At 36.7% G+C, this 288,358-nt stretch overlaps 12 protein-coding genes, 2 long non-coding RNA genes and 2 other non-coding genes across 19 annotated transcripts; 8 read left to right on the top strand and 8 right to left on the bottom strand.

The window, feature by feature from the left end:
- The first annotated feature begins 24,296 nt into the window (after positions 1 to 24,296).
- Positions 24,297 to 36,580, top strand: LOC121734155 (acyl-CoA Delta(11) desaturase-like). The gene is made up of 6 exons (XM_042124594.1): positions 24,297 to 24,444; positions 28,511 to 28,641; positions 33,096 to 33,201; positions 33,741 to 33,840; positions 35,440 to 35,625; positions 36,251 to 36,580. The coding sequence occupies exons 2-6, from the start codon at positions 28,519 to 28,521 to the stop codon at positions 36,507 to 36,509; spliced, it is 774 nt and encodes a 257-aa protein (XP_041980528.1). The 5' UTR covers positions 24,297 to 24,444; positions 28,511 to 28,518; the 3' UTR covers positions 36,510 to 36,580.
- Positions 36,581 to 49,027: 12,447 nt separating this feature from the next.
- On the bottom strand, positions 49,028 to 62,840 carry LOC121734147 (microfibrillar-associated protein 1). The gene is made up of 9 exons (XM_042124582.1): positions 62,592 to 62,840; positions 62,245 to 62,438; positions 61,777 to 61,988; positions 59,940 to 60,052; positions 52,537 to 52,718; positions 51,791 to 51,915; positions 50,565 to 50,708; positions 49,784 to 49,880; positions 49,028 to 49,258 (listed from the first exon to the last, which is right to left on the bottom strand). The coding sequence occupies exons 1-9, from the start codon at positions 62,686 to 62,688 to the stop codon at positions 49,073 to 49,075; spliced, it is 1,350 nt and encodes a 449-aa protein (XP_041980516.1). The 5' UTR covers positions 62,689 to 62,840; the 3' UTR covers positions 49,028 to 49,072.
- Positions 62,841 to 64,224: 1,384 nt separating this feature from the next.
- On the top strand, positions 64,225 to 67,868 carry LOC121734149 (beta-ureidopropionase-like). Of its 3 annotated transcripts, none has more exons than XM_042124587.1 (2): positions 64,225 to 64,245; positions 66,362 to 67,868. In XM_042124587.1, the coding sequence occupies exon 2, from the start codon at positions 66,398 to 66,400 to the stop codon at positions 67,568 to 67,570; it is 1,173 nt and encodes a 390-aa protein (XP_041980521.1). In that variant the 5' UTR covers positions 64,225 to 64,245; positions 66,362 to 66,397; the 3' UTR covers positions 67,571 to 67,868. The 3 variants fall into 3 exon arrangements, with proteins under 3 accessions (XP_041980521.1, XP_041980519.1, XP_041980520.1); XM_042124585.1 differs by lacking the exon at positions 64,225 to 64,245 and adding an exon at positions 64,343 to 64,403; XM_042124586.1 differs by lacking the exon at positions 64,225 to 64,245 and adding an exon at positions 64,518 to 64,542.
- A 9-nt stretch (positions 67,869 to 67,877) lies between these two features.
- LOC121734153 (eukaryotic translation initiation factor 2 subunit 2) lies at positions 67,878 to 69,025 on the bottom strand. The gene has a single exon (XM_042124591.1). It carries the CDS (start codon positions 68,917 to 68,919, stop codon positions 67,984 to 67,986), a length of 936 nt encoding a protein of 311 aa, XP_041980525.1. The 5' UTR covers positions 68,920 to 69,025; the 3' UTR covers positions 67,878 to 67,983.
- A 761-nt stretch (positions 69,026 to 69,786) lies between these two features.
- LOC121734146 (U3 small nucleolar RNA-associated protein 15 homolog) lies at positions 69,787 to 71,741 on the bottom strand. The gene is made up of 4 exons (XM_042124581.1): positions 71,532 to 71,741; positions 71,359 to 71,457; positions 71,083 to 71,265; positions 69,787 to 71,015 (listed from the first exon to the last, which is right to left on the bottom strand). Exons 1-4 carry the CDS (start codon positions 71,631 to 71,633, stop codon positions 69,813 to 69,815), a joined length of 1,587 nt encoding a protein of 528 aa, XP_041980515.1. The 5' UTR covers positions 71,634 to 71,741; the 3' UTR covers positions 69,787 to 69,812.
- Positions 71,742 to 73,448: 1,707 nt separating this feature from the next.
- On the top strand, positions 73,449 to 74,815 carry LOC121734148 (mitochondrial inner membrane protein OXA1L). The gene has a single exon (XM_042124584.1). The coding sequence runs from the start codon at positions 73,559 to 73,561 to the stop codon at positions 74,750 to 74,752; it is 1,194 nt and encodes a 397-aa protein (XP_041980518.1). The 5' UTR covers positions 73,449 to 73,558; the 3' UTR covers positions 74,753 to 74,815.
- Positions 74,816 to 112,487: 37,672 nt separating this feature from the next.
- On the bottom strand, positions 112,488 to 113,464 carry LOC121734154. Its single transcript, XM_042124593.1, has one exon. The coding sequence runs from the start codon at positions 113,442 to 113,444 to the stop codon at positions 112,560 to 112,562; it is 885 nt and encodes a 294-aa protein (XP_041980527.1). The 5' UTR covers positions 113,445 to 113,464; the 3' UTR covers positions 112,488 to 112,559.
- A 9,810-nt stretch (positions 113,465 to 123,274) lies between these two features.
- Positions 123,275 to 141,089, top strand: LOC121734156. The gene is made up of 3 exons (XR_006036667.1): positions 123,275 to 123,350; positions 131,734 to 131,736; positions 141,079 to 141,089. It is a non-coding gene; the product is annotated as an uncharacterized LOC121734156 (long non-coding RNA).
- LOC121734152 (pancreatic lipase-related protein 2-like) lies at positions 140,838 to 149,972 on the bottom strand. Its single transcript, XM_042124590.1, has 6 exons — positions 149,776 to 149,972; positions 146,633 to 146,765; positions 144,068 to 144,213; positions 141,842 to 142,087; positions 141,233 to 141,560; positions 140,838 to 140,883 (listed from the first exon to the last, which is right to left on the bottom strand). The coding sequence occupies exons 1-6, from the start codon at positions 149,834 to 149,836 to the stop codon at positions 140,838 to 140,840; spliced, it is 960 nt and encodes a 319-aa protein (XP_041980524.1). The 5' UTR covers positions 149,837 to 149,972.
- A 9,847-nt stretch (positions 149,973 to 159,819) lies between these two features.
- Positions 159,820 to 166,401, bottom strand: LOC121734454 (pancreatic lipase-related protein 2-like). The gene is made up of 6 exons (XM_042125067.1): positions 166,359 to 166,401; positions 165,482 to 165,626; positions 163,251 to 163,396; positions 161,851 to 162,096; positions 161,237 to 161,564; positions 159,820 to 159,865 (listed from the first exon to the last, which is right to left on the bottom strand). Exons 1-6 carry the CDS (start codon positions 166,399 to 166,401, stop codon positions 159,820 to 159,822), a joined length of 954 nt encoding a protein of 317 aa, XP_041981001.1.
- Positions 166,402 to 168,044: 1,643 nt separating this feature from the next.
- LOC121734157 lies at positions 168,045 to 179,515 on the top strand. The gene is made up of 3 exons (XR_006036668.1): positions 168,045 to 168,055; positions 172,102 to 172,108; positions 179,448 to 179,515. It is a non-coding gene; the product is annotated as an uncharacterized LOC121734157 (long non-coding RNA).
- A 2,669-nt stretch (positions 179,516 to 182,184) lies between these two features.
- Positions 182,185 to 214,534, bottom strand: LOC121734150 (pancreatic triacylglycerol lipase-like). 2 transcript variants are annotated; one of them, XM_042124589.1, is made up of 8 exons: positions 214,440 to 214,534; positions 195,225 to 195,387; positions 190,510 to 190,658; positions 190,022 to 190,158; positions 189,605 to 189,713; positions 188,183 to 188,353; positions 187,513 to 187,681; positions 182,185 to 182,241 (listed from the first exon to the last, which is right to left on the bottom strand). In XM_042124589.1, exons 1-8 carry the CDS (start codon positions 214,441 to 214,443, stop codon positions 182,196 to 182,198), a joined length of 948 nt encoding a protein of 315 aa, XP_041980523.1. In that variant the 5' UTR covers positions 214,444 to 214,534; the 3' UTR covers positions 182,185 to 182,195. The 2 variants fall into 2 exon arrangements, with proteins under 2 accessions (XP_041980523.1, XP_041980522.1); XM_042124588.1 differs by lacking the exon at positions 214,440 to 214,534 and adding an exon at positions 196,004 to 196,040.
- Positions 203,784 to 203,855, top strand: Trnaq-cug. The gene has a single exon. It is a non-coding gene; the product is annotated as a tRNA-Gln (tRNA).
- An 11,926-nt stretch (positions 214,535 to 226,460) lies between the features above and the next one.
- Positions 226,461 to 259,855, top strand: LOC121734453 (pancreatic lipase-related protein 2-like). The gene is made up of 8 exons (XM_042125066.1): positions 226,461 to 226,479; positions 230,635 to 230,769; positions 255,357 to 255,534; positions 256,359 to 256,507; positions 257,432 to 257,568; positions 258,068 to 258,176; positions 258,927 to 259,263; positions 259,782 to 259,855. Exons 1-8 carry the CDS (start codon positions 226,461 to 226,463, stop codon positions 259,825 to 259,827), a joined length of 1,110 nt encoding a protein of 369 aa, XP_041981000.1. The 3' UTR covers positions 259,828 to 259,855.
- Positions 259,856 to 259,997: 142 nt separating this feature from the next.
- LOC121734452 (putative odorant receptor 85d) lies at positions 259,998 to 272,114 on the bottom strand. Its single transcript, XM_042125065.1, has 7 exons — positions 271,556 to 272,114; positions 270,546 to 270,711; positions 265,812 to 265,908; positions 264,290 to 264,391; positions 263,691 to 263,779; positions 262,463 to 262,529; positions 259,998 to 260,063 (listed from the first exon to the last, which is right to left on the bottom strand). The coding sequence occupies exons 1-7, from the start codon at positions 272,112 to 272,114 to the stop codon at positions 259,998 to 260,000; spliced, it is 1,146 nt and encodes a 381-aa protein (XP_041980999.1).
- Positions 272,115 to 278,754: 6,640 nt separating this feature from the next.
- Trnaq-cug lies at positions 278,755 to 278,826 on the top strand. The gene has a single exon. It is a non-coding gene; the product is annotated as a tRNA-Gln (tRNA).
- The last annotated feature ends 9,532 nt before the right edge of the window (positions 278,827 to 288,358 follow it).

The following is a 288,358-nucleotide window of genomic DNA, read 5'->3' as shown; positions in this document are numbered from 1 at the left end:
CCTTTTTTCAATGAAAACCATCCTATTACTCAAAGTATCTCCTAACCAAATTTTAGCAAAATCGGTTCGGCGGTTTGGGCGTGAAGAGCTAACGAAAAGAAAGTCACTTTCACATTTATAATATTAGAATGGAAGTACCTACGTTTATTATTCTAAGGGAAGTACCCAAATTACTGATAATAAACAGAAACAATCCCCGCCTAACAGGAAAGCTGATACTCCACTATTAATGTTGTTTTCTAATTGGCGCGGCCATCTAACATACGTCAAACGCATTTGGCCACTTGTCAACTTGTCAAGCTTCGATGTTGCCGCCAAATTTATTTGTTCGGCCCAGGGCGGTGTCATTAGCAAACGTCAATATTGAAATACGCCGTAGTGGTTGGTCTGTTTTAATTAAATGATACACTCCTTTTTATGAATGCCTGGTAATCCTGGTTCACAGCTGTCGTAGCCTAACCTCCTAAATATAAATATTTACAGGTTTCAATAAAGTCGGCTTGTCTGGCAAAATCCCGACCATCGGGTAATTAATTAGTGTATAATTATTCTTCTACTACGACGTGGCTACGCAGCTGCTACGACGCGACGTGGCTATGCGGCTGCTACGACGTGCCTACGCGGTTTCTATGACGTAGCTACGCAGCTCCTATGACGCGACGTGGCTATGTGGTTTCTATGACGTAGCTACGCAGCTTCTACGACGCGACGTGGCTATGCGGCTTCTATGACGTAGCTACGCAGCTGCTACTGCTACGTCGTGGCTACGTGGCTTCTATGACGTAGCTACGCAGCTGCTACGATGAGGCTACGCGGCTGCTACGATGAGGCTACGCAGCTGCTACGATGAGGCTACGCCGCTGCTACGACTTGGCTACGTGGATTCTACGATGCGATGTAGCGACGCTGCTGCTACAACGTGGCTACGCGGCTGCTACGACTTGGCTACGCTGATTCTACGACGTGATGTAGCTATGGTGATGCTACAACGTGGCTACGCGGTTGCTACAACGTGGTCACGCGGTTGCTACGATGAGGCTACGCGGCTGCCACGACTTGGCTACGCTGATTCTACGTCGCGATGTAGCTATGCTACTGCTACAACGTGGCTACGCGACTGCTACGAAATTTATACACAGCTGCTGTTATGCCTTAAGGCATCTAATCTGTATTTTTTATGGTAAAAACAAGAGCATAACGCTTGATTGGGAATTATTATGATAAGGCGTTACAAGCAGAAAATTGTATAAAAATTAAGTAATATACACAAGGGTAAGCAATAACTTATTAGTGAGTTGTAAGACAACATAATTTTTGTTTGTGATTATGACAATAAGTGGAGACGCAGAGTGCGCCAATGTTTAAGAGTTATCTTTCTATAGTATGGTATTTCAATGGTAACAACATAAACAAAATCGCTTTGGACACATCCGTACAACACATTGCCTTCATTCCTATGGTCCCCCGGTACATTTCGGTACAACACCCCCGCGACTTTTTGTGCCATTTATATTCAAGAGTGTACCCACTTTTATAGTGAATCTAGGTAATGACGAAAGAAAGATTTATGTACTCGAAAATATCTGCAATAAAATACTCGAAACGTGAGCTGTTTGCGAACAAAATGTAACCTGCATGCTGTATTTACAATAGAACTATTACAGAATATTGTATGTTAATATTTATGTATGTTTGTTTGTTTGCTATGGTCTTATGTTAGAATTTTAATCTGTTAATTTGCATTGCTTTGCAACTTATTTCTTGAGAAATAACGCATTCAGTGACTTGATAATTACGAAAAATAAACACAAATATATCATAGACTTTACGGTCTTTCACACATAACTTACTACACATACCTAACTTAGTTTTCAAACAATACAAAAGCTCATTAAATAAATACAAGAGCTTATTTTAATGGGTAATGTCTCCTAAAAAAGGGTAAATAGGAGGTACAGTGATCGCTTTTAACGTATTTTGACGAGAAAAACCGCGACAAATATCTAGTGAAGAATGCTCACCTGTACCATTAGGCACTATTGTTTTATTCCGTTCCCTAACCTGGAAAACGTATGTGATAAAAATACAATGCTTTTAGCCTTCAGTTTTATTGCCGTTGAAATATATTGTTACTTAAACTCCATCATACGCCTTCGACCGAATAGATTTTTCTAAAGAAACTACGTTGTTACACGTGACAAAACTGTTTTTTGTGTCTCTCGCTGTGTTGTACACTTATGATAAACGTGTTATGACACGTGACCTGATCGAATTGATCGCAGGATTTTGTAGCACTTGTATGTGATAATCATTCGGTCACATGCAAAATGATATTTAGATAACATCACAACACAATTATTTAATTTTAAGATCAACATCACAAACAGACACTTCAAAATCTTAAGGCTCTAACGAGTGGTTTTTGAGGTTTTTATAATAATAAAAATTACACAGTTAGTGAATAGGATTCCAGGAAAAAAAATTAAAACAAGGTTACATCTTGTACAAATAAGTACTCACAAATTGCATATATGCTACCAAATTATTATTTTTAACAAAAATTTAAAACCGACTTCCAAGGTAAAAACAATAATAACATCCTTATAATATGAACTAAAAAGTATTAAATAATTTTTCCTATCTAATAGTGCCTTTTTCCGAATTCGGCTAAACCTCAACTATTTCTGTACTCAATCTTCATCATTTTGAAGTCGGTACCAGATAGCTGAATCTTTAGTTCTCTGACAGAATATTTGAAACTTTTGGAACTGGCACTGTTCTTAAAACAACGCCTTAACCCCCAAACTTGTATCTATAAGGAATCCGGAGTTCTCTTAGTATCTTCGGAACCATAGTATACCTTGGTGCAAAATCTTGCGTTTTGGTAGCATATACTTAGGATGTTTCTCATAAAACCAAAATCACTATATGTTTCCATATAAATTTTGAGGAGTTCCCTCGATTACTCATGGATCCCATCATCAGATCACCACTTTTGTGAAAATAGGACCAAACTGGAGTGAAACCTAATATAACGAAATAAAAATTTTGAAAATCGGTTCACAAACGGCGGAGTAGTGGTCGAACATACAAAAAAAAATATCCACAGCCGAATATATAACCTCCTCGTTTTTTGGAAGTCGGTTAAAAATATATTCCTCTTTCCGGTACAGTCGTGTAAGAATGAGTTAAAATTTTAATAAAAGTCTGCACTGAGAGTCAATGTAAATGACAGCAAATGAAGCCCTACATAATACAGCTTGTAGCCACGCTTCGTGGTCGAAACTTCGAGATAATTTAAAAAACTCTCGTAGATGTGATCTGACCCTATATCACTTATATCAGGTGTTCAAATACTGACGAAACCCATGTTAGGCACAAGTATCCTACAATATCAGATTTAAGTTGTGTAACAACGGGAATCGGGCGACATGTGTTGACCACTTACGTTTCATCCGGGCTTCAGCGACCCACGCCGACTTTCTCCATAGTTGTAAATTTGTGTATTGAATCAATGTGTCTAAATATTGTAATTTGTAAAGTTTAAGTTGAATAAAGAAGTCGACAACTTTATAGTTGTCTTTTACATACACAACGTTCATATTAGGCAGTCATATAGACGGAGACGGCCCATCGCATGCAAAAGTGGAGAGGGCGCATAATTGCTTTATGACAGTTACATTAAAAATAGTATAACACTAACATACTAAAGGTCAATTCAGACCGCAACGCGGCACGTAGATGCATTTCTAAATTTTTATTGAATTGATAGACTTTAATTATTGCGTGAGACGTCATGCAAGTCTGTCAATTCAATACAGAAATGCATCTACGCGTAGCGTTGTGGTCTGAATTGACCCTAAAGCATAAATAAGAAGTAAATGTTTTTAAGCTACGTTTATTTTACGAGATATTCCCCAAAGAATTTACTAGAGAAATTATAAAACGTCTCCGCAAGCCTAAAAATAATTACGCTGCGTAAATTTATCTTGTAAGTAATCACTGTTTGTTTTAGGTTGAGGGGCGCTTTATATTTGACGTTCGCGTATGATGAGCAAATAATTCCCTTTAAAATGGATTCCAATTTATTATGAAAATAATGTTTGATACAAAACGTGTACATATGACTTTCAAACTCTTTTTTGGACGTTAAAAAAAATTTAAACGCAAAATGAAAAAAAAACTCGCCCATATTAGTTATTTCAAAAGTATTTCTACTTCCTCTTTAAGCCGCCATTCCACCATGGCGCACACCGTGCACGGCAACGAGGCGCACGGATTTATTAGTTTGACTACGTGGGTATACGCTATGCACACGGCCACGACGCCCACGACTATATTATGTACAACTGGTAGCGCAGCACAGTTCTGAATACTATGTACACGCTTCCGTGTATCCCGTTTCAGAATGCGTAGCGTGGCCAGCGTTGAGCTACTTGTGCACCATATTCGAGCAAGCTACGTGAGTCAATTCGTGCGTACCGTGTCCGTGGGTTGCAGTGGACACAGTCACATATATTTTCTTACAAAGCGAAGCTTGACGCACGTGCGTAGTCTCTCCGTGCGCTGCGGTGGATTGGCGGCTTTACGCTTTTATGGCTGTACCTTCATGTCATATAGAATACTTACTTTGAGTCTAGTGTGTGTGTACCATCGAAGAAATTGATTCAGAGACAGAGACGAATCTACGTCATTTAGTCGGATTATTTCAATTTAATTAAAGTTGTGGGCAATATTTTTATTTACGTAGCTAAAAAAACATTTACTTGATTTTAGAGGCATTGAATAGCTTAATTCTTACCGTCATCAGTCATCACAGTATCTCTCACATTTTGAGGACCTTTCAAATAATTAAAAAAATATATTATTTCTAAATAAACAGCATACAATTAACATTACTTTAAAACATTTAGGGAAAATATAGATCCCACCAAAACATTAAATGTAAAAAGGAGCCAAGCAAAATATTGCATAATCCAATCAGTCGCTGATTATTTCTCTAGTGCTCATTGCCAAGCCACTAAGTATAATAATTATAAAATAAAGAAAACTATTGATAAATTCACTGAATGTTGATTTAAATTACAAAATAAGTTGAAGGCTTGGCTTGAATGTGATCTGAAAACTTTTTACGATAGATATATTGCATGGCTATGCAATATTTTGCTTGGCTCCTTGGCTTGGTTTTGGTGGGATTTCATTTTTTTTTTAAGGTTTCTTTTCTTTTCAGGTCACGTTAAAACTTTTCTGTACTTAGCTTAGCACCCATTCTCTATCTCTAGGTATATATTCTAGGTCGTTAAATTAATTGATAATAACAGGTAGGTACTTCTACAAATTACAAATTCTATGACGATAGCCAAATAACTTTTGAACTTTCAGGGGGTTATTCGTGCACCGATGCTACTTTCGATTGAGTATATATATTGAGAGCTATATTGAGAGTAAAAACCTATCCCGGATTTTTTTAAACCATAATAATTATACTCCGCAAACAAGCGATACCACGATATAAAGGGAGTGCTACACCATCTATCGAGCGAGTATGGAGTGTACATCGTAATTCACAGTTCTGATTTCGTTTATATTTTAATCGAATTTAATTATCATAGTTTCATTGTTAACTTTGTTAACACTATTTTTCCTTTTGTACGTAAAATAATTATTATTATGAAGTCGAAACTCATTTTTAATGTTCTTGCAAAGCCACAAACATAAAAATCTTTTCTTTTATTTAATAAAGTTATATTATACTTTTCAGTTTTTAGATTTCCTTGCCCAAAGGATGAAAACGGGAGCCTATTCCTAATGAGTCTAGACTTCGCTGTCTGTCTGTCATCCGTCCGTGTGTCACGAGGCTAGATCTCGAGAACCGCAATAGATAGATATTTTAATTTTACACAAATTATGTACTTTTGTTGTCGCTATTAAAAGCTAATAGTCCAACTAAAATAAAATAAATGATTAATGGGGGGTCTCATACAACAAACACGTTTTTTTGCCCTTTTTTGCTCTATATCCATAATGGTAAAAGTAAGGTTTTTGAAAATTTCAAAAAATACTTAATTGTATTTCAACTTTAATAATAAGTAATAAAAAGTACATAAACTTGTGATTTAAAGAGGGCTCCCATACAAATTTACGGTACGGAAGTCCGACTCGCACTTGGCCAGTTTCATAATTTTTCCTTTCATTGTGGATAACGACCTACCTTGTTACCAAATTTCAAGGTTCTAAGTCTGCTAGAAGTACCTTAGAATTTTGATGATCTGTCAGTCAGTGAGTGACAAAATGTAGTAACTTTGATCATCCGTAACTATTAAACTATTTATCGAAATGTTATGTAATTTGGAGGTTAAGCTAGTTTTAATATTTGCTCCTAGTCACCGAAATTCTAAATCCCTAGCTTTGTTAACATCGAAGATAAAGGGGGTGTGGAAAATTGTTACGGCCGTGCCTTTGCTAAAAAGCTTGGCTGGAGCACTGCCGTGCTCCCAGATACTTTAGTACTTATTTATAAAAGCTTAACAATATGAAATATTTTAATGTGACAACAATTTATGGAAAATTTGGTGTCATAATTAAGAGAAATTATACAAAAGCCTGTAATATTTACAAAGTTTATGATAATTTGAACTTTAAACTTCGTTAATTAGTACATTTAAATTTGTGAGCGTCTAATTATGAAAATATTTAAGATCAACAAAACAACAACTTGGGTCCAAAGCTAGAAGGGTAATTGCAAGTTGTGGGCGAACCGAAATTGTGAAATAAATAAACTTTTAACTATATCATAGCTTATACAGAGTGTAATTAAATTAAGTAATAATATTTTAAGGTGTGTATGGGCCATAGAGTTAATATGCCTAGCGGAATAGAGATACAAAGGTCTGAGCAAGCGAGATGTCACTATCAGTAACACTGCGTGGTAAAAAGAGACGTGTGACACATGACAGCAGAACCAATTTTTTTCATCTGTTTGACGTCCAGTTGGCACTTATCGGCACGTTGGCAATTAATCTCTTAGAAAGATGCTTGTGTAAGTGTATACGTAAACAAATTTTTACACACAGACGTAAATCAATTTCGATTTCGTTTGACAGCTCGAGATTGTTGCTCTATCTGTCACATTATTTTCACCTTTGTATGGGAAAATGCATGACGCTCGGGCGCTAACCCGCACAAATCACAAAAATATTATCAATATAATATATTATCACTCAGTTTTGTTACATCCTGTTTAACAGAGGTGGGATGTCATGTCGAAAAGCGTGGCGAAAAGATGGTTGGTTTCGTTGGTATGACACATACTGTGATGTCGTGTTAATAATCGTGTTGTCATGTTACTTACAATAATGTGTCGTCTCAAACTAATTTTTATCAAGAAATTATATTTTACTATGTTCTTTCTAATGCCTACTACTATGCAGACCTACTAAATATGCAAATATGCATATTTAGTAGGTCTGAAAATCGGCTACTGGCTATTTTTTATATTGATAAGTGCATTTGTTGAATAAATAATAGTAAATTATTACAACTCGAGACTGACGGCGATCATTGTTTGTGCGACGGGATAGCGATGGACGTTGTCATGGTGCCATACTTTATATGGCAAAAGAACGTTGCCGGCACAGCTAGTAGAACTCGAAAAACGTCAATGAAATAAAACCGGAAGTGAAACCTTCTAATAAATAATTGTCCGTGACATACTTTACTTTCTGCCGCGCACAGCAAAGAACTGGAATGAACTGTCGCCAGTAGTATTTTCAGGTCATTACGACAAGGAAACCTTCAAGAAGATAGGGTTTTCCCTCTGGAAAGGCTGGCAACGCTCTTGCAACTCTTCTGATGTTACGAGTGTCCATGGGCGACGGTAGTTGCTTTCCTTCAGGTGACCCGTTAGCTCATTTGTCCCCTATTTTTTTAATCATTACCTATTATCCCCATCATCATCATAACCAAGCTGTTTGCCAAGCGTGAGCCGTAACTCCTGGAAACTGCCGATTTTGACAATGCCCCAGGGTTCGCCGCTATTACGACCGTTATATTGACTTAACTTTGTACATTTGCTTTAACTTTGTTTCCATACTCAGCCTCGTTTGTACGAAATTCATTACAGTTCAAAGTTATTTTACCTCGGAGTTATTAAAGTGGTCCCTATTTTGACGGCGTAAAGGTCAAAAGAAGAAATGATTGTGAATAGCCTGTAACTACGTCGAAGTTAAAAGCGTTGCAAATGAATAATTTTGACGTTACAAATGGTCGTTGTAATGCTCAATGAAAATAACATAATTTTTAAAATAAAATTAAGTAAGTATATCATAATTTAATAGTACTGATATGAATAAAATTTATACGTGGGAGAGCCATGCTTAGGCACGAATGGGCCGGCTCGACCGGAAAAATACTGCGTTCTCACAGAAAACCGGCGTGAAACAGCGCTAGCGCTGTGTTTCGCCGAGTGAGTGAGTTTACCGGAGGCCCAATCCCCTACCCTAATCCCTTCCCTACCCTCCCCTATTCCCTTCCCATCCCTACCCTCCCCTATTACCCTATTCCCTCATAAAATGCCGGCAACGCACCTGCAGCTCTTCTGATGCTGCGAGTGTCCATGTGCGACAGAAGTTGCTTTCCATCAGGTGACCCGTTTGCTCGTTCGCCCCCTTATTTCATTTAAAAAATGAAATTAAACTTTATGCATATTATGAGATCTCGTAACTCGTAAGTAACATGTTATTTTTTTTAGGGTAGGGGATTGGGCCTCCGGTAAACTCACTCACTCGGCGAAACACAGCAAAAGCGCTGTTTCACGCCGGTTTTCTGTGAGAACGTGGTATTTCTCCGGTCGAGCCGGCCCATTCGTGCCGAAGCATGGCTCTCCCACTTATATTCGGCAACGGCTCTACTACAGGAAGCATGTACCATCGAAGAAATTGACTCATAGACAGATGACGGACCTACGTCATTTGGTCGGGTTCTGTCGATACTATGTCAGTGGCGATCCTTCCGCTGGGGACACGACCTAATTACGTAGGTCCGCTATATGCCCTTGGATCAACTTCTCTGATATGATAGGTCGTATCTAGTGATAGTAAATCCCACCAAAAACATAAATGTAAAAAAGGAGAGCCAAGTTCAATACAAACATTATGCTTGTCTATGGACTTCGCCGCAGAAAGAATGGAGATCTAAATTAGTGACAAGTTCTATGGAAAATCGAAAAATGTATTTATAGGAACCAAATAACATTGCTGTTATTTAAATAATGTGAGATCTTAAAGTAGATTAGATTTAACTTGGCCAGTTTTCAGTGATAAAAATGTCGATTTTCGGACGCGTTTATAAATTTAACCGTTTGAAATACAATCTTACGATCGTATTTTATTAATTACTATTTGTTCTTACTTATGTTTTTTTTTTTATCCAAGCAAATTACCCAATTTATACGCTGTTAGAGACTGTACACAATAAAAGGGTGGGATTCTTCCTGTACTTTCCGTAGAAATAATATCTAATGGTTGTTTTGAATACAATTTTTCTTTTATTACCATAATAAATGTTACCCTACCATGACTCTGAAATTCAATATTTTTGGAAGCTTTAATCCAATAAAAATATTATTACTGCCTGTCACTTTTGAAATACGCAGCCGAAAACGAATTTCTTCGTTTATTTAAAGGCAATTCTCAAAAGGAAATTGGAAACAAAGCTCGATTACCATGACTAATGCTATGGACATCAACTCATTGTTGTCGTAAGTACAGATACTATTTCACGTTGAAATGTCTCCAACTTGGATGCCCCAGTGAGAGCCGCGACTTATGATCTATATAAAAGTATATAGATGATGAAAGTACATCTATATAAGCATGATATTATGACAAGGTCAAAATGGATGTTTTGGAACAAAGTTCCTTATGGCGCATTCGGCGTTGCGAAAGGAGGCTAGACAGAACACCTTGACACTTTTTTATTAGTACCTGCAGAGGGCGTTGATAGTAATTCTGTGCGTCAACTAGATGGCGTTTTTGAGAATAAACAGTGATGCGTTGTTAGTATTCCTCGGCGTCAAAAGATGGCGTTTTTCATATATATTTTTGAGTGAAATTCGTATACAGGTTTTTTTGAACATAAGAAATAACTGTTCAAAGTTGTATCAAACTTTTAGAATTACACGTTTTTTAACGTGGCTAAAGTCAATACTAATACGTGGGAGAGCCATGCTTCGGCACGAATGGGCCGGCTCGACCGGAGAAATACCACGTTCTCACAGAAAACCGGAGTGAAACAGCACTTGCGCTGTGTTTCGCCGAGTGAGTGAGTTTACCGGAGGCCCTTCCCTACTCTCCCCTATTCCCTTCCCATCCCTTCCCTTCCCTACCTTCCCCTATTACCCTATTCCCTCTTAAAAGGCTAGCAACGCACTTGCAGCTCTTCTGATGCTGCGAGTGTCCATGGGCGACGGAAGTTGCTTTCCATCATGTGACCCGTTAGCTCGTTTGCCTCCTTATTTCATTAAAAAAAGATGCCACCATTAAACGGTTGCTTTCTATACAATATTACAGTTGTTACTAACAAATTATGGACTTATTAATAAAACATTATTATTTTATATTTTTATACATGTCCTCATGACACACTATCGATGCGCCAAAACATCCTATAGTCCTTATAAAAAAAATGCAACGAAATGTTAGAGACTCATCCTTACTTTCAAATCATGTAGGTACTAAGGATATAACATCTAATGAAATCAATAAACATAAATCTACATTGACTTAGTCGTGGGATTTGCGGAAATTTTTGAAATAATCATCGAAGAATATTTTTTATATTTTCTTTGTGATAAATATACAATATTAGGGGCATCAAATAATTATAATAGTAAATAATTACTATTCATGGTAACATCTAGTAAAAATAAGAGCAAGGGGACTTTTAGTATATTTTGTTATGGCGACAACAGAAATACCCAATCTGTGAAAATTTTAAGAGTCTAACTATAGCGGTTTTTGTGATACAGCCTGGAGACAGACGGACAGACATCGAAGTGTCACTTAGGGTTAAGTTTTTACTCTTTGGATACGGAACCCTAAAAAGCATCGCCTCGTTACATCATGATGACAAACGTCTCCAAGAAAATTCACTATAATTTCGATAGGCGCCTTTTACAAGTGACAGTAAAGTGTAATCTGGATCCTAGACCATAAATTATTGGCACTAAAAATGACTGCTTGCTGCTCTAAATGATAACAAAATTAACGATTGCAGCGGCCATAATATGAAACGTGATAATTTTGCACATAAAACGAATGTTTATCTGCCTAATAAATTAATAAACACGGGTTTTATTACCAAATATTACAAAACCTTATTCATTTTGTTAATTGCGGGCTTATGTTAACTAAATATACATTTGTCATCTAATTTTGGATTAAATATTTAGATTTATCATGTTATGCATTGTGTATTTGGTATAAATTGTGGTTTTTAATAAACTTTTTGATCACCTGATGATAGATGTTTCCCAGGATAAGCCAGTTTTTAATAAACTTTTTGATCACCTGATGATAGATGTTTCCCAGGATAAGCCAAAGTGGCTTAATTATGGGGAGTACGACTTAAACATTGCGACTTAAAAAAATATAGTCTCTGATCTTGAATACAATAATATGGTTGCGTTCCTGGTTCTTAAAAAGCTTTATGCTAACACCAGCAACTCCGTCGCAGCTAAATTCGCTTTTCGCACCGGGAACCGTGCATTTTTTTTTTGGGATGAAAAAGTGTCCTATGGCTTCTTCCGGAACTCAGAGTATCTCCATATAAAATTGCAGAAAAATCACTTTAGCGGTTTAGGCGTGATAGGTAAAAAACAAACAGATCGACACTTTCGCAATTTATAATATTAGTATGGATAAGATAATTAATGGCTCAGTCAAACACGACATGAGCGTTTTGCGCGGTTTTTTGTGAAGCATTCGTGTCGAAGCATCTCTCACATTTACATAAATATAACTAAAACCAATCTTCCCTAAATAATTTTATAATAACAGCACTAGTGACACTATATCTGATACGTTGGAACTAGAACTATGAGCACCAATAGAACTTAACAAAGGTGACAATCCAGAAACTATGCACATGACACTGTTTGGACAATGCATTAACTATCGTAGTTCTAAACACTGGCCTTAACTTCGGAGTTACGTATCTCTTGCTGGCATTTTGCCATCCAAGTTGGACGTCTCAAACCCCTGACCTCTATTCCCCCAACATAAGGATCACATTAAAAACTCCGAGGTAAAATAATTCCGGACGGAAAGTTGTCTCAACTGTTTTTACTGGAATTACTTTTCCACGTCACATCTTCGTCTTAATTTTAAAGAAAACTTTGAGCGCTGAGCAGAATCGAGATAGTTCGATTTTAACTTCTTTACGTAATGGTTTTATTTAAAATCTAGATTGCTTACAATCTTTTATAAAAGAAGAATCCCGCAGGACTATGCTTATACTCTTTTTCGCTTGGCTGTATATTTCTCAGAAACTTTATCAAAGTCAAAGTAGTACATAGTTTCAGAGCCTTTTTATTGCATAATTTAAGCGTAGCTGGTTTATCTTATCTTCTTCTTCTTATATATAAAATTCTCGTGTCACAATGTTAGGCCGCGTACTCCTCCGAAACAGCTTTACTGATTTTAGCCAAATTTTATATGCATATTCAGTGGGTCTGAGAATCGGCTACTGGGTACTTTTTATATTGATAAGTGCATTTGTTGAATAAATAATAGTAAATTATTACAACTCGAGACTGACGGCGACCATTGTTTGTGCGACAGGATAGCGATGGACGTTGCCATGGTAACATATTTATTAGTCACTTCAATAAAATAATATGGGCGAAATACTTTATATGGCAAAGAAACGTTTGCCGGGACAGCTAGTTTAATATAATAATTTGTAAAAATTAAACATAATATCTTGCATTTTTTTTCTAACTAACCATAATCATACAAGAACTTTAAAATAAAATAAACACATGTATCTTTTAAATCTCTGACTTGACTTCCTTATAAACAATTTCGTTCTAGCTTCCAAGATTTTATTACCATAAATTCAAGAGAAAATACGCTACACTTCAATAAATTAATAAACATCTTACGGAGGAGCAAAATACGTTTGAGTGAATTTTAGTCACATTTTCAATAGATCCTATTTACACCAATAAGCGAATTCCAAGGAACTGACTTCATAACATTTCTAGATAATTCAAAACGAGTATTTATTCTAAGCATAACTTCAATAAGACGAAATCGTTCCAGATTTTAATAGATCTGCTTGGGAAATAATGGTGGATGAATATTAATATCGGGACTCAATGGTAGCGCCCTCTTTGCATTGCAAAGATATTCTGTACCTTCGAAATTGAGCTGAAGAATTATGCTTTTTGGACGACCAATAATTCTGTTCGGTAAAGGAAATTAATTCATTAACTTTATAAGTACTTCAGTTCCATTGAGAACAAAGAGCTGATGTAAAGTCAAGCTTATAGCATAATCTTAAATAGAGGTAAATTAGCGAAAGGTTTCCAAAGTGGTGACTCATCTCCCCGTTTTCCAAAGTGGTGACTATAGTAAAAAATTCCCTACTCATTCCGATAGAAGTGATTAAAATGTTTCAAATAAGTGTATCACTTCTATTTATATTCTACGAAGTTAATAAAATGATTCAATTTTTTTAATGAAATATGTGGAAAAACGAGCAAACGGGTCACCTGATGGAAAGCAACTTCCGTCGCCCATGGAAACACGCAACATCAGAAGAGCTGCAGGTGCGTTGCCGGCTTTTTAAGAGGGAATAGGATTACAGGGTAGGGGAGGTAAGGAAGAGAATAGAGAAGGGTAGGGAATTGGGCCTACGGTAAACTCACTCACTCGGCGAAACACAGCGCAAGCGCTGTTTCACGCCGGTTTTCTGTGAGCCCGTGGTATTTCTCCGGTTGAGCCGGCCCATTCGTGCCGAAGCATGGCTCTACCACGTAAAAGTGATTGATTAAAATGCACAAAAATTAATCCAAAAATAAAATAAAGATAGTCCAGTGCCCCCCCCCCCCTTCTACCAGCTAAATGGTTGCTTCTGGAAATGTGAAAAAATTTACAGCGGTAGGAAATATACTGAATTTAAAAGGAAAACTATCACGGCGGAAGTCTTCATAAGTTATTGAGTAATAGTCGATCAACTAAAAAAATTGCATTCGGAGAAGCACGGACGTAAAAAAAATACGGACACCCTTAATAAGCCCAGGCGATCATACGTACACATCTTGCACACGCACTCGCACTGTAATAAGCCGATCGTACCGCCATTACGCAATTAGACTGCATCGCGGTGACACGTCTTTGTCATTCATAAATAAAAATAAATATGCCATCTTGTGTTATAAAATGGTGCAAAAACAATACAACCTTACACAAAAAACATCAATGAATAACCTTTCATAGGTAAGATAACATATTTTTAAAGTATTTTGATAAAATAATGTAAATATTAATTCAACTTCAACAGGTCAGTAATGTCCATAACAAAGTGGGGAAATTTTCCCCAAACCGGGGAAAATTTAAAATTATTTTTAAATAATCAAATAATTAATTTTATTGTCTTTTATTAGTGTCATGTCAGTATTTAGCATAGTATTGACCAGTAATTAGGCAGGAATACAATAATAGGGGTGTAGACAGTAAACGAAATCTAATACAAATTATTGTTTTTTTGAGAGTTTGTATTATAGAATTACCGAAAATGGACATATTTTACTTAATAACTTTTTAATATTTTTTATATTTAATAAGTGATTTTTTTAATTGAAATAAGAGTGTATTTATTTTTTATACATATTTTTAGGTGTAACAAAATACTTATGTACTATCAGAGAAGTTGATTCCTATGCAAATCGGGGACATAAGTAGTTTGGTTGCGTTACGTCAAACCCAGCCGACAGATCACAATTAACATTGAATTGACATAAGTATTCGACCAAACAACGTTGGTCTGTCAATTGCATAGCAATCAACTTCCTTGATGGTACATCTGTAAAATAAATATATTTCCTAAAAATAGTCTACACCCCTATTAATTTCTTAATTTACAAAAGTGGATATAATTGTTGTTTGACGACCTCTGTGGCTCAGTGGGTGGGCTGTCGGTAGCTCAAGCCGGGGGTCGCGGGTTCGAATCCTGCCGACGGAACAAAAAGTTTCAAAGTTCCTGGGTCATGGGTGTGTATTAAATATGTGTATTATATAATAAAAATCTTAAATATATGTATAGTATAACAGTATTAAATATATTTCCGTTGTCTGGTACCCGTAACACAAGTCCTTCAGGTACTTAGCACGGGGTTAGACTGACGTGGCGTAAGCGTCCATAGATAAAATTGTTGTCTTAGATTTCCTTCAGTAGTAGGGGAGGAAAGGTGCTATTGGTGTAGTCACCCGAGCGTCATTGAGACCTAGTAGGAATGAAAATATTGCATGGACCTCTAGACCAGGAATAAATTTAACACCATGTTAGGTGATTTGATTTGACGTTAGCGCATGGTAGAACTCTCGATAGCTCTAACAGGCCGTTAACTGATTTAACAAGCCATTATTTATTTAACATTACTTGATTGTTTGATGAAACAGGTTACGGGACTTAAGTATCTTATATCTTTTCGTATACAGGTTTCGTATATAGGTTTCGGGGGCGATAAATCTATCTAGCTAGGAATTATTTTTAGAAAATGTCATTTTATTCGTGTTTTATCGAATACCGAGCAAAGCTCGGTCAAATAGCTAGTAATAATTTTATTATTGTAAATGTTTGTACATAATCATTATTACTAAGAATGTTATGTAAATAATATACTTCTCTGTACGTAAAATGTGTTTTTTTTCTATCTATAGTGTCATAAAAATAATATTTTCATTATGACATCTTTAACAACCGCTTACATTTCTGAAGCGAAAAAAACATAAAAATATGTTTAAGTATAAAAAATACATTTAACTTGTCTGAGTTTACAAAATTTAAAAAGTAGGGAAATTTATGATTTATATGGCAACCCTCATATCACGCACACGTCCTACACGGGCGGCCATAACTAGGCTTCACTCGTGATTATAAGAAGTTATAATTTACATTATTCGTTTCTGTTTTTGCACGCCCTATCTGTTGTTTGTGTTCAAATTTCTCTTCTTAGGGCTGCTGGAAGAAATTTCTTTAGAGATAAGCAGTACCTTTTGTGTCGTTTTTCTTCATCTGTATAATTTGTTAAATGTTTTTGTGTGCAATAAACTGTTAAATAAATAAATAAATAAGGTTATGTCCGTATTTTTTTTACGTCCGTGCGGAAAAGTATAAAGGAACTTTTCGTTTAAATTCATTTGAACGTAAGTGAGATGATGTTGTTAACATAAAAACACGTTATAAATGTACATTCATTAACAATACAAAAAATATCAAAAACTAGCGGTACTACGGAACCCTATATTGCGCGTGGCCCGACACGCACTTGGCCGGTTTTTATCACTTCTATCGGAATGAGTATGCATTTTTTTTCTATAGTGACAATGGTCTCTGTCGCCTCGAATCATCCTGTAAGGCCATCATAGTGTCCAAGCCATGACATTTAAATTAAGCTATTTAAATTTAAAAATATTTTAAATTAAGCTATAAGTTTGCAATTACCTGTGCATACATTTCAACTATCCCGCTCTAATTTTATGAAAAATATAGCCATCTCAATCACACTTATGAAAAGCGTGGCTAACTAGATGTGTGACGTCATCCGCGACCAACTCGATTATTATGAAAAATCTAGAAGAAAACAAAAGAACGCGTGGAACACGAATGGAACGCTTGAGAAGAAAAATATTGGACATCAATATTCGAACTAGACGACACGTATTTTTTCACAAATTGTAAATTGAAGAATAAACGTTTTATTGCTGTAATACTCGTATGTAGCATTTTTATTCGGTAAAACACTTAACATTACCCTTGTATAGTCTACGGCTTGGACGGAGCAAGGGTAATAAACTGCAAACATATAGCTTAAGCTATTTAAATGTCAAATTCGATCTTTAAACTAAAAAAAATAAACATGCAACGTATGTAGTCGAGTAAACTATAATGCGGCCACTGTCAACAACGCCGAAGTTTATCGATCAAAACTTTATCAATACTGCACGCTCGGGTTTAAACTACCTTATCAATTTTTATATTCACTTACTAGTTTTGAGATTGTGTTTTCAATTTCAACTATCATAAGTTTGTAAGGATTTATGAACGTACTTTACGCGACCACGGTGTTAAATGAAACTAATTCATTTGTATCATTTTAAATTTCGAAATTAACACCCTTATCTAATTAAATTGGTTCATTTGCTGAGGAGTTACGATGTACGTATGTCTGTTTGTCGCCGCTTAAGCCGCCGAATTTAGACTTTGTTCGACCCCTTGGAATTACGTCGAGAAGTGGCTTCGCTCTGCATTGTATTGCATTCGTCGGTTGTATCACGGGGAGTGCTCCGAGGAATTGTTCGGAATCATATTTCCTGCAACTTTCCGCCATCGTTCCACGAGATAAATGTACTATTCTCATCACCTTGATGAGTGGCAGTCTTCCACCGTGCGTTTTTCGCGTAACTTTCTGCCACCCACAGTAAAACTCTGGAACGAACTGTCACCAGCAGTTTTACCGGACTGCAACAAAAGGACGTATTCCCACGGCTTAAAAGGCCGGCAACACACCTGCAACTCTTCTGATGTTGCGAGTGTCCATGGGCGACGGTAGTTGCTTTCCGTCAAGTGACCCGTGTGCTCGTTTTGCCCATAATAAAAGAACGAATTCGAGCCCCGGGATATGAAATTTAGGTAATTGCCAAAAAAATTTTCGGTAGTATTAGATTTTGCCCACAAAATCTGTACATATTTTAATAATATAGACCAGGGTCACCAAATGGCAGACAGTGGTCCGCATTCGAACCGCCGACCCATTGTGGCGGACCAATCATTTTCGAAGATAAAATTCGTTAAAAATTTTCGGTCTCGACTTACTGATGAACATCTCCAGAATCTTGTACCAAATTCACTCCAATCTTTAGACAGATCATAATATAATAATTATTAGCAACACCGTGGTCTCCGTGGTCTAGTGGTATAGAGCGGAGCTCTTGACTCGGAGGTCGTGGGTTTGATTCGTGGGTGGGTTGGAAACATGTTATTTCCAAGTTTGGTTAGGACAATGCAGGCTGATCACCTGATTGTCTGACAAGTAAGATGATCCATGCGTCGGATGGGCATGTAAAAAGTCGGTCCTGCGCACAGAAATGGATCTGTCCTGCGCCTGATCTCTCGCCGGTCGTGTCGGTCTTCTGTCTCACTGGGTTATGAGAGTAAAGGAATAGAGAGTGCTCTTGTGTACTGCGCACACACTTGGGCACTATAAAATTACTCCTGCGTAGCTGGCCTGGTTTCAATGAAACCGGCCACCGTCACCGAAACCGGTGTGGGAGCTATTATTATTATTAGCAACAAAAATTATCACTTTTCTCATTGATTTGTAATTAAATACCTTTTCTTTTTTCATTTCATTTCTTAAAACGGACCCCGAGCGAAACTAATTGGTGACCCCTGATATAGACTAACAAACTCATTAGCCTGCCTTTATTAACAAGCTATTTTATCCGATTACTTAAGATTACTACCTTAAATGAGTTTAATTGAACCTCAAAGTCCAAACTCTTTCATTAAATAGAAGTAATAAATTAGCCGTGTGGTAAAATATTAGGTATTTAAGGGCTATTTCAACTATTAAGTTGAACGTGATCTATACGCAAATCCTGGTTTACGCATTGAAAGATGCTTTTTAATCCGAATTGTATTTTACCCATAACAAAACTCGTTTCAAGTTAATTTGAGTTAAAGTTTCTGAACGTATTTAGATGATTCAAAATTCGTTTAATTGTACAATCTTAAAGTATAAGCATATTATATTTTAAGATTGTAGTTTTCAGAAATTTTGTGTTATTTTGTTTATAATTCATCAAATGACAAAACTCACAGAATTTGAAAATTTAGATACATAAATAGAAAAAAATAGACTCACCATTGTAACTGATTTTTTTTGCATTTGGCGAAGACGCACCGCGGTTCAATTTAATTGACATCGACCCTTAAGGGGCATCCACACAGCAGTTATATTATAACGTTATAAAATATTATAACAGCGTGTAACATGCGCTACAACATGTCAAGAAATAAACTTTTTTTTGTTATAATTTGTAAAAAAAAAGTTGGACAACAAATGTTAAGCTACAGTATCTCACATTATTTAACTGCTGTGTGGGAACACATATGAACTCGTTTAGCGAAAACGAAGTTTTGTAAAATGTAATCGTAAATTGTAAAGTCGGCCCTTAGTTGTTAACTCCGTGTTTAACTTTAGGGACTGCGTGGTAATCAATTTGCGGCTATTTGCTAATATTATTACTTACGAACTTGGGATATTAATTTTGGAATGTAGTTCAGTTGGAAAATAGCTACTGGAACCTTCATAGTTATTTGACCTTTAGGTCATCATCATCGTTCTCTGCCATGCCTTGAATACTAACTTAAATTCTTTAAGAAAATTAAAGAATATCTTGCATAAGCTCTAAAGGGGTTCCGAGATGTTCAAGCAGCTTGGCGACAAGCAAGTAGACTTGTGTAGGTTGCTCAAGAAGTTTGATACGTCCATCAAGCAGCTTGATCCAGCACAGGGAAAGGCGTTTATCTTAAAAAGGCTTGTTTGTTTTTTGTTTTAACAGATTTTCTTTTTAATTTTCACATTTTCACCGCCGCTTGCTGAAAGCTAGGATCGACCAAACACCCTTTAATATGATCTCAATGAAGAAGACAAGTTAGACCTATCTTGGGACCCGCAACAAAATTATCCATAAGACAGATGGAAGGAATCTTTTTCTGTCTAGCAATGATAAGTTGTTTTTCAATATATTAAAAATTGTCATTAAGCTTAGGCCAAACCTACGCGACCAGGCGACTGCGAAGCGGAGCGTCAAGTCGTCAAATGTGTTTTTTCTAATGTGTGTTTTGTATACAAAAAAACACATTTAACAACTTGACGCTCCGCTTCGCAGTCGCCTGGTCGCGTAGATTTGGCCTAAGTTTTATAGTCAGATGACACTATACTACTATTCTGATAAAATACAGTTAGCAATTCGTCAAAATATATTTTTCGTAACATAAAAGGATGCTGAAAAATTGACATTCAAATTGTTTCGTACTAGAAAACCTATGATAAAAAATGTTTTAAAACCACGCCATATTTCGTAGCAAAATTTATTTCGATTAATAAAAATATATCTATCAAAGTTGTGACCGAAAATTTAGCTACCTTTTTTTTAAACAAAATATTTTTATGCCGCATAATTCCGCTAAAAAGGCATTCCAGTTTCCATGGGCGTCCGATCGGGCGACGACCTGTCGGCCGTCCACGGTACCGGTAGCTAGATGTCGTAGAGTCTGATCTGCGCGATCTTCAAGTCACAGAGTGGCAAGAAACTGCGCAAGAACGCGACAAGTGGCGCAAACTCGTGTCGGAAGCTAAGATCCACTTTGGGTCGCCGAGCCATCGTAGTAAGTACAGATCGACAAGGCTTTAAAATTCCAATGAACGTGGGCGGTGGCGCTGCCGGTAAAGGAGAACTGTCAAAAACATGTCAAAATTGGGTTTATTCCATAAATTTAATATAACTAGCGGAATAGAGCAACAATCTCGAGCTGTCAAACGAAACCAAAATTGGTTTTCATCTGTGTGAAAAATATGTGTACGTATACACTCACACAAGCATGATTGAACATGATTTCTATGAGATTAAATTGTCAACGTGCGGCACGTGACGACTGGACGTCAAAATAAGAGTGCTGCTGTCATGTATCACACGTCTCTTTTTACCACGCAGTGTTACTGATAGTGAGATCTCTCTTGCTCAGGCCTTTGTTTCTCTAATCCGCTAGGTATATTAACTTTATGGTTTATTCTGAGGGTTTATTGTATAACGGCGGCGTTAGTTCCTTTTTTCGCCACGTTCATATAAAGGCTTGTCGGTCTATAAGTATAATTCCGCAGTAAATAATTTGAACTATTTTACGGAATATTACGCAAAGTTCCGAGCAGAGGGCGTTACTAGCATACAGTAAATAATCCGACCAAATGTTGCACACGTCAAAACATTGCAGTAATACATCGCAAACTCTTTTGCGCCAAAATTCGTGTATCCGTACTTTTTGCCGGCATAAAAAGTATCCTATGTCCTTTCCCGGGACTCAAAGTATCTTCATACGAAATTTTAGCCAAATTGGTTTACCGGTCAGGGCGTGAAGAGGTAATAGACAGACAGAGAGCAAGATACTCAGACAGACAGCCAGATAGACAGACAGACACACTTTCGCATTTATAATATTAGTATGGATGGTAATGAAAAAAAAAGTTATGGGAAATCTATAATAATCCTGTTGATAGGATTTACTCTGCACTACGACCAACATAAGTTTAAATCTTCTGGGTTTCTATATTATATCTAATACTTTTACCTATATCGTAAATTTCTCCGTATCAAGTAGGTGTTTTTATTTATCGTAATAAAAGCAACGTGACGGCTTCCCTACTTGTAGGATTGCATATATTTCGACAACATGTGCCGTTTTACGAGTTCAGTGCTAGAAATGTTTTATTTCCAGAGAACACAATCTTATAGTAGCCATAAACAGTTTTGCATTGAGAATGCATAAGAAATTTTGTGCTTGTGTAATTTTGTTTAGATTTTAAAACTATACAGCATTTTTTCCAGTTAAATTTAGTCTAAGTGTTACTTAAATGTGTAACATATTTAAGTAACACGACTACTAGTTACTACCCAATATGTGTTGTTCTACGATGTAAAGGTTCGGTAGTATGCGTTTGCCCTAAAAGCACGGTTTGGCAGCTACATCGTGAGATCACAAGTAATTGTAAGTATGTAAATGACGTCGGGGCCGCGGTGTCTAAAAACACTAGGCCGAAAATACGCGGCCGAAGTTTGGCATGATTACGCCAGCAATGCTCTACGCATACAATATGACGCGACGTAGTTTCGGCATGGTGTGTCATCGGTAATCTAAAATCGTGATCATGCCGATCTTTGGTTGCGTTTTTTCGGCATAGTGTGTTTAGACACCTGCTGAGCCGCTCGTTCGTGCGGACGCATATAAATCGGGCCAAATATGTAATTACTAATTAGGTCTCTACATATTTTCAAATTAAATTTAAAAAAAGATCTTATCGTCCACAAAGCGAATATATTATAGGTGATATTTATCATATTTATCACAGAAAATTTTAATATATTAAATATTTTGACTCACTGAATTTTATATTGAAGTATCACAACCAAATTGCATGTAAATAAAACAACAATAATTGGGTCGTGTATAATTACTGTTTTTTGTTGTGATATAAACAATAATAACGTCATGTTGATGCCATTCAACTGAATGTCTTAACCACTTTTCTTACTTTATTGACTACAATAGATATGATAATGTGACCTATATTCATTTTACAAAAGTGGGTTCTGCTTATTTTAAGAAATACAAATAAATAATCATAATATTAAAGAAGAATAAATTGCCACACCATAAATGCATTTAGATTTTTCATTTTCATAAATAAATTATTATTATTTTAGCAAACATTTAAGCCCCGAACTCCGTTGCGCAGAAATTCATTTATCACGTAGGAACCGTACATTTATCCGGGATAAAATGTATCAAAGTATCTTCATAACATCAAAATCGGTTCAGCGCTTCAGGGTCAATTCAAACGGCAACGTGACGCGTAGATGCATTTCTAAAATACTGAATTGACAGATTTAAATTGCGTGAGACATCTAGCGAATCTGTCAAATCTATACAAATCTAGAAATGCATCTACGTTTCACGTTGCGGTCTGAATTGACCCTTAGAACCTGTCCACACAACGCGTTGCGTCAGCTTTACGTCGACGCAGCGGTGCCGTTGCGTTGTTTTTTATACAAATAACCAAGGTGTTCCGCGCTGCATCGTCGCAACGCACACATGAGGGACAGCAGCCCCCGAGACGAAGCGGGAGGGGGTGTTGACGTTAACACTGCTTCGCAATAACGCTACGATGGCGCAGAGCCCGTGTGGCTGGCTATGTGTCAAACGGCAGCGCTGCGTCGACGCAACTAGCTCTTGGAGTGCGTTAAGACGTGCGAGTGCAGTGTTTTGCGCGTGTTCAGCTGTAGCGTTTGGAAAAACACGCTGATTCAGCGCGAATTCAGAGCGTACCGCGCACGTGTTTTCCCAAACTAGTGCGGTTTGACCTAAATAGGGGATTTAAAAAAAAGCAATAATAAAATTGGCAATATTTAAAAATTGATGATCGGTTCCGTGGAACAAGCAATTTTAAAATGAGAACACCATTCAGCTACACTCGCATCATCTATCAAAGTTATACGCTCAAATGACGGCAGAATGACATACGGTTTTGAACTTTAATGCTTTAATAATAAGATTTATATCCAGTACACTTTTAAAGGTGTAACCTCACCTTACCAAAGATTAGCACTTTGGAAAATTGAGAAGGCATTATATTATATCCTTCTTGGTATTACATCTTAATAATTATAGGAGGTATGATAATAGTCTTCTGATTGATTAATATAACTAGATACTTAAGATCTTATTATCTTATATCTTTAAACGAGCAATTCTTGTATATAATTGGAATCTCGGAATCGGCTCCAACGATTTTCATGAAATTTAGTATAATACATATATGGGTTTCGGGGGCGATAAATCGATTCGTGTTTAATCGAATACCGAGCAAAGCTTGGTCAAATAGCTAATTATTATTATAAATGATAGTCTACCATGAGTCTACCTAATCTAAATACTTAGGTACTATACTTTGCTTGAAGCTGGGAGAAAAATTCAATAGAATGGAGTAGAATTTATGGGTAGATTTATGGCATACTTTTACTTCATACGTATTCCACGATGTCGAATGCCTTCAGTTTTGCATATCGATCTTATAGATTTGCGCGACACAAATATTTACAGATTTGTGTCGCGCAAATCTATCTAGTGGTACCCTAAAATTTCCTAACTTACGAAACTAGACATTTAAAACCGACGCGCCCATTGTTTCTCTAGTCATAATGACTGAGATCACACCGATCACGATACTGAACGAGGCGATTCGATTATTCGAAAAGTCACTCGGATTCAAGAATGAGGTGAAATGGACAAGCGCGATCGCTATAATAGTGTATCATATAGTCGGTGTATATTGGTGTCTAAACTATACTTTCCCGGTGAAATGGCAGACTGTTGTGTTCGGTAAATATTTAAAGTTTTTTTAATGTGAAATTGTGCAAATTGAGAAAGCGGTTTTCGTGTATCATGCGTGCGGAGAAATGTGAAATTCAGTAAAGATTATAGTTGATGGGTAAAAGGATGATGTGACTTTCGACATAGATTGGGTGGAAGGATTATGAATTAATACTTACATATAAATACCATGCATATACACTATACAGTACAGTTTATTTGGTACTATATCATAAAATATCATAATTCATAACTTGACCCATCAATCCCCAAGCGGCAGCCGGCTGTCTCATAGCAATTGAAAATCTATTGTGTCTGCGATTCCCACGATGGAAGTGTTAAAATTCCAATAGAAGCAAAAACTAAATTGAAAAGTAAAAAAAATGTATTATGATTTAAAATTATTGGTAATTTTTAGTATTCATCCTGTTTTGTGTCATAATATTATTATAAAAACTCGACTTCAATAAAGAATTACGATGTCATGTTTTTTAATATTAAAAATTGCAATTTTTATTTTTTTAAGTCGCTTTTCAACAGCCAAGGTCATTAGCGACTACAATAATGATAACATTTATATATAATATCCTAAATTTTGTTAAGTATTTCAATTGCAAATTATTTTAATTAATCATAATACATTTTTCTACTTTTCAATTTAGTTTTTGCTGCTATATGCTCTAGTAGGAACTAGAGGCAGAGGTAACAATCATTATAACTAGGTATAAAAAAACTAGGCATTTACATCCGTTGTGATTGATGATTTATACGTGGGAGAGCCATGCTTCGGCACGAATGGGCCGGCTCGACCGGATAAATACCACGTTCTCACAGAAAACCGGCGTGAAACAGCGCTTGCGCTGTGTTTCGCCGAGTGAGTGAGTTTACCGGAGGCCCAATCCCCTAACCCCTACCCTATTTTCTTCCCTACCCTCAGCTTTTCCCTTCCCTTCCCTACCCTCCCCTATTACCCTATTCCCTCTTAAAAGGCCGGCAACGCACTTGCAGCTCTTCTGATGCTGTGAGTGTCCATGGGCGACGGAAGTTGCTTTCCATCAGGTGACCCGTTTGCTCGTTTGCCCCCTTATTTCATAAAAAAAAATGATGATTTATACAGTATTTTTCAGAGCGAAGTAACCACTCCTCAAATACTGTAGTGCCTGGGACAAGATTTTAAAATGTCCGTATGGTTGCCCAAGCGCATACGGCATTCTCGTAACATAGTCGGCCTAGTCCAGAGGAAAGAACTAGTCAATACGTCTGGGACCAACTATGTGCGGGTTTCCTCACGATGTTTTCCTTCACCGTACGAGCGTCCGTATTATGTACTTGAGATCAAAAAATGTCTCATAGGTACACGCCTCCACCCGGGTTCGAACCTGCACCCTCTAGTAGTGCGAACCGTTAGGCCACGGACGCTCTAACTAGGTATATAATATTTTTAATAATCGCATTAAAAAATATAGTGGGTAGAGAAACATCATGGCTCTAATGACTCATGAGTCACGACTCAAGAGTCGTGACGGAAATCAAAGTCAGTCTAATTTCCATTACTGAGATACGGACATTTTTCGCAATAATATTAACGAAGTAGAGCATAGAATAATTTTGTTACGAAGTTTTCCCAAAAGAACATCAGAACAAGAGGGAGGGAAAAAATCAAACAAATCCATTAACAGGACAAGTTTATGAAGCACATTGGGAAACGAAAAAGTTATGTTCCTGGTACTGCGCACTGAGATTTTTTACTGAAATTAATTTTCAGCGACATTTTAGAAAGGTTGTTACACTGTAACTAGAGTTAGACTAATGCACATATTATGTAATATTCTTTTACGAGTATACTTTATTTGTTTCAAAAAATACACTTTTTTATAATCTTAACCCTAGAACCGTACCCATCTTAAACTTTATCTAACTGTACCCTGGGGTACTAGTGCACCCCAACAATAGAAACACATTTTTAAAAAGATGTTAAAGATTTTTTTATTAAATCAACTTACATAGACTTTTTAACAATAACCTCAGTCTTTCTAAACATAATTAAATCGCATTAATTAAATACTATAAAACAATTTTTGCATATTTTGTTCTGGTGAACAGTACAAATAAAAGTTTTGCACGTCTCACATTGCGTACGTGATTTGCGGTCTTTGGACCTCGGGAAGAAAAAACACCTTCCAGTAGTGCTAGCACGGCGACCATCGGAAATGCGAAAGTATGGACAAACTGTGGAAATAAACCTAAGGTGCCGTTCCGATCTTTTTTAGTTCCGAATAATTCAATTAAAAAGCCACTTTATGACAGACTATAGTTCTAAAAATTCAAATAATATCCTACATTATGACATATACTATAGTGTGTCATAAAGTGGCATTTTAATTAAATTTTTCGGAACGAAAAAAGATCGGAACGCCACCTTAGGTTTATTTCCACAGTTTGTCCATACTTTCGCATTTCCGCTGGTCGCCGTGCTAGCACTACAGATTTGAAATTAGGAGAAGCTATAGAAGGCGTTGGTCGTTTTTTCCCCAGTATATCACCAATACTTATTTGTAGGGACGTTGGCAAAGTTCGGTATTAAAATCTGTCTTCTAGGTGCGGTTTTATGAGATCAAAGCGAGAGTCTTCAGGCAAGTGCGCCTATTCCTGAAAAATTGCTTATTAGCAGCATCTGAATAGAATGTAACAGTATCATAGAATTGATCCCCACAATATTTAGTATTCCATAGAACACACAGAGGCTCCAGCGGCGAGTTTTGCGCGACACACTGTAAGTATGACAAAGCTATCCATGCCATACACATTTTTCGCCGCTTTTCTGTTTTTTTTACCTCTACCACGTAAAATATCTGGAACGCTGAGGACAGTGACTGGTTACGCATTAGAACTGAACTGCAAAGATACTTATCTTCTATTTCTTCGTCTGAATCAGGAGGTGACTCTACTTCTAAAGAGTGAGGACTCTGAGAAAAAATTATGTCATCGTGAAAATCTTGGATAACTTTATCCAGCTCTTCATCAGATGCCTCACCTAAAAACAGATCTTCACCATCTTCCGATTCCAGAAGAATATTCTCTATTTAATTTTCACTCAAATTACTTCTAGACGCTATCTGGAAAAAAGGAAATAAGTTAGGTGTGTGCAAACAATCCTATAATTCCATCAAAAATAAATAAACTCACAATAGAAAAACCAATTGACCGATCTCGATAAATTTTATGTCGGTTTCATCAAATTCATGCCCACAAATAACAAAAAAAAAACAGCAAAACGATGAAAATGTTCAAACAATAACACTTACGTTTAAAGTACCCTGGGGTACTGCAGTACCCAACAAGCAATGTACCGCTTCCACTTGCAAGCAAGAACTTCGCCCGACTGAGGTATCAGCGCATCACCCCGTAAATACACGGACGCGCGAAACAAACCGTCGAACAGTAAAAAAAATATAAAATTTTTGTTAATTTTTTAATTTGTACCCCAGGGTACGGTTCTAGGGCTAATCTTACTTATTTACATAATTATTAACATTTTATATAAGATTTACAGAAGTTTAGTCGCGTTACAAGCGTATTTTATTACTTTACAACATCCACCACAGGTTATTTACTTTATTATATACTAGCTGTCCCGGTGAACTTCGTGTCACTTTAAAACCTTCCCTGGACTTCTACGAATATTTTAAGACTATAAAATAAGCCCAATCCGTTCAGCCGTTTTCTAATTTCAGCGTTACTAACATAATTGAAAATCCTTTTTTAACCGACTTCCAAAAAACGAGGAGGTTATATATTCGGCTGTGGATATTTTTTTATATATACGAAGATAATATCCTATATTATATAAAACATACGTTTTTTTTTTTATTTTGAGTTCATTATTATTTATTTAGAACATAATATCTAGGAGCATTCTCTGAACAAATTTCGAACATTTCATTTTGTCTCTATGCCACACCCCTTTTTTGAACTGAAATATTTTCTTCAAGTACACCTACACACCTAACAATTTAACCCTAAAACTGCAGCTCCGTTTTAACCCCTAACTTTAACCCCTAACCCCTAATTTCAGCTGTAATAATGTACGTGGCGACGGGGTTCGGAATAACGGGTGGGGCACACCGGCTGTGGACACATAGAGCTTATAAAGCGAAAACCCCCCTCAAGCTGTTCCTGCTTATGTGCTACGCCAGCGCTGGACAGGTTAGTGAATTGTTAAATTGTGAATAACGTTAGATTATAATGTAGCTAGTGTCGTCCATACTACGAATAATAAAAACTAAGGAAGAGTACCTGTGTCAAAAAATTTGTCCACGAGTCTCCAAAATGTGACCCGAATACATGCATACTTTATGCATAATATGTATTCGGTACACAATTTCGTGTAAATATAGAAGTGACAATTAATGTCAACGGCTTTATTTCGCGAGTGTTAGTGTTTCGTTGCTATTGTCATATTTAGTGTGCGAAAAGGAACCAAATTCAAAACGGTTTAAGTATGGGAGTTACGTTTCCTTAGTTTTTATTATTCGTAGCGTCCATACTAATACTATAAATGCGAAAGTGTGTCTGTCTGTCTGTTACCTCTTTACCGATTTTTCATGGAAATACTTCAGTCAGTACTAGTCCAGGGAAAGGCTTTATACCGGAAAATACTTTTATACCGGAAAAATGTACGATTCCCGCGCGGTAAACGAATTTTGGCGCGGTGGAGTTGCGGGAGTTATCTAGTTTACTGTTTATAATATTATGGATAATAATAATAATTTATCTAACCAGCATTAATATTTTTGAACCAATTTAATGCACATTGCACAGTTGCGTCTCTAATTAAGAAAAATATGTCCGAATTTCTCTACAAATGTGTGAAACGAATTCATATCCAGACTAATATTATAAATGCGAAAGTGTGTCTGTCTGTCTATCTGTCTGTTACCTCTTCATGCCAAAACCGCTGAACCGATTTCGCAAAAATTTGGTATGGAAATACTTTGAGTCCCGAGAAAGGACATAGAATACTTTTTGTCCCGAAAAAATGTACGGTTTCCGCACAGTAAACTTTTATGATTTGCAAGTAAACTATTCAATCGATTTCGATGAAATTTGGTATGGAGATATTTTAAGACATAAAAAACGACAAGGGATACTTTTTGCCCCGGAAAAATGTACGGTTCCCGCACAAAAAACTTTTATGATTTACACGTTAACTATTCAATTGATTTGGATGAAATTTAGTATAGAGATACATTGAGTACCGAGAAAGCACATAGGATATTTTTTGTCCCGAAAAAATGTACGGTTTCCGCACAATAAACTTTTATGATTTGCGCGTAAACTATTCAATCGATTTTAATGAAATTTGGTATGGAAATACTTTGAGTACCGAGAAAGGACATAGCATACTTTTCGCCCGAAAAAATTTTGTATGAAATTTGGTATGAAGATACTTTGAGTTCCGAGAAAGGACGTAGGATACTTTTGTCCCGCAAAAATGTACGGTTTCCATACAATAAACTTTTATGATTTGCGCGTCAACTATTCAATGGATTTGATGAGTTTGTAGATACTTTGAATCCCGAGAAAGGACATAAAATACTTTTTGTCCCAGAAAAATGTACGGTTTCCGCACAATAAACTTTTATGATTTTCGCGTTAACTATTCAATTGATTTTGATGAAATTTGGTATGGAGATACTTTGAAACATAAGAAAGGTCAAGGGATACTTTTTGCCCCGGAAAATGATACGTTTCCCGCACAATAAACTTTTGTGATTAGCGCGTAAACTATTCAATCGATTTTAATGAAATTTGGTATGGAGACACTTTGAGTACCTTAAGTCCTTGAAACCTTATGGTTTGCGCGAAAACTATACAATCGATTGTATTCGATTGTAAGATTTTATATTACAATCGATTGTATAGATTTCGCGCAAACCATAAGTTTTAAGGTACTCAAAATATCTCCAAACCAAATTTCATATATACGTGACATAATTATAAAAACATACGAGAGTCAATTCTGCACATAGAATATTAAAAAAAAAAATACTTGGGACCTGATCTACAATCGATATAATGGAAGCCAAAAATGTAGTTTTCATAATTTTCGTCTTTTTGTCTGTATATATTATGTCCGAGATAAACTCAAAAAGATTTACTTCAAATTTTGAATATTACTAAGGGGTCGGGTCAGCACATAGGCTCCATATTATTAAAACGCTATCACCTAGTGCAGGGCAAGTTCCATTTTTTTTAGTTTTTTACTCATTTCGTATTGAAAAAGTGTCTTCAACATAATGAAAGTCCATAAAATTTACAGCAAAATTGTCTTTTACACTTTGTATAAATCTCCAATCGCTGCCTCTTGCTATAAGCTTCTATCTTAAACGCGCGCCCGGGTGACTTTGCAGGGGACTTTGCCCTCGGCCATATTTGGGGGGCTGCGCCCCAAACTCCCCCTGTGATTGTTGCTTACACCAAAGTGGTTTCGCGACGTTAGTGTTGAGTTTTAATTTTCCTTTTTAGGAAAAAAGTTATTAATTAAAAGTGAATTTATTCCAACCTTAACTAAACAAAGTTTTCGAGTGTCATTTTATTAATATGTGGGACTTTGCCCTCGGCCCGTAATTGGGGGGGCTGCGCCCCCTACCTCCTGGAAATGTTGCTTACATCAAAATGCTGTCGCGTCGTTAGTGTTAAGTTTTAATTTTCCCTTTTAAGAACAAAGCTGTTATTATACAACCAAAACTAAACATACACTTTTCGGCTGTCAATTGAATAATATGCGGGGGACTTTGGGCACAGTTCATACTTGGGGGGGCTGCGCCTCCTGGGATATCTGCTTACAGCATAATGATGTCGCGTCGTAAGTGTTGAGTTTTAATTTACCCTTTTAAGAACAAAGTTATTAAGCCAACCAAAACTTAACAAATACTTTTCGGCTGTCATTTGATTAATATGCGGAGGACTTTGACGTCGGTCCGTACTTAGGCGGGCTGCGCCCCCGGGAACCCCCCCCCCCCCACAACTTGGGATTTCTGCTGACATCAGAATGGTGTCACGTCGTTAGTGTTGACTTTTAATTTTCCCTATTAAGAACAAAGTTATCAATACAACCAAAACTAAACATACACTTGTCGGCTGTCATTTGATTAATATGCGGAGAGCTTTGACGTCAGTCCGTACTTGGGGGGGGGGGGGGGGGCGCAGCCCCCCCAAACCCCCCCCCCCCACAACTTGGAATTTCTGCTGACATCAGAATGGTGTCACGTCGTTAGTGTTGACTTTTAATTTTCCCTTTTAAGAACAAAGTTATTAATACAACCAAAACTAAACATACACTTTTCGGCTTTCATTTGAATAATATGTGGGGACTTAAGCCACAGTTTGTACTTGGGGGGCGGAGCCCCCCCAAACCCCCCCCCCTGCTGGGATGTCTGCTTACACCAAAATGATGTCGCGTCGTTAGTTTTGAGTTTTAATTCTCCTTTTTAGAATCAAAGATCTTAATCAAAACTCAATAATTTATTCCAACCTTCACTTAACATACAATTATCGAGTGTCATTTCATTAATATGCGGGGATTTTAGCCTCAGTCCGTACTAAACATACAGTTTACGAGTGACCTTTGATCAATATGCAGGGGACTTTTCCGTCGCCAAAAAATTATCCGTGTTAATGCGGACGAAGTCGCGGGCAACAGCTATAATATTATAATAATACGTTTTAACGCGAGCGAAGCCGCGGGTAAAAGCTATTTGTAAATAAACGGAAAAATGCAATAAATGCTGCCGTGGCTGGCGAAGATACAATGACATGCAGAGATTAATTATACAATTGACATGGAAAAATCATCAGCCATTATTTTACACTCGAACGTAACAGCTGTCGGCTGAAAAACGTTTTATTTTGTATCGCTTTTTAAGTAGGAGTCCTACTTATGCTGAATAAGATACTATATATATTTTGTTTTTTTTTTTGATGTAGTAAGGGGGCAAACGAGCAAGCGGGTCACCTGATGGAAAGCAACTTCCGTCGCCCATGGACACTCGCAGCATCAGAAGAGCTGCAGGTGCGTTGCCGGCCTTTTAAGAGGAAATAGGGTAATAGGGGAGGGAAGGGAATATGGGAGAGTAGGGAAGAAATATGGCAGGGTAGGGAATGGAAAAGGGTAGGGGATTGTTATAGAGTCATTGTAGTCGACGTTTAGAATTGAATGTTTAATTTTTAATAATAAAATATATCAATAAATTACTAACAATAATAATTCCCTCCTCTGGAATTATCTGTGGTCAATGTCTGACAAATGCAATTCGAGTTATGAAACATACTTGTAATAATTAAAAGTTTAGGATTTAGGAGGAAATTTTTAAATTACATTATTAATTTTAAGTGAAACTTTTCTGAGTTACTACTTTTTAAATATGAAATACCAGCGGCTATTTTACTAGTCAACGCTGCCATATTTCTGGCATTAGTGTGGCAAAGTGCGCCACCCCTATATGTGCGCCATATAATGTAGCTATAAATTCATACTGCTGTTTAGAAATCTCCAATCATCTCCAATCAGGACTCACTATGATCCCGCATTTTCTTCGCAAATACCATAGAGTCCCTAGGTCTTGTCATAATGCTAAGCTAAGTCGTAATTTTTCCAGAACTCTCTAGAACAATGGGTGCGAGACCACCGCGTACACCACAAGTACAGCGACACAGATGCGGACCCACACAACGCTAATCGAGGGCTGTTCTTCTCACACATAGGTACTCATTACTCATATTATCACTCATAGTTATAAGTTACAACATTTCCGATTTTGTCTATAATACAGAGTGTAACAGAACTAGGGGCAGGACAATTTTAGGTGGCACCAGCGGTCATTGACATTTCTAGTCTAGGAGCTATGTGAAAAATACGAGCTATGTTAAAAATACTAGCTGCTTTGTGCTAGCTTCAGACTCCAAGGAATTCAGGGCCGGCTCTACCATAATATGGCTATTTGTTCTTAAGCCCAGGGCCCCATGAGTTCAAGGGCCTCCGCCCCCCAGCTAAGTCAAGTCAAAAATAGACTATAATGCGAATGAATTCATAATTGTATACAATTTTTGTTGGTATGAGAATCCTACGATCAATGTTTTTTATACAATTTAGGTGTTGGTACTACGAATTGACAGTTAAAATGTTGTGGCCCTAAGTAGTTTCAGTCCAGGGCCTCGTAAGCTCACGGTTCGGCCCTGCCAAGGATTATGCCAAATGAGAACTGTGTAACTGAGATTAATATAATATTATGATTTTGTTTCAGGCTGGCTGATGCTGAAGAAAAATGAGCAGGTACTGTTTCGGGGTAAACAGATGGACATGAGCGATATTAAAGAGGATCCCATATTGAGATTTTATAACAAGTAAGCTATTCTTTTACTTTCGAGACATCCTAATTCCCATGTGCCATCGAAGAAATTAAATCATAGGTAGTTGACGGACGCACGTCATTAAGTCGGATTATGTCAATACAATGTAAGTCGCATAAAGTTAATGTACCTAGCAGAATAGAGCAACAATTTCGAGCTGTCAAACGAAACCGAAATTGGTTTTTATCTGTGTGAAAAATATGTGTACGTATATACTTCCCCAAGCATGATTGAACATGATTTCAATGAGATTAAATTGTCAACGTGCGGCACGTGCCGACTGGACGTCAAAAAAAGAGTGCTGCGGTCATGTATCATACGTCTCTTTTTACCACGCAGTGTTACTGATAGTGACATCTCTCTTGCTCAGGCCTTTCTTTCTCTATTCCGCTAAGTATATTAACTTTATGGGCGCTACCCAACGACTCGAGTTTCAGTGGACAAAGACAAGAACCATAGCAACCAATATATCAATGGTAATCCTACCACAGATTCTAATATTTTCAGATGTCAAAGAAGCTAGAGTCTAGCTAGCGAAAGATGAGACTTGAAAAAGGCGGCAAATTACAAAATCGACTATACATCGATTTTTTTCATTTGCCGTCATTTACTCGACACTGGCCAGCCGAAGTGCAGACAAGACAGCTCACGACTTACCATAAAGTTAATATACCTATATTAACTTTATGGTAAGTCGTGAGCTGTCGCCTGTCGGCTGGGTTTGACCATGTTTGACATAACTCGACCAAGCATTGTAGGTCCGCCATTTGCCTATGAGTCAACTTCTAAGATAGTACCGTCAAAGGAAAAATCATAAGTAGATGGCAGACCTACGTTATTTTGTGGGGTTATTTTAAACAGACTTTATCTGCACCTGTTAATTTAAAAAAGACGCATCAGCAGGCTTGTCGACCACAGTGAAAAGGCGGATCATGATGATGATGCTTAAAAAGCTAAAATCAAGTTGTCCAAATATACAGTTTAATTTATTTTTCAAACGCTTTTTCAATTCAACTCTTTCAAAATTGAAACATACATCAAGTCCGTCACAATGTGCCCAGCATTCCAGCCTGTGTCGAGCTTATGGAATATTTATTAGATGTATAAACCCACTATAAATTCTCTTAAATTTGACACTTGAGAAATGAACCGTAGAGAATATTTTTGATAGTCAATATGTGATGGTCTTGCATTGATTTACTAGACGATGTTTATATATTCGACATTAGTTAAATTGATTATATATTTGAACTAGCACACGGATAGTTGGATAACAGTTGTAAACATTCAGAAGACATTAGACAGTATGACAGTACATAACTTGCTCTACATAAAGCAAGCTAAAACACATGATTTTTTGACCTCGCCCCAAAATGTTAATCAAGATGTTAGAAGGAAGCTCCATTTTTCTATTTTTATATGTGCTATTAGGTATATGATATCTCTCTGGTCGATACGTAGTACTGTAGCACGTAATCAAATGTACCGATTTTGACTAAGGTTTTCTTATAACTAACGTGATAAGAACTTAATGAGGGGAAATTACCAAATACTTTCAGTTTTGTTTAACACGTCTACTATTTCTTCTTGCAGGTATTTCACATACTTCAAGCTACTTTTCTGCTATATCCTGCCTCTAACCATCAGTGTGTGCTGCTGGGGCGAAGACTGGAGGTGCGCTATAGCCTGGCAATGGTTCCTACGGTTCCTGAGCATGTTCCATAGCGAGCTGACTGTTAATAGCTTAGCTCATGCGTATGGAAACAGGCCTTATAATAAGTAAGTGATCAGCGCTATGATTAAGACTTAGCATCAATGTAATAATTTTAGAGTAAAATACTACTAACTAGATGACGCCCGCAGCTCCGTTGCGCCAAAATTCGTTAATCGTACGGGAACCGTACATTTTTTCAGGATAAAAGTATCCTATGTCCTTTCTCGGGACTTAAAGTATCGACCATACCAAATTTCAGCAAAATCGGTTCTAGGGTTTGGGAGTGAAGAGGTAACAGACAGACAGACAGACAGACAGATATACACACTTTCGCATTTATAATATCAGTATGAATGAGCTTAGAAGTAGAGATGGTTGTATTTAAAGCCAAAACATAAAGTAGAGCATCAAAGTTTCTTTTAAATGATAAAAGTGCTTAACTCTTTCTCAAATAAATTCATTTTTCCTGTGAAATTCATTTTCCTTAAATGAATTCAATGTCCAACTATTTTGTGTTATGTTTGGGGCTTACGTCACACTGCCGTTCGACTCGGATTCGAAAATTTAACGCTCGTTTGGTCAAAACTTTATTGCAAATCAACACTAACTAATAACCAGGGTTTTTACGCACGCACCGTGATTATATTATGTTCTTTGTCGGCCTCGTTACATTCACACAATCATTTTCAGGGACATAATACCAGCTGAAAACCGCTTCGTCGCAACCTGCACGTTGGGGGAGGGCTGGCATAACTACCACCACGTGTTCCCCTTCGACTACAAAGCGGCGGAACACTTCGACACGTTCAATTTCGGCACCAAATTCATAGATATGTTCCACAAAATCGGCTGGGCGTACGACTTGAGGAAGGCAACACCGGAAATGATTAGCTCCGTAGCGGGGAGACTCGGAGACGGTACGCCTATACACTTTCCAGCTGAATACTGATGTAGCTCTGACTATAGTATTATAGGCAGAGGCATGAGACGTGAATATATCACAATGAAGTTTTGTTTCAACTCCCGGTTTTGACTATACAGTGTGTGGTATAGAAAATTAAATTCTATGATCCTATATATAAAAAATAAAAAAAATATAATAAAATGTTTTTCCAGAGAATGTATGATGTATAATTCTAAAATAGTGATGAATGATAAATGTAATGTTTGTTTTTCAGAAAATGTATGATGTATAATTTTGAAATAATGATGAATGATAAAATTTGTAATGTTTGTTTTCCAGAGAATGTATGATGTATAATCTTGAAATAGTGATGATAAATGTAATGTTTTGTGAGAACATGTAAAGACAAAAAATGTAATTGTCTATACTTAGGAAGTGTTTGCCAATTGTTTCACTCAATTTATTTTTGTAACACGTGTTTCTCGCCGTGTATAATAATTTGTAAATTATTTTGTGAGAAATAAAGTCTTAAACCGTAAATATGTCTTTAAAATGAACTGATTAATAATATAATTAAGATATTTAATGTAATACTTGGCTTGGCCGTAAAGAGTTGAACTTGAGGGCGTGAGTTTCTTCGTAAGATTTTTGACGTAAAATGCTTAGATATGGCAACAATTTTATGTATCGAAATTGTTTAGTTTAGTTTCAATTAACGTCTTATAGTCAAGATGTATAATGAATGTGATTATAATATCCACGATAGTGAGTTATCTGCATTTAAATTTTAATTTATTTTAAGAAAATAAAATAAGTATTTTTACAATAACAGTTTAATTTAAAACATTTATGTATATCTATTATCTATATTATTTACTACTTACCCCTTTTTAATTAAAAAAAATAGTCTAGTAATAGTACTTTACTTATTATTCTACACAAATAAAGAGTGAGATAACTATATTCTTATCAGGCTGACATTGAACATGACTGTTTATAAAATATTAGGGTCACTAGTCAACTCGTCCTAAGGGCTTCATTGTATTGCATACATACAGAATTTCCCACCGGACTGCCGAACCCTTTACATCATAGCTTAAAAGGGCAAATATAATTTTTGTCGCATTTTGTAGGGACACATAAGAGAGCTAAATGTTGCTGAGAAATGCTTTACTCTATTGCAGTGGTTCTTAACCGGTGGCCCCTGAAAGCATTCCAAGTGGTCCGCGAAGCCATCCTAATAATACGAGTATGTGAGAATTCAGAAGCTCGTAAAGAGTATGCAGTCACAAAAATCACATTAAAGTAAAATCTGTAACATTTACATTTTTGGCAAATGAAAAAATTACTGCTAATTATAAAGTTGTGGTTGTTTTCTTTATCAAACAGCCCTTAATTTAGGTAAACCAACTGGGTGGTCCCCGGCAAGACAAACATTAGGTAAAACGGTGATTCATGACTAAAAGGTTAAGAACCACTGCTCTATTGGATGATGCTTGCAACACCGTGGCGCCTAAATTATTTTACAGCGTCGGAACCGTACATATTGCAGCAACAAAAATTATCATTATATGTCCTTTTTTTATTAAATAAGGGAGCAAACGAGCAAACGGGTCACCTGATGGAAAGCAACTACTGTCGCCCATGGACATTCGCAACATTAAAAGAGCTGCAGGTGCATTGCGGCCTTTTCCGTGTCTTAAAGTATCTCCACAACAAATTTCGTCTAAATCGGTTCGGCCGATTTTAACGTGAAGAGGTGACAGACAGACAGACGCTCTAACATTTAAATCTCGTGATAAAATCTCATGTCACAATGTTAGTTACCGTACTACTCTTACGGCCGTTCCCAATATTTGATCTATCTCTGGTTTTGCCCTACTAGAGATAGGACTATAGCTCTCATTGAGACATATATTTTATGTCAATTCAATGTTAGCTGCGATCGGTCGCGGTCGTATGTCAAACCAGAGATAGATTGAATATTGGGAAGGGCCGTGAAACAGCTTTACTGATTTTTACAAAATTTTATATGCATATTCAGTAGGTCTGAGAATCGGCTACTGGCTACTTTTTATATTGATAACTGCATTTTTTTAATAAATAATAGTAAATTATAACAACTCAAGATTGACTGCGACCATTGTTTGTGCGACGAGATGGCGATGACAATGCTTTGTCAGAGTAGACAGAATTATAGAGTATGCCGACTTACGGCCATTCCCAATATTTGATCTATCTCTGGTTTTGCCCTACTAGAGATAGGAATAGCTCACATTAGACATTAGAGACATATATTTTATGTCAATTTTGAGCTATTCCTATCTCTAGTAGGGCAAAACCAGAGATAGATCAAATATTGGGAACGGCCGTTAGAACTGATGTTGAAATTTTTAGATTTGACGCATTATGACGAAAATCGTCGCTAGGGTTGTTAACTTGTTACCTACGAATTTAAAACTATGACATATTCGCTGGACGTGTTCCTCTTTGGTCGTATTGTTGTTTGTGTTTTGGCACATTCGATTAAAATTGTCAGAATCCAATTTTGAAGCTTTATTTTAAATATTTATAAAAATAAATTGTATCAGCCAGCGCGAGGCACATTCCGTTCATAAGCCTAGTGAAACCCGACGAATTTGACAGATATTGAAACCTGTCCGTCTCTTTGCAGTCGAACTACTGGTTGTTATGTCTATTGTGGCTTTGTTCTTTCTAACTGAGGTTCAAACCTACGCGACCAAGCGACTGCAAAGCGGGAGCGTCAAGTTGCGTCAAGTTGTCAAATATGTGTTTTGAAGTGTACATAACTAGACTTCTTTTTTAAAACCATTTGACAACTTGACGCTCCCGCTTCGCAGTCGCTTGGTCGCGTACCTAGGTTTGAACAAAGGGCGAAATACTTTATATGACAAAATAACTTTCAGCGTTTTACTTCCATTTCTTGGTATTGTCAACAGATATAGGGAATGTAAGCTACAACTAATAAGCTACGGAACTACAATAGACAAGTTTGAGACGATTTCTCGCTACGATGGCCGAAGACCGAGACGATTACTTACATTGTGCTGGTATAGAAATCCGATAATACACGTCATACCTATACAATATATTTTATTTTGTATAACGTTGTTGTAATATAATGTGAGTATAATACTAATCCATACTAATATTATAAATGCGAAAGTGTGCCTGTATGTCTGTTTGTTGCCTCTTCATGCCCAATCCGCTTAACCGATTTTCCTGAATTTTGGTATGGAGATACTTTCAGTCCCGGGAACGGACATAGGATACCTTTTATCCCGGGAAATGTACGGTACCCGCGCGATTAGTATTTTGGCGCAACGGAGTTGCGGGCGTCATTTTTTTTTTTTATGAAATAAGGGGGCAAACGAGCAAACGGGTCACCTGATGGAAAGCAACTTCCGTCGCCCATGGACACTCGCAGCATCAGGAGAGCTGCAGGTGCGTTGCCGACCTTTTAAGAGGGAATAGGGTAACAGGGGAGGGTAGGGATGGGAAGGGAAGAGAATAGGGGAGGATAGGGAAGGGATAGGGTATTTGGCCTCCGGTAAACTCACTCACTCGGCGAAACACAGCGCAAGCGCTGTTTCACGCCGGTTTTCTGTGAGAACGTGGTTTTTCTCCGCTCGAGCCGGCCCATTCGTGCCGAAGCATGGCTCTCCCACGTATATCATCTAGTATTTAAATTTTTAGATAAAGTTATTTCTGTCTTTCTGCCTGTCTACTATTTTAAGCTCAATCTACCGAACCGATTTTATTTAAATTCGATAAGTATGTAGATACCTACTGATGTCTTAGGAAAGAACATAAGGCCAAGAAAAATATAGCGCTTTATAAGCAAATTTTGGGTTTAACTAGAGGTTAAAACATGCACGTTTTACGACGGTTAGTAGTTTTTTACTACCTTGTAGTGTATCTTGTGTATTTTCCCGAAAACATGCACTATACGGAATTTCATTAAAATCTGTTCAGCGGTTTATGTGGACAGAAGACAACCAGACATAGAGACGGCCGCATTCATTGTAAGTATTAATCGAGGAAATTGATTCCTAGGCAGTTGACAGACCAACGTCATTTTGGTCGGATCATGTCAATTCAATGTTAATTGTGATCTGTCGGCTAGCTTTGACGTAATGCGACCAAACTACGTAGGTCCCCCATCTGCTTAGGAATCAACTTCTCTGATAGTGCATAAAATCATAATATAGGTACGTATTTCAAATTAAAATTATTATTTTTCAACATTATTCTAATTGGATTGTTATTACGAATGCCGCTGTTGACCTCAGACCTGACCCTTAAAGTTATTCTGTTTTTTTCGACTTTAAGGGTCGCCTAAGGTTACAAAGTGACATTATTGTTTCTACTCTCTAAACAACGAATTGATGAAGTGAACGTGTCTCAAAGATTAATCGCGCCATGTCAAAACTCAAGACAAACTTTTTCAAAGTCTAGACAGGCTTTTGAACCTGAGGGTGGGTTGCACCAGAGGCGTGGTTAAAGTTAAAGTTATGGTTATAGTTAAGGCTAACTTTAACTTTAACCTTAACTTTGACCACAGAATTTGATAGATGACGCTGCTGGTATAGGAGAACTGTCAAAAATAGCGTTTTGTATGATGTCAGCGTTGGTTCCTTATTTCGCCACGTTCATTTAAAGCCTTGTCGAGCTCAAGGTTATGGTTAAATATGGCGTCCATTTTTGACTTTAACCAAAGATTTGACATTTTGTTTTGTAGTTATAGTTAAAGTTATAGTTAAAGTCACAGTTATAGCTAAAGTAAGTTGGTGCAACCCACCCTTAGGGTTCAATTTAAAAGGCCTCTGATAAAAGTTGCTGAACAAGAATATTTATTCGATCGTTTATTTAGCTAAATGTATGAAAAGAATCTTATAAATTAAGTATAATAAAATAATTGTAATCCTTAAGTATACCTAGTAATTTTTTTTTTTTACTGACCCAACATGTGTAAAGAATTTTGGGTAAAAAAAAAGTTTTGATATACAGCTCCGCATAGATATTATAGATGTAACAAAACTAAGTGATAACAGATCTTTAGGGTGGGTAGCCTATTACATACCTATGTACCTACTGTACGTCCTTTATATTGAGTTCACGGTAAAAGTAGCACTTAGTGCTGAAAGAGCAAAATTTTTTATTGTTATTTGTATGGGCAAACGCCTCCGTGTCATGAATTTTGCCGTACAAAGGCAAAAAAGTTACTCTTTCAGCGCTGCTACTTTCACAGCGAACTCTATATATGGGGCCAATACACACCCTAAAGTATTATTGCACTTAGTTTTCTTTAACAACAATAAAACTCCAAAACAACACTGTAGACGATTGTACTCAATACCATTTTCATATTGCGAAAAGTTCACACATTAGTACATTTGTGTGGAAAAGTGCCAACTCTAAATTACCGTAATAAAGCAAGCTTCCCTTATTCAAGCCAGGCTAGCCAGCATTACGCGACGACCACAGGGGGCCTCCAACTTTTATTATCTTCGAACAACTTCGTGGCTTTTAAAACTTGTCGCTTAACCGTATTGGCCACACGAGAAAAAAGTGTGTATGTCATTGTGTGAATTTAACAGCACTTGTTAAAGTTTATTAGACTGTTACCTCCAGACAGTTTTATTTTTACAGCTAATCCTTTAAAGTAATTGGATACTCAGCTGAACCGAGTTATTCTGCAGTACCCAAAGAACACTATACTCACGGCCCTACCCTTTCAACATACTAATATAGCTGTAGTCTATACTTATATGAAATATCTGACGCCTCCGTTGTCCAGTGGCTTGGAGCGTGGTCGTGGGTTCGATTCCCGCGTTGGAAACATGTTATTTCGAAGTTTGATTAGGACAGAGCAGGCTGATGAATCTGACAAGTAAGATGATCCATGTGTCGGATGGACATGTAAAAAGTCGGTCCTGCGCCTGATCTCTCGCCAGTCGTGTCGGTCGTCCGTCCCACTGGGTTATGAGAGTAAAGAAATAGAGAGTGCTCTTGTGTACTGCGCACACACTTGGGCACTATAAAAGTTAGGCCTGGTACAACCAGCCACTGTCACCGAAACCGGTGTGGGAGTTATTATTATTACTAATCTACAATATTACATGGTATAACAATATGATAGCCAGGTATTCGTTGTAAAATTGGTCTGAAGTGGCCCATTGACTATCCTGCATTGCAGTCCGCCGTGCAGTCCGCCGGCTTATGCAAGATTGTGAATGGAGTCGCAGGCCGGCCGCCATACAGGCCTGCGACTTTTATTTTATTTATTTAGAAAAACTTACAGCTAGATGAACAAATGGTTTTAAAATAACACAGGAAGGCCAAATAACACAAGTTTTCACAGACATAAAATACACTAGAAAAGTTAAACAAAGAAACAAACAGCAAACAAAGAATAGACTACTACTATCCTGCATAAGCCGGCGGACTGCCGTGAATGGACCCTTTAACTGATAATTTTGGGACTTAGCATGCCAGTCCTTAGCATGCTAAGTCCCAAAAGTAGGTATCCAAGTTCAAGCTAGTTTATTCTAGAAAAGCTTGGTTCCATTCGCTATGGTATTGGAACCTGAATGGCAAGTTTGTAGGCCAAAATACGTGGACAAAGGCGATCGGCATTAGCTATGCGAATATGAAATGCCTCCGCCCGCGCCGCCCGCCATATGAATAATGTACAAACGAAGCACAATATATTGCAATGAAATTCATACCGGTATAGTGAATACTAGGAAGACCCTGAAATCTTGCATGATAACGAGAACCGAGACACGCTCAAAAGGGACACACAAGTTAGCACTCTCCGCTTTCAAAAATCTTGTCCCTTACTAGGTGATTTTTTTTAATGAAATAAGGGGGCAAACGAGCAAACGGGTCACCTGATGGAAAGCAACTTCCGTCGCCCATGGGCACTCGCAGCATCAGAAGAGCTGCAAGTGCGTTGCTGGCCTTTTAAGAAGGAATAGGGTAACAGGGAAGGGAATGGGGATTGGGCCTCCGGTAAACTCACTCACTCGGCGAAACACAGCGCAAGCGCTGTTTCACGCCGGTTTTCTGTGAGAACGTAGTATTTCTCCGAGCCGGCCCATTCGTGCCGAAGCATGGCTCTACCATGTATAGGTGATTCATTTATTTCGACACTAGACGTTCCGCACGGCTTCGCTAGCGTATATTAGATATTTCGCAGATAAATTAGTCCACGAAAAATAGACTATGATCCTTCACATCTGTGCCAAATAACATAAACATTGCTCAAGTAGTTCGTGAGATAAGGTCTTTCAAATAATTTCCCTCTATTTTTCCACATTTTCCTATATTTCTTCGCTCTTATTAGTCTTAGCGTGATAAAATAAAGCCTATAGCCTTCCTCGATGGGCTATCTTACACTGAAATAATTTTTCAAATCGGACCAGTAATTCCTGAGATTAGCGCGTTCAAACAAACAAACAAAAAAACTCTTCCGCTTTATAATAATTATTAATTATTAATTAGTATAGAAGTATTGATTAGTATAGATTTATTACTAACTACCGCACTCAGAGACATTTAATTATGATTAACCTTCAATTTAATACAGAGTTTCACAGATAATGTATGAATCAGTCAAAATTTTAAATTAATTACATGTCAGTAATTAATATTCCACTCTGAGTGCGCCATCATACGCAAGACTCAGCAGGGACGGGACTATCTTCGTTAATTTTCATACGTCAAGTTCGTCATTAATCTTTCTCAACTTCAATAGCTAATAAAGTTTATGAAAATGCAATAATCCCATATTAAACGTAAGATATTCATATCTCTCGCCCGTATATCAGTGCTGAGCCGATATCATAAAACTTAAAACTCCCGACGATAAAACTTGTTCTTAAAACCTTATAGATCGTGATCTATTTAGCTTCGGGCCGTAGATCGCGATAGAGCACAGAATTGGATTTTAAAAATGTTTTTTTTTTTCATTGCTAAAGTAGCATTAAATGAATAGGCAGAGAACGTTATTTGGTAGGATAATGTCATGTTAATGTAAGTCGTGAATCGTGAACATAATAATTCTTGGTACAGTTCGACCAAATTAGGTAGAATGTAGATCCGTAGATTCTTTTTAAATGGCCCCGTGGTAAGTACCTGATGGACTTGTGTTACGGGTACCAGACAACGGAAATATATTTAACTAGCTGGTGCCCGCGACTTCGTCCGCGTCAGCATAGTAGATCACGTCCCAAGTATTATACGTGGGAGAGCCATGTTTCGGCACGAATGGGCCGGCTCGACCGGAGAAATACCACGTTCTCACAGAAAACCGGCGTGAAACAGCGCTTGCGCTGTGTTTCGACGAGTGAGTGAGTTTACCGGAGGCCCAATCCCCTACCCTATTCCCTTTCCTACCCTCCCCTATTCCCTTCCCTTCCCATCCCTACCCTATTCCCTCTTAAAAGGCCGGCAACGCACCTGCAGCTCTTCTGATGCTGCGAGTGTCCATGGGCGACGGAAGTTGCTTTCCATCAGGTGACCCGTTTGCTCGTTTGCCCCCTTATTTCATAAAAAAGAAAAGTATTATTTTTCAAAAATATTCAATGTACAGAATTGAGTCTCTTACGATTTTATTAAGTATATGTATAGATGACTTAGTTTGTTCCTAAAAAGGAGAAATAAGACGCAATACAAACGCCTTGACACCATTTCGTTATTTAAAGTAACAGATCCATGGTGGGGCGCTAGGGGTTGGGGGGGCGCAGCCCCCCTAATCAAATGACACTCGAAAACCGTATGTTCAGTGTAGTTTTTAACTTTGTTCTTAAAAATGGAGAAATATGTCTACGTGACATCGTTTTGTTGAAAGAAAATTTTTAGGAGGGGGGGGGGGGGGGGGGGGGCAAACGACACTCGAAATCTGTATAATAAGATAGATAAAAGCTCATAGCAAGGCAAGGAGTGGAGATAGATACAAAGTGTAAAGGAGAAATTTGTAGGAAATTTTATGAGCTTTCATTATGTATGGAACTTTTTTTCTCTACAACGCACCGTTTTAGCGATATGAGCAAAAAACTAAAAATATTGAAACTTGAGCCCCTCCCCCCTAGGCGATATCGTAATAAAATATAGCCTATGTGTTGACCCGACCTCTAAGTAATATTCGTGCAAAATTTGAAGGAAATCCATCCAGTACTTTCTGAGTTTATCCCGGACATACATACAGACTGACAAACAGACAATCAGACAAACAGACAAAAATTCTAAAAACTATATTTTTGGCTTCCATATCGATTGTAGATCACGTCCCAAGTATTATTTTTTAAAAAAATTCAATGTACAGAATTCAGTCTCTTACGATTTTGAAAGAAAGAAAGAAAGAAAAATAAATTTATTTGGTATTTAGCATCTTACAAAAATAATTCTTAACTACTAATACTATCCTATGTAATACCAAATTGATTTTATTATATGTATAGATACTTTTATACTATACATATATTTAAGATTTTTATTAAGTATATGATACACATATTTAATACACATCCAAGACCCAGGAACTTTGACAACTTTTTATTCCGTCGGTGGGATTCGAACCCGCGACCCCCAGCTTGAGCTACCAACAGCCCACCAACTGAGCCACAGAGGTCGCCAATGAATGAATTTCAACCCAGTAGGAACCTACAGACCTAAATACATTTATTAACATTTTCTTGTAATTTCTTCATTACATAATAATTAATATGTACCTAATGCTCTTTACCACAAATAACTTGCCCTGGAATAAATGAAAGTAACGACAAATAAATGAAATAAATAAGAAACGACAACAACACGAAAGCAGGCAGAAATAAGATGAACTTCTTTGCAGTGGCACTTCTAAGTATTTCTTTGCTATCTATGGTTTAAACTCACTTAAATCTAGTTTGCATAATATAATAAATCCGCGTGGTTGATGTAATAGTCAGGGAGCCCTAGAACATTTTTTTTTTATTACTATCAAGCTAATTTTTTGTAAGTAGCTTCATTTTGATAACACAAACAACAGGATACCGTTATAGTCAATCAAGTTTTGTTGATTACATCAGAACCCTAAAACGGAAACCTAACCATCTGATTTTTTGTATATTGGTAGGTTAATAATTATATAATTTAAGAGTAACATTGATCATCCTACAAATAGAACAATCCATATTTTAGGACGATCAAATCAAAGTATGAAATCCTTTCTATCTCTGTTAGCTACCACTTTCAAGATTTTTCGCAGACAAAAATGTTGTTTATCTTATCAGAATGAAGCTACTCACAAAAAATTAGCTTGATACTTAATAAAAAAAATTGTTTTAGGGCTCCCTGACTATAAGGCCCAATTCACACCGGATCGGCAGCGGCCGGCAGCGGCGCGAAGAGCACTTTTAGTGTGAAATAATTTTAAACTTTATTTACATACTTATAACTACTAGTATCGCTTGAAAACTTCAAAAGTGCTCGAGGCGCCGCGCGACCGTCGGCGGAAAGTGCTCGCGGCTTCCCGCGACCGCGCGCGTCGTTGCGAGGCGCCTCGAGGCGTCGCGAGGTGCCGCGAGCACTTTCCGCCGACGGACGCGCGGTGCACAGTGGATCGAAGACATAAGAACTTGAATTTCCAGATGTCATTTTTTGGGCTGAAATATGGTCTCCTCATAGACTTAATATATGGTCTCCTAGTTGTTATTACATAATAAAATGTAAAAAGACGCAGCTAAGGGAGTTACAATTTTTTTATGAAAGTAAAGAACACGGATCATTTAACAAAAAAACAATAGAATATGTCAAGTAGTTCCAGACAATTTAATTTAATTCAGTTGGAACTTGGAAGTTTTAAATTGTTACTGGGGACACTGGAAAAAGAGAGGGTTGATACATTATATAAGCATCACTAGATGACGCTCTTGCAGAATATATTTTATTTTCTTTCTGCAGTATATTTTTATTAAAAGCCTGGATAGTTTGATAAGGAAAAAATACGTAGAAACTTTAATATTTTAATATTTACTTAATAATACAGTACCACAAAATTTATTCAAATTTTAAGTAGTTTTTATACATAAGTTTAAGTTTAAGTAGTACATTTATATTTATTAAAAAAATACATTTTATAATGAGCAACTCTAAACCTCTTCAACACTTTCTACAGAGGCGGTTGAAACGAAACGCTCAAACTTTTCCGCTTTGAAGGCCTTGAAATGAGTAAATTGGTGAAGTTTAAACTCATTTTTGCATAAAAACATGATTCGGGCTTTTGCGGCTTATCAAGCGTAGTTTTGAGTTGTATATCTTTGTTCACTGCTCACTGAGCGCGATCTTCAACATCCCCAATAAATATTCAACGTTTATATTAACCGGTTCATTTCGTTGTACAATTTTGCGGTGCACTTTACGGAGGATAAAATGTGGTAGGTATTTGGTAATTTTTTTAAAACAAACTTTCGTTTTATTATTTGAGCAAATCCTGTATTAGTGATTTTTCTAAATATATTATAAGTAAAACTCACTGACTGACATAGTGATCTATCAACTCACAGCCCAAACCACTGGACGGATCGGGCTGGGCATGCAGGCAATACTTCTTAACGCGAGCGAAGCCGCGGGCAAAAGCTAGTCTTCTAATAAAACATTACTATTTTAACGATACTAACCAGTACAGTAAAAAATGTTAGTGACAAAAATTTAAGATATTTGATTTGTCTTAGAGGTAATCGTTGTAGCTCGAAGCATCTATCATTAGCCGCGTACTGACCAAGCGAGCAGCCTCGCGAGGTAGCCTGGGACATTTGCCGCAGTACGCTTGCCGCGCGAGGCGGCCTCGGTCTTTAATTTTTTTTTATCCGAGGCTGCCTCGCGCGGCATGGCCGAGCAACCGTAAGGCTTATCCAGCGTTTACGCTCATTTTAACTTGAAACGCACAACGAATAAGCAAGGCGAAACACTACCGTCTTGAGTGAGCACGGCAAACGTACCGAGGCGAGTTAGCGCATCGACAAAAACAACACTCGGCTCGGGCCGAGGCACGTCTTGACCGACCGAGGAGCAGCCTCGCGTGGCTGCTCGCTCAGTCAGTACGCGGCTATTAGACTTTAAAAGAATCCTGAATAGTAATCATCGACGACGTGTATACTATACAGTAGACTTACTTCCAATCTTTGTTCCAGTTTCATTTACGTCTTAGGCCTCTTAGGGGCTTGTTACACCTACCGAGTAGTGGCGAGACAGTGCAGAGACAATTTTAATTGGCCGAGAGCACTGTCTCACTGTGGCAATTGTAATCAGGAGCCTAAGCAATATCCCTTACTTTCGACACAATGACTCTTAAGACGGATTATTGCTATTACACATGAAGATGCGCACACAAAATTATTGTGATAGTCTTAAGACCATTGGGTCTCAAGTAAGATTTCTCTGTATTAAAACCGTTTCTATAATAATAGGATTCCGAGGATTATTGCGATTTAGACACGTTCTCCGGTCAAAATTGAACCAACATACGATCAACTTTATCTAATAAAACACTTACAAAGACTATAAACTTATATTATTATCTACACCAGTCTTAACACTATTCACACGTTATGCGAGCGCCTAGCCGACGGTCTGTCGAAGACTTGTTTCATGCCTCCCCTGAAGTTGTTGAGTCTGGCCGCGGCACCTTCGTTACTCCAGGCGGAATCGAACTCTGTAGTATCTTGGTCGACCAGGTGAGTGTATTTCGTACGACCTGATCTACCGAACTTCTTGACTTGCATCACCTGGAATGATTCAATTAAATTAAAATAATAATAAAATGAGAGGTGCCACGGGACACCTAGATGGAACGAAGTTATTAAAAAAACAAAAAAAAAAGAGAGAGAGAAACACGCGCTACCACACGGCTTACAACTATAGCATTTTGCTCTAGTTGTAATATACCGACACTTTTGTGTCGTTACAACTTTTTCCGTCTAGCCCCCTTTCGCAACGCGCGATAAGGAACTTCGTTCCAATAACCGATATTGTAGTGTAAAAAATATATTGTTGAAAATAAAATAATCCATAAATGTTATGTTATGTTTTGTAACTTTTTTTTATTTCAATTATAATAATTCTAAAGATCCAGACTAGCAAAGCTAGTGATTGGCCGATAATGTTGTGGCCGTCCAGCCATTGGTGCAGTGCGGTTTCAAAATAAGCGTGATTTGTTGTCGGATTGAATGATGTGACAATGATTTTGCGTGAAAATACGTTTATTACATATTTTGTATTGATAATATGCATCATGGAAAATATACACATACCTTTGGTAGAACAGTCTTATCAAAGTGATCATCCAGTGTGGCTCCAGAGAAGTCCTGTTTAAACACCTCATCCTCTTTGTCCAAGTAAAAGGCACCTCTGAAAACAACGAATATTATTCTGTAAATCACACTTTTATAACTTTTATGAAGAACATACTAAATGCGGAAGTGATATTTTAGCTGATATTAAAAAGATAACAGTATTTAATTAATCTTTCTTTTAAATCTTTCTTAACAATGCATTTAAGCAAATTTTTTTTGTCCTTGTTTGATAAAAAAGTCACTTGACACATATAAGACTAAATTAATTACTAATTTTTACAAGATGTTTATTAGCTAGGTATGATGTAGATTAGCTACTAGGTAGTAGGTAGTAAAAATATCGCAAGATCAAAGATAAATGGAGTAAATAGTAAAACAAAAATTGCAGGGTTTCAAAACATTATTGTGTTCTTTATAACATACTTTATACCACGAATTTTCTCTTTGGTAAAGATGATAATATGCTGAGTTATACAGGTTGTAACAAAACTAAGTGATAATACTTTAGGGTGTGTATGGGTCCTCTATAAAGAGTTCGCTGTGAAAGTAGCAATGCTGAAAGAGTAACATTTTTTTTCATCTTTGAATGGAAAAATTGCTGACGCGCTAGCCCAAACAAATCACCAAAAAAATTGCTCTTTCAGTGCTGCTACTTTCACAGTTAACTCTATATACGTAACACATCCACACCCTAAAGTATTATCACTTAGTTTTGTTACACCTTGTATAGTTATCTTACCTGTGATAATACTTCTGTAGGAACTTGTATTTGCCCTTGACGGATTTGTTCGTGACCACCTTGGGGTTGAGTCGCGCCTCCACCCTGCGTTCCTCCTCCGTCATATTCCTCAGACGCTCTATGGCCAGCAACTCCTTTTCAGCACTGAAAATATGAAAAAAACACCTGTAGCACTGCCGCGGTAAAGCTATTGCATAGCAAATTATCAACTTGTGAAATTATAATTCGCATACGTCTAGCCGCACAAACACCGTGACGAAGATTGGCAACGCCGCATCGCGGCTGTGCCGGTGGGAGTGGAGGGTGGGGCCTGGGGGGTGCTAAGTATTTTCGTTACGGAATTTCTAGATTCGGTCGCCGCGCTCAAAGCCGCGATATAAGCTATGCAATAGTTTAAAAAATAAAAATTCAATGTCTTGCTAATTCTCTGAGTTAAGAGACACGCTCTACTGGACCACGGAGGCGGCTCATAGGAAGAATAAGTGACGTGGCGCGTCGCTCTGCGTGGCTAGCACGGCGTTGCCCAGTCGATTCTTCGAAAGAAAGTAATGACAGTTTCTTTCCCATGTCTACATATCTTTTTCCCGAGCATGGTGCTACCCATCGACTCGAGTTTCAGTGGACAAAGACAAGAAACTCTTTCCATAGCAACCAATATAGCAACGGTAATCCTACCACAGATTCTAATATTTTCAGATGTCAAAGAAGCTAGAGTCTAGCTAGCGAAAGATGAGACTTGAAAAAGGCGGCAAATTAACAAAATCGACTATACATCGAGTTTTTTAATTTGCCGCCATTTACTCGACACTGGCCAAGGTTTTATAAACGAAGTGCCACAATTAAAAAAAAGAATCAAGAAAGTAAATGTCAAAAGCGGATAAAAATGGTTGTCATGCTTGACATATAGATTTTCAAAAGCGAAAGAAATCGAGATACGAACTTTTTCTCCAATGTTTTTCTGGTAAAACTGTCAAAATTTAGACTCTTTCGTTTGTCTACTGACGGTGTGCTAGGATAGCTGGTGCATTGTAGCTACGCCTAGGCCGGCATAAATAGTCAGTACTTAAGATGCGACACGGTCTCAAGATTCGGCTCTGTGTTTGGTTCAAATTTTGACAGCTAGCCAATCACAGAGCCTGAACCGTGTCTTGAGACCGAGATGCATCTTGGGTACTAACTATTTATACCGGCCTTATTGTGGTCAGACATTAATCAAGTATACTCACGCCTCTCTCTCCTCCTTGTCACGTTTGATCCGCTTCATCTCCCTGAGTTTCCACGCCTCGTACTCCAACTCGTCATTCTCATCATCAGTGCACACGTCGTTTATATTCGCCTCTTTTTGGTCCGACTGGAATTGATGAAAATTTGATAGTGAGTGAGTTTAGTAGGACAGACGCGATAGGAGCAGTGACTTTAAAAAATACTTTAATATTTTATTTTTATTTTATTTCGTCTGGAAGTCCAACAGCTTACAATAAAAAACAGTAATTAACTTAAACTAGAAACTAGGAAGCCAATTACAATTTACAGGTCCTCACAAATAAATACAAGATAAGTTAACTAGAGTCCAGAAGTTCAAACATGACAGGCGCTACATACTACGCATTTAAAGTGAGACTAACGAATCACAAATATGATGGTTATTGCTATTGATATGTGTATATCAATAGCAATAACAATCACTTAATTGTGATATTATACTATCTGGAAGTAGTTGAAAATACCGAATACCGTAAAAACCGAGTTCTATGGCGCCATTTAAATTTTCGTAATTTTTTTTTTCTTATTTAACAAAATTTCACCAAACAGGAACAAATTTAGTGCATACTTCTTGTAGCCAACTTCATACTCTTAAAAATAATGCATCGAACAAACGAAATTAAATCTTATACTCATGGCTCGATATGGAGTCAAGACGTTAAGCACAACACAATTTAATGCTTATTGACTAAAAAGTAAAATTCCATACCTGTGTACTCCTCTGTTCCGATCTGATAGTCTCCTCGACTAGTTTCAAAGCTTCTCTCCTTCTCTCCTCCTTCTCTTTCCTAGCTTCAGACTCTTCTTTCTTCTGTTGCTTCATCTTGCGTTCCCTCTCTGCAACTGTCATTCTTTCTGACGCCCGCACGAAAACTGGCTTCACCCGAGGACCTGAAATAATATAAATGTAAAATATAATTCTCGTGTCACAATGTTAGTTACCGTACTCCTCTGAAACGGCTTTACCGATTTTTACCAAATTTTATATGCATATTCAGTAGGTCTGAGAATCGGCTACTGACTACTTTTTATATTGATAAGTGCATTTGTTGAATAAATAATAGTAAATTATTACAACTCGAGACTGACGGCGAACATTGTTTCTGCAACGGGATAGCGATGGACGTTGCCATGGTGCCATACTTATTTAGTCACTTTATATATATAATATCTATGGACGCTTCACACCACGTCAGTCTGGCCCCGTGCTAAGTACCTGAAGGACTTGTGTTACAGGTACCAGACAACGGAAATATATTTAATACTTTTATACTATACATAATATATTTATTATATCATACACATATTTAATACACATCCAGACCCGGGAACATTGAAAACTTTTTGTTCCGTCGGCGGGATTCGAACCCGCGACCCCCGGCTTGAGCTACCGACGCGCTCACCACTGAGCCACAATACTTTATATTTATGGCAAAACAACGTTTGCAGGGACAGCTAGTATAAATTTAAAATATAAAAAATGTCCTTTTACTTTTTAGTATGAAATCACAAAATATATTTTAACACTAGATGACACCTGCAAATCCGTAGCGCCAAAATTCATTCATCGCGCGGAAACCAAACAGTTTTTCGGGATAACAAGTGAGTGCCTCCGCTGCCATCGCCGGCTGAGATATATAACGCTGGCACTTAAATGGGAACCGGTGAAAATGCGTAAAACGCTAGGTTCCAGTGCCGATAGACAAATTTTAAAAAGAAATAATCATAATCTCAAATATTCGACTTCTTAACCGACTTCCAAAGGTGGAGGTTATTTGTTCAGCTGTGGATATTTTAGTTTATTGTGATGCATTTTCATCTACCTTTTTTTTTTTTAATTATAAAATTGGGGCCGTCTATGGACTGTTCGCCAATATCCTTTTTTTGTTATTTTCTTATTTAGATTTTTCGCACCAAGGATAATTGAAATAATACTATTTTTAATTAATTGTAGTCCATCACGCCATTGACTTTTTTTTTTATATATACTTAATAGAATAGATTATAATATATAATGTATATTTCATCTACCTTAGCTTTACTACATTTTTTCAGCTACCAAAAAGTAAGATTTTGCACCACAGTATTATACCCCATGGTATAAGTCGCTAGTTGACACGATTCACGTCAGCTCCGCGAAAAAAATTGCTAAAAAATATAAATAAAAACTTTTTAACAACAAGTGCATTAAAAAACAACATATCTAGTGACAATACATAAGTGGAAACGTTATCTTTGTGAAAAATTAAGTGCATCTGTGTTTTTTACTTAATGAACACCAACCAAAATAAACTTGACAAAATAACAAAAACAATAATTAATTATTAGAACCAAATCTGTGTCAGTGCCTAAAAAAGTGTCTTCAATGAAAATATTAACATTCCAGTGCCAAAAGTGAATTACAAACATTTTTTAATAAAAGTAAAAAGAACAAAGAACTATCCTAATTAAATTCTACCCTAAAGACTAAATTATTGTTAACAAATAAATTAAGCAGAAACAGACTGTAAAAGTTGCACGTCTACGTAACACACTGGTTGGCGTAATGCTCCAGTAGTTTATTTTAACGTAGGAAACCAGGTTCGATCCCAGCTATCCGGCAAGTGAAACTTTTTCAAACAAAACACTACTAAAACGAATTGATGCATAATATGTCGTAAAAAGGAAAGGAAGATTTTATACTGTATTCACACTTCTGTTTAGTATTCGACATAAAACATAATATTAGTACTCCTATCAGCCAACAGAGGGCGCTATAACAAGATTACAATCGTCAACTAAAACAGAACTTCAATATTAGTAAAATGGATAGTCCGAATTATGTGACGATCAGACCAAAAAAATTATTCCATTCTAAATCATTTGAATCACTTAATCAGAACAATAATGAGTACCTCAGTTTGTCAAGTTGTTCATCTAACTCTGAGCTATTACACAAAAGTTTTGATCTGTCTACGTTAGAACCTGAGAACATGACAAGCATGCAAAAGAAAGTAAAAAATCTAACGTCTTTATTAGAGAGCACACAGAACGAATTAGATAATATTATTATTGAGAATAACAGCCTCAAGAAAGAAATAATACACTTAAACCAACAAGTAGAGTCACTAAAATTACTATGTGCTAGTCCGTGCTCTTCAAAACCAAGTAGAAATAGCAGTATTCGGTCTTCTAAAAAGAATAAAGCAGCGGAAAAATTGACAAGAGAGCCTACTAATAAAATAATAACACCTTTCAAGATCAGCGTTAAAACAAAAGAATGTAATCATAAAGAGGTCCAGACAGAGACATATTCAAACTCTCTATTGCAACAAGTAAAGTCTAAAAATACTATTTACATATTTGGAGGACGTCAATGCAGGGGTTTAGCTAATACGCTGAGGAAAACAAGACAGAACAATAATTATGAAAAGCTTGAAATTGTATCGTTTTTGAAAATTGGAGCGTCTACGGAAGAAATTATAAAGACTGTAAATTTATATAACATTACAAGTAACGATAAAATAGTGTTATGTATAGGTGAACATGATTGTAATCCAATGAAAATTATGTCAGAGCTATGTTGTTTCCTTAAAACTTTGAAATTAAATGTTCCAATATTTATTCTTAGTGTTATCCGTAACATACATCTTAATGAATGGAAATTGAATAATATGATTCAGATGACATGTAATAGTTTTAAGAATTGCGAATTTATAAATCTGTCTAACTTATATAAAATTAATAATTTGAACATATGTAAATTAATTAGTTCTTCTATTGATAATAAGTATTATGAGTCTAATTTCTTACATTTTAAGCCAAAAAGAACAATATACAGCATGCAAAATAAAATAAAATTAAACTTTTCAAAATTCCGTAAAAATATACAGTTAAATAGTAGGAACTCTCATACTTACAAAAATAACATTTCAGATAAAAACTTAAATATAATAAATAATAAAATTACTACAAACCCTGACAATAAATTACAGAAAAAAATTACAGACTACTTCAAGACTACTACAAGTTTTTTTCGAGACAAATCAAAAACAACAAATTAAATTGTTACACCAAAATATAGCTAGTTTTCACAGCAAAAGATGTTTACTGGAGACTGCTCTTGCACAACTCCATGATTCTAATAAACAACCTGATATTGTTTGTTTAAGTGAAACTTTTATTAAAAAGGGATCTGAATGTAACTTGCATCTAAATAATTTCAAATTAGCAGCACATTATAGTAGAGAAAATAAACAAAAAAGGGGAGGTGTATGTATACTTGTTAGTAAAGGCTGGTCATTTGAATATAACAATCTTCATTTAGATATGTCTATCGATCATGTGTTTGAGTGTTGTGGAATTGAAATATTAGGACTTAATATTGTCGTACTTTGTTTATATAGAACTCCAAATTCAAACAGTATTGTATTCTTCCAAAAATTAGATCTGCTACTTCATAAGCTAACCAAAAATAAACACAAACGTATTATAATAGCTGGGGACTTAAATATAAATTTATTAAAACATGATAAAGAAGCAAATTTCTTACGTGATATATCTAAAAATTATAATATGACTATACACTTTAGTGACCCTACTAGACATTTAACCTGTATCGATAATATCATAAGCAACTTACCAGATGTAACAGCTGAACTATTGCATTTAGGTCTTTCAGACCACAATACGGCACAACAAATATCATTCCCGATAGATATAAAAAAACGCTCTATAACTGAAATTCATTACACATTTAAACGGGACTATAGTAACATGAATATTGAAAAATTTAAAAAATATTTAGCTAGCCTCACATTTTCGGAATGTCTGAATAAAAATAATTACAATGACGCTTTTAATAACTTTTATGACCTCTTTTTATTATTATACTTACTTTGCTTTCCTGTCATTCGCTTTAAAACATCTATTAATAAGAAAACCGTGCCTAATTGGATTACCAAAGGCCTTAAAATTAGCAGCAAAACGAAAAGAAAGTTACAAGTAACATATTATAAGAGTAAATCTGAAATAGCAAAAAATAGATATAAAAAATATTCAAAAATACTAAGAACATGTTTTAGGCACGCCGAAAAAAATTACCACAGCAAGTATATTGAAAATTCGAAAAATAAATGTAAAGCCTCATGGAACATTATCAAAAAGTGTTCTAATCAGTGCAATGACAAAACATTTATTAAAGAAATTAATATTAACAAGAATATAATAGATACTCCGCAAGAAATAGCAAATGCTTTTAATAATTATTTTATTGATACATCAAATCTGGACATAAATTCTAATTCTATTAATAACCGAAAATTTGACATGCCTAATCATAATAATAAAAGTATTTTCTTATATCCGTGTACATGTAAAGAAACTCTTCAGATAATTGACTCTCTAAAAAATACAAATGCTGTTGGTCATGATGAGATATCCACAAAAATAATAAAAAAGTGTAAACACGTGTTGGCCCCAATCCTAACATATCTAATAAATCAATCATTTTGTGAAGGAACTTTTCCAGATAAATTAAAATTGTCAGTTATCAAGCCTCTACACAAAAAGGGTGATAAAAAACAACTAAATAATTATAGACCTATTACGCTTGTTCCTATATTTTCAAAAATATTTGAAAAAGCTATGCATAGAAGGATCACTAGCTTTATAAAAAAATATGATATCATAAAAAACGAACAGTTCGGTTTTCAAAAAAATAAATCAACGCTACAAGCTTGTTACAATCTAACGAACCAGATCATAAATGCCATGGATAATCGAGAATATGCTACTGTAATATTTATTGACATGACCAAGGCGTTCGACTTTGTATCACATGAAATACTCCTCAACAAACTAGAACGACTAGGAATCAGAGGGCCTGCCTTAGCTTGGATAAAATCGTTTATCTCCGATAGAACACAATATACTGAAATAGAATATATAAATATATACAAAGAATTAAATAAATGTAAATCTAGAAGTAAGTTTAATCGTTATGGAGTGCCTCAAGGCTCAGTATTAGGTCCACTGTTATTTCTTTTTTATATAAATGACATTCCCTATTTGACTAAGCTTTATAAATTGACATTATTCGCAGATGACATTTCTATTTTATTTACACATAAGAAAATTGACATAGCGAAAATTGAATCTGACATTAATAAAACACTAAAGACCATCATTGATTGGCTGACATTAAATAATTTACAAATAAATATAAGTAAAACGAAATACATACAATTCATAAATTACAATAAAAAACCACTAAGACTACAACTATCTTACGAAAATCAACAAATTACGGAGGTTCATGATAACTTATTCTTGGGGATTCAGATAGACAGATATTGTAATTGGCAGGCTCACATAGATAGAGTATGTAACAAAATTAATAGATTTGTGTTTGTTCTAAGTAGTCTTACGAGAACAGTGAACGAACATGCAGCGTTAATGGCTTATCACGGCTATGTGTCAACTGTTCTTAGCTATGGACTTATTATTTGGGGAAATTCCTCACATATAGACAAGGCATTTATAGCTCAAAAGAAATGCCTTAGAGCAATAGCTAAAAAACCGCCGTATGAATCTTGTAAGCCAGTGTTTAAAAAATTTAACATTCTGCCTTTACCGTGCATATACATTCTAGAGGTATTTAAATTTGTCATCAAAAATAAGAATTCTTTTACACAATTGATAGATAAATACCCCACGAAATATTTTCGTAATCAACACAGATTAATTATAGACAGAAAACCCAAAACAACTATTTTCCTTAAAAATAGCCACTCCATGTGTGTTAAAATTTACAATAAGGTGCCGGCACATTTAAAAGGTTTAACATACAATAGATCTGTAAGAGAACTGAAAAAAATGCTAATGAATAAGTGTTATTACAGTGTAAAAGAATTCTTAGAGTCGTAAACTTACCTGTGATATATTATCTTTTATTATTATTATTTTAAGGATGGTAAAATGACATATGGAATGAGATTAATTTCTAATTTGTTGTATTTGTTATATTTAATTTTAGTATTTTAAATTGACATGCTATGTATAAAATTAGTGGTTCATTATTTATTAAGTATAATTTATTTTAGGAGTATTGATTGAATTGTAATTTTTTATTTTTTATTTTATAATATAGTATTATTTTAGGAATTTAAAATGAATTGTTATAAATGACTATTATGTACTTAGATTTAAAACTATATTGCACACCATGTATGTGGTATAAATTACAATACTTGACATAGATACTCAATGAAATATTTTTACCAGTAGCTTAGTAATATAATATATAATAATGTAATTGAACTTTGACAATAATAATAATTTGCATGCCTCATATAGGTTAGAATAAGTTGCACCTCCTGTATTATAAATCTGTAACATCTTTTCACCTACTTATTCTGCAAATAAATGATTTGATTGATTTGATTTGATATACTTCCGAAGGTACTGAACAAAACTTCGAACTCCTTATACATGTTAGAGAGTTTTAGCGTTGTTTAAAGAAGCAAAGGTACATATTATATTATGCTACTATGCAGATAACATTTATCATCAAAATCATCACTACCATTAAAATATGCATCCTCACATTATGACCTTATTATTTGTACTTTTCATAGTCCTTTAGCTCAAGACTGATGTTTTTGATCATTATTCTGTCATTTGACAAGCGATGTTTGCCGAATAGGCGCCGGCAGCCTATTCGGCAAACATCGCGTGACTTCGGCAAACTTCGGAAAACGGCGCCGGCAGGCACTCCCGGATAAAAATAATCCTATGTCCTTTCCCGGGACTCAACATATTTTTACACCTAATTTTAGCAAAATCGCCTCAGTAGTTTAAGCTTGAAGAGATAAGGGACAGACAAAGACACTTTCGCATCAATTATAATATAAGTATGGATTATTGTAAAGTACATAATATGGGGACATGCTAGTTATTATGTTATCTGTAAAAAAGCAAGCTGCTTATAAGGTCTAATAGCTATGCATGCTAATAGCTAGCATGATCTAATAGCTAATTTTTCAGCAAATACAAGACATTTTAAAAAGTATAATGTAACAACTGCAACATGGTTTGGTGGAATATTAATTCCATAATAACTACATTATTTACCTGTATCTTCTTCACTGTCAGTATACTCTGTGTCTGACGATCCACTCTCCTCCTTATCTCCATCCAGCATCTCTTCATCATCAACTCTGCCAAGCACTTCTTTTTCAGCCTCCCTGTAAACCAGTCATAAGATCATGTTTTCTGTTAAACTTGTCAAACAAATACCATATTTTAAAACAATTGATTATTTTGTAAAACTGTCCAACCTAGCCCTGTAAAAAAATTTTAATTATCATCTACAAAATATGTTAAACCACAGATATGGATCAAGATAGATACTGCATGTCGCTCAATTTGTATGAAAACATGCGTGCCACTTTTTAATTAAAAAGTTTAGGCATTTAGGCATATTTAAAATTCCAATTGACGTCCGATTCTGATAGCAGACTAAAGAACTGACTTTCGAAAGACGAGCATTGCTTGTCGTTTTAGGAGCGCGATATGGCACGCGAAGTACATACACATGCGGTATCTATCACGATCTATGTCTGTGGTTAAAACAATGAAAACTACACATGATACACATACAATAATATAGCCAAGACTTTTTAGAATAGATAGACGTAGGTTGCACGATCAGATCTGATCCATCAATCTGGTAAATATTGACGGAAAACTGATCATCTAACCCACGGATTGATGGACTGATATTTTTTTTATTATGTACTTTCATAGCTGGGCACCGTTAATCAAATAGTTAACTTCGTTAATCGTTAATCCGTTAAAGAAATAGTTAGCTTCGTAAAACGTTAAAGTGTTGCATTTTGGACAAATTAAACGCAAGTTAACGTTAATCGTTAATCCGTTAATATGTGTAATATGGTCTTGTTATAACTTATATTATTGCGTTAGTGTACATGTTACGCACAAAGACTGAAAACGATTTCTGCTGCTGCTGCTGACTATGAAATGACTTCTGCTCAACTGGCCTGGTTTCATTGAAACCAGAGTGCTCTTGTGTATTGCGTACACACTTGGGCACTTTAAAATTACTCCTGCGTAACGTGCTCTTGTGTATTGCGCACACACTTGGGCACTATAAAATTACTCCTGCGTAACTGGCCTAGTTTCATTGAAACCAGAGTGCTCTTGTGTATTGCGCACACACTTGGGCGCTATTAAAATACTCCTGAGTAACTAACCTGGTTTCAGAACGCATCGTGGCCGTTTTCATTAGGGCCCCAACACGGATTCGCGTCGTGGCTGTTTTTAAATGCTCAGAACGCGTCATGGCTTTTCTCGATTACCACAACGCGTTGTGGTCGAATAGCACGTCAGCCACGACACGAATTTCGCTATGTGGTATTTCTGTGATTACTAGAACGTGTCGTGGCCGTTTCACTATGACCACAACGCATTATGAGCCATTTTTTCACTCACTGAGCGTTTTCGATCTTTGAGTGTAACATACATACAAAACCTGTTGGTTTAGGTTCTTGAAGTTAACAGGTTAGGGACATAACAAAATACTTCTATAATTACTGTATTCTACCTAACTAAATTACACTGCACTCTTCTTTATCAACATGCAAATAATCGCTGGCAGTAAATAATAACAATAAACAAATCACTGTTCACTCTATTTTTCGCGCCGCACCGCGGTGCCGTGCGGTAAATAGTAGGCATTGGATTAACGATTAACAGATTTTTGCGTATTAACGGAAATTAACCAGTCCGTTAATATTTTCAAAAGTTAACTTAAAAGTTAATCCGTTAATCAAAATGTTAGCTTTGTTAATTAACGATTAACGGATTAACGAGTTAATGCCCAGCTATGTGTACTTTTTATAACCATCAGTATTCTGTCAATCAGATTGATTGATCAAAAATTGATCACCGTGCAGCTAATTTGGCTTTAACAGCCTGTCTCCTTCTCTCAATTTCTTCCTCGTCCAATTCATCCTCACTCTCGGAGCTGTGCCGTGCCTCCTCTGCGCTGGACTCTGATTCCACCTCGGGCTCCGCATCAATAATCTCCGGCTTGTGTTCCGATCTGCGCGGCGGTGAATGTGCAGCCACACGTAACCGACGTAGACGAGGATCATCCACCTGAAATATTCAATTTTCTTCATTATAGAATGTAATGTTCACAAAATGAATGATGATAATAATTAATCACAAATAGCTTGTTTTGTTTTTTTTTTATGAAATAAGGGGGCAAAAGAGCAAACGGGTCACCTGCTGGAAAACAACTACCGTCGTCCATGGACACTCTCAACATCACAAGAGCTGCAGGTGCATTGCCGGCCTTTTAAGAGGTATGGGGAAGCTGATGATTATGTTACAATATAAAATTAGAACTCACTTCATTTTCTGATTCACTCTGTTGCTCCTCTTTTCTTCCTATAACTGGAGCAATTTGATGCCTTCTTTCTGGCCTCTGCTGTTCTATGAAATCTTCAGTGTCAGATTCCTCAGATGATGATACTCCTTGGGCATAATCTGGTTTCTTCCCCGATATATACCTTTGGACTTTCACTTTTTTCATAGAAATTTCACCTGAAAATCACAAATTGAAGCCTGTATGCATTTTAGAAACAAGCCATTATCAGAGTAGGATAACACATTGATTAAATTGATAGATCAGTGTGCACAGTGCAACTTGTTTTGGAGGTTAGTATTATAAATAATGGATTTGTATTTATATTTTACCTTTTTCATTTCTTACTGGTACCGCTCCTGCTGTACTTTGTATACCAGTGGGCTGTGCTGGTAAAACATTCACATTAAAATTTTGTCTGAACTCCATTATGTTGTCTTTATTTTTGTACTCGTAAACATTCAATCGCAAAATATAAAAGGATTTAAATATTCAATTCAAACTGTACAAAAACTAGTATATTAATTGAGTTTTATATAAATTTCTTGTGTAAAAACAAAATAATATTTTATTTTGTAAACTCTAGTTTACAAACGTCAAGGCAGTCGTATTCGCCATTACACTTTTGAGTTTTGACATCTTTGATCACCTCTCGTCTGTTGACTGTCTAATGCCGCGGCCGCACATGCGTTTAAAGTGGCCCATTCACGGCAGGCCGCCGCGGCCGCCCACCGGCCTTGCCGTCCGCCGGCTTATATGCAGGATACTGAATGATATCGCAGCCTGCATGGCCGGTCGGCAACACCGAGCAGGATGCATCATGCAATAGTAATGGGAATTAATGCTATTTTCTATTAATTTCATTAACATGCTAATTTTGATGTCACAGCATGCTAAGTATTATTGCTTTGCTATTTGCTAAAAACGCGGTATCGTGAATTATCAGTTTGCATCACGCCGCTCGCGTTGTGTATTATTTCGCATCGAGTGAAAAATACCAATTCATTAACAGTGAGCACCGCGGTGCAAAACAGCGCGCACGTGATTTTTATCATGATCGCAGACTGTTGCTGCGCACGATATTATTAGCAATCGTATTTTTTAGCAAGTACGATTAATTTAATTATTATTCCTAATAGGCATTTAACAATTAATTATTATTGCTAATGCTATTTTCACCAACACTAGGATGCGACCTGAGTCCTGCACAAAGAGTGCAAGCTCCGCCCACCGCTTGGCGCTTGCAGTCCGCCGCGAAGGACAGTGAGTGCCAGCAACTAGCAACACTCAATATTCCAACCAACCAAGTTCAACAGCTGTCAACATTCAACACTTGAATGGCCGGCTTGGGCCGGCTTAAATTTGGGCGTATGCATAAACCTAAAATGCTACGACAGTATATATTAAGTCTATGGGCGTATGCAATGATATTCTACTTATACAGATCTGTTATATCCATACATAGACTTATAATATATACTGTAGCATTATAGGTTTATGTATCCATACTATTTTCCGGCTTAAATCTCTTCCGAACAATTTTCAAATTCAATATTGCAAACATTGACAAATTTGACAGATAAGTGAAACAAAAGATACGAAAAACCATTTGCATAAAAGAGACAGTTCTATTTTTAAACGTCGAATCGTATCGCTGTCTCTTTCTTCGCCTGAGCTATGACGAAAATTCGATTTTTTCCAGTTTGTTCGAAAAAATAATTGAAAATGTAAATGATCGAGGTATTTAAGGCAATCAAGACATGTTGCAAGAGATTCCATGTGTTTTGTTTACTTTCGAGTCATAATTGGTACATTTTCGATACACGCACGACGTCATTTTCAATTTATTTAGGTAAGACAAGACGCGGCACGTTCGTGACTGCGCTCGATGCAGAATAAACAACAGACGGCCCAATTGGGCCGTATTTGAATCTTCACAACGCGCGCGGTAGTAACATGTCTGCTTTGAGTATTTCATCATTGGGCGTATGTATCACGTAATAAAGTGAAACATCGATCTTATTTTTATTATAAATAAGATTCATAATTCCTTATAAAATCTAAAATTAAGGTACTTCTTACTTCTAGTTTTTCCAAGTTTTCCAGTTGCCTTTTTCATTTTACTGCATCCAAAGATCAGATAGGTAAGTAGGTATTAGTTACTACATTAGTGAGTTCATAAATTCTTTTATAAAATTCGCAGTTAGTGTTTTTATTAAGTACATAGGTAACTACTTACTTAGTTAAAATTTCTAATTAATATCGCAATTCCAGTAGAAACCAGTTAAGTATTTAGTGCAAGGAAAGTGTATAATTATTTAATAGTTAAGTATTTATCAGTTTCATAATAAAGCTATATCTACAGTAGGTAGGGCAGATGACCCGGTTTTGGCCATTTTAAGAGATACGTCGACTTTGATCCCTTCATAATCTATAGTTTTAGTTGTAAAGAGCATGATTGTTTAAAAAAAGTATTTAAAAATATGTTGTTCTTGCTTTGCAAAACATGTTTTTTAAGAAATTCAAATACGTAAAGAAAAATTTGAAAAAGAAAAAAAAATGTCACTTTGTGCCACTTGTGGCCAGATTTACTCCATTTATGGCCACATTCCGTGCCAGTTTTGGCCACCAAAAAATAAAACACAAATATATGCATATTAATCTAGATTTATTTATTATTCATCTTAAAAATTAAAGAGATCAACATTGAGGTAAGTGCCTATCAATCTTTGATATTGGTTTTATATAATTGCAAACTTATTATATATTTCAGTTGGTATATATTTTTAATTAAGAGGAACTTTGGTTGTAGTTATTATAGTACCGACTCAGTCTTGATTAAAATTCTAAATAAAAAGATTTTAAGTGTAAATGTTTGGCAAAAACTTTTCCATTTCAATAACTTTGAAGAAACCTCTGTTATTATGCTTGATAGGTGGATTTATAGTTTCAACAATATCGTTAATTGTATACCAAATTTTAAAGAAAAGGGTCGTTATATTATCTTTGTCGCTATTTTTTGACGTGTCATAAACATGTTGTCCTTTTTCAGCTAAGACAAGATATTCAGCATGTTTTTGGCTAAGGTCAGGATGCCTTGTCATAAACCCGTCGAACCAAGACCTGGAAGGTCTATTATTAATAAAAGGTGTCTTAAGTTGTCCTTTTATGACTACTTTTTTGACCGAATCTAATAGACCTTCCTTATTGATTGGAAATCCAGCACGAGCACAATCTTTAATCCATAAGACAATTTCTCTTTCTATGTCACTTCCAAGAACGGCCTGGGGTCCCACATGTCCAGATGTTTCTGGGGCTTTTCCAGAAAGTTTATGCCGCAAAGTAGTTCGAGGTACATTAAAGTCTCTACTAGCAGTGGCAACCGGCATCCCCTTTCTGATTGCATTCAATGCTTGTGTCACTTTGTGCGGAGAATATTGAAATAATTTTCTTTTCACATCATCTACTTTATTTTTCTTCGGAAGCCTCGACATTTTGTTTTTCTGAAAATAGCGAAAACTATCAGAACACATATTAAAAAGTCAATAACAAAAACATGTGGCCAGAATTGGGTTTCCTATGGGCACCATCTTTGGCCAGCTGTGTGGCCAAAGATGGTGAATCTTATAATTTAGGTACCATTAGTGGCCACCTACGAATTACCTCACTTCTTAAAAGTGTGGCGGTAAAATAACTTTATTTCTACTGAGACAGTATGTTTCTTATGTAATATTAACATATACGTCCAAAAAATAAACAAAGATTCCGAAAATTACAACTGATTACTCACCCGCTCGCCTTATTGTTTTTGCTAAGAATAACCACATTTCACGACCGTCTACAAAAAATGGTGAATTACGTCAAAGTGAAATTTGACATATCACCACTGTCATCGGTAAAAGTGTTGCCATATTTCAATATTTTAAAAACCGTACATCATAAAGTAACGTTATTGTCTATGCCTTAATAACACCGCTCGGAAGTCCAAAATGGCCAAAAAGGGGTCAGTGGCCAAAACCGGAGCATCTGCCCTACACAACGTTATCATTACTTTGTTATTTATTATTTAACATTTTATCTTAAATTATATTTTCTGCTCTAGTTCAATTTCATCAATCGAGAGACGCACAATATTGAAATGGCAGCTGAAAAAAAATCCAACTCTGAATTATGGAGCTTAGAGAAACTTTTGGAAAATTCCCTCTCTGGAGCTGACTTGCAAGAATTTAACAGAATATACTATGGGCGAAAGGATCACCATGAAATTGAAATTAAGAAGTCTACTCAAGGTTTTGCACTCAAAAATAATTTTGAAGTAGCAGCTTATGATTTTCCAGCTCAGAAAGAAGAAACCAGAAGCCCTAGAATAGTGAAGGTGGGTGCAATTCAACATTCAATAGCAGTCCCAACAACTAAACCAATCACAGAACAGAGGGATGCAATTTTTAAGAAAATTGAAAAAGTAATCAGTGCAGCCGGTGACGAGGGTGTTAATGTTGTATGCTTACAAGAGGCATGGAGTATGCCATTTGCTTTTTGTACAAGGGAGAAGCAGCCATGGTGTGAATTTGCAGAATGTGCTCAAACTGGACCCAGTACTGTGTTTCTTAAGGAATTAGCGAAGAAACACAACATGGTGATCATTTCACCAATTCTGGAGAGAGATGAAAACCATGGTGACACAATTTGGAACACCGCTGTTGTTATTGATGAAAATGGTAATTATTTGGGAAAACATAGAAAGAATCACATACCACGAGTTGGTGATTTTAACGAATCCACATACTATTATGAAGGAAACACTGGTCACCCTGTCTTCCAAACTAAGTTTGGTAAAATAGCTATCAATATTTGTTACGGCCGCCACCACCCACAAAATTGGTTGATGTTTGGGGTGAACCAGGCAGAAATTGTGTTTAACCCATCTGCGACTGTTTCTGGACTTAGTGAACATCTGTGGAGTGTTGAGGCCCGTAATGCAGCCATTGCGAATAGTTACTTTACTGTTGCCATCAACAGGGTGGGAACAGAAGAGTTTCCTAATGAATTTACTTCGGGGGATGGCAGGCCAGCCCATAAAGACTTTGGGCACTTCTATGGCTCCAGTTATGTTACAGCGCCTGATGGTAGCAGGACCCCAGGCTTGTCTAGAGTAAAAGATGGCCTACTGATAACTCAACTAGACTTAAATATGTGCAGGCAAATTAAGGACAAGTGGGGCTTTACTATGACACAACGTTTGGATCTGTATGCTGACTCATTAAATAAGGCTATTAAGCCTGATTACAAGCCTCAAATAATAAAAAAGTAATTTTCATCTGAAGAGCTTAAAGATACTCAAGAAATGATTTTGACATAAAGCTATGTAATATGAATCATTAATGTGCAAAGTGTAAATGATACACAATCTTCCAAATCTATGTCACTTGTTCAATGCATTTTATGGTGATGAAATAAAACAACAAATTTAAAAACATTGCATATCAATGAGAATAATACAGATGTGAGCTATACATAAATATAAAGTTTGTATTGGGGCACATCCAGTAATTTTATATCTTTGTTAGAGGAACTTATATTTTTTTAGGATTTTGTTACTTGTACACAAATAAATGTTATTAAAAATACACAAGTTTTATTATGTCCTGCATATTGTGTTTGACATAAAAATTGCTGCATACACCCCAGATCTTGTAAAATTGAATATCACTAAGCACTATTTTTCTATGCAGTCTTTGCACGCATCGCAGCACGTTTCCCGGTCACAGCTTGGAAACCAGACTTAATACTGGCCACAGAGCACCGAGAGCCACAGGTTTCACATTGCAAGAAGAATAAACGTGTATCTTTCTGTAAAATTGTGTCGGGCGAGCGACATGTATGACATGTAACATACTCTTTGATATACCGACGCAAGACATTCTCTATTTGTTTCTGCTGGAACCGACCCTTAATGATTAGTTGACTGTTACCGTCAACTGACCCACTTGTACCCAACTCCGCTAGTAAGAAGTCGAGTAAATGTTTGGGTTGTCGGTGGAGCGTTTTGCATATTTCTGTGAAATTTGCAAATGATGTTTTCTTTGTACCGATTCTAACTACTTGTGGGGGTCTCATGATGAACTTTTGCTTTTTGCCGGACACCATGCTCGGGTTCTTTTCACGCATGATGTCGAATACTCGCTCCAGTAGCTCATCATATGTGTAATCTCGGTCACTTCCTACCCAATCTCCGTGCACATCTTCTTCTCTCTCCTGATCTTCGCCTTTCGCGTCATCATCTATTACTAGCTCATCGAATTTCTTCTTTTTCTTCTTCTTTGTCTTTGAGAAGTCTATGTCTAAGTCTAAATCGTCAATTGGCTCCTCTTCTTGGGCCTCCGGCTCCTCAGCGATCGGCTTGTCATCTTTTGTCTCGGGCAAAGCACTTTCTAATTCATCTAAGTTAAAGAAGGTCTTCTTTTTCTTTTTCTTCTTTTTGCCGAAGTTGTCTAAGTCGATGCTGTCGTCCTCGGGCAAGTCTACGTCACCGGACTCGACAGGCGCTTCTACGTTAGTAGTCTCACCTTGCTCACCCGCTAGAGCGGCATCCATATCGAAACCAGTCTTCTTTTTCTTTTTCTTCTTTAAAGAAGGATCAAAGATCATATCGTCATCCATGGTTTATTGAATATGTAGCAGATTTTCACTAATAAAATTAAATTACAGTAAAACTTGGTTAGAATTCGATGATGGAAATTGGCAGGTGGTTTAGCAAATGTCAAAACGTTGCATCAGCCCGGCACAGATTAAAAAAGTTACGGGTCTTTAAAAAAATTTAAATTTTGTAATAAAAATAGAATGTACCTGTTGTTTAGTGCCCAGATTAAATAAAAGCGTATTTTCATTCACAATTTCTGTAAAGTTATACGGGAAAATGTAAAATGTTTATATCTTCATTGTATTTTTTTGTTATAAAAAGAAGAGGAAGAAGAAATAGTTTTTGTAGAAGTTTTATAAATATACTGTGGTTAACTTTTTTTTAAGTTCAGATAAGCATTAGAAATGAAAACTCTATGCCTGTATTTTATCTAAAATATAAATTCACTGTTTTCCTAAACTCATTAGTAGAATCTTGCACATGAAGCTTTGGTCATTAAATAGTCATAAATTATATTATGAATAGGTAAGTAATTTGTTTTTCTCTAATACCAAGCTCCAACTCCTAAGAGGGCAACTTGCTTAAAGTTAGATAAGTAGGTAAAGCAAATTTTCCCTTTTTAATATTTTATATTTAGGCGTGAGATAAATATTGATCTTTGCTAAATAATATTCTATTAAGTCATCATCATCAGCCTGTTGTAGTAGTTAGTAGTAAGTTAGTAACTGAGCATTCCTAAGCTTGGGCCCCCCCAACCTATGGCCCAACCATACCTAAGCTTCATACTATGGGGCTTTATTATACCAAAAGGAAACAACTTAAGTATATCAAAAATGAATTCAAATCTATGTATACAAAAATGCAATACCATTTGAAACACGGGTATGTTTATGTAATAATTTTATTTAAAAATTTAAACATCAATAATAATTTCTTTCTGGGCTTTTGTTGATGGAGCCATGTTGTCACTGAATTCTATAGTTTCCACATTTGAGCCGATTTGCGCACCGGCAAATAATAAACTCAATGCACCTTCCAACTCACTCACACTTATACAAACTTCAATTTCATCTTTTATTTCCTGCTGTAATGATGTGTATAAATATAGATTTTTCTCTGAGAATTGCTTGATTTGATTGTCAAAAACATCAACAAATACATTGGCTGTATCAATAATTGTCCTTGTGAATCTAGTCTCACCCAGATTCTTCTTTAAGAATTTGAGTAAAGAGCCGATATCTTTCTCTGTTAGACCATGTACTGCTAGATGTAGAACTTTCCTTCTTATCATTTCTTGTAACAGGGCTATCGTTTTTTCTGGATACTTTGTGGCTACATACGTTTTTAGAACCATAGACAATGCTTTAGTGAATTCCATTTTTCTAAGGTACTTTTCAAATTCTGCACTTTTAATTGTCTTTTTAGCAACAACCATATCTGCTGCTGCTACGTTTGTACCTAAAGTTGTTTCAACATGATCAGGGGCAAATTTGAACAATCCTTTCTTGCCTTGAGATTTAAAACTAGGTTGTTCTCTCTTCCTTATAGATATTACACCGTCGATCATACCAACCGCTAATATTTCATCATTCTGAGATATATCCATACTGAGCACTGCATTGGGAAAATCAATATTGTGTACCACTTTGAAAGTAGATATGTCGTAAATTTTCACATGCCTATCCAAAGAAGCAGACATGAGTCTACTATTATTGCTGGCGAGTCTCAAAGTTGTCACGGTTTTATGATGTTGGGATATATTCGCTAGAAGTTTTCCACCATTGAATATATCCCATACTTTGATTTCGGTGCCACCGGCACTAAGGAATATACCTCCTGAAGGCAAAAAGAGTGTAGATTCAACTGGACTTCCATGGTCTACTGTGAGGACTGTTTCATTTGACCTGCAGTCATACAATTTGACTGCATGGTCATATCCACCTGATAATATTATATCTGGAGATATAGGACTTGCAGTTCCAGTTCTTATGTAGTCGTTATGTTCAGCAAAACTAGCCACTTTAGCTTCGGTGGCTATATCCCACATACACACAGATTTGTCATCGGAGAAACTGACTACTTTCACTTGATCTTTTGTAAAACATACTCTATGTACCTGGAAATTAACAATTGTTAGAGTATTGATTTTAAACGCGATTCACAGAAATATTTGGTTTACTTACAGGTGCTGTATGGCCAGTAAAAACTCTCAATACATTTTTTGATTGTACATCAAACAATTTTACTGCTGCTTCTTCGCTACCAGCAACAATAAGTCTTCCATCATTTCTAAATGTCGCCCCATAAGCAGCCTCAACGAACTTAGATATATTTTTGGCAACAACTTTAGTTATAGGATCGTATACCTGAAAACACAAATAAAAACAGGAGGTAACTTATTGTTTTCTGGGTTGGTTAGTTAATCGGAAAGTGAAATAAAGTTTGAATAAGTGACAAACCTGAACTCTAACAGAGCTCGTAGCTGCAAAATAATATGGCTCGACTGGACTAAAATCGATGTAGTCTATAGCCCCAAATTCTTTTACCAGAACTGGTAACTGAAAAATAAAGTTTTGTTATATGATAATACGTCTTAATTCATGTCTTTTCGATCTTTTTCATCTTAACTTACCCCTAATTTCTTCCAATATACTACATCTTCTGTAACCACTGAAGCTGGCTTTTTATAAACTGCTTTATTTGTTTTCTTAAAAGGATATGATATATGAGCCATGTCGGTACTCAATTATTAACAAAACTGCTCAGAATTTGTACTTATTTGTGTAATATTAATAGAAATATAGCAATTAAAGCATTGTTGACAAATTCAATGTGCATGCATCACAAGGTTTTGACAGCTGACATTGACGTCTGGTGGTTATTAGTTGACGTACACATTTTTTTATCGTAGTGTCGCCTTGAAGCTTAAAACAAAGTCTGTTCCTAGAAATGAAGGAATCTATTATGATTTATGCCGCGACATTATACGCTTTTACCTTCTATCGTCATTCGTCACGAAGCCGTGCTATGACTTAAGATGAGTTATATAATAATATGACTTAAAACTTTTAATGAGACGATAACATTGGACGAGAGTCTAGACGTGTGAGTTGTGACGACGCAAGCTCTCACAAACAAGTCACAAAGCTCGGCTTTTAGCTAGTTTATTTTTGATTTATAGGTGATTACAAATAAAAATTAATCCTTAATTCCCTTGGTCACGACTCACGAGACACGACATTACGCATTTAAAAACGGCTGGAGCCGCTGGACCGATTTTGCTTTTTTGGTATAGAGATACTTTTTACATTTTGTCCCGGAAAAATGTACAGTTACCGTACAATATGCTTTTATGTTTTGCGCGTAAACTATTCAATCGATTTTGATGAATTTCGGTATGGAGATAATTTGAGTCTCGGGAAAGGATAAGGGATACTTTTTATCCCAAAAAATGTACGGTTCCTACTTCCCGTACAATAAACTTTTATGATTTTCGCCTATATTATTACTTTATATTGCAAAACAACATCTGCCGGGACAACAGTAATTAGTAAATAAATTACAAAGCCCTTTATTCTGCGTATTTACAATTTTTTTGTGGTTTAAGTTATTTTATATTAGATCTCTTAACACAGTGTGCCTCTCGGCATCGGCATAGGGCTCCCCCAACGACTTCCACTGTTTTCTGTCTTTTCTGTTAAAAATTGATAAACAAACCGTGTAAAGTACGCTTATGATATTGCCTATCAGATATATCAGCTATTCGGCAAAAATCTAAATAAAAAACAAAGTGCCAACTGCCAGACTCCCAATGCCCAGGCCCCAGGCCCCAGCTGTCAAACAGTGTTGCCAACTATGGGGATTTCCCATTAAATTTAGTGGGAAAAAGTAAATTTAGTGGGGTTTTTAGGGGGTAAAATATTTTGGGGATATTTTTGGGGATAAAAATTTTGAAGAATGGAATATTTTTTTAATAACAACCTTAAAGTGGCTCGGAACTTTTCCGCGAGCGACCGCGACAGACGAAAATTCAAACGAAATGCCACTTTATGACATAGGTCATAGGCTATCATTTTACTCAACCACTAGCTTTTATGCCGCCGCAGGCGGCAGCATGGGTCACCTAGCAAATGATGGTGTCATAAAGTAGCATTTTATTTGAATTTTTGCCGGTCGCGGTCGCTCGCGGGTCACGGCATAATATATCTGAAAGCCACCTTTAAGATGGAACTGCCGCACAAAGCACATGTCGCTATAGACTTTTGAGTCGTAACAGCTGACAGTAGGCTGACAGATTACTATATTTGTTGTCGTTGTTTGTAATGAAAAAAAAAGATTGAAGTATGTATTTAAAAACTGCTGGCCTGTTTGTTTGTTTGGCCTGTTGAAGGTGTATTTCAGCGTTTTGAGCGCTTAGTAGAACGTACTCCAAGAAATTTTAAATATTTTGATTTTCTGGGGAGTTTTGGTTGAAATTTAGTGGGTTTTGTAGTTGCTTTAGGGGGAAAACGTTTTGAATAGTTGGCATTTGGCAACACTGCTGTCAAAAGATTTTATGTCAAAATAATGTGTCAGACACCGAAATTTTAGAAATTGTTTTGCAATTTAATTTATGTTTTATAAGTACGGTACATAATAAAATTGATACTTTAAAGAAAAATGTTTAAACTAATTAACGGACGACATGGCCTGCGGAGTGGAGTTGTGAGAATGTTGATTGGAAAGAATGTTGAGGTTAGGAATACAAGACAAAACATTTTACTCTTTTCGGCTCCGGCATCAGTTCGCTTTGCTTCCACTGAAGCTGAAATCGGCAAGGCGACGATACTCGACAAAATACCGGAACCGCCTCCGCTTCCGGACACGAAAACACTTGCAGATCTGTCAGAAACAGTGCAGTCTTTAGCGGCTAATGGAGAACCTACATTCGCTAGCTTAGGACTCGGAGGATGGGGCCCTGTCGGTATAATACAGAACTGTTTCGAATACCTGCACGTGACGATGGACATACCTTGGTGGGGTACAATTCTTATCGGAACAGTAGTCGTAAGAGTGCTCATGTTCCCCTTAGTTGTTCTATCACAGAAAAACGCAGCTAATATGAACAACAATTTACCTGAAATGCAGATGCTTCAGATGAAAATGACACAAGCCAGACAAACTGGAAACCAGTTGGAATCAGCCCGTTACGCACAGGAGATGATGTTTTTCATGAAGGAAAAGGGATTGAATCCTTTGAAAAACATGATTGTGCCTTTGGCTCAGGCACCCCTGTTCATCTCTTTCTTCATAGGATTAAGAGGCATGGCAAATTGTCCAGTCGAGAGTATGGCAACTGGAGGACTATGGTGGTTTACCGACCTGACAGTTCCTGACCAGTACTTCTTGTTACCCATCCTAACTAGTATTACAATGTGGGCTACGATTGAACTAGGAGTTGATAGTGGACGTCTGAACGCAGGAAATATGCAGATGATGAGATACTTCTTACGGGCAATTCCCCTAATCATGTTACCATTCACAATCAACTTCCCAGGAGCCATCCTTGTGTACTGGTGCTCAACAAACTTCATATCATTGTGCCAGGTCGGAGTTCTAAAGATACCTGCGGTGAGAGATGCACTGAAAATTCCAAAGCTGGTAACTCACAATCCGGAGAATTTACCAATGAAAAAGAAGGGATTTGTAGAAGGAGCAAAGGAGTCATGGACTAACATGAAGTTGTCAAGAGATTTAGCGGACAGACAAAGGATAGATGAAATGATATTCACAAAAGCGGGCAAGGGACCCATACAGAAGACGTTCAAATATGATCCAACAAAACTGAGAAACATAGAAGCAAAATCAAAATAGTTTATGATAGTTAAGGCTTAGTTTAGTAATTGTTAATTATGTAATAAAATTGTGAATATTTAATTTGGTATTATTTTATTTCATACTGGAACATACACATAGCAAGACCTTATTGCGGATTCCAGGAAACACTATTGTATTCTATTGTTGTCGCGATCACCGGTGCTTTTATGGGGCTTGAAGAATTAATATTATTATTATAATGTAGAACTATATTCCATAGATAAGAATCTTAACAAAATTATGCAAAATTGCACCCAGTAATAACTTTTATTTATACCTTTTTTCTCTAAATGTAAATTGCAGTTATAATCTAAGTATAATGTGATTATTGTTAGGTTTTATGTATCCTGGATGGTTTAGGCATTGATGTAGTAAAAAAGTTATGTAACAGTAAATAAATTTGTCGTAAGAGATATAAAACACGAACTTATTTTTTTGTGACTAAAAACCCGGAAGGTAATTATTATTAAAGTGGGCTGGAACCTTAGAGTATACATTAGCAAGCTATAGAGCGCGCGCATCGCTCGTTCCCCGTTGTGCCGATCGTAAGCAGAAGTTCTATAGATACTCAAACGTATAACGCAAGTCTAGTGATGTTCCATGCGCCATCGTTTGACGCTTATAGGAAAATATGTTCACACTCGTGCTTACAGTAACGTATAACGCAAGTCTAGTGATGTTCCATGCGCCATCGTTTGACGCTTATAGGAAAATATGTTCACACTCGTGCTTACAGTTCATACCTTGTTAGAAGCACTCTATAGCTTGCTATAATGTATACTCTATGGCTGGAACCATCAACGAACCAACATAGTTCTCTTTATAAAATACAGATGGCGTTGTACAATAAATTACTAAAAACTGAAAAGCAATTAATTAATTTTAACCCTTTTTTTTTCACGCAGAGAAATGCATTAACGCATTCGACGCAGGGGATGGGGACTCCCGCTGCGGATATGTGGGGCTCATCGCGGCGAAGATGGTATGTGCCGCGACCCTACCCACTAAAACTCTGCGACGCCCCTCTCGCCACCCAAGAGGAAGCCACGGGCACGACACACCCACCGCAACTCCGTCAGTGGCCGTCCAACCTTTGTCAGACCACACTCATTTTCGGGGCGCTTCTCGCCCCGCAGGCCGACAGAGGCCCCACTTGGGGCTTGCTTGGACCCGACTACCGACCCCTCTCTGGTGTCACGATGCACGGAGCGTTTTGTGCATCGTGACCCACTCTGGGACTCGAATTTGATGACGGCGTCCCCACGCCGCCACCACGACTAATTTAACCCTAGCCGATATGCTCGCTAAGATTCACGAAAGTCGGTCAGAGGAGTTCAACCACGCACCCGCCACCCCATGACACGAGAATTTTATATACTTAATATTATAAGTACTAGCTGTCGCGGCAAATGTTGTTTTGCCATATAAAATCTGACAAAAAAGTTGTGAATAGCCTATTAGGTAGGCACTTTATCAGAAAGTGGTGAAACAGGCCCTAAGTATGATAAATAAAACATAAAACAATAATCACATTGTATTCCGTCGAAGCGACTGTTTGCCAGGGCCCAGGAATAAAAATGAGGGAAATAATTTCCTTTGAAATAAAGCGTTCGCAAAAGACGAGGATGTAACAATATCGGAAGTACCATCGTTAATGTGTTTAGAGATGACTGTATTTGAATTATAAAATGTATCCATGTCGCGATATATGTTTAGAAGAGAATTCTTGTAATTAAATTGTAGTATTTCTTCAATTAACTCACTTTTATTACTTTTTATGATTTTACAAAAGTCAAAACTTTAAATACATAATATATGTCATGACTGCGAAATATACATTAGACCGTACAGTTCGACAAGGCTTTATATGAACGTGGCGAGAAAAGGAACTAAATGCTTCTATGATACCAAAACGTCATTTTTGACATGTGTTTGATAGTTCTCCTTTACCAGCAGCGCTCCCGTCAATGTCACCCACGTTCATATTATAAAGCCTTGTCGAGCTGCATGCCTGTATGCACCATAAAGTTAATATACCTAGCGGCATAGTACCTACCTAGAGCAACAATCTCGAGCTGTCAAACGAAACCGAAATTGATTTACATCTGTGTGTAAAAAATTGTTCACGTATACACTTACACAAGCATCTTTCTAAGAGATTAAATTGTCAACGTGCCGATAAGTGCCGACTGGACGTCAAACAGATGAGAAAAATTGGTTCTGCTGTTATGTATCACATTTCTCTTTTTACCACGCAGTGTTACTGATAGTGACATCTCTCTTGCTCAGGCCTTTGTTTCTCTATTCCGCTAGGTATATTAACTTTATGGTATGCACTGAGAGCACTGACCTCCATTATACAAATGGAGGTCACAATTTGGTCTTTCAGCGCTGCTATTTTCACAGCGGACACTATCATACATAGGGGACAATACACCCTAAAGTCACTATTAGTTTTCTTAACTCATTTGACTCTCAATCATTCATTGACGCTATCCTTATTTCCGAATCTTGGTTCAAACCCTGTCTACCTTCCACTTCTTACTCTTTACCCGGTTACCATCTCATTAGAAATGACCGTATAGGTAGACCAGGTGGTGGGGTTGCAATCTACCTTAAATCTAATATTAAATATAAAATTTTGAGATCATCAGCACAACCTCCTTCAGCCGATGATACTGAACACCTTATTTTAGAAATAGCAAATGGCGTGTCTAAAATATTGCTTGGGGTATTCTACAGTCCTAATCTCTCCGTCAATTATTTTACTGCCTTCGAAAAATTGCTCGATGAATTTATTCCTTCTTATGAGCACATTATTTTGATGGGAGATTTTAACACTTGTCTCCTAAAAGACGATTATCGTTCTAAAAAACTTATCTCTATCATTAACTCATTTAATCTAAATACTCTTCCTCTGCAAGCCACGCATCACTATCCTCATTCCACACCATCACTTCTTGATCTTATGTTTGTTTCTTCACTTCACCTTGTAGACTCTTACGGCCAATGTCCAGCGCAAGGATTTTCTTACCATGACTGCATATTCCTCTCATACAAATTTCGTCTAGCTAAAACCAAGCCCAAAGTTGTCTTGCATCGGTCCTTTAAAAATATCGACATAGACAGTCTCCGCGAGGATGCTGAAAATGTGGACTGGGAAGAGATAACCAATGCTGATTCGATTGACGAAAAAACTTTTATATTTGAGAGTAGAATCATCGAACTCTTTGATAAACATGCACCGTTACGCCCTGTTAAAATAAAGCACCTTCCAGCGCCATGGCTAACAGACGATATTAAATCCTTAATAAATAAAAAAAATCGTGCAAAAGCTAAATTACGCCAAACACATTCTGATGTCGACAAATTAGCCTATAATAAACTCCGCAATCGCTGCAACACAATGTGCAGAGATGCGCAAAAACGTCACATTCAATCGTGTGTCGAAAATGGTGACCAAGCTAAAGTATGGAGGTTTTTAAAGTCACTTGGAGTTGGCAAAGATCCTAAAACCTCAATTTCGTCCAGCATTGATTTAGATCTCTTAAATAGTCATTTTGCTAACCCCGCACATGTCTACGATACTCACAAAAAAGCTCACACAAGTCATACTATATCTAACTTACCTATACCAGATTACCCCCCATTTTCATTTAAGGATTTATCTATCAGTGATGTTAAAAAGGCTGTTCTGTCAATTTCATCTAAGGCTGTGGGTAGTGACAACATTGGGCGTAACATGATAGTTCCATTGCTTGACACATTATCACCAGTCCTCGTCCATATCCTTAATTTTTCCCTCAAAACCTCTGCTTTTCCTAGCTCTTGGAAAGATTCTTATATAATTCCTCTGCCCAAGAAATCTAGTCCCCTATCTTTCTCTGATTACCGCCCAATTTCAATACTTCCTTTCCTCTCGAAAATCCTTGAACGTTTAGTACAGCAACAACTATGCTCTTTCCTTAATTTAAATAATATATTAAATCCTCTGCAATCAGGTTTTCGCCCCGGCCATAGTACTTCTACAGCCTTAGTTAAAATTACTGATGACATTCGTCATGGCATGGATAACCAAAATCTAACTATTCTCATCCTTTTGGACTTTAGCAATGCTTTCAATACAGTAGACCATGACATTTTATTACTCCTTCTTAGATCGCTCAATCTATCTCCTGAGGCCGTCAACTGGTTCCGCAGCTTCCTACAAGGACGCCGGCAGCGTGTTAAAATTGACAATAAAATTTCCTCATGGTGTGATGTATTTGCAGGCGTGCCCCAAGGTAGCGTGTTATCTCCTCTTCTATTTTCCATTTTCATAAACTCTGTTTCACAAATAATTTCTTCTTTCTACCATATGTATGCAGACGACTTACAAATCTATAGACAGGCCTTACTTTCCTCACTTTCTAACGTGATTGCTCAACTTAATACTGACTTGTCAGAAATACTAAAGTGGAGCAATTATTACGGTCTTAATCTCAACCCGAAAAAAACCCAGTGCATCATCATTGGTAGCAGGCAGCTGATTGCTAAAGTCGACTGGGCTAACTTACCAGAAATAATTCTTGACGGGGCTATCATCCCCTATAGCTCCTCCGTTCGCAACCTCGGTATATACTTTGACCGCAGTCTTTCATGGAACACCCAAACTCAAGAACTCCGCAAGAAGCTCCTCGCTGCCACTGCTTCTCTCAGACGCCTCAGTTACTTCCTTCCTGTATCAACCAAAATCTCATTAGTTCACGCTCTACTCTTTCCCATCCTAGATTACGCAGATGTCTGCTACAGTGATCTAAATGATCAACTTCTTTCTTCCCTTGAACGCCTGCAAAATCTTTGCATCCGATTCATCTTTGGTCTGAGAAAATACGATCACATATCTAACTACCGGACAGAGCTAAAGTGGCTACCTGTTAAGTTGCGTCGGAATACACATATTCTTCATCTTCTTTTTAATATTCTATTTAATCCCAAAACTCCTGCTTACCTCAAACAAAACTTTACCTTTCTTGGACACAAGCATCCTACACTTCGCTCAGCCAATAAATTAACTCTTGCCTTCCCTTCCCACAACACTAACTTCTATGACTCTTCCTTCACCGTCTCTGCTATTCGTCTGTGGAATTCTTTACCCGAAAGCATACATAAGTCCAAATCTATTGATAATTTTAAAAAAAGACTCAAACAATATTACTTAGATTTAGCTGCAAACTCTTAAACCCTTACGATTTATCCTCTTCTTCGATTCATATTATTATATTACTTATATGTATTTATTTTATTCGGTATAAAGTATCTATTATATTTATTTGTGTATTATATTTATTTATTTATATACTAATAGTATCTTATCTTATTTTTATTTTAAATATTTTTAGTTATATTTTATGGTTGCCTGGTAGAGACTGCTTCCAGCAGTAAGGCCGCCAATTCAAACTATTTCTGTTTTTGTAACGTGTGTAAATTGATCTGTTTTGTTTGTTTGAATAAAGAGTTTTTTATTTATTTATTTATTTATTTATTTATTAGTTTTGTTACACGATGTAGGTATACGTGCGAACTGAATAAAGTAAAGTATAGGTCTACCAGGATCTGATGGCAAAAAGTGAGAAAATAAATTGACTCTAGCAATACCGGGGTAATCGGAATAAAACATTTTGATCCTTTTTTCTTATAGCGGCTGATTCTGTGTGTTAAACATGCAAATATAAAAATTTATCCAATGATCAAGGATATTTTTTGAAAATCTGCTGTCAAAAATTGCCATCAGATCCTGGTAGACCTATAGTTATTTTAGGTACCTGTAGTATCGGGAAATGACAAAGGACAGTTTTTATTACGGAAAAATGTACTTTTGCTACCGCAATATCGAATTACTGTGCAAGCGAAATCCAAAATCTAGTAAATTTTAAGCGTAGTACTTTTAGATTTTTTTGTTTTAACCTCGTACTGCGTATAATATAACCACGTGTAAAATGCTAATTTTACACGATGTATTGTGCAGCATTTTAATATTCAACAAATAATAAATATTCATATTACAGGGGTAGGTTGCAGGGAAATTGGGAGGTTTTTCACACGCGCCGTTGGACTTTCATCATTGGCCGAAACTATCATTCAAAAATATGGGCGCACCGATCTGTAATGTCGAATTGTTCTATGTGTACTACGCGTTTTGTACAGTCAACTGCGAGAAAACTGTTGTTTTGGCCTGTACGTAAAGTGACATCATAGACGGTTGGATTTAGTTAGTTTAGATTTAGTAGACCTAACTACTCAAAACTTTTTGGCAACGTTCGTTAGGACTTAGGAGTGCTTATTATTCATGAAAAATTAAAATTCCGGAAATCTACCGTTGCTTACTGGTCATAATAATATTATGTAGTGGAATAAAACTCCTTGCATGCAGTGCCGTAAATAGCCTTTTTTGCGCCCTGTGCGAGCTTCTATATAACTGTCCTTTCTTTTCGGACTTCCAAAAAGGAGGAGGTTATATGTTTGGCTGTGGATATTTTTTTACTACAGAGCAATTCGAAAAATAAGGATCTGTCTGGTCTCGCCACTCTTGCGCCCCCCAGAGTCTACGCCCTGTGCCTGGGCCCTGGGCCCTGGGCACCGGTGGCACCGCCCTATTTACGGCAGTGCTTGCATGGGTGCAATTTTCAAATGGCTGTGTCTTTTTTAATGAGCAATGATACCTACTACTTACTTAGCTAAAAGCCGAGATTTGTGAGGGCTCTCGTCGTCACAGACTGACTAACACATCTACATAATATAAATAAAAGCACAAATCAATATGCGTGATAGTTTTTCCGTAAAGTGTATTATAAAATGTAAACATTGTGGGATATACTAGGGCTCGCTTCGCTCGCCCTGATAATTCTAGACTCCTAGAGGTATGTTGTAGAATATCTATAGTCCGTCAAGAAAGTGAAAAAATTAAAAAGTGGCAACATCGTAGTGTCATCCCTTTTTTCTTAGATTAATTTGAAAGGGATGACACTACGATGTTGCCACTTTTTAATTTCTTCACTTTCTTGACAGACTATAAGAGTAAGGGCCAGGACACAACACTACGTTGCGGCGTCGCAACGTAAAAATCTACATTGCTGTGCAACGATTGTTTATATGCGATACGACACCGCAACCACAGAATACATAATATTAGTACACGTATCGCAAAGCAGCGATTGAGCCTGGGCGGCCTGGCCCTAATAGCGAGGCCATGTTTCATTGAGTTGCGGTTTGTCCAGTCAAGGCGTGTTTCCACTTTCCTCTATGAAAGCCGGAGTCGCACTATGTCTACACACGACGCAACCACGTCTCAGCGACAACTTCCACATCAACATTTTGGGGTAACCACAACGCAACCGCAAGAAGACGCAGCGACTCTATTCACAACAGCTTGACCACATTTTGTCGCGACGGTGTGGTGTGGTTGTGGTACGTGTGGAACAGCCCTAAGATACAGTGGGTAATGTTAAGGCTTATTAATGTCATCGCTGAGATCCCTGCAGAGTTCGTATTGTAAGAACTCGATTACATGAAGTCTAGACAGATTTAAAATTGGTTTTTTTCATCTAGATTCTAGGTAAAGCCTAGAGTGTAATGATGTACCTAATGATGTAAACGTATAACGTTATGTCTGAATTTTGTACCTTTCTGAATTATTATAATCCAAACGAGTCCATTCTATACAGACGTAAAATATAGTCTGTAAAACAATAAGATTCAATGTATCAATAAATTGAATCTTGTTGTTGTCAGATAGAATGAAGGACGTACAGACAGCAAAGCCTTATCGTTTTAGAGCTTGTTTCACCACTTACTGATAAGTGCCGGATAGCCTGTCCACAATTTATTTGAAGATAGAATACTCTATACAGATAAGTTGTGAATAGCCTATCCGGCACTTATCTGACAGATAGAGTAAGGAGTAGACTTATCGGTAAGTGGTGAAACAGGCCCTTAATCTTGGTAGTTACCAACAATTTATGCTTAAATATTTAAATAATAATTATATGTTGCTTTTTCTCTCATTTATCTTAACATCTCAAGTAAAATCGAGCACCAGTTTTCGGCGGCGACTGTCAATTACGTCGGGCGGATTGGCGGCAATTTGCGCGGTAATTAAATTCGGATATGGTAATATTCCGGTAATTACCAGCCGGGCACAAAGGTTTTTTGGCCGTGCTTATTACGTGCGGTATGCGGCTCAATCTGGGAGGAGGCACGGCCAGAAAAGTCTGTGTGCCAGGATTATTGAACTTCAAAGCATATTGTGTCTAAAACAGGATCAAAGTACTTACTATAAATGCACCCGCGGTTTTGATAAAGTCATCATCAGTCATCACACCTGATGATGTTTTTATCGAAACCGTCGTGTGAAACATAATTGTAATTAAATAAATTAATAAAAGTGGAATAAGTGCATGAAAAGTGTATATTTTTTACTGTAATTTTAGTTTTGACATATTCGTGGAATTCGGAAGGAAGTCAATGTTGTGTAGTAAACTCTAGTAGTACAATTATTAAGTAATATAATAATATCGACTTTAAACTACCTATATTTACTTTTATATCTAGAAAGGAATCTGCAATGTTGTAGTCTGTAATCTGTATAATTAAAATCTGTTACACCAAGAGGTATGTCGTTATTTTAGGTCAGTCTTTCATAATTTATTGTCTCCGGAATCGCAATGTTTTAATTTTCCTCCATGAATTCGTAAATCATAAAATAGTTTTGCTCCTGTTTGCGAGAACAATTCATAATTCTTTGCGTGCCTCGGGTTGAAGTAGTGTAAAATAGAGTTTAAACTTGTATGTAAAAATCTAAAAATATTTTTGGCATCACGTATCTTCTATAAAATGGATTTTTAACCGCGGCGTGCTTTTGTGGGTCAGTTATATACGTAGTTATTTGCGTTTAGGGGTAACTTTGATGATGCCATGATACTATTGCTACTATTATACGACCGGTGAAAATGCTTTGAATTTTCAGCGGACTTTAAATTGGTTTTAATATTTAAAAAAAAATTAAGTTATAGTTAACTCTTACGGCCGCACTCAAAGATATTTAATGATAATTAAACTTGAATTTAATGAAGAATTTGAAAGATAATATAAGGGGCTTAGGTATGTTAAAATCTTTAATTAATTACAGTGTTCCTTTCAGTGCGGCAGTAAAAATATAAGACCTATGTTTGTGACTGATTATATCCTTAAGGGCTAGACTTCCGTTCCGACTAGATAATGTTGATAATGTTTTCTAATGTGGACCGCATTCTAGTCCAAATTATGACAATTTATTTTCAAAAGTTTTATTAAAGACAACGTCTGTCGTGTCTGTTAGTTTACAAGTAAGGAAAGACTTGTTGGAGAACTACAACATATTATGTAGGTATATTTATATTTATAGTTAAACTACATACAAACAGGTACGAAAGGGTTAACCTTGACAGCTAAAAGGGAGCATCCACAATAGAAATATTAATTTCAACTTTACAATTCTGCGTAACAGATTTATTTATGTACAGTTTAATCTATTCATCTATACATAAAATAAAATTGGAGTGTCTGTTTGTAATATTGAAAGAACCGTTTTTTACTAGATGCATATCTAATATCTATATATATAAAACTCAAAGGTGACTGACTGATTGACATAGTGATCTATCAACGCACAGCCCAAACCACTGGACGGATCGGGCTGAAATTTGGCATGCAGGTAGATGTTATGACGTAGGCATCCGTTAAGAAAGGATTTTGATAAATTCCAACCCCAAGGGGTTCAAATAGGGGATGAAAGTTTGTATATCGACGGTCCCTACGTATAAAGCGACATGTCAAAAGTAGTGGTTTTCAGGACAGCGTTTTTAAGATTCAAACTGTTACTGTAGATTACCATAAAACATAAACACAATTATTTTTATTGATCTGTAAAGCTTAATGTAGGCTGTTTGTCATTATATAACACAATTTTAAATATTTACAATATTTTTGCCAAAATTGCAAGGTGACCGTTTTTACGGTAACAATTCAAGACTGCCCATAACGGTTAAGTCGTCATGTCCGTTTTTACTTTGGAAGAATTAAAATATTATATTAGGTCCTAAATTCATGAAGCACTATATAAAATGGTTCGTATTGTCATAATTTATAAGTTTATCATGTATAATAATATAAATTCTGCCTCTTCAGTAAGAAAAACTAAAAAACACAGACATATCTTTTTATACGCTGCTAGTTTAAGAAGTTTTTTCTATGTTATAATGAACGAATAAAAGGACATGTCATCAATGGTCTACTATAGGTCCATAATGAAAAATTCTAATAAAATGTGAATAATTGATAAGTTAAACTGTTTAATTTTCAAAAGTCTACAAATTTAAGTATAAATATATTAACTAATTCTGTTTTCACTAAACAAAAGCATCATAATGTTGAAGATGAAGATGATGAGAATGATGAACTGATTTTATTTACAAAATGCATCGGTGCTATGATTTAGATTTTTTTATATAATATTTTTGCAAATTTGTCAATGATACCTACTGTAAAAAAAAAATTAACATATTTACATCTTGAAGATAACAAATGCCCAGATCATTTGCCTTTTTCTTCTTCTTGGTCTTTTCGTATACTTGAGCAAGGTCAATACCTTTTCCAATTTTGAGACTTAGGTGACTAATATTGACGACCTCAGACTTTTATTGCATCTTAATATGAATAAATTCTTTGAGGCTTCATTATAACTTCTACGGTGGACAAGTCTGGACGGTTAAATATAATTCTGATTCTATTATTATATTCAGCTTTTTCTTGAGAATTTATGAAGGTCGTAATTTTCAGCATTACTATTGAATACAGAGCTGCAGCATGATGAATCTTACATGTTTCTCGCAGGAACAAAATAGTATTTCATCCCAATTTGCGACTACCAAATTGACAGAACACCTTATCTTATTAAGCTGAAGAGTTTGTTTGTTTGAACGCCCTAATCTCAGGAACTGCTGGTCCGATTTAGAAAATTCTTTTAGTGTTTGATAGCTCATTTATCGAGAAAGGTTATAGGCTATAAATTATTACGCTAAGATAAATAGGAGCAAGGAAACAGGAAAATGGAAAAAACGGGGAAGATTATTTGAAAGGGCTTCTTTTCCCGTCGTAAGTCCATCTATCGAGCAAATAAGGAGTGTTCTTTATAGTTTTTAATTAATGTTATATTATTTATTAACTGTGTTATATAAAATAAATAGCAGTTCATTAAATACATAGCCAATTGAACGCCTTTTGTTCGCAAAACAAATATGTAGTCGAAACTCATACTCAATGTTCTTACAAAGCCGCAAACATAAAAATATTTTATTTTCTTTCTTTAAATAAAATAATATAATAGTATATTTTCAAGCATTTAGGTTTCCGTGCTTAATAATTGAAAACGGAAACCTATCAGACTTCGCTTTCTATATATCGTCCGCCCGTCTATCACCAAGCTTCATCTCAAGAACCGCAATAGTAGAAATTTACACAAATGACGTTTTTTTGTTGGAGCTATAATAAATTAATTAGAATAAAAATAAAATTTATTGATTATTGTGGACCTCAAACAACAAACGCGATTTTTTTGCTCTATATCCATAACAGTAAGGCACTGATGGTTGTTCATGATGAAAAGAGCCTTAGCCTCCGTTGCAGCAATTATTTCACATCGCTGATTATTTATAACACTTAAATACTCATATTGGTTTGAATTTGATTGAATGTGTGGCACTAGACCCAATAAAAACGAACAAAAATCTCATAATAGCTGAACGTAAATTATAACAAGTCTAAAAATAATTCACTACCTTAAAGGTAGAAACGGCGTGTCCGTTTCTACCTCTAAGGTACGACATGACGCGGGACAGCGCGTAATTTTCAACGCGGTACAAGACGGTAAGTATAGATGTCCGCATTTACCACACTAAAATCTAATACAACCTCCGACTTGTCGTCATTTACGTCTTTTTATCTTTGGAATTACTTGTGATAGAAAAATAATAATAATGTAGGAATATGCGTCTCATTATATGGAAGGGCATGATGCAATAAAAAAAAGTTGCTATTTTGGACATGACCTTTTATACGTAGGGACCGTCAATATATAATAATACTTCTTAACGCGAGCGAAGCCGCGGGCAAAAGCTCGTGAATGTATATAGGGTACAGACACCAAGACAACATTTTTTAAAATTTTTGTCTGTATGTCTGTCTGTCTGTCTGTTTGTTCCGGCTAATCTCTGAAATGGCTGGATCGATTTTGACGGGACTTTTTTAGGGACATAGCTGATGTAGTAAAGAATAACTTAGGCTACTTTTTAACCGACTTCCGAAATGGAGGAGGATATATTTTACTTTCTTTATAAAGGAACCTTAAAAAGAGGACTTTTTTCTCTTTTTTATTATCTTTGCTCTCACATTTTGCTGACGCGGACGAAGTCGCGGGCAATAGCTAGTATGTTAATATTATTGTCCATTTTGCGTAATGGACGGTAATTGAAAATGACAGCCCTCCTCTCGTTTTATAAATGGCGCGTGTTTTTGTTGTATGGTTATGAATCATACAACTTTGCCCATTACAGTCCATACGTTGTAAAAGCGTTAATGTATTATCATAATATTTAACATACGTATTTAACATGACTTTATATCGCTGGCCCCGGGCAATAAAGGCGTAATATCAAAAATAGTTTTGTTCAGGAGAGACAAAATAAGCTATTTTGTTTATAGTGCAGCGTGTGCATATCCAAAACAAATGTGTGATGTCTTATATGAAAGTTAATTTTTTTACCTATTTAACCATATCAAAATAATTGTAATAGTTTACAAAATTATTGAAATAATTGAAAAAAGTATAATACAACTAATAAACGATATTGTTTCAATTGTAACATTGTTTATTGACTTTATAAAAACACAAAACCGCTTGAGGTTTACGGCTGTAAGAACATAATACGACGTATTTTTCGCTTTAGATTTCGAGATACCAGATTCTGGGGAATCTTACAGCGAAAACTTAGCTGTATCGTATCTTCACCGGTTTTTTTTAGTTATGTTTCATAGAGTAATGCAAGAATACAGTTTTAGTCGTAAGAGAATTTTCGATTCAATAAAGCTTTTGTCATTTATTATACCCAAAATATTATTTTAAAAATATGAAATAAATAGGGGTGATAGATTAATACTCAGAGAAGCCAAAAATCAAATAACATTAAAAAGGGCGTAACCGGCGTTTACCGCTTTGTTGCCCGGGGCCAGCGATATGTGTATTGTTACACGTTCCTTCTTGGCTCGAGCGTCTGTGGCTTAGTGGGTAGACCTTTGGTTCGCACTCGAGAGGGTGCAAGTTGATCCCGGCGTTTGGCCCGATTGAGGCGTGCACCAGTGAGACATTTTTAGATCTCGAGTGTATGTTTTTTTCGTGGTAGAGCCATGCTTCGGCACGAATAAGCCGGCTCGACCGGAGAAATACCACGGGCTCACAGAAAACCGGCGTAAAACAGCGCTTGCGCTGTGTTTCGCCGAGTGAGTGAGTTTACCGGAGGCCCAAATCCCTACCCTATTCCCTTCCCTACCCTTGCTTACCCTCCCCTATTCCCTCTTAAAAGGCCGGCAACGCACCTACAGCTCTTCTGATGTTGTGAGTGTCAATGGGCGACGGAAGTTGCTTTCCATTAGGTAACCCGTTTGCTCGTTCGCCCCTTATTTCATAAAAAAAAGTATTCTTCATAAAGAAAGAAATACACTTAAGTACTACTGAAGGAAAACATCGTGAGGAAACCCGCACGGCGCACATGGTTCGTCTCAAACGTATTGACCTGCTATTATAATATAGTCATAAATAACTGGGGCAATAATAGAGGTCCACTTTTTCCAATACTAGAAGATCCGGTGAACGCCGTACTTCTTCCCTCCTAATCTAAACCTTCCCTGGTTTTCCACGAATATTTAAATACTAAAATTAGCTATATCGGTTCAGCCTTTCTCGAGTTTTAGCGGGACGAACAAAATTGAAAATTTATTTTCATTTGTATAGACTGTAATATCAATATTCCATCAACGTGTGCTCTTTTTTCGATACGCAGCCTAAGCCAGCTTTTTTTCAAATCTCCATTAAAATAAATAGTAAAAAGCACTCCCGAAACCTGAAATAAATAACCAGAATAAAACAAAGTTTATTAGTCGATCGACAGGGTTGCCACCTGAGGCACCAGCCCTAGTGAACAAGTGGCTAGCGATTATCGTAAACGCTAACAAAATGTATGCGATTTGACATAAATCATCGCTTCGCTAGCAAAAACTAGTGTCAAAGCCCATACATTTTGTGGCGTTGGCGTTTACGATAATCGCTTGCCGCTTGTCTAGGCCCTCTATAAAATAAATAAAAATATTCAGAAATGATAACTTCTTAAGCGCTACCAAAGAAGTATCCACTTCTAAAACATTTTGTGCAGTTTTTAGGAATTATTTAAAGAAAGCCCTGTCAGCATACGTTACCTGATTGAAAATTCGTAAGAAGGTGCAGGGAGAATAGACGCGCGGCAAATAATATGTTGTTTGCTACTCTCAAGCTTACACAACATTATGAGAGATTTTAAGATAATTTATAGAGATGTGCCGATCATGACTTTGGCCAACCAGCCGACTAGCCGATTAGTCATCTGTGAAGAAGCCGACTAATCGGCCGACTAGTCGGCCAAGCCGATCATGGTTTCGGAACTTTCCGTAACGCTTTTTTACTGCTGTTTCGCGGGTATAAGTCGCACACGCCGCCTGTAAACGTGTCGAATCGTGTTATGTTTATGTACTTCGCGTACGTTACTTTATTTTGTTTCTATGATACAGTTGATGATTTTCATTAAATACCTATTTCATGTACATGAAATCTCGATTTAATAATACATACTTAATTTGTTGTTAAGATTATATTTACAAAAATAATTTCTTTACTAGCAACTAGCAAGTAATTTCAGAAAAACTTCATTTAATTTTAAAATGTGTAACACTGATCGAGTGTGATATTATATTTTTAAACACATTATAAACAATAATCAAGGTTTTTCTTTAATGCAATTTCAATATTAGCAAAAAAAGTAAAAAGCCGATTAGTCGGCGCTTTTTACCGACTATTCGCCAACTACAAAAGTGGCCGAATAGTCGGCTTTACCGACTTGTCGGCACATCTCTAATAATTTACAATATCACTAAAAACTATTATTTAAAAGTTGGCACAAATATTTTATTTTTTGTCTTAAAATAATAAATGGTTTCAAAGGATTTCTATTATGCTCATTTCTTCACTTTTGGAAAATAGAAGTTTCTGTGACATCTGTGTTATAATCTTACTACATTATAGGATATCTTTCTATCTAACCAAATATCTCTGTAGAGGCAGCCCTAACCCAAACTATCGCGGTCAGGCTCACGTACTATAATTTGTAGCTGACCCAGCAATAACGAAGATAATATCTATGTTCTATGGTATATTAGATTATAACACTAATTACCATTATGAGAACGCTAGGCCCATATAAATGTCTGACTTTGTGAAGGCTGCTTGTGCAAGATGATTGGAGATACAAAAAGTAATGTGTTGGAATAATTTTACTCATGCTTACGCCCATCTAATAGAACTCTAGAATTCAAGAAGTAGTTATGGTATTCAGCGGGCCACAGTAGAGATGCGAAAGAAACGCTGACAGTTTATGCGGACAATCTGACAGGTTTTCTTTGTTAATCCATCACTTTGTCTACTTTACCGTAAGAATAAACCTTCCTATGGTGTCCATGCTAAGCCTGCTGGTAAGACGATACTTTCAAAGGCTAGAAGGGGTAAATTATATTTTTAAAAGTTTTTTTAAAGTCTATTGCTGGCTAATGCGTTATGCCGTGGAGGCGTTCTTATTTAATTATGAATTTGTCTACAAAAAGTAAATCCTGTCAGTTACTTCCTCATGCTTGGAAGTCTATACTAGTCTTTGTGGGAAAAAATTAAACTACATAAGTTCATGATAGATGTTTATCAATTATCATCATGATAATTAAAGACAGAAGAGGAAGAAGCAGGTAAGTAAGAGTTAAACAAATGCTGTTTTTAAGGCCGAATGATTGAAATGATTTGAACAAAAAAATGTGGATAGCCAGACATATAAGCCAATATGGCTTATATGTCTGGCTATTCATAAAATCCACATTTTGTGATGACGAAGTAGTTAAGTTGCAAGGTTTGTTTCAATAATGAGGGGAAAAGTGAGGGGATGAGGGAAAAGTGCATTGTCCTTAAGGACGCTATCACATAAAAATTTCGGTCGATGTCCGTCAGTACGAATATTGACGTTAAGTACATTAAAATAACATTCATATCAGCGAGCCTTGTACAGTGGCGGTTACGACGCTCGCCGCGTTCTTGATAGGGCGAAAATGTATGAAGAAATTTGAGAGCGTTTCTTATTTTTCTTATATAAATAGAAATGTTGTTTATCTATATATATAAAACTAAAAGGTTGACTGACTGATTGACATAGTGATCTATAAACGCACAGCCCAAACCACTGGATGGATCGGGCTGAAATTTGGCATGCAGGTAGATGTTATAACGTAGGCATCCGCTAAGAAAGGATTTTGATAAATTCTAACCCCAAGGGGTTCAAATAGGGGATGAAAGTTTGTATAATAATACTTCTTAACGCAAGCGAAGCCGCTCGCAAAAGCTCGTTTTTATATAAAATATTTAACACTTCGTACAGGGGACTAAATAACAATTTTTTTGTAAGTATATATATTTTCCTTAGTTCAGTGCATTTAGCAATACTGGTACATATTTAGACCCCGTTTTTTAAAATATTTTGCGATTATTGTGATGGTTAAAACGTATTTATGTGAAAAGTTTGTATGCGGCTATAAAATTTGTATGGTGTAGACGTGGAGATGAATATATTATCTTTCATTTGAAATCAAAATATCCTCGTAGTGTGACTCCTAATTCTTTAAAATGGTACCTGAAAATAGTTCATATTTGTAAAAAAAATATGATAGCCAAATATGATAGCGTCCTTAATGTTTTAAAATAATAGTTATCTGGTTCTTCGGCTTAAGTCTTTAATTATTACTTTTGAAATGCAAGATAATTATTGTTTTTTACCGACCACGGGCGTATATATAGCTTTGGTAAGACCCCTAACGTAAAAAGGCGGCCAAGTGCGAGTTGGACTCGCCTATGAAGACTCGCCGCAGCAGCAAAAAGGTAACGTGTTTAGGAAATAAAAAAAAAACACGTATCTCGCCGATTAAATTTGTGCGGTACATAATATACTGTCGATTGGACAAGTAACATGGATAGTAATGGGGGTCCAGACCCCCAGGCCCCCCCATTATATACGCCCATGTTACCGACTAAAAGCCTCCTTGAGCGTTCTTTTGTGTAAAGCGATTGAAGTTTTTGTTTGGAGGTGATAAAACTTCGTATTTAGTGAAAATTCTGAGTGGAAACTCTCCATTCAAAGTAATTTTACCTGTGAGATGACCTTAGTGGTAACTAAATAAGGACTATTTTTCTTGAAAAAGGAGGTTAAATAATTTTGAATGGACAGGGCGACCCAATCTCCCAGCAATTGACGGACTCGCGTTTCAAACGGTTCGTGGATTTTGTTGATGTTTTGTGTTTTATAGCTGTTTCTAATGGTTTGTGACTTTTGATGACCAAAAATGGTTTAAAACGCTACTAAAAGTACAATGGAATAGAGTTATTTTAGAGCTTTAAACATGCAAATAAATGTTACGTATACAAAGTGCTCTGCTTTTAGTGGTAAATTATCAAAGATTGTATTTTGTTTCATGGAAAAATTTTAAAAACTAATTTATGAAAATTCAAATGATGTATTTGAAATTATTAATTCTTTGATTGAGTTTTGACATGATCGCTGTTCCACAGTCAAATAAAAAATTGTGAATAAAAAAAATTTATATCGTTTGAAATTCAAAATTTTGTAACAAGAACTGCGCCCGAAATATTCAAAAGCGACTTCAATCTTCGCGTCTAACGCCGTAGTTTTAAAATGTAATTCTATTTTCTATTTCAACTCCTGCGATACAAATAGGGTCACCATGTGTTTCCGCCGGACACTTTCATTGTTTATTTGTTCGTAAACTGTTCCAGCTTTTAAACTATAACGCTACGGATTTACTCAATTCGTGCAATCTGAATTTGTGGGAAATGTTTTTTGTCGGCAGGTAAAATAACTAGTAAGTTCTATGTCTTTGTATAGGTAATAAGTCTAAGACTAGCTGTTTGACATCCGATGAAAATGACGTTCGTCGTTTAAAGATATAAGATATCTCGGAAAAATGAAAGGGAATGCGCAGTGTTTTTTTAGGTCTCTTTGGTGGAACATAGAGTGAAAATGGAGGCGCGGGACCACCATTGGTAGTGGTCAAAGAGGTGTAATTGGTAGATCGTGATCAGATAGTGACACCTTACTAGTAGATAGATATTGTATGTGTGCGACGTGCGTCTATTGACCCCTCCTGTTTCACAGAGTTATCTTTAAATTGCGCCTCCCATACATACAGTTTTGATAGTAAAAGGTGTCCTAGCCAAACATTTGGTTTCCACAGATACAAATAAGAAATACGCCATTTACCTTTGTCATAATGGATATTACGATACTTTTCTTGAACTAGTATGACAGTAAAGTTTTGAAATGGTATTTTTAGAATAAATTCGCTTTGAATATGCAATGCGACAGACGTGTTGAAAGTACTGGACTTAACTTTCAAAGAGCAGATCGGGTGGCAATATGGTGGCAAAATTACAAGCGCCATTTTGAAATATCAGCTGTCAGTTCGGTCTTCGTCCGGAAAACGTTCGAATTTTGAAATGTTCCGCGTAAAAAACTTTTTTATTGCACGTGTAAACATTTCAATTATAACTGTAATACTAACAAGCTATTGAAAAAATTAAATATAGAATTTAATTTACAATCAAGTCAATGTACAAACATGTATTGAAATTCCATCGGTACAAATAAAGGTTAAATTTAGCATTGGGGTTTCCCAATAATTAATTTTGGTGGTCTCAAACGAAAGGGTTGTAATTAATATACGCGGTTGTCTTGGATTGCTGTTCAAACTACATATTGCGTAATACTATTGCTTCAATATACTATTATGGCGTTATAGTTTAGACTTTTGACCTAAGAGTAGGGACTTGTATAGTGCGTCAAGAAAGTGAAGAAATTAAAAAGTGGCAACATCGTAGTGTCATTCCTTGTTCTTAGATTGATTTAAAAGGTTGCCACTTTTTAATTTCTTCACTTTCTTGACGCACTATAGCGTGGGGAGAACTTAGCGTATGAAAAAAATATAACTTTTTTTTTATTACAGTTTAAACTTCAGTTTATTGAAGAGTTTGACAGATACTAAAATTTAATGTATGGGACTACGAATAATAAAAACTAAGGAACAGTAATTGTGTCAAAAAAAATTGTTCCGATTCTACAAAATGTGACCCGAATACATGCATACTTTATGCAAAAGGAGATACGAATACATGCAAGAATTTTGTGTAATTACTAATTATAGAAGTGACATTAAGTCAACGGCTTAATTTTGTCAATTTAAATGTTAGTGTTTCGTTCCTATTGTCATATATTTTAGTGTACGAAAAGGAACCAAATTCAAAACGGTTTAAGTATGGGAGTTACGTTTCCTTAGATTTTATTATTCGTAGGACAGTGAGTAGTTAATGCTGGTGTAAATGGAGTGTTAAACTTCTACATTTTGTCAGACCTATTACAAACAAACACGAAATAATAACAATCCACTTGCCAACTTGAGAGTCGTTAAAAATATATTATGTCTTTAAAAATGGGCTCTCGTAGAGATACGGGATAAATCAATTCTTTGGCACGGGAGCCAAACACCTGTTTGTGCCCAGGAATTGGGAATTAATTAACTTTGAGTGTGTATACATCCTATGAGAAGTTTTTATGGAAGATAATAATTATATGATATAATATTATAATGATATGATATAATATGATATATCCATATAAATGTGAAAGTGTGTCTGTCCGTCTGTCTGTCTGTCCTCTTCACGCCTGAACTGCTGAACCCATATTGCTAAATTTGGCATGGAGAAACTTTGAGTCCCGGGAAAGGACATAGGATACTTTTTATCCCGGAAAATGTACGGTTCCCGCGCGATAAACGAATTTTGGCGCAACGGAGTTGCGGGCGTCATCTAGTTACTAATAAAAGACGCTCGCAACTCCACTGCGCCAAAATTAGTTCGCGCGGCAACCGTACATTTTTCCGCAAGGAAAATTATCCGTCTCTGAAAGTAAACTTAATTCTGACTCTGAAAGTAAAATAAAAAAAACAGAATTTTATTTTAATCGGATCAGCATTATATTAAGCGTTAAGGTAACGGATAGAAAAACAGACACACTTCGCATTTGCAAATATATGATTAGTACGGATAAGGATTATTATTTATTACTAAGGGCCGGGACATAAAAACATGATACGACGTCGTGTCGTGGAAACTCACGACAGTTGTAATTCAAAATTCAAAGAAGACGCATCGTGAGTTTCTACGACGCGACGTCGTACCGTGTACCGTGGCTCGCTACGATGTCGTGTCGTAGTTTTTTACGACGCTCGTCACAGATTCCCACGACACGACGTCGCATCGTGAAACGACCCCGCATCGTGGTACGACACGACGTCGTATCGTGTTTTTGTGTGACGGCCCTAATGAACATAGCTTGTACTTGTATTGCGTAGTGGCGTAATAACGTATGCTACGACGCTCGTAACCCTCTACGTAGTTCTACGAAGCGTAGCGCTACGACGCTCGTAACCCTCTACGTAGTTCTACGAAGCGTAGCGCTACGACGCTCGTAACCCTCTACGTAGTTCTACGAAGCGTAGCGCTACGACGCTCGTAACCCTCTACGTAGTTCTACGAAGCGTAGCGCTACGACGCTCGTAACCCTCTACGTAGTTCTACGAAGCGTAGCGCTACGACGCTCGTAACCCTCTACGTAGTTCTACGACGCGTAGCACTACGACGCTCGTAACCCTCTACGTAGTTCTACGACGCGTAGCGCTACGACGCTCGTAACCCTCTACGTAGTTCTACGAAGCATAGCGCTACGACGTTCGTAACCCTCTACGTAGTTCTACGAAGCGTAGCGCTACGACACTCGTAACCCTCTACGTAGTTCTACGAAGCGTAGCGCTACGACGCTCGTAACCCTCTACGTAGTTCTACGACGCGTAGCACTACGACGCTCGTAACCCTCTACGTAGTTCTACGACGCGTAGCGCTACGACGCTCGTAACCCTCTACGTAGTTCTACGAAGCATAGCGCTACGACGTTCGTAACCCTCTACGTAGTTCTACGAAGCGTAGCGCTACGACACTCGTAACCCTCTACGTAGTTCTACGAAGCGTAGCACTACGACGCTCGTAACCCTCTACGTAGTTCTACGACGCGTAGCGCTACGACGCTCGTAACCCTCTACGTAGTTCTACGAAGCGTAGCGCTACGACGCTCGTAACCCTCTACGTAGTTCTACGAAGCGTAGCGCTACGAAATCAGGGCCTACGTTTTGTGCTACGGTTGTACCATATTAAGATTTTATTATTATGTAAATTCTAAATTATAATTTATAAGCTATAATAAGAGTTTATCACTACATAGAAACTAAATAGAGAACATAGTCTTAAACCTAAAAAATAGAGAACATTATAAAAAAATACTATTTGTTGTAATGTTCTCTTCTATAAATACAAAATATTTAGGCTTCAATGGCCCAAACATCTTACAGACTAACATAATGTTTATAATTATGCCTAAAACTAAACGATGTATGTAGTCACTTTTTAATAATTAAATAGATGGTGTAGTATTTTAAGGACCTAAATTGCTTAGGGCCATTGCTCATTATAATACATTTCATAATTAGAATTAAATTGTAATTATGATAAGGAGAGAATGCCTACGGAATAATTTTCTCTTCCAAGTAGAAACTGTATATCACAGAACACGAAAATAATTCAATTAGAGAACAACATCTGTCTGAACCGGCCAAGCATGAGCCGATCGTGACAGGTTCCGTATTAGCCGGATAAAAATAGTTTGCTTTATAAGTTCTTGGGTTGTTAAGTACTGTGGTTCTAACAGCAGTGGCGGGGCAAGGCCTTTTGATGTGGGCAAGATATAATATATAAAGCGACGACCTCTGTGGCTCAATTGGTTGAATGTCTCAGCTCAAGCCGGGGGTCGCGGGTTCGAATCCCGCCGACGGACCAAAAAATTTTCAATGTTCCCGGGTCTGGATGTGTATTGAATATGTGTATAAGATAATAAAATCTTAAATATATGTATAGTATAAAAGTATTAAATATATTTCCGTTGTCTGCTACCTGTAACACAAGTCCTTTAGGTTCTTAGCACGGGGCCAGACTGACGTGGTGTGAAGCGTCCATAGATATTATTATTATATATTTTGGGAGGTCCCCTGATGGATGATGCAAGGAGATGGATTTTGTTGAGAGAAGGAATTTTTTGATGCTCAAACTTTTATTTCTAAACATTTTTATTTATAAAAATTTGAGTACCAAAACTAGTAAATTCTTAAAATATTCACGGCGATGGCCAACGTTGCCCACGCCTTACGCCACCTTAACACTTAACAGCTACAAAATACATCTTTTATTTTATCCATATCAATCATACCTGATGGCTAAACAGAAAGAGGGACATCAGAGTCCTAAAATAGCTTATTATAAAATATATTCTATAGTACTATTCAAATGAAACTTGACCAACATAGATACAAGAGCGATACTGAATTGTTTTGCTACTTAACTACTTAAAGTTATATGGGCTATTTAACACTTATTTATGCATGCGCCAGATTCACGCGGTCTACTTCATATGGTCTTCAAATTTTAGAACGTCGAGTCTAGAGTTTTACGTATCACGGCACGGGACCCCAAAAGGTGTAATGAATTCAAACAGTTTTTCATTTGCATATCTAAATATATCAGGACACCCTGTACAATGAGACTTGTACAAGAAAAATAAAGCAAAGCAACGAACGGCACAATTATTTAATGAATTCGCAATTCGCATGCCGACGATGTTTGAAAAAAAATGTATTTATATGGAGCTGATAAAACGAAATAAATATTTCAAACGGACAATTTTACACTGTGCATAAACGGTTGTGACGATGTTCTTTGTGTAATGATATAATAAATAAACCGGCCAAGTGCGAGTTGGACTCACCCATGAAGGGTTCCGCAGCAGAAATAAGGTTTATTTTTATGAAATTAAAAGGTTTTTGATTAATTTTTATGTTTCAGTTGATTTAATGAAAGTTAAATTAACCTTTTATGACGTATAAGAAAAACTACTTGGTACTTGGTAGATCTCGTTCAAACCAATTTTTGTTGGTAGTTTTTATAGTAATGTACATCTGAATATATATTTTTTTAGACTTATCATGCCCCTACTTTAGAAGTTAGAGGGAGGGATAGGACACACATTTTACCACTTTGGAAGAGTCAATCTCGCAAACTATTTAGGTTAGAAAAAAATGATATTAGAAACCTCAATATGATTTCTGAAGACAGACAGACATGACGAATCTATAAGGGTCCGTTTTTTGCCATTTGGCTACGGAACCCTAAAAAGGATATTGTCGATATTTAATCGGGTCAATTTTATGTATTAGTGGAAAATTAAATTATGATTTTTCACTAACATCACTTGTCAGTAAGTCGCTATATCTAGAGGTATATTATTATTACTACCCGTTTGTGTCCCACTGCTGGGCAAAGGCCTCCCCTTTCTTCCTTCCACACGTTTCTATCCTTTGCTGTGTTAGGCTAAATTCCAATATTTTGTGATATTTTTCTTATTTTTCATGAAGCTTATATGATAGTTTTACTTTCAAAAATCATATCTACGAAAAGCTCATAACTTAATAAGAATAATATTATGTGGTTACATTTTGCATTTTGGTCTATATTTAAGTGAAAAGTATAATTTTCTGCTATTTCGCACTAACAAGGACGCGGCCAGCGTCATAACCGCCAATATACAAGGCGCACTGATATAAATGTTATTTTAATGTCCTAAAGGACAGGTCGATTTACTGACAGACATCAACCTGCTAATTTTAGGGACTACCTGGCCTTAAATGCTATTGCTTGTGATCTCACGGTGCAGCGGTCAAATCGCTCGTTCGCGCGGACGCATAATATAAGTCCAGCCTTATGCACTTTTGTAACATGAGCTAGAAACTATTAAAGCTATAAACATATGTTTTTTGCAAAGTCTCCTGACTAAAAATCACCTATAATGTCAGCTCTATAAATTAAGGGTGGACAGGGTCGTTTAGTAATCGCATTCCTGTCTCTCATTATTGGTGTCCGCCGACCCTTACCTTCGTCCAGTCTCCTTTATTTGTACAGGGTGATTGCAAACTTTGTCCAATCTAAAAGGTATTAAGTTAAATACTTTAAAACAAGTAAAACTACTTAAAAAGGGACGGGCTCAAACAAAAATTGAAGTGTATTTAAACTGAGAAGTAGTCTACAATTTTATTGAAATGATGTACTTAATAAAAAAGTACAAAATCATTTGTGCATTTTTAAATGAGAAATGTCTGGTAGATTTATCAATTAATGTACCAAATTTTTTTGTTTGTTTGTTTTGTTACGTTCAAAATACTATTTTGTATTTTTTTTATTTTAAAACATTGCTTTTCTTAAATTTACCTACCTATTATAACACATTGGACATATCTGTTAGTATTGTGGTAAAGTTAGGTTATTCAGAAATTGAAATTAAATGTAGTAATAGAACACGAACTTTTTAAACTCACATAAACGGCAGGGAACTAGCCATGTAAAATGCAACGAAAACGCGATTGCACTTTTTCCATTAAAGTAAGTAGCTATCTTGCGGTAATAACATAAAAATATTGCACTCCCACTGCCGCCGAAAAGAGCGCAAAATTCCACTTCCAATTCCACTTTAATAAAGTCAGAATTAGTCCGCTTTTTTCAATCCCAAACGGGCCTCATTGGGAGTTTTTCGGCATGAAGAGTCAGTTCGTGGTCAAAAGGAATGATTTCATTTTGCCATCCCTCACTCTGATAGGGTTGCCGCCAAAAACCTCTGCCGTGAAGAGTACTTGTGGTCGAATATAAATAAACTGTATCTTTTACCTTTCTGATTGCTTGTAAATCAGCATAACGTGTCCTACGGTCTTAATACAAAATATTTAAACACCCGTTGAACAGTTGATTAGAGGAAAATGCAGTAGAAAATGGTCTCAAAACAACTGTTCAACAGATGTTTAATCTTTTGTCGTAAGACTGGTGTCTAAACACACTAGGCCGAAGTTACGCGGCGTAAATTCCGCATGATTACGCCCGCAGTGTCAAACGCACACAATATACGGACGAAACGCGACGGAATAGTGTATCATCGGTAATTTAAAATACATTGCGGGCGTAATCATGCGGAATTTACGCCACGTAACTTCGGCCTAGTGTGTTTAGACACTTTTATTGCAACAACACGACGCACTGAAGCTCCGCTGGCCTCTAAACAAGGCCTTTGCATCCTTTGTGGATGATTTATACATTATTTTCAGCGCGAAGTAACCACTCATCAAATACTGTAGAGCCTGGGCCAACATTTTTAAAATCCGTACGGTTCCTCAAGCGCATATTCTCGCAATGTAGTCAGTCCAGAGGAATGAGCAGTATCTCCACCATGAGTTTAAAGCTATAATATTTATCGATACTCGATAAATACTCGATACCGACTACGTAAATATTTAGTATGGCGATTTTGGTTCCGCAAGTAACCGCTAGAGGCGCTGTATAATTTGCCATACTAAAAATTTACGGTAGTCGGTATCGAGTATCGAAAAATACTATGGCTTTAAACTCATGGTCCAGCTACAGGTCAATACGTCTGGGACCTTTCCTTCACCGTACGAGCGTCCGTACTTGACATCTAAAAATGTTGCATTGGTACACGCCTCCACCCTGGATCGAACCTGGACCCTATCTAGTGCGAACCAAAGGTCCGCTAAGCCACTCTCGCTGGCCTCTACTATCATTTTACCCGTGTTTTTGGCAACCTTAGCACTCTCAGCACTTGGTATTAATTAAATGCAAGCCCCTGAGTCCATTTTACGAGACCGAGAATGAAACTCGTTTCGTTTATCCGCTTCCACTCATAAGCAATTACTTGGCTCGCAGTACGGGCAAAGAAATTTGCCTCGGGACTACCAAGCGATATGTTTGGAGTAATATGAGGCTATTTAAGGGTTGCCACTGAAAAATCAGGGCTACCATAATTGTTTTTTTGAAGAGGCAGGAAGATAAATATTTTTTTCCATTTATATTTTTGAGCAGGTTTTGTTGAATTTTTTTGTTCCATTCGTACTCATTTTATAAATTTCAATGAGTGTCTGTTTATTTGTTACCGCATAACGTTAATTAAAACACGGAATCAATAATTGCCATGAAAGTTATGGAAATATATACTTGTCCCATGGATAACCAGTAGTTAACAGCAAAATGTAGGGTTTCCATTTCCATCTTTTAAAGGTCAATGTATACGCCTTTACAATAAAATCCCGAAAAACGTTCAAAATCTATCAATTAATAAATTTAAAAAAGTAATTAAAGAACGTTTGTGTGCCAAAGCCTACTATACGGTCAAAGATTTCCTAAACGATAGCACATCTTGGGAGTAGGATGGCTGCTTGTAAGGCTGCTTCTACATTTATTATATGTGACTTACAATTGTGTATTCATATTGTATAGATTAAGTTATTTACATTGTAAATTTTATTTTTTTAAAAGACAAATTTTCCACTTTTTTACTAAAAAGTGGCCCCGTGCGAGTTTCTTACGCCGGTTCTTCTCGCCGGGTTAGTTCCCGAACCGGTGGTAGGCAACACGTAGTTCAACATTCTGAAAATATTTGATTCAAATTTATTCAGAAATAAAACAATTTTTATTTATTTTATTTTATGTACAAATTTTGAAATAACGACGCGTCGATAGTTCAAAACTCGTACGTCTAAACTAGGTACCCAAACCTACGTTAAAATATTTTTTGATAGGACTTTGAATATTAAACCTCGGTAAGATATTTATATTACTTTTTGTCACATAAATTTGGGTCACAATATTTGTTGCTATATCGCAAAATAGAAGCCACAAAAAGCAAAACTGTGTGATACATTTTAATCAACGTTAGTCTAGACTCTAGACCACGGGTTCCCAAACTGTGCGCCGTGGAAAGGCAGAAAGGCGCCGTGAGTTAATCCTTCAACATTATCTGAAACGCCTCCGTGGTCCAGTGATTAAGAGCGTGGCTCTTGATTCGGAGGTCGTGGGTTCAGTTCCCGCGTTAGAAACATGTTATTTCCAAGTTTGGTTAGGACAATGCAGGCTGATTGTCTGACAAGTAAGATGATCCTGCGTCGGATGGGCATGTAAAAAGTCTGTCCTGCGCCTGATCTCTCCCAGTCGTGTCGGTCTTCCGTCCCACTGGGTTATGAGAGTAAAGGAATAGAGAGTGCTCTTGTGTACCGCGCACACACTTGGACACTATAAAATTACTCCTGCGTAACTGGCTTGGTTTCAATGAATCCGGCCACGATCACCGAAACCGGTGTGGGAGTTATTATTTTTTATTATTATTATCTGAAACCACAAAATATACTTATTATAAAATAAAATTATAATATGAATACTTCATCATTATTATTTCATCATTATCGCTTATTATTACTAGCTATTTGACCGAACTTTGCTCGGTATTCGATAAAACATAAATAAAATGACGTTTTCTAAAAATGATTCCTAGCTAGATCGATTTATCGCCCCCGAAACCCTCTATATACTAAATTTCATGAAAATAGTTGGAGCCGATTCCGAGATTCCAATTATATCTTATATCTTTAAACGAGCAATTCTTGTATATATAATATATAATTGAAATCTCGGAATCGGCTCCAACGATTTTCATGAAATTTAGTATATAGGGGGTTTCGGGGGTGATAAATCGATCTAGCTAGGAATTATTTCTAGAAAATGTCATTTTCATTGGATACCGAGCAAAGCTTGGTCAAACAGCTAGTATATATATATACAAGAATTGCTCGTTTAAAGATATAAGATTTCGCCTGCTTAAGCTAACTATAATCATTAAAGGTGTTTATTTATGTATCCTTTTGTGTAATAGCTAGGTAAAGTAGGGTGCCGTCAAAATATGGAGACGTGTAAGTGCGCCGCCGCCGGAGGCAGAAAAAGGTTGGGAACCCCTGCTCTAGACTGTAATCATGTGTTTTTCAACATTTCTAGCCTTTTGTGTGAAAAGACGTCGTTTTTATGCTAACTTATCTTATAACTATAAGTTATTTTTATGTATTTTTTTTATAAAGTATTATTTTTACGCTAGTGCATAGTTTCTAAATTGCGAGCTTTGAGCGTGGCGAACGAATCAAGGCATTCCGTCACAAAAAACCTAACACACCCAACGACCAGCGTGACGTTGTGGGAATTCGGCACGGTGTTTTGTGCGTTTTGTGCGTGCGACTAGACGTATGGGAATTATAATTGCATAATGCATATGTAGATAAAAAAATATATGCAATATCTTTACCGCGGCAGTCCAAGAGTGCCACACGTATTTATTTTTATTACAATTAGGAAGATCGCAGACGGCACATACAGTCAGCATGGCCGCGCCATGCTGACTGTATGTGCGCCGCAGACTCGATCGCACAAAAAGTGTGCTGTCTGCGATCTCCCTAATATGAGTTGTCCCTCCATCCTTTTGTTACATTTCGTTCATACCAATGTCAATCACGCCTTAGGACTTTTAAAAATAAATAAATTAAGTTTCTTATAACACACTTCGTTACTCAGAATAAAATAAACCAGTATTATAATTTTTATGTTGTTCGAACTTTCAAAGATAGAACATTATGTAAGTAGTTTCTTTCAGACAATTATCTAGATTCTAGAAAGTAAAGTTTTAACAATAGGCGATCAAAATAGAGAAGTAAGAATAATGGTCAGAAGTTTTCCACAGCTGTACAATAATTAAGAATAGTAGGAATCGGAATATAGTAGATATACATACTTATAGTTGCAATACTAGAGTCTATAGTCAAAATAATTTAAGATGGCACCAGCGGACATTGACCTGTCAAGTCAAGTTAGTTAGTTAAGAAAACAATTGTACTTTCATAAAGCCACAGACTATTACAGATTCACCAGAAAACCTCTTGGTAAAAAAAAGTATGATAATCTCCAAATTAAATATTTATGAGTTCGAAGCGATATACTTCATACTCAGTTCACGTCAAGTTTGCAAAATACGATATCGCCATGATTGTCAATCGTGGTTTCTATAGAAAAAGATGAAATATTATGGCAAGTTTTTGACAGCTTTTTGACAGTTCACTTCAAGTTTGCAAAATACGATATCGCCATTGTCAATCGCGGTTTCAATAGAAAAAGATGAAATATTTTTGGCAAGTTTTTGACTGGGTGTCAATAACTGCTACGGACAGAATTCGGCAATTTAAGAATAGAATGTTAGAAAGTACAGAAACTACACCAAAGATCCATATAACCACTAACCATACTAATATTAATTAACGAAAGTGTATCTGTCTGTCTCTGTCTTCTTCACGCCCAAACCGCTGAATCGATTTTGTTGCAATTTTGGTATGTAGATACTCTGAGTCCCGGGAAAGGACATAGCAAGTATGCTATATCCTTTCCTATATTTTACCGGGATAAAATGTATTTTATCCCGGTAAAATATATGATTCCCGCGCCATTAAAGAATTTTGGTATTTTTTAGCAAAAACATAAAAGGAAGTCCCGCAGAAATGGTATTCTGTCACGACAAAATTAAATATGACTTCCAAAATTTATTTAACATTGATTACTTTAGAGCCTATTCAATGCTACTAAAGCAAATACATAAGATTAATAATTATTCATATTTAAATAGTTATCCGCATTCTTCACAATATATCCTGTCTACTGCAGTTTACTATATTGTAATTTTATAATACTGCTTCCGTCTTCTTGTCCTCTGCCCGAAAATAAGGGGTCCACGGAAGATCAGGGACGACCTGAATGTCGTCTTAACCTGAGTGGCCTCCTTTTCTGTTCACTTGGGTGTTACACTGCCGTGCTGATGTGTTAATGTGCTAATACAATAGGTTTTTCAGTGTTTATCTTCATTAGTCTTTAGTACACTAAAGACTATTAAAAACATACAGTTTTAGCTGTAGCGTCAAATAGATTTTTTTTTCCATTATTGATATATTAAGTTGTGTAATGTGTGTGTGTAACATTTGAAGGTGGTAGAATAAAGTTTATTTTATTTATTTAAATATACACATAAGTGACGACACTGTGATACGGGGGCTAGAGGATGGAAGAAATTCTTGCATTTAAGCAAGAATACTTCAACAAAGTTCAATAAATTCTCTATTCCTCAGATGAGCGTCATAATAAAATGTTTGACTCGTTTCTATATTTGTTTAGACTCTTTGCGACATCGCACTAAACTTTGGTGTCGAAACTTGGTGCATTTTAGAAAAGAAACCGAGTGAGCACTTCGCCAGAATTGAGTTTCCCGGATACAATTTCCTAAGAGTGAGATTCACCAACTTACTTTGACTATAACAAAATGTCAAATCAACTGTCAAATCTCTGGTTTAGTCATGGATTGCTCCATTTTAACAATCGTTAAAATGACACCATATTTATTATTTAGCGATAACCGTAACTGCTCAATTTTGGTCGGTTATCGTTATTGTCAAAATTGACATATTATGGCTCCCAGTGTTGTCGTAACAAATATTTTTTCTCGCCTATTTTTACGGATAAGTAATTTATTTTTTTATACTATTAACGAATGGGGTTACTTTAAGTGATAACAAAAATCTTTGTGCAAGTGACATATTTTGTCAATTTCTGTGGTCATTGTTAAGGTTATTGCTAAAATTAATCTTAACTGTAGCTATAACAACGCCTGTGGTGCAACCCGCTCTAAGAATCGCGTGTAAAAGCATTCGTTTCGCATGCGGGCATCACTTTAGTATTATTCCACAATCGTGGAAATAGTCGCAGGCAGTTCTAACCCGTAATGTGGTAGTTTACTGGCTAGTTTCGCATCACATAAAATAAGGATCGATGAACGCTACCGACTGTTTTGGTCACGAGCTCAGGGATTGTAGACAAGTGAACTTGTAGTGCAAGAAATCTTGTTAAATTTATTTCAAAGTTACACGTAAGATTTAGTAAAGAAACTTAGGAAGTTGGAAGTACAGCAAATGCAATAAAGTGCCTCTTGTTAGGACTGCGGAGGATTGATATTTTTTAAGTTATTTTTTCTTGTTGGAAAAATATATTTAGTTGGAAAAAAAACTTGAGAAGTGTCAAGGAACACCGAATGGAATGAAGTTATTTCTTGTGTTCAAAATACCTGTATAACTACATAAGTATATCATACACTCAAAAAAAATATTTAAAAAAATCTATTGACGCCCAGAAATACTTATTAACAACGCGTCGCTGTTTATACTTAATAACGCCATCTAGTTGACGCACAGAAATACTATCAACGCCCTCTGCCCCCAATAAAAAAGTGTCGAGGGCAAATATCGTTCTGTCTAGCCTCCTTCGCAACGCCGAACGCGCCATAAGGAACTTCTGTCCAAAATATGTAACTGTCGTTTACCTTACAATTATTATTGCCTACTAGATGTAGCCCACAACTTCATTGCGCAGCACTTATTTTATCGTAGGAACCGTCCTTTTGCGGAAAAAAAAACTATCCTATGTCCTTTTTCAGTGTTTTACGAGCTGTCAATCAGTACAAAAAAAAAGTAATCCGAACAATTTTAAAAGTATCTACAAGTAAAAACACAAAGCTACAAACAAAACATCTGTAACGATGGGGCGGTATCTAAAAGTGATTTAGACACGACAACACGGGCGTTTGTTTCACCACAATACCAATGGCTGGACTCGCTATAAATTACACTACTACTGCCCCTACAACTCACTGTTGCTATCAAAAACGAATGGTGTGCGTTGTAACGTGCTAGTTGCTTGCATAGAAAAACAAGGATTTTTATTGAGATTAGTAGAGTGTCGCACGTCTTTTTATCAACAATGGTTAAAAATTTCAAACTCGTTTAATATTAAGTGAATCCGTTTGAATGCTCAGGTTGATATTTATTTTAATGTATGCAGAAATATGTCCATCGAAAAAATGTCTACAAAGCATTTGTCTGTGTGTAAAATTGTCATGGTTGTAGCAACTCCATTGTGGTTATCGCAGACACAATAGATTTTCAATTGTTATGCGGCAGCCGGCTGCCGTTTGGGGATTGATGGGTTAAATAAATCATAATATTTGTATTGAAAAAGCTACTAAAAGCTCATAATAAAATTTTCTTGTTATACCAGTCTTTATCAATTTTCCTAATTATAAAATTAAAAATGACTTAAATTAAAATAAGACTTACAGCGTGATGTTTTGCTATGCACTAAAATAATATGATATAAATTAAAACATTAAATTGACTATAACAAATAAATCAGCAATTTAATAATAACGTAAGAGCAATCAACAATATTAAGATTATTATTTATTACTAAACTAGCAAGTTACATGACTGTTCAAACGATCAATAAATAATATACAAGATTACAAAAATCTCATTATTTTTTACTACAGTTGAAACGAATTACTACTCTAACTATGTTAGTTAAATCAATTAATTATAATATATTATTAACATTAATGAAAACAAACTAAGGTTAACAAACATTGTCATCGTCATCTGAAATCGATAGGGGATAATAACGTAAAATTAATTTTATTCCCTAACCATTTTACTATAAAAAACTGTACTCGGCGAAACATGGCGGTAGCGGTCATTGACTCCCTGTCAAAAACTTGTCATTTTCTATACAAAGCCGCGATTGGCAACATCTGACACTTCACTGTCAATCGCGGTTTATATGGAAAAGGACAAGTTTTTGACAGGGAGTCAATGACCGCTATCGCCATGTTTCGCCGAGTACAATATAGTAATGATATTTACTATTACTTTTTGAAGTTTGCTGTCATTTTATTATATTTATCTATGTATATTTATCATAAAAATTGCAGCATCATTTAATTGAAAAATTATATGGTTTTATTTTATTGCAATATGAGTGTATTTTCATGATTTTACAAATAATAAGAGTCTGTCAGGAAAGTGTAGTAAAAGATGCTATTATCTGATAACCATTCTTTTGAAGTTGGTTGAAAATACCTATTTAAATGGAAGTCCTGTAGCGGTAGCACGGCGACCAGCGGAAATGCGAAAGTATGGACAAACTGTGGAAATAAACCTAAGGTGCCGTTCCGATCTTTTTTCGTTCCGAAAAATTCAATTAAAATGCCACTTTATGACACACTATAGTATATGTCATAATGTAGGATATTATTTGAATTTTTAGAACTATAGTCTGTCATAAAGTGGCTTTTTAATTGAATTATTCGGAACTAAAAATGATCGGAACGGCACCTTAAGTTTATCTCCACAGTTTGTGACTATAGTCTGTCATAAAGTGGCATTTTAATTGAATTTTTCGGAACGAAAAAAGATCGGAACGGCACCTTAGGTTTATGTCCACAGTTTGTCCATACTTTCGCATTTCCGCTGGTCGCCGTGCTAGCACTACAGGTGTCTATTCTACGTAATAGTATCTCTAACGATGGAGACTAATAAATTGTGTCCTGTGACACTATCTAGTGCGATTATACGACCACCCATGGCTGAGTATTTATGTTCGTAGGTAACGTACGCCGTGCTTGTTACGAGTGCTACAGAGTACATACGCCATTTAGTCCGTTTCTGTTTAGTCATTTATGTAGATTCTTATTCAATTATTTAGTTTTTTTGTAGTATAATTATTAACATGAGTTATCGTGTGAACAATAGTTATTATTCGTTAGTTAAAAAGCGCATATGGATATGATGGGTTGCTAGTAGGTATGCGATGAGGTCCGTATATAATGAAAATCTAGACTTACTGATACAGCAGGTTATATTGTCCAAGCACATACACTAGGTTCATATCTATATAATAGTTCGAAAGAAGGTGCAGAACAGGAGATGAAAAAGCACAGTATGATATAGCACGAAATGATATTAAGAGTTCAAGCACAGGATAGTGATTTAGCGAAATATTTAAGCTGCGGCGAACAAGCGAGTGACATGCGCTCCGCGTCAGTATCGGGGAGTGACTAGGGAGGTTCTAGAAAACATGCGCGCGCGCCGCTCCGGCGGGACCGGTTATATCGATAGTGCGAGGCACTGCTCGATAAACCGGTATCGATAATTTGTCGTATCGATATCGACCATCTGGTATACATTTAGTTTAATTAATAAATAAAATATATAGTTGTAAATATGTAAAATATGTATACGTAAAATTGTAAATATAGATAAGAAAGTGTATATTATGTGCTTGTAAATATTGTAAATATAAAATCTAAAAATGTAAATAAAGAAATATAAAATGAATAAAGGTAGGCCACACCACCCCCCACCAGAGTCCCTCAGGGACGATAATAGTCAGGGAACTTAATAACTCGCCCTGAACGAGTTGTTTTAGGCAGTGGAGGACTTTCAGGTGCGAGAGTGTCTTTGACGTTGTCCAGTGTGAAAGCTGGTTTAAGCCGGTCAATAGACACTGACACCTCCTTATTGTTGAGGAGAATTTTAAAAACTTTGTCCCCTCTGGAAAGCACTTTGTGTGGACCGGAGTAAGCAGGAGTAAGTGAACCACGAGTAGTGTCATCGCGAAGGAAGACTTGACTACAGGTGTCCAATTCCTTATAAATAAATACTCTCGGGCTACAATGGCGTGAAGCAGGGATGGGCCGTAGCTTATTAATGACGCCCTTAAGTCTTGCGGAGAAATCTGAGATATCAGACGTTGTGGTTGTACTGGACTCCCAAAACTCACCAGGAAGTCTCAGTGGCTCTCCGTAGACAAGCTCGGCTGACGAGCTTTCTAAGTCCTCTTTAAATGAGCTGCGTATTCCCAACAGGACCAACGGCAACGACTCAGTCCATCTGTCATTTGCATGACAGACGATAGCCGCTTTTAGTTGACGATGAAACCGTTCAACTAATCCGTTGCAGGCCGGATGGTATGCTGTCGTCCTCTTATGCTCAAATCCTGCTATCCTAGATAAGCACTGAAATAGGGCCGACTCAAACTGACGGCCCCGGTCAGTAGTAATGCTTGTAGGACAGCCGAACCGAGCAATCCAGGTAGACAGCAGGGCTTTTGCAACGGTTTCTGCCGTGATGTCTTCTATCGGTACTGCTTCTGGCCAGCGAGTAAAGCGATCTACTGCGGTGAGGCAATACCGATAGCTGTTGGAAACAGGCAGAGGACCAATCAGATCTATATGGATCTGTTTAAATCTTGCTCGCGGTAAGTTAAATGTGCCCAACGATGAAGTCACGTGTCGATTGACTTTAGATCGTTGGCACGACAAACATGTACGAGCCCATGCCATGCAATCTTTTTTAATGCCCGGCCAGACGAACCGGTCTGAAACAAGTTTTGCAGAGGCTTTGCAACCTGGGTGGCTTAAAGAATGCAAACTATCAAAAATCTGCTTACGCAGAAGCTTGGGTACGAAAGGCCTGGCAGCCAGTGTACTGACATCGCAGTACAAAAGATCTTGGCTTCCAGGGACATGTAGTTTCTGCAGTATTAAGGAGGTACTGCCATTTAACAGCTGTTGAAGCTCCTGGTCGGAGGCTTGATGCTGGGCTATAGTCTCGAGGCTGACTGGTGCTTCTAGTTCCTCAATTCGCGACAATGTATCCGCCACAACATTGTCCTTGCCACTAATATGACGGATATCTGTCGTGAATTGAGAAATAAAGTCCAGGTGCCTATACTGACGGGGCGAACAGTTAGTCTTCCTTTCATGAAAGGCAAAACTTATCGGTTTGTGGTCAGTATAGACAGTAAAGTGACGGGCCTCGAGCATATGACGGAAGTACTTAATAGCCTCGTATATGGCCAACAACTCCCTATCATAAGGAGAGTACTTGGCTTGAGAGGGGTTAAGCTTCCTAGAAAAGAAAGCCAGGGGCTCCCAGTTATCATTACAAAACTGCTGGAGCACTGCCCCGATTGCTTTGTCTGACGCATCCGTGACGACTGCCAGTTTTGCAGAGCAATCCGGATGAGCCAGCATGGTTGCGTTAGACAAGCTCTCCTTACAAGCCTGGAAGGCAATTAAAGCGTCACCAGTAAGGTGAATTGTCTGCGATCCTTTCACAGCTCCTGTCAATAAAGCATGCAGAGGCGCTTGAATTTGGGCTGCTCGGGGAATAAACCTCCTATAGAAATTGAGCATGCCCAAAAATCCTCGCAGTTGCTTGACAGTTGTCGGTGGCGGGAAGTCGATGATTACCTGCACCTTAGATTCCAGGGGTCTGCATCCATCAGCTGAAATTTGGTGCCCTAGAAACGTTACCTTTGAAGCGCCTAAGACACACTTGGCCGTGTTGACAAGCATGCCGTACTGCTTAAGCCTGGTGAAGACTGCTCGTAGGTGCTCCTCGTGCTCTGCTTCACTCTTGGAGTAGATAATGAAGTCATCTAAGTATGCGTAAACAAAGTCGAGTCCTCTGGTGAGTTCGTCTACAAACCTTTGAAACGTTTGGCCTGCATTACGTAGACCAAACGTCATGTAGGGAAACTCAAAAAGACCGAAAGGGGTAGTGATGGCGGTCTTGGGAATGTCGTCGGGACTGACAGGTATCTGATTATAAGCTTTTTCAAGGTCAAGAGTGCTAAACACCTTACATCCGGCAATATCATAAGCAAAATCTTGAATATGCTTAATCGGATACCTGTCAGGCACTGTACGGGCATTCAGGCTGCGATAGTCCCCGCAGGGACGCCATCCATTGCCCTTTTTCGGTGCCAAATGAAGTGGTGAAGACCACGGACTCTCCGACGGTCTAGCTGTACCATTAGCTACCATGATCCGGAACTCTTCCTGGGCTATTTTTAATTTATCCGGCGCTAAACGACGGGGCGGTAGAGATACTGGAGGGCCTGGTGTCGTTCTAATATGGTGGACAGTGTTATGTTGTGTAATATTGTGCCTACCAGCTGGTCGAGTAATTTCGGGAAATTCATTGAGGATCCTATGATACCGAGACTCACCAGTTACTACCTTTACGGAGTGCACGTCATTACAAACAGCTACAGCAGCTAATGAAGTAATAGAAGTTAAATTATCAATTAAGCGTCTATTACGACAATCAACAACAAGGTTATAAAAATTTAAAAAATCTACACCAATAATTGGTTTAGTTACATCGGCAACTACAAAACGCCATACAAAATATCTACGTAAACCAAAATCTAAATTTAAATTTACAAAACCATATGTAGCTATATTGGTACCGTTTGCAGCACATAAACTATATCCAGTCCGAGAACGACGATCGCAAAGCTTCGACCGTGGGTAAACGCAGAGGTCGCTTCCAGTATCGACCAGAAACTGCGTCTTCGTAGCGCGGTCGGTTACGAACAGGCGACCAGTGGACGTTGATGGGCAATCGTCAGTCGCCATTATCGACTGCCCATCGCGTTTTCCGCCGACTTGTAGTCACATGGCCGGATACACCTACTGGCCTTGTCTCCAAACTTGCCATGGTACCAGCAGAGGGGGTATTTCCGGTAGTTCGACTGGGATCGTTGCCTCGAAGAGCTCCTCTGCCTGCCTTGATGTCCACGCGTTCTGGATCTGCTCCTACCAGATGACGCCTGGAACTGCTGGAACTGCTTCCGGAGTTCTGCGATTTCCCTCGCAAGATCGCTGAGGACTGAACCCGGGGCTTCTCGACTCACTGCAGCTACACTTGGCGAAGAACAGGCCAAGTCGTTGACGCGGTCAGCTAAGTCGCAGAGGTCTTCGAGTGAAGTCGATGCTGGCTGACCAGCAAGCACCATCTGCACGCCACGAGGAAGGCGGCTGGTCCAAATAGACTTGATGAACTCATCTGGTACTCCGTGGCCTGCCAAATCCTTGAGGTGCCGGAAGAAATGAGACGGCTTGCGGTCACCGAGCTCTTCATGCATCAGCAGTTTCTTAATTTTCGTCTCGTTGGAAATGCCCAATCTACTAATAAGTTCCGATTTTAGCTTTTCGTACTTCTTAGTTGCAGGTGGGTTAATTATGATGTCCTTAACCTCTCGCGAATATTGGTTGTCGAGCTGGGCGATGACATAATGGAATTTCGTGGAGTCGTTCGTAATTCCAGAAATATTAAATTGTCCCTCGACTTGAGCGAACCAAATTTCCGGTTCGTCAGCCCAGAATGGTGGCACTCTTACGCCGACCTTAAAAACATTTGTCGATAATGTTGGTTCTATCGACACTGTCCCCGCACTATTCTCTAATGACGCGCCTGCGCTAGGCTCGAGTGCATCTTCAAACTCCGATGTCTTGCTCATGTTTAGGGGTCACCAGTATGGATATGATGGGTTGCTAGTAGGTATGCGATGAGGTCCGTATATAATGAAAATCTAGACTTACTGATACAGCAGGTTATATTGTCCAAGCACATACACTAGGTTCATATCTATATAATAGTTCGAAAGAAGGTGCAGAACAGGAGATGAAAAAGCACAGTATGATATAGCACGAAATGATATTAAGAGTTCAAGCACAGGATAGTGATTTAGCGAAATATTTAAGCTGCGGCGAACAAGCGAGTGACATGCGCTCCGCGTCAGTATCGGGGAGTGACTAGGGAGGTTCTAGAAAACATGCGCGCGCGCCGCTCCGGCGGGACCGGTTATATCGATAGTGCGAGGCACTGCTCGATAAACCGGTATCGATAATTTGTCGTATCGATATCGACCATCTGGTATACATTTAGTTTAATTAATAAATAAAATATATAGTTGTAAATATGTAAAATATGTATACGTAAAATTGTAAATATAGATAAGAAAGTGTATATTATGTGCTTGTAAATATTGTAAATATAAAATCTAAAAATGTAAATAAAGAAATATAAAATGAATAAAGGTAGGCCACACGCATTACAGTACTAAGACTACAGGCCCATGTCGAAAATGAATGGGTCATATGAACCACCTGCGTAGCTAGCACGGGGTTTCCCAGTCGATTCTTCGGAAGAAAGTAATGGCAGTTTCTTTCCCATGTCTACATATCTTATTCCCGAGCATGGCACCACCCATCGACTTGAGTTTCAGGGGACAAAGACAAGAAACTCTTTCCATAGCAACCAGTAAAGCAACGGCAATTTTTTTTTTTGACATTTAGTTTCTTGGTTCTTTTTTTTAAATTATGGCACCTCGGCTATAAAACCATAGCCAGTGTCGAGTAAATGGCGGCAAATTCAAAAAATCGACGTGTAGCAACCTTGTCTATAGCCGGAATTATAGTTTTGATCTACGAAATACGAATAATAAAAACTAAGGAACTTTATTATTCGTAGTTTGTAGATCAAAACTATAATTCCGGCTATAGACAGGGTTGCTATTCATCGATTTTTTTAATTTGCCGCCATTTACTCGACACTGGCCATGGTTTTATAGCCAAGTGCCATAATAAAAATAAAAACAGAATCAAGAAACTAAATGTCAAAAACGGATCGTCATGCTTGACATATAGATTTTCAAAAGCGAAAGATATCGAGATACGAAAGAAACTTTTACTCCAATGTTTTTCCGGTAAAACTGTCAAAATTTAGTTTCTTTCGTTTGTCTACGTGCTTGTGCTAGCTATGCTGGTGACGTATATAGGACGATATTAGAGCATAAAATAATAAGATTTAGCACTATCCCGTCACTTGTAAGCTGTCCAACTGAGTGCTGGTGAGAATTCAAAAGTGCATGTAGGGTAAGTACATTTTGGTCATAATTGTTTCTGTACGGTATTTTTACCATCGATAGATACATGAAAAATAATAAGAAAGCCCGCAGTGCCGTACAAAAATGATGATGAATGATGATACGAGTAAGTCGGTATTTTTGTTTAATTTTCTGACAATTTCCATAGTAAATTTGATCATTTGATTCTATACGGCATAAGTTTCATACTCTTTCAATACAGCTTCGAATCAATTATTCCGCAACGCCGTACAAAAATAATGCGATAATGGAAAAAAAATCAAGGGTTACAACCCCCTCTTTTGCAGTGGTCCGGGGGGGGGGGGGTGATTTGAAACAACAATAAAATTAATTTATTTTGAAATTATCTTATGCGTAGACAATATTTTTTTACATACCGTACATTTTCGTTGGTCCAAAGGTTTGTAGGGGAAAAAAAACTCAAGCAAAAATCCATAGAAAGAAATGTAAGAAAAATCCATATAACTAGGTTCTCATGTATGAGCACTCATACATGAGAACATTCATACGCGTGCTTTTGTGATTGTCACAAGTTTTAAGAGTAACTTTTTCGTTTCCTTGACATCCAATGCAATTTTAAAATTCAATATCATTCGTAAAATAAATCTATTATCCGTTTAGAATATAGATTCTGTAGGGTATTTGAAATTCTGTCGGCGTTCTGGCGCTCGGATTGGGCCGTGTGACATGTGCTTTATTGTATTTCCACTCTTCGCTAGGAGGCGATGTAGGCGTTTTAAAATAGATAAAGAAAAATATTGCGGCAACTGTATCTTTTACTCAGGGCAATCGCGTTATTTTTAAACGTTTCAATTCAGGTTCACATTTTCTTTGGTTGTGGTTCAGTTACGGTTTGGTTCCGCTGCGTCTGAACAAATTTCAGTATCGTGCTAACGTTCCAACCGTAACTCAACCTTAGATGGAACTCGAACGAAGCACAACGTTTGACCTTTAGACAGACATTGCAGCGAACCAATCAGCGCCCTTATGATTTAATTTTGATTGGCTTAAATATGGACAAATTTTTTCCGATGCGTTAATTGGTCAATTGACAAATTGTTGATTTACGGATGAATATGATACGAGTGAAGTTGTTTTGGTACTAGTTATGAATGTTACTTGGAGTTTTTAGTTTATTATTTACGTAGGTGAATTCTTATTGTTTTACTATATTTTACAAACGCCATACTAGTAATTGTAGTGACTTGTGTTGTGAGATGTGACTTGTGACAAGTGTTTTTGGCGCGGAAAACATTTACGTAAAGAAGTAATGTCAAAATTCAATTCACGTTTTAACAAACTCAAATAGTCCGTAGTGTTATTTTACAGCTTTGGAGTAAAACATAAGCTTATATTATAATTTGATTAAAGCTTATGTTATATTTTTCCATTGATTTTCGCCAATTTAACACACCAAAATAAGAAACGTTCCATAAACGTGCGAGTAGAAGTAGCATTGTATCAACTTTTTGTTTTGCCAGCGTTTGCGCTTGGGCTGAGGTTCGGTAACGTCTCAACTGGCTGTCACAACGTTAGCGCGATACCGAATCATACCAAAAGTCTATCAACGTCCGAGTTTCATTTGCGCTTCAGTTGAAAAAATTTAGCGCGATTGCCCTGCCTTCAAGAGTCGAAGAAGTTTAACTTTTAAAATCTAGAAATGCATGATCTAGACACATTTTGTCCCTATAAAGTTTAACAGTCCTTTCCAATTAGTAGTCATATTGTGTAGGCCAAATTTGATCATAGACCTAATATTATAGTGTAGTTTCACTGCCTAGTCGATGTAAACAAAAATCTTATCGTTTTGTTTGCGTTAAAAAGCAAAGTATAATAAATAGTCAAAATATTTAGTACTAGATGTCCCGCGCGGCTTCGCCCGCGTAAATTAGGAATTTTACAGAAACCGTACATTTTCCCATAAAAAATATTTCCCCCGTTTTTCCCACATTTTCCTGAGTTTCTTCGGTCATATTATACTTAGCGTGATAATATAATATAGCTTATAGTCTTACTCGGTAAATGATCTATCTAACACTGAGATAAGTTTTTAAATCGGACCTGTAGTGCCTGAGATTGACGCGTTCAAGCAAACATACTCTTCAGGTTTATAATATTAGGTAGGTATAGATTTTTTTTAAATTATCGCTTGATAAACTCGAGTCTCGATCTAAAAGACTATGAAATGGTATAATATGGTAATGATGATGATGATGATGATGAATGTAATTTGCATAGTAGCATATGCTTTCTGTTCTTAAAACAACGCCGAAACTCCCAAACTTGTATCTATAAAGAATCAGGAGTTCTCTCAGCACCTTCTGAACCACGGTATACCAGGTATATCTCGGTGCAAAATCTTACTTGTTGGTAGCATATGCTTGGAATACTTCTCACGAAACCGAAGTCACCACATGTCTCCCCATAAGTTTTGAGGAGTTCCCTCGATTACTATTCCTTCATCAGATCACCACTTTTGTGAATATAATACCAAATTGGGATGATACCCTACATACAAAAAAAAAAAATATTTGAAAATCGGTTAACAAACGGCGGAGTAATCGTTGAATATAAGAAAACGAACATAACACCTCCCCCATTTTGAAAGTCGGTTAAAATTGTAGCCTATGTGTTATTCTGCTGTATAAGCTATATTATTGTAAAGTTTCATTAAAATCCGTTCAGTAGTTTTTGCGTGAAAGAGTAACAAACATCCATACATCCACACATCCATACATCCATACATCCAAACATCCAAACAAACTTTCGCCTTTATAATATTAGTAGGATTTACATACATAATTCCACTATCAATAAAACTAGAAACGCATTTTTACATTTGAAACAATTCAAATGAAAAAATATCGAAAGTGCGTTTCTTTAAAACAATTGAAAATCAATGGTCACCTCCGCACTATGTAGATCAACGCCAATGGGATTTAAGTTCGGAGGAAGTGTGACACGGAGAGTCAGTGAAGTTCACTACCCCACAAGGGCGGATACAGTCAAGCCCGAGCCTCATGAATTAAAAAACACAAAAGTAAAAAAAAGTTACTCTTTAGTCTCTCAGCGCTGTTTTTTTCACCGAAAACTTTTTTTTTTATGAAATAAGGGGGCAAACGAGCAAACGGGTCACCTGATGGAAAGCAACTTCCGTCGCCCATGGACACTCGCAGCATCAGAAGAGCTGCAGGTGCGTTGCCGGCCTTTAAGAGACAATAGGGTAATAGGGGAGGGTAGGGAACGGAAAAGGGTAGGGGATTGGGCCTCCGGTAAACTCACTCACTCGGCGAAACACAGCGCAAGCGCTGTTTCACGCCGGTTTTCTGTGAGCCCGTGGTATGTTCCAGTCGAGCCGGCCCATTCATGCCGAAGCATGGCTCTCCCACGTCAAGTATGTATAAGGAACCTATTTACACCCTGAAATATTATCACGTATTTTTTTTAATATTGTAAGGGCCTGTTTCACCACTTTCTGATAAAGTGGCTATTCACAACTTTTTTGACAGATTCTCCATACTTGATCTGTCAAGTTAATTGGTAGATAGCCTTATCAGGAAGTGGTGAAACAGGCCCTTAATGTTATTAACTCAGCAAACTTCGCGATTCACTCCTATCAGCTTTGTCCACACTGTGCGTTATAGCGCAGTCAACAGCGGACGTGAGGCATGCCCGCGACGCATGCCCTCTGACCGTATCCAAAAAACAAAAATGACAATATTGGCGTTGCGTTCCTTGACGCATTCAATGTTGAATGCGCCAATATGAAAGTTGATGACGAAAATTGAAGATGAAAGTGCACAGTGTGGACATAGCTTTTACGACAGATGTTGAAACTTTTTAAAACGTGAGGAATGGGGTAACCCAACTCCCGTGTCATCGAACATCCCGGGGCTGACACATACGGATGTGACATCATTTGTCTGGTTTAGGGCGCAGGTGGTACCTTCATAACAGATATCACTTGAGAAGTCTCGCGATTTATCCCTTGTTCTAGGGTTATGTATGTCATTATGCTAACGGCTCTTCGCTTGTGGTATCTTTATAAAAAAATCTTTGACAAGCATACTATGGTATGTTTTAAAAGTCGTAAAAACAAGTCATACATATTTTTTTACACTCATAATGAACTGTGACTTCGCTCGTGGTTGGACCTAAACAGGATGTAACAAAAATAAGTGATAATACTTTAGGGTATACGTTCCTTGTAGAGAGTTCACTGTGAAAGTAGCAGCGCTGGAAGGGCAAGGACCCCAGCGTCACGAGTTTCCCCATACAAAAGTGGGAAAAAAAATTGGACTTTCAGCGCTGCTACTTTCACAGTGAACTCTCTACAAGGAACACGTACACACCCTAAAGTATTATCACTTATTTTGTTACACCCTGTATCTATAGGTAATGTCGAAAACGCGACCCGGCTTTCATTGTTCATAATATGCGCATCAGCTGATAACTACAGAATAGCGATTTCCGCCAGATATAACATTTAATGATAAAGGCAAAGTTATCATTAAATGTTATGAAAATTCATTATGCTGTTAATTTTTAGGGTTTCGTACCCAAAGTGTAAAAACGGGACCCTATTACTAAGACTTCGATGTCTGTCCGTCCGTCTGTCTGTCTCCAGGCTGTATCTCAAGAACGGTGATAGCTAGAGAGTTGAAATTTTCACAGATTACGTATTTCTATTGCCGCTATAATAACAAGTAATAAAAACAAAATAAATCAAATATTTAAGGGGGGGCTCCCATACAACAAACTTGATTTTGTTTTTAATTTTTTGCTCTATACCAATATTGGCAGCAGATAGGCACTTGATATTTTCACAAAGATCTTAAATATATTATGTCTACTTCAATAATTATTATTAATAATAATGAAATAAAATAAAAAATTTAAGGGGGGCTCCCAATTCCCATACAAAAATCACAATTTTTGGCCTATTTTTGTTCTATGACGGTACGGAACCCTTCGTGCGCGAGTCCGACTCGCACTTGGCCGATTATTTCATAAAAGTCTGCACAAGTAAATCGTACAAAATATGTCAATCGTTCATTTCATTATTGGAATTTCTCTTTCAATAACGAGAGTCACAAAATGATTGATGAATGCTCATCATAACACTGAAAACATGATGTTCCTTTTATGGTTCATTTGAAGTTAAAATGTATGTCCTTGATGCACTTACACAGCTTCATACGGTCCCGATTCGGTACAGATCGATACGATATTAAATCGAATATTAAACAAATCGAATCAGGTCAACTCGAGCAATTTCCTTATATTCAAATCTCTTTTCCCAAACGTACTTCATGTATGGAAAATTTAATAAAATCCTGGGCATCTTGCTCCGTTCTCCCTGCCTCTTTATTTTACAATCACCAGTGGCTACATTTTATTTTAAAATGTAATATTTTATTCTTGATGTAAAGTTGATACATTTGTGAGTTTTCGTTATTTTGCTGTTACTGAAAGTAAGAATGTGCCTTTAGTGTTAAATAATTGTTGAAGTATTTTTTTATTTGAATAACCTTAGAAAGTTTTTCCATTTTACTGGATACTGTAGATTAAACTACATATTTAATTCTTCGCTTCCAGGATTTTAAAGCGACTAATTCATAAGTTTTTTTATGTTACAGACTCACTTTCAGTATCTATACGTGGCTACAAGAATACCTGTTTTTACTAGAAATAATCTAGCAATGTTTCATTTGCATGTAAAACTAGCTGTCCCGGCGAACTTTGTGTCACTTTACAACCTTCCCTGGACTTTTTACGAATATTTTAAGACTAAAATCAGCCCAATCCGTTCAGCCGTTTTCGAGTTTTAGCGCGACTAACACATTTGAAAATCCATTTTTATATATGTCGTAGGATGATTTGATAAATCCGTGTTTTCGCGAAATCCCTAGAATTTTCGCGAAAATTCTAGGGATTTCGAGAAAACACGGATTTATCAAATCATCCTACGACATATATAAGATGTGTAAAGGCAAATGTTATTTATTGAAAACCTTGAAAATGTACGGAATTTGAAAGCAAATTTTCAGTAAGTAATTACGATTTACGGGAGGGTTGCACCAACTTACTTTAACTGTAACATTAACTTTAACCATTAAAAAATGTCAAATGAACTGTCAAATCCCTAGTAGAAGTCCATAATGGACGCCATATTTGACGATAACCTTAACTATAACAACGCATCTGGTGCAACCCACCCTTAAGTAATTTATCATTGGTATGTAATACAATTTCAGTTGGTGTAAAATTAGTTTTGTTTCCAGAATGTTCCAGTTTTTGTTTGCTTTGAATCACAAAGAACGTAAACAGCCTATTTACATTTCATATAATTAAAATCACCTCCAAGTATCATTGTAACTGTGGAGGGACGTCGAGGGTCGTTTTGGCCGACTTCTGAAGAAAATGGAGCACTTGAAAATTTTCAAGACGATGCCTCTTGTCTCTTTGAATTATTGTAAACTTATTATTTTATTCTTTGAATTTGTTTGTTATTAGCGAAAACATGTCGAAACCGGAAATTTCAATTCTCGTACAGGACATTTTGGCGAAAATGAGTTGCTAGATATAAATATAACTAGCTCTTTTACCGATCTTTGCTCGGTATTCGATAAAACACGAATAAAATGATTTCTAAAAATGATTCCCAGCTAGATCGATTTATCGCCCCCAAAAACCCCTATCCATACTAATATTATAAATGCCAAAGTATCTCTGTCTGTCTGTCTGTCTGTCTTGCTTTCACGCCAAAACCACTGAACCGATTGCAATGAAATTTTGTACACAGTTATTCTAGAGTCTGAGAAAGGACATAGGCTACATTTTGATGTGGGAAAATATCTTATTTCCATGAAAATATCGATGAAAATGAATTCGCATTGCGCGTGGCCAGCGCTCATCCCGGCGGTCCTGGGTTCGAGTCCCGCAGGCGGAACAAAAAGTTTTCAATGTTCCTGGGTCTTGGATGTGTATTAAAATAAAATTTCAAAAATCTTAAACATATTTTATGTATAATATTATAAAAAATCCAGAAATATATCGATGCAATGAACATTTTAGTTCTAATACGATTCAACAGATGGCGTTTTATTTTTTACTTTATTGTAACATAGAACTAATCATACTTATTAGTTAGTATGTTTTTGTTTATAGTTTTAAATACGTTAGAATATTATGTTTAATAATATAATCACTTGGTATAATAATAATCAATCTATCTTATCTTATAGAACTCCTACTGCATTTCTAATATATGTGACAAGTTGACAACAGAAGGCGCTCTAAAATAAAGGAGTTCGAGTGTACCGTGTTGGCCTATATTCCATCCAGAAAATATATCAATGCAATCAACATTTTAATTCTAATATATGAAAACAGATGGCGTTTTATTTTTTACTTTATTATTGTAACAGAACTAATCATACCTACTTTACTATATAATATTGTTTTTATTCATAACTAGCTGTTGCCCGCGACATCGTCTGCGTGGACTTTAGTTTATAGCGCGCGGTGTCAACAAAATTTGTGTCAAATTTAAAAACTTTTTAAAACCCTGGTAAGTGGTACCCCTCTTAGGGCCGCGCTACACCGGAATGGTAGCGCTGAAAGTGCTCGCCTCGCATGGCAGCGCCATTCCGGTATAGCGCGGCCCTTAATTAATCAAAATACCCAAAAACAGCTGTGCAGTGTGCACATAATCTATACTAATATTATAAATGCGAAAGTATCTCTGTCTGTCTGTCTGTCTGTCAGTCTCGCTTTCACACCAAACGCCAAAAGTATCTCTGTCTGTCTGTCTGTCAGTCTCGCTTTCACGCCAAACGCCAAAACTTCCGAACCGATTGTAATGAAATTTTGTATACAGATAGTCTAAAGCCTGAGAAAGGACATAGGCTACTTTTTTACTGGAAAAAAGGGTTGTAAGGGGGTGAAAATGCGTAAATTTGTTCAAATTAAGTTAGTTCCAACAATTCATAATAGATGGCGCCGTGCGTCTTCTACATCGCGCTGACGCTTGCTCAAAAGTCTTTCTATAAGACGTGGTATCATCTTACATTTAAGTTTCGATTTTTATATCTATTCTACGGTATTAAATAACTCAGTACTTTATCTGTGCAGTGACGTAACCTTAAATCTATCAGTGATAAATAGTTTATGGGTAAAGTTGTGTAATTGGAGGGCTAAATAAGCTTTAAAATTTGGCATAAAATATAAAGTTTAATATAAAAAAATGAAATACTTATTGTGTGCACACTGCACAGCTGTATTGATTTAAGGGGTACCAGGGTTTTTTTTTAAAAGCTTTTGACACCAATTTTGTTGACATCGCGCGCTATAAACTGAAGTCCACGCGGACGAAGTCGCGGGCAACAGCTAGTAATAACTAAATATCGACGGTCTCTACGTATAAAAGGTCAAGTACAAAATAGCAATTTATTTTATTGCATCATGCACTTCCATGTAATTCCATGAATTTCATATTATACAATGAACACATATTATATACACAATCTGTGAAAATTTCAGAACTCTAGCTATAGCGGTTCTTAAGATACAGCCTGGAGACAGACAGACGGACAGACAGACATCGAAGTCTCATGAACAGCTGCAGCCCTCTAGACGAAGCGGAAGGGGGTGTTGACGTTAAGCTCGGACGCACTAGCGGCCAAACCGCAGCGGCCAGGTCACGACGGCCATCGAGATAATCACCTTAGTATGAAACCGCCATAGACCACGCGCACCTGGCCGCTTGGCAGCCAGCGGCCACACCATACTTTCGATGGCCGCCGCGACCTGGCCGCTGCGGCCTGGCCGCTAGTGCGCGCCCGGCCTAAGACCGCTTCGTAATAAACGCTGCGATGGCCGTGCCCGTGTGGCCGGCTATGCGTTAAAATATTTGCGTTGCACCGACGCAACGCGACGCAACGCAACGCTCCGTGTGGAATGGCTCTAAATGATGATAGATTCGGTAGGCGTCAAGAAGTTCTGTAATACCAAGTCGTTAAGGGTTAGTTGCGGTTTACACTTTAAGTGCGGTTGGATCATTGTTACCAATAAATTAAACTTGGCTAACTTGGACAAATGATAGTCATTTGTGGGTTATATTACAATCAATTTGTGGGATGAGGATGATCGAAAACAGTGACTTAAGGTTTCTATTACAATGTTGGGTAAATTCAATTTAGCAGATAGTTTACCCACTACATATACACATTTAAAGCATATTCTAATTATATCAGTATCAATATGCGAATATTATGTCTGTTTGTTTGTTACCTGTTAGCGATTTTACACTGAAGTGTGTAATTTGGTATGGAGAATGGAGATACCTAAGTCCCGAGACAGTAGGATCCATACTAATATTATAAATGCGAAAGTATCTCTGTCTGTCTGTCTGTCTGTCTGTCTGTCTGTCTTGCTTTCACGCCAAAACCACTGAACCGATTGCAATGAAATTTTGTACACAGTTATTCTAGAGTCTGAGAAAGGACATAGGCTACATTTTGATGTGGGAAAATATCTTATTTCCATGAAAATATCGATGAAAATGAATTCGCATTGCGCGTGGCCAGCGCTCATCCCGGCGGTCCTGGGTTCGAGTCCCGCAGGCGGAACAAAAAGTTTTCAATGTTCCTGGGTCTTGGATGTGTATTAAAATAAAATTTCAAAAATCTTAAACATATTTTATGTACTAGCTGTTGCCCGCGACATCGTCTGCGTGGACTTTAGTTTATAGCGCGCGGTGTCAACAAAATTTGTTTCAAATTTAAAAACTTTTTAAAACCCTGGTAAGTGGTACCCCTCTTAGGGCCGCGCTACACTGGAATGGCAGCGTTGAAAGTGCTCGCCTCGCATGGCAGCGCCATTCCGGTGTAGCGCGGCCCTTAATTAATCAAAATACCCAAAAACAGCTGTGCAGTGTGCACATAATCTATACTAATATTATAAATGCGAAAGTATCTCTGTCTGTCTGTCTGTCTGTCAGTCTCGCTTTCACGCCAAACGCCAAAAGTATCTCTGTCTGTCTGTCTGTCTCGCTTTCACGCCAAACGCCAAAACTTCCGAACCGATTGTAATGAAATTTTGTATACAGATAGTCTAAAGCCTGAGAAAGGACACAGGCTACTTTTTTACTGGAAAAAAGGGTTGTAAGGGGGTGAAAATGCGTAAATTTGTTCAAATTAAGTTAGTTCCAACAATTCATAATAGATGGCGCCGTGCGTCTTCTACATCGCGCTGACGCTTGCTCAAAAGTCTTTCTATAAGACGTGGTATCATCTTACATTTAAGTTTCGATTTTTTTCGATTGTTATATCTATTCTACGGTATTAAATAACTCAGTACTTTATCTGTGCAGTGACGTAACCTTAAATCTATCAATGATAAATAGTTTATGGGTAAAGTTGTGTAATTGGAGGGCTAAATAAGCTTTAAAATTTGGCATAAAATATAAAGTTTAATATAAAAAAATGAAATACTTATTGTGTGCACACTGCACAGCTGTATTGATTTAAGGGGTACCAGGGTTTTTTTATAAAAGCTTTTGACACCAATTTTGTTGACATCGCGCGCTATAAACTGAAGTCCACGCGGACGAAGTCGCGGGCAACAGCTAGTAGTATATAAACGTATCTCGGTGTAGCTTTATGAAAAATTGGTTTACAACATTTTCAGTACAGGAATGGTAGTTTACGACGTGTATGACGCGTCTGTCTTTGTATATGAACTCTCAAACGGACGAACCAATTTTGATCAAGTTTTTTGTATTTCTTTATGTTATGAATTAGCCAATTTCACTTCCAAAAGTGGCTATTAAAACATTTTTAGTGCGTACAATCTCGTGGATAAGTGGCTGAGTAAAAATGTTCTAATAAAAGTGTTTCGTTTCTGTGGCTCGGTAATGCGAAAAGTTTTATCATAACATCCTTATGTTATGAGAAATTGCGAACGTTATGTGACCTCGTTACTTCATCGTCATCCGTTCGGTGGTTTAGTCTGGCTTTTGACTTACGTTTTTTATGAAATAAGGGGGCAAACGAGTAAACGGGTCACCTGATGGAAAGCAACTTCCGTCGCCCATGGACACTCGCAACATCAGAAGAGCTACAGGTTGGTTTCCGGCCTTTTAAGAGGGAATAGGGTAAAGGGGAAGGGAATAGGTGAGGGTAGGGAAGGGGAAAAGGGTATGGGATTGGGCCCCACGGTAAACTCACTCAGTCGGCGAAACACAGCGCAAGCGCTGTTTCACGCCGGTTTTCTGTGAGCCCGTGGTATTTATCCGGTGGAGCCGGCCCATTCGTGCCGAAGCATGGCTCTCCCACGTCAAACGTAGGTTCTTTTCTGTATAATCTGTATTGAAACAACAAATATAATACGAAAATGCCTAGCTTGGTTCATGACTTCCTAGGTTCCACGTTGAAACAACAAAATTAAATATATTAAAGATGCGAGTGTATCTGTCTGTTACTTCTCCTGGCTTAGAGAGCCAGGAGAAGTCTCCTGGCTTAACACTCAACTGATTCATACGAAATTTCGTATGAAGATACTTTAAGGTCTGGGAAAGGACATAGGTTAGTTCAATTTAGATGAAAAGTATGAAGTTGAAGGAATGTAGGTTATTTTTATCGCGGAAAAATTTAAGGTTTCCACGCGATTAGTACATTTCTGCGCCACAGTGTTGCGGGCATATTATAACATCTAGGTAGTCTAAAACAGAGGTTTCCAAACTTATTTTGTCTACCGCCCACTTTAAGAACAAATTATATTTTAGCGCCCCCATTGTTTCAATTCAAAATGCATCCAGATGAAGTGAATCACCCCCCAAACCTCTACACAACGCCCCCATTTTTTTCTGGGTCCCACACCCCTTCAGACCTTCAGTGCCCACAAAGGGGCGTTATCGCCCACTTTGGGAAATGCTGGTCTAAAATATAATACGAGTATACAAAAAAATATAACTTTATAGCGAAAAAAAACCTTAGAATAATATCTGGGAAAGTTGTTCTATTACAGAAGAGTTCATTTCTTTAAACGAAGTCCACAGCTGCACTTATTAAAATAGAACTTTAGACTTGCAGATGTAGTCAGTCGGACTTTGGACCGGTGTCTTTTGACTTGGCATCGGAAAACTTCTTAAATAAATTAACTTATTGTATATTTTATGATATTTCTTCTTTATGAACTTTGTCGTTGCGATGATTAAGTTTATTTGTATTCTTCGGCTGAAAGTTGCCGAGTTTTATGATATTTCAATACACGGCTTCTTTTATATTTTTATTTTTAATGCTAAAGACTTAAAAATGTCAGACTACTTGCCTATTATTTTTTACTCACAATTATTTCTGATGCACAAATTGTTTTTTTAGGTTTTTCTTCTTTCACCTTTTTCCCTTGTTTTATAAATATTTTATTTATTTGCAAGTTTATATTTAAAATAACAAAATGAGAATTTAATCTCGTTCATAAAATAATAAAATGTTGATAATTAATATGCGCCCACTAAAATAACTCCCATTTATACGTGGGAGAGCCATGCTTCGGCACGAATGGGCCGGCTCGACCGGAGAAATACCACGTTCTCACAGAAAACCGTCGTGAAACAGCGCTTGCGCTGTGTTTCGCCGAGTGAGTTAGTTTACCGGAGACCCAATTCCCTTCCCTATCATCCCCAATTCCCTTCCCTTCCTATCCCTACCCTCCCCTATTACCCTATTCGCTCTTAAAAGGCCGGCAACGCACCTGCAGCTCTTCTGATGCTGCGAGTGTCCATGGGCGACGGATGTTGCTTTCCATCAGGTGACCCGTTTGCTCGTTTGCCCCCTTATTTCATTAAAAAAAAAAACTCCCGCACTGGTTTTGGTGACGGTGGCCGCGGTTTCATTGAAACCAGGCCAGTTACGCAGGAGTAATTTTAGTGCCCAATTGCGTATGTACTCTCTTTTCCCTCACTCTCATGAGTCATGACTACACATCGGATTATAATATGCACGATCAAACTGCCGAAATATGCATGCAAATATGCACGATAAATGGCCGAAATATGCACAATCAAAAGTCAGTCATCTTAATAAAATATATTTTTTAAGAGTTTTTTGGTGTGTGCCCATAATGAATGCTCCAATTCTCATCATTCATTAAAGTAGAATACCAAGTTCTACCAATAATCTTCTACCAACATTTTCCAATAATTGTAATCTTAGTGCCCATGGAAGTTCATTACTTTATTTATTTAATTTTTTTTGTAATGTTGTCAGTCACAAAGAAAAATTTTGTTTCTAGAAATTTCTAGTCTTTAAATAGGGATGGGCCACATATTTGGAGTATTTTGATCTATCGTATCTCTATTTTGTGGCCTCGGTGTGTATTATGATAGCTAATTTGGAGACTATGAGAGCATAATGTGACCAAAATATGCACTATCAATGAAAAATTGCCAAATATGCACTACCGCCTAAAAATTGTCATTATATATGCATTTGCATATGCAAATATGCAAATGCATAAACTTAATCCGATGTCTAGTCATGACCCAGTGGGATAGACGACACGTCTGACGAGAGATCAAAACGCTATTTGTACTACAATCTTCTAAATCTCTTAGATGAGAGTATTGAAGATCGATTACAACCAAGAATAAATTCAATTAACAACCGTTTAAAGTTGTGGGAAGTTTTTTGAACGCAAGGCGGCGCGCGGCGGGGGGTGAGTCTGAAGCAAAACCCTGCGGCGGATTGTAATTAGCCGATAACTTTGACTCGTGGGGTCTTTTGTACTGCCAGAGTGTACAAGTGCACCTGCTTCTACTTGTGAAGTAAAGGTTGTTTGACGTACATGTTGCAGCCGGTTCGTATAATCCATGTTACGCCTAGTTTAAAAATAGAGCTGGTATGAAATGTGGTGGTTCAATTAATTTGAAGCATATAATAAGGTGTTCTTTTTTTATGAAATAAGGGTGCATTGCCGGCCTTTAAGAGGGAATAGGGTAATAGGGGAGGGTAGGGATGGGAAGGGAAGGGAAAAGGGGAGGGTAGGGAAGGAATTAGGGTAGAGGATTGGGCCTCCGGTAAACTACTAGGCCTTAATTGTAATTTTGAAATATAAACTAAATAAAGATTTATTTATTTATTTTTATACGGGACACATGCACACCCTAAGGAGAATTATCACTATATTTTGTTACACCTTGTATATAGCTTGGGTTTAATTATAATCCAGCAATGTAATCCATAAAAAGAAGGCTACTGTTTTTCTAGAATACAGTCTACCCGTGGAATTGCTACCCTGTAATAGGTTTTGTCTATTGGTAAAACCTAGCTTTTTGTAAGTTTCACCATTGTAATGTTTGGCATATTTCTGAGAGCCCAAAGCCTCTCCAAATAAACGATTCCATACACGATAAGCATACATTAAAATAGGTAAGCCGATAGAAAATAGGTTACCAATACTAGGATAAAGTAATATAGGTGATCGCTCCGTCGAGAGCCGTACGTTAGCGTAAGTACGTGCTGAAGATCGAAATTATCATATTGTAAATCGCACTTCCAATGTATAAGAATTGAATTTATATTTGCGGATACTTTGTACCAGATGCCGGTGAAGTGTTATTACTGGTCTGGTTTTGAGTGTGATGAACTTAAATTATCTAGACAGTAGGTTTAATAAAGTTGAGTAGAGTTTGAGGTTTGTTGTTGTATTATAGCAATGTTCAATCGGCTAAGTTTTTCTATTCAGGATTATAGTCTGTCAAAAAAGTGAAGAAATTAAAAAGTGGCTACATCGTAGTGTCATCCCTTTCAAATCAATCTAAGAAAAGGGTAGGGGATTGGGCCTTCGGTAAACTCAATCACTCGGCGAAACACAGCGCAAGCGCTGTTTCACGCCGGTTTTCTGTGAGAACGTGGTATGTCTCCGGTCGAGCCGGCCCATTCATGCTGAAGCATGGCTCTCCCACGTATAATACTACACATAGAACGTGACTACACATAGAACTTTAAAATTAACCTAACACTATATAATTAATTTTAAATTATCAAAAATAATGAACTTATGGTCCGAGAGCTGTCAATCTCAAAAGTGCCCTCATAGTGTGCATTGATTTTTTTGATGAAAATAGGTAGTTTAGAAAATACAAATAAAAAAACCGGCCAAGTGCGTGTCGGGCCACGCGCAATATAGGTAGGGTTCCGTAGTACCGCTAGTTTTTTTAAATTTTTGTATGGTTGTGACGTGGGAGAGCCATGTTTCGGCACGAATGGACGGACTCGATCGGAGAAATACCACGGGCTCACAGAAAACCGGCGTGAAAGAGCGCTTGTGCTGTGTTTCGCCGAGTGAGTAAGTTTATCGGAGGCCCACCGCCCAATCCCCTATCCTATTCTCTTTCCTACTCTCCCCTGCCCTATTACCCTATTCCCTCTTAAAAGGATGGCAACGCAACTGCAGCTCTTCTGATGTTGCGAGTGTCCATGGGCGACGGAAGTTGCTTTCCATCTGGTGACCCGTTTGCTCGTTTCATATTCTTTGATTTATTTCAATTGAATGTGTTGATCTTTTTGAATTTTTTACATCATCAGGTTTTTTTAATAAAGCACAATAATACTTAGAGTCATTTCGTATACCATCGATAAATTGCCCAATATGTATTTGGTTTCTCTGAGATTTTTTTAAATATTAATAATAATATCTATGGACGCTTCACTATCTATGGACGTCAGTCTGGCCCCGTGCTAAGTACCTAAAGGACTTGTATTACAGGTACCAGACAACGGAAATATATTTAATACTTTTATACTAAACATACATTTTAGATTTTTATTATATCATACACATAATTAATTAATATAGACATCCAGACACAACATTGAAAACTTTTTGCTCCGTCGGCGAGATTCGAACCCGCTTGAGCTACCAACGCGCTCAACACTGAGCCACAGAAGTCGTCAAGTCTATGCGATTGACATCAGACTGCCCCCGTCCTAAGTACCGAAGAAATAGATTCATATTATGCAGTCGATGGACCATAACATCATTCGGTCGGGAATCGGTATATGTGGGGTATAATATGTCAATCCAACGTTAGTTGTGATCTGCTGGGCTTGATATAACGCTACCAAATGTTCTAAGTCCGCCATCTACATAATATTATGAATCAACTTCTCGGATAGTACATGTAGAACTTGTGTTACAGTTATTATTTGTAACATAATAAATGCTCATAAATGCCCAATATGTCAAGTAAATCGCTACCAATCTGCCTAATGCTTTGTACAAAATAAACACGCATCCACTGCCAAAAACATTGGCCTTCTATCAGTATTCGGTAGTAACTAGTATCTGCTGAAATATTCATAACATTACCACTTTTACCCATCTGCAATTATTATAGTGTCAGCTGTCGAGCTAACATTGGTCAGAACATGCATACGTAATATCCAATATCCAAATGTTACAATACTGATACGCGGATACACTATGATCTCACAGTTTTTAGCCTTTGAAACGTAATCCTATTAAATGTGTATGATACAGGAAAAACAAATGTGATGAAGAAAATAAAGGCTGTGAAAAACTTATTTTTTTTTTATTTTTATTTTTTTATGAAAGAAGGGGGCAAACGAGCAAACGGGTCACCTGATGGAAAGCAACTTCCGTCGCCCATGGACACTAGCAGCATCAGAAGAGCTGCAGGTGCGTTGCCGGCCGTTTAAGAGGGAATAGGGTAATAGGGGTAGGGATGGGAAGGGAAGGGAATAGGGGAGGATAGGGAAGGGAATTGGGCCTCCGGTAAACTCACTCACTCGGCGAAACACAGCGCAAGCGCTGTTTCACGCCGGTCTTCTGTGAGAATGTGGTATTTCTCCGGTCGAGCCGGCCCATTCGTGCCGAAGCATGGCTCTCCCACTTATCTATACCTATAATATAATATATTACTTTTTTTACATGACGAAACTGTAATTAAATCATGATTTTGAGGCAAGCCCATACAATCATCTTAATACGCGACGTGACGATACTACATTTAATGAGCTATTTAAAATTATACTTTTTTTCCGTGTAAAAACATGCGACAGCATCTGCTAGCGGTAGACAGCAGATTTCACAATTTTCGCCTGTCGTATTGCTGTCGTCATATATAAAGTTCACAAACCGGTGGTGGCCAATAAAGTTTACTTACAAAGAAAATATCAAATTTTCAAAATTTTTCGCCATGACGTCAAATGAGAACTCATTTAAAATGATACTCAAAACGCTCCTAAACGAATGCAAATCGTTATCGGCTGGTCGCCTCGCCGATGAGAAGCTCAAGCCACACGGAATGGTTTCATCGCATGCATGATCGCATGCACGCACATGCATGCAATGGTGGTGCATGCATTCGACTATTTTCACTGATTTAACACTCACTGGTTTTATGTTGACGAGTTTGACTTTATAACCGTGTGCTGCGGCTCTTTGGTTTCTCTATCACAATTCACAGTGGTGTAGCATAATTTCTATCTTTGAAAGGCTTAAATATTAGGTCGGGGAAAAAGTTTCTTCGCATTTTATATCAAAAGGTTTTTTATAAAGTTTATTTACAATTGAATAAAGATTATAGGTGCTATTTTGTTCGATAACTTTTTGCTATCTTGTTGGTAGGGACATGATCCCATTGCTATAAAAATTTTGGGGCTTCTGATGAAAAATCTGCGACAAGTGGTTTTGGTAGTCCTCTTGTGATGTCAACCTGACACTGCCTAAAGGTGCAAGGTCAGGACTATACGGCGGATGCATTAATACCTCCTAGCCAAATTCCCGTAATTTTTGCTGCGTGGCTAAAGATGTGTGAGGTCTAGCGTTATCATGGTGAAAAACCACACCCCTTTTGTTGATTAATTCCAGCCGCACTCTCTCAACTTCTTGCTTATTCTCATCAGTTGTTCGCAGTACAGTTCAGAATCGATGGTCCTGCCTGGCGGTAACAGCTCATAACGAATAATGCCCTTCCAATCCCACCACACACATAGCATCATCTTGTTGCGAGTTAACCCGGGTTTCGCCACAGTCTGTGAAGACTGACCGGCCTTTGACCACGATCTTTTTCGCACGTTCTTATCGTACGTGATCCACTTTTCATCACCAGTTATCAGCTTCTTCAAAAATGGTTCGGTTTCATTACGTCGTAATAAAGAATCACAAATGAGTACACGCCACACGGTTCATTAGGTTTCTTTTAGTGAGCTCATGAGGCACCTAAATATCGAGCTTTTTTGTGTAGCCTGCTTTTTTAAAATGCGCCAAAACCATTTTGTGGTCAATCCTCAGTTCTTCAGATACATCGTAACTACTAATATGCCGATCTTGCTCCACTTTTTCAAAAATGGTATCAGTTTTGTCCGTAAGAGGGCGACCAGAGCGATGTGCATCTTTGATACCAAAATTTCCGGATTGAAAGCGCTTAAACCAAATAAGAGCTACTCTCACAGATACTGCATTAGGTCCATAAGCATCACAATTTTTTTTCGCGGCTTGCGTTGCATTTTAATTTTTTATCTTTTTTGTAATAAAATTTTAAAATATATCAACTTTATTCACTAGAATCACTCATTTTAACAATAAGAAAAACAACTGAAAATCTCACATTTACCTAATTAAAATTTGGAATTGTTATCTGTAAATTAAAACTTTTTTAATGATATTAAAATCAGCCAGATACAATTATTGGTATAGCCCTAGAGATTTTATGACAAGTTCATACATACTATAATGCGAAGAGACTTTTTTCCCAACCTATTATAAATCAGTTATTTAACTAAGGAAATTGTCATGCGAAGTATATGGTATCGCATATATTTTAAGAAAATTCAGTAAGATCAGGCGCAAAACCGACTTTTTATCGCCTCTAGTACAGCGACGACGCTGCGAATCGCGAAACAGCGGCGAACCGATTTACTGTCTCATCCGCCACACGACAATTGCGTTATATTGCATCTCGCTCTATTCTTCGCAGAGATTTCGTGTTTCGCAGCGCCGCGTCAGTGTACTAAAGGCGTAAATACCCTGACTAATGGATAATTTTTTCTTGCAAAACAATCTGGTAAGAAACTATAAGTATACATAAGGGCAATGCAAGACATCCCTTATAGTCTATAGACATAATATAACATGGAAATCCTCAGAGTCAAAAGCTCTTAGCCACAGGACCATAGCGTAATCAGTAATGAACTTATTACGTTCTAGACTCTATTATTACCACTAGAATGTATAGTAAATGATCCGAGACCAACTCGAAAGTAATAACGAACTTCGGTATTATCAGTGAGGAGTTCTATTTGCTCGTCAATGCCTTTGATTAAGCGCTGGTGTTTGCCGAGGAACAGAATATTGCTGTGTTCACTTGTCTTGGATTTGTGAGATTCATTCAGTACTAGATGGCGTCCGCAATTCCGTTGCGCCAAAATTCGTTTGTCGTGCTGGAACATTTTTCCGGGATAAAAAGTATCCTATGTCCTTTTATTTTAAGATGAACTGAGGATAATTCTTCACCGTGTGATGTTTCATAAATCATAAAAAATATATTATAAGTACCTAGCGATATTTTATCTAAAACGACGTTTGCTGGCGCTTTCAAACTCAAACTTTTTTATTCAGAATCCATTTTTGCAAATGTTTTCTGAACGTCTACATGATGCCTACCACGGGTTCAGGAACTAACCCTAACTAACTAAACTTTCATACATACTATATTATAGTTTGAGGTATCTCACACAACTCAAACTATAATATACTACCTGAATAATCTTAAAGCAATCTATCTCAAACTATACTATACCTCCACCTCATAGCGCGTATCACTCTAATGAGAACACAACAAAGGCGTATTTCATTAGTCGGCGCGAGTTTGGATTATACAAACACTCTTGTTCGATGCCATGTAACAGGATATTTGGATCTGGGGCCCAATTTTCAAGCCCCGATTTTTTTTTTATGAAATAAGGGGGCAAACGAGCAAACGGGTCACCTGATGGAAAGCAACTTCCGTCGCCCATGGACACTCGCAGCATCAGAAGAGCTGCATGTACGTTGCCGGCCTTTTAAGATGGAATAGGGTAATAGGGGAGGGTAGGAAAGGGAATAGGGTAGGGGATTGGGCCTCCGGTAAACTCACTCACTCGGCGAAACACAGCGCAAGCGCTGTTTCACGCCGGTTTTCTGTGAGAACGTGGTATTTATCCGGTCGAGCCGGCCCATTCGTGCCGAAGCATGGCTCTCCCACGTATAAAATTATATACTATATATTCTGTGCCCCGAGTGCTGTTACGTAGGGGCATTACACCTACCGAGTAGAGTGGTGACTTGGTGAGATTGTGCCCCCGGCTGAGCACACCCATACAAAAAACAAAACTTGAGAGGTGTCAAGGGACACCCGAATGGAACGAAGCTATTTCTTATGTTCAAAAACCTGTGTACATATTATACACTCAAAAAATATTAAAAAAAAAACGCCATCTATTAACGCACAGGAATACTATCAACGCCCTCTGCCCCTACCATACAGGTACTAATAAACAGTGTCGAGGTCAAATCATTCTGTCTAGCCTCCTTTACGCCGAATGCACGATAAGGAACTTCGTTCCAACAACGATCGCTTGGCCGAGAGCTCTGTGTCGCCACTCTACTCAGCAGCTGGTGTGATCAAGTTATCAGATGCACGTGAGATAGCATGATCGTGCAAGTGAGCGTTCGAAGACTGAGAATCGGCCCCCTTTACATGGCTGCTCATAGATATATAACCCTCTTACTGAAAATAGTTAATTATAATTCTGCATTATCGAGTTTAACGTAATACATACGGTCTTACTACAAAAGCTTTAAACATCCGTTGAACAGTTGATTAGAGAAAAATTCTGTACAAAACAACTGTTCAACAGATGTTTAATTAATCTTTTGTGGTAAGAATAGTCGAAATTTGACCTCAAATAAAAAATTAAATTGTAAGTTTCTAATGCTTTTCTCACGCTTTTCTATTGATATTCTTTCTATTGTCAAAATATTGACTCTATTATTTTTTTGACATAATTCCTGCGACACTCTCAGATTAATAAAGTCAAAAGATTGAAATATTGGACGTGTAATAAAATTTAAACCAATAAAAAAAAAAACTAAATCTATTTTCAATTTAACAACAGACTTCAACCATAAAATATAAAAGAGTAAGTATCTACAATTTGTGTGTATAGGCTTATCAATCAAAATTTCCTAGTGTGTGTGTTGTAGTGTGTGTAATGTTTTAGTTGTAAAAAAAGTGTATGATAAAAGCATAATTTCAAAATAATATTAGCTCAATGTACTCCTTCACCATATAAACTATAAGTGTGCAAAATTTCATTCACCTACGTTTCCCCTTTTTTCGTCAAAGGGGATCCAAAGTTTTTTCGCTCGCGTATTATTAATATATAAATATGCTAAATGACCCGGTGAACTAAGGTAAGACTTTCTTCATGATGCAAACCTTGTCTGAACTTCCACAAATTTATCAAGACTAAAATTAGCAAAATCGGTTTAGCCATTCTCGAGTTTTTCTCTTTTCTCGATTCTCGAGACTAACCAAAATAAAAATTCATTTTCTTTTATTTACATTCTAAAATGACGCATTGATATGAAATAATATGGTAAGTTATCTTAAGGTATAATATTATCAATACTACCTGACCCGGCTAATGTTGTTGTGCCATATAAATTATTTCTAGTATCAATATAAAAGGTAGATAAAAATCTAGATAAAGGCCTAACGAATGGAAATTTATTCCTAAACAGACCCACGTCATTTGTTTTGTTCAATCTATCGGCTAGGTTTCACGTAACGCGACCAAACTACGTAGGTCCCCCATCTGTCTAGGAATCAACTTCTCTGATAGTACATACAAAATTTAGTTCGTGCACAAACACTGTGACACGAGAATTTTATATATCGCCGTGTAAGACGTTCTTCATTAGTAGTAGAATAACACAGGTATAATATGATGATCAAATAAGCTCTGTTTCAATATAGTGACTAATGTTGCTTCATACTACTTTGGGGAATCCCCGAAGTATACCACGGAACAGTTCAAAATGCAAACAGAACTTGTGGCTATATAAATGGCATATGTTAATTAGGAGCTCCCTAAGCAGCTGAAATTTAGACTTCACGAACAAATATCTCTTGCCTTTCATTATTGCAGCTGTTTGTTAACACAGCGCGAACGTATTTGTATCTCCTAAGTTAAGCCTGGCTTACATTCGGCGAAAAAATACAAACTTTTTTAGCAAGTGGCGTCGAAAACATAGCGGTGTCAGCACGGTGTGAGTTGGGACAATGTTTCTGCAGTTTTTTACTGGAGAATGATGTATTACTGTTAGAAATTTCTTATTATATTGATACTTATATTTTAGTGAATACGCAAATCAAAAGGTTTATGTTTGAGGAATGGGAGTAAAACTTATGTTACAATTTTGATATCAAGGCAATGAAGGAACTATGCTAGTATCGACGAAATGAAAATTTTGCACTATAAAATAAAATCTTCATTTTTAATAACATAATTTGGCTATAGTACATTATTCTTTAAATTTAACTTTTTCCTTTATAAAAATTTTCACGCAATATTGTATATTATAATCTTGTATAGCAAAATTCAACTTTCGCTTTAAATCGAGGTTCGTTCGTGTATGTTCGTGTTCGACGGTGTAAAGCTTGTCTTATAGAATTGTAAATCAATTGTTTGGAGCGTTCGCCTGTCGTGTGAGCTTTTATTGAGCTTGTATAGAGGAAGTGTTGGGTTTATTTGGCATCGAAGTGTTATTAGCGGAGCTAAATTTACTCTAACTACGAGTCGAATCCTCTCTAATTCAGAACTTCTAGTAGTTTGATGCTGGTTCAGTAATTATTCGTTATTGCTAACTAACTGTTCAGTTTAAAATAGTTAGAATATAATATGTTTTGTTTTTACTTACTGGGATAAGTAAGAACAAAACATAATATTATTTCTTAATAGCAGATTCAGCTATGATTTTTTTTAACAAGTAAATTAATATTTTTTACATGTAAGTTTCTATTTGCCTCTACAAGGTATGAGAGAAATATTTGAAATAGAAAAGAAATCAGTAGGTAGTTATAATAACTATTAAAAACTACCAAGACGATTTCGATAAAAGCGCAGACTTACAGTAGACCAAAGACATAGATCATAATAGATACCTATCGCATGTGTATGTACTTCGCGTGTCATATCGCGCTTCCAAACGACGAGCAACGCTCGTCTTTCGAAAGTCTGTTCTTTAGTCTGCTATCGGAATCGGACGTCAATCGGAATTAAAAATATGCCTAAATGCCTAAAAGTGCCGTATTAAGCTATAGAAATTCAAATAGAAACGATGGCCTAGATAATGGGCACTTTTATTATCATCGGTAGGTCACGGTAGCTATAAAAAGTGGCACGCTCGTTTTCATACAAATGGAGCGACATGCGGTATCTATCTTGATCTATGTCTGTGCAGTAGACCATCAAAAAGGACATACACTACTTTTCGCTCCATAAAATATTACCACGGTACGAAAAGTCGCGAGCACATCTACTGTTGAATAAATTTTGAAATTCAGAGGCTGTCTATTGAATTTCGACTTTCAATTGGTCGGCTGACACGTTCGCGGGATAATGAAATGCTTGTTCAACACATCGGAACGCTACACTAAATTATTCCTATTCATGCCTATATGTCAGCCTCTTGAACAATGGATCAAAAATATAATATCAAAAAACTATACCCCAGCGATGAATATAGGCTTCATTGACTTCGGAAGGCTAAAATCACAATTTATACCGCTTGAGTCAAAGTCAAAATCAAAGACAAAGCATTTTTATTAGGGTTTTCAAATTGGTATTGTACAATACTCTATAGTCTATGTGAACGTCAAGTGATGATAACTATCACCGGTTCGGGACAATTATTTTTTTAAAATGAAATAAGGGGGCAAACGAGCAAACGGGTCACCTTAAGGAAAGCAACTTTCGTCGCCCATGGACACTCGCAGCATCAGAAGAGCTGCAGGTGCGTTGCCGGCCTTTTAAGAGGGAATAGGGGAGGGTAGGGAAGGGAACAGGGAAGGGGATTGGGCCTCCGGTAAACTCACTCACTAGGCGAAACACAAGCGCTGTTTCACGCCGGTTTTCTGTGAGAACGTGGTATTTCTCCGGTCGAGCCGGACCATTCGGTACGAACCGTGGCTATCCCACGTGTAAAAACAATGGAGGAACTTAACTCGACGAGCAAATAAAAATTGTAAAAAAATTCTTTCAGCGCTGCTACTTTTACCGCCCTATACAAGGGACACAAACTCACCCCTATGTAATATCGCTTTGTTTTGTTACACCCTGTATACAGGCTCCCCTTTTTTGGAAGTCGGTTGAAAACAAATCCTTGTTACATCATTAATAAGCCGTGTTCACACTTTACAGGAACCACAAAAAGATACCGCAAAAAAGAAAGTAAAAAGAAAATGGCTGCGGTGGATAAGCGGAATGAGTTCCCGGGCTCGTGGCATCATAAATGTCAACACATGCATTAATTTCGGAGTTATTCCGTGAAAAACTCCACTTTTCCTACGAAAATCTTTTCCTTATTATGTTCCTAGTTAATAAATGATAGGTTAAGGTGTTTTAAATTGTGCCGTTTAATTCTTTTTAAGTGTGAGAAAAAATAATAAAGTTCCGTGGCCAAATGACAAAAAACGGAACCCTCATATCCGTATTAGTCCGTATGTCGCAGCGACTTTTCTCCGAAACTATAAGGAGCTATACTATTGAAACTTGTTAAGTACATGTAGACTGTGAAACGCATTAAGATTTTTATTTAAAATTTTAGGAGTCCCTAAAGGTACTACTGAAACAAAAAAAAATTCATCTAACCTATGCGCGTGGAGTATCTATGGATAGGTCTTCAAAAACCTCAATATGGTTACTAATAACAATTTTTTCTAACCTGGATAGTTTGCGAGAGAGACTTTCCAAAGTGGTAAAGTGTGTGTTTCCTTCACATCTCACTTGTAAAGTATGCAGTATGCAGCGGCATGATAAGTAAAAAAAATATTATGATGTACTTTACTATAAAAACTACCAACGAAAATTATTAGTTTGAACGAGATCTAGGAAGTAGTTTATTTTATACGTCATAAAATATGGTAAACCTTAATACTTTAACTTTCATTAATTCAACTGAAATATAAAATTAAATCAAAAATCTTTTAATTTCATAAAAATAAACCTTATTGCTGCTGCGGAACCCTTCATGGGCAAGTCCAACTCGCACTTTGCCGATTTTTCATTAATTAATTTTACTATTTGTATTTATTTATTTTCGTAGTTGATTGCATTGATATTTTATCTATCAAACAACGCGCTAATCTCAGGAACTACTGGTCCGATTTGAAAAATTCTTTCAGTGTTAGATAGCCCATTTATTGAGGAAGGCATTAGGCTATATTTTATTACGCTAAGACTAATAGGAGCGAAGAAATAGAGGAAAATGCGAAAAAACAGGGGAAATTATTTAAAAGAGCATATCTTACGAACTACTGGAGCAATTTTTATGTTATTTGGCACAGATAAGAAGTAGACCACGTAAAGGATCATAGGCTATTTTTTGTGGACTAATTTGTCTGTGAAATATCTAATTTACGCCGTGCACGGGCGAAGCCGCGTGGAACGTCTAGTAATATTATAGTAAGTATAGATACTGGTACTATTATCTATTCTGTGGTATAGATAAGATAGTTTATGACAATGTTATCTCTTATACAATTTCCGGTCGAGGTACAGCAACGCATTAGATTTTAAAGATAAAATATAATTTGGTTATATTATAAAACTTTATTGATAATTTAATATAAATATATTCGTCCAAAAAACCTAACTAAATCAGATGAATTCTTCAGTATGGGTATCTCCAACCAGTGTTTACTCTGTATAGTCCAGATCTGAAAAAAATATTATAAGAAGATACTTTAGCTACATATAAAAAATAGAAGGAAAAGGCGTTTATAAACGATTAGTTAGGTTGTCTATAATTTAATTCCACATCCCCACTGAAATAACTTTCTGTTGTTAACAGTGGAATAATGCTTGCACTCCGTTGCTTTGACTCTGTGAGGCTACCGAAGACTGGGGGAAAGATTATAATGAGCTGAGTCTTCTAATGTGATATATTTTAATTAACAATTTTTCGATTCCGAAACGAATAGCAATTATGAGTATCCCTGCTGATAATCGCTTACTATCATCTAAGCCAAATGCTCTTATCCTAGTCCATTAAAAGAGGAATCTTACCCTCGCTTATTAATATCGTCGTTGCCCATATGCAATATATCTCCATTGCACATGTCTAAAAGCAGCTGTATCAGAGATGAGCATCTTCTGCCTACGAGATGGTTATGCTCCACGGTTGCGGCATACAGCTGAAAGGAGCGGTAGTGACTGCAGACCGGCGTGAGGCAACCGGGTTGCGATTCCCCTCCGTTGGGGAAGAAGTCAGCATGACCGATTACGAAATTTATGCCGAATTCCTTGCTGGTGTGTATGCCTTCTACGTATTGGGCATCAGATGAGCTTAAACGTTCTGGATGGACCTGCCACAGTCTACCGGCAGGATCCAAACCTAGAGAAAAAAAAACCATCAGGCACTTCTTCACAATCTTTGGCAGAATCTAAGAGAAGAGCTAGTGTTTAAAGGTGTGCATTGACCGTAGGTACGTTCATTCAACCAAATGGCATATTAACACTCCAAAATCGTACAACGTATGTATAGTTCGCTTAGATGAAAGCTAAGTTATGTTTATTTACTATAACGTTGGGACGAGTTTTCTCGGTCTTTTTGTCAATGCCCACCATATAAGATCTTGGTCTACCCTGTCTATCATACTAGACATTCGTACTAACCAGTTATTCTGGCTATCTTTCCATCTAATTCCCTTCCAGCGCTTCCAACTAAATGAGCTCCTAAGCTGAAGCCAATAAGGTGCATTTTGTCGTAGCTAGCTCCAGAAACCTCGCTCAGGAATTTCAGAAACTGTCCCAAGCGGCGACCGACTGCGGGAGTATTCAGTATTGCGGAGTCTTCATCATCACCGCCAATCCTATTCCAGTTGAGGATGATGACGTTGGTGTCAGCTTTGTTGAGGTGGACTAAAACATTAATCATGGTTAAAATTAGAGAAGTGACGTTGTATCGTCAGAGAAATTGATTCATGGGTAGATGGCTGACCTACTTAGCAAAGTAAAAGGAAGGGAAGTAAGTTATCTTCATACAAAGGTACCGCGCGCGGCTTGTATAAAATAAATAAAATAAAATAAGTTTTAGAGGTTGGTACCGCCGAGATTTTGTTGTGTGCCGTACGTACTTGCCCATACAAAAGTGAAAAAAAATATTCGTCTTTCAGAGCTGCTACTTTCACAGTGAACTCTCTACAAGGAACCCTAAAGTATTATCACTTATTTTTGTTACACACTGTAGATTACCGATGACACACTATTCCGTCGCGTTACGTCCGTATATTGTATGCGTTTGACATTGCGGAATTTCCGCCGCGTAACTTCGGCCCAGTGTGTTTAAACCTACGAATAATAAAAACTAAGGAAATGTAACTTCGTCAAAAAACATGCTCCACAATACTTGTCAAAAAAGTGTACCCTAGGTACACATTTCAATACATTTGCAATATTTAGGTGACCTTGAGCCGTACTAGGCTGACGTTACATGACAGATCAAAAGGAACCAAATTTAAAACGGTAATAGTATGGGAGTTACGATTCCTTAGTTTTTATTATTCGTAGGTTTAAACCACAGTTTAAACACTTAAAGTTACACGCTGCCTATATTTGATGGAGTTTGAGAGTTATTTATAATATTAACTATAAGTTTTGTAAACTACGAGTTTTCCAAATCAATAGTTGGAAGTAGTTTAGATTGCTAGAATAGAAGCATAGTATATCCAGTATCCACACGAGCTATCAAAGTTATAAGGATTCGTTGTTCTATTGTTGGCGCAGTGCCGGTTTTAGCACTACCAGTGCCCCGGGCGAGATTTAGTGCCCAGGGTGCTGGTAGTGTGTGGAAGCTTGCGGCGCCCCTTTTTGTTTGTTATCGGCGCGCCTTTTCATCCGGCGACGCTGGGCGGTCTGGGCGGTCGCCCAGCGTCGCCGCCGCCTAACGCCGCTACTGTGTTGGCGTTATACGAGTATCAAAGCTATTAGAAAAGTTAAATGCTGTACGATCGACTTTCATCAGTCAGTTTATATTCTGATCTCTACATTTATTCTACGTTTTGAATGAATGTATGTAGCCCATAGATTATATTTTATACACGTTTATTCAAATACTTAGCAGTTCATTTTAGACGCAAACACCAATGTGGAATGTGCAATGCGCTTTGTAAGCTATTCTTAAATACTCTATATTATTATGTAAAAATATTATAATATAGAAACGCCAAAGTTAAACAAAAAGTTTTTTCCTTTATGCTATTTTGATTATTTCTCTCTTGTTATATATTATATTCTCTTATGCTATTTGATAAGGCAGCAAAGTGGACAATCATAGAACACTAATAAAACACAATATTTCACCTGATGATGATATTGTATTTCAAACCGGTCGTGATATTTGTTAAAATCTATTGTTTAATATCTTAATATAGTGGAAAAGTCCACGAAAAATTGTGTTTTATTAGTGTTCAACATGAATTTCCACCAAGAACCAACAGTACAATCAATCACAGTATACAATCATAGAAGTTAATACGTATCATAGTAATGATATTATACACCTTTCATGCACCTATTCCACAATATTAATTTTTCTTATCGCAAATTTAATGTTTTGCACGACCAGTTTCGATAAAATCATTATCACCTGATAATAGATAAAGTGGAATAAGTGCATGTGAAACATGAATTTCCACCAAAAAGTTACAATACATTCAATATCATAATAAATAATTCGTATCGGTTTAATATGAAGTCAATTTCTTTGTCTTGTTATAACCGGACCAAGTAACATCGATTTGCATAATATGAATTAATTTCCTTGATAGTACCATGTCATGCCACCGATTACTAAATAATAACTACGTAAGTCATGCTGTATGGACTATGGTGCCATCTTACCGTCTCTAATAGCTGGGTTGAGCGCGGAATTATGGCTGCCGAGGAAACCGTGTACCACCACCACGGTGGGGTGTTCAGGGTTGAAAGACGAAGACTTGATGGATTCCTCATTCATGTAGAGACGCTGCGCCGTTGTGGGGTTGGATCTGAGGAGGAATTGATATTTCCCGTAAATATCATTTGTTCAATAATTGCCAATATAAAAATTTTGAAAAGAAATTTGGTAACCCTGAATTTATTGAGTGAACAATATAAAATAATATAGTAGAGTAACACAGCCGGGTCCTTGAAATTTAAGGGTCAGTGTACCGTAATAATATTTTGATGCAATGGCAAACAAGCAGCTTTGAATACATTGAATTGTTTCCTTGTACCAAATTTGAACAAACCTCCAAAAACCGTACGGAAAACGAATTCGGAAATCGAATACGGAAAACGTACGTTGCAGCCAGTGTTGGAAAAAAAAGCATTAGCAATAATTATAATTAACTGTTAAATGCACATTAGCAATAATAATTAAATTAATTATTGTACTTGGTAAAAATACGATTGCCAATTAATACGTTATCGTGCGCACTAATAGTCTGCGATTATGATTTGTTTTGGAATTTCAGCAAATAGCAAAACAATAGCACATAGCATGCAACATAGCATTACATGAAAATAAGCACCTTAATGAAATCAATAGAAAATAGCATTAATGCCCATTACTAATGCGTATTGACCCTAACTCAATAGAGACTATAAATAGAGACAAAGAAAAAAATATTCCCATTTCCTATAAGTTTCTTATGGGAATTATTTTTTTCTTTGGAAACCTTTACATAACTGTATTAAGTATGCATTGTAACGCCTCCGTGGTCCAGTGGCTAAGAGCGTGGCTCTTGACTCTTGGTCGTGGGTTCGATTCCCGCGTTGGAAACATGTTATTTCCAAGTTTGGTTATGACAGTGCAGGCTGATCACCTGATTGTCTGACAAGTAAGATGATCCATGCGTCGGAAGGGCATGTAAAAACTAAAAAGTCGGTCCTGCACCCGATCTCTCGCCAATTGTGTCGGTCGTCCGTCGCACTGGGTTATGAGAGTAAAAGGAATAGAGAGTGCTATTGTATACTGCGCACATACTTGGGCACTATAAAATTACTCCTGCGTAGCTGGCCTGGTTTCAATGAAATCGGCCACCGTTATCGAAATCGGTGTGGGAGTTATTATTATGCATTGTTATTGTACTCGTAATGTTATCATGGATTAAGTCATTCTATCTTATCAACTTCAAAACATTTAGTAGGAAATCGCAGCTGCATTGATTAGATATTAATGATATTATATGACTTAAAATAATTGAGGAAAATTTAATTAATGAACGACGTTAAAATTTTTAACCGACTTCCAAAAAGGAGGAGGTTATAATATTATGTTCGGCTGTGGATATTTTTCTTAAACGTCAGTTTAAAAGAAATTTGGTCTACTAATCGCTTGAAACTCCGCGTGATTAATTTATTTTTTTATTTATTTATTTAGATCAGGCATCTTGGTCCATATTATATATACCTTATAGACTAACATACATAACATTTATACTAAAACTAACACTAAGCACTAAACACGTATTGTCTGCGACGTGGGGCGCGACGTGTTCGGAAGTCATCCTCGGAACCTCCTGTAGACGACACCAATCGGCCAGAACTCCTCCTTCTCGAAGGTCGGTAGATGATGCGTCGGGACCCTCACCACAAAGGATTTAGCTCCTTGATTGATTTTGTGGCGGGACTCCAAACGCTCGACCCTCAATACGAAGTGGGTCTTGCTCCTGATGTAGTCCACGACCTGCTCGACCGTCGTGGACCAGTGCAGCCTGGACACGTACAGCTGCGTCGCGGGAGTCTCACGATTGAAATTGACGCATACCTACTACGTCTTCGTATATTATTGTATTCGTTGTTAGAGCTGGTACACATTGGGAGTTTTGAAGCACGCGCTTTGCTAACGAGCGTTTCGAGAACCCCGGATTCTATTGAGGCGTACACATGCAAACACGCGTTAGCAAAGCGCGCGCTTCAAAACGCCCAATGTGTACCGGGCCTTAGTCTTCAGAAACAATATTCATGTACTCGAAAAGGAGACAAAATTGACCATTAGTAAAGTATTTTAGAGAAGTATTGGGGAGCAAAGAAGTCCAGCATAATCGAAATGCAAATGACGGATGACAAAGACAATTTTGTTTTTCGTGTCCATGGTATCTATGCCTAACACAGCAATACCTTATGTGCTGATTTTGAGCTAATCCGCACAATTCATAATAAATACAGAATAACAGCAAAGAATTTTCACACGTTAGACATTGGAACGAAGTTCCTTATCGCGCGTTGCGAAAGTGGCCTAGCTGGTAAAAGTTTTTTTTCGGTCAAAAACGACACTTTTTGACCGATACTCATTTTAGTACCTCTGCGAAGTAGACGGAATGCAGAGGGCGTTGATGTGGCGATGACGTCTACTGGCGGGAAATTTAAAACTTCGTTCCATCCGGGTGTACCTTGATACTTCTCAAGTTTAAAAAAACTCACCTCGTAAACAAATAGTAATCGATCGAGGATTGTCCGGAGTCATCATTCTGCAGCAAAGATAGTGGGTTTCCTCCTTCTACTACATGTACCACAGTGGGGCTGTCTTCTACTGGTATAGCCGTTGCAGTCACTGCTGAAAAAAAAGGACAATTGTCAAAAATGTATTGAGCTTGATGCAACTATCAGCAATAAATCATTATTTGGCAGTATCTTTCCTATAAGTTTGAATCTAACCTCAACCTTACTTAAATTTGAAGGAGCAAACTATAATACGAAATAACTCCCTTATTATAATTATTTAGCTAGCCATCGTTAGCCTGCTTTGTCTGTTTCATTACCGACTTTAAGCGGGAAAAACTTTCAGTTAAAAAATCACGTTTCAGAAAGTTATTTAGTTCTATTTTAAAACGACTATCAAAACGGAGGTAGTTGTATGTTCGGCTGTGGAAATTTTTATATCTCAGTAATACATCTTATATTTAAATTCTCGTGTCACAATGTTAGGCCGCGTACTCCTCCGAAACGGCTTTACTGATCTTAACCAAATTTTATATGCATATTCGGTGGGTCTGAGAATCGGCTACTGGGTACCTATTGATAAGTGCATTTGTTGAATAAATAATGGTAAATTATTACAACTCGCGACTGACGGCGACCATTGTTTGTGCGACGGGACGGGACGTTTCCATGGTAACATAAAATAATAATATGCTCGAAATACTTTATATTATTATGGCAAAGCAACGTTTGCCGGGACAGCTAGACATTTTATAAATATAGAAAGTTAGTCATACGACCAAAAAAGCCTTGTCATAGAATATTCCGTAATCTATTTGGCTCTTATCTTTAAACAAATAAAAATAGACAATTAAATAATCTAATAAGGATAATATTAGTAATCATCAAAAGTGTATAACATAAATTTTCCTCGTCATTCTACAAATATAAATAGGTAGAATTAGAAAGGATGGTAGCTTCAGGCAGCTTCATACGAGGCTATGATCATAGTTTCACATCACAGTTCGACCTCTGTGGCTCAATTAGTGGGGTGTTGGTAGCTCAAGATGGGGGTCGCGAGTTCGAATCTGCCGACGGAACAAAAAGTTAAAAAAAAGTTCCTGGGTCATGACTCATGGATGTGTATTAAATATGTGTATCATATAATAAGTATTATATGTATAGCATAAAAGTAATATATTTCCGTTGTTTGGTACCCGTAACACAAGTCCTTCAGGTACGCACGGGGCCAGACTGACGTGGTGTGAAGCGTCCATAGATATTATTATATTAATATTATTAGAGTGTTTCTGAACAAAAAAAATATCTCTATACGGTAGTAAAAAAACAAAATTAAGATTTTTACGCTTTAGAGTCTAAATCATTAAATTCAGGGTTTCGGTTTTTTTACTACCGTATTTATACTTTACTAGCTGTTGCCCGCAACTTCGTCCGCGTGAATGTATGTTATTAAAATCGAGATTTAGAAAATTGAACACCCATCTACGACTATTTTATTTAGATCTATATTACACACAATATTTTTAATTTACATCAAAAACTTGAACCTCAGATACTTATTGTTTTGAAAAATCCTTTCTTCGAAGACGCGCGCTTGGCGTGGACAGGGGAAAGGAACATGTGACGGAGATAGAGAATAGACTTCAGAAGACGGGATTTAATGATCTATCCCTCTTTAACCTACCTTTTATTCTCAGATTCATAATCTACAATTAAACCACAATTTCAAGGAGTTTCTTCAATTCCATTACTTATCAAGTCACCGTTTTTAGGGTTTCGTACCAAAAGGGTAAAAACGGCCGGGACCCTATTACTAAGACTTCGTTGTCTGTCCGTCTGTCCGTCTCCAGGCTAAATCTCAAGAACCGTTATAACTAGAGTTCTGAAATTTTCACAGACTATGTATATCTGTTGCCGCTATAACAACAATTACTGAAAACAAAATAAAATCAATATTTAAGGGGGGCTCCCATACAACAAACATGATTTTTTGGCCTTTTTTGCTTGATATCAATAATGACAACAGGCAGGCAGTTGAAATTTTCACAGAATCCTTAATTATATGTGTACTTTAATAATTAATAATAAAATTAGAATATAATTAAAATTTAAGGGGGGCTCCCATACAAAAACACAACTTTTGGCCTATTTTTTCTCTATAACGGTACGGGACCCTTCGTGCGCGAGTCCGACTCGCGCTTGGCCGATTTTATTGTAAAGATGGTATCAAATTCGGGCAATCTATACAACAAAAAAATAATTTTGAAAATCTGACCACAAACAGCAAAGTAAACACTAACTCCTGCTTTTTTTAAAGTCGTAAAAAAAAGTATCTAAGATGTTGACCAGGGATCTAAGGTATCATCATGCCAAATTTCATTGAAATCGGTCCAGCGGATTCAGAGATTAGCCTGTACAAACAGACAAACAGACAAACAGACAGAGAAACAAAAATTTCAAAAACAGTTAAAATGTGTTCTATTACTCTTCTACTATGCCCCTGACTCGTTTTTTCAAGTTTATTTTCAATGTACAAAAATTTTACCTCAACGATTTTATTATAAGTATAGATAGATATACTTTTGACATTTAAAATTTAATTTTGTGTCTCAATTCGCTGTTGGGACTTTAGTCACAGAAGACCACCAGAAAATGAAGATAATACGGAAGATCAGTCGTGTCTTTGTCAAAATCTGTTGATATTGTTCTGCCTATCGTTACTGAGAACTCGACCAAAAACTCATAACAAAAATATTGATTACAAAATATACAAGCGTTACATAATTAAATATCAATTTAATTTAAAGAAAGCAAAGAGTTTTTATTTAAGTAATTTAATTTACACTATCAAAAGTTAGCAATGAATTAGCAATAAATACAACTACAAATACAATAATAATCATTTATTTCGGACACTATACATCCAAAATCAAAAATCAAAATTATTTATTTCCAAATAGGTTAACAAACTTTTAGAACGTCGCGTCTACATGAGGCCTACCACCGGTTCGGGAACTACCATCCATAAATATTAGTTATTTAGTTAGTAACAATTTTTTCTTAAACTAAGTAAGTAGTGATAGTAATGATAGTGTTAGTTAAATATAATAAACATGTAAACTTACCAAGACCGACTAAAACAATCGCCAGCCATTTAACAACACTATTAAAAAACGGCCGGTGCATTTTTGCTTTTTTTCTTCAAACTGTTTTTTCTTTTTTAATTCCTTTCAGCTAAACACCTAGGCAGCTTCTTTGATATAAGTTCTTTTTGGTCGCGGATTCTCTTAAATATGTCTTTTTATCAGCTTGTTGCTTCAAATTAATCGGAATACTGTTGTGGAAAAGGTGTGTCAATCAATTACGTATTAAAATCATCAGTAGGAGTAGAGCCGTTGATCGATATGAAAAATAAATAAATAATGAATATTAATAAATTTTTGTTTAAATATTTTATCATTTTTAGCAATATTCCGCAAAATATATACAGCGTAAACATAATATAAGTTATAATTTATAACTATATAAACTAAAGATCGCCCAATAGTCGAAATTCGACCTCAAATATGTGCCCGTGAATTTTTCATATTTCCAGAAGCAACGGTTTAGCTGGTAGAAAAGGGGGACACTGGACTCTTACGATTTTTTCCACTTTAAAACTTAATATTTCACAAACGAATCCCTAAATTGGAAAATGATTTATGAATACTCATAATATATTCTAAAAAAACCCATCCAACGACACCCCACACGATGGGGTGGACGCGAAAAAAAAATTCATCCCCGCTTGATTTGTAGGGAAGGTACCATAAAAAAAGATATTTTTTTAAGTTTTCATGTACTATTGTATCGGCATCATTAATATGCACATTTTTTTTTAAATGAAATAAGGGGGCAAACGAGCAAACGGGTCACCTGATCGAAAGCAACTTCCGTTGCCCATGGACACTCGCAGCATCAGCAGAGCTGCAGGTGCGTTGCCGGCCTTTTAAGGGGGAATTGGGATGGGAAGGGAAGGGAATAGGGGAGAGTAGGGAAGGGAATAGGGTAGGGGATTGGGCCTCCGGTAAACTCACTCACTCGGCGAAACACAGCGCAAGCGCTGTTTCACGCCGGTTTTCTGTGAGAACGTGGTATTTCTCCGGTCGAGCCAGCCCATTCGTGCCGAAGCATGGCTCTCCCACGTATGAAATTCATGCCAAATTACAGCTTTGTAGGTCCTTTAGTCTTTGAGCAAAACCGCGGACAGACAGACGGACGGACGGACAGACCAAAACTATAAGGGTTCCTTGCTGACACGGAACCCTATTTTTTATTTTATTTTATAACGGGCTTTGGCCCACCACACATTCCCACCACTGTATCTCCTGTGTCGCCAGGATCGACAGCGGTATCCAACCACGAAAACCCTTTGATATGATCTCAGGGAGCCCGAGGGACATGCTAAAGCTGTCTTGGGACCCGCAACGAAATTAATCAGAAGAAAATAGGAGGAGTAGGAAGAATTCCAAATTCCCTCCCCAATATAAAGCGGGAGACAGCACAAAGTTGCAGTGACCGAAAGTCAAAGAACTGCAGGGGAGAAGCATCACGGGAATAAACGTTAATAATAATAGTGACTACTACGATAGAGCTAAATTAATTTATTGTGTTAGACTGTTGCCAATAGTAATTGTGACAAAAACGCTTGAAGGCTCGGAAGATCCTAGCGCTGTCCACGAGATCACCGTAGTATGCGACACCAGATGTGCAGAGTAGGTTGTTTAGCATTGTAGTTCTTTCGTCCTGCCAGAGACTGCACTCCCAGAGAACATGATGAGCTGTTTGTTCAAACATGTTGCCTTCGGTCGAGCACTCGCACATGGGTGATGCTACCAGATTAAATCCGTAGAGTTTAGCCTTAAAATTTCCATGACCGGTCAGGAATTGAGAAACGCAGTGATCAATATCCATCCAATGTTTGGATAGCCGTTCACGAATATTAGGGAAAAAATTATAAAGATGTCGCCCTTTGGTGGAACAGTCCCAACGCGTCTGCCATTCGGAGATTAGGCTTTGCAAAGAGTTTTCTAAAGGTTCAAACAAACTTGCTATTTTATTTCTATTGCGAGCGCTTAAAAAGAACGGGTTGCCAATGTTTTGTTATGATAGTACCTTGTCGCACGACGCTGAATCTCAAGGTCAACGGGTAAAACTCCGGCTATCCACTCCTATTTCAGCGCTTACCACAACGGCGCTAGGTGCGTTTTGTTTACAATATGGCGTTAACCGGTGTTTTGTGGTTGTATTAAGATATTTTTCGTAAATATACGTTACAAGTATTATTAAAGAGACAGAAATTATGGGGGCAGATACGAGTGAATCAAAATTTAAACTAATATTCGAGGAGAAATTACGGGATTAAGAAATGCATCACCAAGGTATTTATTACAATAATTGTGTTCAATATGAGTTAGAATACAATTAATCTGCTTGTTATGATTAAGCTTGTGTAATAATAGCACTAAACTAATGGTCACCTTACTTAATTTACCATTTAACCAGTTGGCTAAGCGTCATCTAGCTGTAGTGTTGAACGTTGCAGCCAACAAGTCGGCTAAACGACGTACAGCCGTGTGATTGAATGGTGTTGTTCACTGTTCAGTCAAAGGGCTAGTTGTTTAATTGCACGGCTTTTTTAACCAGTCGACTGCGACATATTATGTACATTCGATAATATTAAAGTCGACATTCTACTCCTGTTATGACAATTCCATACATTTTGATGATTTTGATTCTACAAGGTGTAACAAAACTAAGTAATAAAACATTAAGGTTTGTATGTGTCCCTCATATAGAGTTCACTGTGAAAGTGGCAGCACTAAGAATACATTTCATTGTGATTTGTATGGGTAAGCGCCCGAGTTTCAGGAGTTTACCCATACAAAAGTAAAAAAAAGGATTCTCTTTCAGCGCTGATGATACTGTCATCCAAGTACCACAGGATTCTTAAAACATTGTAATTTATTCATGTAGGATTGTCTTATATATCTACTAGCTGTTGCCCGCGACTTCGTCCGCGTGGACTTCAGTTTATAGCGCGCGATGTCAACAAAATTGGTGTCAAAAGCTTTTATAAAAAAACCCTGGTACCCCTTAAATCAATACAGCTGTGCAGTGTGCACACAATAAGTATTTCATTTTTTTATATTAAACTTTATATTTTATGCCAAATTTTAAAGCTTATTTAGCCCTCCAATTACACAACTTTACCCATAAACTATTTATCATTGATAGATTTAAGGTTACGTCACTGCACAGATAAAGTACTGAGTTATTTAATACCGTAGAATAGATATAACAATCGCAAAAAATCGAAACTTAAAAAGATGATACCACGTCTTATAGAAAGACTTTTGAGCAAGCGTCAGCGCGATGTAGAAGACGCACGGCGCCATCTATTATGAATTGTTGGAACTAACTTAATTTGAACAAATTTACGCATTTTCACCCCCTTACAACCCTTTTTTCCAGTAAAAAAGTAGCCTATGTCCTTTCTCAGGCTTTAGACTATCTGTATACAAAATTTCATTACAATCGGTTCGGAAGTTTTGGCGTTTGGCGTGAAAGCGAGACTGACAGACAGACTGACAGACAGACAGACAGAGATACTTTTGGCGTTTGGCGTGAAAGCGAGACTGACAGACAGACAGACAGACAGAGATACTTTCGCATTTATAATATTAGTATAGATTATGTGCACACTGCATAGCTGTTTTTGGGTATTTTGATTAAATAAGGGCCGCGCTACACCGGAAGCACTTACCAGGGTTTTAAAAAGTTTTTAAATTTGACACAAATTTTGTTGACACCGCGCGCTATAAACTAAAGTCCACGCGGACGAAGTCGCGGGCAACAGCTAGTATTATACATAAAATATGTTTAAGATTTTTGAAATTTTATTTTAATACACATCCAAGACTCAGGAACATTGAAAACTTTTTGTTCCGCCTGCGGGACTCGAACCCAGGACCCCCGGGATGAGCGCTGGCCACGCGCAATGCGAATTCATTTTCATCGATATTTTCATGGAAATAAGATATTTTCCCACATCAAAATGTAGCCTATGTCCTTTCTCAGACTCTAGAATAACTGTATACAAAATTTCATTGCAATCGTTTCAGTAGTTTTGGCGTGAAAGCAAGACAGACAGACAGACAGACAGAGATACTTTCGCATTTATAATATTAGTATGGATAGTATGGATAGTATGGATTAGAAATGCAGTAGGAGTTCTACATAAGATAAGATAGATTGATTATTATTATACCAAGTGATAATATTATTAAACATAATATTCTAACGTATTAAAAACTATAAACAAAAACATACTAACTAATAAGTATGATTAGTTCTATGTTACAATAAAGTAAAAAATAAAACGCCATCTGTTGAATCGTATTAGAACTAAAATGTTCATTCTATCGATATATTTCTGGATTTTTTATAATATTATACATAAAATATGTTTAAGATTTTTGAAATTTTATTTTAATACACATCCAAGACCCAGGAACATTGAAAACTTTTTGTTCCGCCTGCGGGACTCGAACCCAGGACCCCCGGGATGAGCGCTGGCCACGCGCAATGCGAATTCATTTTCATCGAAATTTTCATGGAAATAAGATATTTTCCCACATCAAAATGTAGCCTATGTCCTTTCTCAGACTCTAGAATAACTGTATACAAAATTTCATTGCAATCGGTTCAGTAGTTTTGGCGTGAAAGCAAGACAGACAGACAGACAGACAGACAGACAGACAGACAGACAGACAGAGATACTTTCGCATTTATAATATTAGTATGGATGTATCTGTGACAACCCTATACTATTAAGTTTAGGCCTACCTATTTTCATACCATTACTATTAAGGGGTTCCCTCACCGAGAGCATTCGCTTGTGATGTAACGTCACAGAGTCGAGCATTACATCTAACATCAGTGAGGGAGGAGAACCGAGCATTACAATGCGCACCTTGTAATGAATTAATGATACAATGCGTAGTATCTTGATACAACTTGTAACATCAATGCTACCTGTTAGTGAAGTCAACTTACTATGTAATGCTCAAAGTCGAATCTATAATGTTACATTACACGCAATGCTCGTTAGTTAGGAAGGTAGTATTGCAACGTAGTAATGCTCAAAGTCGAATCTATAATCTGGGGGCATGGCAGTGCCCCAGCCAAGCTTTTTAGCAAAGGCACGGCCGTACCATACTTTTCTCGAAGCGGTTCGCGGCTATTTCACACCACCTTTATCTTCGATGTTAACAAAGCTAGGGATTTAGAAATTCGGTCACTAGGAGCAAGTATTAAAACTAGCTTAACCTCCAAATTACATGAAATTTCGATAAATAGTTTAATAGTTACAGATGGTCAAAATTACTACATTTTGTCACTCTGACTGGCAGATCATCAAAATTCTAAGGTACTTCTAGCAGACTTAGAACCTTGAAATTTAGTTCTCGAATAGGTCTTTATTCACAATGAAAGGAAAAAATATGAAAACGGCCAAGTGCGAGTCGGACTGGCGTACATCCCTATGTACGCCGTATTCTGTACCGTAAATTTGTATGGGAGCCCCCTTGAATAATATGTTTATGTAATTTTTATTATTAATTATTAAAGTTGAAACACAGTTGAGTATTTTCTGATATTTTCAAAAACCTTACTGTCACCATTATGGATATAGAGCAAAAAACGGGAAAAAATCGTGTTTGTTGTATGAAGCCCCTATTAATAATTTATTTTATTTTAATTAGACTATTAGCTTTTATAACGACACCAGAAATACATAATTTGTGAAAATTGCAACTTTCTAACTATTGCGGTTCTTGAGATCCAGCCTGGTGACATACGGATGGACGACGGTCAGACAGCGAAGACTTATTAACCCTTAATTCGACGGAGTTTTTTTCCGCGATTTTTAATTTTTTTTGTTCATAAACCTTTCCTTTAGTGTCTAAATATGTACAGAAAAATATAAAAAAAAAATCTCTATTTGACAATTTTCGAGAAAATGATAGTATAGTATATTATACATTGCCGGGTTGCTACAAAACTGTTTTGTAATTTAAATCAACATTCAGTAAATGTATCAATAGATTTCTTTATTTTATAATTATTATAGTGGCTTAACAATGAGCACAAGTGAAACAAATATAAAACTGCATATTTGGAGGATTTCATACTTACACAGACGGCAAGCGTAAAGTGTCTAGTATGTAGCGACGCATGTGGCCGATTGCAGCAGTCGCTGATTATTTCTCTAGTGATCATTGCCATGTCACTATAATAATTATAAAATAAAGAAATCTATTGATACATAAAATACAAAATAAGTTGAAGGCTTGGTTTGAATGTGATCTGAAAACTTTTTACGACAGAAGTATTAAAGCTACGCAATATTTTGCTTGGCTCCTTTTATATTTTACGTTTTGGTGGGATGTTACATTACACGCGAATGCTCCCCGTGAGGGAGTACCTTAACTAAACATATTTTCGGCACTCATCGTTTTATCTACACATTGAATCACGTTTGCAGCTCTTAATGATTTGTAGATAGTATTATTGTAAACACGTTTATCTGCTTTTTATTGGATTACCTTGTGACGCTATATGGGCTGATATATAACAGATAACAATATAGTTTAACTCAGGGGTTCCCAATCTTTTTCAGCCTGCGGCGCAGTTACACGTCACAATATTTTGTCACGGCGCCTAGCTATTAGAAAAATATACATAACATCTTTAATGATTATAGTTAGGTTAAACAGGTAAATAAAAACAACATTTAATCATCTACCTGCTATATTTAATAATATTATAATTTTATTTTATAATGTTTGCGGTTTCGGATAGGGATGATGGATAGACTCACGGCGCCTCTCTTGCTTTTCCACGGCGCACCAGGGCGCCGCGGCGCACAGTTTGGGAACCCCTGTTTAACTGATTATAGATTATTATATTTTTCAACCCAATGGGGTTGAAAAATATAATAATTTCGTTGTTCACAGCGGTTATTGAACCGCTGTGAACAACGAAAATAAAATACAATATGAAGGCCGCCCCCCGAGCAAACGACCTTGACCATACATTTGCCGCGTTGCCAAGATCGCACCAAAACCCTATTTTTATACTTATCTTAGTTAAAAATTGACCAAAAAAAATTAAAACGTGGAATATGTATAGTCCATACATATTCCACGTTTTAATTTTTTAGGACAATTTTTATCGTAATGTCAAAATTTTTTAACCGACTTCCAAAAAACGAGGAGGTTATATGTTCGGCTGTAGATATTTTTCGATTGATTTGAAACGGATGACACTACGATGTTGCCACTTTTTAATTTCTTCACTTTCTTGACAGACAGTTTATGATATTGTCGATCTATTGGCGTGTGTTTCAAATAAAAGTAATTTGTAAATATTATGCTATATAATATAGTCCTCCTTATCGATTTAGATAACGGCGACCCCAGAAATTAAGGATTGTTTCTATTATGAGCCCTAATATGACTTGTTAGACCGAACTTGGTTTTGATTGTCCTATCACATGTGCTACGGTAGAATTGGCCGACAGACGTCTCTCTTTACGCAATTGGCGCTTTACTTCAAGCGTCTGCAGACGGTCTTTCTCAAAATTTTTGATTTTGGTATTAATCGTAGAGCGCCAGGATATCCGCTCAGTAGCAAGCTTTTCCCAGCATGCAGGGTCAATAACACAGGCATTCAAGTGTCTTTTTAGAACATCCTTATATCGCAGATGTTGTCCACTTTGCTTACGTTTGCCCTCTGCCAACTCCGAAAAGAAGACGGCTTTAGGCAAGCGGCGATCATCCATGCGAAGGACGTGCCCGCACCATTTAAGTTGTCGTTGCATCAGTAGAGCTTCCATGCCATACGTCTCGACTCTCGGCGCGGCGCAGGACTTCAGAATTAGGTACATGGTCCTACCACTTTATTTTCAGAATTGATCTTAGACATCGTAGGTGAAAGGTGTCTAGTTTCTTTATGTCTGGCTTATAGAGACACCATGTCTCAGCTCCATATAAGAGAATAGGTATTATAAGTGCTTTATAAACATTAATCTTTGTCTCTAGCTTGAGATTATGGTACTTCCACACACGGTTATTCAGTCGCCCAAAATTAGCAGCAGCACTAGCAATACGTGATGGTATCTCCAAGGCAAGGGTGTTGTCGTTGCGGATGAGACTTCCAAGATACTTAAAGTGTGAAACCTCTTCTAGTATTTGTCCATTCAGATACAACGCAGAAGGGTCAGCAGCGGTTTCACCTCTAGGCATTTGCTTAAGAATTTGTGTCTTAGAGGCGCTTATAACCAGTCCGAACTGATGACAAGACCCTTGTGATGTGTCAACGTAGCTCTGGAGTTGCCCTATGCAATCGGACATGAGACATAATATCAGCATAAAGTATTTCCAATACAGACATTCTCCGAGTTTTTTTTTGCCCTAAATCTTGCGATATCAAATAATCCTCTATCAGTCTGAACATTCAGTTATTTTCATGAGGGGGGGTAGGGATTTGGGGGGGGGGGGCGCATCCCGCCCAAATCAAATGACACTCGAAAACCGTATGCTTAGTTTAGTTTTTAACTTTGTTCTTAAAAAAGGAGAAATATAACGCCGCCCCGCGAACCCCTCTGAAACTCATACTTATAACGAAATGGTGTCGTGGCGTTAGTATCCCGTCTTATTTCTCCTTTTTAGGACCAAACTAAGTCATCTATAGATAAAATAATATCGTAGGAAATTCAATTCTTTACATTGAATATTTTTGAGCAATAATACTTGGGACGTGATCTAACCTAACGCAGATGAAGTCGCGAGCAACAGCTAGTAATATTATATAGCCTATGTGTTGACCCGAACTCTTGGTAATATTCGTGCAAAATTTGAAGTAAATCCATTCAGCACTTTTTGAGTTTATTTTGGACATACAAACAGACAAACAGATTGTGGGAATAGGCGTGGCCGCCACAAAGGAAGATCTTCCAACCGAGCGAGGTGTTATGCTCGGTCAGGCCGGAGCCCACGTGATACATTTCAGCTGCCGTATATATGTTACGCTCAAAGACCGAAAACCGACAACAAACTAAAAACTATATTTTTGGCTTCCATATCGATTGTAGATCACGTCCCAAGTATTATTTCTTAAAAAATATTCTATGTGGGTGAATTTCAACATGTCGATATTTTATTCATTTCGGTGAACTTTTTTGTTTCCTTGTTTTTTTGAGTTTTTATGGAAGTTTCCTCTCAATTAAGTATAATGTTATATGACTACAAAAATAATGACAAAAATTAAACAGTAAACAAACGAAGTATACACATTTCTATTTTTGCTGTTACCGAGATGAAAAAGTCAGTCACCGAGATGAAAAAAAAATCACCGAAATGTAAATTCACTGAAATAGCAGCATGATTGCAAAACAAGCATCCCGGAATAAAAAAATTGAACAATCGGTAATTTTATAAATTCGTATCAAAATATAATTAACTAGCTGACCCCCAGAACTTCGTTTCGCTATTCTAAAATCCAATAAAAGAATCCGTTTGTTTGTACCACTAATATTTTTTCCTCGGCTGACGAAATTAGGACTAAAAAGGTCGTTGGGACAGTCACCGAGGGGCCTAATTTCCACCTTTAGAATTTTTTATTTTTATCTTCTAGTTATCGAATTAAAAATGTGTCTGTTGCCTCATATGGATAATCACTCAAACTATGCGATGAAATTTTATTTATCCCTAAAAAGCCATTTCACACCCCCAATTTCACAGTAGCCGCGAAAAAAAAGCGGTTGGGAAATTCACCCATGTACAGAATTGACTTTCCTACGATTTTATTATATGTAAGTATAGATAGCTACTTATCAAGGAAAATACCTATCAGACATATCAAATGATATTATTATTGTATTCGATAGTTTGTGACTATAATTATAATATTATTATGTTATCTTTTATGCAATTTCCGGTCGGTGTACAGCAATACATTAGATTTTGAAAGATAAAATATAATCTGGTGATATAAAACTTTATTGATAATGTAATATAAATAATAAATATATTCGCCCAAAAACCTAACTAAATCAGATGAATTATTCAGTACGGGTATCTCCAACCAGTGTTTACTCTGTAAAGTCCAGATCTGAAAAAAAAAAAGATTAGAATATACTTTAAAACTGCAAATAAAAAAAGAAGGGAAAAGGCGCTTCTAAACGATTAGTTATTTTTGGTACTACTAATTCTGTGGTTAGGTTGTCTATAATCTATACTAATATTATAAAGCGGAAGAGTTTGTTAGTTTGTTTGTTTGAACGCGCTAATCTCAGGAACTACTGGTCCAATTTGAAAAATCCTTTGAGTGTTAGATAGTGCATTTATCGGAAATAGCTATAGGCTATATTTTATCGCGATAAGACAAATAGAAGCGAAGAAATAGAGGAAAGTGTGGAAAAAACGGGGGAAATTATTTGAATGGGCTTATTTGAACGCGCTGATCTCAAGAACTACTGGCCCAATTTGAAAAATTCTTTCAGTGTTAGATAGCCCATTTATTGAGGAAGGCTATAGGCTATATTTTATTACGCTAAGACTAATAAGAGCGAAGAAATAGAGAAAAGTGTGGAAAAAACGGGGGAAATTATTTGAAAGGGCTTATCTCACGAATTAATGGAGCAATGTTTATGTTATTTGGCACAGATAAGAAGTAAACCACGTGAAGAATCATAGGCTATTTTTTGTGGACTAATTTGTCTGTGGAATATCTCATTTACGCGAGCGAAGCCGCTTTTGGTATAAAGATACTTTGAGTCCCGAAAAAGAACATAGGATACATTTTGTCCCGGAAAAATGTACGGTTACTGCACAATATACTTTTATGATTTGCGCGTAAACTATTGAATCTATTTTGGTGAAATTTGGCATGGAGATTAGAGATACTAATTTGAATCTGGGACAAGGAATGTCTTTGTCCCGGAAAAATGTGTGGTTCCCACACAATATACTTTTCTGATTTGCGCGTAAACGATTCAAGCGATGTGCGGGAACAACTATAAACTAAAGTCCACGCGGACGAAGTCGCGGGCAACAGCTAGTTAGTATAATACATCTCCACTGTCCACTGAGAGTAACTTTCTGTTGTTAACAGTGAAATAATGCTTGCATTGTATGCTCTGTGAGGCTACCGAAGACTGGGAGAAGGATTTAAGAACTGAGTCTTCTAATGTGATATCTTTAAATTAGCATAAAATTCACTGTTTTGGAAAAATATGAAATAATATTTTAAATCTAAATCCTGATTAACAATGTTCGTCTCAGATTCGACAAATTCCCTAAAACTGAAACGATTCGACAAATTTCAACAGCCAATGAAAGAGCGCTTTGCTGAATACTGACCAATAAGCGCGTTGCAAATTTTTCGATTCTGAAGAGAACAGGAATTGTGAGTATCCCTGCTGATACTTGCTTACTTTTAGCCAAAAGCTTTTATTCTAGTCCATTAAAAGAGGAATCTTACCCTCGCTTATTAAAATCGTTGTTGCCCATATACAACATATCTCCATTGCACATGTCGAAAAGCAGCTGCATCAGACCTGAGCATCTTCTGCCTTCGAGATGGTTATACTCCACGGTTGCGACATACAGCTGCCAGGCGCGGTAGTGACTGCAGATCGGCGTGAGGCAACCAGGTTGCGATTCCCCCCCATTGGCGAAGAAGTCAGCATGACCGATTTCGGAATTTATGCCGAATTCTTTGCTAGTGTGTATGCCTTCGACGTATTGGGCATCAGATGAGCTTAAACGTTCTGGATGGACCTGCCACAGTCTACCGGCAGGATCCAAACCTAGAGAAAAAAAAACCATCAGGCACTTCTTCACAATCTTTGGCAGAATCTAAGAGAAGAGCTTGTGTTTAAAGGTGTGCAATGACCGTAGGTACGTTCATTCAACCAAATGGCATATTAACACTCCAAAATCGTACAACGTATGTATAGTTCGCTTAGATGAAAGCTAAGCTATGTTTGTTTACTATAACGTTGGGACGAGTTTTCTCGGTCTTTTTGTCAATGCCCACCATATAAGATCTTGGTCTAGCCTACCCTGTCTATCGTACTAGACATTCGTACTTACCAGTTATTCTGGCTATCTTTCCATCTAATTCCTTTCCAGCGCTTCCAACTAAATGAGCTCCTAAGCTGAAGCCAATAAGGTGCATTTTGTCGTAGCTAGCTCCAGAAACCTGGCTCAGGAATTTCAGAAACTGTCCCAAGCGGCGACCGACTACGGGAGTACTCAGTAGTGCGGAGTCGTCATCCTCGCCGCCAATCCTATTCCAGTTGAGGATGATGACGTTGGTGTCAGCTTTGCCGAGGTGGGCTAAAACATTAATCATGGTTAGAATTAGAGAAGCGATACTTATTGTATCGTCAGAGAAATTGGTTCATGGGTGGATGGCAGACCTACTTAGTGGGGTTGTTTTATGTCAATCCCCTAAAACCCCTCTCCAGCTTTAGCGAAAGGTCTTAAAGTTACACGCTACCTGGTGGAGTTCGAGAGTCATAATTATTAACTATAAGTTTTATAAACTACGAGTTTTCTAAATCAATAGTTGGAAGTAGTTTAGATTGCTAGAATGGAAGCATAGTATATCCAATATCCACTCGAGCTATCAAAGGTATAAGGATTTGTTGTATTGAGCTATTGTTGGCGCAGTGCCGGTTTTACCACAACCAGGGAGCTCCCTGTGCGAGATTTCTTCGACGTCCAGGGTGCTGTAGCCCTAGCACGGTAACCAGTGGAAATGCGAAAGTATAGACAAACTGTGGAGATATGGTGGAGATAAACTTAAGGTGTCGTTCCAAACTTTTCTTGTTACGAAAAATTCAATTAAAATGCCACTTTATGACAGACTATAGTCACAAACTGTGGAGATAATAAAAAATCTTTTTTCGTTCTGAAAAATTCAATTCAAATGCCACTTTATTACAGAATATAGTCCTAAAAATTCAAATAACATCTTATTTTATGACATATACTATAGTCTGTCATAAAGTGGCATTTTAATTGAATTTTGTCGGTCGCGATTAGTCGCGGTAAAGATCGGAACGGCACCTTAAGTTTATGTCCACAGTTTGTCTATACTTTCGCATTTCTACTTTTCGCCGTGCTAGCACTACTGGTAGTGTGTGGAGGCTTGCGGCGACCCCTTCTGTTAATTTTCGGCGCCCCATTTCATCCGGGGCACTGGGCGATCGCCTAGCGTCGCAGTCCCCTAACGCCGATACTGTGTTGGCGTCATATTGAAGCTATTAGAAAAGTTAAATGCAATATAGCTATTGCATTTAACTTTTCTAATAGCTTCGTGCTTGTCCACACTATGCACTTTCATCATCAATTTTCGTCATATAACCGGACCAAATAACAGCGATCTGTATAATATGAATTAATTTCCTTGATAGTACCATGTCATGCCACCAATTACAAAATAATTATTAGTAAGTCATGCTGTATGGACTATGGTGCAATCTTACCGTCTCTAATAGCCGGGTTGAGCGCGGAGTTGTGGCTGCCGAGGAAACCGTGTGCCACCACCACGGTGGGGTGTTCAGGGTTGAAAGACGAAGACTTGATGGATTCCTCATTCATGTAGAGACGCTGCGCCGTTGTGGGGTTGGATCTGAGGAGGAATTGATATTTCCCGTAAATATTATTTGTTAAATAATTGCCAATATAAAAATTTTGAAAAGAAATTTGGTAACCCTGAATTTATTGAGTGAACAATATAAAATAATATAGTAGAGTAACACAGCCGTGCAATTGTGGGGTTAGATCTAAGGTGGAATTTCCATTGCCAGTTTAAAAAATATAAAAAGACGGCTAGCCTAAATATTATATTGAGTGAACAATTTAAAATTATACAGTAGAGTATCACAGCCGCGTTTTTGAAGTCTAAGCGGTCAGGCCGCGGCGGCCATCGAGAGAGCTACCTCAGTATAAAACCGCCATAGACCACGCGCACATGGCCGCAACGCGATCAGCGGCCACACCATACTTTTGATGGCCGCTGCGACCTAGCCGCCGCGGCCTGGCCGCTAGTGCGCACCGCGGGCTAAGGATCAGTCTAGCGTGATAATATTTTGATGTAATGGCAAACCAGCAGGTGTAAATACATTGATTGTTTCCTTGTACTAAATTTGAATAAACCTCCAAAGAAACGTACGGAAAACGAATTCGTAAATCGAATACGGAAAACGTACGTTTGCGGCCAGTGTGAGTGTTGGAAAAAATAGCGTAACCAATAATAATTAACAGTTAAATGCTCATTAGCAATAATAATTAAATTAAATGTACTTGCTACAATACCGATTGCTCACATTATCGTGGGCAGAAATAGTCTGCGATCATGATTTGATTGTCTTTTTTTTGGGATTTTAACAAACCTTTGACGACCTCTGTGGCTCAGTTGGTGGGCTATCGGTGGCTCAAGCCGCGGGTTCGAATCCCGCCGACGGAACAAAAATTTTTCAAAGTTCCTGGGTCGTGGATGTGTATTAAATATGTGTATAATATAATAAAAATCTGAAATATATGTACAGTATAAAAGTATTAAATATATTTCCGTTGTCTGGTACCTGTAACACAAGTTCTTCAGGTACTTAGCACGGGGCCAGACTGACGTGGTGTGAAGTGTCCATAGATAAAAAAAAAAGTAAAACAATAGAAAATTAGCAGGTTACTAAAATATAATAGAAAAAAGCATTTGTTCCCATTACTAATGTGTATTGACCCTAATTCAATAGAGATTTATAAATGGGAACTTAAAAATTTTAAGTTCCCATTTAAAAGTCTCTATTTAATAGCATAGGTATTTTTTTTCTTTGGAAACTTTTACATAACCATAATATTATGCATTGTTATTGTAATTAATTGTAGTATTATCATGGATTCGGTAATCTTTATTATTTCAAATGATCACAGCATTGATTAGATGTTAATGTTAATTGATAAGTGATAAACACACTTTAAAAATTGAGGAAATTTGAATGAATGATATTATGAATGAACGACTATTCTATTTTTAATCGACTTCCAAAAAGGAGGAGGTTATATTATGTTCGGCTGTGGATATTTTTTTTAAACGTCGTCAGTTTAAAAAAAAATTGGGCTGTCGCTTGAAAGTCCGGAATGAGATTTAAATTGAGGAAAAAGGATTTAAATTGACGCATACCTACTTCGTCTTCATAACACAACCATAACAGAATGTACTCGAACAGGCGACAAAACTGACCATTAGTAAAGTATTTCAGAGAAAGAGCAAAGAAGCATAATCGAAATGCAAATGGCGGATGACAAAGACAATTTTGTTTTTCGTCTCCATTAGGTATGTGTAGTGTAGTAGCACGAGACCGTGTTATAATAGTTATAACACGATCTCGTGCTCATGGTGCGGATGTGTGCCGGAGACGTGCTAGGGGCCGTACCACGAAACCATTTTGAGACTCAAACAATCGTATGAGAATGCCGCCTCCTACTCTAACAAACGAGAAATGACGTTGTTAGAGCAGGATGCGGCATTCTCAGCCGATTGTTTGAGTCTCAAAACGGTTTCGTAGTAGACCTACTGTATCGTGTGTTGCCGAGCCTGTGTAGTTATGGGAGATAAGTAAATAATCCAGTACATTTTGTACTAATCCGCTCAATTTATACTAACTGCAGAATAAAATCACAGAATTATCAAACTAGAATTTAAAAAAAAACTTACTTCGTGTACAAATAGTATTCGATTGATCCTGAGTCATCAGTTATCTCGGAGCTCCAGCCATTTTGCAGCAACGGTTGCAGGTTTCCTCCTGCTACATTTACCACAGTGGGGCTGTCTTCTACTGGTATAGCCGTTGCAGTCACTGCTGAGGAACAGGACAATGGTCAAAAATGTATTGAGCTTGATACAACTATCAGCAATAAATTATTATTTGGCAGTATCTTTCCTATAATTTTGAATCTAACCTCAACTTTACTTAATTTTGAGGAAGCAAATTAATACGAAATAACTCCCTTATTATAATAATTATTATTCAGCTAGCAATCGTCAGCCTGCTTTGTCTGTTTCATCAGCGACAAAAAATATAAAACTTTCAGTTCAGTTGCAGGCGCAAAGGTTTGGCTGGTATGCTTTCAGTCAAACACTTTGTGCCTGTAATTTTATAGTTTTTTGATCGTCGTTTTTTTATACATCAATTGAGGAGTGACTTTTCAAAACGGCTTATTTCGGGTTCCCAAGTTTTTTTTTTTAATGACAAACAAATCTTTGTGTACACTCACATCGTATGACGTGAAGTATCCGGTTCTAAAGTACTTAGATCTCGAAGAAAACTGGCCATAAAAAAAGGCTTTCCGCAACAAAATAGCTTAATTCACGTTAATTCTCGGCCCTACTAATTATGTTATGAGTTTTTTTTCAAAATGGCTTATTTCTAGAACATTTTTAGGGAAATTTTGTTAATACGTATCAAAAAGGCTTCTTTCTAATCTGGTATCACAGGTTATTTTGGAGGGTTGAAACTTGCAAGATTGCTTTATATTTTTAAACATTGGCAACACTTTACATTTGACTACGGCCAATAAAAAAAATATTAAACGTCTTGTGTCTGAATTTAACTCCTCCACGGTCTTATCTGCCATTATGCACCGTTATTTACTCTGAATTAATCTAATTAGCAACAAAAACACCAACGAGCAACGACAGACAATATTTTAATTTATTGTCAAGGTTGAGTGTCAATGAAGATGAAAAATATTGTCTGTCGTTGCTCGTTGGTGTTTTTGTTGCTAATTAGATTAATTCAGAGTAAATAACGGTGCATAATGGCAGATAAGACCGTGGAGGAGTTAAATTCAGGCACGAAAAAAAGGAAATCAGGTCAAAACAGCGGAACAAGAAAATCGTAAGTAGTTTTCAGCAAAGATGTAATAAATTTGCTTGATTATTTTTCCGACCCAAATATCGACCAATAGAATTGCACCATTCGACGTCACGTAGTACAACCTACATGGTATTATACTGATAATTTTTTGAAAATTTTCTCTGGTAGTTGCTATATATAAAAAACAAATTCTAATTCTATTGGCCGACATTTGGGACGGAAAAATAATCCCCCGAATACCACACGAGCTTCAAAATTATCTGGCATTTCCCTCAAGGTTCGTTGCAAACAAATGAAGGAGTCAAGTTTTTCAGGTTAAAAAATCACGAGCGCGAAGCGCGAGTGATTTTTCCTGAAAAACTTGACGAACGGAACGGAACCGACGAACGGAAGCGTAATGGAATATAAATTCCACTGTGTTAGATCCTTAACTAACACATATATTTTTTTCAGTATTTACATTACTATATTTTTATGTCTCCTGTCACTTTTAAATCCGTTTCTGGGAATACAGGGCCTTAAGTGATTTGATTTACACTATCAAAAGTTAGCAATAAATATAATAAACATGTAAACTTACCAAAACCGACTAAAACAATCGCTAGCCATTTATCAACACTATTAAAAATCGGCCGGTGCATTTTTGCTTTTTTTTTTCTTCAAACTGTTTTTTCTTTTTAATTACTTTCAGCCAAACACCTAGGCGGCTTCTTTGATATAAATAGTTTTTGTCGCGGAATCACTTAAATATGTCTTTTTATCAGCTTGTTGTTTCATATTAATCGGAATAATCTAGAAAAGTGTGTAAAATGTGTGTCAGTTACGAATTAAAAACATTAGACGTAAAGCCGTTGATCAACATGAAAAATAAATAAATAAATAAAAAATGAATACGAATTAATTTTTGTTTAAGTATAATTATTATTATCTATACAAACCCCCCTCTATAAAATTTTCCTTTAAACAAAACGATGTCGCGGAATTATATTTCTCCTTTTTTTAAAACAAAGTTAAAAACGACACTGAGCATAGTACGGTTTTCGAGTGTCATTTGATAACCCCCCCACCATGGATCTGTTACTTATAACGAAATGGTTTCGTGGCGTTTGCATTGCGTCTTATTTCTCCTTTTTAGGAAGAAACTAAGTCATCTATACAAATAATAAAATCGTAGGAAAGTCAATTCTGTACATTGAATATTTTTGAAAAATAATACTTGCGACGTGATCGACAATCGACTGAATCGAATCGAATCGAATAATAGAATTTATAGGGAAACATGTCGTGACTTCGGTTTAGTGAGAAGTATTCGCAGCATATGCTACCAACAAGTAAGATTTTGCACCGAGGTATACCTGGTATACCGTGGTTCGGAAGGTGCTGAGAGAACTCCTGATTCTTTATAAATATAAGTTTGGGAGTTTCAGCGTTGTTTTAAGAACGGAAAGCATATGCTACTATGCAAATTACATTTATCATCATCAACAACATCATCACTATGGTAGTGATGATGATGATGATTATATACCATGCATCGTCCCATGTTTATGTGCCTATAATGACCCTGTTATTGGTACTTTTCATTGTTATTTAGATCGAGACTCGAGTTCGTCAAGCGATAATAAAAAAAATCTATACTTATAAATCTGAAAGTATGTTTGCTTGATCGCGCTAATCTCAGGAACAACAGGTCCAATTTAAAAACTTATTTCAGTGTTTAATATTATAAAGGCGAAAGTTTGTTTGGATGTATGGATGTTTGTTACTCTTTCACGCAAAAACTACTAAACGGATTTTAATGAAACTTTACAATACTAAAGCTTATACATCAGAATAACACATAGCCTACAATTTTAACCGACTTTCAAAATGGGGGAGGTGTTATGTTCGTTTTTATATGTTCAACGATTACTCCGCCGTTTGTGAACCCATTTTCAAAATTTTTCTTTTGATATGTAGGGTATTCCAATTTGGTATTATATTCACAAAAGTGGTAATCTGATGAAGGATCCATAAGTAATCGAGGGAACTCCTCAAAATTTATAGGGAAACATGTGGTGACTTCGGTTTCGTATCGTATGTATTCTAAGCATATGCTACCAACAATTAAGATTTTGCACCGAGGTATACCTGGTATACCGTGGTTCAGAAGGTACTGAGAGGACTCCTGATTCTTTATAGATACAAGTTTGGGAGTTTCGACGTTGTTTTAAGAACGGAAAGCATATGCTACTATGCAAATTATATTCATCATCATCACTACCATATTATATCATGCATTGTCCTATGATTATGAGCCTATTATGACCCTGTTATTGGTGCTTTTCGTAGTCTTTTAGATCGAGAATCGAGTTTGTCAAGCGATAATTTAAAAAAAATCTATACTTAATATTATAAACCTGAAGAGTATGTTTGCTTGAACGCGCTAATCTCAGGAACTACAGGTTCGATTTAAAAACTTATTTCAGTGTTAATTAGCTCGTTTATCGAGTAAGGCTATAAGCTATATATTATCACGCTAAGACTAATACGACCGAAGAAACTCAGGAAAATGTGGGAAAAACGGGGAAAATATTAGAAAGGGTTTATCTGACGAACAATTTTCATGGCAATATTTGGCACAGATATAGAATAGACCACGTGAAGGGAGTAAAGCTATTTTTATGAGAAAATGTATGGTTTCTGTAAAATTCCTAATTTACGCTGGCGAAGCCGCGCGGGACATCTATCATCATCATATCTTAATATATATATTTCTTGTGTGCGTGTGTATGTGACTGAACTCCTCCTAAACGACTGGACCAATTTTGATGAAATTTTTTGTGTGTGTTCGTGGAGATTCGAGAATGGTTTAGATTTACAGTTTGGTCTACTGGAAAATGTTTTTTCAATTAATTTCTTATTTATAAGGAGTTGTTGATTTTGGAATGTTTTACATTAGATCCGGCGGACGGCGCTATCATCGCATTCAATATTATTCTATTTCAATTTTAGTTTGTCCTGACAGATGGTGCTACGATTAATTTGAAAAAAATTTTGTTATTCAATTCATGTGCTGATTAAAATATTAAATAAATAACACATAGGCTACAATTTTAACCGACTTTCAAAATGGGGGAGGTGTTATGTTCGTTTTCTTATATTCAACGATTACTCCGCCGTTTGTTAACCGATTTTCAAAATTTTTCTTTTGGTATATAGGGTATCATCCCAATTTGGTATTATATTCAGAAAAGTGGTGATCTGATGAAGGATCCATAAGTAATCGAGGGAACTCCTCAAACTTATACTGAAACTGAAACATATGGTGACTTCGGTTTCGTGAGAAGTATTCTAAGCATATGCTACCAACAAGTAAGATTTTGCACCGAGATATACCTGGTATACCGTGGTTCGGAAGGTGCTGAGAGAATTCCTGATTTTTTATAGATACAAGTTTGGGAGTTTCGGCGTTGTTTTAAGAACAGAAAGCATATGCTACTATGCAAATTACATTCTTCATCATCATCATCATCTAGTGATCTAAAAGACTATGAAATGGTATAATATGGTAGTCCATATTATACCATTTCATAGTCTTTTAGATCGAGACTCGAGTTTGTCAAGCGATAATTAAAAAAAATCTATATCTACCTAATATTATAAACCTGAAGAGTATGTTTGCTTGAACGCGTCAATCTCAGAAACTACAGGTCCGATTTAAAAACTTATCTCAGTGTTAGATAGATCATTTATCGAGTAAGACTCATCATTTATCGAGAAGGTTATATTATATTATTACTCTAAGACTAATACGACAGAAGAAACTCAGGAAAATGTGGGAAAAACGGGGGAAATATTTTTTATGGGAAAATGTACCTACGGATTCTGTAAAATTTCTAATTTACGCGGGCGAAGCCGCGCGGGACATCTAGTATCTTTATAAAAATGTTGATACAGAAGATGAGTAGTACAGAAAAAACCGGCCAAGTGCGAGTTGGACTCGCCCATGAAGGGTTCCGCAGCAACAATAAGGCTTATTTTTTATGAAATTAAAGGGTTTTTGATTTATTTTTATGTTTCAGTTGATTTAATGAAAGTTAATTTAAGATTTACCATTTATGACGTATAAAAAAAAACTACTAGCTAGATCTCGTTCAAACCAATTTTCGTTGGTAGTTTTTTTAGTATTGTATATCATATATTTTTTTTAGACTTATTACTTTAGAAGTTAGAGGGGGGGACACACATTTTACCACTTTGGAAGAGTCTCTCTCGCAAACTATTCAGGTTAGAAAAAAATTATACTTGAAACTTCAATATGATTTTTGAAGACCTATCCAAAGATACCCCCCACGTATAGGTTAGATGAAAAAATTTTTTTTTCTTGGTTTAAGGTTTACCATTTTCATGACGTATAAAAAAAACTACTTGCTAGATTTCGTTGAAACCAATTTTCGTTGGTAGTTTTTATAGTAATGTACATCATATATTTTTTTTAGACATATCATGCCCCTAGTTTAGAAATTAGAGGGGGGGACACACATTTTACCACTTTGGAAGAGTCTCTCTCCCAAACTATTCAGGTTAGAAAAAAATGATATCCGAAACCACAATATAATTTTTTAAGACCTATCCATAGATACCCCACACGCATAGCTTAGATGAAAATATATTTTTTTGTTTCAGTTGTACCTAAAATTTTTACAAATTTTTCCATTTTTGTATCAAAATCTTAATGCGGTTCACAGAATACATATACTTACCAAGTTTCAATAGTATAGCTCTTATAGTTTCGGAGAAAAACGTGGCTGTGACATACGGACGGACAGATAGACATGACGAATCTATAAGCGTTCCGTTTTTTGCCATTTGGCTACGGAACCCTAAAAATACGATTTATAGAGTATTTGTACATTATCTCGATACCTCAACAGAGGTTTTCATCAAAGAATTCTATTTAAGTCTTTGGTTTTCATAAATTCCGTTTTAGTTTCAGTTTCGACTTTCGAAACTTAAAATTTACGAAACCAGCGACAGATCTAATAAGAAAAAAATAAAAACCTATTGACGAACGTTACAGAGTCGAGCATTACATCAGTGAGGGAGGAGAACCGAGCATTACAATGCACACCTTGTAATGATACAATGCGTAATATCTTGATACAACTTGTAACATCAATGCTGCGTGTTAGTGAAGTCAACTTACTATGTAATGCTCAAAGTCGAATCTTTAATGTTACATTACACGTGAATGCTCATCGGTCAGGGAGGAAGTATTGTAATCATAAAGTTATTATACCTAGCGGAATAGAGAAACAAAGGCATGAGCAAGGGAGATGTCACTATCAGTAACACTGCGTGGTAAAAAGAGACGTGATACATGACAGCAGCACTCTTTTTTTGACGTCCAGTCGGCACGTGCCGCACGTTGACAATTTAATCTCATAGAAATCATGTTCAATCATGCTTGTGTAAGTGTATACGTATTACGTACACATATTTTTATACACAGATGAAACCAATTGCGGTTTCGTTTGACAGCTCGAGATTGTTGCTCTATTCCGCTAGGTATATCAACTTTATGATTATAATGGAATGCTCAAAGTCGAATCTATAATGTTACATCACTCGTGAATGCTCATCGGTCAGGGAGGAAGTATTGTAATGTAATTCTCAAAGTCGAATCTATAATGTGTACATCACTCGTGAATGCTCATCGGTCAGGGAGGAAGTATTGTAATGGAATGCTCAAAGTCGAATCTATAATGTGTACATCACTCGTGAATGCTCATCGGTCAGGGAGGAAGTATTGTAATGGAATGCTCAAAGTCGAATCTATAATGTTACATCACTCGTGAATGCTCATCGGTCAGGGAGGAAGTATTGTAATGGAATGCTCAAAGTCGAATCTATAATGTTACATCACTCGTGAATGCTCATCGGTCAGGGAGGAAGTATTGTAATGGAATGCTCAAAGTCGGATCTATAATGTTACATCACTCGTGAATGCTCATCGGTCAGGGAGGAAGTATTGTAATGGAATGCTCAAAGTCGAATCTATAATGTTACATCACTCATGAATGCTCATCGGTTAGGGAGGAAGTATTGTAATGGAATGCTCAAAGTCGAATCTATAATGTTACATCACTCGTGAATGCTCATCGGTCAGGGAGGAAGTATTGTAATGGAATGCTCAAAGTCCAATCTATAATGTTACATCGATCGTGAATGCTCGTCGGTCAGGGAGGAAGTATTGTAATGTAATGCTCAAAGTCGGCTCTATAATGTTACATTACACGCGAATGCTTCCGGTGAGGGAGCACCTTTAAACTAAACAAATTTTCGGTACTCATCGTTTTATCTTCAGAGTGATTCATAAAATCACGATTGCAGCGCTTAATAATTTATAGATAGTATTATCCCACCAAAAACATTGTCATGTAAAAATGTTGCCAAGATGAGAACATAATAATATTATAGTTCGCCGTGTCAAAAAGTAGTGAGATCTCATGTAGAGCCAAGTTTCTAACCTCACATACTCAGCCCTAAATCTAAAAACCTTAATTTTACACTAAAGCGCGGCAAAATATTTGATAATAATATTATAATGTGTCAGCCGCACGATAAGAATCTAAAAACTCTAAACATTAGTCAAAATCGGTGGCCTGGCCATTTATCATTAGTTACGGCACTCCCGTGCCCCCAGATTGTAAACACGTTTACCTGCTTTTTTATTGGATTACCCGGTGACGCTATATAGGCTGATATAACAGATAAGATAGTTTAACTGATTATAGATTATTATATTTTTCAACCCCTTTAACTGTGAACAAATAAAAAAACTTGAGAGGTATCAAGAGACACCCGAATGGAACGAAGTTATTTCGTATGTTAAAAAAACCTGTATACATATTATGTATACATATTGATGCACAGGAATACTAACAACGCCCTCTGCCCCTAGCATGCAGGTACTAATAAAAAACTCTTTACGCCGAATGCGCGATAAGGAACTTCGTTCCAATACTAAGTATATTAAGTAAGTTACTTCGTAACGAGAGTCGTGAATTAGGACAAAAAGGCAGACATCTGTTTTTTTAATCAAGAATTAAGTTAATTTAATAAAAAAAATGTTAAATGAATTGTAAATGTGATAATATAAAATATAAATACTTATATAAAAAAATATGAAAAAAATAAAATAACTAAGTAGGACGCTTTGTTTTAGAGAAATCCACACGGTTTCTTTTCTTTTATATTTTAGTTAATAGTAAAAAAACAAAATATATTAAATTCAAATTGCCCAATGTAAGGCAAACGGAAACCAATGTGCTTTTAAATGGTGATGTTATGGTGCTAGTGGATACAGCTGTATTTTTAGGTATTACACTAGACTCCAAGCTTCAGTGGGGCCCTCATATTGCTGGGTTGGCCGACAGACTCAGTTCAGCAGCATATGCAGTAAGTAAGATTAGACAATTTTCAGATGAAACAACAGCACGTCTAGTGTATTTTAGTTACTTTCATAGTATTATGTCCTACGGCATTTTGCTGTGGGGCAATGCTGCAGATATAAATACAATTTTTGTGCTGCAGAAGCGAGCTGTGCGGGCAATCTACAAGTTGGCCCGTAATACTTCACTTAGAGAAAAATTTAAGGAAACTGGAATCTTAACTGTTGCTTCTCAATATGTCCTATCAAATGTATTATATGTTAAAAAGAATATATATCAATTCACGAAAAAGTGTGATACCCATGGGAGAAATACTCGTAATAAACATAAGCTTGAAATTCCGGTGACTAGACTTACTAAAGTCAAAAATTATTTTAAAGGTCAATGTATACGCCTTTATAATAAGATCCCAGAAATCGTTCAAAATCTCTCAATTAATAGATTTTTAAAAAAGTTGTTAAAGAACGTTTGTGTACCAAAGCGTACTATAAAGTTACTGATTTCATGAATGATAGTACACCATGGGAATAAGGTCGCCCCCTGCAGAGCTGTTTCATTATAATATGTATAATAATTGTACACTCGTTGTATTTTATTTAGTCATAATGACACTGTTATTTTATAATATATTTTTTGTAATTTTCCATCTTTTTAGAAAAAGATGGCCCCGTGCGAGTTTCTTACGCCGGTTCTTCTCGTCGGGTTAGTTCCCGAACCGGTGGTAGGCATCTGTGTAGCCCCGACGTTCAGAGAATATTTGAAAAAATTTATTCTGAATAAAAATTTTTGAGTTTGAGTTTGAGTTTGATAAAAATCAAGTACGATTTCAAGGATTTGAGTTAATCATTTTTCCGGCTTCTGGAGGTTTCCGGGGAAATAATCAAATTTCGGCCCAAATGAAATTTAGGTGATGGCAGCCCTATTAATTGGGAATTTTTGCAAAGGACGAAGCAAAGGGCGCTACTGGCACATACAGTAAATAATCCGACCACAATCGGACATGTCGCACACGTTATAATTAACAGTAACACAGTATAATTAACAGTAACACAGTATAATTAACAGTAACACAGTAATTAACAGTAACGTTGTTAATCGTCAAACAAAACATTTTGTTTACAGTCAACGCCACCACATTGCTTTCCATCAGGTGACCGTTTGCTCGCTTGCCCCCTTATCTTATATATTCAAACGAGCAATTCTTTAAGTATACTAGATGTCCCACGCGGCTTCGCCCGCTTAAATTAGGAACTTTACAGAAACCGTACATTTTCCCATAAAAATAGCTATGTATACTCCCTTCACGTGGTCTACTCTATATTATAAAATTGCTCCAGTAGTTCGTGAGATAAACCCTTTCTAATATTTCTCCCGATTTTCCCACATTTTCCTGAGTTTCTTCTGTCGTATTAGTCTTAGCGTGATAATATAAAGCCTATAGCCTTAATCGCCTCGATAAATATCGCTATAAATCGCTATCTAACACTGAAATAAGTATTAAATAAGTTTTTAAATCGGACCTGTAGTTCCTGAGATTAGCGCGTTCGAGCAAACATACTCTTCAGGTTTATAATATTAAGAGGAGTCCACACCGCCGTTTTTCCATACAAACGTTGTCCCCTGTTTCCTCCCTGGATAATGCCGGTAGAGTTATGATTTTTTTCCTAAATATCTATGGCCACTATTAGCATGTCCCTATGTTTTCTTTTTTTCATAATTTTATTATTAAAAAAGATGAGAACGTCCAAAAACCCAAATAAATGGCCAGATTTTCCTCTGTGTTCAAACACCCAGAAAACAAAACTGGCTAAAATATACAAAAAAATAAAACATAGGAACACACCTCAAGCCTTGCTTTAATTCTTAATGAAAAAGTACTTAAATCGGTTAAGTTTTGGAGAAGGAATCAGCGGACAACGAATCGAAGATTTTCTGTTCTTTTATTAGAACTTTTGTCGTGTTGTCTCTATCGCGCTCTGCGGTGGGAGACTTGAGATTGGTGAGACAGCAATACATTTTCAAATACCTATTTTCAATTTCTCTCGCCCCTGGTGTATCCTCTTAAGTATAGATTTTTTTCAATTATCGCTTGACGAACTCGAGTCTCGATCTAAAAGACTATGAAAAGTACCAATAACAGGGTCATCTCATAATCATGGGACGATGCATGGTATAATATGGTAGTGGTGATGATGATGATGATGAATGTAATTTGCAACGCCGAAATTCCCAAACTTGTATTTATAAAGAATCAGGAGATATATACGTGGGAAAGCCATGCTTCGGCACGAATGGGCCGGCTCGACCGGAGAAATACCACGTTCTCACAGAAAACCGGCGTGAAACAGCGCTTGCGCTGTGTTTCGCCGAGTGAGTGAGTTTACCGGAGGCCCAATTCCCTTCCCTATCCTCCCCTATTCCCTTCCTTTCAAATCCCTACCCTCCCCAATAGGTAATAACCCTATTCCCTCTTAAAAGGCCGGCAACGCACCTGCAGCTCTTCTGGTGCTGCGAGTGTCCATGGGCGACGGAAGTTGCTTTCCATCAGGTGACCCGTTTGCTCGTTTGCCCCCTTATTTCATAAAAAAAAGGAGTTCTCTCAGCACCTTCCGAACCGCGATATACCTGGTATACCTCGGTGCTTATTGGTAGCATAATATATGCTTAGAATACTTCTCACGAAACCGAAGTCACCACATGTTTCCCTATAAATTTTGAGGAGTTCCATCGATTACTTATGGATCAGATCACCACTTTAGTGAATATAATACCAAATTGGGATGATACCCTATATACCAAAAGAAATTTTGAAAATCGGTTAACAAACGGCGGAGTAATCGTTGAACTTCAAAAATCGAACATAACACCTCCCCCATTTTGAAAGTCGGTTAAAATTGTAGCCTATGTGTTATTCTGATGTAGAACCTGTATTATTGTAAAGTTTTTAAATTTTGATCGGCGATTCCATAAAGAAGCGATACAGAAAACATGTTGGCTCAGGTTAAAGCATGTCGGTATTCCAGGTTTAAAATAGGCTTTAAAATTAAATAAAGAGCAATGGGTGTGCCATTAAACTGAAATCATCGCCGGAGATTTATCCAGGCGATATCGATGGGATACGTGCACTGACTTGCGCGATGTACTAGTCGTTCACACTAAGGGTCAATTCAGACCGCAACGCGACGCCTAGATGCATTTCTTTTGTATGGATTTGACAGATTTGTAAGACTTCTCACGCTATGCTTTCGTCCCACGGTGATAATTTAACAGTCCATTAATCAATGTTGATTGTGTCCTTTCCCGGGAATCAAAGTATGCCCATACCAAATTTTAACAAAATCGGTCCAGAGGTTTGGGCGTGAAGAACTAATAGACAGACACACTTTCGCATTTATAATATTAGTATGTATATATAACAATAATAATAATATCTATGGACGCTTCACATCACGTCATTGTGGCCCCATGCTAAGTACCTGAAGGACTTGTGTTACGGGTACCGGACAACGGAAATATCTATACTATAATATTATAATTCTGCAGAGTTTGTTAGTTTGTTTGTTTGTTTGTTTGAACGCGCTAATCTCAGGAACTACTGGTCCGATTTAAAAAATTCTTTCAGTGTTAGATAGCCCATTTATCGAGGAAGGCTATAGGCTATATTTTATCACGCTAAGACTAATAGAAACCAAGAAATAGAGGAAAATGTGGAGAAAACGGGGGGAATTTATGTATGTTAGTCATTAAGGTATATATTGTATGGGCCTACGTAGCCTGATTTAAATAAATAAATAAAAAATAAAATAAAAATAATAAGATCCTAGGAAAGTCAATGCCGTACATTGAATATTTTTGTACAATAAATAATACTTGAGACGTGAACTTCTATACTAATGCGGACGAAGTCGCGGGCAACAGCTAGTATTTAATACTTTTATGCTATACATATATTTAAGATTTTTATTATAATAATATAATGATACACATATTTAATACACATCCATGACACAGGAACTTTTGAAAACTTTTTGTTCCCTCTAACGATTCGAACCCGCGACTCCCGGCTTGAGCTAACAACAGCCCACCAACTGAGCCACAGAGGTCGTCGAATTAAAAGCTTAGTGTTGAAATATAAAATCTGTAGGAATGATAAAGCAGACAGAAATGAAATATGCGATTGGAGAATAATGGTACGCCAAAATCCCAGCTCAGAAGCTTATCGGAGAATAAATTCGGTGAGACGTGCCAAGTGCAAGATCATAAAATGTCATTAGCATTTGCTCCTTTTGTGAAGGTGGGGTTATTATAGGAGGGTTTAGTTTTGAGTTGTTTTTGCTACAGTGCTAGTAAAATTCCTTCTTTTAGGGTAAGATCCCAGAGTGATCAGACATAACTTATTTTCACATGGTATTCTAAGTACATGAGGCGCTGATGAACATTAGGTTTCATCCATGTGAAAATAAATTAATCTGATCGCTCTAGGATCTGGGACCAAATAGTTATTTTTGAAAAAGACTAAATATTGTTATCTTATATATAAAATTCTCGTGTCACAATGTTAGATACTCCTCCGAAACGGCTTTACTGATTTTAACCATATTTTATGTGCATATTCAGTGGGTCTGAGAATCGGCTACTGGGTACTTAGTATATTAATAAGTGCATTTGTTGAATAAATAATAGTAAATTATTACAACTCGAGATTGACGGCGACCATTGTTTATGCGACGGGATAGCGATCGACGTTGCCATGGTGACATACTTATTTGGTCACTTCAATAAAATAATACGGGCGAAATACTTTATATTATGGTAAAAGCAACGTTTGCCGGGACAGCTAGTTATATTCTAAAGTTTAAACTAGTGTGATTTAAATACACCAGTCACCACGTCTTCATTTGTATCATTATTATTTGCTATTCAGATTATATTAAATGATATTTATTTTTTGGTCACCAACTACAATTTTTTTTTTAATTGAAGTCTTGGTTTCTTTATTTCTTTATAATATTAATTTATAAATGTAAAAGTAATTTTAACGTTTACGGATATAGTAAAAATAGAGTATTAAGTACTGAAGAATCCATGAAATTATTATTGTAGGATGGGTTGCACCAAAAGCGTAGTTAAAGTTAAAGTTAAGGTTAAAGTTATGGTTATAGTTAAGGATAAATTTAGCTTTAACTTTAACCTTAACTCTGACCGGAGAAATTGACAGATTTCTGTTGCGTTTATTTTTTTATTCAAGCTACAGGTAACGGGATTGAGACTATAAAAAATTTATTATCCGTAAAAATTGACAGGAAAAATATTTCTTATAACAACATCTAAGAGTAAATTTTCACGAAAAAAATGACGATTTAAGTAGGTATGAGCGGTTATAGTTTTAGTTAAATATGGCGTCCTTAAACAGAGATTTGACATTTCGCACTGTAGTTATAGTTAAACTTACAGTTATAGTTAAAGTAAGTTTGTGCAACCCACCCTAAGAAGAATGTTAATATCGCACTGTAGACCACAGGTGCACACAGATGAAAAACGAATACATGGACGAATTAAAATGATAATAATTTTAAATTAGGTATTCTATGTGCCTTAGCTTATTTCTATAGCAATAAACTATTTTTGTAATTAATTTTTCAAAAATAAGAGCAATAGCAAAGGCGAGAAATATATTTTTTTAAGGTGCGTATTTTTTAACATGACTAATTATGCCACCAGTCACGAGAAGAAAATGCGGCCCACTATGATGCGGCTACACATAATGTGTAGCACTAAAGTTACGCGGAATTTTGTTAGGGCACAGCTGCGGGCGGGCTGCATTTTTCTGCATTATAACTTGTATGAAAAATGCGGACCACCCCGCTGCGGCCACACATAATGTGTGTGCACCCTAAAGAGCGTAAACCCTGCTGAATTCTGTACTTGAATCAGTAAGGCCGGAGTTTCTAAATCCGATTTGAGGCTTACAGTGTTTCAGAATACGATGTAGCTTAGCTGGTAATTGATTGGTGAATTTATAACGAACAAGGAAGTAATGCTGATACGGATTAAGACGGTATAATATCATCGCAAATGGCGCAATTACCGTATCGCTTACGAATTTTGTCGCGGAACACTTTTCATTCGTACACGATTTAAGAAAATGAACGTTTGCGCTAGTCTTACGGAATTTCACATCAAACTTCCCCATCAGGAAATCCTAATGTCGTCTCACGCAATTGAATTCTGTCAAATCCATACACAATTAAAAAATGCATCTACGCGTCGCGTTGCGTACTGAATAGTCCACCCTTGACCACGGCCGCTGGAAAGCAGTCGAAACGTCGGGAATAAGGCTTGTCGCATACACATTTGACATTACACACGTTTTCCCAATGAGTTTCTAAAATACCAGAGTAGCAATGTCTTACAAAAGATTCTCAGAAATGCGTAACCACTTTTTTGTTCAAAAGACAATGTCAAGTCATATATTCGTTATGTCATTATGTATGTGAGATATGCCTGCAGGCATCTTCGAAGTGGCAACGCGTTGCTACCGTAAACTTCCAATCTAGTTACGTTAGTAACATAGAATATCATTGCGTTTTCCTTTATGTTTCATGATGCATCGAATACAAAGCAAATAATTCAATTCCGTGAGACGACATGCCAATCTGGCAATTCAATACAAAATTATAAATGCATCTACGCGTCGCGTTATGGTCTGAATTGATCCGGGTTGATTCAGACGCGACGCGTAGATGCATTTCTAAATTTATATGGATTTGACAGATTCTTAAGACGTCTCACGCAATTGAAATCTGTCAAATCCATACAAATTTATGGCACGCCGCGCCTCGCCTTGTCTCGTCGCGTTGCAGTCTGAATTGGCCCTTAGGGTTCATTCAGACCGCAATGCGACGCGTAGATGCATTTCTAAATTTATATGGATTTGACAGATTCTCAAGACGTCTCACGCAATATAAATCTGTCAAATCCATACAAATATATGGCGCGCCGCGCCTCGCCTTGTCTCGTCGCGTTGCAGTCTGAATTGACCCTTAGGGTTGATTCAGACCGCAACGCGACGCGTATTTGCATTTCTAAATTTATATGGATTTGACAGATTCTCAAGACGTCTCACGCAATATAAATCTGTCAAATCCATACAAATTTATGGCGCGCCGCGCCTCGCCTTGTCTCGTCGCGTTGCAGTCTGAATTGACCCTTAGGGTTGATTCAGACCGCAACGCGACGCGTATTTGCATTTCTAAATTTATATGGATTTGACACATTCGCAAGATGTCTCACGCAATTGAAATATGTATCCATACAATTTATGCTGCGCCACGCCTCGCCTCGCCTAGTCTCGTTGCGGTCTGAATTGACCCTAACGGTCACTTCTGACCTTTAGGGTCAATGCAGGCCGCAACGACGAGGCGTCTTGCAAATCTGTCAAATCCATATACATTTAGGAATGCATCTACGCCTCGCGTTGCGGCCTGAAATCTGAATCAACCCTTAGACATCCGCCACTGAATTTGTTCAAATAATCGAAGATTCATCAGTTATTATTTGTATTCCGATCTACGCACACCACGCCGCACCCGCTCGAGCTACGCGCCGTGTGAAGGGGCTGGCTCGTGCAGCCGCGTCCTATCCTATTGAAGTTGCTAACTTCAAAGGCGCTGCTCGGCGCGACTTGGGCGGTTCGTGATTGTTGTAACTTGTAGTGTTGTTGGCTTGTGCTCGCTGATCGCTCGTACAAGTCGGCTCGGCGCGCCGCAGCTCGTGGTATCACGTGCCGTGAGAAGCCAGCATAATACTCAAGCCATTTTGATACAACAAAATCGAATAATCATAATTTTTGATATTATAATTTGTATATAATATCTCTTAGAAATTATTTATCTAGCTCAAGATACATTCTTCTGATGATAAGAAAATAAAGAGATATAAATATTGTATGTTTTTCTGGTTTTAATAAATGTTTAGCTTTATAATCTTTGTGACTCCAAAAGTCAATATTTGATCATTGGGTCATAACGAATATTAGGCTTTGTAAATAAAGGACATTATTTAAATATCAACATTTTATTAATAATATTTTTCGTTCTTATAATTTTTATTATAATTAGTATGGATATGTTCTTGCAGTGTCCATTCGGTACATTCCGGATCTGAAATAAATATGAAACAATACAATATTATTGGAAAAATACATTATTTGGAAAAAAATTAAAAACACAGCGTACTCCTTATTGCAAGTCTGAATGCACAGGTATACGTTTTGTCCATTTACTTTTAATTTTAACGTGAGAGAGCCATGCTTCGGCACGAATGGGCCGGCTTGCGCTGTGTTTCGCCGAATGAGTGAGATTACCGGAGGCCCAATCCCCTACCCTATTCCCTTTCCTACCCTCCCCTATTCCCTTCCCTTCTCTTCCCTACCCTCCCCTGTTACCCTATTCCCTCTTAAAAGGCCGGCAACACACCTGCAGCTCTTCTGATGCTGCGAGTGTCCATGGGCGACGGAAGTTGCTTTCCATCAGGTGACCCGTCTGCTCGTCTGCTTATTTCATAAAAAAAAAACCTTTGACCCATGATATTATACCACAAGCAAAAATAAACGTATCACAATATTCATCTATGATTGCCCATATGCGACGTTGATAATGCAATAATAAGCAATATGCATGCCAAAGACTTTTTTAACCATAGCCACAAGTTGCATCTATCGAGACCACTGACCTCCATTATACAAGTATGTATAATGGAGATCAGTGATCGAGACCCAACGTGTTGTGAAAATCTTTAGTTATTTTTGTCATCAGCTGCGGGGCTAAAATGGTCGCTTTTAAGAATCATGATAATATGAATCATAATATTATTCATTTTTCTAAAATCGCAAAATGCAACTCCGCAAAATTCATTTCTGTATTTTTGTACTGATTTGACATTTGTCAGTTTGACAGTTTTGACAATTCATTTGCTGAATTGATTGAAATGAATTGCTAAATGTGACCATTTTAGCCCCGCTGTACTATATATAATTATATTATTAATACGCGAACGAAAAACTTTGTATCCCGTTTAACGAAAAATGCGTAAACATAGGTGAATGAAATTTTGCACAGTTATAGTTTATATGGTGAAGGAGTGCATCGAGCTAATATTATTTTGAAATTATGCTTTTATCATATATATTCTAACAAATAAAACGTTACACACACTACGACACTACTACTAGGAAAAATGACAGATTTTTGAGTGACAAGCCTATACATACGAATTATACTCTTTTATTTATGGTTGAAGTCTGCTGACAACAAGTTGACAAATTGAAAATGGATTATTGTTTTTTTTTTTTATATAATTTTAGATACTATTAGACAATGCTTAAACGGCCAGTCTGAGATCAGCTGAGTCCCAGAGACAAGAATTGAAAAAAACTGTGATGAAGTCAATATTTTTTACAAAATATAGGTAGTAGTATTAATGTCGTTGCAAGTATGGTCGAATTTCGACCATTGGGCGATCTCTAGTAAATATAAAAGAAGGGCACTGCAAGGTTAATCTATACTCATATTATAAAGCGGAAGAGTTTGTTTGTTTGTTTGAACGCGCTAATCTCAGGAACTACTGGTCCGATTTAAAATATTCTTTCAGTATTAGATAGCTTATTTGTCGAGGAAGGCTATAGGATATATTTTATTACACTAAGGGCCTGTTTCACCGCTTCCTGTTATCAGGAATAGCCTTATGGCTATCCACCACTTACTCGACGCTTTACTCCACACATGGTGTACGGAAAATCTGTCAAATAACCCTATCGGGCACCTTATCAGGAACCGGTGAAACAGGCCATAACACTAATAGGAGCGAAGAAATGAGGAAAATGTGTAAAAAACGGTGGGAAATTATTTGAAAGTGCTTATTTGAACGCGATAATCTCAGGAACTACTGGTCCGATTTGAAAAATTATTTCAATGTGAGATAGTCCATTTATCGAGAAAGGCCATATGCTATATTTTTTCACGCTAAGATTTAAGACTAATAGGAGCTAAGAAATAGATGAAAATTTGGAAAAAACGTGGGAAATTATGTGAAATTGCTTATTATCTTAAGAGCTACTGTAGCAATTTTTATGTTATTTGGCAAATATGAAGAATAGACCACGTGAAGGTACATAGGCAATTTTTTGCGGAAAAATGTACGGTTCCGTGAAATTCCTAAATTACGCGGGCGAAGCCGCGTGGAACATCTAGTATTTTATAAAAATACTTATATTGCTTTTTTTACAAAAAATATGAATCAAAAGTAACTTGAAACGGAACGGATTTTAAAACACCAATCAGCGTTCAGTGAGATCACACATGCAATCCCTACGTTCCATTTCGCGTTAAAAACGATCAAAATGTCTCCATTTTGAGCGTTTTGATCGTTTTTAACGCTAAATGGAATGCGGGGCATGACAACTTTTTGAGAGGTACGATCAGGTAGGGCCATTGTCAATAATTGTCAAACAGTAGTGACGTCATACAGACTATATATCCGTTTTGGCGCCAAAAATTGAATTGACGATTTTAGACCGCATTTTTGCAGCAAATTCCAGTGCTTTAATTTTTTTAATATAGAAAGAAAGAAGAAAGAAAGAAACTTTATTTGGTAAAACAGTAAAATATATACAATACAAATAATCAATAACATTTCAAATACAAGTCTTACCAAATCGGCGCCTACTCAGCATATGTTGCGAAACACAGTTCGCAACGCTGGTTTTCAGTAAGCACCAAAGATAATATTAAATAACAATATTCAACATTATGCCTAAGCATTTGACTAAGTCTATAAAGCAAAACTGTAACATAAAACTATTTCAAAAATAAATAGAGTACATTTCAGAGTGTAGCTCATACGCAGATGCCAGATAGCTACTTATTGTATGCCTATACTCTACCCGCTTTTGTAATAACAAACAAACAACAACATTTGTATTAAAAGACTAAAATAAAAAAAATCTGTTAAATTTTATGAGAAGAATATTATATTTTGTTACATATGACATTAGGTACATTATAATGTGGAATATTTTTGTTCGTTTAAGAGGTAATCGCGCAGTTTGCGTTTGAACGTGATAATTGACAAGCAGCTTCTGATAGGGGGAGGAATATTGTTCCAGCATTTCGTAGCCATATATTTGAAACTACCGCGGAAAGAAGACTTAGTGAACGACGGGTATATAAGAAGGTCGGAAAATCGTACATCTCGCTTAGAAAAGTTTAATTTTTCGTATAAATATTTAGGTTTATGAGATTTGATAACACCAAATAGTAGAGAGGCAAAGTGAAGTGTTCGTCGGTTTTCCATTTTTAGAATATTGGCTTTGTTGATGAAAGGGGTGACGTGAGCTCGGCGAGGAACTGAGAAACAGAAGCGGGTGCATGCATTTTGGACACGTTGAAGAATACTTTTGCTTCTGGAGAGAATACAGCCACTAATTACAGTATCAGCATAATTTAATTTGGATAATATCAGGGTTTCACAAATTTTAATTCTAAGGTCTTCGGTGAGATATTGACGGATAGGGTAAATTACTTTTAGACGATAGAAACAGTTTTTGACAACCTGTAGAATGTGTTTTTCGAAGTTTAGCTGACTATCCATGAGAAGGCCCAAATTACGAGTAACTGCAATGTTTTCTAAAGGTTGGTTGTCGATTTTGATGATAGGATTAAATTTTTTTATATTATTAATTTGGTTCTTAGTTCCCAATATCTGAAATTTTCATTTGAGTGGATTTAAAATCAAGCCATTATCTTTCGAAATATTCACTAAATTTTTCAAATCTTCATTTACGGACTCTACAGCTTTTAAGGTGTTTTGAGGTTTGAAATGGGTTAACAATTGGAGATCGTCCGCATACATATGATGTTTACAATTTTGGATACATTTGATCATGTCTGCTGAATATAAAAGGTATAGTTTTGGTGCTAATATAGCACCTTGTGGTACTCCATAGTCAAGAGTCACACATTCAGAGTAATTCGTCGAGCCATCAACATTTTGTGTAATAACTTGTTGAGATCTACCAACTAAAAAACTTTCAAACCATTTAATTGTGTTATAGTCAAATCCATAATAGGCTAGTTTTGATAGAAGGACGTCTTTATTTATTGTGTCAAATGCACGAGAGTAATCTAGAAGGATAAGTAAAGTACCATCTCCTTCATCCGAAGCTGTAATGATGTCATCAACTACGTCAAGTAGGGCAGTTGATGTGCTGTGTAGTCTACGAAATCCTGATTGTCTCTGAGGTAATATGTCGTTACATTCTAAATAGTCAGTCATTTGTTTACACACAACCTTTTCTAGTACTTTTGATAAAAACGGAAGAATAGTAATAGGTCTTAGGTCAGCAAGTGAGGTTGGTTCAGATTTTTTTGGAATGGGTCGAACTAGAGCCTTTTTCCATAGGTCTGGGAAGACAGAAGTTTTGATAGACTTATTGATAATATGAGTTATGAGTTTGAGAGTTCTAGGGAGAGTTAAATATATCATTTCCATACTTATGTCATCTACTCCTTTTGCATTACTTTTTATTGAGTGAATTGTATCAAGAACCACATTTTCATTTACGGTATTTAAAGAGAATATTATGCTACTGTTAAAGCGATGAAACTCATAATATGTTAGTTTGGATAGACTTGAGTTTTCTACACGTGGGATGTTAGCAAAATGATTATTAATAGAATTAGGATCACTAAAATTGCTTGGTAGCGAATTACTTTTATTATTAAAATCGACAATATTTTCTTTAATGTGCTTCCAGAGGGTCTGCGGATTATCAGTATTGCTATTGATATACTGGTTAAAGTAGGCCTTTTTTTCATTGTATAGAGCTGTCGATACAACAGATTTCATTTCTTTATAGTATGTTTTGTGGGATTCGTTCTTTGTTTTTCTACATGGAATTCTCTAAAATAAACACAAAAATAAAAATATCGCATCTTCCCTATTACTTGTAATTAAATAAAGATTTTGACATAAGCCATACATTATGTCTGTTACACCCATAAAGTTAATATACCTAGCGGAATAGAGCAACAATCTCGAGCTGTCAAACAAAAACGAAATGTGTTTCATATGTGTGTAAAAATATGTGTGCGTATACACTTACACAAGCATGATTGAACATGATTTCTATGAGATTAAATTGTCAACGTGCGGCACGTGCCGACTGGACGTCAAAAAAAGATTGCTGCTGTCATGTGTCACACGTCTCTTTTTACCACGCAGTGTTACTGATAGTGACATCTCTCTTGCTCAGGCTTTGTTTCTCCATTCCGCTAGGTATATTAACTTTATTGTTAAACGTATGTTAAACCCTTTATTAAATTGAAGAATGGAAAACTGTAACGCAACCTTGTAGGTCTGTACTCTGTACTCACCCTCGCTTATTCAAATCGTCGTTGCCCATAGGGAAGGAATCACCACGGCACGTATTCCACGTGATCTGAGTGGTGGTGGTACACTGCCGTCCCACGAGGTGGTTGTACGTCACAGTCGCAGCGAACAGCCGCCAAGCTCGGTTGTGGTTGCACATGTTGGTGACACAACCTGGTTGAGAGTTCATTAAGTTAGAGCTGAACTTAAAACGAACAAAATATGACAAAAGAGAAAGAAGGATATGGTGGAAAAGTCCACAGATGACTTAATATAAACATCCTTTTCCTGTCATGAGCGTTATCGCCCGTGCGCGGGTCTGCGGACTTAAAATGGTCACATTTTGCAATACCTCTCAAATCAATTCAGAAAATGAATTGTCAAAACTGTCAAACTGACGAATGTCAAGTAAGTAGGAATTGTGCGAATTACTAGACATATGAATTGCAAGCAGAGTATGATCGCTTCATCATATTATGATTCATAATATGATTCTCCAAAGCGACCATTTTAGCCTCGCTGGTCCACGTGAAAGTTGCCCGCAACCTATAATTTTAAAGATGTTTTATTCCTGTGCGCGGTTACATGTATGCAAAAGCATGTTGGTGACCTCATGCGGATCGAATCCGCACGCGCGCATTACAAGAAAAGGGCCCTTATTATTTAAAAAGAAACCTGGTTGCGAATTGCCGCCGTTAGGGAAGAAGTCGACGTCCGTAATGGCGCTGCCGATGCCGAGGCCGCCGACGCTGCCGCCGTCGGTGTGGATGGATTCCGTGTAGATGCCGTCGGATGCTTGCAGACGGTTGGAGTTGTACGACCACAGAGGGCCGGCGGGGTCCAGACCTTGAAACGGGTACTACATTTTAGTAAGTACGTCTATTTACAGTGCTGGCGGGCCAAACGGCTGCATCATAGTAAAAGGAGGGGAAGTAAGTTATCTTCATACAAAGGCGCCGCGTGCGGCTTGTATGTGTGCGCCATAGTATCAATGCGTCGCCACGTACCGCACAGTGCACACAACAAAATCTCGGCGGTACCCACGAAGCTAAACTGGCCGTTTGTTTGGTATTTGCTAGTTTTTGGCACATTGCTATTTGGTGAAGTAGTTTCATAAACGAAGACACCGAACAACGAAAACTACCTTGATACCGGTGAAGGACCATAATTCAGATCTTTCGGTCACTGTGTGTCGTGCAACCATAATATGGTATTTTTTTGTTATTTATCTCTTATGCCATATTACCTCATTCGAGACTTTAAAGTAAATGTTATAAGCGACAAAAACCACTTTAAATAGCGCCAAACTAACAATACCGGTAAGAGGCCCATTTTTTATCATTTTATAACTGTTTAAATTTTCACGATACGTCAATAAATAACCTCTGTTAGTACGTCAAAAGAACGTAAGTTTTTCTTAAGCTCAAAACTTTAAACGACTCTCCTGAACATTTCATTTTTGGCGCTTATACCCTATTTCCTTTTAACCGTCGATATTAAATAGTAAATGCAACATAATATTACAGTTCAAGAACAAAGCCAGGCTAATATTGCTCGAACTGCACGCCAAGTCTGCTTTAAAGAGATAATGAGTTTAATTGTATGAAGCGATCCCGTAAGTGATTTATTTCACTGGAATATGTATTGGATTATACTGACATTGTAATGCTCTTCAAAACTTTATGCTTCTGTTACGCTGATTCAGGTAGTATATTATATACGTGTGTCTTCTTTTTTTTGATATTACGGAGAGCGAAAGAGATGATATTATACATATTGCAACTGTCTCAGATTGAGGCAATTGGTCCTTACAGAAAGTTAAAGAATAGTCTAGACTTTGTAGTGGAATCCTTCTGGGTACTGTATTTCTCGAAACAGGCCTTTGATTCTCTTTTGCTGTCTAGCACGTAGTGATTATGTTCTCTTTGCTGTCTTGTTTCGTCGGCATTAAATTGCTAATTGTTATAATAAGCAGTATAGAGTTAAGGCATCATTTCGTTGCCCAATAACGTGGTAAATCAATAATATCATCCATAATATATTTGTGTCCAACTTCGTTATCGTTTCTGTATCGTATATTACCTACTCAGTACTCACCGGTTACTCTAGCAGCGCGTCCGCCGATCTCTCTCCCCGCGTTGCCAACAACATGGGCGCCCAAACTGAACCCGATCAGATGCATCCTGTTGAACGGAGCTCCGGTCACCTGAAATCACGTTATACGTTCTTTAAATATGAATTAATAGATAAGAAATGATCACCTGAGTACTGGTTCTTGTGAACCCATAGTGGTGATAAAGTGTAAGTCATACAAGGTCATGATGTTTTTGTTCCTTGTTTGATTGTGTGATGAGAAGTGATTCGCAGAGTTTGTTTAATGATGGATAACATTTGATGTCTTGCCCGCTTTCGGAGGTCTTTTGCAACCGTTTATCTATTCAACGAAGTTGGTGATTGACTTACACGGTTGATTTCCTTATTTTCTTCATAATACGAGCAATTAATTATAATCACCTGGTTGAGGAAAGTCAAGAACTGTCCCACACCGCGTCCCACCGCTGGGACACCCAGGACGGCCGTCGTGTAGCCAGACGATGCCAGACTGCGCCAATCCACGGTGATTATGTTAACGTCGCTCTTGCTGAGGTAAGCTGGAATTTACAATATAATATCTTTATAAACAACTAGCCGGTGCCCGCGACTTCGTCCGCGTTAGCATAGTATTATTTTTCAAATATATTCTATGTACAGAATTGAGTTTCTTACGATTTTATTATATGTATAGATGACTTAGTTTGTTCCTAAAAAGGAGAAATAAGACGCGATTAAAACGCCACGACACCATTTCGTTTTGTTTAGTTTTTAATTTTGTTTTTAAAAAGCGCTGCTACTTTCACAGCAAACTACATAATATAAGGAACGCATACACACCCTAAATTATTATCAAATAGTTTTGTTACATCGTGCATAGTTTATAATTTGCACTGGAATCTACAACATACCAGCTCTAATAGTGGGGTTGGGTTCGGTGTTCTGGTTGCTCAGCCAGCCGTGGGCGATGACCACTGTGGGCACGGCGGGATTGAAGTTGGAGGAGGTGATCGACTGAGCGTTGTTCATCACCAGCGTCTGACCGGAGATGGGGTTGCGGCTAAAATTAAGAATAGGGACTATGTTACTGTTGATACGCTAAACTTTTTTACACAATGACATAGAGAATGAACTGCCAGGGCCCTTTCTATTCCTAGTACTAATAAATCACAATATTTCGTGCAGTTTTTCCACTATAATATTATTAAGAAATTATTATTTTATATACAAATCACGACCGGTTTCGAAATAATTCATCATCATCAGCTGAGCCTGTAGCCTTTATTATCGAACGCTTTAAATGTCAATTCCATACATTTTGCTCTTCGTCTTTGTTTGTTGTACCTACTAGGTATTGTTCAACTTAATAATAATAACTCCCACAACGGTTTCGGTGACGGTGGCCGGTTTCATTGAAACCAGGCCAGTTACGCAGGAGTAATTTTATAGTGCCCAAGCGTGTGCGCAATACACGAGCACTCTCTATTCCTTTTACTCTCATAACCCAGTGGGACGGAAGACCGACACGACTGGCGAGAGGTCAGGCGCAGGAACGACTTTTTACATGCCCATCCGACGCATGGATTATCTTAATTGTCAGACAATCATGTGATCGGCCTGGATTGTCCTAACCAAACTTAGAAATAACATGTTTCCAATGCGGAAATCGAACCCACGATCTCAAGAGCCATGCTCTGAACCATTGGACCACGGAGGCGTTATTGTTCAACTTAGGGAATACTGCAAGTTTCATCAAAATCAATGAAGTAGTCTTTTAGATAGGGAATTTCGAGGTACAATTTTGGGGTTTTTTTTTTTTATGAAATAAGGGGGCAAACGAGCAAACGGGTCACCTGATGGAAAGCAACTTCCGTCGCCCATGGACACTCGCAGCATCAGAAGAGCTGCAGGTGCGTTGCCGGCCTTTGAAGAGGGAATAGGGGAGGGTAGGGATGGGAAGGGAAGGGAATAGGGGAGGGTAGGAAAGGGAATAGGGTAGGGGATTGGGCCTCCGGTAAACTCACTCACTCGGCGAAACACAGCGCAAGCGCTGTTTCACGCCGGTTTTCTGTGAGAATGTGGTATTTCTCCGGTCGAGCCAGCCCATTCGTGCCGAAGCATGGCTCTCCCACGTATAAAAGGTCAGTTTTATCTTTATAATTTAAATACTGTATAAAGGTTCAGTCGCATTGCTTTTGGTAATAGGGAATTTAAGCAAATAAAAATAAAAAGTAATAATATAAGTACGAATAGAGAAAATAATTTTGATATTTTAATAATTATGAAGTGGATGGGCCTATGTGGTGCTAATTATCCATTACGTATAATTATATCCGATTACACTCGACATTTCCGATTACTCGATAATCAGAAATTCTAATAATACAATGATAACAAATATGTTATGGCAATTAATTATGCATAGTGGCGTCGTTTCTCATAACAAACTTTATTTTACAAAAACTAGGTAAGTACTTAGATTACAGATAATACGTATAATGAAAGTAAAAATTAAAATATTACTAATTCATAATATGACACTAAGAGCAAACGTAGATTGAAATAGCATAATCAGAGAGCGACAAATTCGTTAATTTCTAGATAGCGAAGTAAGATATATAAAATAGTATTTAAATAAAAAAAATACTAAGACCGTCTTAAAAATGTTACGTAATTGACAGTAATTTTAAAATTCCCTATCTCAAAAACTACTGAACTGATTTTGATGAAACTTGTTACTTGAAGTATTCCCTAAGTTGAACAATACCTATTACAACAAGAAAAGAATTACTTATATTAGACTTGTAGTTCCGAAGATATGAGAACACAAACATAAAACTTACGTATACAATATACGTACAGTGCTCCCAAAGTGATAATGCGCATAGAAATTTTCGCCGCTCGGAAAAATCGATCGTTGCCGAACGCAACGATCGTTTTTTTCCGAGCGTCGGAAGACGATGCCACAAAACCTTTTATTGCGCATGTCCAAATCATGTCATGCCATGGCAACGCCAACTGTTTACGACTTGACCGTAACCAAATTTATGCAACTTGTTGGTGGCGTTGCCATGGCATGACATGATTTGGACATGCGCAACAAAAGGTTTTGTGGCGCATGCGCCAAAAATAGAGGATAATGAAGGACCGACGACAGCCACCGAGTACCGACTACCGACTATAATATTTACTTCTATTTCTTTCGATCAAGGTGCAAAATACATAAGCATTGTTTGGGGCTCATACGTTTCACAGATTCGGGTGTTTCCGTGATAACGATAATTAGTGAAGATTTTCATGCGCATTATTAATTTGGAGTACCTACTGTACTCTTTTGAAATTTGATATAGACTAACATATTATATGAAAAGTAGGGACACTAATAAAACACAATTTTTCGTGCACTTTTTCCACTATATTAAGATATTATTCAACCTTTTAACAAATTACACGACCGGTTTCGAAATAAATCATCATCAGGAAAAGTAGGAAGTTTTGGAAATATTACATACGAATTGATAAATTCCTTTTTTGGAGTCGGTTAAAAATATTGCAAGTGTCGGCCCACGACCCGCGATATGTATATTTTCATATACTTAGCTCTGTATCTCAAGATAAGAAGATGAAAAAATATACATTATAGCTGTTGTGTGTGGTCTCCTGACGATTTCTATAGAAAGATGTACGAGATATTGTATCGTGTATAATATTATAGCATCTTTACATTACCAGCTCTGTGTGTGAAACCCTATATGTCAAATTCCATACATTTGACATCTAAATTCGTTATCTAAACTAGCGAATTGCACTTTGACAGCACTCAGATTACTGATTGCTGAGATTGCTGAGATTACAGCGCTCGTTAACTCGTACGGTATACAGCATACGGGGAGTCTATTAACAACTAATGGCGGATTTTCATTGTAGTAGGGGAGGGGAAGGTGCTAATTTTGTAGTCACTCGAGCGTCATGGAGACCTAGTAGGTTTTTTACATTAGATAAAACTGATACAAAAATAATAAGAGCGTTTTTTATTTTAGCGGTGGGTTCAGAAACTGCGGCCATTTTAAAGTTTTGAAAAAGAAAATATATTCAGAAAATTGCTTATTTCGGTCAGTTATTATTATATTTTAGACAACAAGGACTAAAATATCATTTAGTTTAGTGCATAATAAAATATCTGCAAAGCTTAGTTAGGAAATATGAAGCTTTATATTTTTATATTTTAAAATGTCCCTACAGGCTTACCTAACCTTTGAATCGTCAGTGCTAAGTTTACCCCGAAGAAGCTTCCATATAAGCTTCTTCGGGGTAAACTTAACATCTTCTATCTTAATCTGACAAATCCGATGACATTTCAATATTCAAAAAAAATTTTTTTAACCCACCACGTAAGAAATCTGATTTCTATACCATGATGACTAGACACATGTCGGAAGCCTATACAAGCTTAATCTGACACGCTCGAGCTAGTCCCGAAATCCCCTCTTCCCCTCCCCAACTATTGGTCGTGGCAAGCGTTTCAGAAATCTCCCGCACCCCGCATATCGACCGGTGAAAATGCGCCATAAGGTACACTTTTTTGACAAGGATTGTAGAGCATGTTATTAATAATTCAAAGAGCAAATATAATCTACATAAACTCTACTTAGTGATGAAATAATTTATTTTGATAAGGATTATTAGCATGAGTAAAATAAATGCGTTTAAATGTAGTCCAAATCAAGATTTTTAAATAAAAAAATCGTTATAACTTCTAAACTATCTGACTTAGAGCATTCAAGTAAATAATTTATTTAAGATAAAAACCTCCTCTATCTTTTTAAAACAAAAAAAGAACCAGTTTAATGTGCTAGATTTTTCACAAAAAAGCCATTAATTAAAAAAATACACAATTTTTTTCTTAATTTTTTTTTTTTATGAAATAAGGGGGCAAACGAGCAAACGGATCACCTGATGGAAAGCAACTTCCGTCGCCCATGGACACTCGCAGCATCAGAAGAGCTGCATGTGCGTTGCCGGCCTTTATATTAGAGGGAATAGGGGAGGGTAGGGAAGGGAAGGGAATAGGGGAGGGTAGGAAAGGGAATAGGGTAGGGGATTGGGCCTCCGGTAAACTCACTCACTCGGCGAAACACAGCGCAAGCGCTGTTTCACGCCGGTTTTCTGTGAGAACGTGGTATTTTTCCGGTCGAGCCGGCCCATTCGTGCCGAAACATGGCTCTCCCACGTATAAATTTGGTTTTTCTATATTTAATTCCACGAAATTTATAACATATTGCCTGTTTAAGCATAGTCCACAAGTTTAGCTATCAAATGAGATCTTTTTTTATCTTCATAGGATATTTACATGAGAAGTAATGGTCAGATTAGTGTGAAAGCCCGAGAAAAACTAAAATGGCTGCCATTTTACAACCGTGAGAGAGAGAAAAAATTTGAGGGCCAATTTGTGGATAAAATATGCCATAGATCATGACATTAAGGGATCGGACACGGGTGTCGGGACACATTGTATATATATAAAAATTAAGTTAAAATTAAATTGTATTATATTATAGTACATAAAATTAAAGTAAATTAAGGGACCTAATTGTGCTATATTTTTATCTCTTTCGTCTCAGCTTACCGTGTGAACAGAATGTACTGGTTGTTTTCCGGGTTTCTGGTGACTTCCTCCAGGAGTGCCATGTCGGGTTCGGCCTCCAGGTCGATGGTGTGGACACCATCATCATCGGTATACTGGACGTAGCGGGAGTACTTGCGCTCTTCCAGAGGGACGGCTAAGGCCGCTGAAAATGATAATTTTTATGTTAGGTTAGGTTTAAGTTTAGTTAGTTTTACTTTTAGGTTAGTTGTTAGTCCAGTTTTGTAGTCAAATAAGATGTTAGTCTCTTTGGTATGGGTATTTATATACACTATACAGGGACCAATTCAACCTTCCGGCCAAATTTCGATATATTGATCCTTTAGGCCTACTACGAAACCGTTTTGAGACTCAAACAATCGGACGAGAATGCCGCGTCCTGCTCTAACAACATCATTTCACGTTAGTTAGAGTAGGACGCAACATTCTCGTACGATTGATTAAGTCTCAAAACCGTTTCGTATTACGGGCCCTTGTTGGAAATAAAAATTACACGTATTTTTTCTTTTATAATTACTCAGTACTAAAATGTTGAGAGCGTAAGTTGTCCTAAAAATCACCACGCAGGTAAGATATTTTAACGTTGAAACACTTCAACTGACGCATTTAGGTTTACCCTTGATGTACCATCATCAAACAGCTGTCTTTCTAGTGACAATGTTTAAGAGAAGAAGAAGAAAATGTTCAAGATGGCGGCGTCTACGCGCCATAGGATCCCTGTACACCTCAGAACAGGAAAATAAGCTGTACACACTACACACCCGTCAAAGATAGCAAAAATAGTAGTGCCGTCTTCATGTCTTCGATATAATATGTAAGTACTTCAAGGAACCCCGTGACGCCTTGTATTTTATACTCAAAATATTATCTTCTTATCGCAAAATCGATTAAAAGATACGCCTGGATAATAAACAATTATATTCGATAAAAAATTACAACAATACTAGTAATTATAAAAACAAGATAAACGGTCATTAGTGTTATAAATATTACTGAAAACAAAAGTTAGCAAAGAAAAACTTTTTCTTTTCTCTTCAACTTGCTTATTGTTTTTTTTTTTGTTAAAGAAGGCAGGTTGCAGCTGTAGCTCTGACGTCACTGCGACCCATAAGAATCTATTGTGACTCCTTCGCACTAAAGTATCATCCCCACGAAGCCCCAACCCAATACTGCTTATCAATTGAACGATATGGTTTGGGTTGGTGCCGCGAATTTCCTCTGTGGATGAGTATTCGTGGCAACCAAGGTGCCTGTTCCTGCTCTGTAGTAGAGCAGAACAGTCGAGAGAAGGTGAATAGGTGTCTCATCCTCCTCCTCACAGAATCTGCAAGTCATTATGCTACAAATACCCATTCTGTTTAGGTGTTTTTTGAGCTTGCAGTGCCCAGTTAGGCTTCTGGTAAGGATTCTTAATTGGTTCCTACCCAAGGTAAGTACTAGGGAATGCAATCCCGCAAGATAATTTCAATCCCGGTATTTGCGGGATTAAACCATCACAATCCCGCTGGATCCCGGTATTTGCGGGATCCCGCAGGTTGATTTTAAACTTTTAAAATAAATCGTTATAATGATTCTTGATATACCCCGTTTTATGCTCAGAAAGTCAAAGAAAACAAACTTTGTGGAACACTTTTTTACAGGGGTTTATTAATAAAAATAAAAGAAAACTATTTTTTTATATGTCTAGTGTCTAATCGTAATAATAATAGTTAAAAAAAACTTAAAAAAACTCACTTATTTATTGTCATCTTATAATTAAGTTTTTTTTTTCGAAATATAGATATAAAATTGAAATCAAAGAGTCCGCTTATAAAAGTATGTTAAAAAAGTTAAGGTATTAATTTTGTATCGTCTGCCAAATGGCTCCTGATATTCCACACTAGGTAGGCAGCAGCTGAAAAAGTTAGCTCAGCTTCCACGCTGGTTGGTACAATTGTCATTAAAAGTGAATTGAAGGTAAATAATTGTTTAGTGGGCTGCTAGTATCCAGTTCACGCACCTCCGCCTGCAGAGTTACACGTATGAATCACGCTTCTTTGTAATCCCGCCAGTCCCGCGGGATCCCGGTAAATTTTCGACCGGGATTAGTCCCGCAAAATGCACGCGGGATCCCGGTATTTCGGGATCCCGGTATCCCGGTATTGAATTCCCTAGTGAGCACTAATTCTGATAGTTTCTTGTTGAAGCCAGGAATTAGTGCCTTAAAGTGTTCAAGGCCAGGGGTCTCAGCCCATTGCTTCCTGCTTAGTCTGTGATCCCTAAATAGCTCATCCATTACCAGGGACCATTCCAGGGGTGACATCAAACCTCATTGTGGGCAACCTTGTGTCAGCCTGATTTTGAGTGTCAGGTCCATAATAGTCGATATGGCTACCCTGTTGTCGAGCGTGGTTTTGATCCATTTTCTGAGAGCTGGTTGAATTCCTCGGCATACTCAGGATACTCACTGATTGGTTTCTGACAAAGGGTCTTCGCCTCTTCGAGGCTCTGACCCCTCGCGATCCGCCTCAGCCTCTTGGCTGCCCCACTGAGTTGTCTTCTTCTTCTCTTAGGGGCGTTAGCGGTAGCGCCAGCCTCAACTTCAGAAAAAGAAGGTGCAGAAGCGCTTAATAGAGAGGGAGGTCCTCTGCCCCGACAGACATAGACAATAAGTGGTCCTCGGCTACGTCGAATTCCATCACCTCCGTGGAGCATAAGCCTTCCAGTTCGGCCACAAGACTTTCCTGGTCCTATTCAAACTCCATTCAAATCTCATGAGTAGCTAGGGAAATAAAAGGTCCACCCTCACGGAGCCCCGCTTGCAAGGGAACCTGGCTGTTTACACAACCAAGCCCCGACAAGTTGAGCTGAGCGCGCCCCCTCCCCTAAACGGCAACGGCAACGCTGCAGTCAGGTCCGGGGTCAGCTGGTCCGACGGTCGATCAGCCGCCCGCTTGCTACATCCGCTAGATGTTTCAACTTTCAAGCGAGCGTTGCCCAGGGACACCGTCACGATTACTTTACCAAATCCAGAGAACCGTCGACATACAGATTTAATCCGTTAGTCGGCGGTACCGAAAGATTGGAGAAGTATTCGTGCACATTTGCAGGTATAACCGAAAATCGGCCCTTGCTTATGTATTGTAAGGTTCAATATTTTAATATAATTTATGCATTTTTTTATTCGAGACAAACACGTTCTGTTTTTTAATGTAGTCAATGTTCAAGTTATTGCTATACTGTACTCGGAGAAACGAGGCGGTAGCAGTCATTGACCTTTTTAGTCTAGGCCTAAATGAAAAATGCTCGCACTGTATTTATAATATTTAAGAATAAAATTGACCACTTATAAAGACACAGATTATTACAGATTTATCGGAAAACCTCTTGGTAACTCTTATAATGATAATCTCCTACTTTTTATGAGTTCAAAGTGATAATATGCTTGATATTCAATGCAAAATACGATATCGCCCTTATAGTCCATTGAAATGTTACAATTTTAGGACCGAATATTGCATTTATTAGATGACGCAATTTTATTTTTGGAATTTGGGGGGGGGGGATCCCCCAATCCGAGGGGGATTGGGGATATCTCATGAAATTAATTTTCTGCAGATGCAAAGGAAACTGTGGAAGCATGTGTGGCTGCAGAAAAGCAGGCCTGAAATGCAGAGCATGCCTACTATTTTGTAAAGCATTTCAGGCCTGCTTTTCTGCAGCCACAGTCTACAGTATGCCTACTACAATACATAAATATATGCAAACTATATTATAGTATGCCTACTATACTAGTCTGCACATGCCTAAACTATACTATAAAGCGTTTCAGGACTGCTTTTCTACAGCCACACATGGTTCCACAGTTTCCTTTGTATCTGCAGAAAATTAATTTTATGGGATCGGGGGGTCTTTTTCTCAAAAGATCTTCTACAAGGTTGGTCTGAAATATTTTTTTTATAAAATGTACTAAACAAAGTTGAAGAGTAATAATAAACCTTTTCAAAAATTTTCTCCCTTTTTTGCTTATAACTTTTTAAATTTTAAATTTTGGGTAAAAAGTTATATAAATATATTTCTAGCTAAAGTAATTTGCAACAAATTATGTTCTTACAATTTTTTTGTAAAACGTACAGTTTCCGAGATATCACGAAAATAGTGTTGTCACCCCTTTTTTCAAGATGGCGGCCGGGGGACAAGAGTGGCGACCCCACAAACTTGAGGTTAAGCTTCTATTGACCCCCCCCCCCCCGAACATATTCCAAAAATAAAATTGCGTCCTCTAATAAATGCAAAGCAAATGTAACATTTCAATGGCACCTATCCTATCTGGGGACCCCGAATCCAGCATGGACTGGGATATATTCGCGAAACCTATCAACTACTCGTGGGTCAATGGGGTTCCTGGATGTGGGAAGACAACTTGGATCATTAATAACTTCAATGAGGAAACAGACGTTATAATAACAACGACAATCGAAGCAGCCGAGGATCTAAAGCAAAGGCTATCGCTACGAACTGGCAACAAAGTTAAAGATAAAGTTCGTACCATGGCCTCTTTGCTGGTAAATGGGACAAAAGAAACCTACAAAAGGTTGATAGTTGACCCTCCGTAGGCCCTCATGAACCATTTCGGCTCAATCGTCATGGCGAATCAGTTAACAGGCGCCAACGATGTTATCCTCATTGGAGATATTAACCAACTCCCGTTTATAGAGCGTGAAAACCTCTTTAAACTTAATTACACTCGTCCAAACCTGGTAACCAGCATCACCCAGGAGTTGTCTTGCACACACAGGAGCCCTATGGATGTGGCATACGCCTTAAGCATGGTCTATAATAACATCTATTCATCGAAGGAAATAGTGCGGTCCCTAAAGCTAATGAAGTATTCAGGAGCGAGAATACCTAAAACCAATCTTAATACCCTGTATCTTGTCCACACACAAGAGGAGAAAGCAGCCCTCACTAATACAGGCTATGGATCGGGAACGGACTCTCGCGTCCTCACAATCCATGAAGCTCAGGGATTAACGAGTCCCTCGGTGATCATCATACAGACCAAGTCCCGAAAGCTGGCAATCCATGACAGCGTTCCTCATGCAGTTGTAGCCATATCCCGGCACACTAACACCTGTGTCTATTACACTGACACTGATGGAGACGCTGTGGCAAGCTTCATAAAAAGAGCCACGGAGGTGTCAACCGAACACATAAGAGATTATGATATAAAAATGGCTATAAAAGACAGGAACGATAAAGTCCTAAGCCACATGGCGGGTAGATTCGACACAGAACGATGTCTTTTTAACAACCTAGAAACTCCACCCAGCTTGAGTGACCCCTCTCCACCAAGCCAATGTCACAACATCTAAAGGCAAAGGGTGGAGCAGCATAAAATCTAAGGAAATCGGAAAATGTCGGATCTACTGGCCGCCACACCGACTGGGACCTCACCGTTCAAAACATTAATATTATTATTATGCAATTTATAAAACAATAAATGTATATATTTATTTATTATATGTATAACATATTATACTCTATTCTATTAAATATTCATATACACATATATATATAAAAAAAAAAAAAAAAAAAAAGTGTCCATGGCGTGATGGACCACAATTAATTAAAATTCATAATATTATTTCAATTATCCTTGGTGCGAAAAATCTAAATAATAAAATAACAAAAAAAGGATATGGACGAACAGTCTATAGACGGCCCCAATTTTATAATAAAAAAAAATAAAAAAAAAAATGTAACATTTCAATGGATATTCCATAGTCTAGGAACATCTGACACTTCATTGTCAATCGCGCTTTATACAAGGTCTAATAAAACTGACGGCGGTTCCCAATATTTGATCTATCTCTGGTTGGCCCTACTAGAGATAGGAATAGCTCACATTAGATATTAGAGACATATATTTTATGTTCAATTGTGAGCTATAGTAGGGCAAAACCAGAGATAGATCAAATATTGTATAAGGTGTGTCGAGGTTCTTGTAGCGAGTTCACTGAAAAAATAGCAGCGCTGAAAGACCAATTTTTTTTTCACTTTTGTTTGGGGGGAGCGGGGGGGCTGAGGCACTTGGTCATTATAAAAGTGAAAAATAATTAAATTGGTCTTTCAGCGCTACTACTTTCAAAGTGAATCTCTACAAGAAAGGCGTACACACCCTAAATTATTATCACTTAGTTTTGTTACTACCTGTATTCGGAGCGTGCGAAGTGGGTGGAGGGGGTAAAGAAAGCGATTGCCACGCTTGCCGCGGCAAAAATATGCAATCAAAGGGGCTCAGCTAATAGTCAATCAAACATGTCAATCTTGTTTTGAAATTTTTAGAAATTGGTCTTAATTATTTTTGTATCGTAGACTGCAAAAATAAAAGCAGAAATAGGTAGTCAGTATACAAATTTAATGTTTTTCCTAAATCCACTAGGAAATTAGATCAGATATAAATGGATAGCTGCTGTAAAAATGAAAAAGTGTGTGATTCGATATAACCTAAAATTACATTATCAGTCAAGTCAATTTTATTTGAGTTTAATTTTATAAAGATACTAGCTGGTGCCCGCGACTTCATCCGCGTCAGCAGTAGTAGATCACGTCGCAAGTATTATTTTAAAAAAATATTCAATGTCCAGAATTGAGTCATTATCAGTCAAGTCAATTTTATTTGAGTTTAATTTTATAAAGATACTAGCTGGTGCCCGCGACTTCATCCGCGTCAGCAGTAGTAGATCACGTCGCAAGTATTATTTAAAAAAAATATTCAATGTCCAGAATTGAGTCTCTTACGATTTTATTATATGTGAAGATGACTTAGTTTGTTCCTAAATAGGAGAAATAAGACGTAATACAAACGCCATGACACCATTTCGTTATAAGTAACAGATCCATGGTTGGGGGGGCGGGGGGGGGGGGGTGGGGTTGTGGGGCTGCCCCCCAAAATCAAATGTCACTCGAAAGCCGTATGTTTAGTGTAGTTTTTAGCTTTGTTCTTAAAAATGGAGAAATATGTCTACGTGACATCGTGTTGTCGAAAGAAAAATTTTAGGAGGGGTGGGAGGGGTTTGGGGGGGCGCGCAGAACATGAAAAATAATACGTCCCAAGTATTATTTTTCAAAAATATTCAATGTACAGATAACAGAATTGAGTCTCTGACGATTTTATTATATGTATAGATTAATTGAGTACTTAACTATTATTTTAGTGTTGATGAATGATGGATCACCATGGTCTCTCTCTCTGGACAGTGATAGTTTCATAGAATATTTCATTTAAATCCAAAGTACCTATCAGGTGGAAGAAATAGTGACTCACAAATGACGATAAACCAGATACTACTTCTGGTTTAACTGATCTTTTAGAAGCTGGAGATAGAGTATTGAATGAAAAAGGTTTTTCAAGTTAGCAAGTTTTAGATAAAAGGAGTAAAAAAGTTTAAATTATTATGCCCCCATTTTGAGCAAAATAAAACGAGTACTCTCAAGAGGAAACCGAAAAGACTTATGATATTGCTCGTGTAAGAATCCATAGTGAAAGCAATGATTATTCTATGTTACTATTTTAGAAACTCATTGATTGAAAATGTACCTAACCAGAAACATGAATAATGTTTGCAGTGTTTTAGTAAATTTATGGACTCCGATTTTCTTCAAGAGTATTAATGTTGTAAAAAATTAATAAAAACAAGATTTTTAAAAACAACATTTATTTCCAAGTATTGCTCGTATTTTTGTTACTGATTAAAGCAGGAGCTGGTTATAAACGCAGCTGCATTTTACTCTAGCAACAACCCGATGGCCAATCATTATTATCTATCTGTAAGAATGAATAAAAATTTTTAGACTTGTTTTATCCAAATGTTTAGTTACGTTTTTTGGTTGGTTGAGTACTTGCGTTTGAACTTGTTTCATAGGGTGCTAAAGTCACCGATGTTCGGCGAATTATATTGGCTCGTATTAAATAACATTGCCATTAGTTTTTAGCTCTTCTACATCCCTTACATGTCCTGCTAACTCCAATTTCTTTCCTTTTAGCATAGATTGGGCCTTGAAACTTATTGGGTGTTTTACTTTTTTATATTCATTTTCCACAAGTAGTTTTTAACTAAATATAACCCAAATACCATTAATTATTGTTCTACATATATTTTATTTGCTTTAATATTTACAAAATAAACAAACTCTTGTTGTTTATTTTTTGACACATGCCCCTAAAACTTCTTTTAAAATATGTCACTACTGACGTGCACGTTCCGAATAGAAAATGACAAGTTTTTTGACAGGGAGTCAATGACCGCTTCTGTCTCGATTCCCCGAGTACAAAATATAATTTTCTCACCTCCGGGCGGAAAACGTCAACTTTCTTCCCGCTGCGCTTACCGATGTTGCCGTTTTCCGCCTCCGTCGATGAGAAAAATAGTATGTAACGCACCATGGGCAGTAAATAAGAAAGCCTCAGATCTTATTTTCCTGCCCTAGGTGCGTAGTGCGTAAATAATCTTGTCTCGGAGCCGAGAGATTCAGGAAAATTTGACCCAAGCGTCCAACGGTCCCATGGTGTAATGGTGAGCACTCTGGACTCTGAATCCAGCGATCCGAGTTCAAATCTCGGTGGGACCTCGCATTTTGCTTTTTTAGTTTCCCTTGTTACAATTACATTTTCAAAATTATTATTATTTATCCACAAAAAATGGCCAAATGTAAATCCGACTCGCACAAAAAAGAATTTTGTATTTCTAGGATTTCTAGGTCAACGAGAAGTAAGTATACGAATATTTTAATTTCCTTGGATTCTTGGAAATCTATTGTAATCGCGGCCCACTTGGGCCGTTTGGGAGTTGATAGGTTAAAAACAAATTACGAGCGAGCAAACGAACACAACGAATAGGTATGAAACTCACGAGTAGACATCGGATTATATGCATTTGCATACTTGCATATGCAAATGCATTTATAATGGCACTTTTTAGGCGTTAGTGCATATTTTGGCAATTTTTCGTTGATAGTGCATATTTCGGTACTTTTATGCCCTCGTAGTCTCCAAACTAGCTATCATTACACACACCGAGGCCACAAAACAGAGGTACGATAGATCAAAACACTACAAATATGTGTCGCCATCTCAATTTAAAGAATGCAATACACCCAATAGGTACAATAATATCTTTCTAGAAACATTTTTTTTTGTAGTTGGAAAAATTAGTAATGAATAATTAACGATTTCATAAACTTCCATGGGCATTAAGATTGCAATCGGAAAATGTTGGTAGAAAATTATTATTAGTGCTGTATAAGAAATGAAAAATCCTGGATTAGATGAAATTACATATAAAAATTGCCAATTTTTTAACGGCACCACCGGAAAACTCTTCAAAAAAAAAATAAATTTTAATATAAAGTGACTTTTGATTGTGCATATTTTGTGCATATTTCAGCCATTTTTTCCTGCATATTGCATATGTGCAGAGGAGGGGGGGGGGGGGGGGCGGTGCCCGTACCTCGCTACGCCCATGCAGTTGCAGCTGCCCCTTCCAGAGTCGTAGGGAGCTTAACCAACACACTTTCTTTATCGCTCTTTCACAAAGCGATAAACAAAGCGTGTTGACTTACGGCCATTCCCAATATTTGATCTATCTCTGGTTTTGCCCTACTAGAGATAGGAATAGCTCAAAATAGACATTAGAAACATATAAGAATATTGGGAACGGCCGTTAGATTACCTTGATGGCGTTGGATTGCATACATTTTGATCGGCGATTTTTGAAGAAATGATTTTTTAAATACCTGACCAACAGACAAGAAAGTGATCTAAGGTTTTTCCATTTGTACGGGTTACAGAACCCTAGAAGGGTGTACACCTAGTTCGTCAGTTGTCACTGAATAATGTGGTTGATTTAATCAACGCCAGCTTTTATGCACAACACCGCATTTTTATTACGAGTGAAATTTGTATGGGACGTGTTTGGTCGGCAGCTACAAATGTTATACGTGACTCTATCCCCGCTTCGCCACATTAATTGTGTTCCCAGCTCATCCTTGTTCATTTTAAAACACACAACAGGAAATAAATTTTCAACCTTTCTGTGTTATAATGCTCTTATAAGTGTATCTAGCTTAGTAGCGTCCGTTTCCTAGTGGTTCACACTCGTGCAGGTTCGATCCCGGGTGGAGGCGTGTACCAATGAGATTTTCTGATCTCAAGTATATTATAATACGGACGTTCGTACGATAAAGGAAAACATCATGAGGAAACCCGCACGCAGTTGGTCCCAGACGTATTGACCTGCTCATTCCTCTGGACTAGCCCGACTATAAGAATGCCGTATGTGCTTGGGCAAACGGACATTCAAAATATAATTTACTGTCCCAGGCACTACAGTATTTGAGGAGTATAAAATCATCCACAACGAATGCAAAGGCCTTGGGTTTTCAAGGCTAGTATATCAAAGAGTTGAACGCGGAATTGCGGGTATATGACCTATTTGGGTCAGTTTACACCAAAACCATGTTAGGAGACGCTACGACATACATGCAATTCTTTAAATGTTAAGCGTTGTTCATGCTGGGTCACACTTTTTGACATTTGGATAATTTTCTGCTGATTGGCTCCTAAACGACGCCGATTGAGAACGCTGTAAACAACTTCGACTGTCGTTATCATGGTTACAATACATCATCATCACAAAACTAATTTTTTTTATGAAATAAGGGGGCAAACGAGCAAACGGGTCACCTGATGGAAAGCAACTTCCGTCGCCCATGAACACTCGCCACATCAGAAGAGCTGCAGGTGCGTTTCCGGCCTTTTAAGAGGGAATAGGGAAGGATAAGGAAGGGAATAGGGAAGGGTATGGAAGGGAATAGGGAAGGAGATTGGGCCTCCGGTAAACTCACTCACTCGGCGAAACACAGCGCAAGCGCCGTTTCACGTCGGTTTTCTGTGAGCCCGTGGTATTTCTCCGGTCGAGCCTGCCTATTCGTGCCGAAACATGGCTCTACTACGTTAAAACAAGAAATCAATTTATATCATCAAATCCCTTTAACTGATTATTATTATTTAACAACGATACAAAATAAATTAATACTATATTATCTTATTATTTACCATTATATTTATTTACTATCTTACAATATATTTAAGAGTTCCTTCCTACGGTGTCCATAATAACATTTTATGCTGTTGGTACAAAATTGTAAAACCAAAACCCAGAATACGACGTCTTCACATCCGTAAACTATTTCCTTGATATGACACATTTCACACTAGAACAACTTGGCTTATCTCTGCCAAATCTTGTCCCGATCGTTTGTGGCCAACGTTTCAGACTTAAACCTTCAACATTTCCAACGATATTGGGATGCAAAGTTGATTTGGATGAAATATATTGGTTTGACATAGATATAATATTCTATTTTATTCAATTATTACTCAAAACATTAAAAACTATACGTGGGAGAGCCATGCTTCGGCACGAATGTGCCGGCTCGACCGGAGAAATACCACGTTCGCACAGAAAACCGGCGTGAAACAGCGCTTGCGCTGTGTTTCGCCGAGTGAGTGAGTTTACCGGAGGCTGAATCCCCTACCCTATTCCCTTCCCTATCCTCCCCTATTACCCTATTCCCTAAGGACGGCAACGCACCTGCAGCTCTGCTGATGCTGCGGGTGTCCATGGGCGACGGAAGTTGCTTTCCATCAGGTGACCCGTTTGCTCGTTTGCCCCCTTATTTCATTAAAAAAAAAGATGTGTATCTATTATGCATAATATTAGTCCTGGTTCCTACAATAAGACCAGACGGATATAGCGCTTACAAGTTTATCCATAGACAATAATAATATAATTATATCGTAATGTCTATAAGCACAGATTTATATCAAATCTCAAAAACAGAAGCCGGGAACTAATCCCAAAGACATAAAACCTTCTCAGTGACTCTCATAAAATGGGACATTAATTTTGATTTAACACTCAAGTCCACTACAAAAACTATAATGGCCGGATAAAACTCAAATTACAACCGTCTCAGGTCGTCGGTCCATCGCTGCCCTCGCCGGGACGTCACCGAAAAGAATTCAAATAAAATGCCAATTTATGACCTAGGCTATACGTTTCATTTTGCTCTACTGTAAAGCTGTCGCTAGACCACCGTCGGTAGAAAATGAAACCTATAGGTCAGAGATGGCGAAACAGTGGCACACGACATAAAGTTTAGAGAAGTATACTGGTCCCAAAACTAGCATGAAAATTATTTTAAACAACATTGAAGGCGCCCACTATGCAGATGAGGATCTATATTATATAGATCCTCCTCTGCATAGTAGGCACCAAATTGGAATTATTTCAGTTGGCACAAATTCTGCTGCATTAAGTTTCATAGAAAATTCAGTAATTTTGTGAGTTATGATTAGTATGAAAAATAATTTACGCGGCCGAAATTCTGCGACTCACGACTCACAAAATTATGATCGTTTGGATTTATCCTGACTAACTGAAGATTTCTTTAGAAAAAGGGCATATTAATACGAAAAGGTCGCCATCCCTGGCCTAGGTCATAAATTGGCATTTTATTTGAATTTTTGTCGGTGACGTTACGGTGACGTCCCGGTGAAGTCCCGGTGGACAAACGGCCGTCCTTCGAGTCGGTTTTTGTCCGACACCCGGCGAAAACTGTTGTTACAGCAATTTGTCCCAACTTTTCTAATCTAAACTGGTCTGCTTGGAATCTTCGAGAACTACGAACGAGACGAAGTCGATACTTGATATGTTTTTTGTGGAGTCGATAAAAATGAGTTTTTACAGGTTTTGCTGGCCAATCACTTAATTAACATTGTTTACGACGCTGACGTAATTGTATGCTACAATACACAATAGATATAGGTCGGACATAATTCTAAAATTCCTTGGTTAACTTTGTTCACGATAATAATTACTAAAGGTCAAGCGGTGAATCGAGGGTCACTTTTCATACAAAATGTCGAAATTACTACCAATAAACCTCCGTCTTTACGTTAATCTGCTTATAGCGTGTCTGTATTACACCTACCTATTCACTATACTATTTTTTCGAGATGTACGAGGCTTAGAACAAGGAATTGTATAAGGCTGAAGATGAAACTGTTTTTAAATCTTTTGTGAACACTAAAAACTAAAAAGTTGTCTTTTGATTTTGGTAGAGCCATGCGAAGCACGATTATGCCGGATACCTCTTCAAAAACCCACGTTATACCCATGTTCCCTGGTTCCTAAAAACCCTGTTTAAGAACCAGGAGCCGCATATTTCTCAGTACCAAATGCAAATATCTTTTGTCGCCGGCTATCATCCATCTATCAGCTCTTTCGAGCAAGTGCGAGTTTCTTACGCCGGTTCTTCTCGCCGGGTTAGTTCCTGAACCGATGATAGCCTACATAAAAGTATTGATTGATTCAAAAGAGAGTGGACTAAAGTGGTCCAAATGTCCAGGACTAACGAGACCCATATTGACTTATTAAACATTAGGTGTAGAGTAACTTTATGACCATAATATTATGAAAAAATATTTTAAGTGAAAATATTGATATTCATCTACTTCAGTGAAAACCAAAAAAGGAACGCCAAGCGGCATGGCATACCATAGATTAAAGTTGTCTTTTGATTTCGGTAGAGCCATGCGAAGCACGATTATGCCCGATACATAATACCTCTTCAAAAACCCACGTTATACCCATGTTCTCTGGTTCCTAAAAACCCTGTTTAAGAACCAGGAGCCGTATGTTTCCCAGTACCAAATGCAAACATCCTTTGTCACAGGCTATCCTTTACTGTCATCCATCCATCAGCTCTTTCGAGCAAGTGCGAGTTTCTTACGCCGGTTCTTCTCGCCGGGTTAGTTCCTGAACCGATGATAGCCTACATAAAAGTATTGATGGATTCAAAGGAGAGTGGACTAAAGTGGTCCAAGTGTCCTCGACTAACGAGACCCATATTGACTTATTAAACATTAGGTGTAGAGTAACTTTATGACCATAACTATTATGAAAAATATTTTAAGTGAAAATATTGATATTCACCTACTTCAGTGAAAACCTAAAAAGGAACGCCAAGTGGCATGGCATAACATAGAATAAGTAGTTAAAAATGCAAAAATCTCAATACATTTTTACATTTACATCAACAATAATCATTAATTAATAATATAAATGCGAAAGTGTGTCTGTCTGTCTGTCTGTCTGACTGTTACCTCTTCACGCCCAAACCACTGAACCGATTTTGCTGAAATTTGGTACGGAGATACCTTGAGTCCCGGGAAAGGACATGGGATACTTTTCATCCCGGAAAAATGTACGGTTCCCGCGCGATAAACTAATTTTGGCGCAACGGACGTCATCTAGTCAACAATATTTTTCATACAAAATTGTAAAAAACATGACTTTTCATTAAGTCATTCCTTTTCACTGACAGGATATTTTTGATTACGGTCTGGTTATAATCATTCACTATTTGGTAGACAATTTTACTATAAGTGTAGGTCTCGTTAATGGTGGATATATTTTGGACCAGGCTCCATACAATTTATGTCATACTCCTTTATTCAGAAATAAATCATCTTTTTCCTTTTTCAAGTAGTTCAGAGTTCAAAATGATTCCATCACGCACATCAACAATTTTGCTATCGACGCCATAAAGCAAAAACTATATCCCAAATATATTTTCACCGGCGCAGCATAAATTAAATTAAAGTTCGCTGAAAGCCTTCGTTATGAATTCCCCACTAAAACTTATAAATGGTTTATCGCCTCTGGAAATTGAGCAGTTGAAGTATTGAAAATTGAAATTATTTTTTTCTCGTACAACACAGAATCGCGTAAAAGTTGTACAAGCGCGCTATTAGCGTTTAAATATTTAACTAGCTTCCCTGTGAGTTTGTTGAGTGGTTATATTTTTGTTGTTACTTATTAGTAAGTATTATTATTTTCTAAGGAAGCTGTTGTAGCATAAATTAGGACCGTTACTTGCCTGATATTGCGGCCAGACCAGAAGGGTCACTCGAGTACATACACTATTTTTTTTTTTTTTAAAGGAGGCAGGTCACTGTAGCCCTGACGTCACTGCGACCCATGAGGATCTATTGTGACTGACATACACTATACCTGCATATTCAGATTTTAGTAACATCAATGTCTGAAACACACAAAATTAGACACAAAATAGAGACCCGAAGGTTTTCCTGGCGCTTCACTGATCCCAAAAAGTGCACCTTAAGAAGTTCATACTTCAAAATAATATTATTACTTTAATTAAAAATACGATAGTGCATATCAAAGATATTGCAATATTATCTCATCACTCTTATATAACTCTGTTTACGCTAGATTTTTTTCAATAATCTCTTGGTTATCAATACCGGTGGTCCTAAGCCGATTATTGCATACGGATCATACCACTTTGGGACCAAAATCTTTCTTATCAAGTCCAAAGGTGATGCTACAATTGAAAGTGAGACTGCAAACTGGCATTGTAATAAATGTTATACATATCTACTTGCGAGAAGGTCTACTCTGTTTGTCTGTTACCTCTTCACGCCCAAATCACTGAACCGATTTGGGTGAAATTTTGAATAGGGATACTTTGAATCTCGGAAAAGATCATAGGATACTTTTTATCGCGGAAAAAGGTACGATTCTCGCGCGATTAACGAACTTTGGCGCAATGGAATTGCGGGCGTCATCTATTCATTCTTATTCTTATTTTTATTCCTATTTAGGAAAGGAGACAACAACACTAACAACACAATATAGTAAACCTTTTTTTATATGCGCAAGGGAAACCCATCATGGGTGCCCCGGTTTGTGAATGTGCTTCTTTTAGCTGAAGCACCCCGGGGGTATGTGGGACTCTTACCCACTAAAACCACCTGCGATTTGCCTTCAGCCGTACGGAGATGTCCTGGATCTGTCTAACACAGAACTACCTCCACGACCTGCCGGTCTACTTCACAAGGGTCTACTTCCACCAAAGTTAGGGAACGCCTAGGCAAACTGAAGCGTTCCCCTCGGCGCCGGGACTAGCTAAGCCGGGCAGGTTCCCATCCTGACCTGGAACCCCGTGGGACGGAAGTTATTGGAGATACGCATAGCGACGCCTCCGCACTCCCGTCCTTCGTCGGCGGAGCGGAACGGAGGATGGGTCATCCTCTCTATTCCGACAATATAGTAAACCTAACTAAACCTACTATTTGGCATGATTGAACATAGTCGGCCTAGTGTAGAGGATTAAAATAGACTGGTCAATACATCTGGGGACTGGGCCTAAGTATGTCAGGATTTCCTCACGATGTTCTTCTCCGGACGGACGTCTGTATGATGGTACCTACTCTTCAGAAAAAAGTCTTATTAATAGCACCATTAATACCACGCAACCGGTACCGAACCAGCTACCTATCTCACGCGTCCAAATAAAATGTCTGGCTTTATAGCCACCAAAACTTCTTATTATTAATATAATAATAAATGATACTATAATTCACATACTTATTAAATCATGAAAAATAGCAAAACACTAAAAAGTTTATTATATAAAGGATATAGCAACCAAATATTGTCATAACCAACTTAGATTTTATGGACGAAAAAATAAAATCACTCGATATCGTAAAAGAAACGTTTCCTGCGAGGGGCGAGAAGTTCTTTCCTTGATTGATGATATAAATGTTGCAGTCAAGCACCGATGTTGACAGTAGTGGTAAATGTCCAGCTAAAGCACTTTAAACTACCTTTGTGACCACGTTTGATCATTAATGACATGTCTATAGACATGATTCCTATCGGCTTCCCTTAAGAATACATAACTAGCTGACTCGGCAAACCGGTTGTTTTGCCATATAAATTATTTGTTTCCAGTATCATTATAAAAATTAGATAAAAGTTTTTTTTTTATTTAGATAAGAGCCGATTTGGTTTTATTGTTTAAAGTATTATATAAGTTATTTTTCTTGAATTTCTATCATTGTACGAAAAAAATATACTTTTTCCATGAGATAGAAATTGCACTTAAGAGTGAGTTAATTTGTTGCACCATAAACCATTCATCAAAAAAATGGAATAAACATTTTAAACATAATTATTATTGTGTCCAAAACTTATATCTAGCAAGAGAATGTTAATAATATGCATGTGGGTGAGGAATTCTAAGCTGGGCAGAAAAACCATTAAGCGAGTGCGTGGTGTGACTGTAACATATAACATATCTATGAGACTGTGGTATTTTACTGTATTTTTATGATATAGTTATTCACACTGGTTCCGATTTACATAGGAGCTTTTCGAGTTTATGAAGATACAGTAGTTTTTCTGATGGACCAGTCCATCTCACATAAATACCGTAGTCAAAAATAATATGAGATTTGTTTAAATTATATGGTGTGGTTCAATAAATTACTGATTTTTAGGCATTTGAAGCAATAACTATTACAGGGACCGTGCAGGAACTAAAGGTGGCAGCATAATTACTAAAAGTTTCGGATTAACACTAGTTTGCAGCACCTTCGTTACAGTGGATAACGAAAGTGCTCACGTTCCCTGAAAAAGACGATTAGGCGAAAAAAATTGTTATACTCAATGTAACAATAGGCCTCAACAAATTGTGACCTTCCACTCGCCCATTAGGAAGTTTTTTCGACAATGGCAACAATTTTGAATTAAACATCTTTATGTAAGCTTAAGTGTCTAAACACACTAGGCCGAAAAAACGCGACCGAAGTGATTACGCCTGCAATGTATTTTAAATTAACCATGCCGAAATTACGTCGCGTTATATTTTATGTGTAAGCGTAGAGTAATCACGCTGAACTTCGGCCGCGTATTTTCGGCCTAGTGTGTTTAGACACTTGGGTATACCCTTATTTCGAAATATCCGTACTTGCTTGATATCCGTACTAACATTGTAAATTTGAAATTGTGTCTTTATGCCTGTCTGTTATGTTGTGCTTACTTTGAGTAAGCTTAACTTTGAGTTCATATTTTATTGTGGAAAAAATTACAGTTTCCGGGCGATATACGAATTTTTGCGTACTGGAGTTGCGGGAGTCATCTAGTTACCTTATATTAGTGTCTGCACTCTCTCTTTCTCTCTCAACTCTGCAGCTAAACTATTGTCCCTATAATTTCAGGAGTGACTTCTATTAATAAAGCCCGTTCCCGTGACATTACCGTTCAAAGTAACTTTTGATTAACCTTTAACCGGGTCCTTTGCCACAAGTAGGGTACCATTATCTCCACTAGATGTCCCTGTTGGACGAAAGTTAAAATCCGTTGAGATTTTTCATTAGTTTACATTTTAAGTTGTTTTATAATTAGAAGCATTATATTTAGTTTTTATTATTAGTTTTTTACCATTTAATAATATGCTTCTATTTTTTAAAAAAGTATTTCATTAAGTGTCCTAAGTCCTTCGCCCTGGTCTAATCTATGTCTATGCTCAATTCCCCTTAGTTTTAAAGCCGATTCGATGCAAACAAATTAACAATGAAACTTTTCTTTTTAACTAATTTCCTTCTATTTGGAGAAAACTATCGAGCAATGCTGAATGTGTGGACGGAAGCCCGAGCCGTGGGTTTTACTCTACGTGATTGCTCGATCGAGCAAAACCGTATGTGAGTACTTAGCATTACACCCTGTAGATACACTGAAAACCTCGACCAACCTACCAACACTTAATTGCTCAATACGAGGATAGAACCAGAATCAATTACGGGATTAATTTGAGGAAACTTGTTAAAAGAGTTCGCGGCCATGACTGGAGGAGGAAACTCGTTAAAGAGTCTTTATCCAAAAAAACTTTCGACAGAATGTGGGTAACTAAAATGTTGATAAGGTAAAACTTGATGGTACGTGATCCTTTTGAGACAAGTTTTTCATTGTGCTCCTAACAGTCTTTTTCACTTCGTCCATTTTATCGAATTGAAACGTCTTTTGTTTTCGCTTAGTACTCATATCGTTAATATATTATCCTTATTATCTTGAACAATAAGATTTTTACAAAATAAAGTACAAAAGAAAGATTGGCCTTTGTTAAATGTAGATATAATTGCAAATCTTATTATCTATCTCTGACAATAAAAGTAATGTAATTGCTGCTGAAATGTTCATAATATTTTCTAAAGATCAAGCAAAATTATGTACAATTTTGTCTAAACTCTAAAGCATCACAGGTGTTTTAAAAACATACACATTTTGTCATTTTGTTCTAAATATCCGGTGTATGTATTTCTCTATGGTTCTGAGCATAAAATATAAAAATATTGAAATAGAAAATTTCTAAAATATCCAGTAATTACAATTTTGTTTTGTTTACATTTTGTTCGCGCACATAGATTTTTTCCTTATTTTTATTTTTCATATGTATCTTCGGCCTCTTTAATATTAAATTCGCTTTCGTCGTGTTACACGGGTAGAAATACTCCACTTTATACACATCACACTGAGACCCGTCTGTTTTATAACTATCTGTATTTTCCTTTACTTTCAGAGCGTACAGCTTGCCATGAGCGTAATATTTTGCCACACTCATAACTGCATCAGTTTTAGCTTTCTTGATAATTTTAGTGCCTGTTCCACGTTTCTGGCGATGTGATTCATCGTTGAGATGATTCAGAACATCTGTGTTCTTCATTTGCATAACATTATTGGTTATTTTGTGCGCCGTGATCGCTCGTTCCATACATTTGATGCATTTATTACATGAAATATCAGAAAACACCGATTGTAAATCACTTGCTTTAAATTTTTGTTCAGTATTTGTTATTAGATCGTTTTGGCTCGAATTACTTTTACTGATATCGGAATTATTACATCCAATTTTATTACCTGAAAAAAAAAGTTAAATTATTATCTTTCTAAAAATATTGTTCTGAAAATGCCATGCAAAGGTAAAAAATGCTGCTATAATGGTGCATTATTTCCATATTCTAATACAAACAATGTTTAAGTAAGTAACAATGTTTTTGCATTTAGAAAACTAATTTCAGTCATTTTCATACAGGTAAAAATATCGTAATATAACTAAATTAAACTTATGTTTATAGTTTCGGAATCACGTTTGAGACCTATAATATATTAAGTAAAGTTTTATTTAAACGCATGCCACTATATTATACTAGTTGATATAACAGACCTTTTTCTTCAGAACTAACCAATAATAATAGATAATCTATATCTATATTTATTATATAAAACTCAAAGGTGACTGACTGAAATGGTGATTTATCAACGCACAGCCCAAACCACTGGACTGATCGGGCTGAAATTTGGCATGCAGGTAGATATTATGAAGTAGGCATCCGCTAAGAAAGGATTTTGATCAATTCCACCACCAAGAAGTTAAAATAGGGGATGAAAGTTTGTATATATTAATACTTCTTAACGCGAGCGAAGCCGCGTGCAAAAGCTCGTCTAAGTATATATTGCATGCAATATCAGATCAACGAACGATTGACGTCAAATGCGACGGGAGTAGGAATAAAAATTCCTATGTAGATTTAGAAGAAATAAAGCTCTTACATAGCATCTGCGGCACAAGTGCGAATAACAATAGTCCTATTAGTTCCATTTGTGAAGGTGGTGCGCGTCTTACAGCCTCACAATTGCTCTAACAAGCTTCGTTATAGAGCGGCGTCTTGCCGCGTTTCGTCAGACTAAACGCTCAAGCACTTTTACAGAATATTTTAATATGTCAAGATGTGGCACGTGGAGGCTATATCCGCCTTTGATGATGTTTTTGTCTGAAATAAAAACATTATCAGATTAAACCCACGCTCGAAAGTTTGGTTACGTCCAGGCTCCAGCCCACATAAGAAAAATAATTCAAAAGATTTATTTTCACTTTTCCTTTTTGTATAAGTAAATTCAATATTAAACTCAAAGATATAAAATATTATTATCAAAAATTTAAACAAAACAAGGGCGAATATACAAATCGGCACAGATTAAGTAAGTAGATGGGTGAAAGGATAGGAATATTAGCCATTATTTTGCAAATAAACCGTAGAAATTCATAGCTTAGCTAATAAAATAATAACGCATACTATTGCAAACTCACTCACCATCCGATGCCTTTTATACAATTTATTTGTCACTCTGTAAGAACTTTTAACAACTTTTTTAAATTAAGAACCAGAAACTACTGTAACGTTTAAAATGAACAGGTAATGTATACTATTAAGGTGGAATTGTGACCATGCGTGAATGTTAAAGGATAACCTCAGGCTAACACTTCCGAAGTCACAGATTAACAATGCCCCGTATTTATATGAGCATATATTATAGCTTGTTTGAGTAATTTACCAGCGTTGTTTACACAGGGCAGTCACTCAATAATCGATGTTTGGTTTCCTGCAATAGTCAGGCTATTGTTTAGTGTTAACGTGTTTACGCTAGTATTACATACCTTACAACAATATTTAATGTTTAGTAGACAAGTCACTTACATCTTACTGCTGTCAAGGGGCTATCACACGGTTAGTTTTTGTTCATTTCCATATAAGAAATTTCGAAAGTCAATCTCAAAATATACAAGAAGGTTCTGGAACTGACGTCTTTTATTGTTTTCTGTCTGTTCCTTGAATATACCTATAATTAAACTTTTAAGGTACCTAAAATGAATTGTTTTAAAACAATCATATTATCCCCTAACCTACTTATTCCTTTTGTCTTAAAAATAAGCAACAGACAACGAGAAAATTAATTTCGAAAGAAAACATGCGTAAAAACATTTCCGTCGTTTTATCTAATTTTTAGATAAACGATCATGTTTGATATAATAAAATTACCGTAAAGCATCGCGGCGACTGGGAAAAAACCTCGAAAAAGTTATTTTTACCAACTTATCTCATTACTCAAAAAGATGCGACTTTTATGACAGAATCGGTCTTTTAAGAAATTTGTTGGTAATATTGCGACGGAGAGCGGTGGGAACATTACTTAGAGCAATAATGTAAACATTTTATCACAATTATTGTTCAGAGAAATATTTATTTCTATTATTCTGTGGAATTGCCAATAATTTCGAAAGTATGTCCGTCTGTCACCTCTTCGCGCTTGTACCTTGAACCGATGAAATTTTGTATAAAGATACTTACTTTGAGTACCGGAAAAGGACTTAGGATACTTTTTCTCTCGGAAAAATGTTCGGTTCCCGCGCGATGAACGTGTTTTGGTGCAACGGAGTTCCGGGCCTTATCTAGATATCAATTGTATCAATTTTTTATCCTTTTTTTTCTAAAATTATTCGAATGCTTTCATCCTCAACTATTGAAATTTTGACCCAAAAACCCAACAAAAAGATACTTCAGAATTGATTAATCCGGGTTATTGATTCCCGGTGAAATAGGATAAGAGGCGGGAAATAGGTTGATTAGATTACCTCAGTCCTACGGCTAGAATCTCACCTTAGGCGTCTCGTTTTGTTATACGTGTATTTTTACTTTTATCAACTTATGTGTTTTATTTTTTCACGGAATTCTGGGAAGTGTTTTGGGAATCGGGTGACATGTCATCTGAAAAGGTTTGCTAGATTAGAAACAAAAGGATATTAGGCATATTTTATAACGAAAATATATGGCTGCTGTTTAGCTTTCGTATACTATTGGGTTTAGGTTAGGTTAGGTAACCAGCAGCGAACCGTAATTTTTTTTTGAATAAAAAGGATCCTATGTCCTTTCCCGGGACTCGCAGTAGCGAGATAGGATCCTTTTCCGAGCCTTACCATTCAGAAAATTCAGTTTAGCGACGTGGGCGTGAGGAGGTAATTTTAAATCATTTTCTTAATAAGCGCTTAAAGTATTGAAAGATCAAATCAGAATTTCGCATCAATGTGTCATAGGATTATTAATTATGCTTAATTTAATAATACCTACAGCAATTTAGCATTTACCATTTTTATACTTTTTCTCTTACAACTGAATGCAAAATTAAAATATTTTTTCATAATTATAATCTACGCATTTCAACAAAAAAAAAAGAAAAGATACCGCACAACAACAGTTTTTGCTTAAAATAAGCAGAAAATAAAGATTATTCCAAAAAAAACTTAAATCGCCGATTACTCAAAAAAAGTTCGATGTGAGACAGTACACCAATGCTTAACAGTATCCATATAATATGATAGCTGTTTTTGTGATTACTGAGTTGTACTATCAGTAAAAAAAAATATATGCAATGGTTATACCTCGAAAATGCAAGCGAAATCGCGCGTAAAAGCTAGTATATAACGATTTCACGTTATTACTTGTGCTCGTAATATTTTACGAATTGTTGGAAAATTGGAAATTGCACATGTAAATTCAAGTAGACGGGGCGGCATGAGTTATGACGGAGTTTAGAAGTTTCAACAAATACATGGCGAAATTTTACATCGGCGGCTGCAATTCTCCGAATAAATGGCACTGAAGCCACGTACTTCAATATAAGGCAAATAAATGACTTCATTCCCGCGATAAAATGGGAAAATAATTTATAGGTATCTAGGAACACGCTCTGAAGAAAGCGTTTTGTTTGCAAAATCATTTAATGTCTTTTGAAAAAGTTGAGAATCTTTAACAAAGAGCTGACGACGGGAAAGCCAAGGGTTTTTGTGAGATGAATGGGCTAACGAGTGCTCTGGACGCCTAATGAGACAACAACATTATCTAAAATTTCCATCGAAAGGTACACATTTTGTTCATAAATTGCCGTTTGAAAATAATAATTAACGTGAAAAACCATTTATGTTGATGGATACAATAATTAAATATTAATTTTATACACTGGTTTCATTGTTTTAATATTGATATAATGTAATTAAACTCTTTAATAATTATAGTAACAATAATTAGATATAATTTAGTTGTAAACTTTTTAAAATTTCGTACAACTTCATATTTTGTTATTACCATAAATCTTGAATCATTTATGTTTAAATACTCGGTTTTCAGGTTTCAAATTGCAACTACACCAAATTAATGTGCAATTTTTGTTTTTAAATTTAACAAATACTTTAAAAGTATTTTTGCGTTCAAATAATAATTCAAACGGGTGTAAAGAGTAATTATTTACGACCGTCATAGAAGTAGAAAGGTTTACCGAAAAGTATAAGTAAACTTTAGAGTTAATACATTTCAAATTACTTTTTTTTTATATAGACTTTTATTAGTGCCAAAAAACACTTTCGGATATTCTGTAAATTAAATAAACATATTTTACTGGCAACAGTTGAAAAGTCAGGCTTAATATTATAAAAACTTGTTCCGCGGCTTGGCAGGGATCAGCCGCGTGGTTTTGTGGTTTGTACAATAATTATGGGATTAAAAGGTTGATTTTATTATTTACCCGACTGCGACAGAAGTAGGTAATGTTTTTGAGGGAATTTTTAATTTGATTGGCTTTTGCAGCCTGGACCGCTTAACAGTTTTTAGGTTGAGAGATGTCGTTAGATTCGTATTATACAGCATGACTTCTGAGACAATATTATGTTCAATACTCGAGGACGTGATATTTGGCTATTATATTAGTTGAAAAAATTACATAGAAAAAAATATACAAAAATTATATCAATTGATAACTGAGTAAATGTAGCTTAAAGTTGAATAATTATTTAGCCATGGACACCGCGCGCGGGAGGTCTAGCACGCGGCGCGGGGCGTACACCGCCGCGCCAGCTGCATAGTAGTTTACTAAGTGTCCATGATTCATGTATTTAAAGGGAAATTTGGTCAAAAATTAAGTAAGTACCTAATTTTATTACAATATATTATTACGACTAGATGACGTCCGCAACTCCGTTTACATACACACTTTCGCATTTATAATATTAGTATGGATTATAAGAAGGGTATGTTCTTTACGTGGAATGGGGTCTAAAGACCCTTTATGTTATAGCCTGTATTTATACGTTCATGTCCGCAAAATGTAATTACAACTAAAAACCAGTATACCAGCTAGCATTAATATAACTTACATCAAGATTTGGGGCGAGCGGCGGACAGGGCAATTACAACAATACATCACACGTATCACTCCCATCTGTACCAGATAAGCCGGAATTAATATTCATATGTACGTGAATCATTTCTTATATCCTTATATTATGAAGATCGGTCTATGGGTAAGAGGTCGCTTATACAGGGTGTAACAAAAATAAGTGATAATACTTTAGGGTGTGTACGTGTTCCTTGTAGAGAGTTCACTGTAAAAGTAGCAGCGCTGAAAGACCAAAAAAATTTTTCACTTTTGTATGGGGAAACTCGTGACCCTTGCCCATACAAAAGTGAAAAAAATGTTTCGTCTTTCATAGCTGCTACTTTCACAGTGAACTCTCTACAAGGAACACATACACATCCTAAAGTATTATCACTTATCTTTGTTACACACTGTATTTACCGCAGTAAAAAGTGACCTATGTGTTAGTCAACTCCATAGCTACGAAGTCGAAGTTGTTTCATTTTGTTGCAGTTCTTTCGTAAATCGTATATGAAAAAGAAGATTTCAGAAATCTAGCTCGCTTTGACCATTGAAAACGAATTCTATGTGCATATTATAAAAAAAAAAAACAGCCAACAAGGTTGTTTTGCCATATTTAATCTGTACAACCTCAATATAATCGGTACGTCTTGAAACGTTTAGTAACATACATCGCGTCAATTTCATATCCACATTAACAACCCAATCATATCCATCCAAGCTCTGAAAAACGTATTTTTATATTTTTATCGTCTTCGATATAAAATAAGGTAACTCTGGAAGTATTTTAACGTCTGGCCGATATTGATATGGGCAGCGCGATCCATATTAACCACATGCTGCCGAACATTTTCATATAAAAGGCACTTACTTTATCTTTAGCAATATTTGAGGTCACTTCCGATATTTTGAGACGCTTTCAGATAATTCCCCTTTTATAATAAATTGTTAAATGATAATGGTGAATTAACTGTGTGTAGTAATAATGGTGAAAATATAAACTAAGCGACAAACTGAATAATGTACTTACTGCTGATAATAATCGAAGGGTTCCGTACCATGAAAGGGCAAAGTTAGGCCAAAACTTGTGTTTTTGTATGGGAGCGCCCCCCTTAGTTTTTTATTTTATTTCAATATTATTATTAAATATTAAAGTACACATTTAACTAAGGATTTTGTGGAAAATTCAAGTACTTAACTTACCATTACCATTATTGTATAGAGCAAAAAAGGGCAAAAAAAATCACGTTTGTTGTATGGGAGCCCCATAAATAATAATTTTGTTTTGCTTTTTAGTATTTGTTGTTATAGCCGCAACAGATATACACGATCCATGAAAATTCCAACACTCTAGCTATTACTGTTCTTGAGTTACAGCCTGGAGACATACAGACGGACAGACAACGAAGTCTTAGTAATAGAGTCCCGTTTTACCCTTTGGGTACGGAACTGCGAAAATACGAAACCGTGTCTGTAATTATCATACAGATACAACGGCTGAATCGATTTAGATGATATTTGGAAGTCCTTCAAACAGTGACGGATTAACCCTTAATCAAATTAAGCAATTGCCTAGGGCATCACGTCTGAGGGGGCCAGAGGGACCAGAAGAAAGACAAAAAACATCCGTCCTTAAGGCATCACGTCTGACCAACTGGGGGTGCCCCAGAAGAAGGACAAAAAACATTCGTCCTTAGGGCATCACGTCTCACGTCTCCTAAAACCTGTAACCTGTTTTTAGGTGGTAAGAGTTTAGAGACCGATTCTAGTTTACATACGGATATGGGGGGGGGGGGGGGGGGGTACACAGGCATAGATTGCTTAGGGCATCAAGTAGTCTTAATCCGTCACTGCCTTCAAAGGCGTAGGAGTAAGACTGGGTTTTACCGGGAAAATGTACAGTTACTACGTAATGAACGCATTTAATCACATCGAGGGACCTACCTGATTATGATAATAATATTTCCTATTTGCCGCGTGAAAAAAAATCCAAGCACACGGTTATGTTACTGTTTGTCTCTATGATATTCATGCCATTTCGCCATGGAGTGAATGATGCTGATAGATGACTCAGGTTACTCCGGTCATTTCGTCTCTGTCAGTCCCGAACACGATGCCCTCTCTCCCGGCGATCTGATATTTTTTATCGCGACTCGTATACGGCCTCATTTTAATAAAATATGTCACCGGAAAAATTGCGGAAAAGCAAGAAAAAAGGCAAACGACGTGGATTATAGGAGTCATTTTATAGTGCCCTTGTATGTGCGCAATACACAAGAACGCTGATTCTTTTGTCCTCGTGGTCTAGTAAGGCAGATAAACTATCATGATCAGGGAGAGATCAGGTGTATCGACTTTTTACGTGGTCATCCGACGCATTGTTCATCTTACTTATTGATTATCCTGCATTCTTTTAACCAAAGATTCATTCCTTAATAAGGATCCGCACCTTCGCATAGGGCCGCATGTGGCACGCGAGCCGCATTTTTGCCATAATACAGCGGTTCTCAAACTTTTTTGGTTTTGTCTCTGAATGAATTGTCTCCAAGCTGGTGTCTGATGATATCTCTAAAACAAGTTTTGTTCCGCTCGCGGATCCCCTACAGGCATATGCCTGTAGGGGTTCCGCGAGCGGTACCTTTCTCAAAGTATGCTTATGCTTTCTCAAAGTCTGCATATGCAGAGCTCTGAAAAGCACACTTTGAGAAAGGCTGCTATAGTATCTATACATACTATAAAACAAAGTCGCTTTTTTCCCTCATGTCCCTTTTTTCCCTTTAATCTTTAAAACTACGCAACGGATTTTGATGATTCTTTCAGTGTTAGATAGCCCATTTATCGAGAAAGGCTATAGGCTACATTTTATTACGCTAAAACTAATAGGAGCGAAGAAATAGAGGAAAATATGGAAAAAACTGGGAAAATTATTTGAAAGGGCTTATCTCGCGAACTACTCGAGCAATTTTTATGTTATTTGGCACAGATAAGAAGTAGACCACGTGAAGGATCATAGGCTATCGATTTTAATCATTTTTCCAGTGGCTATATATTTTAGACCCGTGCGACGCCGGGGCGGGTCGCTAGTAAGCTATAAGCTGAAGCGAAAGCAATAAATAATTCAAGCATTTCTTTTCAACGTGGAACATAATTCCATTATACGAAATGAAGGATATAACAATAATACTTAGCTTTTAATATCTGGAGGAATTGAACGTATTTTACAAGGAGTTCTCGTGGTCTGCGTCTTACGTAACCTTTATATCAAGGAAATAGAGAATACTTTTTTGAAATAAAATGTAAAATAAGTTTGAACGGTCCATAATCGTCGGCTGATGCTAATACGATAGCCCATCCCGCTACCTTAACTACTTTTTATTGCTATCAACTTTGACGTATCGGCCAACTTAAAAAACATAATGTTATTAGTAACAGGAATTTGCATTTAACCCGCCTATTGTAATAGACAATTAAAATTGGCAATTAGTATTTGTTAGTATGAGATTGAAAGAGTTATGAAACAAAAGACACAAGTCTGACAAATATAAGAGTTGTTTTGAACATACCAGATACTTTAAAAAACGAGATATCCAACGTTTTTTGTATATTTATGTTTTCAATAAGTATAGGAAATTACAAAGAAATCGGAAAATGCTGCATTTACGTATTACAGAAACAGAAAAAACTTCTGCATACTGCTTTATTATGTTGGTAGCAAATAACTAAAAAATGGTTGAAAAAGAGTAACATCGTTCTATCACTAGGCAGTTCCTAAAATAAAAACAGATAAAGTATTTTTTTTCAAACGCTCGTTTGCCCCCTTATTTCATAAAAAAAAAACCGGTCACCTGATGGAAAGCAACTTCCGTCGCCCATGGACACTCGCAGCATCAGAAGAGCTGCATGTGCGTTACCGGCCTTTTAAGAGGGAATAGGGTAATAGGGGAGGGTAGGGAAGGGAAGGGAATAGGGGAGGGTAGGAAAGGGAATAGGGTAGGGGATTGGGCCTCCGGTAAACTCACTCACTCGGCGAAACACAGCGCAAGCGCTGTTTCACGCCGGTTTTCTGTGAGAACGTGGTATTTATCCGGTCGAGCCGGCCCATTCGTGCCGAAGCATGGCTCTCCCACGTATAAAAAGATTCAAGTTTTTTTGTTAATTTATAGAAAATTAACAAAAAAACTTGCAAGTTCAACATGCCACGCAAACCCGTGTAACCATTTTTCTGTCCAATATATTTTAAAATTTATTTTCTTATTTATAGAGTTTTTAAATAAAAACTTTTTTTTCAAAAAGTTTTTTGCTTATAATTTATTTATAATAAAATTATTTTGCATAACACCTCTTTAGTTTATATAACTCTAAAGTATAGGGTGTAACAAATAAAGTTTAATATCACGAGGGCCACAAATAAAGTTCCGGCGGGCCGCATGCGGCCTCTACGCCTAGCTGTATATTATGTACTTATATAAAATCAAACACAAAAATATAATATACACTACTGAACCTATTTTTAATTAACATATATTAAATAGGTTTAAATACTCGCGCGTAATCTAGAGATACCTGAAATCATGCTTATGTGTGCGTCCTGTTTGTGGCGGTTTTGTATGAAGATGTAAGTATTTTATACTGTGCTATAGTTTTAATACTGTAGATCACACTTAGGTCTGAAGCGGTGTCGGCTTCGTATAATAAACTTAGCAACTTCACCCCATATAATTGAGTTACGCTTTGAAGCAAATGTAATTACTTAAGGGATATGCGAGAACGTTTAATATCAGATATCGATGAAATTGTTCTAAACCTCGCTAAATATATGAATACCTATATAGCTTTTACCTATGGAAGAAATTGATAGGCGAAGTCGTGAACGTAACTCCTAAGTTGTTTTAGTCGGATTATACCTCTTCAATGTCAGTCATCATCAGCCGGCTGGGTTTTACATAACGCGAACAAATTACGAAGAGCTGCCATAGAGTGGGATACTTACAAGGATCTTGGGTTGATACCCAAGTCCTAGTCATGGGACCGTGAGTTTCTTTGTATAAAATAGCTGGTGTCTATCAAGTAACATTGTACAAGGCAGCTTCTCGAAATACATACGTACTTTGATACGTGGGAGAGTCATGCCTCGGCACGAATGGGCCGGCTCGACCGGGGAAATACCACGCCAATGACATAATATGGATCTTAAAATACGTATCACGTATGCAAAGTTTCGAATTAATTAGACTACTGGAGATAGGTAAAAATCGTGTTAGAAAATATTCCGTTACATACATGCAGCTCAAGCTTATGAATGCGTGTTAAAAATCTGAATATTCTGGCGAGTCATCGCCTGATTGGGTAAGTTATTACATTTGGGTGCAGTACACCATAATTTCCCCGGTACGGGTTAACCCTTTGACCCTTTTACCCGATATTTAAATTATGTGGTTTTCTTTTGAGGTTATGATACATCATGAATCAGCATATTTGAATCATATTATCAGTCAACATATTTTATACCTGACTATGGCGAAGTTAAATGCTTAAATCACTTCCTTTTTCTTGTAAAATAGTAATAAGTATAAGAGCTTACGGCACAGACTCGCAGACAACCAGCATAGCTGAGTGATTAAGGGCCTGTTTCACCATCCTGATAAAGTGCCGGATAGGCTATCCACAACTTTTTTGACAGATTCTCCATACTTTATCTTTCAAGTTAAGTGCTGGATCCGGAACTTATCAGGAAGTAGTGAAACAGGCCCTTAGTATCTTGTGATATCAATAGAACAGACAAAAATTGCTATCAGCAGGATTACTGCAAAGTGCAATGTTTTCACGCTAGAGGGAGTACCAGCATAATAATATACAGCAAAGAAAAAGTTTTGTTCGACGTTTGACGTTTCTGTCAATATCCTCGTAATTATAATGTAGATGTCGCAGCCAACTGGTTTAAATAGCCATTCAATCAAACAGCTAGCCCTTTGACTGAACAACGCCATTCAATCACACGTCTAGCTTTTTAATTGAACTGCAGCTGATTCAAAAGCCGCCGTTTGATTGAATTAGTTCAGTGCTCACCACCGCGGCGCTAGGTGCGTTTTGTTTACAATATGGCGTCAACTAACCGGTGTTGTGGTTGTATTAAGAATATATTTTTTATATATTTATTAAATATACGTTACAAGTATTATTAAAGAGACAGAAATTATGTAAGCACATACGAGTGAATCAAAATTTAAACTAATATTTGAATAGAAATTACGGGATTATGAAATGCATCAAACAAGGTAATTTATTGCAATTGTGTTCAAAATGAGTTAGAATACAATTAATCTGCTTGTTATCTTTACGCTTGTGTAATAATAACACTAATGACTATGCTAATGGTCGCCATAGTTAATTAACCATTTAACCAGTAGGCCAAGCGTCATCTAGCTGTAGTGTTGAACGTTGCAGTCAACAAGTCGGCGAAACGACGTATAGCCGTGTGACTGAATGGCGTTGTTCAGTCAAAGGGCTATTATAGTTAAGATGCTGGTAGCGGCAGCTTTCCGCAAAAAATAGCCTATGTCCCTTCACGTGATCTATTCTTCATGTGTGCCAAAAAACATAAAAATTGCTCCAGTAGTTCTTAAGATAATTTAAAGCAATTTCAATATTCCCCGTTTTTTCCACATTTTCCTCTGTTTCTACGCTCCAATTATAATATTATAGTACCTCTATAGATTAAAAAAGTCTCATGATTATGAAATTTTAGATTGCCAGCCGATGACTAACATCGAATAAATTGGTTCATAGGCAGATGAAGGCCGTCGTTTGGTTGGGTTATGTCAATTCAATGTTAGGCGCGATCTGTCGGCTAGGTTTGACATAACGCGCGTTGGTCCGGCTATGAATCAACTTCTCTGATAGTACAACATATTTGCTGTCAAGCGCCTGTAGCACAGCATTGTCGTAAGACACATTAATTAATCACTCTTATCTTTTCTCGTTTTAAATCCGAGGCACGGACGATCGAATAAAGGTTGATTCATATGGATTTGACAGATTCGCAAGACGTCTCACGAAATTGAAATCTGTCAAATCCATACAAATTTATGCCGCGCCGCGCCTCGCCTCGTCGTCGTCGTCGTCTGAATTGACCCTAAGCGTGAAATGCGGTGACACCGCGGCCACACGAAAACAGGAAACACTAAATTTCATCGTCTATTTGTTCGCCGACCACGGACCAACTATTCCACTCCACGGGTTACGAATGACGGTTGCGTAAATTATTACGCTATTTACAAAAGACGCTTTGTTTCGCGTTGATATTCGGACATTCAAATTTATGTTCATTCTTTTAAACCCACTTCAATAAACGTGGAGGTTCTATGACAAACTTTATATTTTTACGCAAAAAAAATAATGACCGAGTTCTCAAACATGGTTTAAAGTTCCAATGGAGCGTTGATTGGACTTATAAGTTCCAGTGCCGAATTTCTATTTTTTATGAGAGTAGGCCACTTTATTTCAGCCTGTACGCGTAATCTGTAGGGCCTCTATGGACGCTGCCGTGGCCTATAATGGCCTATTTATAAATCCGGAGCTGCCAAGTTCTATTTGAATTAAAAACTTGAAAACCAACCAAGCGAGCTGGTGTGCCGTTTAGGCTAAGTACACCGTAGTTGTTAGCTGAGGCAAAATCTATACATGTAATAAAATCGTAGGAAAGTCAATTTTGTACATTGAATATTAAAAAAAAATAATACTTAGGATATGGAAGCCAAAAATATAGTTTTTTTTAGAATTTTTGTCTGTTTGTCGTTTATCTGTTTGTCTGTATGTATGCCCCCCAACTCCCCCCCCCCCCCATGAATCTGTTGCTTATAAAATATTATATGTTATATATTATTTTAATCCAGTTATCGAAGCAAGCGTTACCATTGCTAATTATTTCTATATTTGCATTCCAAGGCATTCCAGTGACTTACTGCTTTGCTTTGAAATAATGTAACCCGTGCAATATATAATACTAGCGACCAGCGCCGGTGTAGCACGGGTATAAAATATATAGCCACTGAAAAAATGATTAAAACCGATAGCCTATGATCCTTCACGTGGTCTACTTCTTATCTGTGCCAAATAACATGAAAATTGCTCCAGTAGTTCGCGAGATAAGCACTTTCAAATAATTTCCCAAGTTTTTCCACATTTTCCTATTAGTCTCAGCGTGATACGCCTTCCTCAATAAATGGGCTATCTAACACTGAAAGAATTTTTCAAATCGGTCCAGTAGTTCCTGAGATTAGCGCGTTCAAGTTAGCCCTTTCAAATAATTTTCCCCGTTTTTATCCACATTTTCCTCTATTTCTTCGCTCCTATTAGTCTTAGCGTGATAAAATATAGCCTAGTCTTCGTCGATAAATTTGCTATCTAACACTGACAGAATCATCAAAATCCGTTGCGTAGTTTTAAAGATTAAAGGGAACAAAGGGACATAATGCAAAAAAAGCGACTTTTTTATAATATGTAATAGATGTCGTAGTCATCTGGTTTAATCTGCGATTCGATTGAATGAATAGCCCATTCATTGAATGACACTATTCAATTGAATGACTAAAGGACAATTCGTCATAACGTTGACTGTGACGTTTTGACTAAATATCATATTATAGTGAAGTCGTTAAATGAGATGCTATATTGTTTAAAGTAGCTGTTAACGGGGTAGCAATAGGTGTTATCGAAGCTGTCTAATGATATTATTTTATTACAAATGAAGCACAATATAAAAGTAAACATAATAGACAAATATCACCAGTGCTGTCAGCTGTGCGAGCTGTTTGACGCCATTTTGTTTTAGTGACTATTAGCGCCGCCGCGCCGTAGGAAAAAAGTGAAATACGTTCAATTACCTGACTGATTTCATGTCCGCTATCTTCAAAGGGCTATATGTATAATATTACAAATCGCCAACTAGTTGGACGTTGAGTGATAATTGTTCAATCGACGTTCGGCCGAGTCATTCAATTGAATGGTGTCATTCAATGAATGCGCTATTCATTCAATCGAATCGTAGATTGAACCAGATGACTGCGACATATACAATTTTAATATTATAGTTACTCGTCAGAAAATTTTGATAGCATTGTGGAGATTATTATTTATTGGTCTTCTACACCACTATTAGTAGGTACACTGAAATATCTAAGTAAATACCCTCATGAATCACTGCATAATATTCAACATTAGTTTTACAACTTCTTTATTACTGTGTATGAACGTTTCACAAACAACTATTAATTTCGCATTGAACGAGAACCGCTGTATTCCGTTCAAAATTATTTTGCCGCTGCGTAATATGATAAAAGACCTTATGTCCATAACATAAAGGTTATATAGTTAAATAACTTTGAACTGGCTGTAGAACTTGGACACGGAACTCGCAACTTTGATACACGACTTTGCGCCTTCACATCTTGAGATTTTCAAAGTTTGTGAACGCTTTTATAATTTTTTAAAAATGCTGACGCCCGGCTTAGAAATGATGTCCTAAGTTCTAGAATATTTTAAAAGTACCCGATGCTTTTATACTTATGATAATTTTATGATACTCTGAATTTATTATGAACCTTTTTAAAGTCAGAGCCACTCACTTGGCTTCGGAATAAATACGTAGGTACATGTACTATCAGCGTAGTTGATTCCTAGGCGGATGGGGGACCTATGTAGTTTGGTCGCGACTCGCGGTACGTCAAACCCAGCCGACAGATCACAATTAACATTGAATTGACATGATCAAATGACGTTGGTCTGTCAACTGCCTAGGAATCAATTTCCTCGATGGTACTTGAAGTCAAGTGTACTTGACATTTCTAAAAAGACCTTATTAACCGTTGTTTTACAAAATAGTTCCTATACTTATCTAATTTTATTTTATAAAAATCAATATTTCCATTGAAAAGCTCTCTTATTTTAGTGTAGCTGGATATAAACTTTGATTATCTTTCACAGTTGAGATGCGCACAGAGACTGAAAGCATAGATGCTGAAAGTCTCCCGTATAAAAACTCTTAGACCGGGAGATGGTGACACAAAATTCTTGGTCATTTGTACCAGTATGGCGGTTCTTCAGGGGTCTAATTTTACGTAAAGGCAAAAAGGAAAATTATGGTCATAGGGCTCGCACTGGCGGCCCAAACGCGTGGGCGTTTATAGAACGCGTCTGATAAATAACGAGTGTCCAACGATTTGTTTTACAAAAATGCTTGTATTTTTAGATAGTCGAACAAAAAGAAGTAGGCGGTATGTTCGCGCCAAACTTTAGCGCGACGAATGTGGCAGTTGGCAACACTGCGCATGAGTCGCTGTCAGATGTCATACGTCAATCCCTTTGACAAGTGACACAGTACGACACAATCCATTACCGGCGCGCGATCGTTAAATACGAAAATCTTTGGCTAGCCGTCCCCGTGAATCGTGATTATCAGCCCAGTGAATTCAGTGATTATTATAGACTAAAGACAAAGGTGACAGTGTCGTGTGACCACATCAGCGCATCTCAGCCCATCTACTTAGCTCAGCTACCTCAACCACCAGGTAACCCCAATTTCCTTTCTGCCCACCGTTGTAGGGGTCCTCGACCCTACACGTTAGTTTAATGCGATACTTCTCGGGTGTGACCTACAGCCCGCCATACGGAAGCGAATACAAAAATAATTCAACCATTTGTACCAGGCTAATTTTTGCATAGCTAATCATCGTCGAGTAGCCATTCACGAAAATCACCTTGCCATACTTTTCCGACAGTTCCCAATGGCCGCCATACCACTGCAAAGAGTGTTTTTTTTTTCGCCAAACGATTTGTAACAGTATTGCATTTGAATTTTTGGAAAGTACCTACTTGACATTATTATTTTTAACAAAAATTTTTTTTTTTTTTAATTTTATTAAGGACTTAAAACCGACTTCCAAGGTAAAAACAATAATAACATCCTTATAATATGAACTAAAAAGTATTAAATAGTTTTTCTTATGTAATAGTGCCTTTTTTCCGAATTCGGCTAAACCTCAACTATTTCTGTACTCAATCTTCATCATTTTGAAGTCGGTACCAGATAGCTGATTACTCTAGCCCCTGGTGTATCCTCTTAATGTATTTTCTACTCATTGCATGCAATCGTATTTCCAAATACGGAAAACAAATTCGGAAAACGTGCCAATCCTAATCACGCCCCTATTTTTGTTATGACTTATGACTCATGTGCTATGGAAATCTGACGTGTGAATGTTTTTCTTAACGCTCACGCTTCATATCAAATTCGTTTTGCAAATATTCGATAAAAAGATGTATTTCGTTCGTCGCGAGCCCAAAAGGCGTGCCCTTTTTAATCGGCTTCATAAAGGGAGGAGATTATATTATGTTCAGATTCTTGGTCAGTATGGTGATTCGCGGTTCTTCAGGGGTCTAATTACGTAAAGGCAAAAAGTCACATTTTTAACCGACTTCCAAAAAATGAGGAGGTTATATATTCGGCTGTGGATATTTTTTTTTGTATGTTCGACCACTACTCCGCCGTTTGTGAACCGATTTTCAAAATTTTTGTTTTGTTATATTAGGTTTTACTCCAATTTGGTCCCATTTTCACAAAAGTGGTGATCTGATGATGGGATCCATGAGTAATCGAGGGAAGTCCTCAAAATTTATATGAAAAAATATGGTGATTTTGGTTTTATGAGAAGCATCTAAAGCATATTATGCTACCAAAACGCAAGATTTTGCACCAAGGTATAAATAAAAAACAAATAACGAATGAATGAAAATGAACTGTCAAATCCCTAGTAAAAGTCGATAATAGACGCCATATTTGACGATAACCTTAACCTTAACTACGTTTGGTGCAACCCACCCTTAGTAACTTAGAGTGAGTTGCACGGTGCACCACAGGCATCGTTGCAGTTACTTTTAGCAATAACTATAACAATAATAACAAAACAAATGTCCAAGTGACATTGAAGTTAAAGTTAATGGGGATGGGAGAAATCCAATGGGACTGATGACCGATAGTGACTGGCGAGAGATCAGCGGGGCTAAAATGGTCACATTTAGCAATTCCTCTCAATCAATTCAGCAAATGCATTGTCAAAACTGTCAAACTGACAAATGTCAAATCAATACAAAAATACAGAAATGAATTGCAAGCAGAGTTGCATTTTGCGATTTTAGAAAAATGAATCATATTATGATTCATATCATGATTCTTCAAAGCGACCATTTTAGCCCCGCAGATGCAGCATCTACTTTTTACATGCCCATCCGGCGCTTGGACCATCTTTCTTATCAGACTGTTAGGTGATCAGCCAAAATTGTAGGACAATTTTGGCCAAACGTGAAAAAGAAAAAAAATATTAAGTATGTACCAAACTAAATCGAAATCGGTCTACGAGACGGTTAACTCGTGTAAAAAATGTGAATATTAGTAAAGTAATATTGGTACAATATTTACCTACACAATGATTCTGCTTTTGCTTACCTACATATTATTGTAATAAAACGCTCATCACTTACATAAGATGTAAGCTCAATAAATACCTCGTCGTACCTCTAAATATTGTGCTATTTGTTTTTTATATATTTTCCTTTTCATAACAATTTATTTATTTATTTAGTTATTAGATAGTCAACTGAATAAATAGTCAACTGAATAATAAAATTATTTATAACCAGAATATTTCCAAACTATTTTTGTGATGGTTACTAGCAAAAAAAACCTTTGACTCATTCAAAGTTTCTGACTTCTGTACTCCCGACTCGATTGGAGCAGTGGAAAATTTAAAAATGGAATTTTTCCAATTTTTCTGCAACGCTGCCCGCGCGAATAAAGAAAAAACACTGCAAACACGAGAACGGTTTTAAAAATCCAAATCGACCGGAAAATCTTCGTAAATGCGCCATTCAATTATTTTCAACAACGTATGCTCACGTCAAAGGTGTTCGAAATTCAAAGCGCTGATATATGAAACGTCATTTGCCGAAACTCGTGACGCAGATGCGATTCGTCACAGGCCGGTGCATAGCGAAAATGAAAACGTCAAAAAGCGACACATAGTCGTGTTTTCTGCGAAAGGCTGTCGCAGGAAATTTCGGCATTTTGTTGGATTTTACATTGCATGAACTCCTGTAGACCGCAGTAAACAAATTCAGGTAACGTAATCGAATGTTAACGAATACCAAAATACTATGTGAAAATGTAACTTGTAATAAATTCTTAAAACAAAATGAAACAAATGGTCGCATTGAGTAATAACTTAACTTTAATTTAATGAGGAGTTTAAAACTGAACTGACTATGGCGTCTATTATCGACTTTTACTAGGGATTTGATAGTTCATTTGACATCTTATTAAGGTTAAAGTTATTATAGTCAAATTAAGTTGGTGCAACCCACCCTTAGGAACTGTACGTCACCGGTCAAAATATAGCCCAATATCAATATAACAAAGATACGTAAGATATTATGATAATAAAAGTGTGTTTTTACAGGATTAGAACCCTCCGTCACCATGGTGATCACAAGTGGACAAACACGCAGGTGTGAACTTGACGTATTTTCGCAGTAAAAATGTCGGAGATTATCCGGGCTGAATACGGAGGTTGTTCGGAGAGATTACGTTCCAACAATCCGTCAGCGTTTGGAACAGGATACACCGGGTTGATTGCGCCAGTTTTGAGACAGATTTTTGCTGTATGATGTGTATATTGAAACTACGTTTTTATTAAATAACTAGCTGTTTATTCCGCGTGACAAATAAAAAAAGTAAAATATATCCACCGCCTTTTTGGGAGTCGGTTAAAAAGTAGCCTAAGTTACTCCTTACAACATCACCTATGTGCCAAAAAAAAATCCGTCGAAATCACTCCAGCCATTTCAGAGATTAGCTGGAACAAACAGACAGACAGACAGACATAAGTACAGACAAAAATTAAAAAAAAAATGATATTTTGGCGTATGTATCGTAAATAATTTATTCATAAGCATGTAGTAAAAAACGGTTTATTTGGGAAATCAACACCTTTATTTTAAATTATTACTAGGGGCTTCAAAATATTATATAATATTTCGACACAATTGATATACTTATGTATTCCGGTGGCCCAATCTACATTATTTGTATCAAGTTATATGTAGATCTAGCACTTTCCAATCACTAAGAAATAGATTAATTGCTGCAATTAGAGTGGTTTGCACCAGAAGGCATTGTAATAGTTAAGGTTAAGGTTATCGTCAAATATTATGGCGTCCATTATGGACTTTTACTAGGGATTTGACAGTTCATTTGACATTTTGTTATGGTTAAAGTTATAGTTATAGTTAAAGTAAGTTGGTGCAACCCACCCTTAGAGACAAACATTAATTACTTAACTGTAATTAAATGAAGATAGGTAAGCCATACATTATCTGTCAAGTTCTTCGTTAAATTGAAGTTTTATCCTTATTATGTCTCTATGTACGACCGTAACACAAAATAGATATTATCCAATGCTTAAAAAGTTTTGTTAAATGAAAAGACAGTATTAAGACAGAGTAATTTTCATTCTATCTTAAGGCCATCCCCCGAGCAAACGACTTTGACCATACATAATATTTTGACGCGTTGCCGAGATCGTACAAAAATCCTTTTTTTTTTACTTATCTTAGTTCAAAATTGACCTAAAAAATTCAAACGTCCAATATGTAGATAATGAAATTGTCGATCTATTAGGGAGATACTGATTAATGTATGCTTGAATTTAAATAAATTGGTATTACTTTGGAGGCTGATATCATGAGTATAATAAACAAAAATAGGAAATTAATAACTATGAAATGAACGTTCATAATATACTGAAGATTATTGCTGTATTTTTATTATAATTTTGTAGCTTTCAAATTATGAGTTAATAAGGCTCTAAAAACGGTAAGTATATTACGGCATCTCCGTAGGGGAGGGTCGACTGTCGTTTTCATGTGAGCGCCTACCCTCAACACGTTATGTTTGGTACATTCGTTTAATTGTTTACCTGGCAAACAATCGGCAGCTTTTTGAGGAGTTCATCATTGTTACAGTACAATACTGTTATTTTAGGAAATTTTTGGCTAAAGGAAGTGTTTGGTCAACCTTGTTTGTAGAATCTGTTTCAATTTGCTGAATTGTTTATTTTCCTTAAGTATTCTGGAGATGATGCCACTTTATTGATGTGATTTTTACTTTATTGATTAACCTAAAAAAATGCTCGTAGGTTTAATCTTAGTGTAAAATACAAGAAGAACTATCCTTTACTTCAAAACCTCATTGATGAAAAGCAAAATTTTTTATGAATTATGTGCCTTGTTATTTTGACTTTCAGTGAAATTACAAAGGTATTTTTAGATATCAATGAGAAAAGTAACCATTTTTTAAGCTAATTATCTCTCTGAAGTTTGTAGTAAACTATTGGTGCCAGCTAAAGACATCAAATCCTTCAATCAAACATTAAATCTTGGAGATGTTGACGTCCTAAGATGAACGAAGATCATCTTCGAACATGCTTGGTCCGCACACAATGGGTCGGCGGTCCGGATGCGGACCGCAGTCCACCATTTGGTGACCCCTGCATTAGAATATTTACGCAGAATAACCTCAACTTGCATTTATTAGGCTACTTTGCATTCCTTGCAGACTTTCGACTCCATAGAGCTCATTTCTGAATCTCTTTCTTTCTCTATTTCTATCTCTCTCTGTTCCTTTAGTTAGAGTGAAATATCCCATGTAATGCAATAAGATAGTGGAACAACTCGTTAGCGAAAAAGTCTCGAAACTTCGTTGTCACGTGCCGGCTTATTGATCACGCAGTTGGAGAATTTTCAGAAAATATAGTGTGGGATCGAGAAAATATAAAAGAGGTGTAAGGATTTTCCTTGGCGACATCTGGTGGAAAATAAAATTGAGTTGTGTACCATCGATTAGAAATATCCGATAAAGACTATATAATTAGGCCCTGTTTCACTACTTTCTGATAAAGTGTCTAATAGGCTATAATTCACAACTTTTTTGACAGATTCTCCATAATTGATCTGTCAAATTAATTGGTGGATAGTCTTATCAGGAAGTGGTGAAACAGGCCCTTATTATTCTAATTTTTACGTACTAAGCTCATACTATCTCTATATTTGTGTAAGTAAAATTGTAATGGCAATTCCAGTGATGTAATAATAACCCACACCGGTTTCGGTGACGGTGGCCGGTTTCATTGAAACCAGGCCAGTTGGACAGGAGTAGTTTTATAATGCCCAAGTGTGTGCGCAGTACACAAGAGCACTCTCTATTTTTTTACTATCATAACCCAGTGGGACGGAATATCGACACGACTGGCGAGTGATCAGGCGCAGGACCGACTTTTACATGCCCATCCGATGCATGGATCATCTTGTCAGACAATCAGGTGAACAGCCTGTATTGTCCTAACCAAACTTGGAAATAACATGTTTCCAACGCGGGAATCGAACCCACGACCTCCGAGTCAAGAGCCACGCTCTAAGCCACTGGACCATGGAGGGGTCTAGCGAATGAGCGGTTTGGACTCTACACCGCGAAATCAAAAGCTATTGTACGTAACGACTTACTTAAATAGTGGCGCTGTCGCGTTTCATTTAAGTCTTAATAATAATAATGAAGATCTATATTATTGTCAGTCAAATTTTTTTTTTTTAAATACCACGTCATTGAGTGCGGCAGTAACATTCAACTATAGTCGGCTGGTTTTATCGCTCAAGCGCTGAGCAGCGTGCTCGACTATAAAACGCTACTACTACCCCCATAAGCTATGTTCACACTATGCGCTTTCATCTTCAATTTTCGTCATCTTCTTTCATTCAACTTTCATTTTGGCGCATTCAATAATTGAATGCTTCAACCACAGCTTCAACGAATGCAACGCCAACTGTCATTTTTAATAACAAAGCGAAGGTTTTGGATACGGTCAGAGGGCAGGCGTCGCGGGCATGCCTCACGTTCGCTGTTGACTGCGCTAAAACGCATGGCCTTGACTAACAGAAAAAGGCACAGCGTGGACAAAGCTTATACATCTCCGAACACGCGCGCTCCAGCAGCGCTGCCGAAACGCTTAGCGATAAAACCAGCCTAAATAGCTATAGGTCTACCAGAATCTGATGACAAATTTTGATGGCAGAGTTTCAAAAAATATCCTTGATCATTGGATTGTTTATCACCTTCGTGCGGGACTAAAAGAGACGGTTTTTTATATGGTGCGTTAACGGGCCGATTAGCCTTATACTTAAACTCTCCGCCGCTGCGGTATAAGGCTTATTGGCCTGGTAAGGTATCGACTAATATAAATGACTGTAACTATGCGAAAACTTAAAAATTTAGAAATCCACCAATCAATATCGATCGTAGAAGAGTTAGTGTTCATGGTGCTGGCTTCGCCCTGGATTCCTACTATTCACTTGAGAGATACATGCAAAAATATATGTAAGGTCTTATAACCCGATACCGCACTGAATTATAGGTTTATTTAAGGGAGATTTAGTGATGGGAAATAATGTTATCGACATATTATTTTTAATATCATTTATAAGAAGAAAAAATAAGATATTTTTTGTTTTGAAAAAATAATAGGCCAGTAAGGATTTGGCTGTGACTTATTATTTTTTATGTAATTTTTCGAATAATTTATATCAGAACGTTCACTTTCATGATTTCATCCTTGCCGAAACGATTATTTAAGCATTTTTCTACAGTGTTTATTTGGCCTAGGCATTATTAATGATTTAACACCAATAACAAAATCTCAAAACGTAAACAAACGACTATGTAAATGCACTATCGTACCGCTCCCGCTAATTACGTCACAACACTAATATAAAGTAAGCAATCCAATTACCTACACCAGTGCGGGAAGGGGTGTAATGACCCTGTGATCTCTGACGGGCCTTTCGGCCCGTTACCCGCAAGGAATGGAAAAAAATGTCAATCAGTGCGTTATCGGGTCGAAAGACCTTAGCACGATTTTAATGCTTTATCGAGTAGCCCTTAAACTCCTAAACTCAAACCTATACTTGTCTCCTTTTAACATACAAAAATACTCATTATACAGCCCCCGCATCAGGGGACGTTCGCCGTTTCTCGCCTCCGCACAGAGCGGAGTACATGCATCGGGCGTTTAAGCCTTATAACGCAGCGAACGTGTTATACTTGTATATTTCACACACAGAATAATCCGCTATAAGGAAAAAAAGGATCAAAATGATTTATTCCAATTACCCCGGTATTGCTAGATTCAATTTATTTTCTCACTTTTTGTCATCAGATTCTGGTAGACCTACAGTCCAAATAGCTACCTTCAGTACTCGTAGGTTATCCGATAAATCAGTATTTCACAATGATGCAACCAAACTCGGCCGATTTGCATAAAGCTTCGTGGACAACGTTTCGGCGTAGGACTCATTAGCATAACTGCTCAATTATTTTGTGCGGAATAGTCGCTTACATACACATTTTAGTCGGAGTATTGACTCTGCGGTTCACAATGTCGGCTTATTATTTTATGTAGAGGATTTTACATCAGTTTTTCAGAATTTAAGATGTTAATTTAAGATGTTTTGAAGGCGGGTTCAAACAGTTTCTTAGTTCTAATTCAATCGAATCAATTAAAATAGAATCAGTGACTTTGCAATTACCTAATTACTAATTAGTATCTATGCCAGGGGTCACCAAATGGCGGACCGCGGTCCGTATCCGGACCGCCGACCCATTGTGTGCGGACCACCGACCAAGCATTTTCGAAGATGAACTTCGTTTAAGGGGGCGACTAAGCCTAAAGTGTCGATTTTATAATTCATTTTTATACTTGAAAATAAGCCCCGAATTGTTTCATTTTCTAAAATTAGATACTACATTATATTTCCGAGAATTCGATCTGAGCAAAAACACGATATCTTAAAATTTTCTCGATAGAAAAATCACAAAGATGCATCAAATTTTCACGAATTTTTCATTTTTTGCCATAACCGTGCATTGAACTAAGTTAATATTTTAACACATTGTATAAAATTCTATCATTGAGAGATCGACCTAGCGGATTTTTGAAATGTTGTATATTTATCGAGTTATTGAGAAAAAACTAATTTGGTGATGATTCCGCGCCGTCCTTTTTCACCTGGCATATGAAAGACGGACGTGAGTGTGAAGAGAGAAGGACGATGTTTGATTTTTTGGGTTAGTCGCCCTCTTAAGTGGAGTTTGGAGTGAAATTGGTGCAAGCTATTGACAAGCTTGCATCAATTTTACCTCAAACTTCTAACAGATAATTAGCAACAAAAATAGTCACTTCATATGTAAACACACACAATGATATGTAAATAAATACCTTTGTAATTTTCGTAATTAACTTTTGTTTAAAAAATATTTTTTTATAAAACGTGTGGACTGTGGACCAACGAAACTAATTGGTGACATCTAACGCTACTAACTATTACTATTATAGATATAGTTTACTGCATATTGCCTTCAACTAAAAACTTCGTAGCTGAAATTCCGGTATCGCGCAATTTCATTCCGTAAAAAAAACTATAAAAAATTCAATATTCATCAAAATTGATCCAGTGGTTCGAGCAAGGAGAGGAAATAAACAGCTGATGGACTTTCGGATATTTTGTGATTAAAAAGTAATAATAATTATAGCTCCCACACCGGTTTCGGTGACGGTAGCCGGTTTCATTGAAACCAGGCCAGCTACGCAGGAGTAATTTTATAGTGCCCAAGTGTGTGCGCAGTACACAAGAGTACTCTGTATTCCTTTACTCTCATAACCCAGTGGAACGAAAGGCCGATACGACCGGCGAGAGATCAGGCGCAGGACCGACTTTTTATATGCCCATCCGACGCATGGATCATCTTACTTGTCAGACAATCAGGTGATCAGCCTTCATTGTCATAACCAAACTTGGAAATAACATGTTTCCAACGCGGGAATCGAACCCACGACCTCCTAGTCAAGAGCCGCGCTCTATACCACTAGACCACGGAGGCGTTGCTTTTTTAAATAAATTATTTAAAAAATTTAGATTCAAATAAAGAAAAGCTAGTTCATCCAACTCACATAGCACAAAGTAACTAGTACATAATGACTATAGTTTGTTAAGTGCTACTTAGATCTATCTCAGTATAAAGTTACGTTAATTATACTCTAATAAGTTACGTTTCATTGTTACTCTACAAGTGCCACGGTATCACATACAACAGTAAGTGTCTGTCCTTTGAAATTGCTGATACGAAGCTTCCTAGCATAAATTGAGATGTTCCCAAAACGTTTTACCGAAGACATGTTAAGTAGACGAGGCGTAACTAGGCTAAAAGTGTCCGCATTTTCAGTGCCCTAATAAAACTCGAGTTTTCTATTTGATAGTGTCTTGCACACTAAAATGTGACATGAACACTAGACATGAATACACGTGGGAGAGCCATGCTTCGGCACAAATGGGCCGGCTCGACCGGAGAAATACCACGTTCTCACAGAAAACCGGCGTGAAACAACGCTAGCGCTGTGTTTCGCCGAGTAAGTGAGTTTACCGGAGGCCCAATCACCTACCCTATCCCCTTCCCTACCCTCCCCTATTCCCTTCCCATCCCTACCCTCCCCTATTACCCTATTCCCTCTTAAAAGGCCGGCAACGCACCTGCAGCTCTTCTGATGCTGCGAGTGTCCATGGGCGACGGAAGTTTCTTTCCATCAGGTGACCCGTTTGCTCGTTTGCCCACTTATGTCATAAAAAAAAAAAAAAAAGATGTATTTAGCATCCTTGTTTCGCAGTAATTTGCTGCACTAGAAACGGCACCCGGGTGCCGCATAACAATTTAATATATATTGTGTCTGCGATTCCCACGATCGAGGTATTAAGGACGGTGAAGAGGACTTTCAAAATAAAAGCGCTTAGAGTTGCTTGAATAATTGATTTTATACAGAATGTAACAAAACTTAGTGATAATACTTTAGAGTTTAGGGTGTGTATGTGTTCTTCGTAGAGAGTTCACTGTGAAAGTAGCAGCGCTGAAATACCATTTTTTCACTTTTGTATGGGAAAACTCGTGACGCTGGGTGACGCTTGCCCTTTTTGTAGTAGTTAATTTTATAATATTATAGTCGAACTGTATACTTATATTATGATGTATTGTGTGATGCTAAAAATAAATCCATTCTTATTCTTATTATTCTAATTCTTATTTTAAGTGATAAAAAAATTTGGTGTTTCATCGCTGCTGCTTTCACAAGCAACTCACTACAAGGAACACATATACACCACAGTTTTATTACATAGTCTTGTTAAACCTTTTATAGAGGTTTTTCAGTGATTTAGGGCCTGTTTCACCACTTCCTGATAAGTGACTAATAGGCTATCCACCAATTAACTTGACAGATCAAGGACAGAGAAACTGTCAAAAAAGTTGTGAATAGCCTATTCGGACCTTTATCAGAAAGTGGTGGAACAGACCCTAAGTTTAATTAATTACTTATGTGAAGTAAAATTTTGGCCCCAACGACAAATCCTTGCGTATAATATGTCTCTGGGTGTTCCCGTGTTTGCTAAGAAAACACCTACAGTAACTGTTTACGGTGGAAGGCAATTTTCATAATGCCCCAACACCGCTTCGTGTAAGTCTTACGAGCCATTTTTGCTTGAATTTAAATTCTCACGCTCTTGGAACTTGCTACGTGAAATCTATTTTACGTAAATATAAAATTAAATCTTATTACTTTAAAGGGCAAAGTGTGGATTGTCTCTATGATGATTATTATATCTCAGTCACTTTTCAAGACTACGGCGAAGCCAAAATGAAAGGATTTTTGCTGTCTGTATGTATGTTTGCATGTGTCTTTGTAGCAGTCCGATTTTAACAAATCAAGTGTCGATAGATTATTATTATTATTAGCAATGATGCTGGTGACATAGGCAATAATAAATAAAAAAAATAATTTAGGTACTATATAAAATATAAACCATTTAGTCTCAGCTATGTAATTTTACCAATTTGGTGACTACATGTTACCGATCAGTTACCGATTTTTCTACTTCTTATGAGATTGCAGTTCATGTTTATTCTAGGAAAGTGATCCTTATGTTATCGGCTTAAAGGTTATGTAAAGGTAAAACAATTTGGAACATATGAAATAAGATGGAGGTAAATTTTTACAGGGTTTGAATGCCGCCAGCAAAATGTTTCGTACCCCATGCTTGTCTTTCTGTCTTTTGATTATTAAATTAATATTTCTTAACATTCCAATTAGAGTCAACTTCCAAACGGAGTTTATTGATAAGGCCTTCCTACGCTTAGTTATGGTTAACCCTGAGTCAAAGTTGAAGTTGTTTCTCTCATGTCATTTATCACTTATGCATGACAGGAAATGCATGACATTTCAACTTTTTAATTTCCTGTACAAGTTAAGCAGGTCCATAATAAAAAATGTACGTAGCATACACAACGTGTTTATCACTAGATATATCCTTCTAGACAGCTTTATACCATAGGTACGAAATTCATAAAAATATTTTCAGTGTGAAATGTATCTTGCATCGCGCACGTACTCACATGAGGCCACCTGATTTTTATCCTAACGCCTCCAGCTCTGGGGAAATCAGGCGTTTCATACGTTTTTCAATTTAAGATCGAGAGGAAAACGAGGTGAAAAAATAGTATGACGCTATGAATGTTAATTAAGATGAGCTTCCGTATGGGGTGACGAAATTTTTCGGATTTAAGTCACATTTTTTTAATTAAAATGTAATGTTATACATATAATATGACTTAAGGCCTACTTGGAAATTACACATATTATGACTTTTTTTGTTAGTCTGGGTTAAAATTAATCTTTTATTAAAAAGCATGCCGTCTTATTCGTTCTTCATTTTACAATATATTTAAGATTTATTAGCAACATCATATTACTATAATACTAAAACGAGTAAAAACTAGATACGCATAAGAAGACCAAAAAATATAATTTTTTAAATTGCTTTTATAATACTGACTACAATTCATAATTTATGTGAGACTAAATTTTAAGTTTCTTAAAATGTAAATAAATTCAAAAACAGCTTGCCGTTTCAATTAATTTATTATTAAATTGATTAATTCAAAGCTATAATGCATCGCAACATAACGTTACATTTTGTTTTAAACTGACTTTACCTCAAATAAACTACCAAATACCCTGCAAGTGAGACACTACTTAACCACTTGACAGTTAAAATTTACCGTAGAAAGTTCGGCGATATAACACAAAGCATTACGGGAATTCAAGAGTTGCTACATTTACACAAGCTGGGGTCTTCCGCTCTACATAATATTCATTATTTTATCTAACCACTAAAAAGCTTACAACCAACTTTAAACTTACGAGCATAAGTATTAAGTCTGTATTAAGTACAATAATTTAGAAATGAATCTATGGTCAAAAGAACGAGTACCAACGTTCATGGTAAATGGCAAATTTAAATATGGCTAGCTCGTAGTTTGGCTAAAATAATTGTGTGATTATAACGTGTGAATTCTTCGACGCTAAATAAATATACAAGAATAATACTACCAAATTATAAAGTTTTCTCAAAAGAATTGAAACGAGATAGACACAGAAATATACTCAGATTATAGCGCTGCCACTTTCATAGTTAACTCTATGTCAGGAACACATACACCCCTTAAAGTATATTTTTATACGTGGAAGAGCCATGCTTCGGCACGAATGGGCCGGCTCGACCGGAGAAATACCACGTTCTCACAGAAAACCGGCGTGAAACAGCGCTTGAGCTGTGTTTTGCCGAGTGAGTGAGTTTACCGGAGGCCCAATCCCCTACCCTATTCCCTTTCCTACCCCTTCCCTATTCCCTTCCCTTCCCTACTCTCCTCTATTACCCTATTCCCTCTTAAAAGACCGGCAACGCACTTGCAGCTCTTCTGATGCTGCGAGTGTCCATGGGCGACGAAATTTGCTTTCCATCAGGTGACCCGTTTGCTCGTTTGTCCCCTTCTTTCATAAAAAAAAGTATTATCACTTACTTAGTTTTAATACACTACATCCTGTATACATACAAATAATATCCAAAGACCGCTATACAAAGAACGTTCAACCGTAATTTCATTATATCATTCGCACAGAAACAATTAAGCAGCTAATAGGATAATATTCAAAAATATAATTAATTCGTTTACCCTGGGTCTGTTTCATTCTCAAAGAGACGTGATGTGGGTCCTTTATCCAACAAAGGACGAATTACTATGAGACTAATTAGTTAAAAAGAATTAGCTTAAGAGATTTTCTTTGTACAATGGTAGGATCCACGTAATAATGTTTTATGAAAGTTTTTGGAGACCATTTTTATTTGTGTTCATGATCATCATAATATTATCCTCTTTGTCTCTTTACGTGGAAATTTCAGATCAAAATGACGATGTTTTATTTCCAAATCTGTTAAAAATGTACACTTTTACAACGTCTACATGAGGAAATATACAGCGGCGAGAAGGACCGGCGTAAGGAACTCGCACGGGGCCACCTTTTATCAATAAGATGGGAAAATTATTCTTATTATAATAGAAATATCTTATCTTATATCTTTAAACGAGCAATTCTTGTATATATATAATTGGAATCTCGGAATCGTCTCCAATGATTTTCATGAAATTTAGTATTTAGGGGGTTTAGGGGGCGATAAATCAATCTAGCTAGGAATCATTTTTAGAAAATGTCATTTTATTCGTGTTTTAACGAATACCGAGCAAAGCTCGGTCAAATAGCTAGTTTAGTATTTACGAAGTGTAATCAAGGTCAGAGTAGACAGAATGATAGAGTATGCCGACTTAGAACTGATGTTGAAATTGTTAAATTTGACGTATTATGACGAAAATCGTCGCTAGGGTTGTTAACTTGTTACCTACGAATTTAAAACTATGACATATTCGCTGGACGTGTTCCTCTTTGGTCGTATTGTTGTTTGTGTTTTGGCACATGCGATTAAAATTGTCAGAATCCAATTTTGAAATCTTTATTTTAAATATTTAAAAATAAATTATATCAGCCAGCGCGAGGCACATTCCGCTTATAATCCTAGTGAAACCCGACGAATTTGACAGATATTGAAACCTGTCCGTCTTTTTGCAGTCGAACTACTGGTCCTTATGTCTATTGTGTCAAGGTCTACTTTTACCTGTCATGTCACTTTTCTAGAAGAGGAATATGCCAGATAAAAACAAGCAGCCCTCAAAAGTTGAAGTTGAAAGTATGAGTCCTACTATACGCTCGCTTGTAGTAACTAAAGATAAAAAACACGAAATATAAAGAAATAACACAGCCGAGAGAGTCAGGATTTTCGTTTCTGTATTCCAACCAGAAAACACACCAATTAATTCCTCACAAAACGTGGAGCAGGTATTGCAAAAAATCCCCAGTTTATGTTCTGTGGCACTCAACGAAACTTTCCTGCAACTAGCTCCCGTAGTTTTTCGCACAACGTTACAGGGGCCAAAGTTTCGAATTCAAAACGGGCCCTAAGTTAGCCAATGGGCTATGGCTAACAAAGTTCCGATTTTTCATTTTTTTACTGAATGAAAGTGGAAAGCATCAACGATATTTTTGGTTCTTTGAATTCTTTTAGGGTACTCAAAGAGATTTTAATAGCAAGAGAAAAGCGATTTTCAATTTAAGAAACTCCATGTTATGATAACATTGCATTTGAAACTGTTTTTGGCTGATATCTGAGGTAATTTGACAGTTGTTTATCTTTTCAATAGTATTGTTAATTGGTTAAATGTTTAACTCTAGCCAATAATCGCTAGTAAATAGACAAACTCCTGTCAAAAACCCTCAGGAACATGGTATTAGTTACTCAACAACATTTGAAGATATGAGTAGATGAAGTGGGTAGGTAAAAATTTGTAAATTGCCGTTTTTTTTTGCATAAATAGTGGCTTTAAGACCGGAGAAACGATTTGTTATAAAAAAATGTGAATTTTATTTATAGTCAGATACAATTGATAAAGTAGGTGATTAAGTTACAAGGTTTGTTCAAATTATAAGGGAATAAAATAGTATTTTAAAAAGATTAAACAGACTTCTCTTCTCAAAATCGACTGCACCGATTTTGATGAAACTTGCACTATTCCTTAAGTTGAACAATACCTAGTAAGTACAACAAAAACAGAATCACTTAAATCGGACTTGTAGTTCTAGAGATATGCGAACACAAAAATAAAAACATACATACACTTTTCAAATTTGGCGCATTTGCTCAGATGCTGATTCTATATCAGCATCTGAGCAAATGTTAGTCTACTAACATATACGAAAACTGGGCAGTTCTGGGAATATTGTAATACGCGTCGAATTGATAACCTCCTTTTTTTGAAGTCGGTTAAAAATGTATGCTTTACTAATAATTGTCCTTATGTTATAAAATATGTTAGTTATTTGGTTCATCCACTCATGTCTTCAAATATGGGTCCATTAGACATAGCCAATATTGTTAGTAATTTCCACGAAAGGGCAGAATTTAATTAACTTCAAACCGTCGAGGGTCCAGTTAGTTCCGGGGGAACTCCCGTTCGCAAAAAGGGTATGGTCTTAAAAGTCATTTCTGAGCGTTCACAGATTTTATGGCGGCGTTCCACTCCGGATTATCATATTAAAATACTTACGTATTCGACACAACGCTCCATAGAAAATGGAATTGTGTCATTATATCTTTAATGCTTTTAACACACAGACGGAATACGAGTACTATGTCTGATTATAATATACTAGAAGGCGGTCGCAACTCGGTTGCGCCAAAATTTGTTTATCGCGCGATAACCGTACTTTTTTTTCTGGATAAAAAGCCTTATGTCCTTTTCTGGGACTCGACGTATCTACCTACAAAATTTTAACAAAATCGGTTCAGCAGATTGGGCATGAAGAGATAACAGACAGACAGAAACACTTTCGCAATTATAATATTAGTAAGTATGGATATTAAAGTACGTGCGTACGTATTTATTACACCTACAACGTGTAATAAAACTAAGATATTCTTTTGTAATGCGGGAGAAGACCACAAAAATTGATTTTTTGTATGAAAATGTGTATTATTTTATGCGTTTAGTCTACCGTTTAGTGTAAAAATCTAAATAAAACGTAAGCGATATCTCTAGTCAAAATAATATTATATTCATATCCTTCTGACTAATGTACGTATGTGAGGTCCCTTCAAACTTGTAACCGTAATGGGATCACTTGGCTAAAGTTAGTAATATACCCGTGATAGGAGATGACACAAAAAATATTTTAGATGAAAAAGTTAAAGGTCAACGGATGAAAATAATATCTACTTTCCTTTTGAAACAACCTTCTAAAATCTGGGGAAACAACAATGGGAGATTCTTCGAGATAATCAAATCAAAAATAAATAAATAAATAAAGATTTCTTTGACCCAATAGAATATTACACTACAATAATTTTCATCAACGATTAGAAATACTTAAACATTAAAACATAACAATACAATACGAATAAAACAGAACACAATAACATAACAATGAGAATTAACAATACACAGTACGTTTTTTTTTGTTTCTGTAAGCAAACTCCTACACTGACCTTTTAAACGTCGTGTTTTTACGAGCAATTATTGATCCAAAAAGTCAACATGAGCTGATGAAAATCCTGGTACCGTGAAAAATAAACTCATTTTATCAAAGTTAATATTTGCTCTTTTATTACTCGTGTAAATAAAAGCTGTGACTGGAGTACGGGGAACAAATTGGCTATATACAAACTGAGCTCCTTTAATAGCTTACTGCGATAAATTATTTAAAAACAAGCTTCTTAAAGATTCGATTTAATAATACTTAGGTATACAAGCAAGATTTAGTTTGGTTTTGAAAAAAAAACCTTAATATTTTAATAAAAGAGAAAAGCTGTACACTTAAATACTTATTTGACAAACAAAAAAGTCACACAAAAATCGGTTTATAATTATTCTATCTGTAGGATATAGGCACTTAGATTCTAAAGTCAAAATGTTTAAGAAATACATATTATAATATGTACTATTTCCAAAATGGCCAGGCTAATCAAAAAGCTGCAAAAATTGTTTTCAAGTACACACTTGAAAATAATTTCTGCAGCTTCTTGCAGCAACGAAGACGTCTGCCTGTTGCCAATATACTCAATACGAGGATGTCGTACACAAAATACAATAAAGCATACATATTTTCGGCCAGAAATCTTATAAACTGCCTCGGCTTTTATACCGTCTCAGCTTACGTCTTTAACCTTTTAGATGAAATATCATAAGGATTCTTTTCTTCTGGCCTGGATATTATGTAAAGTACCATGGCGACGAAACCTACCCATAGCTCGACTTTCGTTTCCATTCATATGCAAATAGGGACAGGAACCTTTTTATGGTTAGCTAACGATGACGTATTAGAGCTAGATAAAGATGAGGGCGAATAAATTAAGATGCAATGCATATTAATACGATTGTTTATAAGAAAGTGCTAATTTCACCAAGGCCGGTTAATCTTAATCGTTGATGGAAATATGATATCTATCTCGTTCGTTGTTAATTTTTTTTAGAAAATTTAATTAGCGATTGTTTGCTACAGCTCAAAAGGTGAAATTGGGCATTTCACCAACAACGGTTAATGCTAATCGTTGATTATTATCACTCTCGTTTCTTGTTTTAAATGTCTATTCAAAGATTAGGTGCACATGCACAAACGGTAATACAAATTGATAATAGTAAATTACACATTTTTTTGACATCAGTAAAACTAAATGCTTAGTTGAATAATAACTTAAACCAACATGTTTCAGGTTTAAGCGTTTTCTATTTCACAATCTTATAGATAACATTTGAAGTAGTTTATTCGGATAACTGTGTTATACTAACTAACCTAAAAAGGTCACTGTCAAAAGAGAAATGACAGTTACATCTAGAAGCCAACATCGACGTGACATGACATAATGGAAATAAGTAGGATAATGTGGGCAGATCGTATCACACAGTTTTGTCGAACTCCACCATGTTACATACCCAGGGCCGGACAGTGAGTTAGGGGACCCTGGGCTACTACTACTTTTTGTTTCTGGCTCATTTCTGAGTCGTCGATGTTAGAATGTGTGGGCATAGAGACTGCCTTATAAGTTTGTTTTGTGAACAAACAAGAGTACACTGAATTGATTATATAATACTACTTAACGCTATATTTTAACTGTAAGTTAAAATATAGCGTTAAGTAGTATTACATAGTAAATTCACTGTACTCTTGATTATAGACCATAGACTTGTATTATATAAATGAAATTTGTTTGATTAGCATTATTGTTAGTAGGATTCGTTAGGCTGCAGACCACACGATTTGTTTGAAAAAAAAATAGACTCGAAAGAACAAGAAATCGTTATCATCTGTGTTTGACTTTGACTTGGCCTCTTAAATTTACAGGGCCCTAGGCGAAGGCCAAAAGGCCAAATGTGGTAGATCCGGCCCTGTAAATTTCGCTACGTTAGTCTCATAATATATGTTCTTGTATTGTTGGGGGTTTTATTAAACTTTGACACATCTTTTTTCCTTCGACCTTTGTGTATGAATAGCAAAAAAGGTAATCAGAGTTTATACGGTTTGGTGGGACTGGCTTTTGTTTGCATAAGTTTTCCTCAAATACAGAATTTGCTTACAAGATCACGACAATAGAAACGGCTCTGGCAAATTCACGCCCGCTTGCATTAGTTTAGGTTAAAGTTTATAGGTGTATGAAGTATGTTGTCTCTCATTCTTTGTATTTAAGGCTGAAGACATATTATTATTTTGACAAACGATTGGCTTACACAGACTAATGTAGGTGGACTTCAGGTTTTATTTGAAAATAGCTGAACCGAGAAACGCTGTTTCGCCAATAAGTTATAGTAAATTTTGCGTGTACATGATATAAAACTTTCTCTTCAACCACTAGATAAAGAAACAGAAGAAATAGAGACAAGCAGCGGGAAGCGACTTCGTTTCGAAAAGCGATATTATGTAGAACTTCTAACGTTTTTAACATCATGTCTAATAGAATTTGGCGATGGCGACTGTTTCGTTGCAGTCAAAGGGCAACAGTAAAATTCTTTGTGAAGCCTTGCAGATTCAGGTTTTTTAAATAATACGAGCTTTTGCCCGCGGCTTCGCTCGCGTCAACAAGTGTTATATATGTCGTAGGATGATTTGATAAATCGAATTTTCGCGAAAATTCTAGGGTTTGCGCGAAAACACGGATAATGTTGATTACATTTTTCAATATTACTGACAAAAATTAGTGTTTTCGCGAAAATGCGAGTCGCCTTAGTACGATTGCGAAACGAATCGTTAGTTATTATCGAAAAAAAATCACTGATTGGTCGGTTTAAGCGCCTCACAACAACATCTCTGATTGGTTGAAGACTTGACGTTTTAAATGTCAATTCATTGTCACGCGTTGTTTTGTTTGTGGTTATTTTTGTAAGCGAGCTAGCAGTTTTTGATATTTAATGTGTTTAAAATTGCAGTTGGACTTGAAATTAGTGCGAAAAGTTATCTAAAAGTGTGTCTGTAAATACAAAATGACTGATACATGTGAAATTAGTGCTGAAAGTTTAACAGAGCCAGAAACTAATTCTGAGGTTATGTCCTTTATAATTCTATGGTGTATTACCTCAAAGATACATAGGAAAAGATAGTAACCAATCAGAATAAGAGTTGGCCAGTAAGCAAAAATCAAGCCAATCAGCGTTAAGAATATGCAATGTTACTAAGGCAACTCGCGTTTTCCCAAAAAACCTAATTTTTTTAAGGATAATTGAAAAATATTATCACCATTATCTAATTATCCGTGTTTTCGAAAAATCCCTAGAATTTTCGCGAAAATTCGATTTATCAATCCCCTATTTTTACCCCTTGGGGATAGAATTGATCAAAATCCTTTCTAAGCGGATGCCTACGTCATAACATCTACCTGCATGCCCAGCCCGATCCGTCCAGTAGACAGTAGTTTGAGTTGTGCGTTGATAGATCCCTATGTTAGTCATTCACCTTTGAGTTTCATATATTTAGATAGAAGTAATTTTATTTCACACACAGTGGCATGGAAATGGGATGCTTAGGTCCTTTATAAAAGTCCGGAGAAGCCTCGCTCGTCGAACCTTTTCAAGAAAAGACTGCATTAGCTCACTCGCTCATGGTTTCATATTCCGCTTTCAAATTACTATAAAATGTATTCGTGATACGAAGGCAAATTCTTTGTCGACGTAAAAGAATTGCTAATATTTTATGCTTGTGAGAGTAAGTTTGAATGTATATTTATCTATGTGTATAACTTGTTTACTTTTTATTCTCCTACTTTTATCTTTCTACTTTGACGACCTCTGTGGCTCAGTGGTGAGCGCGTTGGTAGCTCAAGCCGGGGGTCGCGGGTTCGAATCCCGCCGACGAAACAAAAAGTTTTCAATGTTCCCGGGTCTGGATGTGTATTAAATATGTGTATGATATAATAAAAATCTTAAATATATGTATAGTATAAAAAGTATTAAATATATTTCCTTTGTTTGGTCCTTTAGGTACTTAGCATGGGGCCAGACTGACGGGGTGTGAAGCGTCCATAGATATTATATTATTATATTATATATTATACTGCTGTTTTTTTACTCTTAAACTAAAGTACTTAACTATTTTTTAAACTATTTTTTTTTACGGTATAAAAATGTCTGTAATAATGTAGGGACATTATTATTGTAGACGTGTACCTTGGTTGGTACAAAATACTTTCTTTAGTAACTTGGTTCATGTCCTTTGGGATAAAGGGTTAAAACTTTATAGAATAAAATAGTGTACCCAGGATCCTAGACATTCAAAATTATCTTTACGAAATAAAATAGTATAGCATTATGTGGTTGCGATCATATTTTTACAATAATATACTTTTAAAGTTTAAGGAAAATCAATTATAATTATAGTTTAAGTGCGTTTTATGATGATATGCGTGACACATTATAATTGACAATAGTAGGGAAGTTACTTAACAAAAATTAATCAATAATTTAAAAATATCGAATCACATCGTAAAGGAATTGCAATCGAAATTATCGATTTCGTACTGACATTTCAGTGGTGCCGGCGATTTAAGATGGCCGCCCTTTTTTATCGATTTGATTTCGATTCAACAGAGTCAATCTCTATTGTCATAAGTTCCATTTCATGCATATAACATTTTTCAAATGTTTTCGTAACAATAATTTTATACTCCTACTCGTATTTCACAGTTAATATTTATAATTTTTATTAATAAGTTAGCATTTAGCATGTTTTCATTTTTATTCATTTACAATTGTAGGAAACATTTGTTTTTGTAGATGGAATATAATTTATTTAAACATTTTGATTTTTTTTGTTTTCTTATAAAAAAAAACCCGTAGCAAGGAACATGAAAACTGTCACCCATATCATCTTAGAACGCACAAACTATATATTATATTATCAAGTATGAAAAAATGCACGTACTACAAGTACATGATTCGTCAAAAATTCGATATCAAATCGAAAGATAATTGTATCACCAGCGAACATTCGATACAATAACAAGTTATCTTAAGCACTTTTTTTTTATTTCCTTGCATTAAATGCACATATTATTATGAAAATACCTTCTAGAAATATGAAGAATAGAAGTTTCTAGAATAAAACAATTGTATATTCCTAGCTTAATCTCGATGCCTTCTAAAATTAATTTGAATATTAATAAACATTTTAGCCGAAAAGTTTTAATAAATATGTATATTTTGACCTGATTTTCTGAAATAGTAAAAATGCTGTTCTGACGTAATTTTCACTATTTAAGGCGGATTCGATCTAACTAAAGTAGGTACTATAGTTTACTCGAGGATAACTGTTTTCTAATCTGAAAGTAAGCTGGTTTTGCATTTTACCAACTTTTCTATCTGAGGGTCAATTCAGACCGCAACGCGAAGCGAAAAATTTTGAAATGAAATTTAGAAACCCTAAGAGTAATTATAACATAGTAGTAAATATTTACACGAGTGATTTTGACGGAGTAAAAATTAAACTGAGAATAGTGTCAACTGTCACAGTTATTGTGAGCTGGAAATAACATAATTTTCATTTTATACTATTCGAGTAACTTGGTAAAACGCAAATGTAGATAATCTAGGGTAAATACAAAGGATAAAATAATTCCCATGATAGTCACACTCGTGCAATTTCTAGCTTGGTCGAATCGGGCCTTAATATTATAGTATTATAATAGAATAATGTATATGATTATTATAGTGCGTTTATTAATAATCTGACATAATCTGCTCTTCACCAGATCGGAATAAGATAAGTGGACAATGAACATATTTAATGATAAGTTAGTGTCAAAATTTAATCACAATACTCTTAATTAAGACTTTAACTTGTTATTGACAAAGCTAATTATCGCGTAATCTTATCACATTATTTTTTAATTCTTGATAAGTAAAATTATTTATATATCTATCGTAAGCAATACATACATACTGTTGCCCAACTGTGTCGAAAAATGAGGATATTGTTGCTAATATTTGCAGCGGGTAAGTTGAAAATTTTTAACCACTCAGACGTAGAACGTCCTATAACAGAACACATTAATTGGTCGCTGTTAAGCATTAGTGTCCTAAACCACATTTTTTGTTGTTAATTTGTGAATGCAGTCTTGTTCTACATCATCTAAATTCTAAAGAACATAACTGCATTCATAACTCAATACGTAATTTTTGTGGGTTAGTACACGAATGATTAACAGCGTCCATTATTATCTTTGGCGTTATATTGTAGAGTTGTTCTTAGTACTTGGTTGCCAAGTTTTTGGTTGAATATAATATAATATCGCTGTGATACATCTTCAAAATACATAACATTTTCCCCAATATCACAGGTATTGAATTACAAAATACATTCGAATGCGATTCGAAGTTAGCATCAAAATATTATATTATCTTCCATTCGAATTCATCAAACAAAAGATACCTGAACTTCTGGTTGGTAAATAGGTCAGACCATAACGACGTCACAAACTATATTTACTGAATAATATGACGATTTTTACTTGATACAACATAGTTATAATATAAAATGTGATTTGTGATTGAAGAATAAGGTCATATAATTACAGTTTAGAATTAAGTAAATGTAAATTATGTAAATTTCAAACTTTCTGGGGACTAATTATGGATGGGCAGTTAAGCAATTGTGTATTATCCCACAAAAAATACTGAGGAATGCAATCATGTTCTTTAGATCATTTAGAACAAGACTGCATTCATAATTCAACAAAAAAAAAATGTGTGGGTTAGAACACAAATGCTTAACAGCGACCAATTATCCTGTACTTGTTTGTATAGTAAGTGAATCATTAAACGGTTTCTCTTATTTTACTCAAAAATGTTACAATGAAAACGGCAGAATGGTAGTGGTAATATTATACAAGATCTTAGTGTAAACACCGTTATCCTTGAAACCATCAAATGAGCCCGTCAAAATGAACATCTTTTTCTATGAGGACAATGCTCGGAACTAAAAAAAATCGTCTTCATACGCATACAAATTGCCGATCCGGGCATCTGTATGGGTATGAAGACGGCATTTTTTTTGAGTTCCCAGCATTTTTCTCATAGAAAAAGATGTTCATTTTGACGGGCTCATTTGATGGTTTCAAGGATAACGGTGTTTACACTAATACTCTGTAGTGTGACACGATGTGCCAAGCTTAATCATGACTTTGTTATTGCTATTAAGAGGGAAAAAGAAGCAGCAAGATTACGTGAATATTTGCGCTGCACGGTCAACATAGTGGGGGGCATAATATTATTTCCGTTCCTACACTTTTCCAACCGTCTACTCCTAGCTCCTTACGAATCTACGATCAATTTACGACCCCGTTCATTTTCAAAAAAATATATTTACACTATATTTATTTAGTCAACACGACATTTGGTCGGCTTATGTCAATTCAATGTTAGCTGTGATCGGTCTGATAGGTTTGAGTTTTGACTTAACGCGACCAAACTACTACAATCTCTCAACTTCTCTGATAGTACAAATAAAGTTTTTTACTTCTATTACAGTTTACGCTGTAAGTGCGATCCCTGCCGTCGAATTTGGCAAGAAAGAGCCTCAGTTTGTGGATATCCAAGGTCACGATGAGCAGGTCCACAGGATCGACCTGCAAGCGGAACCCGACATGAGCGTTCTCGATGACGTCACTAGGAATCCAGCTAACAACAGATACTTGTTGTACACCAGGTATGATGATGATGATGATTTGCAGGCCGATTTCGACCAGTGCGACCATAAAGTTTCGGCAAAATAAACGGTACGTTTTGCTGTAGTAAGAAATATATTATTTTATTTCCTTTCTCGGGGCTAAAAATAACTCCATACCGAACATTCGAATAAGTTGTGAGGCTTCAGTGTGATTGACTAACAGACTAAATACTTTCGAATTGCTTTAATAGAATGGATACAGTAATAATAATTTGAAAAATATGAACAACCTGTGTTTTACCAGTATTATGATTTCAACAGTTCTGAAACTTAAAAGTTAAAATCGAATCTGAAATGTTGCAACTTGGTTGTATCGAGGTAGCACCGCATTATGGTCTCGTTGTTTCAGAATGTAATGTTCAGTTGCATCGAAATACAGGTAGTTTTCATACATTGGATTATTCCTGATTTAAAACGACAAGACAGAGTTAGAAAAATAATCACAAAATAAAGTCACTATGACTTACTCGTATCTAATAAATAAAATTGTTGTATTATATCTAAAATTAAATTGTATAATATTAACTTTGTCGGCTACCGAAACTAATGTATAGTATAAAAGTATTAAATATATTTCCGTTGTCTGATACCTGTAACACAAGTCCTTCAGGTACTTAGCACGGGGCCAGACTGACGTGGTGTGAAGCGTCCATACATATATTATAACACAGTAAGCGTTATGTCGTCGTCCGCCTAAACTTTTCTATCGAAATCATCGATCGCAATTTCAGTAACTCAGACTTAAGTTCCTTGAAGACCAGACCTGTTTGGTAGATTTTTAAACAATAATGTCCTCTTTTCAGACGCAACTCCTGGTACTCCCAGGAGCTGACGATGAACAACGCCAACTCCATCACGAGCTCCAACTTCAACGCCAACAACCCCACCGTGATAGTCTCCCATGGCTGGCTGGGCAGCATGTACAACGACATCAACCCCACCATCAGGAATGGTATTTATACTAATACTAGCTAAAAGCCTGTCCTATTTTGGCAAATATAAAAATAAATGTTTCGAAAAATGGAAAACTTATTTTGATGAAAGATCCAAAATTAAAGGAATATGGTATATAAGACTTTACAATCTGAGCCTCCTCGTATACCGTGGTTTTTAGATTTCTGTATAAATAGATTAAGATTGATTACTAGTTTAAGAATGCGTTCAGGACACCTTCCATTGAATTTCTTTGGGTATTTAATGCGTAAGACAGATTCTCCAAATTGCGGAATATGTAACAAAGTTGAAGACTTACATCACAAACTAATGGAATGTGTGATACGCCACTGAAATAAACATACTTGTATCAAAATTTGGCTTGAATTTACAAGTTATGGGTGCTTTTCACGGTTTATTGTCCGAGCTAAAATCAGTTGCTGCAAGTATGTTGTTTGCATTGAACGTAGATAGTAAGTATCTAATGTATATTGTATAGGTTACGATGGGACTGAGATATTCACACTGTGAAAAAAGTCCCCTAAATAAAATAGAAAAAAGAAGCCTGTCCACATGGGCGTTGCGTCAGCGTTACGTCGACGCAGCGCTGCCATTTGACGCATAGTCAGCCACGCGGGCGCTGCGTCATCACAGCGTTATTACGAAGTCTACGTCAACACCCCCTCCCGCTTCGTCTCGGGGACTGCTGTCCGTCACGTGTGCGTTGCGCGCTGCTGTCACGATGCGGCGCACCGTGTGAACACCTTGGTTATTTGTATATAAAACAATTCGCAACGGTAGCGGTGCGTCGACGCAACGCTGACGCAACGCACCGTGTGGACTGGCTCTGAAAGCCGAGCTTTGTGAGGGCTCGCGTCGTTTTTCTACGTGCAATATTTTAACAACATATTATTATTTTATTCATATCATTTTAACCCTTTAGCATACCTGGGTAAGAGCGACGTGAACGTGATCGTCCTGGACTGGAGACGTCTGGCGTTGTCCGACTACGTCACCGCCGCCGCCGGCGTCCCCGCCGTGGGCAGAGGCCTGGGACAGTTCCTTAACTTCCTCAACCAGGTTTCCTCAACTTTTCAAATTTCCATAATATACTAATAGCTTATGGATTTCATGCTATCTACATTTTCCTTTTAATACTGTGCATTTATAAAAATTATTCCAGTAGTTATGGAATCAACAACAATTTAACCTTTGCTCTTTACAAAATTTTACCCTAGAATTATATTATTACTAGCTGCTCTGGTGAACTTCGTGTCACTTTAAAACCTTCCCTGGACTTCTACAAATATTTTAACTAAAACTAAAATCAGCCCAATCGGTTCAGCCGTTTTCGAGTTTTAGCGCGACTAACACATTTGAAAATCCATTTTTATATATAAGAAGATATAGCTGAAGAAATTCCAAATATTAACTAAAGCTAAATTGAAGAGATGAGACACCAGCGTATTTTTTTATTTTTCAAACTCCAATATCTTTTAATAGGCGTCGGAATACTCAGCAACATATTATTATTTTGAAGAGAATAATATGATGAAATACATAATATTGTATTGTTCAGGTAACAGGAGCCCCCTTCACCAGGATGCACCTAGTTGGCTTCAGTCTGGGCGCCCATTTGGTCGGTAACGCGGGCAGGGAGCTCGGCGGACGAGTTGCTAGGATCACTGGTGAGTTTATGTCATTGGATAATTATGGTATTGCTATTAAAATTTGAATTAATTTAACCTATGGTGAACTAACGCTGCATCGTGCTATCGACATTTTCTAGTAAATTTCTATAAAAATACTACTAAATATTATAACTTTCTTACTGATCATAAGATAATATAATATTTGTACTTTTAAGAGGAGTTGGCGAACAAAACCGGACAAGTCCACCAGTGTGCAAAAGTATATTTGTTTTCGAATCCTCTTTTCTTCAATCAAAACCGGTTAGTAAGGATTTAAAATTCCATTTTCAAACAAAAACGGATTAGTTCAGTAACCACTGTGTAAAATTTTTTTTCGCGGACTAATCCGGTTTTGTTTGCCAGTTCTTCTATTGTAAATACGAGAGCTAGTAATGTGCTGTGTTCTACGATGTCCGTAGCATTCGCTACGAATGCTCTACGAGTGCTACGCCCGTAGCAGGTTCTACAAACCTGTTCTACAAACGTGTCTACGCTACCACAGAATATATATTAGTTGACGCTACATCGTTCAAAATTCTTGGCCTTCTAAAATCTTGTCTATGTTCACTATTTGGCTCTCCCACTTTGCTTGGAAATCAGAATATCATTTATAATAACTCATACCTTTCTTCAGAATAATAGTTCGTTCTTTAGACACCTTGTTAACCCAGCCAGCACAGCTGTTAAAGTGGTGGGTTTAATTCGTCTAATAACCCATTAAAAATCTTTTAAACTCTTCCTTAACAGGTCTCGACCCGGCCGGGCCTCTATGGACCTACAGCACCAACCGTCTCCGTGCCTCCGACGCCGTCTATGTCGAGTGCATCCACACCGACGGCAGCGCCATCGGTCTCGGCATCGGGACGGCTCTTGGAGACGTCGACTTCTTCCCCAACGGCGGCAACTCGCAACCCGGTTGCTTAACCAACCTGTGCAACCACGAGCGCGCCTGGGAGCTGTTCGCCGCGACGGTTTCGTACAACCACCTCGTGGGGCAGCAGTGCTCCAACAACCTGCAGATCACTTGGGACAACTGCCGAGGATCTTCGCTGCCGATGGGCAACGATGACTTGAATAAGAGAGGGTAAGTTTTTTATTTTGTGGGGATTTTCATTCAAAAATTCTTGAGGGAGAGGATAAAACAACTTGTAAAAGCTGTTGAGTGGAACCCCATAATATTTTGTCTATGGAATACAATATGGTATAAGATTTAGTAATTAAAGGCTTAATTTTTACTACATTCAATAATGGAAACTGATTATAATCTTATTACTAGGTGGTGCCCACGACTTCGTCCGCGTCAGCATAGTAGATCACGTGATCTACTATGCTGACGCGGACGAAGTCGTATTTTTTTTCAAAAATATTCAATGTACAGAATTGAGTCTCTTACGATTTTATTATATGTATAGATCATATTCTCATATTTAATCTTTTTCATTATCTGTTCTTTGTATGTTCCGAATTACGTAAAATAGATCTAGTAGTTTACATAACCGTTTCAATGCAATTTAGATATTATTAACTTCCTTCTTCATCATTATAATATTAGCTGTTATAGAATAGAGTTGTTATAGAAAACAAAATTTAATTTTGTTTCAGATCCGGTATGTACAGAGTCAACACCGCTAGAAGATATCCATTTTAAACTGTAATTCTGAGAACTGGACTGTAAATAAAAATGATATCCAACGAATTGCTTTATTTAATTTATTTTAACAACTTTTAATTTTAATGAAAACAAAGTGATTTGACGAAATTATGTTTTATTCCATTTTAATGCCAATAAATTTCGGTTATTTCTTTTTTGAAATACTTTTAAAACCTTTCCGATGAGTAAACAGTCTTCAGCAATGTGAAGTAAGACCAGGATGTGCTTATTATCTGGAAAAAATATAATAACTATATAAGTGCCTAAGGCATTCATTACACGCTCATGCAAGCGACAGTCAATTCCGTCAATCATGAATTATGTTTGACTGATGGACTGACGAATGGTATTAGACGATCACTCAATTCTCTTCAGTTTTATGTCAGTCAAAGCCATAATTTTCAAAGGAATTATATGTTTTTTTTTACTATTTTGTCAGATGTGACTACACTCACTCAAAATTCGTGACTGATGAAGCAAAAATCAAGATATCCATAATATTTTCGTCAATCAACTTCATGCAACCGTCTGTCACGCTCTTACACGGTAGGTTATCCATCAGTCACAGCCATGACTGTGGTAAAACTGACAGTAAAACCTACCGTGTAATGGATGCCTTAGACTGTTTTAAAAATATATTTTATGATGATATTGTTATTTTACCCAAATATAAAATAAAGTTTGATATGGCATCTCCATTCTCCATGTTGGCCTATGATGGAACAATATTGTAAGCGACTGGATAAAGCCCGTTGCGTCAAAATTAGTTCATCGCGCGGTAACCGTGCATTTATCCGAGATTAATAGTATCCTATGTCCTTTCCCGGAACACAAAATAATATATCCATATCAAATTTCAGCAAAATCGGTCTGGACGTGAAGAAGCGACAGACAGACAGACACGCACACTTTTATAATATTAAGTATGGATTATAAAGGTGTATAGGGCATAAAGTTATTACACCTAGCGGAATAGAGAAACAAAGGCCTGAGCAAGAGAGATGTCACTATCGGTAAAAGTAAAAGAGACGTGACGGCACGCGTGCCGCACGTTGACAATTTAATCTCATAGAATTCATGTTCAATCATGCTTGTCTAAATGTATACGTCACATATTTTTCACACAGATGAAAACCAATTTTAGTTTCGTTTGACAGCTCGAGATCGTTGCTCCATTCCGCTAGGTATATTAACTTTATGGTATAGGGTAATATTTGTCTATGTTTGCCCAAAACTGACGTTGATAATATAGACAGCTGCCACCATTATAATTATCCATCATGTCCCATGTGGAGCCTTTAAACCACACAAGCCGCAGTCATAAATAGCAGTTATTTGTACATCAGCCTAAAATAACTCGTAACCCTAAACTTTACACATAAATAAAAAGCAAAGTAATTATTGTACGTTTAACGGAAATCGTTTATTCGTGACCAGAAAGGTACTAGTTCATGGGCGTATATAAGGAGGGGTCCTGGGGGTCCGGACCACCCGCATTATTATCCATCTTACTTGTGAAAATAATTAAGTATTATTATATTTATATACGAGCTTTTGCCCACGGCTTCGCTCGCGTTAAGAAGTATTATTATATACAAACTCTCATCCCCTATTTAAGCCCCAAGGGGTTGGAATTTATCAAAATCCTTTCTTAGCGGATGCCTACGTCATAACATCTATCTGCATGCCAAATTTCAGCCCGATCCGTCCAGTGGTTTGGGCTGTGCGTTGATAGATCACTATGTCAATCAGTCAGTCACCTTTGAGTTTTATTTAAAAAAGATAATAATTTGATAAATAACTAAACCTTTCAAGGGCGAGTCCAACTCATTATGAATCCACATAATATCCATACTTATATTATAAATGCGATACTGTCCGTCTGTCAGTTCAGTATCCTTATTAAGTATTCTTCACGGCTTAAGTATTCTTCACGCTCAAACCGCTGAACCGATTTTGCTGAAATTTGGTACGAAGATACTTTAGGTCCCTGGAAAGGACCGATATGATACTTTTTATCTCGGAAAAATGTACGGTTGCCGCGCGTTTAACGAATTTTAGCGCAACATGATTGCGGGCGTTATCTAATATGATAGATCACCAAATGGCGGACCGCAGTCCGCAACCGGACCGCTGACCCTTTGTGTGCGGACCAAGCATGTTCGAAGATGAACTTCACTAAAAATTTAATTTCGGTCTAGACATACTGAACATGTAGCAACAAAAATTGTAACTTTTCACATTGATACAAATACCTTTGTAATTTTCGTAATTACATTTGTTTAATCTTGTATCTTTAAACGAGCAATTCTTGTATATATATATAATTGGAATCTCGGAATCGGCTCCAACGATTTTCATGAAATTTAGTATATAGGGGGTTTTGGGGGCGATAAATCGATCTAGCTAGGAATCATTTCTGGAAAATGTCATTTTCATCGGATACCGAGCAAAGCTCGGTCAAACAGCTAGTTTTTTTAATGTGTGGACCGCGAAGGTCTCTTAAAACGGACACCGAGCGAAACTAATTGGTGACCCCTGTGATAGATGTTTAAATAAGCCATTCAGAAGAAAGAGGAACAAGCAACCCAACACCGCATTTGGTAACTTTTTAATTATTGTTAGTACTTACCTTAGTAAAGCTTTGGTACGAGATGACGCAATAATTGTAAGCAGTCAACACGCATGGACGTTGAGCTCTGAAACAATAATTACAGTCCTGAATGTTAAAAAGCCTAAAATGAGACTACTGTCCTACAGAGATACTGTAGCGTCACATCGCGTCGTCGTGATATTGAAATGAAAATGAAAATATTTATTTTTCTAAACAGGTTCACAAAACTAACACTTTTAGGCCCGTATTTTTGGTCAGTACTTAAGATGCGACCCGGTATCAAGACGCGGTTCGGCTGTGTGATTGGACCAAATTTTGACAGGCAACCAATCACAGAGCCTTTTTTTTACTTAACCGTGTCTTGAGACCGAGATGCATCTTGAGTGCTGACCAAAAATACGGGCCTTAGAACGTCTTCATGAGGCCTACCACCAGTTCGGGAACTAGCCCAGCGAGAAGGTAACTCGCACGGGGCTACCTTTTACGAAAAAATGGGAGAATCCTTCTTTAACAAAAAATGTTTTTTTACACTCATTTCCAAACAGGTTGCTTGCACTTTATTTAAACTATATTAGCATCATGAAGTTTTAATATTATGTTTGTTTTTAATATACAGGTTGTTCGGGTAAATACCATTATCCTAAAGACCATCAAATGAGCCCGTCAAAATGAACAACTTTTTCCAAGAGAACAATACTGGGAACTCAAAAAAATCCGTCAAGCCCATACGAAATTCCGATCCGGGCAATTTGTATGGGTGTGAAGACGGCTTTTTTTTTGAGTTCCCAGAATTGTTCTGATAGAAAAAGTTGTTCATTTTGACGGGCTCATTTGATGGTTTTAAGGATAACGGTGTTCACCCGAACAACCTGTTGATGCCCGCAACTCCGTTGCACAAAATCGTTAATCGCGTGATAACCGTACATTCTTTCGGGATAAAAAGAATCCTATATGTCTTTTCTCCGGACTCAATGTATTTCAAAATCAAATTTCAGCAAAATCTATATATATATAAAACTCAAAGGTGACGCACAGCCCAAACCACTGGACGGATCAGGCTGAAATTTGGCATGCAGGTAGATGTTATAACGTAGGCATCCGCTAAGAAAGGATTTTGATAAATTCCAACCCCAAGGGGTTCAAATAGGGGGTGAAAGTTTGTATATAATAATACTTCTTAACGCGAGTGAAGCCGCGGGTAAAAGCTCGTATTATAATAAATCAATTGTGTGCAATACTAACATACCTGACAATCAGAAGTAAAATAGTTCTTCTAGATCTACGGTCCATCTTGTACCATTGGGAAAGAAACGCGGCGTCACCAATTTTCATACTCTGTTTTAAAAAAATCTTTTAAATTTTGATACCTTACTGGCCCCACACACACGTTTTTCGTATTTGATTTCCGAATTCATTTTCCTTATTTGAAAATCCGAATGCTAAATCAGTAGAAAATACATTAATTGCCGCAAACGTTCGTTTTTCTCCGTACAAAACGAATTCCGCGAGTACATTTCAAGTACAAGCTTTCCCGCGTGAAAAAACCGAACATGTGTGCTAGTCTCACGGAATTCCGAATACGAAAAACGAATTCAGAAATCGAATACGCCAAACGTTTGGCGTATTCGATTTCTGAATACAATGTGATTTCTCTTTCTTCTGTGATAGAGATACAATGTGATGTACAATGTGATAGAGATACAATGTGATACGAAATACAATGTGATTTCAATTTCTGAATCGTTTCTGAATACAATATGAATACATGATTTCTGAATACAGTGTGGTGTAGTATCGGCTTAAATAATTTGCTTCCTGATTGTCGATTTGAAAAATAATTTTTACCTCCTGCATAAGTTTTTCTCCAAATACACTGATCATCAAAATTTGAACTAGGACAGAGGACAGAAATAACATAACTCCAGGTAACTGCGCCCAATCACCCATCTGAAACACTTGGCTTATTTAAGGTAGCTATCACATTTTTTCACAAATATCAGCGATTTTCAGGAACCATTTTAAAGAATTAGGAGCCACACTGCGAGGATATTTTGGTTTCAAATGAAAGATAATATATTCATCTCCACGTATATACTATAAAAATGTTATAGCCGCACACAACATTTTCACATAAATACGTTTTAACCATCACAATAATCGCAAAAGATAAAAAATGGGGTTTGATTAGGTACTATTATAGCTAAATACACTGAACTAAGGAAAATATGTATGAATAGCTAAATATTTTATATAAAAATAAATAATATTTCCATTTATAATAAAAATAAGAAACCGCCCGGAACCGCACATTTCTCAGGGATAAAAAGTATCCTATGTCCCGGGACTCAAAGTATCCCCATGCCAAAAATCAGTCAAATCGTTTCAGCGGTTTAGGCGTGCAGAGGTAACAGACAGACAGACACAATTTCACATATTTTATAATATAATATTTAGTATGGAAAAGTATGAATACGAGTTTAAAGTAACGGTGTAGTAGGCATCTGTGTAGCCCCGACGTTCAGAGAATATTTGAAAAAAATTATTCTGAATAAAAAATTTTGAAATTGAGTTTGAGTTTAAAGGGCGGCTGCACATATACGAACGTTAGTTTCAATTTTTCGCAAAGAGATTGTTTTCTTATCGGCGTTTCTTATAATATTGGCATTGTAACTATACTGTACTCGGCGAAACATGGCGGTAGCGGTCATTGACTCCCTGTCAAAAACCTGTCATTTTCAATGTAAGCCGCGATTGACAATTAAGTGTCATCTGCCGTTGTAAATCGCGGCTTTGTATAGAAAATGACAAGTTTTTCACAGGGAGCCAATGACCGCTACCGCCATATTGTTTCGCCGAGTACAGCGGGGCTAAAATGGTCGCTTTGGATAATCACACTAAGAGTCATAATATGATTCATTTTTTTAAAATTGCAAAATGCAAGTCTGCTTGCAATTCATGTCTACAACTCGACAAGTCCTTTTAATGAACGTGTCGAAAAAAGGAACTAACGCTGCAATTATACAAATCGTCATTTTTGACAGTTCTCATTTACGAGCAGCGCCACCTTCATATTTAACCTTGTCGCACTGTAGTAATTCGTACTAATTTGACATTTGTCAGTTTGACAGTTTCGACAATTAATTTGCTGAATTGATTGAGAGGAATTGCTAAATGTGACCATTTTAGCCCCGCAATAGAGTTCTTATAACTTGCGATGAATCGCTCCAATCAAATTGCTCATTGACAGCTATTGCTAGCTACATGGAATTGCTATTATACAGTCGCAATTTTTGTTTTCAACAAAAGTAAGTTACAATCTCTTAGAATTTAGGATTTATGTTATTAATACATTTTTTAATTAACTTACAACAACATTAAATCCCAGGGCGCATATTTCCAGCGATCCAATTAAGACATTAAATAAATTAGGACCTTCAAATATTTTTTCCAATTTCTTAGCTAGACTGAAATGAAGAAAAAAGACTAAAATGTACTTAATATTTATAATAAAATGTTTCGCAGCATTGTACAATATTATAATTATTTTTTGTTAAATACAGACAGTTATAGGACACAACTTTATTGAAATCCGTCAGCTTTTTTTTTGGCTACCTCTTATTTTAAGTATGAAGTACTTCAGTTATGAATTTGAATGATAAATTTTAAGGTGACGCCGCGTTAAAGTAAAATCGTTTTGGATAATATCTGTACCTCAGAGGTATACAACATTAACTGCCAAAACAAAAATTTTACAGGACAGGCAAAAATGCGCGGAGCGAAACTTTGAATGCAATTTTGACATAGTAGCTTTAAAAAAATTGCAATAAACTGTACATTATGTTTTATTATTATTTGTTGAAATTATATTGTAATACACAATATTATATTAAAGTTAATTCTTGTCTGATTTTGTGGACTTGATGTTATTTACCTTGCAACATAAATGAACTAAGGTGTTTTAAGAAAGCATTAATATGTTATCATACTTCTGTTTACCTCTAAATAAACCTCGTGGATGTTATTGGAATTTGGCATTTAGAAACATTATGTCTCTAGTCAGTATGTAGCGTGATGGAATTATTATAGAATTTCTGAGAGGTTTACTAGCAAAATGAAAACAAAAGTTACTTTACAAAGTTAAAACCAAAATACAATTTATTTTAAACAAGATGGCCCCCGCAAGTCCGTTGAACCAAATCTCGTTTAACACGCGGGAACTGTACATGTTTCCGGGATAAGAATCAAATCAAATCAAATCAAATCAAATCAAAATTGTTTTATTTCTGAATAAATTTAAAATAAATGTTTTCAGAAAGTCCTACATGATGCCTACCACCGGTTCGGGAACTAACCCGGCGAGAAGAACCGGCGTAAGAAACTCGCACGGGGCCCACTTTTTTACCAAAAAAAGTGAGAAAAAAATTAATCTTTTAAAATAAAGTTTACAATTTTGTAACTAAATATTATATACAATATCCACATACATAATTGTAAGTCCTATAATAATGAAGAAGTAGCCTTGCAAGAAGCCATCCTACTCCCAAGGTGTGCCATCGTTTATGAAATCATTGACCTTATAATAGGCTTTGGCACACAAACGTTCTTTAACTACTTTTTTAAATTTATTAATGGAAAGATTTTGAACGTTTTCTGGGATTTTGTTGTAAAGGCGTATACATTGACCTTTAAAAGATTTACTGACTTTACTAAGTCTGATCACCGGTATATCTAGCTTGTGCTTATTTCTAGTATTCCTAGAGTGAATGTCACTTTTAACTTTAAATTTACTTATATTTTTTCTAACATATATTACATTATCGAAAATGTATTGAGAAGCAACAGTTAGAATACCAATTTCTTTAAATTTATCTCTCAGAGATTCTAAAGCAGACATTTTATAAATAGAACGTATGGCTCGCTTCTGCAGCACAAATATTGTATTAATGTCGGCAGCGTTTCCCCATAAAAGGATTCCATATGACATCCTACTATGAAAATAACTAAAATATACTAATCGTGCCGTATCTTCGTCAGAAATTTCCCTAATTTTTCTGACTGCATATGCTGCAGAACTGAGCCTACCTGCAAGATTAACAATGTGAGGACCCCACTGTAATTTACTATCAAGTGTAATACCTAAGAATACAGTGTTGTCTACCAAATTCATCTTCTCATCATTTAATACTACATTGGTTTGGACTTGCCTAACATTGGGCAAAGTAAACTTTATACATTTTGTTTTACTAGAATTTAAAAGTAAGTTATTAACATTAAACCAATGTACTATTTTTGAGAGAGCACTGTTTACCTCGTCGTAGTTCGACTGTTGTCGCTTCACTTTAAAAATAAGTGAAGTGTCATCAGCAAAAAGCACTATCTCATTATTATTATCCTTAACTAGATAAGGTAAGTCATTTATATAGATGAGAAAAAGAAATGGGCCTAATATAGATCCCTGTGGGACACCTAATTCTATTTTGGTTCCTTTGGACCTTTTACTATTAACCTCAACCCTTTGAGTCCTATTTTTAAGGTAAGAAGTCAAAAGGCTGAGAGCAGAGTCTTTAATTCCGTAGTGGCGCAATTTCCTGATCAATGTAGCATGCTCAACACAATCGAAGGCTTTGGAGAGATCGCAAAAAACACCTAAGGCATCCTGCGACTCCTCCCAAGCCTCAAAAATACTGCAAAGGAGTCCTATACCAGCATCCGTTGTGGATCGACCCTTAGTAAATCCGTATTGATTATCATGTAATAAATTATTAGAATTAAAATGTACTAGTAATTGTTTTAAAATAATTTTTTCAAATATTTTACTAAAGGTCGGTAGAATTGATATAGGCCTGAAATTCGTGGGATCCGATTTAGTTCCGGCTTTGAATAAAGGAACAATCTTGCTATGCTTCATTAAGTCAGGAAAAACACCATTTTTTATACAGTCATTGAAAATCATTGCTAAATGAGGAGCTACGATGTCAATTATTGATTTAATAATTTTTGTGGACATGCCCCAGAGCAGAGAATATGCAGAGAAGCATCCCATGTCCTTTCTCGGGACTCAAAGTATCTTCATACCAAATTTCAGCAAAAACAGTTCACCAGTTTGGGCGTGAAGAGGTAATAAACAGACAGACAGACACACTTTTGCATTTAAAATATTAGTTTCAGCAAAATCGGTTCAGCGGTTTGGGCATGAAGAGGTAACAGACGGACAGACAGACACATTTTTGGATTTATAATATTAGTAAGAATATGGATATGGTCTATGGATATGGAAGTATGGATAACCAACAACAACTCGCACGCTTTAGGTTAGTCAAGGGACATATAAGATTCCTATAATAGTCGTGGACATAGCTGGTATCTATTTTGTAAGTTATTATGTTTGAGTCTCGAAAGAGGCTTTTGTGTTTCTCGAATAGGTTTCTGCGTGGATACAGAAAATCCTCTCCGTTTATAATATATTTAAACTAACTTTTTGAATGTTTCCTGGTCAAAAGAAGTTTTGGAGAACATTGAACCAATCTCATTTTTTCTGAATTGCATACATACAATAGCAGAATATTCTCCCCCGAAATGGATTTTTTTCAGCTCATACCCTGTCTATATATAAACAGGGTAATACATAATATTATAAATTCATCAAAATCCGTTTAGTTTCAGCGTGATTGACGGACAGTTATCCAAACAAAGAAATTTTGACATATTTTATAATATTAGTGTGATTTCAGCGCTTGCAACAGCGCTGAAATATCTGAAGCTCAAAACAAAGTAATAAGGGTGATTGTTTTTATTTCACCACTCCCTGACAAGTGCCGGATAGGCTATCCACTACTTGACTTGACAGATTATGGAGAATCTGTCAAATAAGTTGTGGATAGCCTATCCGGCACTTTATCAGGACGCGGCGAAACAGGCCCTGAACACGGTAAATAGTCATCCCGTTTTTAAATCCTAGTGTTAGCTTAATAGAAACCTAATATGATAGTATATAAACGAGAATGATCGTTGTAATAATATTTTGTTAGGTAATTACTATGAGTTAAAACTACCACAAGAATCATGTGGACTAAACTACTAACAATTTTTGGCATTGTAAAAAGTATCTTAACACCAAGAAATAAAGATCAATAGCATAAGACGTTTAAAGGAGATACTATTGTTTACCTCTCATTTTGTCCAATGAAAGTTTAATGAATAATATTATGTACGCGCGAAGCGTAGAGGTAAATAATCTTATGGTCATTTGAGGTCCTTTACTAGTTAGACTTTAGTGGATTTAATGTTATATACGATTGGATATTTCTTTTTCTAGATGTAATAGGATTTAATGTCGTATACCATTAAGTAGAACTGGTTCTTGCGATTTTAATGGTGCAAAAAACTCATTTTCAAAAAAAGTGGAGTTACTATTGTATACCTCTGAGGTACAGATATGTTTTATGGAACAGCAAGAAATGGAAAGGAAACAGAAGGGAATATTCAATTCTGTCTTGTCTTAAATGCCATAATGGATGACAGCTATATTTGAATTGAATTTGACAATTCCAGAATTCTATACATTTCTATATCTTTGAATTCAATATAAACACAGTGAAGTATATTTAATTCAAGCAACGGTGTTTCATTCTTTTTCTCAACTAAAAATTAAAAACTCGCGCTACTACAAAAGTCTCTGAAAACTTCATAAAAATCATGTAACAAAATTAAAACTTTTCATACTAACTTTTTTCAGACGTGGGAGAGCCATGCTTCGGCACAAATGGGCCGGCTCGACCGGAGAAATACCACGTCCTCACAGAAAACCGACGTGAAACAGCGCTTGCGCTGTGTTTCGCCGAGTGAGTGAGCTTACCGGAGGCCCAATCCCCTACCCAATTCCCTTCCCTACCCTCCCTTATTCCGTTCCCTTTCTATCCCTACCTTCCCCTATTACCCTATTCCCTCTTAAAAGGCCGGCAATGCACCTGCAGCTCTTCTGATGCTGCGAGTGTCCATGGGCGACAGAAGTTGCTTTCCATCAGGTGACCCGTTTGCTCGTTTGCCCCCTTATTTCATAAAAACTACACGATTGCTTAGATTTCGCTACGTGTCAACCTACTGTAAAATATGCTGATGTTTCTTCACAATGTTGTTGAGTAGGTAAGAGTTTTCTTCATTAAGTTGTGTGATTTCGGCACTCAGAAGAGAGAACTGGCAGTACGTGTGGGTGGTGAGGATAAAATATAAGGCGTCGACAGTCGTGAAGTACAATACTACTATGAAACCTGAAAAAGACTTATAAATGTAGGTAAGCTAGAACAAAAGAACAATGTAAAAATTGAACATATAAAGTTTTACAAAAAATCACGGCTGATAATATACAAGTTATATATATTTAAATCTGATGAGATCACTCCTCTACCGCGCGAGAAGCGTGCGTTTTTCCGTAATGTGTTATTTTCCGAAAGTCAAAGTATCCCAATACCATAAACCTGAATCCGCTCAGGGGCTTAAGCGTCAAGAGAAGTCCACACCGCCGTTTTTCCATACAAACGTTGTCCCCTGTTTCCTCCCTGGATAATGCCGGTAGAGTAATGATTTTTTTTCTGAATATATATGGCATCTATTAGCATGTCCCCATGTTTTCTTTTTGTTTATAATTTTATTATTAAAAAAGACAAGAACGTCCAAAAACCCAAAGAAAATGGCCAGATTTTCCTCTGTGTTCAAACACCCAGCAAACAAAACTGGCTAGAATATACAAAGAAAATAAAACATAGGAACATAGCTCAAGCCTTGTTTTAATTCTTAATAAAAAAAATACTTAAATCGGTTAAGTTTTGGAGAAGGAATCAGCGGACAACGAATCGAAGATTTTCTGTTCTTTTATTAGAACTTTTGTCGTGTTGTCTCTATCGCGCTCTGCGGTGGGAGACTTGAGATTGGTGAAACAGCAATACATTTTCAATTTCTCTCGCCCTTGGTGTATCCTCTTAAGGGGTAACAGACAAACACACTTTCCAATTTATAACATTGAATGGGCCGGCTCCTTTATCATTCCCACAGGGCTGAAGCTTTATAAAAATAGTACCAAATGCAGACTTACGTAAAATAAACATTACAACTTACCACTAGTAGTCGAATGGAAATACGCGTAAAGCCATCCATACCACGACTCCGTGGATACACCCACAATCACGGCATACGGCAATCTCCATACTTGCTCATGCTTGCAAAAATAATAATATGCAAATATAAAGAATGGCGAAAAATTATATACGCATATGAGAATAGCGTTCAACATGAAGAAATACTTCACGAGGTATCTCAAAAAGATCATCTCTTCGCGTAAAATTTGATTCTTCCCCTCGTTGTTTGTTGCGTCATTGTATAGTGTTTTTAGCGAATTCGCTAGCTCTAATATGTTGTTTCCCTTATTGGCTATGAGCACAATTTTGATCGTAGCTAATATTCCGATGCTTAAACATGGCGCTAACTGGGTGAGCTCCAAAAAGTTCTCTCGACTAAACTTCGAGAAGAAAAATAAAGATTCGTGAACGATCGTCATAAAGACGATCATAACTGAAATATAATATCTGAAGCGCGGTTTCTTGCCGAGAGGTATTCCCAACAAATAAAAGTTCCTTTTTATTTGGCTGAAAATTTCGTCAAAAGATAGACTTTCCATTTTGCTGGACGAAGGTTTGAAAAGAAATGGCGACAGTTATGCTGGTCTCGATATAAGACACTCATTTAATAAGTATAAAGTCATAGGGTTGGCACACAAGTTCAAATTATATTTATTTTAATGTTAATTATTATTGCTGCTTTATATCTATGTTTTTTTTTAAATCTTCCATTTATAAAATAAAAATTCAGTTGAGTTTTCGTTTAGTTTTAGCGTAAAACGCAAAACTTTGATGTAAAAATGTAGAAAAAGCATTTTGTAACCAACATTTCTGTTTTAATCAAAATATGAAAAACGGATTTAGAGAGAAAGCTAAAACACATATTTTCTATATTTACATTTATTCTGTACGATTTGTATGTTTTGGCAGCCCTGCACTATAATAACAGTCTTATTTGAATTTTGACAGGTGACAAAGTATCAAATGCAACGAAAACTTAATCAAAGAGGGTGAAATCTACAAACTGTTACTTTGAACACACCTCTGCTTTGTGATTGTGTTTAATTTTGCGATAAATAATTATATTTGTTACTAATGAATAGATTTGCATTGTGTTGAAACACATTATTGTTAAACAGTGTTTTGCCCTTGTCTGTAAAACGACTCTTTAACGCATCGAACAAGAGCAAAATGTTGTTAAAGTTGTATAACTGTAATCCATACTAACATTATAAACGCGAAAGAGTTTAACATGGGAGAGCCATGCTTCGGCACGAATGGGCCGGCTCGACCTGAGAAATACCACCTTCTCACAGAAAACCGGCGTGAAACAGCGCTTGCGCTGTGTTTCGCCGAGTGAGTGAGTTTACCCGAGGCCCAATTCCCTTCCCTACCCTCCCCTATTTACTTCCGTTCCCTACCCTCCCCTATTACCCTTTTCCCTCTTAAAAGGCCGGCAACGCACCTGCAGCTCTTCTGATGCTGCGAGTGTCCATGGGCGACGGAAGTTGCTTTCCATGCAAATGTATGGTTCCCGAGTGATAAATTAATTTTGGCGCAATGTAGTAACCCTTGTATTAGTACGGGGTTGATATTACAATATTGGTTTACAGGCTTTGCATTCAATTAAGTATTATGGGATAATCTGTTACCTTAGTGCTTAGGTTAAGTACATGTCCCGTGAAAAGATCGGTTAGTGAAGTTAAATCCACAAATGTGTTTAATCAACATAACTGCTGCTTATATAATCTTAATCTACGAAGAATCCTCTTCTAAATGAAATAATAAAATGCTGAAAAAGAAGCAAAAAAAAAATAGCAGAAAATTATGATCGGGACCTTTAAAAATTGATTGACCCACATAGCATACTACTTAGTAAAGTAATATTTTAGGAAAGTTTTTTACCGATTCACAATATAATTCAATCAGAATAAATTAAAAAGGAATCACCAAATTTGATAGTGATACTTTTATATGATTGGCGATTTTTATACAATCTCCATCTATACATCTAGTCATCTATACATATATACATCTATACATATAAATAAAATTGGAGTGCTGTTTGTAATATTGAAAGAACCGTTTTTTACTAAATGCATAATATGAATGTATATAGGGTACAGACACCAAAACAACATTGTATACAATTTTTGTCTGTATGTCTGTCTGTCTGTCTGTTTGTTCCGGCTAATCTCTGAAATGGCTGGAGCGATTTTGACGGGACTTTTTTAGGCACATAGCTGATGTAGTAAGGAATAACTTAGGCTACTTTTTAACCGACTTCCGAAAAGGAGGAGGATATATTATTTCACTTTTTTTATAAATGAACCTTAAGAAGGGGATTTTTTTCTCTTTTTTATTAACTTTGTTATCACATTTTGCTGACGCGGAGGAAGTCGCGGGCAACAGCTAGTTATAAATAAAAATACGCATTAGTAAATGAAATACAGTTCTACAACTTTTTTTGGTGCATTGATGTTATAGTTTGCCTGTGTCTTTTGACAAATTTATTACTTTCTAGACAATATGGTTTTGCACTTTCATTAGTGATTAGACCATACTAAGATGTCAATGCATCCTTTGGTCGTAACTCAAGTTATTTGGCACGTCTCAACAAAAAGTGCTTAACTTTAATGTGTCTAGCTGCGAGGGCCGACATCTAAATAGATTAATAAAAACCTTCTTAGTAAACCCTTCGTAATATAGCAGCGATCATTTTGGAAGTAAGGAAGAGCTCCTACAAACATTTATATTTTAACTAGATAACACCAGCAACTTACTTGCGCCAAAATTCGTTTATCTCACGAAAAACGTTTTTTTTTTTGAGACATAAACTATCCTATGTCCTTTTCCGGGATTCAAAGCATCTACATACCAGACTTTTTTATTAACTTTGGGTCCTAAGAACGTTTTTGTCTTGAGAGATATACATGACCAAAAAATACCGTTACGAAAAACACCGTTAAGGGGCGGTTAGTAAAAGCTAAAAACAGACACTATACAATGTTGACCAAATGACATTTAGCGTTCTTAAGCCCGTAAAAGTCAAGTAATGTTGGCCCAAATACGGCACTCATTTTGGTGACGTTTTAACGTAAACACATGACTCGTTCTTACGGCATTATGACATGTCAATCCTTCGCTGTAATATGCCGTTTAAAAGAGCGATAAAATCATAATGGCTTCTACAACGTTGTTATTTATTTGCTAATAGACCATTTAAAAATCGATTTAATCGCGTAAAGTTATATAGTTGTTATATGGTTTGACACATAGAAGTGTCAATTATTAAAAAGTTGTTTATTGGATAAACTTAATGTTAATAACCTCCTGATATTATGTCGGATAGACTATTCACAATAATTGATGTCTCCCTTTAATATTTTTTGAGAAAGTTTTGAAATATTTTTTTGGCAACCCTGATAACAGTGATTAGCTAAAACAGATAATAACTATCCTAGAAATATCATTTATAAGTGTGAAATCATTTTTTCATTAATTATATAAAGTATCAAATTAAATATTAGGTGCGACGTTCCTCACGAATATCAAAAATGATAGTATACTTATTATTTTTAATTATACATTTTAAAACCCCAATTTTGTTTCGATAAAGTTGGGTGTAACAAAAAAATGGTTTTATTTACAAAATTTGATTGGGAGCTGATTTATCAATTAAATATATTTCGAACAGTATGTATTTGCGATATTACAATACCTAGATTTAAGGCTGTCTTTCCAGTTCCCACCAGAGCTGAGCGGAGCTGTGTTACGAGGAATGTGTTTTTGAAAACCAATAGAATCGCTTCATTGACATGACTTTGCCATGACATCGCTCAGCGCGGCGATGCTATTGGTTCTCAAAACACATTCCTCGCAACACAGCACCGCTCAGGTCCGGTGGAAAATCCGGTCTAACTCTGGTTTTTCACATTATGTTACTTCCCTGTTTGCTGAGCACCCCTTGCAGTTAGCGCCTAGCGGTCAAAATATCTTGTTTGGTTTTTAATCTGTCCTATTATATAGCTCACATTCGAATATGTGAGAATTAAATAAATACTTATCTCATGTCTTTGTAGGGTGATTGACGATGAAAAAATGCATTAAATCGAGCCCCCGAATTCTTTGGTCCATCCTTACTAATATTACATACGAAAGTGTCTGCCAGTCTGTCGGTTACCTCTTCACGCCCAAACCGCTGAACCGATTTTGCCAAAATTTAGTACGGAGATACTTTGAGTCCCGGGAAAGGTTATGGGATAATTTTTATCGCAAAAAAAGTTAGGTTCCCGCGCGAATTTTGGTGCAACGGTATTGTGGACGTCATGTAGTAGGTACAGTGCTCCCAAAGTGATAATGCGCCTAGAAATTTTCGTAGTTTTTCGGCAACGGTCGTATTTCCCGCGACGTCGCTGCAAGCGCTGCTTTAACTTAACTTTAAAAAAACATCGTAGAGGTGCCCGACGTTGCTTGGACGTTACCATGGTAACGCCGCGATGGATTCCCGGTGAGTTATAGCACTTATTGACGGACCGGCGACAGCGGACAGCCACCGGCTATATGATATTTACTTCTATTTCCTTTGAACAAGGTGCAAAATGCAAGTGCATTGGGGCTCTTACGTTTCATAGATTCGGCTGTTTTCGTGATTACGACAATTAGCGAAGATTTCCATGTGCATTATTAATTTGGGAGTACTGTACATATTTGGCACTTGATTGAAATGATATTTACAAATGTTGAACAATCTGCAATGCGGGCGTCCCAGGTGGCACACCTCCGCTGACTAATGGGATCTATAACGGCAAGTCGGATCCATCTGTTTTGTCTTTGTTTTACGTCCATCGTTAAATATTCGGATGACGGACCTGCTTATCGGAAAACCATTTTGTGGATTGTGAATGTTTTTGGCGTGCCGCGATTTGGGTATTCACAGAGATATTATTTTCAAATGCTCCATTATCGTAAATACGATAAACATTAAATTGATTTTTTAAATAGCTCACCTTTAATATTTTTATTGGTGTATCTAATGTTAGGAATTATTTAAGGCCAGGGCCGGACCGTGAGCTTAGGGGTACTGGGCTACAACATTTTAATGATGTCAGTTCGTAGTACAATAATAATTCGTATATGGTAGTACCAACACCTAAATTGCATAATTTTTTTGCAGGGATACAAAGTACAAACCACAAGATTTGTTTTATTTAATAAAATTATGAATTCCTTCGCATTATCATCTATTTTTGACTTTGACTTGACATATCTGGGGGCCCTTGAACTCATGGGGCCCTTGGCTTAAGCCCAAATAGCCATATGGTAGATCCGGCCCAGTTCTAGGTGCAGTGTTATGCCTCACATTACAATTTTAAAATCGTATCTACACGATTCTTGCCGCTTTTATTTTATCATTCTTGTCCGGTCTTCATCTGGTATGTTCAAAGAAGCACGTTGTTTTTCATCACTGTACGCACCCTTAAATGTATCTAACATTTAAGACCTAATCTGCATTAATTCCACGCCCATAAAGGGCTTTTCACACGTTTAATAGGCATCTTTAATGAAAGTTGCTGTAAGAGTTTGCTTTTAATTTTGAATAACGCTGGAGAACCTTATCAATTTACATAATACACGGCAGGCTGGATATTGCAGATTATCTCATAAGCCCAGCTTCAATAAGGCTCCATATTATAGCTTGCTTTGAAAAATAGCATAAGAAATAAGCTGAGGTATTTTTGGGGTGTAAATGAATGAATATCAAAGAACCTGGCTACCTTATACTAGCTCCCTTACTAATAAAACTATACACTGTCATTGACCGTACAAGATCTGCCTGACTTGGTCTGATACATTGGAAAATCAAACATGACAGACAAAGTCCGCAGACAACGGAGGTACAAAAAACTAAAATGCTAAAAAATAGAAATAAAAAAAGAAAAAAAAAAAAATAGTTTGTTATTATTTTCAGCAACATTCCGCGAATGTTGTTTTCGCGGAATGTTGCTGAAAATAATAACAAACTAAATTTAAACTATGGATTTCCGCAAAGTAACGCCTGATTCCATTAACTATAGAAATAAAATATATTATTGTCTCATTTTTGCAATGCATTTTTACTCTTATTTATAAACACTATGTTCGATCCTTTGAATAGAGATAAAAAGAATAAAAGGTACATAACGACAAAGTCCACTTGTTTTCCCTCGGGAAATTCTCGCATAATTGAGGATATCGTAAATGGAGAAAAATGCATGATTTAGGTACGCCAGGATAATACGAGTTAAATCGCTCGTACGAACATACGGCCCGCCTCACTTGATATATTATAGTTGCACTGAGTATGCATAATGTGGAATTTTATAACTAGTTTTTGCCCGCAAACTATTATATTATGTTCTTTTACGAGAATCAAAGTGTTGCCATGCTAAATTTCATCTGAATAAATTCGATGGTTAAAACTTAAAGAGTCCAAAGGTGCCCATACACGGGGTAATTTGTCGTTTCGATCGATCGTCAAGAAAATCGTCCAATCGATCGATATTGCTACACACGTACAATTTGTCGTTCGATTTTAACATCGAGGAGATAAATCGTTACGATAATTGTCCCGTGTATGGCCACCTTTAAAGGAAATACATTAAGCTTTCGCATTTGTATTATTATTATGTAGTATAGTAATTATCATATTTTATTATACTAGATCACCCATGCAACCCCGTCGCGACAAATTTCGTTCATTTGCGAGAACCGTAAGTTTTTCCGGGATAAAAAGTATCCTATGTCCTTTCCCGGGACTTAAAGTATCCCCATACCCAGCAAATATCATTTCAGCGGCCTATGCGTGAAGATGTAATAGACAGACAGACAGACACACTTTCGCATTTATAATATTAATTAATATTAGTATGGATATGAGAAAGTAAGTATAAATGAGCGGACGAAGCACCTGATAACATGTGATAGTTCTCAATCGATTCTGAAAACTTCGACTTTGATAGCCATAAAATAAAAAATAATGTGCTAAATCGTAGCATCGACACTACTGATCTGATTATAAGGTCATATGTAAAAGTAGTCCTTATTTCGTTATCGTAAAGGTCATGTCAGAGGTAGAATAACTTTGAAATGCTGGAGATAAATCAATAACTGTGTTTCAGTGCATCTGATAGTGAAAGCTTATTCGAAACATCCTGTAACGGTCCCATGGTGTAATGGTTAGCACTCTGGACTCTGAATCCAGCGATCCGAGTTCAAATCTCGGTGGGACCTTGTGTTTTTTATGAAATATTTTCTGCTGTTGCAAATTAAGCTAATAAAGATAAAAATATGCTGCACTGCCGCGTGTCTTATTGAGAACTGATGATTAGATTTTCCTATCTATATTTCTATACTAATACTAGCTGTCCCGGCAAACGTTTCTTTGCCATATAAAGTATTTTGCCCATATTATTTTATTGAAGTGACTAAATAAGTATGTTACCGTGGCAACGTCCATCGCTATCCCGTCACACAAACAATGGTCGCCGTTAGTTTCGAGTTGTAATAATTTACTATTATTTATTCAACAAATGCACTAATCATCAATATAAAAAGTACCCAGTAGCCGATTCTCAGACCCACTGAATATGCATATTATAAAATTTGGTTAAAATCAGTAAAGCCGTTTCGGAGGAGTACGCGGCCTAACATTGTGACACGAGAATTATATATATAAGAAGATATTTTATATAAATGCGAAAGTGTGTCTGTCTGTTACTTCTTCACGCCCAAACCGCTGAACTGATTTTGCTGGGTATGAAGATACTTTGAGTCACGGGAAAGGACATAGGGTACTTTTTATCTCGAAAAAATGTACGGATCCCGCGCGATAAACTTATTTTGGCGCAACTTAGTTGCGGGCGTTATCTAGTTTATAATAAACGTTTTTATTAATATAAGTAATAAAAATATATCACATTTATAAAATTATCAAAAGCAACGCGCGTATTTTCTTCTAAACGTGCGTTACTATCGAAAAGGTGTAGTGAGATGACGAAGGTCCGGTTGTCGCTGGCTCTAACTCTAATGCGGGCTTAACACTCGCGGCGCAAAGCCCGCGAAGGCCGCGAGCTGCCAGTGTGGAGGGTTTCACGGGTTCGCATTCGCGCTTCGCGGCTTTCCCCGTCCAGTGTCTGTTTTTTGGCCCGCGACATTGTGATAAGCACACTATGTAAGAGCAGCGGCAACAGTGACTTCAACGTCAATTTTACTCAAATGCGCGAATGTAAATGCTAAGATTGGAAGTGTAGATGGCCGTATTTATCTGCGTCGTGTACATGGCGCGTAGCGCCCGTGAATCGCGCCCGTAATTCGCGCCGCGAGTGTGGAGCCCGTTTATACTCTTTAGTAAAAAAGATTATGTCAAATTGCCACTAGGCTGTGACTGACGGATGAGTCATAGAGATATCTCTACTTTTCTGAAAACACAGTCATTTAAAGTGGGTAGAACTAAAATAGTTTACACTTCTAGAGATAATAAATAAGGCAATATAGCCCAGAGAGCTTAACCTACAACTTAAAGTATCAATATTATTAAGGTGCCTCTCACAGACATAATTATTTCTTGTAGTACAGGAGGCAATGGAAATTTTCATCATGTTATTGTAAAAGCTTATTATTTTTGTAACGTGAAATGTTTTGAGATCAAAGTGTTTTTGTTTGTAGTGAAATTAAATTTGGCCAATTCATTGATTGTTTTTATTATTTCAACATACAAACCTTTTTGGAAACAATTTTATCTCTTCATGGGGAGTGCAGATGATAAGCAAACAAATACAATTAATGTAAACAAAGTATTTTTATCTGATTGTTTTCTGACAATGAAAGTCACGAAAATTTAAAAATTTTTAAACTGAGTTAAGGCAACAGTTAATAGTCGTTAAAATCGAGTAGTTTTTCTCCAAAAATTATAATGTGTATTAGTCATTTCTCCTTTAAACTATGTACAAAGTATAATTTACTGCATAATATTAAGAAACTAGATAGCCCGGTAAACTTCGTATCACTTTGGTAAGCAAAACTTGTTTTAAGTATTTTACTAGCATTTTTTTCATATTTTCTCATCGTACGACCCTTCTCTGGACTTCTACAAACATTTCAAGCCTTAAAATAAGCCGAAGCGGCTCAGCCATCATCGATTTTTAGCAAAACTAACAAAATCAAAATTTCCTTTTTATTTATAAATGTATAGATAGATTTAAATAATAATTAATTAATTGTATCTTGATATAGATACATAAAAGAGGATTCCACACCGCCGTTTTTCCATACAAACGCTCTCCCCTGTTTCCTCCCTGGATAATGCCGGTAGAGTTATGATTTTTTTCCTGAATATCTATGGCCACTATTAGCATGTCCCTATGTTTTCTTTTTTTTCATAATTTTATTAATAAAGAAGATAAGGACGTCCAAAAACCCAAAAAAATGGCCCGATTTTCCTCTGTGTTCAAACACCCAGAAAACAAAACTGGCTAAAATATACAAAAAAAATAAAACATAGGAACACAGCTCAAGCCTTGCTTTAATTCTTAATGAAAAAAGTACTTAAATCGGTTAAGTTTTGGAGAAGGAATCAGCGGACAACGAATCGAAGATTTTCTGTTCTTTTATTGGAACTTTTGTCGTGTTGTCTTTATCGCGCTCTGCGGTGGGAGACTTGAGATTGGTGAGACAGCAATACATTTTCAAATACCTATTTTCAATTTCTCTCGCCCCTGGTGTATCCTCTTAAGATAACTTATCGTTACGGACGTCCCCTAGACTATAAAGTTAATTTGACAGTTCTAGTTAGGCCGAGTAGTTTGATTACAATTAGCCTAGCCCTGTCCAACTGTCAAGTCGCAGTCAAAATACAAAACTCATTGCCCAAATTATTTGCCGTTTAAATACAATTTTCGAAATAATATTTGTAGAGACTGCTTAGGGTTGATTCAGACCGCAACGCGACGCGTAGATGCATTTCTAAATTTATATGGATTTGACAGATTCGCAAGACGTCTCACGCAATTGAAATCTGTCAAATCTGCCTCGCCTCGCCTCATCGCGTTGCGGTCTCAATTAACCCTTAGCTGCTTGTTAAAAATTACATACGGCATAATATTTCCTTTCTCTACTAGACGAAGTAAAAAGCTCAGTTACTGTATTTCTGAACTAGATGACACCCGCTCCATTGCGCCAAAATTCGTTTTTGGCGCGGGAAACGTACATTTTTCTGGAATTAAAAGTACCATATCTATATATATAAAACTCAAAGGTGACTGACTGACATGGTGATCTATCAACGCACAGCCCAAACCACTGGACCGATCGGGCTGAAACTTGGCATACAGGTAGATATTATGACGTAGGCATCCGCTAAGAAAGGATTTTGATCAATTCCACCTCCAAGGGGTTAAAATAGGGGATGAAAGTTTGTATATAATAATACTTCTTAACGCGAGCGAAGCCGCGGGCAAAAGCTCGTTATAATCAAAATCCTTTCTTGGCGGATGCCTACGTCATATCATCTACCTGCATGCCAAATTTCAGCCCGATCGGTCCAGTGGTTTGGGCTGTGCGTTGATAGATCACCATGTCAGTCAGTCACCTTTGAATTTTATATATATATATATATATATATATATAGATAAAATAAAAATTGTTTTAATTCTGAATAAATTTGAACCAAATGTTCTCAGAAAGTCTACATGGTGCCTACCACCGGTTCGGGAACTAACCCCGGCGAGAAGAACCGGCGTAAGAAACTCGCACGGGGCCACTTTTTACCAAAAAAGTGGAAATATATTATTATGTCCTTTCCCGGAAGTCAAAGTTTCTCAAAACAAAATCAAATTGTCAAACAGCAAAATCAGCCCAGCGGTTTGCGCGTGATGAGGTATCAAGACAGACACACCTAAATATATTTATAATAATTACTAGATGACGCCCGTAACTCCGTTGCGCCAAAACTCGTTTATCGCGCGGGAATCGTGCATTTTTGTAGGACAAAAAGTATCCTATGTCCTTTCCCGGGACTCAAAGTATCTCCATGCCAAATTTCAGCCAAATCGGTTTAGCGGTTTGGGCGTGAAGAGGTAAGACAGACAGACAGACGGACAGACAGACAGACACACTTTTGCATTTATAATATTAGTATGGATTAGTACGGATTTGTTGTCTTACTTGTGCCAACCCGATTAAGTTATCACAATATTAATACGCGAACGAAAAACTTTGTAACCCTTTTTACGAAAAATGGGGAAACGTAGGTGCATGAAACTTTGCACAGTTATAGTTTATATCGTGAAGGAGTGCATCGAACTAATATTATTTTGAAATTATGCTTTTATCATACATTTTTTTAACAAATAAAACATTACACACACTACAACACCCACACATGAGAAATGACAGATTTTTGAGTGACAAGCCTATACATACGAATACTCTTTTATTTATGGTTGAAGTCTGTTGACAACAAGTTGACAAATTGAAAATGGATTATAGTTTTTTTTAGACAATGCTTACACGAACAGTCTGAGATCAGCTAAGTCCCAGAGACAAGAGTTGAAAAAAAAATGATAGTCAATATTTTTTACAAAATATAGGTAGTAGTCCTAATGTCGTTGAAACTAAGGTCGAATTTCGACTATTGGGCGATCTCTAGTACTAGTAGTAGTTATAAATACGCGAGCGAAAAACTTTGGATCCCTTTTGACGATAAATGCGGAAACGTAGGTACTTAAATGAAATTTTGCACAATTATAGTTTATAAGGTGAATAAGTGCATCGAGCTAATATTGTTTTGAAATTATGCTTTTATCATACATTTTTTTAACAATTAATAAAACATTACACACACTTCAACGTGCACACTACCATCTTTTTGAATGACAAGCCTATCTTTTGTTTATGGTTGAAGTCTGTTGTCAAATTAAAAATGGATTGTCGTTTTTTTATTAAATCTAAAATAGTCAATACTTCATTAAACAGGGAGCCAAAAGAAGAAGATAATTAAATTTAAAGTCGAATTTCGACCATTGGGCGATCTCTAGTTGTGTTAAAATGTCGTGAATATTATGTTACACAGGGTATATTAGACAATATTTAACGCGAGGCTTTTTGATTTAGCAATAGCATATATTAACCTGGGAGAGCCATGCTTCGGCACGAATGGGCCGGCTCGACCGGAGAAATACCACGTTCTCACAGAAAACCGGCGTGAAACAGCGCTTACGCTGTGTTTCGCCGAGTGAGTGAGTTTACCGGAGGCCCAATCCCTATTCCCTTCCCTTCCCTACCCTCCCCTATTACCCTATTCCCTCCCCTATTACCCTATTCCCTTCTGATGCTGCGAGTGTCCATGGGCGACGGAAGTTGCTTTCCATCCCGTTTTCTCGTTTGCCCCCTTATTTCATAAAAAAAATTAGCAATTTTGAACTCAATCATTACCCAAGTTAAAGGTCACTTATCATTATAACTCCTGTAGTCACTTAACGTAATCTGGCTCCGTACAAACAATGTAAGGTCTAACTACCACTGTCGGACCGCAAACTTACTAATTACCGAAGTTGGTATACAGCTATTTTATCGCTTACATGACCTTTATTTTAACCACATTAGGTTTTCTTTCGTATAAATTGAAGGTAAAATATCTGTGAACAGACTACGTGCTACGTTATGTCCGGTTTAGGAGATATATTCTTTGTACGTTGCGGTTACGAAGTTCCTAATCGAAATAGTATTGGACGCGTAATTGCTGTTGTATGTTTAACGTTAAATATCTGGACGTCGAATCTGCTAAATTAACAGTTTTGATATACGAGTAGCTTCGATGCAGTCTTGAACCTTGGTATAATAACATATCGTGAGTTCCGAAATTTAACCCAGTATACTGGCCAACGCTCATGACGTCTTGAACCCGACGTCATATTATTGTAAAGGTGTGCCACTATTAAGATAAGTGTAACATTTTGATAACATGAAATCGCAAACACATCATACACGTCACTGTACTGGTATTTTCTGGATTGGATCAATAGTATGGCATTGATTCTAGACGTCATAAAGAATGGCCAGTATGCTGGGTTAAATTTCGGAACAAACCCAATTGTATTATTTTTATTATACTGTCATTAACCAACGTCTGTCTGAGAATCGGCTACTGGGTACTTTTTATATTGATAAGTGCATTTGTTGAATAAATAATAGTAAATTATTACAACACGAGTCTGATGGCGACCATTATTTGTGGGACGGGATAGCGATGGACGTTGTCATGGTGACATACTTATTTAGTCACTTCAATAAAATAATATGGGCGAAATACTTGGTTTATATTATGGCAAAGCAACGTTTGCCAGGACAGCTAGTAATACTATATACACATTTCCCTTTGAGTTACTGCTCATGTAACTTACGTGCAAACGTCGAGAGTATTAGTGGGGAAGTATTTATCATACCTTACCTTTAGCATTAGTCAATTTGCTAGTTGAAAGTTATGGCTCGGACAAGCTCATTCGATTTTCAGTAAGACTAGATTTATATGCGCCCGCCCGAACGAGTTACGAGTGGTTTGGCCGCTACACCGCGAGATCACAAGCAAATGTATGTAACGGTTTATTTAAAAGAGGCGCGATGCGCTGTCATTTGTCATACATATTTTGCTTGTCATCTTGAAAAACCGCGCGTTCACGCCGCCGCAAACAGCCTATATTATAATAAACTTTGTTATCAAAAGTAATACGCTTGATACATATTACTTATATTTGTATGATTGGGATAAGATCATTGTTTTTTTAAACTACTACTAACATTTTTTTATTTTATTTGTGTAACTCTATTCAACAACAATTCTAAAATTTAATTCGCCACACGCCCGTTATATTTTACTTCACTATATTTAAACCTAACTGCATTACCAACTTAACTGATGAGTATAACTGTTGTTTTCGGGTCACCATTGAAGTACATACAATACCAGATACCTCTAATCTAACAAAATTACGTTGCAAAGTTGTCGCGTGGAAGTTGGAACTGTATGTTTTTTTGGGACGAAAACTAATCATGTCCTTTACCTGGAGTCTAAGTATATATTTTACACCTTTCGAGAGAATTGCCTCAGTGGTTTATGCATGCAGACAGACAGATATGCTTTCGCATTTATAATAGTAGTACTTATAAAAAATAATAAATAATCAGTTGGGTTTCTTATCAAGTAAATAATATACTCTAAGAGTCTACACGAAGTTTTGTTATTAGCTTTTTGAGTATAACTATACACTTACAGTATATTCGTTACTCGGAAACGGTAGAAAAGATACGTGTAATAATTATTATTGTTTAGAAACGAGAGTGTTTTAGCTCATTGACATCAGCTTTGACTTTACTTTCATATTATATTCGGATTTTCATAAATTTTTATGACTGTTTCATTATGAGTGTACGTATGCGTCGTCCCTACATATTGCACGTCAACGACATCATAAACAATTATTATGCGGTGCGGTTGTATGTACGGGAATGTCGAAATTCAATTTTACAACCATCATAACTTCAGCGATGGCTACGTGAGCGAACGGAACTAAAGTATTTGTTCCGAAATGTTACGAAATATTACGGAATACGAGAAACGTAATATCTTTGTGAATATTTGATTATTTAAAAATTATATAAAAGTTTTCTAATGGAAAATTAACTTTGTGAATGAAAAACATCTGCTGTGTTTAATAATTACACGTGTCGCTTAAATGTTTGCTTTATAAATATCTAAACCAAATGCGGTTACTTTTGTTATTCTGTATTCATATTATTATATGGAAGAAAAAAATGTTTCTATGTAATAATTACATAGAAACAACAATACTATTTATATTGGAAAAGCTCCGCAAGTGCTACATCGATATTGATGAAATTCTGTGCAGAAGACCAGAGATTTTATTTATGCATGCAGACTGCAGAGTCGCAGGCAACATCTTGTTATCTTGTAATATCAATTAAAGCCTTACCTACTCTTGGCACGAAGTTCCTTATCGCGCATTCGGCGTAAAGGAGGCTAGACAGAACGATATTTGACCTCGACATTTTTTTATTAGTATCAGCATGGTAGGGAGTTAGGGACTAGGGGCAGAGAGCGTTGATATTATTCCTGTGCGTCAACTAGATGGCGTTTTTTGAAAATAAACAGCGACGCCTTGTTAGTATTCCTGGGCGTCAATAGACTGCGTTTTTAAACATTTTTTGAGTGTATAATATATATGTATACAGGTTTTTTGAACATGAGAAATAACTTCGTTCCATTCGGATGTCCCTTGACACCTCGCAAATTTTTATCTTTACAAGATATAGGATTCCCGCGGCACCGAACATAATATAATATTTGTACCTTTATATAGTGTATATAGTATAATATTATATCACATTAGAGTCAATCAGTCAACTTTGATTACTTCTTGATTGAGGATCAAGAAGTAATCAAAGGCTCTAGACTCGACCCTCTAACGGACATACGTAATTAAAGCTGGTCGTGTTATCCTTTTTGGTTCGATATATTAATTGGTTATAATAGTAGCTATAATTAATTATTGCTATAAAATAAGTTGAGTGATGTCCTGTTTTGGTTTTGGTTAAGGGCTACCAACTTAACACTATTGCCAGTCATAATTTCATTCCATTTATAGAAAAACCAGACCAAAAACTTTAAAACATCAGAACAGCTGATATGCACTAGAGTATTAGTACTTTTGTTGTAATGGTTCTAGTGTTAGGTAGTTAGGCCCCTAAATTTTTTAAATTACCCCTTAAACAGGTTTGTTTGTTAGGCAGACATTTATTTTTTTATTTATTATATCGCACTAAAATAAAAGGCGAAAGTTACTTCATATTATTATGTTGATATGAACAGAATTCTCTACATTTTTCCGAAAAATTGCAGTGTTCCTAAGGACTACAAGGAACCAGTCCCCCGATGCACGATCGTCGGAAAGTTCTCACGTGAAAAGATCTCATATTTCATAAAATTTAGTAACAATTTCTTTATTAACCGACTCCAAAAAAGATATCATGACTATACAATCATATCTTTTTTTGGAGTTCAGACTTTTTAGACTTTAATACAAAAGTCAATTACGGAAGCTTTCAAAAGCTTTGTCCACACTGTGCCTTTTTCTGTTCGTCAAGGGCATGCGTTATAGCGCAGTCAACAGTGACCGTGAGGCATGCCCGCGACGCATGCCCTCTGACCGTATCCAAAACTTTCGCTTTGTTGTTAAAAATGACAGTTGGCGTTGCGTTCGTTGACGCATTCAAATTATTGAATGCGCCAAAACCAAAGTTGAATGAAAGAAGATGACGAAAATTCAAGACGAAAGCGCATAGTGTGGAGATAGCTAAAGGACATCAGGCAATTTCCATACAATGTTAGTATAAAAAAAAAGATGCACAGCCAGACCTAGGATTACTTATATAAAATAGCTAGGCCATATTAAGAACTTAAAAAATATATGGACTTAACCCTGTAACTGCATTTTTTTATATTAGGTAAGTATTTATTATTATTATGAGTTACCCACGTATGAAAACTTAAATAACTACCAAAAACGTATAGTAACAGTGTTAAATTCATAAAATTAGTTTAAGGTGTAAATAACCTAGCTATTGGAAATATGTATTCTTAGTTCTCGCTGCGCATTTATTTATTTTTAGACCAGAATACCTGATGTCCTTTGAATAAATCATTTATCTCATTTTCACAAATTATTTGATGTTATCATTATGTTGACACACT

Source organism: Aricia agestis, chromosome 15 (genome assembly GCF_905147365.1).
Source record: "Aricia agestis chromosome 15, ilAriAges1.1, whole genome shotgun sequence".
Lineage (NCBI taxonomy): Eukaryota > Metazoa > Arthropoda > Insecta > Lepidoptera > Lycaenidae > Aricia > Aricia agestis.
The sequence above is the reverse complement of the archived record's forward strand: the minus strand, read 5'-3'. Positions and strand labels throughout refer to the sequence as shown.

Coding starts and splice junctions, on each gene's coding strand:
- LOC121734149 (XM_042124587.1), top strand. CDS start 66,398: ATGGCAGCTGAAAAAAAATCCAACTCTGAATTATGGAGCTTAGAGAAA.
- LOC121734146 (XM_042124581.1), bottom strand. CDS start 71,633: ATGGCTCATATATCATATCCTTTTAAGAAAACAAATAAAGCAGTTTAT. Junction 71,458..71,531: donor TATATTGGAAGAAATTAGGG/GTAAGTTAAGAT, acceptor TTTATTTTTCAG/TTACCAGTTCTGGTAAAAGA. Junction 71,016..71,082: donor TTACTGGCCATACAGCACCT/GTAAGTAAACCA, acceptor GTTAATTTCCAG/GTACATAGAGTATGTTTTAC.
- LOC121734154 (XM_042124593.1), bottom strand. CDS start 113,444: ATGAGCAAGACATCGGAGTTTGAAGATGCACTCGAGCCTAGCGCAGGC.
- LOC121734452 (XM_042125065.1), bottom strand. CDS start 272,114: ATGGAAAGTCTATCTTTTGACGAAATTTTCAGCCAAATAAAAAGGAAC. Junction 263,780..264,289: donor GAGAAAAACTTATGCAGGAG/GTAAAAATTATT, acceptor TTTTTAAAACAG/AGTATGAAAATTGGTGACGC. Junction 260,064..262,462: donor CGTACCAAAGCTTTACTAAG/GTAAGTACTAAC, acceptor TATTTTTTCCAG/ATAATAAGCACATCCTGGTC.
- LOC121734153 (XM_042124591.1), bottom strand. CDS start 68,919: ATGGATGACGATATGATCTTTGATCCTTCTTTAAAGAAGAAAAAGAAA.
- LOC121734453 (XM_042125066.1), top strand. Junction 256,508..257,431: donor CAACCCCACCATCAGGAATG/GTATTTATACTA, acceptor TTAACCCTTTAG/CATACCTGGGTAAGAGCGAC. Junction 258,177..258,926: donor ACGAGTTGCTAGGATCACTG/GTGAGTTTATGT, acceptor CTTCCTTAACAG/GTCTCGACCCGGCCGGGCCT.
- LOC121734148 (XM_042124584.1), top strand. CDS start 73,559: ATGTTTAAACTAATTAACGGACGACATGGCCTGCGGAGTGGAGTTGTG.
- LOC121734147 (XM_042124582.1), bottom strand. CDS start 62,688: ATGGAGTTCAGACAAAATTTTAATGTGAATGTTTTACCAGCACAGCCC. Junction 50,709..51,790: donor GACAAGGAGGAGAGAGAGGC/GTGAGTATACTT, acceptor TCATATTTTCAG/TGCTGAAAAGGAGTTGCTGG. Junction 49,881..50,564: donor CTACAGAAGTATTATCACAG/GTAAGATAACTA, acceptor CGTTGTTTTCAG/AGGTGCCTTTTACTTGGACA.
- LOC121734150 (XM_042124588.1), bottom strand. CDS start 196,040: ATGAAGACGGCACTACTATTTTTGCTATCTTTGACGG. Junction 190,659..195,224: donor CAGTACATTCTGTTCACACG/GTAAGCTGAGAC, acceptor TCTTAATTTTAG/CCGCAACCCCATCTCCGGTC. Junction 189,714..190,021: donor TCTTGACTTTCCTCAACCAG/GTGATTATAATT, acceptor ACGTGATTTCAG/GTGACCGGAGCTCCGTTCAA.
- LOC121734152 (XM_042124590.1), bottom strand. CDS start 149,836: ATGCACCGGCCGTTTTTTAATAGTGTTGTTAAATGGCTGGCGATTGTT. Junction 146,766..149,775: donor GATTGTTTTAGTCGGTCTTG/GTAAGTTTACAT, acceptor CTTTTTTTTCAG/CAGTGACTGCAACGGCTATA. Junction 141,561..141,841: donor AAAGATAGCCAGAATAACTG/GTTAGTACGAAT, acceptor TTTTTTCTCTAG/GTTTGGATCCTGCCGGTAGA.
- LOC121734454 (XM_042125067.1), bottom strand. CDS start 166,401: ATGGCAGATAAGACCGTGGAGGAGTTAAATTCAGACACAAGAC. Junction 163,397..165,481: donor GAATACTATTTGTACACGAA/GTAAGTTTTTTT, acceptor ATTCCTCCTCAG/ATCCAACCCCACAACGGCGC. Junction 161,565..161,850: donor AAAGATAGCCAGAATAACTG/GTAAGTACGAAT, acceptor TTTTTTCTCTAG/GTTTGGATCCTGCCGGTAGA.
- LOC121734155 (XM_042124594.1), top strand. CDS start 28,519: ATGTACGTGGCGACGGGGTTCGGAATAACGGGTGGGGCACACCGGCTG. Junction 33,202..33,740: donor GCTGTTCTTCTCACACATAG/GTACTCATTACT, acceptor ATTTTGTTTCAG/GCTGGCTGATGCTGAAGAAA. Junction 35,626..36,250: donor GGAAACAGGCCTTATAATAA/GTAAGTGATCAG, acceptor AATCATTTTCAG/GGACATAATACCAGCTGAAA.